Source organism: Chiloscyllium punctatum, chromosome 45 (assembly GCF_047496795.1).
Source record: "Chiloscyllium punctatum isolate Juve2018m chromosome 45, sChiPun1.3, whole genome shotgun sequence".
Taxonomy (NCBI): domain Eukaryota; kingdom Metazoa; phylum Chordata; class Chondrichthyes; order Orectolobiformes; family Hemiscylliidae; genus Chiloscyllium; species Chiloscyllium punctatum.
The window spans coordinates 51,234,977-51,482,667 of NC_092783.1; the positions used below are offsets into that span (position 1 = coordinate 51,234,977).

The window sequence follows — 247,691 nt, forward strand, 5'->3', positions numbered from 1 at the left end:
TGACACCAAAATAATGGTATAATGAATATTGAAGAAAGTTATTCAAGAGTACAGCGGAATCTTGATCAGCTGGACCAGTGGGCCAAGGAATGGCAGCTGGAGTTTAATTTAGATAAAAGCTAGGTATTGCATTTTTGTGAAACAAACCAGGGCAGGGTTTACACAGGGCTTTAGGGAGCGTTGTCAAATAGAAAGATGCAGGTGCACATTTCTTTGAAAGTGACATCACAGGTAGATAGGGTGATAAAGAAGGTGTTTGGCATATTTGTCTTCATTGGTCAGATCATTGAGCACTGGAATTAGGAGGTAATGCTACAGCTGGGGAGGATTCTGGGTATTTCAAGATGGAGGATGGGAAAAATTTCTGTCTGTAACATCTGCTCCTTTTCTGAAGTATTTTAGGTGCTGGAGGTGATGTCCTCGAATTCCAGGAGCAGCAATTACTGTTTTATATACTGTTGCATTGTTTTGGAATTTTGGAAAAGAAAAGTCAAAACAACAGCAATTTTAAAAGGGACAAGAACAGACAAAGGAAGCACATGGTGAGGTCATTGCAGGAGACAGAGAGAGAGAAAGAACCTGCACAATTACTGCCTTTGCTGTTTGAATTCATGTATTGCTGGACATGGGAGTGCATCTGAGAAAATTAACAAACAATGAAATTCACAACTGATCTTGGAGGAACTGTTAGGCAAAGTCCACATCACAGAATCAGATAAGTTAATTGTTGTTTTAAGTGTGGCCCATAGAGAATCTACAGAAGTGAGTAGAGTGAGTTCTTTCTTGATTATATTTTTTTGGAGATATGCCTCTTGATTAAATTTAAAATATAAGCATAACTATTAATTTAACCGGGGGCAGTGTTTGTAGAGGAATAAGACGGTGTTATTTTCTGGGTCTGTAGATTGTGAAGGAGCAAAAATGGCCTTTAATAGAGTGATATGTACTTCTTGTCAGATATGGGAGTTTAAAGAGAGTTGAAGAGTTATTGCGGATTATATCTGCCATAAATGCAGTTGGCTACAAATCTTATCAGATCAAATGAATCGGTTGGAGAGACAGTTAGAAACGATGAGGAATTTGCAACAGTAACAGTATGTGATGGATGGCAGTTATAGTAAGGGAGGAAGCCTCAGATACAGTCACATAGATGGGTTAACTCCAGGAAAGGGAGAGAGAGGTCAGCAGCATGTGCAGGAGTCTTCTGTGGATATATCCATTTCAAACCGTTATGCTGTTTTGGAAAATGTAGGGGGTGATGGATTCTCAGGGGAACGTTTACTATTATGAGGGAGCATAGCTTTAAATTAAGGGGTGGTAGGTATAGGACAAATGTTAGGGGTAGATTCTTTACTCAGCGAGTTGTGAGTTCATGGAATGCCCTGCCAGTAGCAGTGGTGGACTCTCCCTCTTTATGGGCATTTAAACGGGCATTGGATAGGCATATGGAGGATAGTGGGCTAGTGTAGGTTAGGTGGGCTTGGATTGGCACAACATCGAGGGCCAAAGGGCCTGTACTGCGCTGTATTGTTCTATGTTCTATGTTCTATGTTGCACGAACAGCCAAGTTTCGGGTATTGAGACTGACTCTGATGCAACGAGGCGTACGTCGGGTTCCAAGAGATCAATTGTGTTAGGGGATTCTGTATTCAGAGGGACAGAGAGACGTTTCTGTGGCCAGCAGAGAAAAAGCAGAATGGTGTGTTGCTTCCCTGGTGCCAGGATCAGGGATGTCTCATAGAGGGTGCAGAATGCTCTCACAGGGGAGAGGGGCCAGCAGGAGGTCATTGTCCACATTGGTACCAGCGACATAGGAAGGGAAAAGGTTGAGATTCTGAAGGGAGATTACAGAGAGTTAGGCAGGAATTTAAAAAGGAGGTCCTCAAGGATAGTAATATCTGGATTACTCTTGGTGCTATGAGCTATTGAGGGCAGGAATAGAGGATAGAGCAGATGAATGCCTGGTTGAGGAGCTGGTGTATGGGAGAAGGATTCACATTTTTGGATCATTGCATTCTCTTTTGTGGTAGAAGTGACCTGTACAAGAAGGACGGATTGCACCTGAATTGGAAGGGGACTAATATACTGACAGGGAAATTTGCTAGAGCTGCTTGGGAGGATTTAAACTAGTAAGGTGGGGGGGTGGGACCCAGGGAGATAGTGAGGAAAGAGATCAATCTGAGGCTTGTACAGTTGAGAACAGAAGCAAGTCAAACAGTCAGGGCAGGCAGGGACAAGGTAGGATTAATAAATTAAACTGCATTTATTTCAATGCAAGGGGCCTAACGGGGAAGGTAGATGAACTCAAGGCATGGTTAGGAACGTGGGACTGGGATATCATAGCAATTACAGAAACATGGCTCAGGGATGGGCAGGACTGGCAGCTTAATGTTCCAGGATACAAATACTATAGGAAGGATAGAAAGGGAGGCAAGAGAGGAGGGGGAGTGGCACTTTTGAGAAGGGATAGCATTATAGTTGTGCTGAGGGAGGATATTCCCGGAAATACATCCAGGGAAGTTATTTGGGTGAAACTGAGAAATAAGAAAGGGATGATCACCTTCTTGGGATTGTATTATAGACCCCCTAATAGTCAGAAGGAAATTGAGAAGCAAATTTGTAAGGAGATCTCAGCTATCTGTAAGAATAATAGGGTGGTTATGGTAGGGGATTTTAACTTTCCAAACATAGACTGGGACTGCCATAGTGTTAAGGGTTTAGATGGAGAGAAATTTGTTAAGTGTGTACAAGACAATTTTCTGATTCAGTATGTGGATGTACCTACTAGAGAAGGTGCAAAACATGACCTACTCTTGGGAAATAAGGCTGGGCAGGTGACTGAGGTGTCAGTGGGGGAGCACTTTAGGGCCAGCGACCATAATTCTATTCATTTTAAAATAGTGATGGAAAAGGATAGACCAGATCGAAAAGTTGAAGTTCTAAATTGGAGAAAGGCCAATTTTGACAGTATTAGACAAGAACTTTCAAAAGCTGATTGGGGACAGATGTTCGCAGGTAAAGGACGACTGGAAAGTGGGAAGCCTTCAGAAATGAGATAACGAGAATCCTGAGAAAGTATATTCCTGTCAGGGTGAAAGGAAAGACTAGTAGGTATAGGGAATGCTGGATGACTAAAGAAATTGAGAGTTTGGTTAAGAAAAAGAAGGAAGTATATGTAAGGTATAAACAAGCTAGATCGAGTGAAGAATATAAAGGAAGTAGGAGTATACTTAAGGGGAAAATCAGGAGGGCAAAAAGGGGACATGAGGTAGCTTTGGAAAATAGAATTAAGGAGAATCCAAAGAGTTTTTACAAATACATTAAGGACAAAAGGGTAACTAGGGAGAGAATAGTGCCCCTCAGAGATCAACAAGGCAGCCTTTATGTGGAACCGCAGAAAATGGGGGAGATACTAAATGAGCATTTTCTTTTAGATTAGATTACTTACAGTGTGGAAACAGGCCCTTCGGCCCAACAAGTCCACACCGACCCTCCAAAGAGCAACCCACCCAGACCCATTCCCCTACATTTACCCCTTCACCTAACACTATGGATAATTTAACATGGCCAATTCACCTAACCTGCACATCTTTGTGACTGTGGGAGGAAACCAGAGCACCCAGAAGAAACCCACACAGACACTGAGAGAATGTGCAAACTCCACACAGACAGTTGCCTGAGGCAGGAATTGAACCCAGGTCTCTGGCACTGTGAGGCAGCAGTGCTAACCACAGTGCCACCGTGCATCAGTATTTGCTGTAGAAAAGGATATGGATGATATAGACTGCAGGGAAATAGATGATGACATCTTGCAAAATGTCCAGATTACAGGAGGAAGTGCTGGATGTCTTGAAACGGGTAAAGGTGGATAAATCCCCAGGACCTGATCAGGTGTACCCTAAAACTCTGTGGGAAGCTAGACAAGTGATTGCTGGGCCTCTTGCTGAGATATTTGTATCATTGATAGTCACAGGTGAGGTGCCGGAAGGCTGGAGGTTGGCTAATGTGGTACCATTGGTTAAGAAGGGTGGTAAGGACAAGCCAGGGAACTATAGACCAGTGAGCCTGACCTCAGTGGTGGGCAAGTTGTTGGAGGGAATCCTGAGGGACAGGATGTACATGTATTTGGAAAGGCAAGGACTGATTAGGGATAGTCAACATGGCTTTGTGCGTGGGAAATCATGTCTCACAAACTTGATTGAGTCTTTTGAAGAAGTAACAAAGAGGATTGATGAGGGCAGAGCAGTATATGTGATTGATATGGACTTCAGTACGGCGTTCGACAAGGTTTCCCATGGGAGATTGAGTAGCAAGGTTAGATCTCATGGAATACAGGGAGAACTAGCCATTTGGATACAGAACTGGCTCAAAGGTAGAAGACCAAGGGTGGTGGTGGAGGGTTGTTTTTCAGACTGGAGGCCTGTGACCAGTGGAGTGCCACAAGGATCGGTGCTGGTCCTCTACTTTTTGCCATTTACATAAATGATTTGGATGTGAGCATAAGAGATGCAGTTAGTAAGTTTGCAAATGACACCAAAATTGGAGATGTAGTGGACAGTGAAGAAGGTTACCTCAGATTACAACAGGATCTGGACCAGTTGGGCCAATGGGCCGAGAAGTGGCAGATGGAGTTTAACTCAGATAAATGTGAGATGCTGCATTTTGGGAAAGCAAATCTTAGCAGGTCTTATACACTTAATGGTAAGGTCCTAGAGAGTGTTGCTGAACAAAGAGACCTTGGAGTGCAGGTTCATAGCTCCTTGAAAGTGGAGTCACAGGTAGATAGAATAGTGAAGAAGGCGTTTGGTATGCTTTCCTTTATTGTTCAGAGTAGACAATAGACAATAGACAATAGATGCAGGAGTAGGCCATTCTGCCCTTCGAGCCTGCACCGCCATTCAATATGATCATGGCTGATCATTCCTGTATTGAGTACAGGAGTTGGGAGGTCATGTTGTGGCTGTACAGGACATTGGATAGGCCACTGTTGGAATTTTGCGTACAATTCTGGTCCCCTTCCTATCAGAAAGATGTTGTGAAACTTGAAAGGGTTCAGAAAAGATTTACAAAGATGTTGCCAGGATTGGAGGATTTGAGCTACAGGGAGAGGCTGAACAGGTGGGAGCTGTTTTCACTGGACCATCGGAGGCTGAGGGGTGATCTTATAGAGGTTTATAAAATTATGAGTGGCATGGAAAGGGTAAATAGGCAAAGTCTTTTCCCTGGGTCGGGGAGTCCAGAACTAGGGGGCATAGGTTTAGGGTGAGAGGGGAAAGATATAAAAGAGACCTACGGGGCAACCTTTTCACACAGAGGGTGATACGTGTATGGAATGAGCTGCCAGAGGATGTGGTGGAGGCTGGTACAATTGCAACATTTAAGAGGCATTTGGATGGGTATATGAATAGGAAGGGTTTGGAGGGATATGGGCTGGGTGCTGGCAGGTGGGACTAAATTGGTTTGGGATATCTGGTTGGCATGGACAGGTTGGACCAAAGGGTCTGTTTCCATGCTATACATCTCTATGACTCTGTACAAAAGCACAAGGGGCATAGATAAGGTGAATAGCCAATGTCTTTTCCTCAGAGTAATTGAGTCCAAAACTATGGGGCATAGGTTTCAGGTAAGAATCGAAAAGTATGGCACTGGAAAAGTACAGCAGGTCAGGCAGCATCTTCGGAGCAGGACAGTTGACATTTCAGACATTTGCCCTTCATCAGGAATGATGAATGAAGGGCTCATGCCCAAAGCATCGACTCTCCTGCTCCTTGGAAGCTGTCTGACATGTTGTGCTCTTCCAGCGACTCACTTTTTGACTCTGATCTGCAGCATCTGCAGTCCTCCCTTTCTCCATAGGCTTAAGGTAAGAGGGGAAAGATTTAAAAGGGACCTGGGAGACAACTTTTTCTTGCAGAGGGGGTGTATATGGATTGAACCACCAGAGGAAGTAGAGGTAGGTATAGCTACAAAATTAAAATGATATTTGGACAGGTACATGGATGGAAAAAGTTTTGATGGATATGGACTAAACGCAGACAAATAGGACTAGTTCAGTTCAGGAAACTTCGTTGGCATGAATGAGTTGGGTCGAAAGGCCTGTTTCTGTGCCGTATACCTCTATGACTCTATCACTTTGTACTGAGACAATGTGTTATTTTCTTCTTTACTTTGTCCTTGGTCTTTGTGGTAGTACACGGACACTGAGTGCAACATTTGGTATAAGTTGCGGTCATATCCAGCAGAATCATCTGAGATGCCTTGGGTAAATTCACAGCCAGCAATCCCTCTTACTGTTACTGGCTCAGTCACTGATGTGAAGTAGGGAAGGATGGCCACATAAGGTATTTGTTGAACAGAATAGATTTATTGCACACGACCTAATGGTTGCATTGCATTTAAGTTACATGGTAGTTCTTTATGAGATCTCAGGTTCGACTTAAGGTTAAGAAAACATTACTGTGAACTTGGAACTTGAAAAACAAGTGAACCAGTTAGCTCCTTCCAAGAAACTACTTTCCAGAGAAGCATCCTTTTCACTCTGATAAGCTGAGCTTTCCTCATGGTGTTAGTTAACTCTTTCAGGTACAAACTGTTTATTAAATTCTTTATACAATTGTTTAAAATAAATAACATTGGTAACGCAAATAGATTTACAAGTACCCATTGTTCAGCAAGTCTCTGACTTTACAAATGCCTGACAACTTAGTTGGCTTGGAAGCCTGCTGCTGGAGGACAGAACTTTCAAGTTCAATTCATTCAAAAACTGGAATCTCAGTGGATCTTTGATCTCCTGAATACTGTTTAATATATTCCCACTTGGAGGATCTTTAGTTTGATCGAATCATGTATGAGAAGAAGCTGTGTTTCTGAAAGAAGTCAACTGTAGTGAGGTTAACTCGTGTATGCCTCTTCCATTCTTGCACATCTTCACTTGGATGACACGGTCAGTTTATCTAATTAAATCTGATTCTGCCCTTTTTCTACCGCTTCCTTCAAACAAACAAACTGACTATCTCAAGAATCTATTGCTAACTGGAACTATAAATTACTGGTTTCTATGGTGTCAAAGATATCCAATGATCAGAGTTTGAATATTCATTTGCGGTTGGAAGTTAATTTAATAATCTCATCCTATGAAATCAGTAGCATCTTCTGACCTCTCAAGTATGAAGAGTTGTTGTATACTTACATAACTGATCTTCAGTGGCATACATTTCCTCTTGGGTTCATCAAGTACTCCTCTGAGGCTTATGCAGTCTTCTTCTTATTGAACAAAGCTATGTCAACTGATTGCATTTGATGTCTGAGCGGGTTGATGCTTTTTAAGCAGAATTGTAAAAGTTACACAGGCTTCTCTGCTCCGAGTGAGAAGTGTTGGCTTCTGATGATGCATCCGTATTCCATATAGAATTGCTTTCTTATTTTAAGACTACCCTCGCAATGCCTTTGATTTTGAGTAATGTTCTGTAGTTCCTGCTGTCCTGTGTCTGAAAGTTGTAGTTTTAATGAAGTGGGTTTTTTTTATATTATATAGTAACTCTTGTCCCAGTGTCACATTTGAAATGAAGTTTGATGCCAATGAATCTATATACTCTCTATCATAGACATAAGTCATCTAATACCCCTTGGAATGATTCAGTTTAAAGATGTTATATCATCATGTGTCGTAATGGAGGCATTTCTTGGTAATCTGGAATTTCTTCCAATAGTACTAGCTCTAAGGTGTTGATCTTGATCTGCAAATAAGCTTTATTAATTCTCTGCTTCAGATGTTATTTTTGACTTTTTGATATTCTCTGGAAATGGCCCACTTTCTTACAAAAGCTGCATTGATGTGATAAAAGTGGATATTGTATCTGTTTGCATATGTTTTTAAAATTTCCATATCTGAAACAGCAACCTCTAGTATCAAGCAATTTGAAGACTTTAATGCTGTTTTGATCAGGTCTGATTAGATTAGATTAGATTACTTACAGTGTGGAAACAGGCCCTTCAGCCCAACAAGTCCATACCGACCCTCGAAGAGCAACCCACCCAGATCCATTCCCCTACATGATGATGTTTTTGGGTTAGGTTTATTTTCTGTTCTTGTCAATGCCTTGTAATACTTATGGGTTTCAGCTTCTACTATATATGGATAGCTCTTTCAAGTGTGACATCTCTTTTTTGTTTGTAACAGAGCTGAATGAAAAGTATCATACAATTCTACTAACAACTCTGTCTCAAATTAGTTCTAACTGACATAATTAGTTCTGTCAATGTGACAGACTGACAAATTAGTTCTGCCAACCACCTGATGAAGGAACAGCGCTTCAAAAGGTAATGCTTCCAAATAAACTGGTTGGACTATAATCTTGTGTTGTGTGATTTTTAACTCAAATTAGTTCTGACAATATGAAACAATCATCAATAAAGTTGTCAACAGGTTCTCCTGGAAACTGCAATCCTATATTAAAATGTGCTTTCTCCACTGTTTCTAAATACAATATAATTGCCAATATCATATCATCCAAGTCGTCTATCTCTTATATTCTGTTGTTTTAAAATATGCTCTGCTACTTGACCTTGTTCTTATTTTCTCTGGGCTTTTTTTGCAGTCCTGAAGCAATTCTTCATCTCATGAATTATTTCTTCCATACCATCTACTTTAATACACTGTCCAAAGTATCTGTAATCTTACATATACTTTGTGGTGTAAACTTTTCTTCATTCCTGTTACTTCTCTTATTTAAATAATTTGTTTGAAACCTAATGAAGGAATATTTTTGAGGAAGGGTCACTGGACCCAAAACATTAACTCTGCTTTCTCTCCACAGATACTGCTTGATTTGCTGAGTTTTTCCAGCAATTTCTGATTTGCTTGTGAAATAATATTTTATCTATATTGTTCATGTAGCTGGTATTCAATATTTTAAATAGCACGATCACTTCAATTAATAAATGCTGAGTGTTCTTTTGCAACTTATTTTTGGTATTGTGATTTGTTGTTGCTGAATACTGAAGATGAATTGTTAATGAAGCCTGTTTTAATTAAGTTTCTTTTATACTCCTATTTCTTTGTTTCACTTTTCAGAAGTTTATCTTTAAATTCTATCAATTAGCATTGCAAAATCTTCTAAATATTTTAGAATTATCCTTCAATTTCTATTAAAGCCAAAGAGTCAGAGAGATGTGCAGCAGGGAAACAGACTCTTCAGTCAACTCATCCATGCCAACCAGATATCTTAAGTTAATTTAGTTTCCTTTTTCAATAATTGGCCTGTATCCCTCTAAACTCTTCCTATTCATATACCCAACCAGATGTCTTTTAAATGTTGTAATTGTATCAGCCTCTACCACTTACTCTGGCAGCTCATTCCATGTATGCACCACTTTCTGCATGAAAAGGTTACCCTTTAAGTCCATTTCAAATTTTCCCCTCTCATCCTAAACCTATGCCCTCTAGATCTGGAATCCCGCACCCCAGGGAAAGGACCGTGGCTATTTATTCTATCCACCACCCTCATGATTTTAGAAACTTCCACAAGGTCAACCCTCAGCCTCCGACGCTCCAGGGAAAACAGCCCCAGCCTATTCAGCCTCTCCCTATAGCTCAAATCCTCCAACCCTGGCAACATCCTGGTACACTTTTCTGAACCCTTTCAAGTTTCACAAACATCCTTCTGATAGTAGGGAGACCAGAATTGCGCTCAATATTCCAAACATGGCCTAACCAATGTCCTGTTAAGCCACAACATAACCTGCCAACTCCTATACTTAATGTTCTGTTCAATAAAGGTAAGCATACCAAATGACTTCTTCACTCTCCTCTCTACCTGCAACTCCACTTTCAAGGAACTATGAATCCGCACTCCAAGGTCTCTTTGTTCAGCAACACTCCCCAGGACCTTACCATTAAGTGTATAAGTCCTGCCCCGATTTGCCTTTCCAAAATGCAGCACCTCACATTTATCTAAATTAAACTCCATCTGCCACTCCTAGGCCCATTAGCCCATCTGATCAAAATCCCATTGAACTCTGAGGTAACCTTCTTTGCTGTCCAATTTTGATGTCATCTGCAAATTTACTAACCATACCTCCTATGCTCACATCCAAATCATTTAAATAAGTGACAAAAAGCAATGGACCCAGCACTGATCCTTGTGCTCACTGCTGGTCACAGGCCTCCAGTCCAAAAAGCAACCTTCTACCACCACCCTCTGTCTTCTACCTTCGAGCCAGTTCTGTATCCAAATGGCTAGCTCTCCCTGTATTCCATGTGATCTAACCTTGCTAACCAGTCTCCCATGCAGAACCTTGTTGAATGCCTTTACTGAAATCCATACAGATCACATCCGCCACCCTACCTTCATCAATCCTCTTCGGTGCTTCTTCAAAACATTCTATTAAGTTTATGAGAAACAATTTCCCATGCACAAAGCCATGTTGACTATTCCTAATCAATCCTTGCCTTTGCAAAGACATGTATTCCTGTCCCTCAAGATTCCCTCTAACAACATGTTCACCACTGATGTCAGTGGACTGTAGTTCCCTGGTTTTTCCTTGCCACTTATCTTAAATAGTGGCACTATGTTAGCAAACTTCTAATCTTCCGATACCTCACCTGTGGCTCTTGATGAAATAAATATCTCAGCAAGGGGCTCAGCAATTACTTTCCTAGTTTCCCACAACTTCTAAGTTATACCTGATCAGATCCTGGGGATTTATCCACCTTTTAATATATTTTAATACATCCAGCACCTCCTCCTCATCAAGATGTTGCTATTGATTTCCCCAAGTTCTCTAGCTTCCATATCCTTCTCCACTATAAACACTGATGCAAAATACTCATTTAGTATCTCCCCCATCTCCTGCCGTTCTGCACTTAGGCTGTCTTGCTGATCTTTCAGTGGTTCCATCCTCTCCCTCGTTACCCTTTTGCCCTTGATGTATTTGTAGAATCCCTTTGGATTCTCTTTAAACCTACTTGTCAAAGCTATTTGCAAAAAATGTTTTCAAGAATTTAAAGAGCATAGCAATGTGTTAAAATTAAGTCATTTTGTAGTTTTATTTTTCTGAAATGGAAAAAGATGTTGTAGTTTTGCGCTAATTCTCTGTCCTTCATAATGGGTTTCGCATTCCTCTTAACAATATAGGCAATTTGCACCCTTTCTGTTGATTGCTCACGAGTTTCATACTGAAAATGTTTGGCACCCTACTTCTTGTCTTTGAGTCTGTTTTTGATTGCATTGCAAACATCAATCTTCATTTAAACACAGCAATTATTAATAAACTCTTTATGCACTGTAGTCAAATTATACCAGCTAGTTTAATGCTTTTCTTTATGTGTGTACTCTTTTTAAAAGTTTGTTTGCAGTTCTTCCCAACAGGTTCAAACTCTTATAATGATGGTCTTTTATTAGATACAGCAATTTAAACTTTGATTTAGTTTCTGAGCTTTGAATTGTTTATTCAATGGACAAATTTTCACCCTTCCTCCAAGGGGCATAACTTATATTAATTGTCTGATAATGAGTGCTCTGCCCTGGGTTGATTCATATTTCCCAGTTGTAACCTTAATAAGTTTGTTTTGGTCGACATGAGATTTTTCCATTTTTTCCACTATTGCAAGTGGATTGGATTTTTTTTCCCCAGGTCGGCTTAGTACATCTAATGCTTCTGAGTTCTGGATAAAGGCAAGTCTAGGACTAAGGGGTATAGTTTAAAAAAAAAGGGATCTCCCATTTAAGACTGACTTGAGAAGAAATTTGATCTTTTAGAAGGTTGCCAGTGCAGGTAAAAATACTGAGAAAAGCTTGTAATATTTTGAAACAAGTATAGTGGCCATACTGAAGCTCTTGTTTGAAGTATACAAGTCAGGCCCGACTCCTGCTTCTAATTATACGTAAATGTGGTTCCTTCCCTCCAGGGAATTAGGGAAGTGGATCGGTTCATGTGACGTTTCTAAGTGCTTTCTCCAACACCTTTCTGTGTGCATGGGAATCTTTAGGCTGTTTTTTTGCTCAGATAATGTAACAGATGAACTAGGTCCCAATAGCATCCACATATAAACAGGATAACAATAAAAAATAATTGATCATTAATAATGCCACTAGCCTTTTGTTCCAGGGTTAATAAACCATTGAATTGAAGTTATTCCAATGCCTTGGTTCACATCTCCAGAGCATTAGTTGAAACCTCTGGATTACAAGGCCAGCATCATTACTGTTTTGCTACCATCCCCCTTAATTAAGTCAGCCTGGATCAATTGCTTTCAGACATCAATGTTTGCTGCACAGTGAGCACTGTAAATGATAATGGAAACATATTTGTGCCTCTCTCCCTTTCTGCATGTGCAGAGAAGCTTGGGTCACTGTTGTGATAGTAACAAGGTCAGTCTTGGGGCTGTTAACCCGATCCAATTAGGGAGCCCTGACTAACAGACAAAAAACAGAAGTGTCAGAGGTTCTGTTCACCCTGAGAGCTGGCTCGGAGGGAGCTGGATCAGTGTCAAGCTTCTTCCACCTGTAAATAAAGGGTGACTTGGTAACGGGGTACTGGCCTGTGTGAGGTTATTCGAGTCACCCTCCATAAAAGTTAAATGCCCATCCACAGATTCCCTATTCCTTCCACAGACTGCCTGCACAGTTTTACTTTAAAACAAACAACTGAATCCGATCCCAAAGTATCTGAATGTGGCAACCTTGCAATGTTAAATGAATCAAAACTAGCTCAGCCTAGTCACTTCTGGCTTAGAATTTGATTTGATACTAACCCCAAATATTGATATTAGCAGATTCAAATGTCCTAAAGTGTGCAAATTATTAGGGAGTCTCCGTATTGCTGTTTACAAAAACCGGTGATGGCATGACCTAATCAGTCAGAAATGTAAGTTACAATGTACGTAATACTTTGTCCCTCCATTGACATTGTATATAATTGTATGTCACAATGCAAATGGCAAGTTCCTTCAGTTACTGTAGAAATCAGCAAATGAGTTAGTCATGTTGGAATGAAGGCGGATATTGTAATTCTCTGTTCATATTTGTTAGTTCACAGGGAGCCCAAAGCTGGACATCGAGACTCATAAAGCTAAGAGATAACTTTTTTTGACATTCCCAATATGTGGTTAGATTGTAAAAGTCACCATCTCAAGATGCAGTGGAGGCAAGTGGGATGGAAACATTTAAGGGGGATTGTTACAAACATATGAGAGAGAAAAGAATTAGTGGTTGTGTTGTTGGGGGAGATGAAGTGGAGTTGAGGGGTTGGTTGTGGGGTTGAGCTGGCTTGTATGCATCTTCAACATTGGCCTGGAACAGTTGAGCTAAACAATCTGCTTCTGCAGTATGCGTTCATAGTAATTAATGTAAATGGATGAAAACGATGACTGTATTCATTCTTTAACTACTGATCACAGTGTCTGTCATTGACAAGCTCACACTTCAAAACTTTGTTTATTAGATGTGACTGCTGCTGGTTAGGCCAGTGTTTATTGTCCTTGGACTGTAAACTCAGCTGCAGTGCTGTTCAGAAAGGAATCCCAGAGTTTGGTACAATGGCAGTGAAGGAATGGTGATGTAGTTTAATAACAATGCACAACCTTTAAAGATTACTTCACTGATGAAGGAGCAGTGCTCTGAAAGCTTGTGATTTCAAACAAACCTGTTGGAAAATAACTTGGTGTCGTGTGACTGCTGACATTTAAAGATTAAGCAGAAATTTGGGATGATGGGCATTATATAGGAATAAAGTGCTATTTTGTAGGGAAATGACAATTAATAAATGACGTGCTCAACAAAACAATTAATTTTGTTAAGCTTTAGCACCTTCATTATAAATTCCATCTTTTGCACAATAAATTGTAATTTTGTTTCTAACAGCCCTGTAAAATATCACTTTACACTCCATATATGGATGCAGGACATATCCTGGAGAGAGGTGAATAAAACACTGACGTGAACAAAGGTGAGAATGGTGCTTCAGTTACAGGGATTAGGCGAAGTACGAATAAGGATCAGAGACAAAAGGAGAAACAGAGTGTTTTAATTGAAATTTAATTACAGCATAGAAACTTAAACTAAATTATAGCTGAATTAATATACACAATAAAAATTGGAGCATGGCCATCCCGGGCAGATTAGTGAGGCCTCTTCTGGAGTATTGTGTCCAGTTCTGGTCACCCAGTTATAGGAGGATATTATTAAGCTAGAGAGGGTTCAGAAGAGATTTACCAGGAGGTTGCCAGGTATGGAAGATTTGAGTTATACAGAAAGGCTCAATAGGCTGGGACTTTTTTTCACTGGAGCGTAGGAGGTTGAGAAGTGACCCTATACAGATCTATAAAATCATAAGTGGTATAGACAGGGTTATTGGTAGGTGTCTTTCCCTAAGATGGGAGATTTCAAGGCTAGGGGCATATTTTTAAGGTGAGAGGAGAGAGATTTAAGAAAGGGGCAAAGTTTTTATACAGAAGGTGGTTCACGTGCAGAATGAACTTCCTGAGGAAGTGGTGGATGCAGATACAGTTGGAATGTTTAAAAGGCATCTAGATAAGTATATGAATAGGAAAGGTTTGGAGGGATATGGACCAGGAGAAGGCAGGTGGGGCTAATTTTGTTTGGGATTATGTTCAGCATGGACTGGTTGAACCAAAGGATCAGTTTCCTTGCTGTTTGACTCTATGACTCTATGACAAAAAATTTGTACACTAATTATGGGAGGGAAATGTGAGAGAAAAATCATGTATCAATCAAGCAAAAGAACTGGGAAGCACTTGGAGATTTTATTTAGTGACTCATTGATTGGAGAAAGAAGGGATAAACAGAAACATTTGAGTAGGAGTCCAAATCTGTGCAAGTCTCCATCCTCAAGTTGTATGTTTCTGCAGCTACAAAGGAATACGATTTATGAGACTTTGTCACAAGAAATGTAATCAGTCAAGGAGATAATTATGGCTGAGAGCCTTTTGAATAGCCGCAATAACATTTAAAGTCCAAATAGAGAGGGAAACATGCTGTAAAAAAGCAAAATCAAATCAAAATGAGGATGATTTTAAGATGAGGGACGAACTAGCTGAGATAAGACTTACAGAGAATTTAGCAAAAAAGGATAGTGATCAACAAAAGGAAAATTAACAAGACACAAAAAAATACAGAATACAGCATCAAAAAGATTGTGAAGAATGCCTTAAATTAATAAAAATGTCCAAAAATAAACTTAAAATGAAAAAGAGGATTTATGACATTGACATACATGATACAAACTTAAAAATGTCAATATGGAAAGTGGTGGGAAAAGGACAGTAAGAACTGAATATGCAAGACACTGAAAATATTTTTTTTAAAATGGTAATATATTTTACAAATAAATCAGGAATAGATTAGTGGGGAGGATTATTAAAGGATTGTCTAGGATATTTAACGGTATTTTATTTAACTTTTATTCAGGAAAAGGATATTGAGGGGGGAGGTAAATCATCATTAGAGTAAAATGAGTAAAACATACACCAAGAAATACATGACACTTCCAGAGAAGAAATAATGCCTGTGCTACAAGTTATATTCAAAGCTTTAGTAAGACTGAGTGTGTGCCAGAGAACTGGAGGCTGATCAATGTAACACCTGTTTTCACCACAGATAATTACAGGCCAGTCAGTTTAATAACTGGGGGAGTAGACCTGTCGGAATCTTTATTTGAAATTACTAAATATCTGGAGAAAGGGGAAATAATCTGAAGCAGTTAATAAGGTTTTCTGAAAGGCACATTGTATTTGCTAAATCAACTAGATTTTCTGAGGAGGTTTTGAAATGAATGATATTTATTCTTTGGAGTTACAGGTCTGGTAGATAGAGGAAACATAACAGATACTATGTACATGGACATGCAGCAATGTCAAAGCTAGAGGACCAGGAGAACAAAGGGGAATAGGGCTGGGTCGGAGGCTAGAAAATTTGATTAGAAACTACATAAGATCGAGAAAGGAATTAAGAGTAGAGAGTAGTTGGAAGTGGTTAATAAAGTCCATGAAGTTATTTTTTTTCTGAGAATATCAGCTTGCTTTGATTTACAAAATGAGTCAAACCAATTAGTTTAAATCTGAATCACAGTTTAAATACCTTATGTGTTATTACGTGAAACATCATAAAATCTGCAAGTGATGTGTGGCAATGCCAAAGGCAAGTGTACTGAAAAAATATTGACATATTTACTTTAACATACAACAACAGTTGAATGTTGTAAAGCAGTTTATGTAACAATAAATACAGCTGTAGTAAAGGGCACAATGAAAACAGAAGGTTAACCACTCCCATTGAGAAAAGGGCAAACCAAATCCTCATTCGTGGCTCTTTCAAAATTTTACTTAAGGAAAATATTCCTGCCTGAGATTTTAAAATTTCCAAATATTCCACGTTGTTTTAGAAGCAAATAATATGGCAATTAATATATATGTAATCGAGGAAAGAGTATAAAAACAACAATTCCAACCTACCTCTATATGGTCTGTTGGATCTGTAACATACACCTCGTTGGCAATTGTGTATTACCTCTAGCCTAGAGAATTAAATCAATCGAGCATTTAGCAATTGGCTCTGTATCCACAGCATCCCAATTAGTCAGGTCCAAGAAGCAACAGAAATAAAATCACAAAAATTAATTATTAATCAAATAACAGCATGCAAAGATGTTTATAGGTACTCACACTCCAACCATTTATCGCACAGTGCCAAAGGTTTTGATATAAAAGCAATCACTCAATAAAGGGGCTTAAGATGTGGCAATCTTACACAAATCTCCATTGGGGTGGAGCTGAGTCATAAACCCAGTAGACCTGACTGAGTAGAGTTGCCAACTCTGTTCAAACTTAATTTTAGTGTCCGAGAATATTCGTTGGCGTGGTATGTTCAAAATTTAATGCTCCAGTGCCAATGTAACTGCTGTGAAACATGCCATGTCATTGTGTTTCAATGATGGCCATCTTAATGTGCTTTAAATAAGAACAGGAAGTAATGAAGAAATTCTGAAGTCCTGCAACATCAGTTGAGAAAAAAATACAGTTCATGTTTCAAGAGCAATTGCTTGATCCAGTATAATAATTACATAGCTTACTTGGAAGGACTACTTAATTTGCAACTCAATGAAACTCTGTAAATACTTTAAATGTTTTTAGTAACGACTGTGTTTGCCAGTTTTCGTATCATCCATGTTTTGCTCACATAACTTTGAATTTCATGTATTCTACAGATGGATCAACCATGACGTAACTGTCGTGATTGTAATGAGGTCAGCCAGATGGCCCTCATAGAGTCATAGAGTCATACAGCATGGAAATAGACCCTTCAGTCCACCCAGTCTATGCTGAATGTTATCCCAGACTAAACTAGTCCCACCTGCCTGCTGCTGGCCCATATCCCTCCAAACCATTCCTATTCATGTACTTAGCAAAGTGACTTTTAAAAGTTGTAATTGTGCCTGCAACTACCACTTCCAGATGTGAACTACTCCACATATCCTTCATGTCTTTTTAAAGTGTCTCTCCTCTCACCTTAAAAATGTGCTCCTTTGCCTTCAAATCCCCCATCCTAGGGAAAAGACACCTACAATTAACTATGTCTATACCCCTCATAATTTTATAAGGTCACCTCTCAAAACTTCTATAAGTCATGGTGGTGTTAATCTGGTCCAGTCAGGGAGCCCTGGCTGACAGATATAAACAGCAGAAAGTGGCATACCTAATGAAAAGCTTATGCCAGAACTGTCGATTCTCCTGCTCCTCAGATGCTGTCTGTCCTGCTGTGCTCTGCGAGAGCCACCCTTTTCGACCAAGAGCGTCAGAGGTTCTGTTCACTCTGAGAGCTGGCTGTGAGGAAGCTGGATCAGTGTCAACGCCATTCGTATAAATAAAGGGTGACTTAGTGACGGGATACCACCTTCTGTAGAGAGATTTCAGAAATCAATTTACAGAACAGATTCAATGAGATGGATGGCGTATTCCTGCTCCTATGTGCAATGTTTCCAATTTGACTTTGCAAATTGAAGAAAATTGCAAAATGATAACAGATAGCTTCCATAAACAGGAAACCTTGTTATACTGAAGCATGCAGAAGCACTTTTTCACAAGCTGATACATAGCAACTTTTCACACATTTTTTCCACTTCGAAGTTTATTGACGCATAAAACGATGATAGGAAGTGGGGGTCAGGGAGTTCAAACTAGGGGATAGTGAATCAGCAGTCCCGTTTCCAGGTCTGCAAATTTTCTTTTCTATTGGAGCCTTGAGTTACTGCTTAAGATAAATTCATACCCATTGCATTTTGGCTTTTTTTTCATCAAGTTTCCAGAGGTCGACACCACTTATGTCTTTCACATGAGATGTTAAACATCTTCTGCTCAAGTGAATGTAAACAATTTTATAGAACTTTTTCAGAACTCTCCCTGCTGTCCCAGCCAAAATTTTTCCCTTAACTGGTTTCAGCAAGTCAAAATTGATTGGTCATCATTGGTCAAGGGAGCTTGTCATGCTAAGTGGGCTATCATATTTTCAACGTTAAAGTTGAAGGAGAAAAAAAGTTCAGTAAAATGTTTGGACATTGGAGTATTTGCCATTCCCATATTGTATATTTCTTTCATTGTGATACAAAGCAGCTAACCAGCAAGAAACAGAGAGTGGGGATAACTGGATAATGTTGAGACAGACCAATAGAAACTAGTGGATTGCCAAAGGGACCAGTCCTAGGGTCTCGATTATCTACAATGTACATTAATGACTCAGGCAAAGAATGTCTTGAAAAATTTGGCAGATAGACTACACTATAAAAGCATGTGATGTTGTCCAATTTGCAAGGACGAACAGAAAAGCAAATCATTATTCAAAGGAAAAGAGGTTGCAGAATGCTGCAGTCTAGAGTGATCTAAATGTCCTTTTAACACGAATTACAAAAGGTTGGCAAGCAGGTACAGCAGGTATGTAGGAAGACAAATGGGCTGTTGGCCTTTATTGCAAGGTGTCTGGGTTAAAGAAGTATTGAAGTTTTGCCTTAACTGTATAAGCTGTTGGTGAGACTTGATGTAGAGTGTTTCACACAGTTGTGATCTCTTTAATAATTAAGAAAGAATATGCTGCATTTAAGACATTTTATTAAAGGTTCTCTCAGCCAATCCCTGGGATGGAGAGGTTATCTTAAAGGGAAAAGTTACTAAAATTTACAAGAATGAATATGATCTGATTGAAATATTAGATTTGGGAGATATGACATGGTAAATACTGAGCTGATGTCCCCCCTTATGGGCTTGTGTAAAACTAGGCAGTACAGTATCAGAATAAGGAAACAAGTGACAAAAGTCTTCTCTGATTCAGGCATTCATCTTTGTAATTCCCTACTCTATGGAGCTCTGGAGGCTGAATTAGGATTTCAGGATTAGGGAGCACATCTTTAAGGTGAGAACAGAAAGATTTAAAATAGACACAAGGGGCATAACTTTTACACAAGAGGGTAATTCGCTTCCTGAGAAAGTGGAGCATGTGGGCACAGTTAAAACATTAAAAAAAGATTTGGATAAGTACATGTAATAGGATGTGTTTGGAGGGATATGAGCCAGGAGAAGGCAGGTGGGACTAGTTTAGTTTGAGATTATGTTCAGCATGGTTTGATCAAAGGATCTGTTTCCATGTTGTATGACTCTATGTACTTGATATTGAAGCCTGCGTTAAACAGATTTACAAGGGAGAGTCATTGTTGGCAGGAAGGAGTGTGGATTTAAGTCCACAATCAGATCAGCTCCTTACTTACTGAATGGCAGAATGAGGGGCTGAATGGCCAATGACTGTTCTTATTTCTGGTATGTTTATGAGATAGATTCTAAGCTTTGTATATTTATATATTATAAATTTAAATGATATTTTATACATTATAAATTTATGTATATATATTTTTATATGAAAGAAAATAGGCTTTTCCTCTGAAGATTACAGGGGAGGCAACAGTTTTGTGATATTATTATTGGACTGCTAATCTAGAGGCCCAGGTCCCAGATTTGGTATGCTTTCCTTTATTGGTCAGAGTATTGAGTACAGGAATTGGGAGGTCATGTTGCAGCTGTACAGGACAGTGGTTAGGCCACTGTTGGAATATTGCGTGCAATTCTGGTCTCCTTCCTATTGGAAAGATGTTGTGAAACTTGAAAGGGTTCAGAAAAGATTTACAAGGACGTTGCCAGGATTGGAGGATTTGAGCTACAGGGAGAGGCTGAACAGGCTGGGGCTGTTTTCCCTGGAGCGTCGGAGGCTGAGGGGTGACCTTATAGAGGTTTACAAAATTATGAGGGGCATGGATAGGATAAATAGGCAAAGTCTTTTCCCTGGAGTCAGGGAGTCCAGAACTAGAGGGCATAGGTTTAGGGTGAGAGGGGAAAGAGACCTACGGGGCAACTTTTATGTGTATGGAATGAGCTGCCAGAGGAAGTGGTGGAGGCTGGTACAATTGCAACATTTAAGAGGCATTTGGATGGGTATATGAATAGGAAGGGTTTGGAGGGATATGGGCCGGGTGCTGGCAGTTGGAACTATTGGGATTGGGTTGGGATATCTGGTCGGCATGGACGAATTGGACAGAAGGGTGTGTTTCCATGCTTTACATCTCTATGACTGTAAATCTAGAAATCTGGATTTAAGAGTCTAATGATGACCTGACATTGTGAAAAAAGCTGTAGAAATGCAATTTTTTTTAATCAACTATGAAAGTGAATACACAGGCTGCTCACTGACCTCGCTGAATGACACCTAAGCTAGAAACACTGAAAATTGTCTCCTGAATCTCATCCATATCTCCCTGGAAAGAAAGCATTTGATGCATGAAATTTATCTATAGCAAAAAAATGTTACAACCTGAGAGCTGAGTTTTCACCATGACAGACCTTCTTTCCATTGAAGTTCACAGAATGATAGTTTAAACTCTTTTTGGAGCTTTATTTCTTTATTCCACTGCTTTTACTGTGTTGAAATTAAGAACCTTGACAATATTTTCAAAGCCACTGAAGATGAAAACTGGTGTGATGAAAAATCAGCTGCTGATTTGCTACCAGCGTGTTTTGTGCAGTAGACACAAACCAACATCACTCCCAAGATCTTTAATAAAAACACTTCTAGATTTACCTCAGACCTTTGCTAATGGATAATGAATAATTGCGTTGAACAACCACCAAAAAGTACTTGAGAAATTGGAAATGAAGGAACTTCAATAGAGTTATGGATATTGTTATCCATACGCTAAATAAGACCATAAGCATTTTTTAAAATTATGCGTTCATAGCATGAGATCATAACTGTCTAGTCACTGCGTGGAGGGTAATTAAGAGTCAACCACTTTACTGTGGGCCCAGAGTCACCTGTAGTTCAGACCAGGGGAGGGTGTCACTTTCCTTCTCTAAAGGGGATTAGTAAACGAGATGGGTTTTTCCTGATAATCAACAATGGTTTCATAGTCATCATCAGACTCTTAATTCCAGATCTTCATTCAATTCAAAGTCTACCATCTGTCATGGTAGGACTCAAACCCAGGTCCCAGGAAAAGTACCTGCATCTCTGGATTAACAGTCAAGTGACAATACCATTGAGCTGTCACCTCCCACCTCATTGTCTGTTAAAGTTAAACAAGTGCTTACTAGCTTGAGGTGGAGTATCTACAGCAAGCATGGGAGAAGGTGGGAAGGCAGGCCTCCATGAATTAACAGTAACACAGCTGTCATAGGCATTGTACCCACACTGTTAACATCAGGCAGAATAATACTCCAACTATCCAGCAAACTGAGTGCTCTGACTCCCCATTCACAACGCTTGGCTCCCAAGCTTCAGAGATACTGAGAAAGTGCCGGGTTGCTGAAGGTCTCCATCAGGACAAGGTACAGGAATGCTAAGAAATTTGAAGAGAACAGCAATTTATATTACATCAGAAAAGGGTGTTGATTCATAGGCAATTTAACTCTGACTATTAACCCTGATTATTGAAAGAAAACATGGAGGAGAATTGTTCCCTATTGTGTTCTCAATGGCAATGTGTCAACTAAATTTCTCAAGAGTTTAGCAATATCCAGAAATATTAAATTTATAGAATTGCTACATTTAAAATCCTTACATTTTAAATTTTGACTTTGATCATCCTTTGATGAATCAATTTTGTCTATTTAATACCCATTTGTAACTTTACCTTTTACTGCTACAGTTAGTACAAATGTTTTAAGTATTAATAGCTGGCTTTTTGATCACAGTCATCATTGCCATGCTATTTCCTCTGGGGGTGTTTAGATATTCCAAATGATTCTGTCCATTTAATAGACAGTGGTCCTGTGCATTTCATATAGCATCTCAATGTGACTTCCAAAATGTGATGCATCTTTAGGCATCTGTCTGTTTTCAGATATGCATGTTAAGATTATCTTCAGTACTTGAAAATGTAATTTAAGCACCTTTACAATAACTTTGGATATTGGCAAGTAACATAATCTGACCAAGGAGAACACCAGGCTCCTGGCATATTTTATCAATAGATACTCCCACCTAGTTGTTTTGTAAATTTGTGCCAAATATCCCAGCAACAGAGCTACTTTTAAAAACATGAAGTGCTATGAGAGAAGCAGAGTTAATGTTTCCAGTCCGATATGATGTTTTCAGAACTGAGCTTCTTCAAAACTACACCTTTTCTCTCCAGCAGTGTTGCATGGTTATTTCACAATATATCCAATCAATTTATTGTGATTTCAGAAAATATAAAGGAGAAATTAATTGATGCCAACAAGTTGCACCATCAGCAGACTTTGGCCTTTATTCCAGTCCCACGCACATATTCAGATGAAGGAGCAACTTCTTGGCAATGACACTGCAGAATCAGGCAGACCGGTTCAGGGTCAGTAGAAAGTCAGAAGTAGAGCAGTGACATTCCCGACAAGCAGCTCACATGAACCCAGCTGTTCTTAGCATGCACAGTAGCTGGTACTGGCAAAGTGTAGTTGTGCTGCATATGATTCTATGATCTCTTGCATGGTTTAACACCTCTCTGCCTTATGCCTTCATAGGGAGGGTAATCTAGAGTGACAAAAATGGCTATGTTCCTCAATAAGACTTCCTTACATACTACCATCACTTCTTTGCCTCTCAGATCAATGTGTTGTGTCAATTCAGCTCATTCAGTTCTGTCTCAATATTCATCACCCCTGAGCTTTCCCAGACAGGCTCCCAGACAAATCAAGTTTGAAATATGCTTCAAGCATATTCGTCACTGTGAAGACTAAAGCAATTTTGTCTCCATTTGTTAATTCTCATTTTTAAATGGTCACACATTTGAAATTTACCTGACTAACTCTCTGCACCTCTGATCATTTCAGTGCTTATCATGTGAATCTTGATAACCTTCCCAATGCCGTTCCAAACAAGTTCCATCACATCCAGAACTTCTCTTCAGGTCACTTCTCAAAGTTGTCCTCTACAACCTTCATGGCCCTGCAACCCTCAACATATTGATTTTGAAATCCCTAAAGTTGCACACCGTTGTGTCTCTTCGCCATGAGTAAAAGGGCTAACAGCTGTCATGGGTCTGTATTCTGGAATTCACCCATAATGCTTTATTTCATATCTTTTCACCTTAAATGACCCTATAGAACATATCTCTCTGAGCTAACCACCAGTTGTATTCACTTACTCTTCAGCCAGTTTATTTGCAATATCTGAATTCAAAGCATGTTGAACGCAATTATTAGTGCATTTCTGACAATATGGCAATGCCATTACAATAAAGAGTTTGGTCAGAACACCATAACAATTCTTTTTTGTTCATTGATGGAGTGTTGACTTCATGGGATTTGGTCATCACTCCACAAATCTGCAATGGAAAGGCACAAGCAAGGAAACTTTTGAGGCAAGATTAAGAAGATGTAACTTTACAGTTTGGAAAAGAGACACTTGAAGGGAAACCTCATCAAAGTAAAGACATGCTAAACAGTATATATAAAAATAAATCTGTTATTACTTCAAAATAATCTCAACAAGCGGAACCAAAGGTTTGAAATAAAAATCAGTGAAAAGTAAGTTTGAAACTTGTAGCAGGAAATATGTTTTGACTGTCAACTCTGATCTCCAGCATCAGCAGACTGTCTCCTAGCTTTTTCCATATATTTGAGTTCTCTTTTCTTTAACTCATTTTTCTAATCAACCCGTTTAAAGATGTTATTACACATGTCTGGAGCAGGTGGGAATTGAACCTCTCAATCCAGTGGTAGAGACTCTGACTTTGTACCACAAGATCCCATTGAATTAGCCTCTTAGAATTTCACTAAGCTCAAGTGGCACACACTTCAGTTGTCGTTTTCATAAATCAAGACGTAGTTACCCCTAATTCTCCTTGACTACATTCAACAAAATCCCCTCCCAGTCGTCATTCCATGAATTCATGTACTTTTCCCAGGTACCATGAATACCAACTGGAGAGCTGTGAAGATTAGTAATTCAAAGAATGATGGAGAATACAATTCAGAATTAGAATTAGAATGAAATTTATTGTAATGTGTACTCAAGCACAGGAGCACAATGAAAAGTTTACAATGTCGTCCCTCATGGCGCCATGTTAGGTACAAAGTACCTAAATACAAATCTTAGATACAAAATAGAAAAATTTTAAGAAGTTACATTATCTTAAGTATAAGTTAGAAAATAAGAAATAAAGTTAAAAGGATAAATATTACAGTCAGATAAACAAATCAAATGTAATGCTAGATACTGAACAGGCTTCTTGTAATTTTTTAAATGTTTTCTGAAATCTTTTCACCTGTAGACACTGTGCAATGGAAATATTGAATTATTATCATTATTTCCAACATGTTTTTAATTCAATATTCAAAGTAAAAGAAATGAGATTATTATTGTGGAGACTGGAATGAGATTTCTAGGATTAACTTTAACCTTTAGTTTATTTGGCATTGACAACCAGGTCTGCCAAGGTAAAAACGAGAGGTTCAGTCCATTTAAATGTCAGTCAAGACACAGTAGTGTTTTGATTTGTTTTCTAATGATTTGGCATTCAAGATCAACTAAATGAAACATCCAAAACAATATGTGGCTCAGTAAAAACCTTTCAAGACTATTATGTAAAGAGAACTGCATTCTTTCCCAAATATGTAAACAGCTAATTCCGCCACTGGCTGCTATACGTGCTGAAAGTTGTAGGATGGACAATGAAGATGTCTACACTCTAAATATTGGGGTCATGGAGTTCTATTGATGGTCAAAATATTGTCTAAAAGGAACATGCCATGTGTCACTTCTGTCAACAGTTTAAGATGCCAAAATACTTTTGACCTCGATGCCAACATATTTTAAAATAAATAGCTATGAAGCATCAAGCATTCATTTTATCTAAATAATCCTACACTGGAATAGTCTTTGTGGAGATTTTTCTCCCCTATTACAATTTAATTAAAGACTAACCTCAGTGGCCAAACAAAAGGCTTGTGTTTTTGTAGGTAAGCCAATTGTTGTAATGTCCCTTGCTCATGCTGACAGTGCAGTTTACTACATTCCATTCCTTTTCGTATAGGGCAGTGTGGATTGCCACACAACAACAACATCATCATTTATGTTGCACCTCTAATGTAGCAAAATGCCCAAAGATGCTTTACAGGAATTTTCGTAAAACTTGACACCACGCCACGTAATGGCATATTAAAGCAGTTGACTCAAAGTTTGAACTACAATGATGGATATAATGAGTCTTTCAGAGGAGTAAAGAAAGATAGAGAGACTGAAATGCTTAGGCTGGAATTCTAGAACTGAGCTGGGTGCTGGCAGGTGGTACTCGATTGGGATGGGATATCTGTTCGGCATGGATGAGTTGGACCGAAGGGTCTATTTCCATGCTGTACATCTCTATGATTCTATGACTCTATGCTATTATACACGTCCGGAGCAGGTGGGAATTGAACCTCTCAATCCAGTGGTAGAGGCTCTGACTTTGCACCACAAGATCCCATTGAATTAGCCTCTTAGAATTTCACTAAGCTCAAGTGGCACGTTAGGCATTAAATGGCACACACTTCAGTTGTCGTTTTCCATAAATCAAGACTTAAGATTCTCTAATAGTTACTCCTAATTCTCTTTGACTACATTCAACAAAGTCCCCTCAGCAACTGAAAGTACAGCCACTAATGTTGGAGAAAATACAATCAGGAATGGACAAAAGAGTAGAATTAGATGAACACTGACACCCGAGAGGGTTGGGAAATGGTGAGGTTTGCATGATCTCAGATTAAAGGGGTGTCATTTTAAGGCAGAAATAAGGAGGTATTTCTTCTCTCAGAGGATTCTGAGTCTCTAGAACTCCGAGCCTAGGATGTTATGCGGGGCAGAGACCTTGTGTATATTTAAGGCTGAGATAGATAGATTCTGGATGAGTAGGGGAATCAAGGGTTAGAGGGAAAACACAGAAAAGTGGATTTGAGGAATGATCCTACTGAGTAGCAGAGCAAGCTTGAGGAGTAGGACGGCCTAATCCAGTTCCTATTTCTAATGGTCTTATAGCTTGCTGATCATCTCAGAGAGAAAATTTACCTGGAGTTACTATGACTGATTTCACTTCAGATGCTCAAGATTATCTATGACCATCTATGAGAGGCTGCAGTGTCTATTTTGAGAGATTTTGGATATTAGATGACTGAAATTTAAATGGACAAACTGCAGGAAAATTTGTTTACCTCTAGCTTCTAGGTGAGATCATTGCACAACACCAGGTAGGCTACAAGCTATGTGAAGGGAGTCTTCCCCCATTTCTCACCCCGACTCTTTTCAAGTCTTAATTAATAAAGCAATTAACACCAAGCCATCAAGCCATGAAATGAGAGACAGAACTAAAGTATGGCACTAACCTTTCAGATGAGAATGCAACAGGAGACACAACTTAACAAATACCAGTCATCAAGTTGCTTGAGAACTTATGTTAGCTTTTGAAATTACCATGTGTAAAGCAATGCTTTATGTACTTGTATTTTTACAGACCAGTAGCATGTTCTGTACAACCTGATATGGTTTCATGTGTTGACAATGGATTTACATTTGTCTGTTTGTCAAGTTTCCATCAAATATGGGTGCACAATCTGGTGAGCACCTCACTGCAAAATAGCAGCCCTGCTGGCCGAGGAAGAAATGGCCCAAACCACTGGCACTCGGAGACCGGACAGCTGGTCAGCCTCATGCCGGAGAGGACATATGGTGTACACATTCAGAGAGTTCCTCCACATGCACAGAGAGGAACAACAGCACCCAACAGATATGTGGGAACTAATCGTCCCTAAGTGTCCAGAGCTCCTAGAATGCAGTTGTGCTGTGCGAACCCAGCTGCAACATGTCTGCAGTGGACTGGCTGCCCTTGTAGGTTGTTTGGCAGCTGCCAGGGACGGTTGGGTCTGGAGCCATCACATTCTGCTAGATATGCGCACTCAGCTGCACATCATCTCCCCAGCCATCGGTACTCACGTCTGAAGTGGGCACTGAGGTGGCTCAGTGGTTCGCAAAATAGCTCAGCAAATAAAGTAGCATTTTGACTGTTTCCAGCTTCAGTCATACAAACTTACAAATCTAATAACATCACCCAACGAATGGCATTCCCACCAACTTATATATTGCTCAAGGTCATGGGCCTAAATTATGGAGAAGTTTGTGACAGAACTGTGCAGGAAGTCTCATGAGGGCTAGCTTGACATTGAGAGCATCTCGCAGCAACTTGTATACAACTGCCTGAGATCCTTGTTAGATAACATGGAGCATGAATATTTGTTAAGCACCTTATTGGTGGCCCAACACACCTCATTGATTTGTAGCTTCCTATCACACCAAACAAACTAGATGCAAAGAATTCTTGACATGAAGTCAGAGTACTGTGAGGCACTTCCATGTTGATCAGCATCAAAAAATGTCTCAAGGGCACAATTCGCAGGCACTAACTGCATGTGCCCCTTGTCCAGAGACATTGACATCTAAGATTTGTCAACACGCCCCATCCCCAGATCATCTCATCTGGGGCTGTCCAATTATCTTTCAAGGAGGGATGGGTCACAACCAGTTGTCAGATTCAGAGAAACTAAGGAAAGGAAGACTGTTGGACAGGTGAGCAAATGGGACCACTGCTGTGAGAAGGCTTTTTGGGAACTTATTCCTAGGGGATGGTGATGTAAGCTCATGGAATGAGGGAGATTCTAATTTGAGTGGGGGGATATGAAGAAACATGAATGAGAATCCCATAGAAACCTATCTAATTCTATCAGGACTATCAGTTTAGATGAAGGAAGGATGTTCCCAATGGTGGGGGAGTCCAGAACCAGGGGTCATAGATTAATGATAAGGCGTAAAACTTTTTGGATCAAGATGAGGAGAAATTTCTCCACCCACAGAGTGGTGAGGCTGTGAAATTCACGACCACAGAAAGTGATGGAGGCCAAAACATAATGTGTTTTCCAAGATAAAGGTAGTATAGCTCTTGTGGCAAAAGAGAGCAAGGCATAATGGGGGAGGGTAGGATTAAAGTATTGAGCTCAACGATCAGCCATGTCCATACTGAATGGTGGAGCAGGCCCAAGGGGTCGAATGGCCTTCTCCTACTCCTATCTTCCATGTTTCCATGCAATGGGCTAATATAGTTCATCCATGGTCAGGAACACTCTGGCCTTTAGACACCTCTCAAGTCTGTTAACGCTACAAACTAGGAGGACAAGGCTAGCGACAATGTAACCATTAACAATTTCACTTCTTGATGTGAAATAGAATGATTTGCGAAGACTCACCATCACCTTCTCAGAACAATTAGTAATAGGAAATAACGAATAACACATGATATGGCTGAGATATGACATAGGTAGGACAATAAATTGGTTGGACTGTCTTATTGACAACTTAGAAGAAGCTAACAGCTAAGCAAATCAAAAGCCCGAGATGTTTCTAAGAGGACAATTACTAATGTTGAAGTAATTTGCACCCACTTTCTCGGGGCCCTGAATGCCCATCAGGCTTTTATAAATGGGGCAGCTCAGATACATAGTGGAATGTCTGCGAGATAGCTTCCTGTATTAGATTAGATTAGATTACTTACAGTGTGGAAACAGGCCCTTCGGCCCAACAAGTCCATACCAACCCTCCGAAGAGTAACCCACCCAGACCCATTCCCTTACATTTACTCCTTCACCTAACACTACAGGCAATTTAGCATGGCCAATTCACCTAACCTGCACATCTTTGGACTGTGGGAGGAAACCAGAGCACCTGGAGGAAACCCACGCAGACACGGGGAGAATGTGCAAACTCCACACAGACAGATGCCTGAGGTGGGAATTGAACCCAGGTCTCTGGCACTTGTGAGGCAGCAGTGCTAAGTGCCACCTTGGTTGCAATTAGGATTGAAGGCAGAATGGAAGGTACTGCCAACCCATGTCTAGTTCCATCAGGTAACTCCGATACCCCTTCCTTGCATGATCTTCCTTTTTCCTTGTCTTCCATCATAATCAGCGATGTGCAGTACTGAAATACATACGCATAACTTGCTGATGAATAATCACAAGTGCAGCTATAAGGAATTGGAGAATCAGTTTGAGGCAGATGAGAACCCAGTTAACTTCCAAACACAATTTGAAATGGCCAAATAATATTGGTGGAATACAAATTTTACCCTGTGTTGCCAACACAACGAAAGCAGAAGCAAAATCAGAGATGAGGGGGTGGCCCAAGGGTGGAGAGAAAGATGGGTGGTGGTGGGGCTGGGGAGAAGGTAGCTGGGAATGCAATAGGTAGATGAAGGTGGTAGGGGGTGGGGGTGATGATGATAGGTCAGAGAGGAGGTTGGAGCAGATAGGTGGGAAGGATGATGGGCAGGTAACACAGTTCAAGAGGGTGGTGTCGAGTTGGAAGGTTGGATCTGGGATAAGGTAGGGGAAGGGGAAATGAGGAAACTGTCGAAATCAACATTGGTCATGTGTGGTTGGGGAGACGGGACACCACCTTGTGGAACATTTCAGAGAACATCTCCAGGACACCTGCACCAAACAACCCCACTGTCCTGTGGCTGAACACTTCAACTCTCCTCCCTTTCCACTAAGGGCATACAAGTCCTGGGCCAACCTCACCACCAAACTCTAGCTATCTCACACCTGAAGAAAGAATGCCTCATCTTCCGCCTTGGGACCCTCCAACAACACGACATCAATGTCGATTTCACCAGTTTCCTCATTTACTCTTCCCTCACCTTATCCCAGATCCAACCTGCCAACACGGCACCACCCTCTTGAACTGTCCTACCTATCCATCTTCCTTCCCATCTATCTGCTCCATCCATCTCTCCAATATATAACCATCAACTCCCACCTTCATCTACCTATCGCATTGCCAGCTACCTTCCCCTCAGCCCCATACCAACTTCCTGCCCCCCTCCCATTTGTCTCTCAGCCCCCTTGGGCCACCCCTCATTCTTGATGAAGAGCATACGCTCAAACCAATGACTCTCCTGCTCCTCAGATGCTGCCTCACCAGCTGAGCTTTTCCAGCACCACACCTTTCGACTCTGATCTCCAGCATCTGCAGTCTTCACTTTTCCCCAGAAGCAAAATGAGCCCAACATAACTACAGTGCAAGAATTCAAGGTTCCTCTTTAAACTATTTAATTTTGATTTGATGAATAAGTTCAGCAAGCCCATACCTCCAGCATGGTTCTCAAATGCTCCACTGAGCAGAGAATGGATCACAAGGTAATCAGCTTACAAGATCCATGACAATCCTGATTTTCTGCAATTACGTGAGAGAGTACCATACAAGAAGGTGACCAAGTCAGAGAATTGTTACATTTCTGTGACAATAATTTCTCAGACTTCATCTTAACTTCTTTCCACTTCTAAGATGAACATCCTCAAAGAACAAAAAACGAAAGTCCACCAGTTTATTTGAAAATACATCATCTTCTCACACTAACAGCATGGATATTTCTGTGACAAACATAATTCCACATCCATTCTTGCAAGGAACCCTGCTATTTGTCGTCCACATGGGCTATAGTGTGCATCTTGTTGAGATATACTGTCAAACAATTTTATCCATCACAAAATGCTGTTGTGGTTGGAGAAATTTGAATTTTGAATAAAGTATTTGAAAAATTCAAATCCCATAACCCTCATGAGTCAAATATTGAGTATTAGGTGTTATCACCCATCTGCTTTATGTAGAAATGTATAGTCTACACACATCTGAATGAACTTAATCAAACTTTACTATTGACAAGTCAGAGTCAAAGAGGACATCCAATGTTACAGTGTTACATGCAGCCTTACAGCAATAGGTTATATTCCAGGAAGTGTCTTTACCTAGATAGTGGTAAGCCTATGGAATTCTCCACCACAGAAAGCAGTGAAGAATGGAATATTGAATGTTTACAAGGGCTGAAGGTATCAAAGGGTATGGGGAGAAAGCAGGAACAGATTACTAAACTAGATGATCATCCAAGATCATATTTAATGGTGGACCAGGCTTGAAGAGCTAAATGGACTATTCCTCCATCCATTTTCCATGTGACTTAATGTCAATGTGACCTAGCTCTTTCGGCACATGCTCAGTTGCTATCTTGGCATTATGCTGTAATTAATACTTTACAATGGTTTACAGTACCCCATTTATTCAATTAATAACACACATATAACACTGAGCTCTCACTTCCTCATCTTTCCATCCATGTGTCTCTTTGGTCTGGGAATTTAATATCCAACAGCGTCCTCAGTTAAGCAATGCTTGGGACTCCTTAATGTTGAACAGGAGGGTGAATGAATGGATAAAGTGAGATGGCAGTTTCTCTTTGACATTTGTGAAAGTCAATTGGAAAATAGAATTGCATCACCTTCCGTGTGGAAAAAACTCTGGAACAGGATCTATAAGGTGTTGCAGAATTGTGCTTTAGTCTATAGACTGGATGGACAATTGGTGACTTTCTCATGCGTGTCTACATTATTTTTTAAGAAAAAGACTATCCTCATCCTGAAGACAATTCAAAAAGGCTTGCCTCCTCTTGAAAATGTTCTGTGAGCATTAAACAAGATCTTTGTTCTTTTCTTCTAGTGCGTTCTTTTCAGATATTAGATCATCCCTCTCTAATTGGAGGAGAAACTTTCCCTCAGTTAAGCGTTTAGAGCGCTGTTGAGAATCTAAACATTTCAGTCAAAGAGAGACTTCTTGCTGCCAATCAATGCACCTCATTGTTGTGTCAGATGTGTGAGAACGTCAGTTGCCCCAGTGGGGAACACTTGGACCTCTGCTGTGAGATCCCCTTCTTCAAATCTCCAAGATATAAATTGCAGTTCCTAAATGGACAGTTATGTTATCAGTCTCTATAAGGTAGTTAGGCCACTACTTGTTGATCTTTGTTCTATTCCAGCTCCTTCAGTTTTTTAAAAATCCAATCATGGCTTGAGATGCTGAGTAGGCCAGTATTCATTGCCTGTCCATAATTGCCCAGAGAGTGGTTAAGAGTCAACCACATTTCTGTCTAGAGTTACACGTAAGTAAAGATGGCAGTTTCCTTCCCTAAAGGAGATTAGTCAGCTAGGTGGATTTTTCCAACAATTGACAATGGATTCAAGGTCATCATCAGACTCTTAATTCCAGATTTGTTATTGAATTCAAATTCCATCATTTGCTATGACTGAATTTGAACCCAGGCCCCAGACATTATCTAGGTCTCTGGATTAACAGTCTACTGATAACACCGTTAGGCCATCGAATTGAAGAGCTGTAAAGCAATCTTCATCTCTCAAAGTTTGATCCCTGACTGTAAAAAGTCTCAACTGAGCACATAGATGATCAATATTTCAGCTGCCAGTTTTACAGCTCATCTGTTTCTGAACATTAGGAAAAAAAGAGATTGAGGGGGCACTTGACTGAGGTCTACAATATCATGAAGGGTATGAAGGAGCGTCGGTCCGAAAGCTAGTGTGCTTCCAATTAAACCTGTTGGACTATAACCTGATGAAGGGTATAGACAGGGTAGATAGAGGTAAACGTTTTCCCAGGGTGAAGGATTCAATAACGAGAGCTCACACTTTCAAGGTGAGAGGTAAAAAGTTAAAGGAGGATACATGTGGCAAGTACTTTACATAAAGGGTGGTGGGTGCCTGGAACACATTGCCAGCAGAGGTAGTAGAGGCAGGCACGGTAATTCATTCAAGATGCATCTGGATAGATGAATGAGTAGGTGGGGAGCAGAGGGATACAGATGCTTAGGAATTGGGTGACAAGTTTAGACAGTGGTTTGGATCAGCTAAGGCTTGGAGGGCCAAAGGGCCTGTTCCTGGTCTGTAAATTTTCTTTGTTCTTTATAACTGTTGGCCTGATCCAAGAAGACATAAGCATATTCTTTTCCTTGAATAGTTCCTCATTAACTATATGCAGTTACTGAATTTCCTCTAGGTGATCTATTTATGAGGTTTGAAACTTTTCTTAAATTCACTAAGTTTGTGTTAATGCTCTCTCTGTGTGATTATAAAGATACATTGCCTACTCCAACCTATCTGTATCTCCAATATGCATGTCTTTACATTGGAGATGTGAGATCATTGTCTTGCATGATTGAAGGTCCCTTTATAACTCTGTAATCTGAGATGTCACTGAAGGCATAGACACTTGATTAATAGTATAAATACTCAAAGCACCATTAGCTTTCCTTGTTGATTGAACTAGCCTAAGGTACAGTTTTTTCTGGTATTCCAAATAGGGAGGAACGTTAAACCTAACTGTGGTTGAAATGTGCTGCCGTTGTATCATTACCTCTTCATACCTTCTTCAGAATGGACACAAGACCTTCGGGATCAGACAATCCCTACAGTGTGGAAGGAGCCCATTTCACTCTTACCTTAATATTTCGTGTGCCCCAAAGTTGAACAGAGGACAGTCTAAAAACTCTTTTTTTCTTAATCATGGTTTGGATTCTGAAAGAGTCAATACAGCCTCCCTTATATCGAATTTTAAACTCATTTTCTTATCATTTTCCATAATCTGTAAACCAAGTTTGTCCAATAGATTTGTGCCACCAGAGGAGTCAAAACTTTGCAGACAGACTGCTCTAATCCATAGTTAAACAGTATCTCTTTGTCCTCAACTGCTAGGATACCCACACACTTCTGTGGTTGATGTTTAATTCACTGTGTTGCTGCACAGCTGTGCCATGCACACACAACCCTCTATAAAATTGGGTTAGATTTCTGTCAGTGACACTCCTTTGTGGAGTGGTCAATGCCCTGTTTCTTTGTACGGTTGCCATTGGCAGATTTTATGAATGTTTGTTTCATTCCCATTCCTGTAAGTATTTTTGGTTTTCTCATTGCAACTGTTGATTTCTTTTCTGTCTCTTGTAGATTGTATTTCCCTCTTCCTCTGTTGTGAACCTTGTTCAATCCTTTTCAGGTTTTATGTGGTCTTTGTCTCTCCATAACTTGGTGCCTACATAGACCTTGAAGTCCATTGCTCACTGAGCCAAGCCACAGCTGAGCTTCTCATTGAGTATTCCCCCCACTTCAGGGTCATATGACTGGACTGGGCCTTGGAACTGTACTGTTGATGTGTTTTACTCTTTCCTCTTACTGCTGCTTGCCTCTGGTTCTGTGGTCTGGTCACTGTTTACAACCATTTGTCATCTGATTGAACCTTAATAAACTTTATTATCCTAATTTTTTACTAGGTGTAATAATAGAGGAAATGACATCACAGTTTGAAGGCATGGTTTCCAGTTCCATGTGATCTGATGCCACTACAATATCCACCCTCTCACACTTGTTATGTAGCTATTCTTTCAGTAAAGATATAATTATTTAATCCACAATTTTAATGTTTAGATTTGATTGACTCCAAGGTAGGTACAGATTAAAATAACAGACATAATGTCTAGCAACTCCTTGCACAATTAATAGCTCAATCTTATCCAGCATAACCAGGAATCCAATATGCCAGGTGATGTGACGGGAGAGCCTGTCAGTTGTTTATTTCCTCCCCTCACCAGCCCCACCCTTTTTAAATCTCCTAAGTATATTATAAAGTGATCTTTTAATTAGTCTAATATGGCGTTGTTTCATCTCAATAAGTTTCTGAACAAGAGTCATGTGCCTGCATAGTGGAAAGAGAAAAGAAATCTACATCTTTATTTATTATATTGATATTCTTTCGAAAGGAGTTTTCTGACCGCAGTCTCTGTGGGTTAGTAAACAACTATTGATAGAACCAAAGTCCTCCAAGGCGATAGGAATAATTAATAAAGCATATGCAATGCATACACCATCAAGACTGTTCATGGAGTCATAGTCATACAGCAAGGAAACTGACTCTTCAGTTCAACTTGACTGTGTGGCAATTGGGCCATGTAACATTTCTAATTGCATTTACAATTTGTGCTGTTGTCATTTTGTGATCTGTAAAATTCTCACACAGTCAATTTGGACTGAGGGGTCTGTTTCAGTGTTGTATCACTATGATTCCATGAACAGACTTGATGATTTTGTGAAAGCTTATGTTTAGTTAATTCGTGAAATGTCACATTGCAGAAAAAGCTGACATCTAATGATCATTTCTGTTAACCCATGAAAAACTTTGTGATTAGCCTCCTAATTTAATTTTATAATGGTTTTGTTTGATTGTAGGGCTTGCCAGCTATTTCAGAGAACAATTAAGGGTTGACCACGTTGACGTGACCCATGTAGACCAGAGCAGAGAATACAGAATGCTTCTTTGACTTTAGATCATTAACAAACCCATCGGCATTCCAACAACTTCATGACTCCCAAGATTCATGGCATGATGTATCTAATCAGTCAAAATATGCTTTGCTAATTGCGTACATTCATTTGAAGCCAATCAAATTTAACAGCTGAAAGTAGGTGGCTGATAGCGTCTTATTCACAATACTTGATTAATTAAGCGAATGAGATAGCAGTTTTTCTTATATTTTGTTCAAAGTTCAATATTCATCCAAGCATTGCAGAATTTTTATGAGGCATCTAAAGTCAGATTAAATATAGTTTATTGATATGCTGATAGATTTCTGACCTATGAACTTGGCATTGGAGTTCTCTTTAATTATTTTAATTATTTTTGAGTCAAGTTGGCACTCAGGTGATTTGCCTCTTAGCCCAGCTGGAGACGTAGGAAAGTGCAAAGTGAATTTGTTCACCTCTTACTTGAAGATCGGCAAAGTGAGGAGAAGGAAATTCCAGATGGTGGACTGGAGCCTACTTCGTGACATTCCAGAGAACAACGCATTGGAGTGGAAGAGTCACTATCATCAAGGTGAATCCCTCCTTAGCAAGTCAAACAGAGTATGAATGGTTTTTGAATGGTTTTCTTAGACTTAAATAATGGGAATGTCTTTTTTGCATAACTGGCAATATCTTATAGTATAATGTGTTATGGTACCTAACCACACAGCAAATATGATGGCGTTACTGAATTAGTAATTCTTACTCAAATGGCCTTATGTGTGACACCAGTCCCTCAAAAATTTGGTTGGCTCTTAATCACTCTCTGAAACTGCCTAGCAGTTATATTTAAGAACAGGCATTAAGTGTTGCTTTGCCAGCAACACACAATCCCCAAGAATGAATGATTAAAAAATGATCACAAAACAGAATATTGTAACATTCCAAAGTAGTACAATTGTTTTCCTAAAACTATATTGTCTGTAAATGTACAAGTTCCTTATTGCTATGTTTAGCATGTTTACATACTCTAAACTACTTTTTTAAACAAACTATCAAGAAAGCTAAATTGTCTGAAGTAGATAATGAACACAAACATTCTTCACAATCTTAAAATAGTTTAAGGTTCCCTAAAAGGTTTTTTTAGGTGCAACTATCAAAGACTTTACTGAATTCATTGCAATGAAGGTTACTTAGAAATAAATGTGTTTCTATTTCTTTTTCCTTTCTACCTACTGGTCATGTAATTGCTTTGTCCTTTTTGTTGCAGTCCAATACAGACTGTCATTTAAATAAGATCAGCAAATCATTTTCAAACGACAGTATAAGCAACACACTGTCACTGTACTTGATGAGTCATTTCACTATTTAAGCAGTAATCACCAGTCTGTTCAGAACTTTATGCTGAGAGGTAATGCACACAAGTTTGTAACACCTGAGGGAACAGATATAATCCAGCACCACCTGTCAGTCTGAGGTAAGCAATACCCTGTGATTTTTAAATAAATGATTGAACTTATTTTTCATTTGCTAAATGTGGATAGTTCTTACTGTATTTTATATTGTTCAGGCTTAACTTTATCAATGATTAAGACATTTTGAAGTTTGGTCAATAATTAAATCCAACTGAAACTCATTTTAAGAACTACGTTTTACATCAATTTTGGGTTTTGGTGATAAAATATGAATAACCTTTGCAGCATTATATTTGTATATCAGGTAATAATAATTATTATTCATAATAATTGGATACCCATGGCTTCTATTTATTGTGTATTTTGTTCATGTTGTCATTAAAATCTTTGCACATATAGTATTTTAAATGTTGAATTTTTTTTACATTGAGAAATGCCTACAAGTTTAGGTAGGTGGCATGTTAGCTCTACGTGTATCATTAATGCACCAATGTGTACTGTAAATTACACCATACAATGAGTTCATGATATTGGCTGTGTTGCTGGATGGGGATGTTGAGACAATAAAATGTTCCCATCCAAGCTGAGAAACCTACAATTAACAGTCACATTGACACAGTTGCTTTCAAACAAACGAAAGAACTGCAAGTGCTGTAAATCAGAGACAAAAATGGAAATTGCTGGAAAAGCTCTGGCAGCAACTGTAGAGAGAAATCAAAGTTAAAGTTTTGGTCAAGTCATTCAACCTGAAACGTTAACTCTGATTTCTCTCCACCCATGTTTTTCCAGCAACTTGTGTTTTTGTCTCTGCTGTCAAATAACTCATGACATCTAATGCAAGGACAGCAATGATACATTACTGGGGCAAAGTCACCCATCATGACTCTTGTTCTCGAATGCAGCAAGTGACAAGTCAATCTTGATGTGAGCATATTTTTAAAAATTCCACAAGGATTGGAGTGGGAATTGCCCTGATGAGAGAATGTTTGAAAAGGAAAGAATCAGAAGACGACAATCTTTCACACAATATAATTTATGGAGTCATATGTTGCCTTCATTTACTAATTAAGAAGGGTCAAGAAATACCTTTGTTCGGTGGTTGTTGCTTCTTTAAGCATGCAAATGGAAAGAAAAGATACCCTTTGAGCTTTGAAATTTCTTTCATTCTTAAGGTTTTGGATAGATTTTGTCCTCAAGGAGATGAGACGTTACAGCTACCACAAATTGAGGCATTTATTCTACTTTTGTCTCCCAGTATCAGCATTAACTACTCTCGTGTGAAGGTACTGCAACTGGGTACACTGTAAACCTGTTTCTTCTCCTTTCCCACATCGTACTTAACCCCAATTTCCAGCAGAGTGCCCTCTACTGAATTTTTTCTCTCTTCAGTGTCTTACAGCTTCTCTGATGTAGATTGCCACTTGTAGAAGTTTACAAGAAGCTTTAGTCCTGTCAAATCACATCCAATTGGATCATGTGTAATACATGCCAAGTTTAGGGAATGTTGGATTCTTATGGAGATCAGAAATATGACACTGGCAAAAGAGTAGCATACTTCCCCCAGTGAGCCTTCAAACTTATCAGTCAGCTTCTAGGTGGGGATTTTTGAAATACCTGGAACAGTCTTGTGGTACGTCTATGCTCTTTATTGATTCAATGTTACTTAAACTTACATTCAGAATCCAGGAAATTCCTCACTTACAATATAACAGTAACAGTGCTCTTAAAACCTTACCTTCTGCTCAATCAAGTCACAATAGGAATTCTATCCCACACCTACAATTTTCTTCCTTCGGTCCTCCTCCCTTGGAGATGATAACATATATGGCAGAGTTCCTGGGTTTCTATTAATCCTTTGATGCTAGTAGCTATTCTTCATATGAGACTGAATAGTGAGTCAGCGTTTGTTAGTTATTTGTCCAAGAGAATATAATCATGCTTGGTTACCTTCAAGAACTAAAAACTCTGTAGAGGGAGAAAGTTTTCATTAGAGGGCACTCTTCTGGAAATTGGGATTAAGGTACCATATTGGAAAGGAGAAGGTACAGGTTTACAGTTCATCCTGTAATTAGTAGAGGAGAATGGCCAAACTTTCTCTATCTTATTCCAGGGCTATTGAAATAGATAGACCTTCAGCCTTTACCCAGAGTCACATCTTGACTCTCCATTAGAAATCTGTTGCAATTCTTTCCCCAACAACTTATATTAACCCACCCCTATTGTATTCGTAACCACTTTACTTTCCCAGTTTTCCAGTGATTATCCTTTGTCCCTTTCCCTTTGAACTATCTTTAACTCAATGTCTTCCTTTCTCATTGCTCTGCTTTCACTCACTTTATAATTAACACTCAATCCATTCCTGGCTACTGGCACTTAGATAGCTCCCAAAGAACCCAAGAGTTTCCTCTCTTTATTCCTTTCTCTTATCTCCTTCTATTTAGTTTTGTTTCCCACAATTAATTTTATCTCCATTAAAAACCTATTGGGTTGGATGTCACAGTTGAACTAATGACACAACACATCCAACTGCCCATATTGCCAATTGTTGGACCAGAGAAAGAGACGGATTAGAGTTGGGCTGTGTAACCCAGGAAGTTCCCAATTCCCAAGACGAACTGGGCAAAAGCCTGCCATCAGCTCCAGGTCCATGATCAAAACTTAAAAATATGGCTTAAACCTAAAGTATCCCTCCTGATCAGCCCCACACATTCCCCATCACCATCTATGCCACTCTATTTCCCACTATCCATCCTAATGTTACATCATACTACCCTGCACCAATCTCAGATCCAAAGCTTGATCATTATCCTATTTCCTCTACACACACTCATAACCCCTGTGCCACAAGCCTGATTGTATTCTCAAGGACAAATAGCTAACAAATGCTGATTCACTATTTAGCCTTGTGTGATGAATAGTTACTAGCATGAGTTCATTTGCCCACCCCCATTGCCCTTTATATTCCCTATGCCACACTATGCCCATTTACCTATTCCCCATAGCCCCTGTTATGAGAATGTATCACCCAATATCCCCATTTCTAAGCCTTTTGTAGTCCCTATGCTAAATCATACCTCCCTACTCTTTGCCCATTCATCTCCTTGCAATTGTACCGAATATCCACCATAACATAACCTTAGGAGGTGTGCCACCAGTGGCTGTTGCTTATGTCACTCTTGAAAAATAAAACAGAAATTCATAACCAAAAATGAGTCAATACATTGAAAACCTTTGGTAAATCCCTTATGAAAACAAACCCTTAAGTGCTTAATCTCCAATGTTAACAAACATTTCCACTCGATAAGCAGTTGGAGTTTTCTATCAAAATGCTTACTGAGATGCACCCCATTGTGAAAGTTATACGTTGGGAAATTAATCATACAATAAAAATCCTGCTATGTTTTTCAATTAATAGACACTCGAAATAGCTATCCAGGGACCAGATCCAACAGATTTCCTTACTTCTCCAAAAGGAAGAAATAAAAACAAAACATTCCTCCAGCCCTCACACCCCACTCACTCCTCCTCATCCCAACACTCTCCAAATGCCCAGCAAAACACTTTCTACCCTTCTTCCATGGCCCCTTTACCATGAAACCAAATTTATGCTTTCTTTCACCCATCACCATTTGATCCCTTATTTTCCATGCCAACGCATGATGTAGCCATTTGTACCCATGGACATAAGAGAAAAATATGGTTCTATTACTTCAAGTTCCATAATGCAGACTACATTCTTTTTGACACGTAAACTAATTTTGACATTTGTTGAAATTCTTGACAAGTTGTGACATACCTTGAAAGATCAATGTTTGTTGACACACATTGACACTTGTTCACATTCTTGGCAAGTCAACATTTGTTGACACTTCTAGATCCTTGACAGTTTTTGACAGGTCTTGACAAGTTGAATTGTTCCAAAGGGTTTATGCATCTTTTGTACATAATCCTATTGATAATTAAGAGCGCCAGAGGGCACCTAATTATCCCAAAAGGACCCAATCCCATCCCTGAAATGTCCTGGCACCATATCTTTAGGATTAGCTCAGGTCTTCAAAGGGGTACCTTAACTATCCAAAAGAGTTGCACTGAGAAAGTATCTGCTCTATATAGTCTAATCTCCACACTCTGCATTCCAGATACCAGACACTAAAAAACTCCCCCCTTTTAGTGGAGGCAGCTGGTTACTTAAATGCCAACAGCCTCTGACAGCCATACCTTTGTGAACTACAGACAGTTTTCAGAAACTTGGCCTTCTTCATGTGATTATATCAGAATGGAAAAATATACTGCCAACATGATTATTTTGGAAATTAGGAATATCATTTGCTGCTAAAAAGATTGGGTGAAAAACATGTAGAAAAAAAACTCAGGTGTGATTGTGGGATGCCAGTTTCCAGATTGCACAGTGAGAATGACAAGGCTAAATTGGCAAAATCTATTATAAATATGAACATAGAAATGTATAAAGATGAGGAATGACGTGAGAACAGGAAATGAAGTTATACAGAGAGGTGTAATTTCAATCAAGACTGAACCATAATACTTCAACAGCATTCCTATTGGAGAAATCGGCCAAGCTATGATGGGTTAGAAAATAAAAGTCAATGTGCACTGAAAAGCAGGTATTCTTCTGTATTATTCATTTTAACTTGTTCAGTCTTTTAATTGTCACTGAAAGTTCAAAATGTCTAGGCTGAGTGGGAAAATAATAAAATTTTACTTTGGTCTCAATGTGAAAACATGAATACTTTTGATAATTGTGTATCATGATGTTTTTACACCCATGAAGAACTGCATCAAGTGTTTGGATATTTTTCCAGTTAGATTGTGAGAGTGTTGCAGCTTCAATTTTTTTAAAAAATAATGTTTAGTTAAACATAGGCATTAAGGGAATATGGGCAGATGTATGGAGTTAGACCACAGATTGGCCATGATCTCTCTGAATGACGGAACAAGTTCAAGGACTAAATGACCTACTCCAGTTCCTATGTTCCTAAATCTGGATCAGGAACCCAGGAGTGACTATGGCAGACTTCATTTGCAAACTTCCCCAGAGTGGCTAATTAAGGAGCTGCCTTCAGGACACCTGTTTGGTTAAGGAAGGCAAAGTAGACAAGCAGGAGGCTGGAAGAACACAGCAAGCCAGGCAGCATCAGGAGGTGGAGAAGTTGATGTTTTGGGTGACACCCTTCTTCAGGGCTGGGGGTGGGTGTAGGGAAAGCTGCAGGTAAAGGGGGAGGCGGGGGCAGGATGGTGAAGAGGGGATAGGTGAAGTCAGGTAGAGGTTATGACCTGGTCGGTCAATAGGAGGAATGAATCTGGTTGATGGCAGGGAGCTGTGGCAGAAAGGGCGAGGGGCTGGAAAGGGAGTCGATGGATGGAGAGGGGAGTTATTGGAGAATGGAGAATTCAATGTTCAGTCCTTGAGACCAGAGGGGTGCCCAGGCGGAAGATAAGGTATTGTTCCTTCAATAGGCACTGTGGTTTGTTTTGGCAATGGAGGAGGCCAAAGATGGTCATGTTAGAAAGGGAATGATTGGGGGAATTGAAATGGGCAGTGCCTTGGAGGTTTGGTAGGTTCCACTGGCTGAGGAAGGCAGGCAGACCAAGAAAGTAAAAGGCTCAGGTCTCATCTGGATGCCAGTCTACCAGGACGGATGGGGAATGCTGAAAAAGGCAGAAGCCCATGAGTGCTAGACTCGCACTTGGCCCTGACTGTCAGGTCATCAATGTGGAGGTAGAATACACTCACAGAATAGCCTGTAACAGTATGGGTGGCCACTTGCAATTGTGTGATGGAAATGTACTATCAATAGCCCCTTGACTAATGGCAGATGGTCACTTTAAGTTAAATGATCACCTTCAGCAGAGCACCCAAACACGGTCAGGAACATTCCTGAATTGACAGCATCTCTCCCCAGTTGGGCTAATAATGGGCCTAACTGGCTACATGCCATTGCTAGGTATGAAATGTCTGTATCACTTTTTCCTCCTCTGACAAGATTACTCCTAGGCAGAGATGTGTACGGTAAATAGCTGAGCCAAAGCAAACTTTTCTGAGTTATCTCTCAGTTTTCCACTGAATGCACCTCCACAGGACTGAGAAAACTCATGCCAAAGAATGAATCACTCCAGCAATACAGATTAAGTGATTTCTCGAAGGTTTACTAGGTTCCATGAACAGGCAAATGACGTGTGTGGGTATGGAGGTTGAGTATTGAGTTCATTGAGATACTATATCTGTGCAAGTGGACACATTGGAATAACAAGATCTTGAGCACATTGTGGCCCTCCACATAAAACAAAAGTATGCAAGAGAGTTTGCAAGCATTTAAAATGTTTATAGCACAGCCTGGATTTTTTTTTTGCTCGTTGATGAGGTGTGAGGGTGCCTAAAATAGAGAAACAGCCCAGCCCACACTCATTCCTGATGAAGGGCTTTTGCCCGAAACGTCGATTTTCCTGCTCCTCGGATGCTGCCTGACCTGCAGTGCTTTTCCAGCACCACTCTGATCTAGACTCTGATTTCGAGCATCTGCAATCCTCACTTTTGCCTCACCTCCTTCCCACCAACTGTGCCGTTAGTCGGCAATAAACTAAGTGGACATGTGCTAAAATCAGCAACATACCCGACAGAATCAAGGCTGACAGGGAGAAGGCAGGAAAGTGGGCATGAGAAATGTCGGATCAGCCATGATCCGATTCAATGGTGGAACATGCTCAAAGGGGCTGTGTACTCTACTGGGTGGCATGGTGGCTCAGTGGTTAGCACTGCTGCCTCACAGTGCTAGGGACCCAGGTTCAATTCTCACGTTGGGTAACCGTCTGTGTGGAGACTGCACATTCTCCCTGTGTCTGTGTTGGTTTCCTCCCACAATCTAAAGATGTGCAGGCTAAGTGAATTGGCCATCCTAAATTGTCCATCATGTTAGGTGCATTAGTCAGGGGTAAATATAGGGTAGGGAAATGGGTCTGGGTATGTTAATCTTCAGAGTGTCAGTATGGACTTGTTGGGCTGAAGGGCCTGCTTCCATAGTGTAGGGAATCTAATACTGCTTGCAGTCTTATTATATTTAAGTAGACAATTTAATGTCAATCAGGCTTGTTAACAGGTATATTGACCTGAATAATACACTGTTTACATCATAATTTGGTCAGTCTGAGCAGTTGGGCTAGAGCAGAAGATAGTGGAAGATAGTGACCTTCATTCCTTCCTAACTACCTGCTCTCCAAGATCCATCCCCACATCTCCATCCCTAAGGAGAACAAACCCTCCATACCTAATACCCCTCTGGGATTCCTTTGAACATTCCTTGTGGAACTGGACAACACCCATTACTGAGCGTGTCACACTGCCAGGATTACCCAGCAGCTCCTCCCACAGAGAGGCAGAAGGCCCCTCTTCACCAATTACCCCACCCATCTTGTTGAAATTAGTGGGCAACTTTATGATATGCTTCACAGAGGCATTAACACAATTATTTTGAATGGATTAATGCTGCCATTAAAACAGCAGACCAGGAAGTGATTTTGAATATGTCATGCATTTATTTGAGTAAAATTAAGGTCTAGCTTTGATGTTTTGAATGTCTATCCTTTAAACAGAACCATCCAAAAAAAGCAATTAATTTATATTTTTTAACGAGCAACTCTTTAAAAAATAGGAATAAACTGCAAAGAACAAGATTGTTCCATACTGTGGTGAAAGTGAGGATTGCATTCCTGATGAAGGGCTCTTGCCAGAAATGTTGATTCTCTTGCTCCTCGGATGCTGTCTGACCTGCTGTGTTTTTCCAGCACTACACTCTTGACTCTTGTTCCATGCAGTGTATACCTTTCCACCATCATTTATTTTTTTAATTTTTTTTTCCTTCTTAAACACTGCCCTTCACATCAAAGGGCAATGCTCACACCTGTTTTGTTCTTTTTCTTTTTTTCTTTTTTTCCCCCTTTTTTTTGTTTGTTTTCTTTCCCCAGCACCCATGGTGTGTGTGTGCAGGTGTGAGACACAGTGAGAGACACAAGGTGCACAAATCTTTATTCAATTTCCACCACCAGGAAGATAGGAAAACGCCCGAGTGGCCAGTGACAAGCAGTGCCCTTCACATCAAAGGGCAATGCTTCCACCATCATTTATAGAGACTTGCGAATATTGACTCCATTAATGAGTTCATTGATGATTGTAAGTGATTGTCAGCTTCCTTCTGAGGTCCCCGAATTCACCATTATATTAACTGAAGTGAATCTGAGTCAATGTTCTTGGAAACTTGCAACAGGAATTAAAAACAATAAATAATGCAAATATTCACAAACAGTGCTGCCCGGGGAATTCCAAGTGCGTATGTCCCCACACAGGTATGAGTTTTCCAGCTCTTTGATTGATCAAATACGATTATTATGTAGTTGGGTGCAACCTGTTGGCCCTAAACTTTCCGCCTTGTTTAAAATGAACTACTTCCCACCATGATGTACAAACTGTGACTCAGTTGCATGCTTACCATTGAATTGCAATATTCTGCATTCAAGTCTCTCACAAGGGCTACAGCCTAATAACAAATTTGTGCATTGCTGAGGGAGTGTTGGAAGTGAGTGAGAAGTTGACTTGAGGCCCAAGCTGCCTGCTTAGTGAATATAAAAATCCCATGGCACTGCTTTGAAGAAAAGAACAAGAGACATTGCTAGCTTCCTTGCCAATATTTGTCCCTCAGTCAACAAAGAAAGGAAACAGATTATCCAGTTCTTACCACATTGCTGTTTGTGGGAGTTTGCTGTACACAGCTGCTGCATTGTCTACAATACAACAATGATGACACTTACAAAGCATTTCATTGTAAAGCATTTTTAAGATGTTCAATGGCTGTGAAAAGCTCTATGTAAATGTAAGTCTCTTCTTTTCTCTTGCCGAGCATTCCTCTGCACAAGCCTGTCCAAGTGACTCCTCAGGTGGGTAAGGTCAAAGAAGCTGAATGTTCTGGTCACATTCTTTCATCTTCCTCATATGCTGCCTTTCAGTTCTTCATTCCAATTGCTCCATGTTGCATAATTGGATTCCTCTGGTTTGGTGAGAGGTTAGAACACTTCCTTAGATGCTTATATTTCCCCAAGCTCAAAGGAGACCTTAGGCACCAACACCTTAACGATGGGGAAGGAAAACAGAGTTAACATTTCAAATGACCCAGAACTGATTTCTGAAGAAGCGTGGTTTTGAAATGTTAACTCTGTTTTCTTTCCACAGATGCTGCCAAACCTGCTGCGCTTCTCCAGCAATTTCTGATTTTGAGTGTTTCAGATCACCAGCACACCATGTTGTTTGTTTTATAAAACCTTAACTATCACTGCTGTCAGACCAAGCTTAAGGCAAATGTGATATAGAAAACATCTTCATTACAAAATATAAGTAGGGGTTTGGAATATAACCCTTGTGACGAACTCACCAGTTAAGCTACTATGAATATTTTATTCTAAGTGACAGACCACGAAGAACAAAACGTTAGCCCTAATAATTTTATTAGCTTGGAAAGACACTTGGATGCAAATACAGTTAATTTAAAAGACATCTGGATAAGTGCATGACTCAGAGGGGTTTAGAGAGATAGGAGCCAAATGCAGGCAGGTAGGACTAGTTTAGTTTGGGAATGTGGTCAGTGTGGACTGGTTGAACCAAAGAGCCTGTTCCCATGCTGTATGACTCTATGAGTTTTTGACTCTATGATACACCTGTCAGCCTTCCTCTAGTTAGCTGCATCAAAAAACTCCCAAGTAGAATGCATACTAAATGTGTCCAATTTCAGAACCAATCACTAATAGAGATATTCTACCTCACTCAGTAAGCCATATCCAAAGCACGTACAGCAAAGGGGAGAGGAAGGTAATTAATACCATGGCTTGGATTTTGCAGAAAGTGTGACATAACTGTGCTCGCTATTTATCTTGAACATCGCTGTGCATAAAGATCTATGCAGCTGTATGGCATAGATTGCACTTTTCCAATATTAATTTCATTTTGGTATCAACTGGCGCCCAACAATATCGATGTCTAAGTGAGAAGGGTTACGCGGACAATTATACTGAAGATCCATCTCAGGCAGCATATCTATTTTTATTGTAAGAAAATAAAATAAAACTTGTGGCAATTATATGGGTAGAAGCTGAAATAACTTATTTTTTTAAAAATTGATTATTCTGAAATGTCTGCAGCATCTGTCTTGTGGAATAGAGAAATTTGAATTTCACGTGTATAGAAATAAATTTTCAGGGCTAGAGATACTGTTTGGGAGTAATTAAAACTTAGTGTACCTTTACAAATCCAGTTCCAACAAATTCAATAAGACATAATTTTATTAATTTTAGCAATGATACTACAGGGTAAAAATTGTAAGTTTATATCAATTCAGTAATCTCTAATTGGTTTGGATCTTTGAGAATTTCGATAATACATTCCATGGAGAAGTAGAAAAATCCCTGACAGCAGCATTTGCAATTCCACAGTTAGCTGTTTATATGCAGATGATGCTGTCAGTGTCCTGGCTAATAACAATGTGTACACTGTCTGTGTCGTCACAACTGCACAGTTCGGAGTGATATTAATTGGAACCCTCATTGGGAAGTTTTCTGGATACTTGATTAAAAATAAGATGAAGCATAGCTGAACAAGTGTAAGCATTACCAGGAAAACTATGATTTTCAACTTGATTGTTAAGGACTCATATGAATGCTCAATATCTTGACTTGCTCTAAAGATTCACTCAATGAAGGAAATTGATTTGTTTTGTAATTAGTGCTGGAAGTGGAGGGGAAGGAGGAGTGAAGACTTTAAGTCTCCTTGTTTTTGCTTTTACAACCAATTAAAAATGTCTCTCAATTGTAGAACATCAATAGAACTTTTCACTTTGAAGTCAGATGACAACAAACAGAGACTGGGCAGCCTATAATCTTTTAAATATTGATTAGCTTCTTCCACACCTTGTGTAAGCTCGTGCCATCAGAGTGAAGCTGTGAATACTAGGCTGGAGGGGCAACAATGCGTTCTTTTCCGTATACACTTTCAAAACATTCTGAATAGAAGTTATCACTAGACACCATTAAAAAAGTATTAAAAGAAGAGCATCTTAATTATGTGTTCTTGTGCAAAAAAGAGCCAAGAGTAGTAATTTTAGGTCGATCACAGGCATTTTTGAGTCTGACAATTGTGATAAATGCTTTAAGGTTTTACTTACTCAGTACTCCACTCGATTTCCCACTGACTTCAAAGGAAGTTAAAATTGGGAGAGACACATAATGGGCAGCTGAATAATTCAAATTACCTCCATTCGAACATGTTACACTCGAACATGTTACAGAGGTAGCCTGAGATTCCCATTAAAGATGCTGGGGATGAATTTCTTTATTGGTATTCACCACTCAGCCCACACTACTGTAGACATTTCAGAAACATTCAGACCACTGTCATGGCACTACGGACAAACCTTGCCCCCCTCCCCCACTATAGGAATATAAAATGAATACAACACGGAAGGAGGCTATTTGGTCTATTGTGCTCAGACTGAGAAAGCAGGATAAACATAAGTGAAGATTTTCTATAAAATGAACAGAAAGTAGTGGATAAACTCTACAGGTGTAACACCATCTATGGAGAGTGAAAAAATGTCCATTCTAACTTTTGTTCAGAATTTAAGACTTCCTGTCCTGAGCAAGTCTAGAAAATTAGGGAAGAATGGATTTGTACCATATTTCAAAATAACATTTCTCACAAGCCATTTAAATAATGAACTTGTCAAAACCATGCAATTTATTTTTGTTCAGATGAGAGGGATTTTTTTCTCCCACTTGCCATTGCACAGCTGACAGGGAATTTCTTCTACTCTTCCTGCCTGCATTTGTTGGAAGGTTTTATAATTTGGTAAGCATCCTGTTTGGCCACATTACAAACACCCCTTCCATGGCGACCGAGGTTTAAGGTGAGAAGGGAAAGATTGAAAAGGGACTAAAAGGGCAACGTTTTTACGCAGACAGTGGTGTGTGTATACACTGTGCTGCCAGAGGAGGTGATGGGGCTGGAACAATAATAAAATTTAAAAGGCATCTGGGTGGGTATATGAATAGGAAGGATTTAGAGGAATATGGGCCAAATGCTGGTAAATGGGATTAGATTAATTTAAGATATCCTGTTGGCATGGATGAGTTGGCTTGAAGGGTCTGTTACCGTGCTGTACAACTCTATGACTCTATGAATCTAAGTCCTGGTGCTTCTGGCTCTGAGGTAGGAACATTACCCATTGCTTCACAAAACCTCTGTTCACACAACTCATTGCTTAGTAAAATAGAGGACAATTTACTTAAGGGAGAGAATTTGCGTATGGAAAGTTTATTTGTTTCTATCTTCAGTTCACCTTTTTGCCAAATCTCATTGTGCATGTGATTTGTTGTAAATCTCAGTATTCATATGAGATTCATTGTAGTTTCAATGGCTTCAATAAAGAGTTTTCCCTCTGCATTTACGTCTTTGTTGAGATAGCAGACAACATCAGCTCATATAAGCACATGAATGGATTCATTCCTAATATCGCACAGCATAATACCACCAGTCCTACTTATTAAAACAGGATAAATGAGCAGACAGAGTAAACTCTAGCTGTGGCACTGCCTGGGTAAGTAGGTGCTTAGGGGAGGGATGTGAAGAGATAAAAACAAGAATGCCCCCAAACCTGTTTTCTGGCTGTTCAGGGCGCAAATGAAAACTGGGGGAGAATTAAGCTCCGAAAGCCCAAGTGCTTCCTAACCATAATTTTGCAAGAGAAAATTGGTAGCAATTCAACATTTATGTAAAGATTGTGGAATTTATAAAGATAGTATTAGACTGATAATAGTCTACTAGTAATAGCAGTTTCACCTCTGACAGTCCTCTAATGTTTCTGCTGCAGATAATACAGTTTCAAAGCTCTAGACTAATATTTACCTCCGCAAAGGTGCTTCAGGTAATTAGGTATTTGAGTGCTACGTCATCTCTGGCTTGCTGCTACCTTAATGCCTGTGTTTATAAAATAGAGTGCAGACAGATATCCAGCCTCAGTAAAGGTGGGACTGCTTACAATTCAGACAGCAGCCCACTGAAGGGATAAGTGGGGTTTGGAAGTCCATGGAAATATTGCCACCTCATCCTAAACTATAAACCAGGTAGGACCCTTTTGCTAATTGCTTTCCTTTGCCTCAATTGTCCATTGCTCTTTTTTTTTCTCATTCTTCAACCTGCTCCTTCATTTTTGCTTCTGGGTGAGAATGTGGATTGCTGTACACCCCACTTTAAACAAGTGAAGATGTTTTCCAACTTTAACTCTATGCTTTCAGAAGTCTGGATGAACCTCTGCTTGTTTTAGGATTTGTGGACTACTTTTGGCATGCCTTCTCCCCACAGAGTGTGTAGCTGTGCTGATTAATGCAAGGGGCGATTAACAGGCTCTGTTGTTTTGTTCGCTTTGACTCAGCAAAGGCTACATTCAAACTTTGTCCAGGAGTGTTGGAAAGATCGGGGGAGGGGATGGTGGAGGGGGAAGGCAATTCATCAGAGCTGTGTTTCAGAGTCGCAAAACGCTCGCAATGCAGACTACTAAAATACACCAACCTGAAGGCGCAAAGCTCAGATTCTCCCCACCCTTAAGGATACCAGCTGTATACTTTAAATTCCACACACAGTAAGATCTACTTGTTAGAAAACTCAGAGACAGGATTCATTTGTTACCTTGTTGATGCACAAAATGTTTCTGTAATTAAACTATACCGATTTTGTTCGTTCTTTTGAGAATGATGAAAACATATTCCATTTTCCTCCTGGTTACTGACCAGAGCGCAATGTTAACTAAATCTTAGGATGGTCTTGGAGACATTTTAATCAGTAGTTGAGGTAGGCAGACAACTTATTAAATAAGACAAAAACTAGCATAGTATTTTACACCTTGTGACTGAGAGGTTTATTTTGTACTAATATATCTGTGTCTTTTTATTGATTGAATGTTGATATAACAAATTATTTTTCTGTTGTAATTGTGAATAGTGTGTCAAAGTATATAAGAAGGCCATTTGGCCCATTTTGCTTATCCTTTGCATCTCGTGTCCTTGCTTTCAGCTGTTGGCCCTGATTACATTTCCTTTTAAATTATTAATTCGATTCGCTTTTGAAAATTAACATTGAATCTGCTTCCATCACCGTGTCAGATACTGCATTTGTTATTCAGATGATTTCCTGGCAGCAAATATTACTATTTGAATTGTATATTCAGAACCCTTGTTCACCAAGGTTAATGTACATTTTAATCTGAATATCCCTATGCTGTAGTAGTTCAAGGTTGTTGTGTTGTTCAGATATTTGCTGCAGTTCTCCTTCATTCTTTCCTTATGAAATTGACATTTTACAGACTGACTTTGTTTGAAATGTTAATAAATGCATAACCTACCCACTTTTAAAGAAGCATTTCACCCACTGGCCATTAAATCAAAGGGCGTAAGATCATCATCAACAAAGTTAAAAATCACACAACACCAGGTTATAGTCCAACAGGTTAATTTGGAAGCACTAGCTAGTACTTCCAAATAAACCTGTTGGACTATAACCTGGTGTTGTGTGATTTTTAACTTAGCCCACCCCAGTCCAACATCATGATCATCAACAAAAGATATGTTAGGTGGCTTGTCTCATAGACAGATATTGGTAAGGGTGTGAAACACTATTGAAAGCAGAACCCACCATTTTCCAAGTCAATAAATGCTAAATGAAAAAGGATGGATCATTCAAACAGTTTTTGGGAAGGATGGGAACAGGCAGAATGTCGCACAGTGAGTGGCTCTTTCTTTAAAAAGTCTTTATACAACACCAATTGGTCAAGTGGCTTCCCTCTGTGTGGCAAAATTGCAAGGTGTTTTTTGATCTGGCAGTTTTAGTGGGTGGCTGGCGCAGCTGGATACTCACTGGACAGAGGCACCTTGTTGGCATTCAGGCAATGGGCAGTTACTAGAATACAGTCTTGTTAGCATAATGGTACCAGGCACAACAGCAAAGAAAATTATATTCCTATAAAGAGTCTTTAATGCAATAACACATCTCAAGGTGTTTCACTGTAGCCTTAAAAACAAAATATGACACCAAGTCACTTATAGAGTCACAGAGTCATATGGACCCTTTGGTCCAACTTGTCCATGCCGACCAAGTTTCCCAAACTAAACTAGTTCTATTTGCCCCTATCCCTCCAAACCTTTCCTCTTCTTCTGGCAGCCCATTCCACATAGAAACCACTTATAGTGATTTAAATCCTGGTCAAACAGTTAGAATCCTTACAGTGCAGAGGAAGGCCATTCAGCTCATTGAGTCCACACTGACAGCCTGAAGAGTAACCTCCAACCATCTACTCTATCCAGGGAACTCTGCATTTCCCACAGCCAATTCACTTAACCTGCATATCTTTGGAGTGTGGAAGGAAACTGGAGCACCTGGAGGAATGTCCAAGCTTCACACAGACGGTTGCCCAAGGGTGGAAACAAACCCTGCACCGCCTCCACACCCCCCTCCCCCCCCACACCCCTGCGGTGTGAGGCAACATTGCTAGCTTCTGAGGGCACTGTGCTGTCCTTAGATCTTAAAGGAGGAAAATGAGGAAGAGCGACAGAGAGATGTGGGGAGGAGAGTTCATAATTTAAGGCTTTGACATCTGAAGATGCCCCCACCAATGTAATCAATCACCAATTATGCTAACTCTTTAACATAGAAAAGTAGCTAAGATTGATGGCTTGTGCAAACTTCTTAGCATTGAGTTGATGTGCAGTAGCCACAAAACCAGTGCCCCTGGACTGCTCATCAGCTCTATTCTACTGAGGCTGCTTGAGAAGGCAACAGCAAAAGGAGAGTTCCTGGTCCCTGCATTCTCGGCATACTACTGTTCTATTTCAGTTAGATTGAAGCCACCTCAGCATCTCCCTGCTCTGATTCCACATTGTCCTATGCCATATCCTCCTTCTTTATTGATTCAAGGGCAAGTAAGTTGTTTCTGTGTTCTTACCTGCTCCCTCAAGTCTGCAGTCAAGGAATGAGTGAGATGGTGCTCCCAATAGTTACCTATGCTCAGTGTCACTCTCCCGATGGCATGGGTAAAAGTGGATAATATTGTGCCTCAAATCTGTCTGTAAGAGGTATCAATGGCAGAATAACAGTTGTACAAACACCAAGTAGCAGAATAAGTAGAAACAAGAAAAAACTAATGAACCTGCAAAGAAAAATTAAATTAAATTGGGGCAGCAGTTGTTAAACCCAATACTGATTCCCAGGAGGCTGGAGGATGTGAAATGCCTTAATATAATAATTAAATGCCTTTATAACAACACATTACGTGTATGATTTACATATGTATGTGCACAGTGTGGTGCACTTGCACTTACTGGAAGCTGCATATATTAGTCCACTAGTCTCTTGTTCAGAGAAAGGAACATGAGCCTTCTTCAGCTGAATGAAATAGGTGACAGCCATTCGCTGGTTCATTACTCATGGCAATACCTTGACTAATCAGATTCTGATTAGTGGTACTGGAAGAGCACAGCAGTTCAGGCAGCATCCAAGTAGCTTCGAAATCGACGTTTCGAGCAAAAGCCCTTCATCAGGAATAATAAGTCAACCTATCTGGTTTAACTTAAACAAACCAAGCAATTAACTGATTTGGAGATGCTGGTGTTGGACTGGGGTGTACAAAGTTAAAAATCGCACAACACCAGGTTATAGTCCAACAGGTTTAATTGGAAGCACATTAGCTTTCGGAGCGACGCTCCTTATCACCTGATGAAGGAGCGTCGCTCCAAAAGCTAGTGCTTCCAATTAAACCTGTTGGACTATAACCTGGTGTTGTGTGATTTTTAACCAAGCAATTAACTGGCACTCATCATCAGACTGGTGCTTTCCCCATGGCAATGCCTCTACCAATCAGAGTCTGCTTGCCAACCAGCAAGTATTCTCTTCTGATGCAGCATAAAAATGTAGCTACGCCTTACATTGGCTTGCTGGTGAATTTTCCAGTTATTACAAGATGAAAAGCTGGAAGAACTATGGATGCTGGAAATCAGAAACATACACAGAAAATATACAGTCATTTGGTAGTACAAAACAGACTATCTGGAAAATTCACCAGCAAGCCAATGTAAGGAGTAGCTACATTTTTATGCTGCATCAGAAGGGAATACTCGCTGGTTAGCAACTGTGAAGAGAAAGTGGTGTTAATGTTTCAGGTCGAGTGATCCTTCTTCTAAAGAGTAATTCTGAAAGGTTCCTGCATCTGAAGTATTAACTCTGATTTCTCTCGACAGATGCTGCCAGAATCTGCTGAGCTTTTCCAGAAATGTCTGTTTTTGGTTCAACAAAATGTGCTTTTTCTTCTCAGCAGTAGTCTGTTTTGTACTACCAAATGACTGCATATGTTTATACATTAATATGAACATTAACATTAATAAAATAGCTCGATTCACAGGTGCAATACAAAGAAAGAAATTGCCACTGAGCCAGTTAAGAGACCATAGAATAATTACAACAGGCCATTTGGTCCATTGAGTTCATGTCTGCAGGAGCAATTTAGCTCATCCCATTCCTCACCATTTCCCTGCAACCCTCCAAATATTCGGGTTCTTACCCAATTCCCTTTTGAAAACCATAATGAATTACTTCCATCACCCTTTCAGGCAGCATATTCCACATTATAATCAATAATTACATCAGAAATGTTTTCTCTTGGTCTCTTTAGTTCTTTTGCCCATCAGTTTAGATCCACTACTTCTTAACTCCTCTGTCAATGGGATAATGATTCTCTGCTGACATGGGGTAGATGCTTTATGACATTGCACATGCCTTAAATCTCTCTCAAACTTTTCTTAAAAGAGGACCACCCCAGCTTAATTTTCTCAGTCTATTCATACAGCTCATGTCTCTGTGTTCTTGATGAATCTTGCCTGATCCTACCTAATGCCTCCATGTCTTTTGTAAAGTGCCTAGAATAAGTCAGAACTTTGCGGTTGAGAATATGTTTTATAAAGGAGGTTTTAAGTTTGATAATCAAAAGATTGGTCAGAGTGTTAAATTTACAGAATGTCTTACAGTAAGAAGGAGAGGCAGAGAGATGGCGAGTTTTACAACCTGAACTCCAAAGCTTAGGATTTGGGCAAATGAGTGTACAACTGCTGATGAGTCTGCCATTAAGATCAAGAATGCTCAGGCCAAACACAAAGGTTGTGTGGCTGAAGGAGATTGCAGAGATAGGGAGAGAGTGAGGCCATGGGAGGGGTTGGAGTAAAATAATGAGCACTTTAAATTGGAGGCAGATGAATGAGGTAATACATCCTCTCTGGTCCTCCAACAACACTTAAAACCACAAACTCTGGCAGTTATGTCAACCATCACCAGGTGATATCTGAGAGTAACCTGTGAATGGCTATTCCAGTGGTTATTCCATTTCACAGCCACATAACTGAGAGCAGTCACTCGGTAACACGTGAGACAGACCCTGCATTGCCCCATTATTGCAATGACATGTTGTTGATGGTGTTTCCATACCCAATCAACACTTCTGCAAACAATTACAGCTAACACGGGTGCATACAAACTAAACCATCTAACGAGCTCTCATGCCACCTTTATTGTCTCTCTCCATCTTCTTCCCCTACTCTTTGTTTCGATCAGCCAATGGGCTGAGAAGTGGCAGATGGAGTTTAATTCAGATAAATGTGAGGTGCTACATTTTGGGAAAGCAAATCTTAGCAAGACTTACACACTTAATGGCAATGTCTTAGGGAGTGTTGCTGAACAAAGAGACCTTGGAGTGCAGGTTCATAGCTCCTTGAATGTGGAATCGCAGGTAGATAAGATAGTGAAGAAGGTGCTTGGTATGCTTTCCTTTATGATTAGATTAGATTAGATTCCCTACAGCGTGGAAACAGGCCCTTCAACCCAACCAGTCCACACTGACCCTCTGAAGAGTAACCCACCCAGACACATTTCCCTCTGTCTAGTGCACCTAACACTAGGGGCAATTTAGCATGGCCAATTCACCTGATGTGCACCATCTTTGGACTGTGGGAGGAAACCTGAGCACCTGGAGGAAATCCTTGCAGATACAGGGAGAACATGCAAACTCCACACATACAGTTGACCGAAGCTGGAATTGAACTTGGGACACTAGTGCTGTGAGGCAGCAGTGCTAACCATTGAGCCACTGTGCTGCCCCGGCACAGAGTATTAATCAGAGTATTAAGAACAGGACTTGGGAGGCCAGTTGCGGCTGTACAGGACATTGGTTAGGCCACTGTTGGAATATTGCATGCAATTCTGATTTCCTTCCTATCTGAAAGATGTTGTGAAATTTGAAAGGGTTCAGAAAAGATTTACAAGGATGTTGCCAGGGTTGGAGAATTTGAGCTCTAGGGAGAGGCTGAACAGGCTGGGGCTGTTTTCCCTGCAGCATTGGAGGCTGAGGGATGACCTTATAGAGGTTTACAAAATCATGAGGGACATGGATAGGATAAATAGACAAAGTACTTTCCTTGGGGTGTGGGAGTCCAGAACTAGAGGGCATAGGTTTAGGGTGAGAGGGAAAAAATATAAAAGAGACTTAAGGGGCAAATTTTTCACACAAAGGGTGGTACGTGTATGGAATGAGCTGCCAGAGGATGTGGTGGAGACTGGTGCAATTGCAACATTTAAAAGGTATCTGGATGGGTATATGAATAGGAAGGATTTGAAGGGATATGGGCTGGGTGCTGGCAGGTGGGACTAGATTGGGTTGGGCTATCTGGTCGGCACGGAAGGGTTGGACCGAAGGGTCTGTTTCCGTGCTGTACATCTCTATGACTCTGTGGCTCTTTATGCCACTGTTTCTTTAGTTGCTGTCTGAGTCCTTTAACCCTGTACTAAAATATTTAAATTTTATTTCTGTCTCTCCGTTATTTGGTTCTATCTTAGTTTGCTGTACATTTTTTTTCTGTCTGTCTACCCCACCCTTGGTCAGTATCTCTCTGTATGTTCTCCAGTTTCGGAGTTGCCAAAAGCGGTTTCTTTACTCTGTCTGCCCCCACTACCTTTCCAGTGTTTGTAAGCTAATACAAATTCAATGGAATATGGTGATTCCATTATACGTTAATTTCCCTAACCATAGCTGGGAGCTCATTCCTGCAATAATTATTTCTGGAATGCTTCCCCTTTGCCATATATCTCATTTACAAGAGTAGAAAATCACTGAACCAAATAAGGAGGGGCCCTTCCAGAAAAAAGAAATACTTTTGGCTCAAAGCATTGGGGTTTAGAAGAATGAGAGGCAACTCCATTGAAACATAGATTGTCTTGGGAGCTTGACAGGGTAGATATGGAGAGGTTGATTCCCCTTCTGGGAAAGTCTAGGACCAGGGAACATAATTTCAAAGTAAGGGTTCACTTAAGACGGAGATGAGGAGGAATTTCTTCTCTCAGTGTGTGATGTACCTGTTGGATTCTTCACCTCAGACAGCTGTAGAGGCTGGCCATTAAGTGTATACAAGGCTGAGATAGATTTTTCAATCATTAAGGGAACCAAAGCTTAAGGGAAAAGATAGGAAAGTGGAGTCGAGGGTGATTAGCTTAGCCATGATTGCATTGAATAGCAGAGTAAACTCAATGGCTAGAATGACTGACTCCTGCTCTTACATTGTCACAGAGTTGTAGAGTCATACAGCAGGGAACAGACTCCTCAAGCTGACCATGTTCCCAAACTAAACTAGTCCCACCTGCCTGCATTTGGGCCATATCCCTCTAAACTTTTCCCGTTCATGCACCTATCTAAGTGTCTTTTAAATGTTGTAACTGTACCTGTATCCACTACTTTCTCTGGCAGTTAATTCCACACACGAACCACTCTCTGTGTAAAAAAGTTGCTCCTTTTTAAATCTTTCTCCTCTCAACTTAAAAATATACACCCCAGGCAAGAGACCCTTGTAATTCACCTTAGCTTTGCCCCTCATAATTTTATAAACCTCAATAAGGTCACCGTTTAATCTCCTACACTCCGGTGAAAAACGTCCAAGCTTTCCAGTCCATTTTGGCATCTCAAACCCTCCATTCCTGGCAACACCATGGTAAATCTTTTCTAAACCCTCTCCAGTTCAATAATATCCTTCCTTTCATGGGGCAACCAGAACTGCACACAGTATTCCAGAATGTCCTCTACATCATATGGCCATTTGATAATTGGCCCTAACAGTTATGCTCAGCTTTCTGAAAAATATCCTTAACCACACCTGTGATTTTCTGGCAACTTCTAACACAGGGCACTCGCTAGTGCCCAAAGTTGAAAAAATGTAAGCGACCCTTATAAATCTTACCATCATTAATTTCATTATCATCACGGAAAAAAATACTGCAGTAGCTGTCAAGGCAAGAGATTAGTTCAATATGATTTCTCAACATGGCATGTCCCGCAAGATGTCAAACAGGCAAACATGAAGAGACTTAATGCTGTTTTTATAAAAACTGCCTTGCTAGTAAGTGCTGGTGTCCCAGAAAAGTATTATTCAAATTAACTTTATTGGGACGCAAGGAACTTTCTTTTTGTAAAAATGTTTTGGTAAGGTAAAGAAAGGTTGTTGATAAGATTTCTATGAAGGAAAGAAAACATAGGAGAGAGTTCCTCTGGCCAGCTGTCCCAGTGTAGCTGCATGCGCAGAAATGATTGAGCAAAGGAACAAGGGAGCTCACCTTACCTGGATCATCAATGTTGAGTAAATGTCATATCCACCCTCCATGTTTTCCCTAAGTATAAGGGGTACTGTGGCTCAATTTGAATGGCAAATGAGCAGATTTTAAAGGGTCACCGTTCTGTATGCATAGTTGCAACGTGATCTGAAAACAAGGATGTGCATTTTTAAAAGTGAGATTTTGCTGTTCCAGGGTACAGAGCTCCTTTTGCGAAAATGTCAGGCACAGATATGTCACCTTGACTCTTCCTGGCTCTGGGTTAGAGTGGTGCTGGAAAAGCACGGCAGGTCAGGCAGCATCCGAGGAGCAAGAAAATTGATGCTTCGGGCAAAAAGCCCTTCATCAGGAGTAGAGGCAGGGACCCTGCATGTTGGAGTGATAAATGAGAGGGGCGTGGGGGTGGGGAGAAAGTAGCATAGAGTACAGTGGGTGAATGGGGGTGGGAATGGAGGTGATAGGTCAGAGAGGAGGGTGTGTGGAAGGTAGCAAAGAGTACAATGGGGGTGGGGATGAGGGTGATAGGTCAGAGAGGAGGGTGGAGTGGATAGGTGGAAAAGAAGATAGGCAGGTAAAACAGGTCATGGGGACGGTGCTGAGCTGGAAGTTTGGAACTGGGGTAAGGTGAGGGGAGGGGAAATGAGGAAACTAGTGAAGACCACATTGATGCCCTGGAGTTGAGGTGTTCTGAGGTGGAAGATGAGGCATTCTTCCTCCAGGCATCGGGTGGTGAGGGAGCAGCAGTGGAGGAGGCCCAGGACCTGCATGACCTCGGCAGAGTGGGAGGGGCAATTGAAATGTTGGGCCACAGGGCGGTGTGGTTGATTCTTCCTGGTTCTAAGTTCAATAGGCATTGAGTACCAGAGGTGTTTTTCTTCCCTATCCCTGAATTCTCCCTCCTTTGCACGCAGCAGCTCCCGATATGATGTCTAATGATGTGTCGATATGCACAGCTTCCAAAAGAAGCCATGACGTAGAGATGCTGTTGTAGGACTAGGATAGGCAAAGTCAGAAGTCACATGACTCCAGGTTATAGCCCAACAGGTTTATTTGAAATCACAAGCTTTCAGAGCGCTGCTCCTTCATCAGGTAAAATGATCTCACCTAACAAGGAAGCAGAGCTCCAAATGTTTCTGATTTGAAATAAATCTGTTGGGCTATAACCTGGAGTCATGTGACTTCTGACTGTCCTAAAGAAGCAACAATACTGTGGTAAAAAACAGAGTTTTTCAATGTAACAGTGTAGCATAAAATAACAGAAAATAATAATACTGATGCAGAAATTGTTGTGTGAGGAATCACAAGGTAGTTAAAACTTTCAATTTTCCATTCCCAAAATAGCAAAGCTCTGTTCTCAAGTCAGAGAGGAGAATCATAGAAGCACTGGTTTTAAGAAGTTTGGAAATACAAAAGGAGCGTAAATGACAATTAAATAACACTTAAAATTTGGTTTGGCATCAGCGTGCCATTGATTGACTGCAGTGAAGGTCTTTAAATAAGGGTTTTAGAATCAGTAAAATTTGTTGACTGACTGAATCTGGGCCATCACGAATGTGATGTTTGTGCTGATTTCAGTGAGACGCACTCATGGAATACATCATCACCACGTCATCACAGAGCTACCCCTCCAATGTCCAGACCAAACACCATAATGGTCCTCCTATCATCTTACAAACAGTTAAAGTTGCCTGAAGGTGTGCCATGCAAAGATGTGCTACAATGCATTCTTCATTCCATATCTAGAATATCTTTAATATTTCAGTGCTTGCAAAAGACAGCAATTCATGATAAATAAAAAAGGCATATCTGAAGCTGTTGAATGTAAAGTTTGCCCATCCAAGCTATATGGCTGAATAATACCCTTGTGCCATTTAGCCCACTTTATGAGTAAACACAACATTCAGTGGAACACCAAAGCACTTAGGTTTCCATCTGATTGATGTTGTTTTGAAAATGAATTTTGCAATTTTTTTTATTTAGCAAAAAGACATATTCACATTGGAAGAAAGCGTTCTGTTTATATAACACTTACCTGATGTGTTGCAACTTAAGAAGTACAACAACCAATTTGCACACAGTAAAATTCTACCAATAACATGAGGCTTGTGACTAGATAATTGGATTAACAGTTAATTCTTTGCCAGGATAGACTGGAAAATGTTCCTGCTCTTTCACAAAATAGTCCCTGAGAGGGACTATTCACCTGAGAGGGTTGAAACAGTCTCAGATAAAAATCTCAACTGAAAGATATCACCTCTGATCATGTAGAATTGCCTCAATACTACAGCATGTGAATTTCTAGAGTGGGTTACAAAGCAACAATTTTTGTATTGTCAGGCAAGGTCATTACCAATGAAAGTATGGTACACACATAGAAAACCACAACATCTGCAATATGTTGATGACATGGGCATTTACAAGAGTAGAAATTACAGTCAATGTTATCAAATGAATGGTTAATGACCTTATTATGGTAAACCCGTATAAAACGCTGGTTCAGCATCGACTGGAGTATTACATATACCTTTGATCGCCACTCATTAGGAAGGATGGAAATACATTAGATATTTTCACTAAATGGTTCCAAGGCTGAGGAATTTCAGTATTTAGAAGAGTTGTACAATTTGGTCAAGATGTGGAGGTGTTGGTGTTGGTGTTGGACTGGAGTGGACAAAGTTAAAAATCACACAAACAAGAGCTGCTCCCTCATCAGTTAGTAACTACCCAATGAAGGAGCAGCACTCCGAAAGCTAGTACTTCCAAATAAACCTATTGGACTATAATCTGGAGTTGTGTGAATTTTACATTTGTATTATCTGTTGATATTCATCTGGACAATAACATTGACAGGAGATTTGACAGAGATGGTGACACGTGGAAAGTATTTTTCACATAGAAGGTGGTTAGAATCAGGAAGGCACATGCTAGGGATGTGGTGGAGGCAGATCCAGTTGCGGTTTCCAAAAGGGAATTGGAACATTGTCTGGAAATTGCAAGGCTACAGGGAAAAGGGAGGGTAGTGGCACTATGCAAATTGCTGCTCCAGAGGGCCAGAGTGGTCACAATGGGCCCTGATTAGTGCTCCAATCAATTACCAATCAGTTCAAAGCACTCCCCACCACAATTTGGTGCTAAAACATTTCTTCTAAAATCCGTATTTTGTGTATCTGATACTCACTTTTAAGCTTGTGATTTCTTGTCTGCCAATGGAAATTATCTATGTTTACATTGCCAGTGATTTTATTGTTCTGAGACCTCTGTTCAATGCCCACTCTTTTCATTCCAGTCTAAGAAAATGCAGCCGTATTATTCTATCTTTAGTTCACCGTTCCCAGCTCTGACCTGGAGTAAGATTAATTGGTGCATTGTAATTGGATCATTTTTTTGTGTCACTATTGCTGATAGTGCTGTTCTCCAACACCAAAAATATAACAGAGAGCAGCAGCTATTTTAACTCACACTTGTTCATCAGGTCCAACAATTGGTTAATTCTAAGTGAAATTGTACTCTGTTTGGGAGAGGTGTTAAAAACTGCTGACTTGCTGTCAACCAGCATTATTCCACAACATGTGGAAGGTTAACCACAGTCAGACAAGACTTGACATCATTCTCCTTCCTTTGGTAAGTGAGAGTAGAGCTCTTCCTACAGAACGGTGGAAATAAAATTAAAGCCATTGTGGTCTTATCACAGAGCTGCTCTCTCAGTATAGAGAGAGAGAGAGAGAGAGAGAGTCAACTGATGGTGGTTTAACCTGAAAGTCACCACGCCTCAGGTGAAGGGAGACGTTGAGAAGGGGAATCCTTTATGGTATCTCAGCTGGTGCAGGAATTTAACCCATCAGGGTAATAGGACAGAATGTAGAATCTTGTGTTACAGCCATAGGAAAGGTGCAGAGGAATATCAACTCTAGTATATATCAGATCTACTCATAAGTCTAATAACAGCAGGGAGGAAGCTGTTCTTGAATCTGTTGGGATGCATTTTCAAACTTTTGTATATTCTGCCTGACAGAAGCGGGTAGAAGAGATTATAAACAGCTGGGAGGGGTCTTTGAATATGTTGTAAGATATGATTTGCCTGGTTAGTATGCAGAAAATAATTTTCACTGTATCTCAGTACATGTGACAATAGTAAATCAAATCACTCTGTATTGCAAACTAACCAGGTGAAAGTGAGTACTGCAGATGCTGGAGATTAGCGGCACGGTGGCACAGCGGTGAGCACTGCTGCCTCACAGCGCCGGAGACCCGGGTTCAATTCCCGCCTCAGGCGACTGACTGTGTGGAGTTTGCACGTTCTCCCCGTGTCTGCGTGGGTTTCCTCCGGGTGCTCCGGTTTCCTCCCACAGTCCAAAGATGTGCAGGTTAGGTGAATTGGCCATGTTAAATTGCCCGTAGTGTGAGGTAAGGGGTAGATGTAGATGTAGGGGTATGGGTGGGTTACGCTTCGGCGGGGCGGTGTGGACTTGTTGGGCCGAAGGGCCTGTTTCCACACTGTAAGTAATCTAATCTAATCTAATCTAGAGTCAAGACTGTGGTTCTGACTGACATTCCTGATGAAGGACTTTTGCCCAAAACCTCAATTTTCCTGCTCCTCAGATGCTGCTTGACCTACTGTGCTTTTGCAGCACCGCACTCTTGACTGCAAACTAGCCAAACTAAACCAACACCCTGGGGTTGTTCGCTATAAATTACCAGGATCAAAACCAAATGTAGATAATGTGGTTTGTTCCATGCGCTTTGATAAAGGACAAGTGTCACCTTCAGAAACAAAAGGAAGGTCTGTGATAACCTTTAAATGGAAAAAAAAACCTTTTGGCACTTATATCTTTCTCGCATATGTCTATATGCAAAATTAAATCATGAAGGCTTACAGCTAATTAAGGCAAGGTTTATATCCCCTTGAGGGATGAAGGAGTGAATCAAATTGAAATGTTTATGCTGTTTAAAGGCAAGAAAGGGCTGGATAGTAACCTCTGCTGAGAGAAGTCACAAAGGGGACAATCTCTAGAGTTGAGCTGTTCAGAGTTAACGTCAGGAACATTCTCCACAAAAAACAGCAGTGAACATTTGGAATTCTTCCACCTGAAACATTGAAAATTAAAAACTTCTAAACTTAAATTGATAACTTTTCATTAAATGAAGGGGTGATATGGTGGCTCAATGGTTAGCACTATTGCCTCACAATACCAGGGACCCGAGCTCAATTCCACCCTTGCATAACAGTGTGGAGTTTGCACATTCTCCCTGTGCCTGCGTGGGTTTCCTCCAGGTGCTCCGGTTTCCTTCCACAATCCAAAGAAGTGCAAGGTAGGCAGATTGGCCATGTTAAATTACCCATAATGTCAAGGGATATGCAGTTTAGGTGGATTAGCCATGGAAAATGCAGGGCTACATGGATCGGGTAGAGAGGGGTGGAGCTGAGTGGGATGCTTTTCGATGGGTTGGTGTGGACTCAATGGACTGAATGGCCTACTTCCACGCGGTAGAGATCCCATTCTATGGGATTTCAGAAATATTTTGAATTAAGATATTGCCAGTGGAGGAGCTTAGAGACAGGACCCCAGCGACTGATGACCAGCGACAGTGTCTGGAGGAACATTGGATGGGAAACAGGAGGTATGAGACCAAGCCCATGGTTGCAGCTTGGTTGCGGTAGTAACAGCAACAATGGAGGCAAACCCATAACCGAGACCCTGCCAATGGCAAACAGCTTCTGGAGGTGCAGTGGAGGAGGAGCAGGAAGAAGAGAGAAAGATTAACTCTATTGCTGTAAAATCTTATATTCGAAGTTTCAAAATGGTGCTGGAATATAGCAACACTTCACGATTAATATGCAAAAAGCATGTTTCATTGTATTTTTATGTTCATATGTCAATAAATCTAAATCTAAATCAGCCTTCATCTCAGTGAATGCCAGGAAGGGTTTGAGGGGCTGAATTGCCTACTGACATCCTATACTCCGATAATCTAATGTATCTGGGAAGGTTAGTGCAACAGGCAGCATTCTGGCCTCTCTCTAAAGATTAGGGGTCACAGTGATACCATTTTATAATTACTTGCAGCCACAAGTCAGGCAAAGCATGCAAATCAAAACCAATTTTGTGTTTTGGGCGTGACGAAATTGGCGTTTACAAGAGTTTCAGGGAAAAAGAATCAGATGCAGATTAATTGTTTCACATTCTTTTTTAAACTCCCAGCAATAAAGCATCCCATTCAGGAAATATGTGGAAAAATAAACAGCAATAAAATCCATCACTTTGTTAGGTTTGAAATGGGTTCAATGACAATGGATATGGGCCGTGCTAACTCATAGTTGCTCTGAAAAGGCAATAGTGGGTCATTTTCGAGACATGGGAATTGTGTTAATGGTGCTTCCACAAAGGTATTGGACAGGGACCAGGATTTTGACCCAGTGGAAATGAAGAAACTGAGAACAAAAGGAAGCAAATAATAGTGCTCCCACAATATTCCTGCCCTTGTCTTGCTATGAATTTACATGGTGGTTTTATCTATTTCATGTAGCCACAGTCGGAGAGAAACAGAACAAATAAAGACTCTTCAGCCCATTCCATCCCTGCCAGTCTCAAACAACCATCCATCTGTTCTAATCCCATTTTCCTGCACTTGGTCTGTAGTCTTGTAGGCCCCAGTGTGCAAGTGCATGTCTGAGCACTTCTTAAACATTATTATTCTATTATGTTGAGGGAATATTCAATATTCCAAGGAATCCATGACTTCAATGACATTTGAATAGTTACCATGTGCTAGTGACTTCATCAAGCAGGCCAAGCAACATCACACCTCACTTAGCTATGTATATCCACAAATAATTCATGCTTTTTTCACTGCTAATCAGAATAGATTAGACTAGATTCCCTACAGTGTGGAAACGGGCCCTTCGGCCCAACAAGTCCACACCAACCCTCCGAAGAGTAACCCACCCAGACCCATTTCCCTCCGACTAATGCACCTAACACTATGGGCAATTTAGTATGGCCAATCCACATGACTGGCACATCTTTGTTACTGTGGGAGGAAACCCATGCAGAAACAGGGTGAATATGCAAACACCATACATCACCCAAGGCTGGAATCGAACTTGGGACCCTGGCGCTGTGAGGCAGCAGTGCTAACCACTGAGCCACTGTACCGCCCTAAATACATTATATTGCTATGGTAAATCTTAAACGAAATTCTGCACAAGTAGCCACATAGAAAGCACAAATAACATTGAGACATATTGTGACACCACATTCCCATTGATGTAACTGACAGCAAGAATTGCCCCTGTGCTTCTGGTGAGTGTCAGACCCAAAAAAAGTGCCTGTGCTTATGCAAAAAATCTTCCAATTGAAGGTATAAGGGTTCAACCTGAGAGGTCAGTGTGGGCTCATGTTTAGAATGTTTTCGGCTGTTTGAAGTATGGTCACGGGCTTTTGAGACTGATAAGGTGAGAACACGTGCAGGCTGGGAGATGTAGAGCACCATGTGAAATTCTGCGCAACCTGTAAGTGGACACCAGGAAAGGACAAAATGATTGTCAACAGCTTAAGTCACAATCAAGACAACAGTTTTGGGTGTGTGATGTAGAATGTTAAGTTAGTCACGGATTCTAATACTTTGCTTTATTTATCTTTTGGGAAGGGCCCAGAGAAATTTTACAGAACTTTCCCTCGGGTTATAAGCTGGGTTGGGTAAAGTTAAAGATTGTTGAAGTTGGTTTTAATTTGGCAATTTAAAAGGACAAGTTTCTCAGGGTGGATTGGCTGCATTGATAAGCCCCCAAAACTGAGTGCAACCAGCAGAGAGTCTAAGACCTTGTCATCAGAGTTACATCAAAGTGTTACTCAGCCCATCAGAAGTCATCCCTGGTCTGGGAGGAAAGGAAGGGGCATTTGAAATTGTGATGTAGATTTGTAGTGTGTTATTGTTATTTGTGAACATAGATTTGAAAAAAATCAATTTTAGTTTTCTGTTCTGGGAAGGTGACCTTTTTTTAAGCAAAGGCCAGAAAGTAATTTTGGTCAGTGGCCTCAAGCTAGATTTTTCATAAAAGCATGTGATTTCGGGTAAAGGACAAGATCAGCTATCTCGGGAGTTAATTGCTGCACATTTCCAAAGTTGGCTTTATGATTCAGAAATGGATGGCTCTGGATCATTGATAGGTTGAATTCAGAAAAAGAGAAGTCATCCCAACACAAAGACAATTTTGTAGTTTGCAGATGTTACCAAACAGCGAGAGTTTAGTTTGTAGTAGCCTCCAGCATGTGAGAGTTGCTGGAAATTTCCAGGCTGTCAGAACTTGAAAGGAGTATCCAAACAATCTGAGCTGAACAGAAGTCTTAAGCTGCCTCAGCAATTGAAGGAGAAAGGCTGGAAAGAATCATTTGAGTAAGAAATTAATGAGTTAAGATGGGAGTGACGCATTTCTAGGACTGAGTGGCTACAGAGGATGTTGCTGAGCAGAGAGTTGGACCTTTATTTTTATTGTTTATGTAAAGATCTTTCAACATTGTATCATATATTGGTAACTTTTTTCACTTTTTCCTTTGCGTATTAAACAAACATTAGCAGGCTCCTGATGAGGAAAAGGGCTCTGGACAGGATGAGCCAGCTGACCTCGGCACCATGGTGCAGAAGGCCATTCAAGAGGGGGGAGCAAAAAGACAAGTAGTGGTTATAGGGGATTCTATAATTAGGGGGACAGATAGTATCCTTTGCAAGCCGGATCGGGAGTCTCGCATGGTGTGTTGCCTACCCGGTGCCAGGGTTCGGGACATCTCTGACCGGCTTGAAAGAATATTGGAGCGGGAGGGGGAGGATCCAGTTGTTGTGGTCCACGTTGGGACTAACAACATAGGCAAAGCTAGGGTGGAGGACCTGTTTGGGGATTATCGAGCACGAGGAAGGAAATTGAAGTACTGGTCTTCAAGGGTCATAATCTCCGGATTACTGCCCGAGCCACGTGCCAATTGGCATAGGGATAAGAAAATTAGGGAAGTAAACATGTGGCTAAGGGATTGGTATGCGAAAGAGGGATTCCACTTCATGGGGCATTGGCATCAGTTTTGGAACTGGGGGGGGGGAACTCTGTACCGTTGGGACGGTCTCCACCTGAACCGATCAGGTACCAATGTTCTAGCGAAGAGGATAAATAGGGTGGTCAGTAGGACTTTAAACTTCTGAGTTGGGGGGGAAGGGAAAGTGAAAGCGACAGGGAGTATGGAGTTAAATGGAAAGATAAGCAGCGGGGTAGCATATGTACAGGCAGATTTAAACTTGAGACAGACTGGGAATGCAGCAAAAAGGAAGGATAACTTAGGACATCTTATGACTTCCAATATCTCTAATGATAAGAAAGTTACCATTAAGGCACTTTACCTGAATGCTCATAGCATTCGTAACAAAGCAGACGAACTAATGGCACAGATCATCGTGAATGATTATGATGTGGTAGACATCACAGAGACTTGGTTACAGGGGGGTCAGGATTGGCAGTTAAACATCCAAGGGTTTTCAATTTATCGAAAAGACAGGGAGGTGGGCAGAGGGGACGGGGTTGCCTTGTTAGTTAAGAACAAAATTAAATCTATGGCACTGAATGACATAGCGTCAGATGATGTGGAGTCTGTGTGGGTGGAATTGAGGAACCACAAAGGCAAAAAAACCATAGTGGGAGTTATGTACAGACCTCCTAACAGTGGTCAGGACCAGGGACGCAACATGTACCGGGAAATAGAGAAGGCATGTCAGAAAGGCAAGGTCACAGTGATCATGGGAGACTTCAATATGCAGGTTGACTGGGTAAATAATGTTGCCAGTGGATCCAAAGAAAGGGAATTAATGGAATGCTTACAGGATGGCTTTTTGGAACAGCTTGTCATGGAGCCCACAAGGGAGCAGACTATTCTGGACCTAGTGCTATGTAATGAACCAGACTTTATAAAAAATCTTAAAGTAAGGGAACACTTAGGAAGCAGCGATCATAATATGGTAGAGTTCAGTCTGCAGTTTGAAAGAGAGAAGGCAAGATCAAATGTAATGGTGTTACAGTTAAATAAAGGTAATTATGAGGGCATGAGAGAGGAACTGACGAAAATAGACTGGAAGCAGAGCCTAGCAGGGAAGACAGTAGAGCAAAAATGGCAGGAGTTTGTGGGTAAAATTGAGGACACTGTACAGAGGTTCATCCCCAAGAAGAAAAAGATTATCCGGGGAGGGATTAGACAGCCATGGGCTGACAAAGGAAGTCAGGAAGTGAGCAATGAATATTGCATTGGAAGTGAGCAAATGCGAGGTCTTGCACTTTGGAAAAAAGAATACAAGCATGGACTACTTTCTAAACGGTGAGAAAATTCATAAAGCCAAAGTACAGAGGGATCTGGGAGTGCTAGTTGAGGATTCTCTAAAGGTAAGCATGCAGGTTGAGTCCGTGATTAAGAAAGCGAATGTAATGTTGTCAATTATCTCAAGAGGGTTGGAATATAAAAGCACCGTTGTGCTACTGAGACTTTATAAAGCTCTGGTTAGGCCCCATTTGGAGTACTGTGTCCAGTTTTTGTCCCCACACCTCAGGAAGGATATACTGGCACTGGAGCGTGTCCAGCGGAGATTCACACGGATGTTCCCTGGAATGGTAGATCTAACATATGAGGAACGACTGAGGATCCTGGGATTGTATTCATTGGAGTTTAGAAGATTAAGGGGAGATCTAATAGAAACTTACAAGATAATACATGGCTTGGAGAGGGTGGATGCTAGGAAATTGTTTCCGTTAGGTGAGGAGACTAGGACCCGTGGACACAGCCTTAGAATTAGAGGGAGTAAACTCAGAACAGAAATGCAGAGACATTTCTTCAGCCAGAGAGTGGTGGGCCTGTGGAATTCATTGCCGCAGAGTGCAGTGGAGGCTGGGACGCTAAATGTCTTCAAGGCAGAAATTGATAAAATCTTGATGTCACAAGGAATTATGGGCTACGGGGAGAATGCGGGTAAGTGGAGTTGAAATGCCCATCAGCCATGATTGAATGGCGGAGTGGACTCGATGGGCAGAATGGCCTTACTTCCGCTCCTGTGTCTTATGGTCTTCTGGTCTTATGTTCAGAGGCTGGTCATCATGGCAATCAAACTGCAAAAACTTTACCAATCTATCAAGCCAGGTTTCGCACTGAGAACTGACTTGTCCAGCATTACCGTCAGCTGGGATCATAGCAAAAGCAAGGTGAATATGATGGTTACAGTCTTAATGTGGAGACTCTCCTGCTTATTCTGGATCCATAAGAAGGCAAGTTAAAACAGACCTCCATAGCCTTAATAACCACTCAGGTAGCTGTAGTATTTTAAGCACTGGGTGGCATTAATTTATTTGAAGCAAGTTTACAAACCAGTTAACATCAAAATAAGACCTTTTCTCAAAAATTCTTTCACTCGATGTGGAATTATGTGGAACAATCCCCCTTCCTAATGGCTACACGTCAGCTGCACAAGCTAATCTGTGTAATATACACTGTTCTATAAGGAGTTTGCTTCTGAAAGGGTTAATGCTGAGAAGTGTATTAAGAACCATTCTGCAGAATGATGCCTTGTCGGCTTGGGCAGAATAACAGCTCTGGAGAAAGACCCATCCTTCAGTCTCCTCATAGCCTTTGTAACAATGTATATTGTACCAAAGTAATGTGTCCCTGCTTGCTACCATGCAATAAGCTGCATCCTGTTTAAGACATGAGCCTCTCTAGTTAGACAACCTAAATATTCCCTACAATACTGGACAAAACAGGCCTGATAGATCCCAACCTAAAAAGAGGATGTTAGCAGTATTATTGTGACTGAGAGTGCAGCTAACTCAGACAAAGTTCAGTGAATGGGTGTGAATCTATCATACATGGTGAGCAGTGGTGCATTTGACTTACACCAAACAGAAAAATGTGCAGATTCTACTGAGCTCAGGATGTAGAATTAAGAGAGCAACTTCTACTGACAACCAATAGTTAAAAAAACTGAACAGTCCAGAAGCCCAAAGAAAATCAATTTGTGGCAAGAATTAACAAGGCAGATTCAAAAGTTGATGCTGAAAGCATTTACAGCTGGTAAGAGAAGTGTGTAAGTAAATGGGAGCTTTCAGCTACGTGGCACTGGGACACTGGTCACACTTGGCAGTTATAGTTTTAATTGGGTGTTGATGAACACATGCCAACGAAAAGACATTGAAGGCAACTTGAGTAAAATTGTTATCTCTGGTGGGCAAGAAGAAAGCTTTCAAATATGGAGCATATTTATAGGCTGAGAAACAGAGAAGTAAACAAAGTGCTTAAAGCTCAGAAACAAATGTTGTTGCCACAGGAGGCATAGCTATAGGAGGCAAAGACAAGGACCAGAGAAGTAAGTTAATAACCAGTTGGTAACACAGAGCAGAACATGAAACCAGAATTAAAGAACTGAAGGAATGAATTCGAAGACTAAGCAGAAAAAAGCCTAACAGAAGTAAATAATTAAGAGACTATTGAGGCCACAGAAGAAATTGGGAGATCAATTATTATCCATTATTGTAAAGGCAGGAAGAATTTATTAAGAATGAAGATAGTGGGACTCATCCAGAAAAAAGGACATAAGACAATGTGAATTATTTGTAGTGCAAGAGACAGTGCAGGTCATTGAGGGAAATCTGTTAAAAAGAATTGTATTCATCTTATAAAGCAGCAGATCAGGTTCGCACAGTAAGGCCATTGAGAAACAGGATTGTCTTTAAAGCTTCAGGCAGTTAGTTATCTTCGAAGGAAGGTCACTTGGATTTCCCTTCACAGATGCTGCCAGACTTACTGAGCTTTTCCAGCAATTTCTGTTTTAGCTTACGATTTGCAGGGTCTGCAGTTTTTTCAGTTTTTATGAAACAAAATTGTTGTTGGAATTGTTGATGAGTCATTATCAGATTCATTACCACCCAAAGAGGCTTTGACTTTGGAGAATGCCATTCAGTTCTTGATGGAATTAGACATTAGAAAGAACAATAGAGAAATCCTGAGAGGAAAAGGATCAAACTTATCACAGAAAAGCAACAGAATCCATTCAGAATGTAAAGTCCAAAAAGCCGGACAAACATGAGAAGTCATTAGGTCAGACAACAGACACTCAGAAATAAAAACAATGGAGAAACTCAGCAGATCGAGCTGCATCTGTGGAGACAGAAACAGTTAACATTTCAAGCACTTCGTTGTGAATTATGCATCTATTCTCTACTCTCTTACACTCTTTGTGTTACAGAGTTGCTTGATACATACGTTTAATCATACCTCTTGAAACATATAGTTTCACTGATCTAAATTGTAAACTCCCACATGATCTCTACCTCCCAACCTCCCTTTTTTTTATTCATTGAAGGGACAAGGGTGTCACTAGACCAGCATTTAATGCCTATCCCTAATTGCCCAGAGGGCAGTTAAGAGTCAACCACATTGCTACGGGTCTGGAGTCACATGTAGGCTAGACCAGGTAAGTTAGCAGTTTCCTTCCCTTAAGAAAATTAGTGAACCAGATGGGTTTTGCAAGCAATTGACAATGAACTCATGGTCATCATTAGACTCTTAATTCCACACTTTTTTAAAAAAATTCAAATCCTACCACTTGCTGTGACAGAATTTGAATTCAGGTCCTTAGAACATTACCTGGATCGACAGCCATATTAACACTCGGCCACCTTTCCCCTGTAGGAAGCCATTAGGATGGTAGAATCTGTAGTCTCCTATTTGTGTGGAGAACACTTTGAAGCTGCCCAGAGTTATCCCATACTAGTCCAAGCATGAAAACATTTGATACAACTGATCGCTAACATTAACACACCTCTCAATAACAATTCAGCCTAATCCCTTGCATATATGGACTCCAGATAAATGTAAAACAGAAATTTCTTTACCCAGAAAATGAGTAAAGGTGGATCTTGTGACAACGAGATGTGGTTGAGTAGAATAGTGAATTATGTTATTTAAGGAGACATGACGTAGAGGCACGAGGGAATTAAAGTTCTCTTTATAGAGTTAGCTGCAGAAGTGTGCAAGAAAAATAATCACTATCATGGACTAGTTGGGCCAAGTTAAAGGAATAAAAGACTTGTATTGACATAGTGCCTTCGTGACCGTAGAAGATCTCTAAAAGCTTTACAGCCAATTAAATATTATTTTGAAGTGGAATATACATAGTGAGGTGAGAATGCTAACAACTGAGTCAAAAACAGACTGGATGTTTTAATGTGCACTCATTATTGAGATGAAATTTGGCAGAATAGAAGAAAGAATCAGGCACAGCCTAAAGCAGGAATTCACTGTTTCATTGCTACCTGGGATGGATGTCACAGATTCTCAACAAATCCAGTTAATCCATCATTTAAATAGTGACTTGATGAGCGGGAAACTTGATAATTAGAATCAAAAACAGAGGTTGTTGGAAAAGCTCAACAAGTCTGGCAGCATTTGTGCAGAGAAATCAGAGTTAACGTTTTGGGTCCAGCGATCCTTTCTCAGACCTGAGCAAGGGTCACCAGCAACTTCTATTTTTGTTTCTGATTTACAGCATCCGCAGTTCTTTTGGGGTTTTTTCTATTATCTTGATAATTAGTTTTCATTATCTGCAATTTGCTTTCTCTGCAGAGTTTTGGGCAAGATGCATGTCCGCCCGCGTTATATTGTTGACCGCTCAGCTTATTCAATTCCGGAGTTTGATGAAGAATACCAGAAAAAAATCAGGAGCTACCCCCATGCACAAAAAGCAAAGAAATTCTTCAGGTAAATGGGAATCATTTAAAATAACCTTCTCATTTTGAACTTTCACAACTAACCAAAATGAATACCGTTTTTCTGCATCTGGTGTTATTGCCAGGTTGCCTTCTTGTTACTTGAGTTTGTTGACCAATCTCAATGCTTCCACCATGGTTCCATTGACTCTCAGTAACTCTAAGCATTAAGGAAAACAAAGAAGGTCACATCCTTGAAATGCTTGAGAGGTATATTCCAGTTATTATGGCTCAGGCCAGAACCTACTGGACCTTGGAAAACTACCAAATGGATGAGATGTGGTCTGCAGTGACATTATAATTGGCGATTATATCCCTGTGCTGGAGAGAGAGGCAAGCAATCAGCTATCACCCATCTAATGATGCCAACTGACTACTGATTCTCACTGTTGCAATTTTCTGTGTGTGATGACACAGTGGTAACGTCCCTACATCTGGGCCAAAAGGCCTATATTCAGGTCTCTCCTGCCCCAGAGGTGCATCATAACATGTCCAACAAGTTGATTAAAAGAATTATAAGACAAGATTACAAGAGAGCTCAGTCTTGCTTCACTACTTGGTGGAATATTCTCTGGTGTGGTCAAGTATTATACTAAATAGCAAGCTTGAGGGGTTGAATGGCCTCATCCAGCTTCTAGTTTTTATGAAACACTTCACAGCACCAGAAATCTTCTCTGTAAAATAATCTGCATACAAATTCAAAAGTTCTAAAGTCTGAATTTTTTTAAGTGAGTAAACATGGATCGATTGCTTCCAAGCAAATATATGGACAGTGTATTTTAATGCTATCCAATCTGACAAAAGGATCTGAACATTTTTTTCCTATTCCCTAGCTGCTCAACGGCCAGACTCAAAGCCCTGCTCATTCAGTTCTTCCCAATAATTGCATGGCTTCCGAAATACAATATTAAGAGGAGTTTATTTTTCGATATCATATCAGGTATCAGTGCTGGGACTATCCAGGTCCCTCAAGGTAAGAAAGCTTCTTCTTTAGACTGAACTCTGGCAACATTTTCATGCCAATAGACTGACATGGAAAAAAATGAAGACGTAGCTAATACTTCAATCCAGTAATAACAAACTCACAGCATCTAGTACACTTTATTGAGCTGCCACATCTTTCCTTTTCATTATGTAATAGGTTCCCCATGGCTAATCACTTAGAGTTACTATGTTGGGATGCCATTGAATTCCACATTTGCGTCCTTCAGATCCATACAGCAGCATTGGAACAGACACACATGAGCAGGTCACTCAACACTTTTGGGATTGTTCCACATTCATTCCCCATTCTGTATCCTACCCCACTGCTTGCCTTAACTCCATAGCCTTTAGTTTTCTTCATTGGATGAAATCTTTTGATCTCTGACATAATTAGGTTGGGATTTAATCTGTTTTTTTTGTGGGAGAGACTGTCATACTTTCCTTGATGTGAAGAACTGATTTCTGGCCTCTCTCCTATGTGGTCCAGTTCTGCTTTTAAGATAATGTCCCTTGTCCTTAAACAGTGAAAAGCATTTCTCTATATCCAACCTTTCAACATCTTAAAGACCTCAATTAAGTCATTCCTTAATTATTCGTATGTATTACAGAGAATATGAGTCTAGTTCACATGATCTCTCTCCATTACCAAAGCCTTGGAGTTAAACATGGTAATCTCATCATGGTAGCATTCTAGAAAAGCAGCAATGAACAGCTTCCAAGACTTTTATTGCCTCTTTAAAGTGTGGTGACTAGAACTGTACACAGTTCTCTCATCATGACTTAACCAGGCCTTGCAACAAAATGTCCTTCCATTTATATTCTAGACTCCCAGTTAAAAAGGCTGAATATTTCATTACCCTTTTTGATTTTTTTATTTTAGCTGACCACGACATTTTAGGGATCTGTGTAGACAGACCAAGATATCACTTTGTATCTATGTTCTCCTGTAGCTTTTCACCATTTAGAAAATACTTGGGTCTACACTTTATTGTCTTCAATATAAATGATGCACTAAGGGGAAGATCCATGTCTGACCAGATGAGGACTCAAGAGTCAGCTTCTCTCCCCCTTGATTAAGTCTGGGTGGGAAGGGCTCAAGACTGTCTCCCTGCCCAGATGCCATTTTAGGTCTTCATCTCAGTTAATAAGCAACACTTAGGGTCATCTTCTGTTAATATTCTACTGGTAACAGACAGGGGATTCACTATGCGGGGAAACCAGGAGTTGAACCCTGTTCAGCTTCTTTGCGACCTCAGAGGGGAGGCTCCTCATTCAATAGGTGCCTGATCAAGAGAAGGAGAAGCCTTCTGAGAGTGAATAGAACAAAAGAATAAAAACTGAAGAGAAGTACAGCACAGGAACATGCCCATTCGGTCCCCCAAGCCTGTGGCAATCATCATGCCCCAACTAAACTAAAAAGCAAACTTTCTGCCCTTATTTGGTCCATATCCCTCTATTCCTTCCCTATTCATGTAACTATCCAGTTGCCTCTTAAATGTCACCAATGTGCCAGCTTCCATCACCTCTCCTGGCAGTGCGTTCCAGTCTCCTACCACTCTCTATGTGAAAAACTTCCCTCGCACATCTCCCTTAAACTTGCCCCCCTCTCACCTTGAACGTGTGTGTCCCCTTGTTTTTGAAACTTCAACCCTGAGAGAAAGCTTCTGACTATCCACTCTATTTCTGTCTCTCATAATGTTGTAGATCATTATCAGGTCTCTTTGCAGCTGCCATCTTTCCAGTGAAAATAATCCTAGGCTTTTTAACCTCTCTTCACACCCAGTGCCCTCAAGACCACACAACATCCTGGTGAACCTTCTCTGCACTCTCTCCAAGAACTGCACACAATACTCCAAATGCAGCATAACAAGGGTTTTACAGAGCTGCAACATGGTTTGCCAAGTCTTGTACTCCATGCCCCGGTCAATGAAGGCAAGCATGGAGTACAAGAGATAGATATAGGACAAATGTCAGAGGTAGTTTCTTTACTTAGAGAGTAATAGGGGCATGGAACGCACTACCAGCAGCAGTAGTAGACTCGCCAACTTTAAGGGCATTTAAACAGTTATTGGATAGACATACAGATGAAAGTGGAATAGTGTAGATTAGATGGGCTTCAGATTAGTTTCACAGGTGGGCGCAACATCGAAGGCCAAAGGACCTGTACTGTACTGTGCTGTAGTGTTCTCGATTCTATGTTTTATGTTCCATATGCCTTCTTTTTCACCTTGGCCACCTCTGTACCCCTACCCTTTTGTCCGATTCCCCTCTTGCTCTCAGCCAGAGTCCTCCCCGTAATTTCCATCCCATCCTCACTTACCTTTCTCCAGGATTCAATAATGCTGTCTGACGAAAACCTTAGTGGTACAAATAGTAGCAACCATTACTTCCAATGAAGAGCTTCTAACTGATCAGCAGCTCTCATGGGTGCAATTTCAGCCCTAGTCGTTTTGGAGGTGGGGGAGGAAGTGGGGGAAAGTATCCTGGAATGAAATGTCCCCTGCAAACCCAGGAGCCCCAGCAGCAGAGTTCCCATTGTCAGCTATTGACCTCCATCAGGGTTCCCATACGTCTGGTTAATTGGGTTGCCATCAGACTTGTTGGTATGCCCCCCAACACCAGACTAAATTCTGTCTCATTATTGTGTAATTGGAAAAATTACACAATCTTAAGTGAATAATTAATATCGTGAATACTTGAGGCCAGATATCCTTGTGGAACACCTCTAGTCATGTGCTTTCAATTTTCGCAGAGCCGTTCTCCCTGAAACTCAACCAGGTCATAATTCTTTAATTTTATCTTTTTTTTAATGCGGGACCTTACTTAATACCTTTTGAAAGCTCATACAAACAACATCTGTAGACATTCCCCTGTCTCCTAAAAATGACTCAATTAGGTTTGTTTGACATGACCTAATTTTTATAAATCCAGGTTGGCTCTATCTGATCGGCTCAAATTTCTTTCGGAACTCGGTCACTCCATTCTTAATTATAACATCCCCACAACAGATGCTAGATTGACAGGTCTATAATTTTCTGGTTTCTCTCTTCTACCCATTTTAAATGATGAAATTACATTTACATTTGCCCAATCTAAAGTGTCAATCCCTGAATGGAGGAAATTTTGGAAGATTAAACTCTGAAGATTTGCAATTACCTCACGACTTTCTTTGAAACCCTGGGGTGGAGACAGTCAGATACTGTAGATTTAGTGCCACCACTTGTTCTGACACTACTTTGATCTATTTACAGCATTTTAAAGTTTTGTCTGGATAAATATTCAAAAACAGACTCTTCTTTAATTTCTCCGATGGCTTCCATATGCTGAAGCAAAACCATGAAATCTTACAGACCAAAAGGTAGCATTTCAGCCTGAGCCCCTAATCTGAAAGCATTGTCCGATCCAAGATTTGGATATGGGTTCCAACTCAGATTTCCATTGTAATTAGCAACAGACATTCTGCTAACTTTTCCCCTTGTTTACTTGCTCATTGCAATGAATTCCTATTGCCAGTAACATATAATATGTAAACTGATTTATCCTATATTAACATTGTTTGCTTAAATGTATTGATAAGAATCTTATGTTCCCATATGTCTTCATGTGGTCTGACCAGTGTACTGAATTCATTGTAAAGCTAGTTTATTCGCAATTTAATTGAACTATTTCCAAAGCATTTCAGACCTAAGTGATTGGATGCCAAAAAATCATACATCGTGTGGTGTTGAGATATGATAAGGTAGTATATAAATTAAAGTGTTATTATAAGCTATCTTATTTTTTGACTATATGATTATCCTAGAGTTCCATTGTGAATATTACAAATGTTCCAACATTCTTAAGCGAACATAGAGATCCAAGTAAAACAGTTTCTAAAAGAAAACAATTTAAACTCAAAAAAGGGGCTGGTCCTTGGCAAGCTGAATATTAATCTGGGTTTGCAAACGTTCTGGTGCAACTTGTAATTTTGCTAAATCATCCAACAGCACAAATCGTTCATTGATTACACAGGAAAGGAGACTCCAACATAATGGAATTGCTATAAAATCTGAATTCCTTTGAATGTCTTCAGTCATTTAATTATAGACAACTTGTTTACTTTCACAAAAATATATTTATTCATCAAAGAAATCTTTATCTACATACTGTTACTAAAGCGATTCAGACCCATGGAGTTTTTGTGTCCAGAGAAGAAAAGAAATGCTGGGGTTTGACTTTCACAATAGTTACAACTAATCTAAAAGCATTTCTCAATTATGCTCGGTACTTGGAACAATTTACATATATCAGAGGCACCGGAAGAGTCTGATAACTGAGTACAGCCCCATTGTACTTTGGCAGAAAGACCTTATGTGATGGTTGGTCCCCAGTTATAGAGAACTAGTTATTAAAAGAATATGCTATCTTTTGGTTTTGTACCTAAGATAGCATGTAAGTGGCTACTTGTAAACTTTTCACTGTACTCATGTGAGTACATATAACAATAATGCTAATTCAAATTCATGCAATGTGGGCATCGTGGAAAGACTAGCATTTTCTGCCCATTCCTAACTGATCCTAAACCAAGAGGATGCCTTGGTCATTTCAGAGGCCAGATAAAATCAATACAAAAACATTGGTGTGGGTCTGGTCTCATGGTAGGCCAGCTCATGTTTCATTCCCTGAAGGGCGTTGGTCAACCAGGTTGTGATATGGTTGTTGATGTGACTAACTTTATAATCCAAATTTATGAGTGGAATTCAAGTTCCATCACATGTCCTTGGGCAGGAGGGTGAGTGGCAGTGATGGTGGAGTGGGGAGGACTTGAATCTCCTTTCCAAATTATTCTGTACTTGTGCCATCTAATGGTATTCCCGCTCTGTCATCTCAACATCATATTGTGTAGTTTAGAATTATGGAGAACATGATGGGAAATTGTAACATTTATCACAAGGCCATTCAGCCATATTGTCAATGACATCAAAGAAGAAAATATGCTTTTGTTGTTAAATGCAGTGATGTAAACTCTAGATTTAGACAGTAAGATGTTGTTTTAATTAAGATGTGTTTTCTTTACTAGGAATGGCATTTGCCTTACTGGCCAGTCTCCCCCCGGTCAACGGACTGTATTCCTCATTCTACCCTCTTCTTATCTACTTCTTTCTTGGAAGCATACATCACATGGTCCCAGGTTTGTCTATCCTGTTGATTTTTTTATTCTTAGCATGGAAACAGCTTGTGTTTTTAAACACTTGATTGCAAGATGATGCAATCTAAAGTGAATACCAATCTTTTATTGCAAAAGACACTTTATGGAACAAAGGCAAAATACTGTTGGAAATAAAAGCAGAATATCTTGGAATTATGCAACAGGCCTGGCAGCATCTGTGGAGAGGTATATAGAGTTAATGTTTCACGTCAATGGCAATTCCTTTAAATGCTTCACAGGATCAGCTCCTATCCGTAATAATTGAGTTGTTTGGTTTTTTTTAAATTATGATCTTATTTCTGTTGCCTTCATTTTGACAATGGGTTTCATTCTCACTTCCTTTTATGCTTCAGTCAACAAACCAGTTAAACGCAAAAACAAAGTGACTCTCTGTTCATGCTATTCTTGAATCAACAAGGGAGGTATGTAATCAGAAGATGAATTACAATGAGCTAGTCAGTGCCAAAATGTAAGGTTAAGCTAATGTTTCAGGTGAAGCTTTTAGAAGAAAAACAATTCTGGTGAAGTATGACATTTGAAGGATGTCCTCTTTCAGGCAGTAGCTGAGGTATTGTGCGTTTCTAGCAATTCTGACAAAATCGGAATGTATTTTCCCTAGAAGTCACCACCATCCTGACTTGGATCTATGTCACCAATCCTTCAATGCCATTGTACAGTCAGGCTGGAATTCCCTCACCAACAGCATTGTTGTGCATACCTACACCATTAGGATTACAACAGTTCAAGAACACTGCCACCATTTTCTCCAGGGCAATTAGGGATCAGCACCAAATGTTAGCCCGCTAAAGGATGCTTAAAACTCATGATTGAATTTTTTAAAAAGCTCATGTTTCCAACAGACATACCAGGTGTTTCTCTTTCTCAGGGGGTGGTCTTGCCTGTTAACTTTTCCCCTCAGCAAATTTCTTCATAAAATTCTCCCTGGCACAACCGGAATTAGTTTGTGTCAGAAATGCAAATGGGAACCGGTGGGGAATAGATTTTTATCACAAATATGAACTGCTGATTGATGCATAATCACAACGTGTTAACCAAGAATACACATCATGTGTGACAAATTTCTTAAAAAACTACAAGAGTGTTAAAGTAAATATAGTTCCAATGCGAAGGATTCATCAACAAAAACAATGTGTACAGCACCATTAATGTAGTCAAATTAAGATGCTTTTTAAGGAATGTTTTCCCAACAAATTTGACAGATGTACTACCTCATTAAGACAAGTGACTCATTCTGGTCTGGGGATTTTAAAGAGCATCTTAAAGATTTGGACAGAGAAAAAGCGGTAGAGAGATTTAGTGTGGTGATTCCAGAGTTTAGGACCTCAGCAGCTGAAGAACGGCAGTCAATGGAGAAGGATGTTGTGAAACTTGAAAGGGTTCAGAAAAGATTTACAAGGATGTCGCCAGGGTTGGAGGGTTTGAACTGTAGGGAGATGCTAAATAGGCTGGGGCTATTTTCCCTGGAGCGTCAGAGGTTGAGGAGGTTTATAGAGGTTTATAAAACCATGAAGGACACGGATAGGATGAATAGCCAAAGTCTTTTCCCCAGGTTGGGGGAATCCAGAACTAGGTTTAAAGTGAGGGGGAAAGATTTAAAAGGGACCCGGGGATAACTTTTTCACACAGAAACTGGTGCGTGCATGGAATGAGCTGCCAAAGGAAGTGGTGAAGCTGGTACAATTACAACAGTTAAAAAGGCATCAGGATGGGTACATAAATAGGAAAGGTTTACAGGTATATGGGCCAAAATGCTGGCAAATGTGACTAGATTAATTTAGGATATGTGGTTGTCATAGACGAATTGGACTGAAGGATCTGTTTCCATGCTGTACAACTCCATGACTGTAAGTAATGAAAATCAATGCATAAGAGGCCGGAGTTGGAGGTGCGCAGAAATCTCCGAAGGATGTCAGGATTATAGAGTTAACAGAAACCAAAAGTAATCACTTTGATCTCATGGGTGATATGACCTCTATTCTGAGCCATTGCTCAGCAAGTTGAGTGCAGTTGCTTCAGGACATTGGGTTTGGTTTTTGGAAAGTCATAAAATTATCTTTGAGATTAAAATGCACTGTAGGTGGCAAAATGACCTCAAGTGGTGATATGGACAAGATTTAAAGGAAAAAATCATTGGGTTCTAATGCAGGCATGTGAAAACATAGCCATCAAGCAAGTCTCAGATTCATGAGAGAAAAATAGAGAATGCATCTGAAGAAGAGTCATATCAGACTCACAATTTAATTCCGTGTCTCTCACCACAGATTCTGCCAGACGTGCTGAGTTTTTCCAGCATTCTCTGTTTTATTTCAGATCTGCAGTATCTACAGTATATTGCTTTTCTTTGAGTCCAATATTCGTGATACCTGGAACCTGTATTCCTTCTAAATTCTCCAGCCTCTGGGTAGACATCTGATGTCCACACAGGGTGGTGGCTGGAGATTATGGAAGTGAATGTGATGACACTTCAATGGGTGCCCCTCAGAGCAGCTTACCTGGAACATTAGGAGCAGACATTATCTATCCTCTCCTGAAGAGTCCAACCTTGCAGGAGGGGCAAAAGTACAGAATTATGAAGTGTTAGTAAGAGAAATATCATCTGTAAGGTTCATCTTTGAATTCCTGAGGTATTCCAAACCAATCCAGATGTCTGCCATTGGGCCTGTTTGCATGCATGAAATGGGCACAATGGTGACCATTCTTACAGAGTGCAGGTTTATGTTGGGAAAAGCCCACAGGCTGCTCTTAGATTGGTTGTGACTATTTTGTCCTTGTCACCCACCTGAAATGAGACTTTTGTATCCATTTTCAACCTGAATGCCAAATTTTCTTCAGACTGGTCAAAGATCTCTGTCAGTATGAAATTACTTTGGAGGTGGTTTAGAGAAAGTTCACTGGATTGATTTACAGAGATGAGGAATTTGTCTTATGGAGAGAGATTGAGATGTTTAGGCCTAACCTATCTAGAATTTAGAGAGGTGAGGCGATCCAGTTGAGGTTTACAAGATGCCAAAGGAGATTGACAGTTTAAGTGTAGAGTGGATGTTTTCTTGAATTGTAGAGCTATCTCGAATGACAGATCACAGTTTTAGTCTAAAGGGGTGGCAGATTTAAAACAGAGATGAGGAGAAACTATTTTTCTCAAAGAGTTATGAATCTGTTGAGCTCACTACCCCAGTGCGCAGTGGATGCAGGGATCATTGAGCCAGTGAGAACCCCACATGACCTCATTTCGAGTCCACTGTCAACATTACATATGCCATAGAGAAGGACATAACATTCGGCCCCACGACTTACTGGCATATGTGGGAAAGCTCTAAAGGGGGTGGATGAATGCAGCACCAGTCGGGATAATGTGATGAATCAAAATATCATCTTGCAGGTTCCTCACGCTTGTCACTCTTCATGTTTCTAACAGGTACCTTTGCTGTGTTGAGTATTATAGTTGGGACTGTGGTCCAAGCTGAGGCTCCCATTGAAAAATTTCAACACTTCAATGAAAGTCTGAATGAAACCGTCACAGATGTTGGAGCTATGAATGAGTATCGCATGAGAATTGCAGGAACTGTAACCTGCTTAACAGCTGTAATACAGGTAAACAATTCAGAAATAGCACCAGCAGATGGAAGCCGTTAATATAAATTAGATTTGAAGCATATTTCATCTCCAAGGGGAGTCATAGTTTTAATTCCTCTTTTATTCAATGTTTGCTTTTTTTTAACAAAATATGGGTAAGAGGAACAAAAGCAAGTTACTCCATATGCTGGAATTTTGAAATGAGCACAGAGTGCTAGAGAAACTTAGCAAGTCTGGCAGCATCTGTGGAAGAAGAAACAGAGTCACATTTTGTATCCAAAATGACTCTATTTCAGAATCCTGATGAATAAGAGTCACACCAAATGTTAACTCTGTTTCTCTCTCGGTAGAAAAAGGGAACAAAATGCAAAAAGCAAGACTTCTGGCAGCTTCTGTGGAGAGAAAAATAGACTTACAGGGCTGATTTTATGATAGACGTTGGGATCCCAATGTGCCGGTCCTCATCCCAATGGTGCTTGAGCCTCCTCTTTCCCTCTTCCCCACACTCCCCACAATATGCCACCTGCAGGATTTGGCCAGAGGGAGCCAAAATACAGACTGTCCCTGGGAGAGCAGACTGGATAGGTAGGAGGAACAATTGGCTGTGGGCAGCCAGCATTACAATCAAGACAGTGGGCACCATCAATGAAGCTGGAGGACCACATTGGTTGCACGCTTTGTTAAAAGTAAGTCTGGCTACAACACTATGAAGGAATGCCATGCGGCTACAATTATGGTCTACTGCCGTTGGTTATGGGGGGAGGCAGGGAGCAATGGTTGGGTGGTAGATTTAAAGGAGGTATCAATGGTTACCATGAGTCAATCTCTAACAGGTGGCAAGATCCACATACAGAAGTGGGATAGTGGTGGGGGAGGAACATCAATAGATGGAATACTCCATCTCCATTGAAAATGGTCATTAACTGGACCCTCAGCTCAAATCATTGCCATTCCATTTTATTTCAGTGGGATGCTGAGTTTTTCTCCCCACTCACGCTGGTTACATCCCACAATCCAGTCAATTCTTCCAGCAACCCAAACCTCCAATCCAATATCCACAGCACCAGGCCATTGGCATCACATCAGAGATAGAGAAAGTTAGAGATGTAATCATTTTTTAAGCAATTACTGAGGTAAGGGAAGGGGAGTGAAGAATGCAAGGCAAGGTCTGTGATAGGGTGTGAGGTAGGAATGACTAAACATCACATGAAGGATGGTGCAAGGCCGTAGGATACAATAACTGGACATGAAACAAGAGATAAGCCTACAGCATTTGTCAATGGAAATGCAGAATCATAATTAACAGGTGTCAGCCATAACAAAACAAAACTAAATAAAAATCTGTTCTAAAAAACATTTTATAAATCTAAAGTCTTAGTGTCCCTAACCTCAGAACCAGGGGGGCCCATATTCAAGTCTCAGCTGTCAGCACATTTCTGAACAGATTGATTAGAGAATGCCTTCATCAGGATATAAGGGCTCTTGTGGTGTAGTGGGAGTGTACTTCCTCAAAGGCCTGAGTTCAAGTCCCACCTGCTCCAGAGGTGTGTAATGGCACCTCTAAAAGTTAATTACAAACATCTTTTAAAAAAAACCTAGAAGATACTACAAGCAACCCAGGGAAAATGCTATCAGACAACTTTCCATTTCCTTTTGAACACGCATGTTTATTAACTTCAAAATTAATTTGAATGAGGAAAAGGTTAATTGAATAATAGTGAGGCAGCTGGTGGTAAGGAAATCTTCAGGAATACATCTAACTAGAACTGGTTAGAACCAGAACTTCACACAGTAACCCATGTCAAATAAACAAAGAACAAACAAAATTTGTGGCTGTCCATCTGTAATTTCATGTGAGCTGTGTGGTTTGACTGGCTATTGCAGAGCAGTAGTTAAGATCAGCCACATTGCTGTAGATCGGGAGTCATGTGTAGACTAAGTAGCATATTTCTTTCCCTAAAGGACATTTTTTTGAATCTGATAAGTATTTACGAAGCAGCTGGATGATGATTAACCATTGCTGAAACTAGCATTCCATCCCAATATTATTACATTGAATTTAGATTCTACCAGCTGCCATTGTTCCAGGCCATTGACCCAACCTCAATGACATTACCACTATGTCACCTACTTCCCATTGTCATTGCATGGGAAGAAGGGCAGGATAATCAGTGTAGTTAAAAAAAGCTGACACTGATGGCCTTGTTGGTGTTGCTACTATGTTAATTTCACATAACATAAAATAATGCATTGAATGATAATCTTCCTTTTGTTACTTGACAGATTTGCTTGGGTTTTGTTCAGTTTGGTTTTATCTCCATCTATCTCTCTGAGTCCTTTATCCGAGGATTCATGACCGCAGCTGGGATACAAATCTTAATCTCAGTGTTGAAATACATCCTCGGACTGAACATTCACGCATACAGTGGTCCACTGGCGATAATATATGTAAGTAATAGATAACCAGCCATTAACAAAATATTTTCATTACTAAGTTTTGAATTGCAGCCTAAGTGATCTTGTTACTTTTCTTCTAACCAGACGTTCATTGACATCTGTAAACACCTTCCCAAGACCAATGTAGCATCACTGATTTTTGCTATAATTACGGGTGTGCTCCTGTTCATTGTCAAGGAGATTAACGTCAGATTTAAACACAAGCTTCCTTTCGCCATTCCAATGGAAACTATTGTGGTAAGTAAAGTTTTAGAGCTCATTTTTCTTTTTGTGGATTCACATTATAACTAGTCACCACACTTGAGAGCTTCTAAAGTTATAAGTGGTTTACACCTAACTGCTCTTCTAACAGTCATTGATATGTTTTCGCATGAATCAATGAATAAACTTATCACTGAATTTGATTTTGGAAGTTCAGACCAGGAAAGTCCCCATCCTTATTTGCCCTGTGCTGATGTCAGTGGGCTGATAATAGAGGAAGAGCAAATTGAACTTGTTGGCACAATTTTGACTGAGTGATTGTGAATGATATCTGTTCTGCTGTCTGTTACGTAGCTTTCTCAGCAAAGTCATTAGAATCAGTTGCTCGATAGGACAGCACTGGTGCATTAGGCAAAAGGGAGGACTGCAGATGCTGGAAACCAGAGTTTAGATCAGAGTGGTGCTGGAAAAGCTCAGCAGGTCAGGCAGCATCCGAGCGGCAGGAAAATCGCCGGTTCGGGCAAAAGCCCTTCATCAGGAATAGAGGCAGGAAGCCTCCAGGGTGGAGAGATAAATCCCTCCTCCTTTTCCAGCCCCACTCCGAGCTAAGCACTGGTGCATTGCTGAAAACAGTGACATGTTGCTGAACCTTTTTGTCTTGGCACTCATCAGGGCAAACACAAGATTACCAAACTTCAAATGACCACGACAATTTATACTATAGGTGAAAAGGGTGTTATTTGATTGCCATGTCAAATCTGATTTGTTGAAGTGTTGCCATGGAGAAATCACTGCAGACCCCAATGCTTTCCAAGCTCCTGGGTCATTCAAAAAATGTGCACAGCTTGAATGCCTTTTGTTCCATGATGAATAACTTGCCTACAATAACAAACCAAAAGTCATGGGAACTTGGATGGAAGTAACAAAGAGTTGCTGGTGCCCTTGCATTTTTGCAAAAATCATTACCTCTAGCAGAAAAAAAGAGAAGGGAAATAAATGTATTGCATTTCTTTAAAATAATGGAATAATGTTCTGTTTTTACTTCTAGGTCATCGTTACTACAGCAATCTCAGGAGGTGCAAGATTACCACAAAAATTTGGTATAGATGTTGTCGGAGAGATTCCTCTGGGGTTAGTATTAAAGAATATAAATTACTTTATTTTAGTTTCCTGTTGTCAAATTCTAACAGATATGTAGCACAATGCAACTGAGTCAAACACAACACCAATGCCCAGACCTGATTTGGAGATTAAAAGGGATCACACTCTGAATTTAGCTACTGGGAGGGAGTTGGGGAACTAGCCTCACAATTGGCAGATTCTATGCATAGGTTTTCATCTATTACTTTAAATTGTGTGATAGTTACACTGTTAGCAACTGATTTTCTAATATTCAGAGGTAGAAAATGATTCAACAATAACTTGTATTCAAACATACAAAATTTAACATAACAAAATGTCTCAAGGCCTTTCATGGGAGCACGATGAAGCAAAGTATGACTCTAAGCCATATATTATGGCAGATAACTGAAAACTTATTCAAAGACATAGTTTTCAATGAGTGCCTCAAAAGAAAGAAGAAAATTGGAGACAATGGAAGGTTCAGAAGCACAGAAGTGTACCAGCACGAAGGAGGAACTTGGCCCTCCATGCCTGCATTGCTTCTTCAAACAAGTATCGTTACCAAGTACCAATCTCCTGCTTTTGCCCCATACTCTTGCACAATACATCTATCCAAAAGGTTTCCAGAGAGAACTTCAGAGGCTAGGGCTTAAATTGTTGAATGTCTAGAGGCCAGAGTTGGATGAGTCCAGATATCTTGAAGTAAGGTGGCCTGGAGGAGGCTAGAGAAAGAGGGAGAAGTAAAACCATAGAGGGATTTGGGAACAAGGGTGAGGATTTTAAGATGAAGGCTTTGCTTGTTTGGGAGCAAACTGAGATCAGTAAGCACAAGAAAATGGGATTGGTTGCAATAAGGATGGTAGAGTTTTGGATGACCTCAGATTTGTGAAGGCTACCAATTGACTTGAACTTCATGACTTTACAATGAGTATTTAGCATGCCCATATTGTAGATTTGACAAGATAGTATTTTTGGCTTGATGCAGCAGTTTAGGAGAGAGTGAACATTGGCTAGACCTAAGTGACCTGTGTAATTAACCGAGTACTATGAAGGGCACTGGGACATATTCCTGATTTACATGTCGCAGTTAATTTACGACATCAAAACCCTTAACTAGAATATAAAGGAAGTTGTATTATTGCTGTCATGTTACAAAATGGTTTCCCTGGAATCTAATTTCTTTATGGTAATACTTGCTTGATTACATTAAGAATTTCCATTGGTAAGATTGAAAATATGTCCTTTGGATGCAGGATCAGATTGTAATCAACACCAGCAGTATCTAAGAAATCCAAAACCACCCATCTGGTATTGTCAACATGCTGGGAATTTTCTGGGAAAACTCAGTAAGCTGTTCAAAAGAAAATGAATCTGAAAATGTTTATGCTGAAACCCAAACCTGATTGACTTCGGGGCACAAACGCAGGGAGGTGGTGAAAATCTCCTCAGCCTGCTGTGACTGCGTGATGTTTTATTCTCCTTACTTAAAGTAGGGATGAAAATGCATTGAAGACAGTTCAGAAGAAGTTTACAAGACTTATACCTAGAACGAACGGCTGGTCCTACAAGGAGGAATTGGACAGGCTGGGCCTGTTTTCACAGGAGTTTAAAAGAGTAAGGGGTGATTCAGTTGGAGTTTACAAAATTTTCAATGGTGTCAGCAAGGTGACCAGAGAAAGGAAGCTTCCTCTTCTGGGTGAGTCCAGAATTAAGGACACAGTATTAGAATTATGATCTCCCTGCGTTTGTACCCAGATGTCGATCAGTTTTGAGTTTCAGCATAAACATTCTCACATGTTGGATGACAGAATTTCTTTTGAACAGCTTTCTGAGTTTTCCAGGAAATTCACCAGAGATTATTGTGCGACTCTGGAACACTCTGCCTCAGAAGGCAGTGGAGGAGGGTAGTTGAATATTTTAAAGTTAAGGGATTCAAAAGTGATCAGGAGTACTGTTATAGGAAGGATATTATTAAGCTGGAGAGGGTTCAAAAGAGATTTACCAACATATTGCCGGAAATGGAGGGTTTGAGTTATAAGGAGAGGCTGGAACTTTTTTCACTGGTGCATAGGAGGATGGGAAGTGACCTTATGGAGGTTTATAAAATCCTGAGGGGTATAGATAAGATGAATGGCAGGAGTCTTTAGAGTGGTTCGTATGTGGGACCTTCCAGAGGAAGTATTGGATGCAGGTATAATTACACCGTTTAAAAGACAATTGGTTAAGTGCATGAATAAGACATATGGACTAAGTGCAGGCAGGCTGGACTAGTATGGCTTGGGATTATGGTTGGCATGGACTGGTTGGACTGAGGGTCTCTTTACGTGCTGTAAATTCTATGATTTGTGGCAATACGGAATTCAAACTTAAGCAGGTCAACCATGATCTTATTGTAGATCAGGGGAGGCTTGAAGGACTAAATGGCCTAATTCTGCCCTTAATTCATGTGTTCACATGCTCTGCCTACAAAGAGCTGAAAATGTGTTGCTAGAAAAGCGCAGCAGGTCAGGCAGCATCCAAGGAACAGGAGAATCGACGTTTTGGGCATAAGCCCTTCTTCAGGAATTATGCCTGAAACGTTGATTCTCCTGTTCCTTGGATGCTGCTTGACCTGCTGCGCTTTTCCAGCAACACATTTTCAGCTCTGATCTCCAGCATCTGCGGTCATCACTTTCTCCTCTGCCTACAAAGACCCTCACTGCCAGAAACAAGTTCAGGAAATGTCAATGAAGGTCTTAGTGATAAGCAACAGAGATGTGCCTACAATTCTATTCTAATTTTAATAAAATTGGTAACCATTTTCAGTGAGAAGGTACAATGTGGTCCAAATAGTAACAAGAATAAATCCTTATTTATGCAACAATTTTTCTAAGATTTTAATTCACTAATCAATGCACCAAGTAACACCACGTCAGGTTTGACCTACATAGGACAATACAATGGGGCCTGAATTTGAGGCTGTACAAGTGAGTAAACTTTGTGTGACTCAAAATTGAGCCCATTATGCTGGAAGTATGATCTGTTTTGTTCCTACCCTCTGAGAGCCCTCGCCTGAAGGTATTAAATCTCTAAGGAAAGTGAATTTTTCAAGAATTATCCCATTCAAAAGAGAAGCATAAAGTGAGAGATTGTAATACAAAAGATAATTTCTAGAATCTTTGCAGTGTGGAATCAGGCCATTCAGCCCATCAAGTCTACATTGACCCTCTGAAGATCTTTCTACTCAGACCCACCCCATCCCTGCATGGCCAGTCCACCTAACCTGCACATCTTTGTACTGTGGGAGGAAAGCAACACAGACACAGAGAGAACGTAGAAACTCCACATAGTTACCTAAGGCTGGCATTGAACGTGGGTCCCTAGCACTGTGAAGTAGCAGTGCTAACCACTGAGTCACTGTGCTATCCTTCCAGTATTATGTCCTTCCAATATGCAACTGTATCTACTGGGGACATGTTTTTGGGATTCATGAAAGAATTCCCTGCAATTTAGAGTCCATCAGTTTTAATGAAAAGAAGATCTGTGTGAAAACATTTCCGAATTACCACTATGCACTCATCGTTTGATAATGGAATCATGATAGGCAAAAGTTGTGCATCATGCACAAAATACTCTGAGTCAGTGAAGCATCTTAAGGAAAGGGAGATTTACAGCACAGAAAAAGGCCCTTCAGTCCATCATGTCAGAGAGTCAGAGAGATGTACAGCACGGAAACAGACCCTTTGGTCCAACTCGTCCATGCCGACCACATATTCCAACCTAATTCAGTCCCACTCTATTCATATACCCATCTAGACACCTTTCCACACACTCACCACCTTCTGTGTGAAACATTTGCCCCTTAGGTCTCTCTTACATCTTTCCCCTCTCACCCTAAACCTATGCCTCTAGTTCTGGACTCCCCCACCCCAGGGAAAAGACCTTGTCTATTTACCCTATCCATGCCATTCATGATTTTATAAATCTCTATAATGTCATCCAACTGCTTCCAATGCTCCAAGGAAAACAGCCCTAGCTTATCAACCTCTCCCTATGGCTGAAATCCTCCAACCCTGGCAACATGCTTGTAAATCCTTTCTGAACCCTTTCAAATTTCACAACATCCTTCCATCCTGTATAGCTGCAACATGACCTCTCAACTCCTGTACTCAATACTCTAACCAATAAAGGAAAGCATGCCATGTGCCTTCTTCACTATCCTATCTACCCGCAACTCCACTTTCAAGGAACTATGAACCTGCACTCCAAGGTCTCTTTGTTTTGCAACACTCCCTAGGACCTTACCATTATCTATATAAGTCCTGCTAAGATTTGTTTTGCCAAAACGCAACACCTCACATTTATCTAAATTAAACTCCATCTGCCACTCCTCAGGTTAGTGGCCCATCTGATCAAGATCCTGTTGTAATCTGAGGTGACCTTCTTTGCTGTCCACTCCTGTGCCAGTCAAAAACAACCTTATAGGTTCTTATTCTTTTTATAAAGTATTCCCAGTCTGTACAATGCTAAATGCAACTTCCATAACAGATAAACATTCTGTTTCTACATCGAAGTGAATTTGACCTAAAAAAAACTTTAGCTCCGGGAAGGATAACTCGTTTTCAGTTATATTCTAGTAGTAATCTGGAATGAACTATTCCATTAGCACTGGTTTTCAGTCACGGGTCTCTTTATTTTTGAGATCTAACCTGCATCTGAACTCCAACTGACGATAACGAGGCTTCAATGGTTTTGTTAGCTGGAGCGTATCTAGAGTACTAATTTATTTTATCTTGAAAGGAACCTGTCACATATCCTGGCAAGTCCGAGATGGAACCATACCTTGCCTAAACAAGAAGTACTAAGTATGGCACAGTCTGGCCTCTTAGGGTGGTGAGGTGGCTCAGTGGTTAGCACTGTTGCCTCACAGTGCCAGGAACCTGGGTTTGGTTTAAGCCTCGGGCAATTGTTTGTGTGGAGTTTGCACGTTCTCCCTTTGTTTGTGTCTTTCCTCTCACAGTTGAAAGCTGTACAGGTTCAGTGGATTAGCCATGGGAAATGCAGGGGTGGAGATGGGTCTGGATGAGATACTGTTTGTGGACTGAATAGCCTGCTTCCTAATTGTAGGAATTCTGTGATTCTTTCCCTTGTTCCCTGCACTACAACTTGGCAATAATGACAGCCCTGACAACATTCTGTTGACAGCTTTATCTCCCAACTGATACAGGAAAGCTCCTGTTTATATTTTAGTTCAAAAATAAAACCCAAGACCTAAGATAAGAGGAGCAGTGACATTGTAGTATTGTTACTAAACCAATGTTCTGAAGGCAGGGGTTCACATCTCTCCAGGAGAGTTAGTGACCTTTAAATTGATTAAACTAGAATTGTTTTAGCTGGTCTCAGTAATTGTGACCAGGAACCTGCTGGAATTGTGCAAAAACTCTGCTTGTGGACAGAAGTCAGTTGTCCTTACGTGATCAGGTCTGTATGTGCCTCATTCCTAATGAAGGACTCTTGTCCAAAACATCAATTCCCCTGGTCCTCAGATGCTGCCTGATCTGCTGTGCTGTTCCAGCACTACACTCTCAGCTCTGATGTCCAACAGCTGTAGTCCTCACTTCCTCCAATATGTCTCTAGACATACAGCAATGTGGTTCACTGTTAACTGCCCTAAAATGGCCCTAGTAAGCCACTCAGTCGGGCTCATGCCCAAAATGTTGACTCTCCTGCTCCTCGGATGCTGTCTGACTCGCTGTGCTTTTCCAGCACCACATTTTATGATTCCAACTCTCCAGCATCTGCAGTCCTCACTTTCTCCTGGTCGTATCAATTGCAGAACAAGGACGGCATTAATTCAAGAAAGGTGACTCACCATCACCTTCTCAAGAGCAAGGGAGGGGAAAACAAATCTTTCAAATGACACTTTGAGACAACGTTCAACTTTCCACATTGCTGGCCAAACGAAGAAAGTTCAGATTTTTAATGTGATTTCATTGGGATTTCTCCAAGTAATCCACTATTTCCCAATGGAATGTCTTCCCAAGTCATTCAGGCAACATTAGTAAATATTGGCATATTTTTGTCTCCAAGGCTGCCTCCTCCAGAAGCTCCTCTGGTCAATCTGTGGGGTGATATGGTCGGACCTGCGTTCTCTCTTGCTATTGTTGGATATGTCATTAATCTAGCTGTGGGAAGGACAATCTCCTCCAGGCATACCTACACTGTCAGTGCAAACCAGGTATGAAACTTGTCACATGTACATCAAGGATGGTCTTTGAAAAATCTACTGTAATGTTCTAACTGCAGCATTAGTAAACTATTTTATTTCAGAACGTTATTACTATAGCACTACTGCCAATCTGTTAAGTCTTCCGGAAAATGAACATTTTGTGGCTGTGGATTTTATAATGATAAAATCAGGGTGTATAATCTGGTATTAATCTCAAGAGCTTTCGATCATGAATGACCTCAAATACCTTCAAGAGCAACTAACTAACAATCCAAATTAGCTCAGTAATTCAGCTAACTGGCCAACCTTATCCCACCTCATCAGCTTGATAGGTTGCCTGTTGGAGCTAGAAAATAACACATGATTGAAGAAAATATTAACCATTGTTTTCATGCTCTCATGCCAAGTGCATCTTATGATTCCTTAGCCAAGCCTGTGTCTCAGACCTTTAATTAGTCCACTTTTTCATTACACTTCCACCTTGGTACTATCATTAAATAAAGGTTCATCCTTTTACCCTTGCCTTTCTTCTCTAGCTGAATAAAGTTGGAAAGGAATCTTCCTCTATTCCTTGATCCTAATTACTGAAACTATGGGCAGAACATTCAGGTCCCACTGAGGTCAGGAACAGAGGTAAACAGGGATCCACAAATACCACTATTGGAAGGGTTGCCATTTTCCAGAAACCATTCCCAGTGCTAACTATTTTGGGGTCAGTGGGCAGAGATCCAGCAAGGTTGCCTGCTCTCACGAGGAAATCAGCCAATTAGGATGGTTAAAAGCCTTGTTATTCGTGGGTAAAGGAGACCATTTCCGAATGTCCTCAATTTCCACTACAATGGGGGAATGGGGATGTACATTGGCCTGGAGATGGGCATATAGTGCCTGACATGTGTTGATTCTCATGTTAAACTTACCACTATTCTCTCTCACTAATGAGAGAGCAGCCAGTCCTACAGTCCTCCTTTACTTGTATGAGAACTGGATAACCAATCTCTCCTGTCAAAGGAAGGCCCAATTACAAAGGAATTTTGATCAACTTCCATCCAGTAAGATCTGATGGCTGGGCAGATGTCAATAGTTCTGAGACACTCTCCGATTACAGCAGCATCTACCAATATTCTATTATAGTAACATAAACTTTCATGATTCCAATCTTCCTCGCTGCTGCCATAATTTCTGCTTTTCTGTATTCCAGGAAATGTTGGCACTAGGTTTTGGTAACTTTTTTGGATCATTCTTCCGTATCCATGTTATTTGTTGTGCATTGTCGGTGACTTTGGCCATAGAAGGAGGTGGTGGAAGCTCACAGGTAAATTTACTAATTCCGTTGCTGCTATTGCTACTGAAGGTATGGATCTAACTGGAAAAGTAAAGACTGAAGAGCCTCTTGCACATATAAGCATATCACTTCCGTTTAAATTGTGAAAACTTAACAGTTTACTGACATTGATACGTTCCTGTAGCTTATCCATTTATCACACCTGTTCCACAATGTAGGATTTCATGGTCATTTATATAATTCATGATGGCAAACAAAAATCCTTCATGGTATATGTTTCCCACCTCCTGCAGATTCAAGTAGATGCTTATCCATGTCTGATAGCCAATTAGGACAACTCTCCGGAATAAATGCTCCCTGAGACACAATGTGGCTTTAGACCTTTTGCAGCAATCTCCGACATGGTCTTTGCTATGAGAAATATCCAATAAAAATGTCTAGAACAACACTAGGGAAGTCTTCACTGCAATCATCAATCTGGCCAAAGTATTTGATGATGAAGCTTTGTAGAAGTCTTTCCCACCGGTTAGGTATGTATCAATGACACATACGAATATGAAAGAAATTTCATTAGTAATGATACAGAAGCACCATCTGGATTTAATGGGAGGACAATCAAACACATCTTTGTGTCCTTCCTGAAGTCAGCCTCACAAACTTTCAGCCAAATCCACTGCAAAATCAATTTCAATGGATTGGGTCACTGAGTCAGAATGGTCAAAAATCTTCTTTGCCACCTCTGTCAGGTTTGTTTTCTCAATTCTTAAATGGCTAAAGTTTCAGTGAAGGTCAAGCAAGATGATCAAAGACCCCCTGAAATTTTCCTTGAAACATGGCAGCATTGACAATAATGACTGGGAGAAACTGGCTGCCTTTCTTTCCGAATGGTGATAACTTGCCCATCAAGCTGCATCCCACTTTGAGTCACCATATTGGACTGAAGAGGCAGAGCAGTGGCACAGAAAGAAGGAAGAGGAAGTAAATTCTGCACTCCAGATTCCAATACTCCATAGGATGTTCTGTACCATGCACTCAAAGATCCACAGGTTGAAAATTGCCCTGTTCACTCTTACAAAGACCCAAGGCAGAACAACCATAGTCCTGAGTAAATGCTATCCACAAATCAAGGAACAGTCCATGATGACCCTCATGGGGGTGGAGGGAATGCAGAACTGAACTGGCCTCAAGACAAATCATCTAGTGAAGGAAATTTAGAATCAAGAACAGGGGTAAGTCATTCAGCATCTGTCGTTCAAGTCTTTGTCCCTTTCTTTGGACATATCATATCTTTTGTTTCCTTACCTAGCAAAAATCAATTGATTTCCATCTTGAAAATTTCATTTGACAAAGCTCCACTCAGGGACAGGTGTAACAATTTAATACTTGAACTCAACCAGTGCATCACATTTCAGTGCACTGAGTGTACTTCGCAAGCAGTCTGGCTTAGTGCTGGGACCTGGAGGAATAGGCCTGTCATTGAAGATGGAGTCTTTCCCATTCAATGTCCAGCTATCTATTGATTGCAGTACCCTGATAGGTAAGATAAATGTGTATGGATAAACAACAGGAACGTTTCAATAAAAACCGTGTGGTCTTTGCCAGTTGAATGTGAAATGGATCTGCAGAGTCTGGTATCCTGTCACCAAGTCACCCTTTATTTACACATGCATAGTTCTTGACTCTAGTGCTGCCTCTTCAGAATCAGCTATCAATGTGCGGAATGGCTGACACTCCTCTTCTTATTTCTTTTTATTTTATTAAACAGTACAAACAAACAGTTAACAATGAACAGCAGTTTACAAGAAACAGCAATTTACAGGGGAAAGGAACGGCAAAGCCAGACTCAAACCACACCATACAACCAGTTCACAGCGAAAAGAGGACAAACCTCAAATTCCACCTTATTATATCATAAAGGAAACAGTAGACACAATCACGTACAAACAGTCTGATAAACTGAACAATATATCACACCCCAGGCAACCCAGCAAACCACCCATCCATCACTCATCTTTTTACCTTTTTTTTCTTTTTATTTTCTTACCCCCACACGACCGCCTAACTGCGGTAGTGCTTATTTTTCCCCCAGCACCCATGGTGTGTGTGTGTGTAGATGTGAGACACAGTGAGAACCACAAGGTGCACAAATCTTTATTCGATTTCCACCACCAGGAAGATATGAAAAACACCCGAGTGGCCAGTGACAAGCACTGCCCTTCACATCAAAGGGCAATGCTGTGCGATCAAAACAGTGAAGAGGACTCATCTTTTTTTTTTAAAAGGGCAATGCTGACTCACTCTTTTTTTTTATATATATTTTTTTTTACACCCGAGTGGCTAGTGACAAACACTGCCCTTCAAACCACAGGGCAATGCTGTGTGATCAAAACCATGTATATTTATATTTTTCTTTTTCTTTTGTTTTTTTTTTCCTTGGTGTGTGTGTGCAGGTGTGAGACACAGTGAAAGGACACAAAGTGCACAAATCTTTATTCAATTTCCACCACCAGGAAGATATGAAAAACACCCGAGTGGCCAGTGACAAGCACTGCCCTTCAAACCACAGGGCAATGCTGTGTGATCAAAACAGTGAAGGGGACTCATCTTTTTTTTTTTTTAATTTTTTTTTTCTTTTTTTTTCTTTTTTAAAACCCCCACACTACCGCCTAACTGCGGTAGTGCTTATTTTTCCCCAGCACCCATGGTGTGTGTGTGCAGGTGTGAGACACAGTGAAAGACACAAAGTGTACGAATCTTTATTCAATTTCCACCACCAGGAAGACAGGAAAAACACCCAAGTGGCCAGTGACAAGCACTGCCCTTCAAACCACAGGGCAATGCTGTGTGATCAAAACAGTGAAGGGGACTCATCTTTTTATCTGGTAGCCCAAGGCTCCCTGATTGGACCAGATTAACAGCCCCAATCAGAGAACTCAGATTCTATGAGGTCCACCTGGCTGATCTCATTACAAACACGACAGAATGGCACAGTGTTCTTATCCATACATAGAGGCATTTTACCCTCTCCTTTGTTAGTTTATATCTCAGCTCATTGGATGTGTAGGGGTTTACAGGAAGTGAATGCTCTCTCCAAATCATGCGACAGAAACAGCTATGGGAATGTTCATATTGTGTTCATGTTAGTGGTCTAATTATTCAGACAAGTGAAAAAAGGCATAAGTTCAAATACCACTGTGGCAGCCAGACAATTTATATTTGATGATTTTTTTTCCAAAAAATATGAATCTCAATAATGCTGATCATGAATTGAATAGATTGTTGTGAAAAAACACCTAGTTCATTAATGTCCTTCACTAGAGGAAATATATGCTTCTTACATTGGCTGGCCTGCATGTAATTCTAGACCCATGGTAACGTCTAGCTGCCTTCTGAAAAGTTCTATTAAGCCATTTGATTCTAACAAACTGAGTAAAAATTCCTTCCCTAGCACCACTATAATTTTGGGATCTCCAGCTGTCCAAGAAAGTAGCTCATCAACATCTTCTCCTGAGTAATTGGGGATTGGCAATAAATGCTGGCATTACCAGCAATGTCAACATTCCATGGAAGAATAATAATGAAAGCTTGCTCAGTGTGAGTTTCTTGTTAGCTTGTTTGAAGAATCATGAACAGTGTTTCCAGGTTTCTCGACAGAATACAGTTTGTCAGTTTAATTAGTTCTTATGATTTTGTTTTCATGTGATACCAGGTACTAGTGGTTCAATACCTGGAGAGAACTGTATAAAATCCTCTTCAATCACGCTCTCAGGATTGGAACACAGTTCAGTTTCTTCGTAAATTCATGTCGATTAATAACTTTACAGCAAAACACATTAGTCACTTAGGGGACACATAGGGACTTAGCCCTTATCTGATTCACAGCTTTCCCAATGTTCAGATCATTAAAAGGAATCAGTGAAAAGGCAGGATTCCTGGCAAGTGGGTATGTGCCCATTTTTCCAATTGGTCATGCCTGTCTTGCAAAGTTCCCAAGCAAAAGCCAAAACCACAGACTTTTATGGAGCTTTGCCAGTGTAACAGATGCAGGAATGTTTGCAAACTCAGACCAGAACACTCCAGATACTGTGAGTCCTGACCTGACATCTGAGTTGCCTATAACACCTTGTAGGGTTAGATACCCATTCACTCCTAAAGTCAACAAGCACAAAGAGCTGTGCGTCAGAGGTGGGGACTCCCAAAGGTGTGACTTTTAGTCATAGAGTCATAGAGATGTACAGCATGGAAACAGACCCTTCGGTCCAACCCTTCCATGCCGACCAGATATCCCAACCCAATCTAGTTCCACCTGCCAGCACCCATATCCCTCCAAACCCTTCCTATTCATATACTCATCCAAATGCCTCTTAAATGTTGCAATTGTACCAGCCTACACCACTTCCTCTGGCAGCTCATTCCATACACGTACCACCCTCTGTGTGAAAAAGTTGCCCCTTAGGTCTCTTTTATATCTTTCCCCTCTCACCCTAAACCTATGCCGTGTAGTTCTGGACTCCCCGACCCCAAGGAAAAGACTTTGTCTATTTACCCTATCCATGCCTCTCATAATTTTGTAAACCTCTATAAGGTCACCCCTCAGCCTCCGACGCTCCAGGAAAAACAGCCCCAGCCTGTTCAGCCTCTCTCTGTAGCTCAAATTCTCCAACCCTGGCAACATCCTTGTAAATCTTTTCTGAACCCTTTCAAGTTTCACAACATCTTTCTGATAGGAAGGAGACCAGAATTGCACGCAATATTCCAACAGTGGCCTAACCAATGTCCTGTACAGCTGCAATACGACCTCCCAACTCCTGTACTCAATACTCTGACCACTAAAGGAAAGCGACTTGCCTCAGAAGAAGCTGTCATTTCGAAGCAAGGCTCATCAGCCGGTCAAGCTCGGAGCTTAGACCCCCGGGGGTCAGCATAGTACAATGTAAGTGACCACCCACACCTTGATAAAGGGAGCCATCGCATTGTGAGAGGAATAGAGGACTCATTGTTATCTTATTGGGGAGGAACTCTGTCCCCTCCATGCAGTAGCCCAGAATGATTTAGCTGGAGTATTCACATTATGCAGTGAAGCAGCACCACTGGCGTGCTCACAAGCCACTAAATACTTGCTCACTCCTCTCTCTGATTCTGAGGATAAGCTTTTGAGTTCTTCCTGACACTTACAGCATCCCCAAATCCATCTTTATGATTTATAAGGCTTTGTTTTTTTTTTGTCTTTAACTTCTCTCTGTTGCTGTTTCTTATGAACATATTGATCCATTTTTCAATGCACTGATTAAGACCTGAATTAAGTCAATTTTTGTGTGTGTGTGTGTGTTTGCAGAAACATACGATTTCCTTATAGTGTATTCTTGGAGCTCAGATCTAATTGAGCAGTCACTCATGCCAATGTTAAAACTTGATGAATATAAAAGAGACCAATTGCTGGCTTTAAGGTAACCTGTACACTGCCTGGCTTTTGGATGTCTGCTGCTGTCTGGATCAACCCTTTGACATAGACGTTTATTGAAATCATCACTGTTAATGAGAACATACTGCAAATATTTATCTTTTGCTGGAGGCCTTCAGATTAGACATTGTGATATGATGTGTCATCTCTTCATTCCAGTTTGCAAGTCTATGCGTCGCGACTGTGGTCTTAGTGGTACTCCTGGCTTTAGGAACATATTTGGAGCCACTTCCAAAGGTAAGAGGTTTTTCACGGAATGATACATAGCAAGAACTAACTTGCATTTCTGTGACGTATTTTATGTCTTTCAAAACTCCAAAGTGCCTCACTGCACATTCATTACTTTTAAGGTGAAGATCACAATTGTAACATAAGGAGCTATGACCAATGTACCACAAATTTCAATGTGATACTTAACTGGTCAAGTTGAGGGATAACCGATGAACAGGACATTGGAAAAGGTTCATTATCATCTTTCAAATAAATCCATGTCACCCTTTACTGTAACCAAAGGGAAAGACATCAATTTAGCATCTCATACAAAAGATGGCATTTCTGACACTGCAGTACTTCCTTACTGTTTGCCTCAATTATGCGTTTATGCAGAAAGAGGGCATACCTGTAAGATGACATAAATCAGGCTGTATTTTCAGGGGTACAAATATTCCACAGTGAGGCTTCCACTTACAACTTCCTGAGCTCATCGGTGAATGTCCTGCCAGTGAAATAAAACTGAAAAGACAGGTCGCCACCACCATCTCAAGGGCAATCAGGAACACACAAAAAATGCTAGCTTTGCCAGCAGTGTCCATATCGCATGGACAAATGAAGAAAGGATAATCCTGAGCACAAGTTCAAGTTAATACTTGACATTACTGGAGGATAATTATCAGAGTGCAAGATGACCTAGGTGCTAACTTGACAAAAAAAACTAGGGGTTTATTTGTACCTATGTGTGAACGGGATTTGATTATAAAAAGCTTTTTAAAAAATTCTGCAGTCACCAGCTCCGAACCTGCATTTGGTTTCTCTCTTTTTTCTGTAAACTACACCCAATAGGCTTAACTAACAGCACATAGCACTAGAACTGTCAACAGTTACCAAATACTGAACAACTGAGCAGCACAGTGGCTTGGTAGTTAGCACTGCTGCCTCAAAGCACCAGGGACCCGGGCTCGATTCCTGCCTTGGGCGACTGTCTGTGTGGAGTTTGCATGTTCTCCCTGTGTCTGTGTGGGTTTGCTCTGGTTTTCTCCCACAATCCAAAGATGTGCAGGTTAGGTGAATTGGCCTTTAGTGTTCAGGGATGCGCATTAGTCAGGGGTAAATGTAGAGTTATAGGGTAGGGGGATGGGTTACTCTTCAGAGGGTCTGTGTGGACTTGTTGGTCCAAAGGGCCTGTTTCCATAATGTAGGGATTCTATGAACATATCTGTTATACAGTCATACAGCACGGAAACACATCCTCCAGCCCATGCCATCCATATCTCCAAACTAAACTACTACCACCTACGCTTGGCACATATCCCTCTAAACCCTTCCATTCATGAACTTATCCAATGCCTTTTAAACATTGTAACTGAACCTGCAACCACAACTTCCTCTGGCAGTTCATTCCACACACGAATCACTCTCTATGTAAGAAAGTTGCCCCTCATGTCCTTTTTAAATGTTTCTCCCCTCATCTTAAAAATATGCCCCCTATTTTTGAACTTCCCCACCCTAGGGAAAATACTCTTGTCAACCATCTTATCTGTGCCCCCCATGATTTTATAACCCTCAATAAAGTCACATCTCAAAATCCTACACCCCAGTGAAAGAGTCCCAGCCTTTCCAGTCTTTTTTCATATCTCTAACCCTGCATCCCCAGCATCATCCTGGTAAATCTTTTCGGAACCCTATCCAGTTTAATAATATTCTTCCTTTAACAGGGCGACCAGAACTGGACATAGTAGTCCAGAAGGGGCCTCACCAAAGCCCAGGGCAACGTCAACTTGATGTCCCAATTCCTATACTTAAAGATCTGAGTAATGAAGGCAAGCGTGTTAATGGCTTCTGCCTTAGAAAAAAAAAACCTAATTTGAAATTCAACTATTCCAAACAACATACATTTATATATTCATTGAGGCATTGTTTTGGTTCAATGTCTTTGTTTTCTCAAGAACGGAAATAGTCTTTGAGCTACGCATGTAACTGATGGCAGTGCTGAGATCCACAAACCCTAAGGTTGTGGTTCTGCATGAGAATCTTGATGAAGCGATGATCACACTGACTCATTGGGATCACCATGATCATTAACTTCAAAGTACCCTGGTCTGTTTTTACTATAGTGTCTCACAATCAACATCTCAAATCACTTTGCTATCATACATACCGTCTGTGGTAGCAGTACATCTAAGCCTGCTGCCAGACTTGCTGAGTTTCTCCAACGTTCATTGTGTTTGTGTTCAAATTTCCGCTCATCTACAGTATCTTGTCCTCATTATGGCAGCTATGTGAATCCGCAAGATACTCATCTTCAAACTTTGGCTGATGAAGATGATCTAGCCATCCATAGATGCACGGGGTCAATGATCAGATCTTGATAGAGTGAGCAATGTAGTCACTGTTTGATGATCGATGAGGAGAGTGAAAGTTCAACCATTGTTGTATCAATGTTCACAAGAATAGAAGCAACTTTGGAGTTTGCTGCTTTCCAGCAGAGTAGTTGTATTCATTTCCTACTGCTGATATGATGCAAAACAATAGGTCACTCATTTTCTTCAATGTAAAGTGAGAGTACAGTTCCAATTGCATTTCCTCGTGTTCCTGTTGTGACACATTCCCCATGTAGCTTGAAGTGGGTGACTGATGGAGATGCTATCTTCATCTTAGTGTGTCAAGCACTATTTGTGGAGAGATTATCCATTGCCATTGTGCTTCTTTATACAATCGCTTTTGAAGAGGCTCCATGATCTCTGCCTATTTAGAAATGAACTTATGATAAATATTGACAGCACACAGGGTCACTTCCAACTCTTTGAACTGTGACAGGGTCTGAAGCACATGAATGGTTTGATATTGCTGTGCATGTGTTTCAATCCGGTTGTCGTCACCTAGAAAAGTCAATCTCAGATGCCACAAATGTGCATCTTTCCTCATTGAACATCAGTTGTGTTGTGCGAGTCAAGTGAGCACTGCTGATAACCACTGATTACTGTGTTTTGCCTGATCCTTCCACGGACAATAGCATCACTGAGCAGGTTAGGAATCCCCTCAGCTCTGACAAAGGGAAAAATGACCTTGTGGATAGTATGAGGCGTTGAGTTTGGCAGTCTGGTTAACAGCACAGAGAACAGGCAACAGATACAAAAATACCAAACAACAGTGACTAATACCTAGATTAGCCTCTGGGTAGAAGATAGCATTCACAAACTCTGGAGCAATCAACCTCTTGCAGCAGGATGAACCAAATGGCCTCCTTCTTCCATGTGTATCTACAGAATTTAAAGTGGATCAAAGCTTACACAAGGAAACCGGGACATAAAAGAGTTTGACTATTTTAAATAGACATCAGTAGCATGCAGAAAACAAGGGGTTACTCCAGTATACAGTTCGATTATCCATATTGCATTATCCATTTGGTTTTAAAAAACAGCAGCTTTTGTCATTATTCAAATGTATGAAATGTGCTTTGCTTTATTTCTAGGCTGTGCTGGGAGCATTGATCGCTGTGAACCTGAAAAACACTTTATTGCAGGTCACAGACCCCTATTACCTGTGGAAGAAAAGCAAATTGGACTGTGTAAGTGGGATTTGTTTATTATGAGCATCAAAAATACATAACGTGTTGGCTGCAGTGTGTCAAGACACATATGGACAACATAGGCTTGAATATGCAGCTCCCAGTACCCTCTTTCTAACAAGTGATTTAGAAATTCAGGCCTTTTTACATGCATTTTGAAAACTGCAACAACAGAGATACACCAAGTTCTAAAGATATCTAATTATAGTGTTCATTTACTAAGTGCACCAACAATACCCCCATCTGCATCCAGTTTTGCCTCCCCAGCTACCTTCCCCCCAGCCTCATCCCCCATTTATCTCTCAGCCCCCTTTCTCACCACACATTCCTGATGAAGGGCTAATGCCGGAAACATCGACTCTCTTGCTCCTCGAATGCTGTCTGACCTGCTGTGCTTTTCCAGCGCCACAATTTTCGACTCCTCCCACACTGACAATACAGTACTGAACAATTCATCCCACAACCCAGGCTTGAATCCAGACCTACACAAAGTTACCTGACCATCACAGCCACAACATCATGAATTTAGATTGTTTTACTTACATTGTAAAATACTCCAAGGTGTTTCACAGGTAAGTTACCAGACAAAATTTGGAATGGATTTGAACAAGGGATCAATTGGGACAGGTTATCAAAGAGTTTGGTCACAGAGACATCCTTGAAGGAAGTGAGAGAAATGGAGAGGTGGAGACAAGTAGGAAGAAGACTCCAACATCTACAGCCTGGACAGTTGAAGACACATCCATCAGGGGCGAAGCAATTAAAATTGGGGACGCAAAAGAGACCAAAATTGGAAGAGTGTGGGATTCTTGAATTGTTGTGGGGCTGAATGATGGTACAGAGATATGGAAACAATAAATCAGCTGTGTTATTGATTGCTACACAGCGACTCATGCTAGGGAGGTTTAGACACTGGGTAGGAATACTATCAGCCTGAACAGTGGTGCCTTTCAAAGCTGAATAGCTAACTGTCAGCAGCTACCACATGTGAAAAAGAGAAACACGGTGAGGTGGACAAGGGCAGCTACAACTCGTTGAACTGAACACCAAGCATGAGTAAGCAGGCAAAGTTAGACAGGAGCACAGAAAAACAATGTGGGGGAGGCAAATAGTTGTGGTAAGGCAACTGTGGTAGGGATAAGGCTTGGGAAAACTCAGAAGCTCACATGAAAGTGCAGGAGGTATGCAACTGCATCAAAAATTCCAAGTGGTTGCTTAGGTCACTCTTACTGGTTTCCAGATTCTTCATTTTCAAAGTGCTGTTAAGCAATAGGAAAGAGGAGCAGGAGAAGGTCATTTGGTCCTTCAAACCTGCTCTGCCATTCAGTATGATTACGGTGATCATCTAATTCAGGACCTTGTTGCAGCTTTCTCCCCATATTCTTCAATCCCTTCAACCCAACAAACTAAATCTAACTCTTTGCTGAAAATATTCAATCACTTTCTGTGGCACGGACTTCCACAAGCTCACCACTCTCAAAGTGAAGAAACCTGTCCAAATCCCCATTCTAACTACCCCACCCTCCTCATCCCCGTTCTAACCACCTCACCCTCCTCATCCCCGTTCTAACTACCTCACCCTCCACATCCCCATTCTAACTACCCCACCCTCCTCATCCCCATTCTAACTACCCCACCCTCCTCATCCCCGTTCTAACTACCCCACCCTCCTCATCCCCGTTCTAACCTCACCCTCCACATCCCCATTCTAACCACCTCACCCTCCACATCCCTGTTCTAACTACCCCACCCTCCTCATCCCCATTCTAATCACCTCACCCTCCACATCCCTGTTCGAACTACCCCACCCTCCTCATCCCCGTTCTAACTACCTCACCCTCCACATCCCTGTTCTAACCACCTCACCCTCCACATCCCTGTTCTAACCACCTCACCCTCCACATCCCTGTTCTAACTACCTCACCCTCCACATCCCCGTTCTAACCACCTCACCCTCCACATCCCTGTTCTAACTACCCCACCCTCCTCATCCCCATTCTAATCACCTCACCCTCCACATCCCTGTTCGAACTACCCTATCCTCCTCATCCCCGTTCTAACTACCCCACCCTCCACATCCCCGTTCTAGCTAATTCACCCTCCACAACCCTGTTCTAACCACCTCACCCTCCTCATCCCCATTCTAACCACCTCACCCTCCTCATCCCCGTTCTAACTACCCCACTCTCCTCATCTCCATTCTAGCTACCCCACCCTCCTTTTCCCTATTCTAAGTACCCCACCCTCCTCATCCCCGTTCTAACCACCTCACCCTCCTCATCCCCGTTCTAACCACCTCACCCTCCTCATCCCCGTTCGAACTACCCACCCTCCTCATTTCCATTCTAACTATTGTACCCTCCTCATCCCCATTCGAACTACCCAGGCTTTCCCTGTATCCTTAAACTGTGTTCCCTAGTTCTGTTGACAGAGTTAAAATATCCATTTTTTTTTCTGTGGTGACCATTTGCTTCTTTCCTCATCACCTGTTCTCTCTTTACCCCTCAGTGTGTGTGGATAGTGAGTTTCCTGTCAGCATTTCTGCTCGGTTTGCCCTATGGTGTGGCTGTTGGAGTTGGATTCTCAGCATTGGTTGTCGTCTTCCAGACACAATTGTAAGTACCTTCCCTTCAGCGCTGCTGTATAATGCAATCAGGAAAGCACACTCAGGTCTGAATCTCACAATGAAAGTCTTGGACATCTGAAGCAAATACATGTACAAATGTGAGATGTGTAGTTACTGTGGGAGCCAAATGTTGTTGTAGTAACTTGGCTTTGCGCTCTTTTAAACACTTTGATTGTTTCGGGGTGGCATGGTCATCCAATGGTTGGTACTGCTGCCTCACCTGTGCCTGAATTGTGGGCAGCACGGTGGCACAGTGGTTAGCACTGCTGCCTCACAGCGCCAGAGACCCGGGTTCAATTCCCGCCTCAGGCAACTGACTGTGTGGAGTTGGCACGTTCTCCCCGTGTCTGCGTGGGTTTCCTCCGGGTGCTGCGGTTTCCTCCCATAGTCCAAAGATGTGCAGGTTAGGTGAATTGGCCATGCTGAATTGCCCGTAGTGTTAGGTAAGGGGTAAATGTAGGGGTATGGGGGGGTTGTGCTTCGGCAGGTCGGTGTGGACTTGTTGGGCCGAAGGGCCTGTTTCCACACTGTAATGTAATAATGTAATTCTTCCTGGGCCTGTATGGGGTTTCTTCCGGATGCTCCAGTTTCCTCGCACAGTCCAAAGATATGCAGTTTAAATCGATTGGCCGTGGAAAATGCAGGGTAACAGGGATGGGGTGGGTCTGGGTGGAATACTCTTTGGAGGAGTGGTGTGGACTTGATGGGCTGAATGGCTTCCTTCCACATTGCAGGGATTCTATTCTATCATGAAATGGAATTTTGAAGTATTCAAGTTATTCATACCACATTCGTCATTTTTCCTGAGTGCCTACTCTTGTTTTTTATGTTCTTAACCAGAAATGACTGCTGGAAACATCTGGCTTTACTGCTTGGTAATTAGCCATGGTGTATGAGGGATCATTTGCCCTGGTAGAGAGAAAGAGAGAGGTGGTTATGCAACTTGAGGGACACTACTTCATATCAAACAGGGGCCAAAGCAAGGCAGCAGCTCTTCAAAAGCTACTACAGCTAATAACGATTGACCCTACACCATTCTGTTATTCTATATTGCACACTGTCAATATTTTAGGGATTGCCATTTATCAGGAACTGAACTGGATCAGCCATACAAATGCTAAGCTCCAAGTGCAGGTCAAAGTCTAGGAATCTAGCTCCTGTCTTTCCATCATCTACAAGGCATAAGTCAGGAGTGTGATAGAACACAGGACAACACAGCTGACCTCTTGGGCATATCATTCACTATCTTTAATATTCCCTTCATCACTGGCACACAGCAGTGTGTATCATCGACAAGATGCACTGCGGAAATCTACCAAGTCTCCTCCAATTGAACCTTCTAAACCCAAATCTCTATCATCTAGAAGGACAAGGGCAGTGGATACATGGGAACAGCTCAATCTGCAAGTTTCTCTTCAAGCCACACAGTATCTATCATCATTCCATCACTGTTGCAGGATCAAATTCCTAAGTCCCTTCCTGATAGCACTGTGAGTGTCCCTACACTCAAAGGACTGCAAATGTCCAAGAAGGCAACTTACCATCTCCTTTTCCCGGGCAATTGAGAATGGGAAACATATGTTGGACCAGCCAGCGAATTCCAAATTCCATAACCAGCTAAACTATCTAGCCACCTCTAGTTCATCCCTTAATGGAATCCCTAACATAGGAAGTAAAACATATGTAGAAAGAGCTGGAAAATTAGCTGGATATTTGAAAGGACTTGGTTCTCTAGTCAAATACTGTTTAGATGACTAATGCAAGAGAACCCCTTTTAGGTTTAGCCTGTCAGTGAAATTATCAGCAGGCCCCTTTAGTTCATCCTGAGAAGGAGAATTGAGCACAAAGCAGATAGCATCATCAATGAGAAATTATTTCTTCTGGTTAGTGAATCCAGACAAACAGCAGCAACAATTATGCTCATAGCATCAATAACTTTAATATTAAATGTCCCAGAGTGCTACACAGGAAACGTTAGAAAACAAAATACCACACTGGGCCACTTAAGGAGAGATTAGATCAAATTATCAAAAGTTTTTTTCAAAGATATGGGCTTTGAAGAGTGCATAAATGGAGGAAAGTGACATAGAACATGGAAGAGATGTAGGGAAGGAATTCCAGAGTTTGTAGGAGCGACACTTAAGGCACGGTTGACAATACTGAAACAATAAGGTCAGGGAATCAGGAATGGCAGAGTCAAAATCAGAGGTCAGAATGTTGGATGGGAAGAAATGACATTGATAGAGAACGGCAAGCTCACAGAGGGCATTCAAAAGAACGATGAGAGTCCAATGTAACTGAGCAAGCGCAGGGCTGATGATAGGCTCGAGTACAAGAGTTTCGGATGGCCTCCAGTTAGAGAGTAGAGACCAGGCCAGGAGAACATTGGAATAGTCGAGGCCTGAGGTAACAAAGGCATGAATGAGGATTTCATCAGCAGATGAGATGGGACAGGAGTGTTCCTGAGATAGAAACTGGAAATCTGAGTGATGGCGCTGATGTGAGATTGGAAGCTCATTCCAGGGGCCTTCGGGGGCAACCTTAACATTAAAGACCATTCAGGGGTAAGGTCACGACGCACTTTTGCAGATAAGAGGTAGTGAGAACTTGGAACACACTCCCTTAAAACATACTTTTGAGGTTGGAGCTTGAATTGTAAATCTCAAGGCCATGATTATTTTCTTTTAATAAAACCAAGTTGAATTATTTGCTGCCGACATTTCCAATTAAAGGAGTAGTTAACAAGCACTGTCCATGAGAGGCAGTGTAACAAGAACTGAAAGGAAACATAGGGGAAGAGGAAGGGGATTAAATTAGAAGGGGGAAATAATACACTCCAACCTCTGCAGTGCCAACACCTATTGCCTAAAAAAACTATTTAAATGGGAGCTAAGAGGCAACTTTTTCACATAAAGGGTGGAGTGTGTATGGAATGAGTTGCCCGGGAGATCATTTATTGTATCTGTTGCTCCCGATGCAGTCTTCTCTACATCGGGGAGACTGGACACCTTCTTGTAGAGCGCTTTAGCGAACATCTCTGGGACACACACACCAATCAACCCCACCACCCTGTGGCCCAACATTTCAACTCCCCCTCCCACTCTGCCAAGGACATGCAGGTCATGGGCCTCCTCCACCCCAACTCTCTCACCACCCGACGCCTGGAGGAAGAACGCCTCATCTTCTGCCTCGGAACACTTCAACCCCAGAGCATCAATGTGGACTTCACCAGTTTCCTCATGTCCCCTCCCCCACCTTACCCCTGTTCCAACCTTCCAGCTCAGCACCATCCTCATGACCTGTCCTACCTGCTAATCTTCCTTCCCATCTATCTGCTCTACCCTCCTCTCTGACCTATCACTTTCCTCCCAACCCCCATTCACCTATTGTACTCTTTGCTACCTTTTCCGCAGCCCCACCCCCCTCCCATTTATCTCTCCACCCTCGAGGCTCCCTGCCTTTATTCCTGATGAAGAGCTTTTGCCCGAAATGTCGATTCTCCTGCTCCTCAGATGCTGCCTCACCTGCTGTGCTTTTCCAGTACCACTCTAATCTAGACTCTGGTTTCCAGCATTTTTAGTACTCACTTTTGCCTAAGGGAGGTGGTGGAGGCTAGTAAAATTGCAATATTTATAAGGCATCTGGATAGTATATGAATAGGAAGGGTTTAGAGGGATATGGACCAAGTGCTGGCAAATGGGACTAAATTAAGTTACGATATCTGGTCAGCATGGACAAGTTGGGCCGAAGGTAAAAACAATGACTGCAGATGCTGGAAACCAGATTCTGGATTAGTGGTGCTGAAAGAGCACAGCAGTTCAGGCAGCATCCAAGGAGCTTCGAAATCGACGTTTCTGGCAAAAGCCCTTCATCAGGAATAAAGGCAGTGAGCCTGAAGCGTGGAGAGATAAGCTAGAGGAGGGTGGGGGTGGGGAGAAAGTAGCATAGAGTACAATGGGTGAGTGGGGGAGGGGATGAAGGTGATAGGTCAAGGAGGAGAGGGTGGAGTGGATAGGTGGAAAAGGAGATAGGCAGGTAGGACAAGTCTGGACAAGTCATGGGGACAGTTCCTGAGCTGGAATTAGGGTGAGGTGGGGGAAGGGGAAATGAGGAAACTGTTGAAGTCCACATTGATGCCCTGGGGTTGAAGTGTTCCGGGGCGGAAGATGAGGCGTTCTTCCTCCAGGCGTCTGGTGGTGAGGGAGCGGCGGTGAAGGAGGCCCAGGACCTCCATGTCCTTGGCAGAGTGGGAGGGGGAGTTGAAATGTTGGGCCACGGGGTGGTGTGGTTGATTGGTGTGGGTGTCACGGAGGTGTTCGCTAAAGCGCTCTGCTAGGAGGCACCACCCCCCATCACCAAACCATCATCTCCCAGACCATACAGAACCTCATCACCTCAGGAGATCTCCCACCCACAGCTTCCAACCTCATAGTCCGGGAATCCCGCACCATCCGGTTCTACCTCTTCCCCAAGATCCACAAGCCTGACCACCCTGGCCAACCTATTGTTTCAGCATGCTCCAGCCCCACTGAACTCATCTCTACCTACCTCGACACTGTCCTATCCCCCCTAGTCCAGGAACTCCCCACATACATTTGAGACACCACCCACGCCCTCCACCTCCTCCAAGACTTCCATTTCCCTGGCCTCCAATGCCTCATCTTCACCATGGATATCCAATCCCACTACACCTCCATCCACCATGACCAGGGCCTCCAAGCCCTCCGTTTATTCCTCTCCAGACGTCCCCAACAGTACCCTTCCACCGACACTCTCATTCGTTTGGCCAAACTGGTCCTCACCCTGAACAATTTCTCCTTTGAATTCTCCCACTTCCTCCAGACCAAAGGGGTAGCCATGGGCACACGTATGGGCCCCAGCTATGCCTGTCTCTTTGTTGGCAACATAGAACAGTCGATCTTCCGTAATTACACCAGCACCACTCCCCACCTCTTCCTCCGCTACATTGATGACTGCATTGGCGCCACCTCGTGCTCCCGCGAGGAAGTTGAGCAATTCATCAACTTCACCAACACATTCCACCCTGACCTTCAATTTACCTGAACCATCTCTGACACCTCCCTCCCCTTCCTGGACCTCTCCATCTCCATTAATGATGACCGACTTGACACTGACATTTTTTACAAACTCACCGACTCCCACAGCTACCTGGATTACACCTCTTCCCACCCTAACTCTTGCAAAAATGCCATCCCGTATTCCCAATTCCTCCTCCTCCGCCGGATCTGCTCCCAGGAGGACCAGTTCCACCACAGAACACACCAGATGGCCTCCTTCTTTAGAGACTGCAATTTCCCTTCCCACGTGGTTAAAGATGGCTTCCAACGCATCTCATCTACATCCCGCACCTCCGCCCTCAGACCCCACCCCTCCAACCGTAACAAGGACAGAACGCCCCTGGTGCTCACCTTCCACCCCACCAACCTTCGCATAAACCAAATCATCCGCCGACATTTCCGCCACCTCCAAACAGACCCCACTACCAGGGATATATTTCCCTCCCCACCCCTTTCCGCCTTCCGCAAAGACCGTTCCCTCCGCGACTACCTGGTCAGGTCCACGCCCCCAAACAACCCACCCTCTAATCCTGGCACTTTCCCCTGCCACCGCAGGAACTGTAAAACCTGCGCCCACACCTCCTCCCTCACCTCTATCCAAGGCCCTAAAGGAGCCTTCCACATCCATCAAAGTTTTACTTGCACATCCACTAATATCATTTATTGTATCCATGCTCCCGATGCAGTCTCCTCTACATTTGGGAGACTGGGCGCCTCCTAGCAGAGCACTTTAGGGAACATCTCCAGGACACCCGCACCAATCAACCAAACCGCCCCGTGGCCCAACATTTCAACTCCCCCTCCCACTCTGCCGAAGACATGGAGGTCCTGGACCTCCTTCACCGCCGCTCCCTCACCACCAGACGCCTGGAGGAAGAACGCCTCATCTTCCGCCCCGGAACACTTCAACCCCAGGGCATCAATGTGGACTTCAACAGTTTCCTCATTTCCCCTTCCTCCACCTCACCCTAGTTCTAAACTTCCAGGTCAGGAACTGTCCCCATGACTTGTCCGGACTTGTCCTACCTGCCTATCTCCTTTTCCACCTATCCACTCCACCCTCTCCTCCTTGACCTATCACCTTCATCCCCTCCCCCACTCACCCATTGTACTCTATGCTACTTTCTCCCCACCCCCACCCTCCTCTAGCTTATCTCTCCACGCTTCAGGCTCACTGCCTTTATTCCTGATGAAGGGCTTTTGTCCGAAACGTCGATTTCGAAGCTACTCGGATGCTGCCTGAACTGCTGTGCTCTTCCAGCACCACTAATCCAGAAGTTGGACCGAAGGGTCTGTTTCCGTGCTGTACATCTCTATGATTCTATGACTTTTGACATGGAGCCAAACTAGGTATTTAAATGAAGATACACAGCAGCCATGAGCTGGCTGAATTGGAGATCAGCTCTGAAGCCTGTATGATCATCCAGCCCCTATGTTCTTAATTACCTATGCATCGCCATGGTCAAATGAAAATAAACACAACCGCTCCACTCATATCCTTAAGCAAATTACATTGGGCAACATTACACACAACCTTCCACCTCCAATTTCAACTCTACACCTGGACCAACATCGTTGTCCTTTAACTGCCCTTCTAGCAACCTATTCAATTGTCCCAAATCGCCAATACAGCAGCTAAAGAAGGGAACCCACCACTGGCTTCTCTGAGCAACTCGAAACACCAGTCTTCCCCGGAATTCTCAAGGAAGAACAATGGTCAACTTTTAGTCAGTGGAGGATAATCATACAGATGACCCCCACTGGGAATCAACCAAACGCCCTGAGTTTGCACTATGACCTCAATTGGGTTGGGATATATTGGAAACTGAAGACATATTCTTCTATATTTATCGATATGCTTAAAAACTGAATAATCTGTGCTTGAATCAAGTACTATGAAAAGAAATGAAATTAGATTAGATTACTTACAGCGTGGACACAGACCCTTCGGCCCAACAAGTCCACACTGACCTGCCCCCACCCAGACCCATTCCCCCACACTACAGGCAATTTAGTATGGCCAATTCACCTAACCTGCACATTTTTGGATTGTATGAGGAAACCGGAGCAAACCCACGCAGACACGGGGCAAATGTGCAAACTCCACACAGTCAGTCGCCTGAGGCAGGAATTGAACCCAGGTCTCTCACGCTGTGAGGCAGCAGTGCTAACCACTGTGCCTCCGTGCCACCCACTTAGGTAATGCCCTGCAGAAGCAAACAGCACACAAGGTTTACAGTTGAATCAGTTCCCTCTGGATCTTGGTTCTTCTGAATTTTCCTTCATTCTTTTCAATAGCTGATCTGGTGATTTTTTTTTAACTTCACAAAAATAAAGCTTTTCATAACAGTTTTGCCTGCTGTTTTAACTTCTGTTTTTGCATGAAATGAATACTTCAGAAATCAAAATAAATGAAGAGTGTAAAACAGGTGCTTTTATTTTTAAAGCAGTCTCAAAGGCAATATCAGAATAATTAAATGTTTGTCTCGGTTCCCTGACCTCATCTGAAGTTTTAAAAATTCCTCTTTGTTTACTTAATCCTTCTGGTGACCTGTAGGATCAAGAAACTATTTCTTCAAAAGCTTGCATCTTTAAAATAAAATGCAAAGTAATGGCAACCAGGTAACAAGCTGAAAAAATATCAGCTTGATCCGAGAACTCATACATTTTGTTTTCATTGGCTTTGGAAAGAAACCTCAGCTAACTTGTTGGTCCCAGTAAACTACTAAACAGCCAGATTATTCCACACCATCCTAAGATTTATTGAGACTTGGTAAGAAAGGATATTTTGGCAAACAACAGATAATTAGCAAAAAAAACCAGAAGGAAAGTTAGAAGATTTGTTTGCTCCTTGAACCCAGAGAGGTGTCACTTTCCTAAATGAGAGTTGGTTTGCTCAATGGCTGCAATGCAGAGTGATGCTGACAGTGTGGGTACAATTCCCACTCCAGCTGAGGTTACCAAGAAGGTTTCTCCTTCTCAACCTCTTCCCTCGCCTGAGGTGGGGTGATCCACTACCAGTTATCTGTCTGTCTGTCTGTCTGTCTCACACACACACACACACACACTGGCAGGTCTGATAGAACTAGAGCAGGTGACTGAGATTCCATAGTAATTTCAAAAGGATATTGGAACTGTATCTGAAAAAAATTGCAGGACTATGGAGAGAGTGGGACTAATTTGAGATCTCTTCCAAAGAAGCTGATAGACATAATTGGGCCAAGTGGCTTCGGGATGATTTTGAAATGAGAATCTGGTGACTTTTGTCTTGTGTGGAATTCTAATGTCCTTTTATCTTTAGAATTCTTCTGCTAGAGAGGAAAACTATGTTCAACATGAAGAAACAGAAGGAAATAGCAAAGGGACTGTGTGGCCAGGATCTGGGCTCTTATGTTTTCTAATCAGACTCCTAACTGCTTCCCTCATGATTCCACAGATGTAACTAATTCCTTCATGCAACCCTCCAATGGTGTTACAGGCAGTGAAAAGTAGCTTACTGCTTGAAAGCTATTTTACTGCATTATAAAATCTCAGCAGGAAGATTTCATTGCTTGCAACCTTAACCTCTTTTCTTTTAACTTTGCTCCAGTTTTGTTTCCCTGCAGAAGTACTTGAAGGAATGTGTCATGCATAGCAGGGTGGGGAACTGTGTGGTGTATGGCAAAAACAATGTACTTAACCTTACCTGCGGAAAAATACTGGAGGGAGCTGACCATGTGAAGAAAAAATGTTGGGGGGAGTTGGGCACACAGTGAAAACAAATTCTGGAGGGAGCTGTACTACATGGCAAAACAAATGCAGGGGGATGCTGTACCATGTATCGGAAAAGTTCTGGGGGTGTACTGTACCATATATAGGGAACGTACTAGGGCGAACTGTGCTATAGATAGAGGAAAAGCGCTGGGGAGCTTCTGTACTGAGAGGAACTGCACAATGTAGTAGAAAAATACAAGGGGGAGTGGTACCATAAATAGGAAAAGTACTGAGGGGAACTGTGCTATATGGTAGAAAAATAGTGGAGGAAACTGTACCATGTTAACGGGAAACGTTCCGTGGGCAATTGTACCATATAAATATTAGAGGGAATGCTGTGTGACATATTGAAAAAATACAAAAATATATTTCAGAGAAATACAGGGGGATCTGTACCATATGGGGTAAATCTGTGATGGACAGGTAAAACACTGGGGAGAATTGCACCATACATAGGAAACTTCTGAGTGAATGGTGCCATGTGCAGCAAAAGCAGTGACTGGCAAAAGCATGTTCCTGCGGAAACAATATTGGGAGATCTGTGTCGTTTCGAGTAGCAGTGATGGAGCTTGCTGCTGTGGAATGGATGAGTCCGGAATATTGACTGGCATCACAGACAAACCTGCTCAATTAACTTTTCCACCGGAAACAAGAGCAGTTGCTGTCTTTACTCCTGAACAAGAAGTCCACTCTTCCCCTCTCCCCCACCCCAGCTCCCTGTTCACAGGAGTGGTTAAATCATTGAACCAATATTCCACATCTGAGCTTTTTTTTTATTCGTGGAATGTGGGCTTCACTGGCTTATCCGGTAGTTATTACCCAGCCCTGATTACCCTTCAGCAATTCAGATAATTCAGGGAACATGAGTTCATATCCTACTGTGCAGCTTAAGGTTTTTTTACATTCATTTTCCATGGACCAGTTGAATTTTTTAAAATTCAGTAGTTTTACAACCACACGAACTAACCACAGCTATTTTATTCCTATAACGTCTTTAAATTTAAAGAAAAATCCTGAATGAATAGGGGCCAGATATTCTTATCCAGTCTGGTCTACTCATGACTTCAGTCTCAATCCAACCCGATTGAGTCTTCGCTCTAATATAGCCTTGCAGTCCACTAAGTTACGTCAAACAATACACGGACTGCAGTAGCTCAAAACGATAGCTCGCCATCACCAGCCTTGCTATGATGCCTGCACCATGCAAAATCAATTTAAACTCACATAGACTTAAATTCAGTCGGAATTTTCAACAGCCTATATCAAGTCAGTAAAGGAGGATCATTTGATCAGGGTGAAATCTGAACTTTTCACAGCTAATAAAATACCTTTTGAAGCATGGTGACTGCTGCACTCAGGAAACGTGACAACAAATTTGCATACCAGAAGTTTCTACTGACAGCAATGTGATAACGACCAGATGCTCTTTATTTGTGATATGGGTTGAGGAATAAATATTGACCTGAAAAACTCTCCTGCTCTTCATTGACATAGTGCCATGGGATCATTTACATCTTCCTGATCAGGTAGATGGAAACTCAGTTTAAATTATCAAGCAAAAGACAGCACATTCAACAGAAGTGAATTCCCTCACTGTTCACCTTAACACATGCATTCAAACCCGAGAGTAAGACTTGCACCAGAACCTTGTGACTCAAACGCTAGCGTGGGCGAAACAGGACAGATATTAGCTGCTATGTTGCCTATGTTACAGCAATAGTTATGTTTTAAAAGTACTTTATTGGTTGTAAAGCACATGTTCCCTAAAGTAGTTTAAACATAAGCCCTTTTGATTTACAAGCATGAGACTTATTATAGAGAAACATGATTAATGTATTTGGGCCTGGGACAAGAATGTTGTTCCTGTTAATGTAAATGTTACAGAAGAGTTGAAACACTCTCCTGCTAATGCATTTCTCTCTGTTCCTCTCTCCCCAGTCGGAATGGCCATCTCGTGGCACAGATAGGAGCCAGTGACATTTACAGAAATCCCAAGGTCTATGACAAGGTAAGGATGTTAATCAAAGCAACAGGCAAGCATTATTTACTTAGAACAAGCATAAAGTTGGAAATACTCAGCAGGTCCTGCAGCAGCTGTGGACGCAAAGAGACAGTTAAGATTTCAGGCATTTTTGGTATTTTTTTATTTCAGTTTTCCAGCAAGCACTGTACTTTGCAGTTACACACGTTATTTAGTTACATCAGTATTGTGCTCTAACTAGCATGTTTGGCCAGTATGTTATGCACCCCAGCCTGGAAATTATAGTTGAAGAAATGTGCAGTTGAAAGCTGCAAGTTGATATTGTGTTTGTTGTCGCTCTAATCCTATGAACTTGTCTGGATCTATGGATATATTTGATTCACAGTTGTAGAAGATCAACCACTAGAGAATCCTAACAATAAGAGCTCTTGTCTGAACAAGATATAATTAATTGAATTAGGTTTAAATTAGATTAACTGTCCAGACATTGGTACTAAAGCTATTGGGAGAGACAGATGACAAATCCAGAGTGATTCCCCTGATTTCCTGCTTAAAACTGTTTGACATTGTCAATCCTAGCATATTTAGAAGAATTGCCTTAGACAATGTCTCCCTCCAAATTTTCTTTCCCATCTAATCCCACAGACCCCTGACTTCATAAATTCAAGCAGTCTGGAGGTTTCTATAGAAGATTAGTAGGTCTTCAATTTGGGTCCTGCTGTCCTTGATTCTGATCTTGACCTTGTGTGGTCTGCAGATCGTCGTCAGCATGACACTCCTCATTGGAATCTGAGTCAATCATTAATAGACGATTGTTCTTCAATGATGTAAGGTTCAAGCAGTCCCTCTCTATAACTCCCTGAGCTGCACAGATAAAGGTACAATGCTGCTGGTCCATTGCCTCTTGAGTGACCAACTGTACCATTTCTGTTAAGGTCCTTAATCATCCCCAATGTCCTTGGGTAAGTGTGAAAACTGTCATACATGGTGATGTCTATTAGACTGGACAATCTGTTGCTCCTGCTGAGACAGGGAAAGTGGTAGAGGAGGGAAATATTCCAACCTACAAAAAGTATGTGGATGAGCACTTGAAATTTCATAATGCTCAAGACTATAGGACAAGTGATGGAAAGTAGAATAATTGGATAAAGGTCAGCCCAGATTTGATGGGCAGAAGGATCTCTTCCGTGCTGTATGACATTATGACTCTACTTCAATACCATTTAGCGAAACTCTGGTCTACTTAAGGTAGATTTCATTCATAACTGTCTTGTGCTCTATTAGGTCAATGCATATTCTCATGATTCATTGGGTTTGGGTACACTAGCCATGGTTGAAAGAGTGGCACTGGAAAAACACAGCAGGTCAGGCAGCAGTACCAGCCTTTTTGACTCAAACATCTCTAGCATCTGCGGTCCTCACTTTCTCCTGGTACAGTAGCCATGCCCAAACATACCATTCCTTCTGTTTAATCACCAAGGAAATGACACCCATTCTCATCATTTCCAATTAGTTTTGATCTTGTTTCATTAGGATACACAAATCTTCCTGAGTCGATATAGACATGACAGTTTAGCATCTCCTTTAATGTGGTGATATTATATTTTCCTCCTCCTGTCAACAATTTAGGGTATTCCTTCTCAAAGAAAATGTTAAACCTCTCTGTATTTGTCCATGGTTCATCCTGATCTCTGCTTCCAGCACAATGGGAAAAGTTTCGTCCAAAGTCAAATCTTCTTTGGGATGTATAAATCTGATAAAGACTCATCAATAGTTCCAACAAAACCTCTGTGTCTGACAAATCCTGATTTCAAGGCTACATATTTATAGTTTTACATGAATCTTTTGAGATCATTAATTAAAATTAAACTATTCAATTAAATCACATTTTTTCAAAAAATATTTGTTCTCAGCTTAAATAATTGTCAAACGCTTGCCAAATTTCTGCTAAAGTATGCATGCCTTCTTTTGGTAATTTATTACATTATCAACTGAAGGTCCTATTAAATATAATGTGTGTTCACTTGTTTAGCTTTTAATTTAGAGTCATAGAGTCATAGAGATGTACAGCATGAAAACAGACCCTTCGGTCCTACCTGTCCATACCGACCAGATGTCCCAACCCAATCTAGTCCCACCTGCCAGCACTCGGCCCATATCCCTCCAAACCCTTCCTATTCATGTACCCATCCAAATGCATCTTAAATGTTGCAATTGTACCAGCCTCCACCACTTCCTCTGGCAGCTCATTCCATACATGTACCACCCTCTGCGTGAAAACGTTGCCCCATAGGTCTCTTTTATATCTTTCCCCTCTCACCCTAAACCTATGCCCTCCAGTTCTGGACTCCCCAACCCCAGGGAAAAAACTTTGCCTATTTATCCTATCCATGCCCCTCATAATTTTGTAAACCTCTATAAGGTCACCCTTCAGCCTCTGACGCTCCAGAGAAAACAGCCCCAGCCTGTTCAGCCTCTCCCTATAGCTCAAATCCTCCAACCCTGGCAACATCCTTGTAAATCTTTTCTGAACACTTCCAAGTTTCACAACATCTTTCCAATAGGAAGGAGACCAGAATTGCATGCAATATTCCAACAGTGGCCTAACCAATGTCCTGTACAGCCGCAACATGGCCTCCCAACTCCTGCACTCAGTACTCTGACCAATAAAGGAGAGCTACCAAACGCCTTCTTCACTATCCTATCTACCTGCGACTCCACTTTCAAGGAGCTATGAACCTGCACTCCAAGGTCTCTTTGTTTAGCAACACTCCCCAGGACCTTGCCATTAATTGTATAAGTCCTGCTAAGATTTGCTTTTCCAAAATGCAGCACCTCACATTTATCTAAATTAAACTCCTTCTGCCACTCCTCAGTCCTTTGGCCCATCTGATGAAATCCCATTGTAATCTGAGGTAACCTTCTTCACTGTCTACTACACCTCCAATTTTGGTGTCATCTGCAAACTTACTAACTGTACCTCTTATGCTCGCATCCAAATCATTTATATTAATGACAAAAAGTAGAGGGCCCAGCACCGATCCTTGTGGCACTCCACTGGTCACAGGCCTCCAGTCTGAAAAACAACCCTCCACCACCACCCTCTGTCTTCTACCTTTGAGCCAGTTCTGTATCCAAATGGCTAGTTCTCCCTGTATTCCATGAGATCTAACCTTGCTAATCAATCTCCCATGGGGAACCTTGTTGAACGCCTTACTGAAGTCCATATAGATCACATCTACTGCTCTGCCCTCATCATCTTAGTATTTAAGTTTGAAGCAATTCTTTATCTTTTAGAATTATTTTCTCCAAGATGTTCTATTTTTCCCTTCCCTGATATAAGTCTCATAATTTGTTTAAGTCCTCCTGCCATGTCTTTCTTTTCTGATTATGTAAAGGTTCTTATTTCTGCAGAATCTAAATACTGTTGTAATCTTCTTCTCCAAAGGCTTAAACTTCTGTAAATAACAATGCTGTTTTATTTTACTTGCCTTCAAGCTTTTAAACTATACTACAGCAATGCTGTATTGTTTCATTTCTTTTAACCTTTTTAATTCCATTAAGTCATGGTTTAACTGTATAACTGTACTACTTACTGGAATTCTCCCACATTTTTGTGATCTAAATGGAGATTTCCCACATTTTCCTTGCAAATTAAAGGATGATTTCCTGCCTTTCTCAGCCAATTACATAATACACACCTTTTTCCACAACATGCCCAAATAAACAAAACAGAAGTCGCTGGAAAAGCTCAGCATATCTGGTAGCATCTGTAAAAAGAAATCAGTTAATGTTTCAGGTCCGATAACCCTTCTCCAGAACCAAAATAAAGTCTTGTGTTTCATAATGCCCACCAGAACCATGGTTTAAATTATGGATCTCCTGCTTTTATCAGAACCTCAAAAGTCTTCTAATTATCTTCTTTATAGATTCTGTCTGCTTTAACCTTTAACTTGTACTTTGTACTAATTCTAACTTTGTGGTGTTCCCAATGCTGCAACCTTAGTATGAAGCATTTCTATGGGCCTTGATTTCCTGCAGTAGCTGTGTCCTACAGTGTCTGCTTGCTTTGTCTCCAACACTCTGTGTGCTGTAAGTATTATCTTTTGATACTTCCAAGCTTCCTCATCCAGTTTTAGTTTAAAATTTGTGACTGAATATTCCCCCCTTGCCCAACTGAGATTTCACATTTTATTCACACAGCTGTATCAGAGGTGACGACTCTTATTGCTTTCTCTAGCCGCCACTGATTCTTCAACACTTCTTATTAGGTCTGTAGCAAAGGCTTTAGTCTGGGGCACTGTTGCTCACTTGGTCATTTTCCCTTAGTTCTGGTTGATTGCCTATTTTTTTTCAAGTAGTTGCAGCCATGGACTATCTGAGTGCAGTAAAGTTTCCATTACCTGGATCCCAAGCATCCAGAATGCTCAGGTAATCAGCATCTGAGATTCAAAAGGGGAATTCCAAATTCTTCTGATCCAGGTAGCTGACACTTTAGTGGTATTAGCAATTGGAAGGGAATAACATATCAGACACTTTATTAAAGCTAGTTCAAGACTTGCCTTATTGATAAAAACAAAATCACCTATTATGATAATTATGAATGGCCCTGATGACTCATTTTTAAAACATATCTTTCATCTTATAGTAGCTATAAGTCATGTTCTCCTAGCAACCACTGTTATTTCTCATGGAACCAGCAGATTCAACTAATTCCTTCCCTGTCCCTCCCCCAGTTCCTTTTGTGTACTGACTACTGGAAAGACTACTGCAGTTCTGAAAGCAATAAAGTCTTTAAATCTGTGAACTTGTTCTTCTGAATTTATCTTCCCCCTCATGCGTTCAATGCATTGTCTTATCTTGTGGTTTTAGATATTTTTTAATCTACCTGTTCAGAGATGATGATTTGGAGATGCCGGTGTTGGACTAGGGTGTACAAAGTTAAAAATCACACAACACCAAGTTATAGTCCAACGGGTTTAATTGGAAGCACACTAGCTTTCAGAGCGTCGCTCCTTCATCAGGTGATAGTGGAGGACATAATTCTAAGGCACAGAATTTATAGCAAAAATTTACAGTGTGATGTAACTGAAATTATACATTGACAAACACCTTAATTGTCTGATGAGTCTTTCATCTGTTTGAATACCATGATAGTTTTACTTCTTTCATGTGTAAATCACAAAACCTTTTCTTTAAAAGCCTGAGAATGAAACTTTAAAAAAAGGTTTTGTGATTTACACATGAAAGAAGTGAAACTATTATGGTATCCGAACAGATGAAAGACTCAACAGACAATCAAGATATTTTTCAATGTATAATTTCAGTTACATCACACTGTAAATTTTTGCTATAAATTCTGTGCCTTAGAATTATGTCCTCCACTATCACCTGATGAAGGAGCGACGCTCTGAAAGCTAGTGTGCTTCCAATTAAACCTGTTGGACTACAACCTGGTGTTGTGTGATTTTTAACTTTGTTCAGAGATGGTATTTCACATCTCTGCAACAGGTGGGAGTTGAACCCTGCTCACCTAGCTCAGAGATAGGTCACTACCACTGCACCACAAGAACCCTTTTTGATATTTTCAATCAACCTGTCCAGAGATGTAATGACACTCCTCTGGAACAGGTGGGACTTGAACCTGGATCTCCTGGCTAAGAGGTAAAGATCCTACAACTGCAGTATAAGAGCCTTATTGTGTGGGATTGAGCAATTATTCCCAATACCGAATGCCATGTGGTATTTCAGGGTGAAAGGATGCTATAGCTTTTATTGGCTGAGTCAAAAGTCCTGTTTAATTAATATTGGTACAGGAACAATCACTAGAGCACTTTAACATTGAGAGCTGTTGTCTCAACAAGATACAGTTTAATATATGATAGCAATTAAGAATAAGTCATATTAGTGAGTTAGATACTGTCACTAAGACCATTGGGTGGCCCTCTCCTTCTCTCCCTACATCTCCCTCACCTTTGGTGGTCTGCATTGTCCTTAATGGACTCTCCATGTAAGTTAAACAAGGAGACAACATGGGTTAACAGCTGGAAAAATACCTTAGGTGATTTGGTGATGAGAAGAAAAATCCTTACTTGCCTGGATGAGCAGTAGTTCCCACATACAAGATTCTTAACACCATCCAGGACAAAGCAGCCCACTTGACTGACACCACACCTTCAGCATTCTCTCCGTTCACACTGACCCACAGTGGTGATAGTGTGTATCATCCATAAGACACACTGCAGTAAGTCTCCTTTGACATCAACTTCCAAATTTGTGACCTCTATCACCTGGAAGGGCAAGGGCAGCAGATATATGGCACCTGCAAGACCCCCTAGAATTGCATGCTATCCAGACGTGGAAAGCTATTGTCATTTCTCGACTGTCACTGGGTCGAAATCCCACAACTCCCTTCCTAATGGCATGTTGGGGAGTCCTAACACCCAAAGTACTTGAACTGTTGAAGAAGGCAGCTCCCCACCACCTTCTCAAAAGCACTGGGGGATGGATAATAAACTCTAGCCTAGCCAGCAATGTCCACATCTGACAAATGAAAAAATAAATTTTTGGAATATAATTTAATATTGTCAATGTTGAGGCTGAACTACTGGATCATTATGCAATTCTAATTGATGGCTAAAATCCTTCAGAGAAGAATGTCCGCCATCTTTAGCTGGTCTCGCCGACAAGTGGTTCCAGACCCCAACTTTATAATTGATATGTAACTGGACTCTGAAAAAGCCTAGCAAGCCACTCATTTGTTATAAGCAGCCACAAAAAATGCCTCATATTAGCCTTTACCATTTAAGCAGACAGTTCATGACCACTTCCTCAAGTGTAAATGGGGTACACAATAAATGGGCTAGTTACACCTGCATCCATGGACAAATTATAAATATAACAAAGGAGGGATAATCCTTGGAGTACTGTGTGTCTGTTTTTAGGGGTTGTTCACCAACGTTATTCACCTTCACAAGTATATTGCATTGCTAATCTTTTTATTCATGTATAATTTATCATTAATAAAGTTATGAATGAATCATTGAACTACTTGTTGTCTAATTAGAATCATCCTTAATCAGTAACTGATTAATTCATTCCTCCTGCAGGCAAAGGAAATCAGTGGAATAAAAATCATAACCTACTGCTCCCCGTTGTATTTTGCTAATGTGGAGTTTTTCAGGAAAAAAGTGATTAAAAAGGTAAAATGGCTCTATTTGGTTTAATCCTGAATTAGTAAAACAGATCTAAGTTACAACAATTTCATACTTAGGAACATAAGCATTCTAATGCCCAAAGGAACCGCAAACATCACATAAATTGTGATTCTGAGCTCAACATGTTAATACCTGCTGCATGTTCTTAATCTTCTTGTGAATTCTCCCTATGTCTTTGATCTGTGTGCAGGACTGTTCCTTCGGGCACCTCTGGCAGTGAACAAAACAAAACTACAAAATTCCAAACTGATCATATAGCTAAAGTGATGTTCCCTTTCCTTACCAACACATTTTGCTCCAGCCCAATTGGAAATGACTCCAAACTCCTTTATGTTTTGCCTAGAGGTTCTGCCTATGCATTATGACTGGATATCCTACCTATTTACGGAAACCCACATTGTTCTGAACATGCCATTTAGAAGTCACAGTTTGACAATTGCACTAACAGGATCTGACAAGTGTTTGCAAGCTTCACATAATAAATGGACAAAATGCAATTCCCAAAACACTTGTAAAATTCCCTGAATACCCCAAATATCAAAAAACAATTTGACTTATTCACTCTCCATATTGCAACTGGCCCGATGTAATCACAAGAGTGACATAAACATTGTAGTGTTGTGTAAGCATAACTACTTATCTCCTCAATTCACAGCTGATAAAAAGGTTAAGGTGATCATAAAATGGTTTTTCCTTGTTTATTACTAAATAGCAAACAAAAACTAGCTGCATGATTCATGGACAAAGTAACAATCAGAGTGTGACACACAATGATTTATGATTGTGTTGTGCCTTTCCCAAACACAAAACGTCCCAAAACACTTTACAGTCAATTGAATACTTTTGAAGTTTAGCATTCATTGCAATATAAGAAAAGTGCCAACCAATTTGCAAACAGCAAACTCTCATAATATGATTTAATGGCATTAGTTGAGGAGAAATATTGTTCAGGACACTGTCCAGTTCTTCATCAAAAATGGTAGATCTTTTCTGCCCACCTGAGGTGCCAGAGCAACCTGAACAAATGATCATGGAATCAAAAGTACAGGACAAAACCATTTATCCCAATGCACTTTAACTTTTCAAACTGCAATTTTCTCTCTCTGTTCTTTGCTGTGTCTTTCACTCGATAGACTTTTATTGTCACTTTTTAAATAACTCCTCATTCCTTCTTAAATAACATTATAATATCATTAACCACTCACAACACAATTTATTAACACCTCCTGTGATTAAAATTCCTGATCTTCTCTCTGTGGTCCTATGTCAAGTCTATAACTTTCCTGTTACCAATGCCTCAAACACAGTAAACAATCTCCCATTATTTGAACTTTTTCAAAACAATTATTGATTTCAAAGAAAATGTCTATTAGATTTGTACTTCTATTCCAAGGGAAGAATGCATCATGTTTAGCGTCTACAGTGAAATCTTATCTATCCTAAACCACTTTATGAGATGAGATTTCAATTATCCTGTTTGATTTGCATTCATTCATAGACAGTCTCAGAGAAAAACTGATTACATTCCTTTGGATTGAACTGAAAGCCTACCATAATAAACTCTGTGTGTGCATGTGTATGTGTGTGCATGCGTGTATGTGTGTGAGCGTTTGTGGTTATCTGTTTATTTGTGCATGTATCTCCAAGAAGTAATAAGCATTAATAACATGAGCTCTGCAATAAAGCACAGGATGTATCTTCTTGGCAAGTTAAGATGTTTCTTTCTCTTTTATAGTCAGGATTTGATCCGGTGAAGGTTTTGTTAGCCAAGAAGAAGTATCTCAAAGCTGTCAAAAAGGAGGAACAGGAAATAGATGCAAGGAGACCAAGTAATCTCTGCACCAAGGTATGAATTGGTATGATGGCACCAATAGACCACAGGATTGCAAATTGGTAAATGTTCACATCCCTGCAAATGCCAGAGTGACCAACCTTTCCCATTTTAAAACAAAAGTTAACCACAAATGGGCCAAATTTACAGCAAACTTATTCTCAACTCAGCAGTGGAAACATGTGATTTGAAGTTGCTGAAGTTTTAAAATTTATTCTCAAAAATGGGAGGGGCGCGGGGATATGTTGGGTGGTCTCTCTACATGGTGATTGTGACTTGTTCATTTCTTACAGTTGGATCCTTAGTCAGAATATAATTCAGTGAGACAGTCCTTGCCCCGGGCTTCCCCTTTCATAAACCCTCTCCCAAACCCTTACCCAATTACCTGGCAACTGTCTCTTTGGCCTGAATGCCTCTGACTGCAACAGCCCACTTTCTATTTCCGGCCAGGCACTGGGTCCACGCAGTCAGTGGGGAAGGTATGTTTGGGGATTGATGGGGGTCAGAAGTTAACTAAGCATGTTTCCCAGACCTAGTTTAGGACTGCTTCAGACCCCTTCCCCTGCAAACACTACGACTACCCCGGCCCCTTCCCCGCCAATCCAGGACTAAACATTACAAACACACTGTCCTCAATCATAACTCTCTTCTTGGGTCCCGACCTGATCTGCTGAGTCTCTGTCAATTCCTGCTTATGCTTATGGATGATGACCATTACTAAAGCATGCAAGTTAAATCAGACTTTTATATATCACTTGACCTCAGATGAAGTATTGCAACCAGTTCTGAGCACTTTAAGAATGGCGTCAAGACCTTGGTGAATGCACAAAAAGATTGGATTGAGGAATTGTGCAGGACATCCATTCTACTGATACATCCTAGAATGAGGTCTTCATTTTACCATTCCCGTCCTCTGTTCAATTCTATTAAAGCGTTTGTTCATCCTTCACTTGTTCAGTTCTGTTGAAAGCCTGAAATGTTTGTCAGTCTGTTCCTTCCACAGTTGTTGATTGGTCTGTTTTTCTTTCATTTCATTAGATTCTTCCTTTTTTGTCTTTGTACAGCAAGTATCTCTACAGGAGCTGGTGAAAGAGGTAGAAGCTGAAACAGCTATGGACTGTAATAATAACTCAGTAGATGAAGCTCCCAGAATATCCTACATCACAGTCAACACTCCCAATGGGGTACACGAGGCAACACCAAAACCCCCAACAGATCCAGAAAATGTTGAAGATCCCATCAAACTTGCACACCCCATAATTGACATTCACACTCTTGTCTTGGACATGAGTGGAGTCTGTTTTGTGGACCTTATGGGAATTAAAGTGTTAGGCAAGGTAAGTATTACTTTCACCAATTGAAATGCCAGAAATGCATGCTTATATCAGTGCTCTTCTAAGTCTGCATGAATCTTTGTGTTTCACAGACAAATCATCCAGGAGGATAGTGAAAACAGAGCATCCAACAAGAACCTCAGATAGAGTTAGTGAGATTGAAAGAGAAAGTGAAGAACCAATCCCTGTGAGAAAAAAATCTTCTCCAAAGGCAATTGTTCTTAGATAAAATTGAAGATGTAAATGAGAGGGCTAATTCCATGATAGCTTAGGAACTCATGGCTATAATATAATAGATGCACCAATGTCCCTGATTCCATGTTGTTCGCAATTGTATTACACTATATTCACCAGTGGGAAAACATTAATGCGCTGAGATTTGTAGATATCTGCTCCATTACTGCAAGAATAAAATCTCCCAACTTTAAAATCTATTTACAAGGTTGAGTCATTTGCAAGCCTAGAGCAAATGGAATGCAAGGGGCACAAGCCTTGTTACTGTTGATTTAGATAGAAAAGTGTTCATGGCCACTTTACTTTCAGTGCCCAAAAGTCTTTTATGAATTGAAGATAAAATTTCAATAAACATTCTTCAACTATGAGTGCAGCATCTTACCTTCAAACCAAAGATGATTGCCTCCCAGTTATTTGCCACATTATAGTCTCAATGGGCAATAATGAGCATGAGTTGCATAAGATGGCTGACAGTGAGGAAAATTCCTAGAACAACCCTTTTGATCTGATCATCTCACTGAAAGGTAAAAATATCTGAATGGCTTCAGTTGGTAGATGTTGAGAGGTGTTTTCTTCTGACCATACAGCACAGAACTAGAAGTCTTTGTCACTTAGGACTGAGATGAGGGGAAAGTTCCTTCAGAGGATTAGTTCAATGGGTAATAGAGAAGGCAAATGAAATGGTAGCCCTTACTTCAAGCGAATGAAGGTAGGGAGATCTTGCTAAAACTATACAAGGCAACTGTTAGGCCATAGATGGAATAGTGTGAACAGTTTTGGGCCTCTAATCTGAGAAAAAGATATATTGGCATTGGAGGCAGTCCAGAGAAAATTCACAAGGTTGATACCACTTATGGAGGGCCTGTCTTATAAAGAGAAGTTGAGTAGTTGGGCCTGTACTTGTTTGAATTTGGAAGAATGAGAGGCACCATCTAGAAACTCGGGGCCTTGACATGGAAAACGCAGAAAGGTTGTTTCTCCTTGTGCGAAAGTCTAGGACCAGAGGGCATATTCTCAGAATAATGGTCAAATATTTTAGACAGAGATGAGGAGGAATATCTTTGCACAAAGTGTAGTGAATCTGTGGAATTCTTTACAACAGAAGGCCTTTAAAACTGGGTCGTTAAGTATATTCAAGGACAAGATAAATAGATTTTCAATCCTTAAGGAAATCAAGGGTATGGGGAAAAGGCAGGGAAGTGGAGTTGAATCAGATCATCTCATTGAATGTATAATAGACTCGATGGGCTGAATGGACTACTTCTGCTCCATTGTCATATGGTCTTAATCTTGGAATTCTCTGCCTCAGAGAACTGAATATTCAGCCAATAAATATATTGAAAACTGCAATCAGAATTATTTTGGACACTAAAGTCAAGATTTTCTCTTCCCTATGATAATGGTGGCAGGGAGGACAAATCATTGAGCCAGTGTGCCATTTCCTCCACTTCCTGCCACCTCAATAATTGAATCCAGGATGAGAAGGTCCATGGGTGACTCAAATGACCACATGCCTAGTTCTGCTTTCCTCACAAGGCAGCAACCATTCTGATTGGGGGTGGCTACATATGCCTCGAATATAGGAGCAATCAGGGCAGGAGTGGCTGGTATTCGGCAAATATATGAAGGAAATGCAGGAAATATCAGTGAAAGCATAGAGGACAAGAACTCTTTTGTTTCATTCATCAAATGTCAACATTTATTGCCCATCCCTAGTTGCCAAGAGGACAGTCTGGAGTTACATGTAGGCCAGACCTGGTGAGGAAGACAGATCTCCTTCCTAAAGGATTTTATTGAAATAGATGGGATTTAACGACAAAAGACGGCAGTTACATGGTCACTATTCAATTGGCTTTTAATTGAAAATTTTAAATTAAAGCTTTTCCATATGCCATCTTGAGATTTGAGCCCCTATTCCCAGGATACTAGCAGGTTTAGGTTATTTGTTTAGTGATATTACCACTACACCACAATGACCCTCACCAGTAGGCTAGTGAAAAATGTCACAGGTCAGGCAGCATCCAAGGAGCAGGAGAATCGATGCTTCGGGCATAAGCCCTTTTTCAGGAATGCCCGAAGCGTCGATTCTCCTGCTCCTTGGATGCTGCCTGACCTGCTGCGCTTTTCCAGCAACACATTTTTCAGCTCTGATCTCCAGCATCTGCAGTCCGCACTTTCTCCTAGTGAAAAATGTCTCCTGTTATGCTGCTTGCTAACATCTTTCACCAGTGATTATTGACCACAGTTAATGTTTAACAAAAAGAAAATTCTCTAAGAAGACTTTGACATTGTGAATCGCATTTTGTGTGTCCTGGTGATCCCTTGCCAACTGAAAACACTCTGAAAAACTTTTCAATTAATGCACTGAGTTATTTAAAACTATGCATTATAAAAGTTTAGAATTTTGAATATAGTAAGTTAGGGGACTATATGATCATTCATGTTGTCCTTTATCACATCAAAAATCACTTCCATAGAATTACAAATATACAATGTATAAATACAATGAGTTATTTTAATACCGAGTGACTGGTGTTATTTCAGCAGGTTCAGCAGCCATTATATGCACAATAAGGTTCAGCAAAGAGGAACAGTGAATGATCAGTTAATCCTTTTAATTTGGAATTGATAGAGGAGAGAATATAAAATGATGATTGAAAATACAAATGAAGCTGGATGGCAAAATGAAGAGCAACTTCACCTTGCTCTTCCATATTAGATTGTTTGCTAACTTTGCTCAGAATTCCTTCTTCTTATTTTTGGAACTTCTTTTGATGCACAGATGTGTTCAAATTACAAGAAGATTGGGGTAACGGTTTACCTGGCTGGTATACGAGGTAAGACCATCCACATCTGAAATGCCATCTGTTAAATTGTTAACGAGGATGTAGTTCTGGTTAGCATCTTTGTAGATCTGGTTGGCCCATCCAGGTGAGGACTTCAATACTGGGGGAATATTACATACATATTCATTCTGAGCATCCAGTATTGTTATCAACTGCAGAAGTTGCTGGAAAAGCTCAGCAGGTCTGGCAGCATCTGTGAAGAGAAATCAGAGTTAATGTTTCAGGTCCAGTGACCCTTCCTCAGAACATTAACTCTGATTTTTCTACACAAATACTACCAGACCTGTTGAGCTTTTCCAGCAACTTCTGTTTTTGTTTCTGATTTACAGCATCCACAGTTCTTTCGGCTTGTATTGTTACCAACTGCTCCCAATTGAGGTTAGATGTTCCTTCTGTACTTGGCTGACAATTTGAACAAATCCAAGCTCAGTACAGCACTCTTGTCTGCAACCGTGTGACAATTTCCAAATCCCACAATAATCTCTAGGCTCTCTAAGTTTATTTGATACCTATCAGCACTGAATTATGTAAGCAAAAGAAAAAGAAGCTTCTAGATTTAATATTGAGTCCAACATCTTCAGATTATGAACTCAATCCCATTCCTTCCCTTTCTCTTAGCTTTACTCAATACATTCTCTGTCACCATGTCCTCTCTCCCCTCCCCCCACTCCAGTGGGACTGTCTATTCTTTCCAGTCTGGCAGTTCGACACATCATTGTTCTGCCATTCTCACATTCCGATCACTTAATCTGCATTATCTTTCATCCTCAGCACTCCCCCACCCCCAAAATTGCATAAATACTGTCCCTCCACACTTCACTTCATCTAGACTCGAAATGTTAACTCGTGTTCTCTCTCCACAGATACTGTCTGACCCTCTGTGATCTCCAACATTTTTTGTTTTCAGTACATATTCCATGATCTTCGGTAACTTGCTCCTCCAAAAAAATGCTAAAAATCTGAAATAAGAACAGGAAATACTAGGAACATTCAACAAGACTAGCAGCATCTGTGGAGAGCGAAAGAGAGTTAACATTGCAGGACAGGTGCTGCCAGACTCCAATTGAACATTTCCAATATTTACTGAATTGGAGAGAGTTTTGTGGAATGGGTATACATTCAAGAGGGAGATATCCAGATAAAATTATAAATACAATTAAAACATTGTCCAACATGATGTAGCATCAAAGTGATAGAATATGGATCCAGAGTGACCATCCCCTTCGCAAAGAACTTCCTGACCTTGTTAAAAATGTTGTGGTTCTGTTCGCCGAGCTGGGAATTTGTGTTGCAGACGTTTCGTCCCCTGTCTAAGTGACATCCTCAGTGCTTGGGAGCCTCCTGTGAAGCGCTTCTGTGATCTTTTCTGCGGCATTTGGAGTGGTTTGAATCTGCCGCTTCCGGTTGTCAGTTCCAGCTGTCCGCTGCAGTGGTCGGTATATTGGGTCCAGGTCAATGTGCTTATTGATTGAATCTGTGGATGAGTGCCATACCTCTGGGAATTCCCTGGCTATTTTCTGTTTGGCTTGTCCTATAATAGTAGTGTTGTCCCAGTCGAACTCATGTTGCTTGTCATCTGAGTGTGTGGCTACTAAGGATAGCTGGTCATGTCGTTTCATGGCTAGTTGGTGTTCATGGATGTGGACCATTAGCTCTCTTCCTGTTTGCCCTATGTAGTATCTTGTGCAGTCCTTGCATGGGATTTTGTACACTACACTGGTTTTTCTCATGCTGGGTATCGGGTCCTTCATCCTGGTGAATTGTTGTCTGAGAGTGGCTGTTGGATTGTGGGCTGTTATGAGTCCTAGTGGTTGCATTAATCTGGTTGTCAGTTCAGAAATGTTTTTGATGTATGGTAGTGTGGCTAGTCCTTTGGGATGCGGCATGTCCTCGTTCCATTGTCTTTCCCTTAGGCATCTGTTGATGAAATTGCGGAGGTATCCATTTTTGGTGAATACATTGTATAGGTGTTCTTCTTCCTCTTTTTGCAGTTCTGATGCACTGTAGTGTGTTGTGGCCCTTTTGAATAGTGTCTTGATGCAACTTCTTTTGTGTGTGTTGGGGTGGTTGCTTTCGTAGTTTGGACTTGGTCTGTGTGTGTGGCTTTCCTGTATACCTTTGTGGTGAATTCTCTGTTCGGTGTTCTCTGTACCATCACATCTAGGAATGGGAGTTGGTTGTCCTTTTCTTCTTCTCTAGTGAATCAGATTCCTGTGAGTGTGGCGTTGATGATCTGGTGTGTGTTCTCTATTTCTGTGTTTTTAATGATTACAAAGGTGTCATCTACATATCTGACCCAGAGTTTGGGATGAATTTGCGGTAAGACTGTTTGTTCTAACCTTTGCATTACTGCTTCTGCTATGAGTCCAGAGTGAGCCCATAGGTGTGTCGTTGATTTGTTCATATATTTGGTTGTTGAATGTGAAGTGTGTTATGAGGCACAGGTCCAGTAGTTTGAGTATGCAGTCTTTGTTGATAGGTCCCCCGTCTTGTTGTCTGTTCTGTATGTCCAGCAGGTTGGCTATTGTTTCTCTGGCTACGGTTTTGTCGACAGAGGTGAACAATGCCATTACATCAAATGAGACCATAGTTTCTTCCTTAGACCATAGCAGCACTAGAATGCGCACTCGGAAACAATGGACTGACAGAAGAGACGCAGCAAACAGTGAGACAAAATATCGTACCCCTGATAACAAGGAAAAGACAAACACATAACCTCAACACCACTTTCCTCTGCTGCCTGTCCCGAAGTCTACCTTGGAGGATGGTCACCCAAAGGTCCGAGGCTGAATGTCCTGGACCACTGAAGTGTTCCCCAACTGAGCAGAGGCTGATAGCTAAGTTCGGTACCCATAGGGAGGGCCTCAACCGGGACCTTGGGTTCATGTCACATTACAGGTGATCACCATTGCACTACACACACACACACACACACACACACACACACACACACACACACACACACACACACACAGATATTCCTACACACAAACGCTTACATACACACGGACACAGGTACACACAGACGCGGACACCCTTATAGACACACACACTCCCACACTCACACATGCACCCCCTCACAGACTTAAGACACTCTGCACTCACTACACACACACACTTTCTCACACTCACAACCCCCACCCCAGACAGACACACACACACACAGAGACAAAGACCCATATGCACACATATATTTTGTGGAGTGAATTTGTACTTGCAGAGTTACATAGCACTTTGTTCAAAAACTGCATATATTCATGTAGAACTCTGAGCTCAAAAACTGCATGAATTTATGTAAAACTCTGTTATCTCACTTTTTAGATGAGAATCAATCTAAACATCAGGTCATAGACAGAGAACACAGGGGGCTAACACCTTCAACATATTATCTAGTTATCACCATTGTTAACAGCTAACCCGAGAATGCAACTTTTAAAAAAAGGTTTTGTGATTTACACATGAAAGAAGTGAAACTATCACTGTGTTCTAACAGATGAAAGGCTTAACAGACAATCAATTTTTCAATGTATAATTTCAGTTACATCACACTGCAAATGTTTGCTATAAATTCTGTGTTACGATCGAGCCCTCCACTATCACCTGATGAAGGAGCGTCGCTCCGAAAGCTAGTGTGCTTCCAGTTAAACCTGTTGGACTACAACCTGGTGTTGTGTGATTTTTAATTTCGTACACCCCAGTCCAACACCGGCATCTCCAAATCATGTTCTAATAATAATACTCATCAGAGCTTGCAAGGGAGATCGCTAATTTGTCTTCATCACTGGCAGTGTGGAGCACATCAGGTCAATTTTACAAAATTACAAGAGTGAACATCAGGATATAGTGATCATATCACCTTTTAATAAAAACACAGGTGTTGTGTTCTGAATTATGTTGTGGAATTTAATTGTGGGCCAATCACCACATCAGAACCAGCCAGCAACATATGGCCATTAGATTAATTAGCAGCAAGGTATTTGATCTCTCAGGCTAATGGATTTATGACACATTAATGGGTTTCAGTTTAAATTTTTTCTATTATAATAGCAATAGCTCCTCTTTATCAGAACATTCTTCAGCAATAAATTGTACTGCACATTGATTAAATCTTTGACCACAGCATGAGCATGGGTACATTTTATTGACTTATTATACCTTATGTTATTAAAGTATGGATGTAAAATAGTTACTGCCCATCCCTAACAGCTCCTTAAACTGCTAAGTCAGTTAAGAGTCAACCACAGTTCTCCAGTGTTTTGGTAATGAAAGTACAGTAGCAAAAGAAGTTGACTAGATAAGAGCCATAATACCCTATAAATTACCACTCAGTGAACTTAGGCCTACCCATCTGTCTGATGCCTGTTCTGGGATTATTTATCTGCGTTAAAGTCAATTTATTTAAACACAATCTATTATCCTGTAGAAGAAGCTAAACTTGTGTGCACTTCAACATTCAAATCAGTCATGTTGAAACTTTTGTGATTTAAACAAGAGTTTAGCTCCATTCCTCTCCATCGTAACTGAGCCAGCAACATAGAGTCATCAAATGACACTATACATGCCTGTCCCAGCTCTAATTATTCCCACCAGCCAACACTTTCTCCACAGCTCTGTGAACTCTCACCCTTAAATCGATCATCCAGATTCAGATTCAGATTACAGAAAATCGTCCTGCAGGTCCATGGCCAAGGTCTGAAAGAAACACGCCTCATCAATCCTTGACCAATTGACATTAAGAGGTCTGGTGACTTTGTTGATTATTTGTGGAGGTGTGCCTGCTTTTGAAAAGAGAACAGTTTCACAAAAATGCTACAGGAGTGCATTAAGAAGGAAAAGACAATAACAGAAGTGGGTTTTCTCAAGGCAGGAAACAGTAAAAGAGAGATGTTCATTACTGCTTTTGAAAATTGACATTAAGTCCATTTCCTTGTGCGTTTTTCTTATTCTTGTACAACAGATCAGGTGTATGAAGACATCGAATCTGGTGGAATGTTTGATGAGGGTGGGCTGGAGCGAAGTTGTCTCTTCCTCTCAGTGCACGATGCTGTCCTGTACGCATTGGCCAGGATGAGTGAAAACAGACAGGATGCAGCCAAAGAGAAAGTAAGGAATTTTCTTTTAAGAATCCTTATGTACTTAAAATATGAAAGAATACTTTGCTCCTTGTGCCTGGATAGAACAGTTATTCATAACAAAATCATAACTAATTCAACCCAGCAGATCATACATTGAGTTGATTACATTGACATGCATCATGCTGTGGGGCTGACCATCTGTCCATCCTCCTATGTTATTTTTCCAAGGGCTGGTCCGTAGACTTCTATTAGATTGGTCCACATGTACTGACAAAATACCACAGTGGCTTGCCATTGTTTCTTGCAGGAATACTGATCAGGAAGTTTCCCTGCTCTTACTGCCTGCCTTTAGGTGCATTGGAAAGATTTACAGAGTGACAATTAACCTGTTTTGCCACATTCTGAACATGCTTTCCATGGGCAACAAATCCTGGTAGGAGACCATGAGCATGGAGCTTTTGGCCCATTGTTAGAGACACTATCATTACACAATGAGACCTCTTACCTCGTTAAGTTACTGTCTTAAATTCACCACGTGTTTTCACTTATCTCTATCAAACAATTCCAATTGTGCACCTTGGTGATTTTATTGTATGAAGCATTTATTTCGAAACTTAGCACCTAGTAATACAAAATAAAGAATATTGTAATTTGGGTATCGCTGAAAAATCGCACATTTGTTGAAACTTTTAATCTTGCACTCATCAAGACAGTTGGCAAGAAATTGTCTATTTGCCAAAGAAAATGGAAAACAATATTTATGTTGTACCAGAGGAGAGTACTGATTACTTGGCAAGTGGACTCTGATTGGTAGAGGTATTGAAATGGTGGCTGCCGAACTTTGTTTAAATTTTAACAGAGGCAAATTGACTCTGACTAGTCAAGACATTGACCTGAGAAATGAATCAGATAATGGCTTTCACATATTTTCTGCTTTTGTGTTTAAACAATCGCAATCTGTTTATTAAATTTTTGTTTTTATCTTCAAAGAACTCCCAGGGCCCTGCACTTTAAATATCTAGCTTCTAGCACTAACAAGAGCGCCATACTGTGAGTCTGACTGATAATCCTAATTTATAACCACGTGATTCTTCACACATTCAGAACTATGCAACAAATGTTGTCCAAATGCCAGGTGGAAATGATTGAATTAGTTTAAGGTTAAGATCAAACATGATCTAATACTAGACCATACTTGAGAGGGCTGACTGGCCTAATTCCGTGTCAATGACCTGTGCTTCCGAGCTGATGGAAGAGATATGAGGAACAGAAATCCAATAGAAAAAAATGTTTATTAAAATACTCAATAAATTGACCAAATAACTCTAAGACTAACATAGAAAGACATATGTTAGAAAATTTCCAAAAATATGTTTGCTTTTTAATTAAAATATAACACTATATATTGAACAACCATATTAAGTAGGAGTCCTAACCTAAAAATTCAATGTACTGAGTACTGACTGAAATTAATAGCAACAGACTCCAAGAGGAATAAATAAACTTTATTGTGGTGTAAATGGAATTTGACACATTATTCTGGAGTGCGTAGTACTCAAAGTCATTGAAGTTGTCTCACTTAATGACACTGAACAAATATTACACAGCTGTGTACCTCACACAGTGTGACAGTGCAGAGCAAACATTACAAGTGGTAGGTGGTTGGAAACCTAGCCCTTAGATTACATCAATAACCTGAACTCAGGCACTCATTGTAAAGTGATGGAGCATTTCTGGACAACTGCACACAAGGGTGGAGAGGGAGCAAATTAAGTTCAAATCAAACAAGGGATGCAGGAACCTACAAATGGAATTTGATAAAATGAGTAAGTGGGCAGAACAATTTTAACACAAGATATGAGCAAAAGGTGCTGAATATTGTTAAAAATAACTCAGATAACCTAGATACCCTTTTGGCAGTGTGGTAGTAGCTAACAGTGAGAGACTTGAAAGTGTTGGTAAATTTGATAATTACCATGTGGAGCAACATCAGTTGATGTACCAACAAATGAATACAGCACTAATTAGGATAGGTTTTGTGGAAATGGAGCGGGTGAAATTGAGTACTGCAGATGCTGGAAAAACACAGCAGGTCAGGCAGCATCCGAGGAGCAGGGAAATCGACATTTCGGGCAAAAACCCTTCATCAGGAATGAGGGCCCTGGCCAAAGTCATCCTCCCTGTAGTGCATCTGGATATTAGTAGCTCATAGGTTGCCCAATGGAGAAGACTACCCAACAGCGTATGCTTCCAGGACCTTGGCTAGTACAGCCTGTAAATATGACCAGATAGTGAAGGAAGGTTTGGCAGTCATATTTGGACTCAACAACTTCCACTAATACCTTTAGATGTAAATTTGTTTTAATAATGAACTATAAATCCCTGCTCGGTCTACTTAAAGAGGACAAGGCAGTACCGCCTATTGCTTCAGGTCGAACTCAGAGGTGGGCTCTAACACTAAATGCGTATAATTACAAGTTGGAACTCTGTCCAGAAGGCCAAGTAGCAATTGCAGATGCATTGAGCTGCCTCCTGATGGCAGATACACCACCAGTGAGACTGCGACTGGAAGAGTTTGTAACGGTTTTACATTTTCTGGATACATTTCGATTCATAGCTGACAATATCAGACTTTGGATGCAGCAAGATGTAGCTTTAGCATAACTGAAATAGCTGGTGGTGATGGGGGAAACCAAAGGGCCGTTATAATCAGCACTGAAACTTTTTTGGACCCGGTGCGACAAGGCCACAGCAGTGAATGGCTTATTATTGTGGGGAGCAAGATTGATTCTCCCAAGCAAATGTCGCCAACAAATACTGGTTGAAATCCACCAGGGTCATCCAGAGGTTTCTAAAATGAAGATGTTGGTGAGAAGTTTATGTCTGGTGGCCAGGATTGGATGCAGACACAACCATGTTGATTGGGCAGTGCCCAGAGTGCCATCTAGATCCGCTATCAGCTCCCCCATATTCAGGGAAACGGCTAGGTAAACACCGGACTTGATAACACATCGACTTTGGAGGTCCTTTCGTGGGGTCCATGTTCCTAGTCATGTGGGTGCCTACTCAGTGTGCCTGGATTGAGCGTATGGAGTTAATTTGTCAAACACGGGATTGAAGATCGAAAAACTCTATGCATATTTCACAATACATGGACTCCCAGAAGTGTTGGTCACAGATAATGGACCATCATTGACCAGTGGGAATTTGAGTATTTCCTGAAGTCAGAACCATGGGAATGGCATTGTATGGATGAGACACATAGTCAATGTGAGGTCAGGTCCAACAGTGTATAAGGTTCGGGAAGGTGCAATAGTCCTGAAAAGCATGTGAACCATTTGAAAGCTGCAAATGGTGTGAGAGCAAAAGTTTCCTGGCTCCTTGATAGCATTTCCAATTCCCAGAACCTGTGAGTTCTGTCACTCCATTAAACGTTAAAAGTTACCTCAGAATCGGAGATGGATACAGCGAATGTTGCCTGGAGAAGAGAATAAATTTCTTCTGAGACACTCCCAGTGCAAGAGGTCAGCTACTGTGCATTACATTCTGCCCATATCAGAGGCAGAGTTGGAGAAACCTGACCCCGTGCTAAAATACCTGAGGAAGAGCGACAAAAACAAAGAACCAGCCTATGTCCTCAGACTCAGAAGGAGGAGGGATGTAGTGATTGTAACAAGGCAGGAGAATATACCTACTTTTCTTTACAGTGATAATTTCTGATCTTTTACATTCACTGGATGTGGTCTTAATTTTTCATGTGCCCTTACCTCAAGTGATAGGTTGAGGTAAGGGCACTGTAATTCCACACAAAATAACGCCCTGTCTCTCTGGAATGTTGCTCCTTCTGTTTGATGTTTGAAGTGCTAAACTGTGTACACTTGTATATTTCTGATAATTTATACCTCACGTCTGGCCCAACGACTCCTTTTATCTGGGAACTAAAGTGATATTTGCCAGATTGTGGTGTCAAGGTTAACTCAATATAAAAGTTTAAAAAAAACAGTCTAGGGGAGGGTAAATGTAGGTCAGAGTACTGTATGAAGGTGTTTGTAATATGTTTTATAGAATGAATGTAATATTCTCTGTGAAGCCATTGAATTAGGGTTCAAGGGCTCTGCTAAATAATGCCTTCCTACCGGTCCTGCTCCCACTCCACAGAACCAGACTAATTTGTGGCTTTACTCACAGTCAACAAAGCAAGACAGCAACACAATACATTGCATCTATATAGCACCATTAGAATGGTACCCAAGGCATCTCACAGGCATGTGGAGTTGAGGTCACAGTCACATGAGCCATGTTCCTTATGGATGAAAGCAGACTAAAGGGGCCAAGTGGCCTATTTCTGCCCTTAAGTGGTCTGTTTGGGAGTGCAATTACTGCAGTGATCACATGGCCATCATTTCTCTACAGCAAGGCAATTGGAAATTATTCCATCGCACCAGTGCTTATTAAGATAACTCCACAGAGGCAGGTATCCCATCATCAAGTCATTTTTATTTACATGGGCATTATACCGATCCAGCTTCCCCAGAGCCAGCTCTCAGAGAGAACAGAACATCTCATATTCCTGTTTATATCTGTCGGCCAGGGCTCTCTGATTTGACCAGATTAACAGCCCCAATCAGGAATTCATATCCTATGAGGTCCACCTGGCTGACCTCATTACAATCACAACAGTTATTATGGGGGAAATGGTGGCGTAATGTTAACACCACAGAACTAGTAATCTTGAAGCCCCAGGCTAATGCTCTGGGAGAGTGGGTTCAAATCCCATTGTTGCAACTGGTTAAAAAATTAAATTCAATTAATCTAATTTATTGTTAGGAAAAACCCAATTGGTTCACTAGCTCCCCTTAGGAAAGGAAAACTGCCAGGTCCAGTCTACACGTGACTCCAGACCAGCAACAATATGAATGACTCCTATTTGTTCTCTGAAATGGCCAAGCAAGGGTAGTTAGGATAGGCACCAAATGCTGGTTCTGCTAAGGACACACACACTCGATCTTAGAATAAAGAAAGGATGCTGCAGTATTGTGTCAAACAGGAGTTGTTTTATGATATAGTCCAGCTCCTCTGCTGCGGCGGCTGTAGCCGCTTTAACTAAATGGTTAATAGTTTTGACAAAGGGTCACTGCACTCAGTGTTAACTCGGTTTTCTGTCTGCAGATACTGTCAGATGTGCTGAGTTTCTCCAGCAATTTCTGTTTTTATTTCAGTATCGGCAGTTCTGTGTTCTACTTTAACTAAATGATTAGTCTTAGTGTTTCACTAGTAATCTTCAAAAGTTATTCCCATTGGTTATTCTTTAGGTTTCTGGTGCAGCAGCTGTCTATATTAATGAAGACATGTCAAGTGATGAAAATGATAACGATCAGGATTTAGAACAGGTAAGCAAACAGCTTTGCCAAACAAACATTGTCAATGTTTTCTTACCCTATGAAGCTGATCCAATCTTCACCAGTAGGGTATTCAAAAAAAATGACTTGTTGAGAAACATACCGTTTCAAATATTGTCACATGGCATCTTCAGGAAAGGTCAGATGCCCTTTGACAGAGATGAAGGTCCCCTTTTTGAAATGTAATATGGGTTGTTAAAATTAGACATTATTATGAATAACAAGGAGATTAACTCATTGTCACTGTGAAGCACATTGTTACTGTCAAAGTGTTTAAATCTCCTGTCCTTCAAATATTTGAAACAAAACCTTTTGCAGTGTTAAAGAAAGAATCAGTGCTCTTACTTATTCTATCTATTGATGTATATCTGAGAGTTATCCTTACAAGATTAATGCTGCAAAAGTTATTTTATTCTCAGTTTGGGTTCCAAGTTCTGATCCTCGTAGTTCATTGCTGAATAGGTTTGTAAGTGCAAGTCAATGTGTTGGCATATATGGTCTAAGGGCTCTGAAGAGACTGTATGAATTTGATGGAACCATCAGTACTAAGTTGGCATAGGGTGTTATAAAAGGTCATGTTGAATGAGTGGTACATAGGTTGGCATGAAAAGTAATCAGATGCCATGGGTTAGCATGGATAAGAGTGAATGGGGTGTGCAATTGATGATGGTTGACTGTACGTTTTGTGATTTACTTTACATGTTGGACCACTGAATCTGTTTTTTACCTGGCCCACCTCCACAGCTGGTGGCCTCTGAACTCTTTTCAGGGGTGGTAGCGATGTCTCCCATAAAACTCAGTGCCCTCCCTGAACCCAAAATTCAAACTTGCAAGGCACTGTTTCATGGATCAGCTCTCCAGAAGCAAGAATTGTCTGGAATTTCTACTCTGACAGAGAAAATTCTGCCTTTGTTGCTTGAAATTCTCACTGGAGATAAATGGGTCCATCAAAAAGTCATCTTCAGTACTACCACAGCCCTGACCTCAACTTTCATTGCATAGGCAGAACATTTCACGATAAACACATCAGTTACACATTGGCAGGACTGCACAGAGAAACAGGCCATTAGTTACATGCAATTGCATTGTGCATATGCTAATTAAATTGCATACATTGATTTTTGCCACCTCCTTCTTGGTTTTCTCTCGTCATTTCATTAATTAGAAAAATTATGCTTGTTATATTTAATGCCTTGGAGATATTTAGAAATGACACAGCAGTTTTTATGTCTCAACAGGAACCTTATTTACATGTTGTAAAAATATTTCCTTTATCATGATTGTTTAAGTTTCTATTTCCCTGTAACCCACACCCAGGCTTGAGTAATAGCACACAGAACAGGGAAGAGTCAACAGACACACACAATCAAACACCAAACAATAGAACAGTGTTATGGTCACACGCCCTCAAAGCTGGCCCTTCCCTTCTTGCACTTTCATACAACTTCACAAATCTCCTAGAATGTTCTCAGATGGTTGTTGTTTCCCTGGCGTGAGGTCAACTAGTGTTTCTGATACAATGGTGTTTTGTTTGCTGTGAGAGTGCCACCCCATCCTATCATTGTGACACATAACTAATCATCATGAACACATATAGAGTGTAAAATAGATGTTACATCATTTATAAACACTGCAGCATTGAGCCGTTCTGCGTTCGAATGTGTCAGTCTGTTTAAAACTGATGCTTACAGTACTCGATTGGTTAAATCTTGGAAGAGACTCTGAGTAAAGTCCACAAACCTGTAGAAATATTTGGAATCTGAAGCTGAAACTTCCAGCAGACATTTTAAACTAAAGCACTCTGAATAAAACCTGCTACACATTTAGAAGCTGACTTATCACCTCTGCATAGATGGTAAACATAAAAAATAGACAATAGGCGAGAAATAAAACTTGACCAAGAGCATGAACTGAGCTGTATTTGATTAGTTTGATATTCCATGTGATACCAGATATTCAGACCCATTGCAGCCACTACTGAAGATGAGTCCCTCCTACGAAGTAGCTAAGCACACTATTTTAATTCCAAACCTTTAATAAAGATGTTTGAATTCTTCTTTTTGAAGCATCTAGTATCCTCTGAAGTACTACACAAACTTCAGCATGTGATCATTTTCACTGTGGCTGGGAGAAGTCACAGGCAGTAACCTCTGGCTGAATCTTAGATTTTAATTTGGACACAAAGTACAATTTGTTGAGCTTTGAGCAAGGTGGGCTGACTATCAAACAGGCAAATCTCAAACCCGAGCCTAGATCCTGATGAAGAAAATAATTTTCTTTGGTCGTTCCAGCTCAGGTATCAAAACCTGAGCCAAAGTCAGAGTGAGAGAAACCTGTTCAAATAGCAAGGCTCCTAGCAATGAAAAGCAGCACTTAGGTTACAACAAACAACATTGCTGACCCCCCCAGGAAATCAATTAAACCCTGTACAGTATTAAACAGATGCATTTTTCCCACAATATCTTGAAGAGATCAGGTCCTATTCATATCAACAGATGTGTTTTCCAGATTAAGCACCAATAACTAGGCTTTCCCCATCAGCCACATCTGATGGGAGGGAAACATTAACCCCTGAGTCTTCAATATCGTTGGCTCCATACTATAAAATGTGGTGATTCGTTTTCCAAGTTTCTAAGTTAGAATTTCTTTATACTTGCCAGCACTTGCTGTGAATTTTAAAAGGTTACATTTGCTGCCACCACAACCTGTATTTACTGCACATACAGGGGGTCACAAAACCTGTGGCATCACTGCAAGCAATTCTGTTTGTATCGAAGAGCCAGGACCATCTGTCATATTGAGCAATGAGTATGTAACAACAGTTTTGTGCTGGATGACTCCTTGAGACCACTGATCTCACTTTTCACAGTTTTCCATTGGAATCCATTGTTAACAGAAATCTGTCTGGAATGATTAGATCACAGAAGGCAGCTATTCTGCCTATGTGTACATGCCAGTTCTCTGTAAGAATTACTCAGTTAGATCCACCTCCCCCAATGTTTCTTCACAGCCCTGTAAAATTGCTTTCTATTCTGATAATCATCCAATTCTATTTTTAAAGAAAGCCACAATTGACTAGTTTGACCAGACTGTCAGATAGTTCAATTGAAAACATTAATGCATTTTGTTCTAGTTGCTGCTCCAAGTGCTTCCCACCTTAATAATATAAAAAAGTGTGCAATTCTCACTTTCTTTTGTCTGCCTGGGGAGCATAACACTATGTTCTAAGTTTAAAAATAAGGATTTAAACAGAAAGCATCCTTCCTGCTATCACTCCCTTAATCCCGTCACCCTACATGCCCCATTATATCAATCTATGTCCCTGTACCCACTCCCATGCCAATCTAGTTATCGCCCATTACCCATCATACTTTACACACCCACAATCATCCCCCTCACCTCCATTTCACCCCAAACACCCAACCCATCTTCCTTTGCCCTTGTCTCTTCATGCCCATGTACCTGGTATCTAGCATGGACATAAATCAGGAGGCATCCTATGAGAAAGTAAATTGATTGGCCTACTGATGATGTTACTACTGAGAGAAAAAAAAACATACTCTCATTGAAATTAAACAACCTAATATGTAGAAATTGCCTCAACTAATCCCTTGTGAAAATAAAATATAATTCACTTATGTGTAAAATAGCTTACATAACCTATAATTCCGTTCTACAAACAGTTAGAGGAGCTCTTGCAGCACAGTGGTAGAGTCCCTACCTGGAGGTCTGGATTCACATCTCACCTGCTCCAGATGTCTGTAATAACATCGCTGACCAGGTGGATTAGAAAAGTAGACTTTTTTTGTTTAAACTATTAATAGTCGGAGCATGGAGTATACAGCAAAGTGTTCATTTGATAGCCATTGGGAAATGATAATTTGGGAAATACATCGTGCAGCACAAACCCTAGAATGGCTTATGTAAACAGTCACTCTAGAATACCTAGCTCTAGGTTTTGTGTTTTCTTTAAAAGTGAGAAAACAATCAGTCTTTTCTCATTGATAAATCAAGTACTCTTCTCTGTATCTATTCCAAGCATGGAATATCCTTTTCGATGCAGTATGTAAGTATGACTCTCTGGTAGAGTAGCTGGCATCAGCGCATACACAATCAGCAGAATATATTTATTGCATATGAAAATGTATGATGGAGATTTTTGGGATGGGTCTTGGCTATGCACAAGTCATAATTGTCAAGAGGAATGAGAATGGAACATTAGAGAGAAAATGGAAGGTGAGAATCTAATTTGGAGAATTCTTGTTTTAGGATCAATTTTTATGTGCAAGATCTTATCATAACAAATTCCATCAAGGTTAACAATAGAAATTAATATAAAACCTATCCTAATTCTGCCCAACGTATTAACAGCTTAAAATGTTTAATGTAGAGCTATTTCCAAATGAGTTGAGATATTTGTAGTTTAATTGCTTGACTGCACATTGGTTGTGCAATGATTACGAACGCTGCAGTAACCTACTACATGATCTTCATTAGTTAAATGCTTAAACCCACTAATGGCGACTCTGAAGTTATTTAGGGATTTCTCTCCAATTTGCTGCTTGCCTCTAACATACCACTTCAACATACCACTATTCTTACTGATTATTCTGAAACTGTGGGACCATCTAGTGGCAGTAGTAAGCACATGGTTTAATGTTCCTACGTAGCCCTTTTTAAGTTAAAACCTAAAGACTGTAAGAAATAGGAACTGGAATAGACCATTCAGGCCCTTGACCCTGCTCCATCATTGACCAGGATCATGGCTGATTTCACACTTCTCACATCCACTTTTCTGCCTTAACCCGATAACCCTTGATTCTCCAACCGATCAAGAGTCCATCTGCCTCAGCCTTAAATATACACAAGGACTTTGCTCCACAGCTCTCAGTGGCAAGGAGTTCAAAAGACTTACAACCCTCTGAGAAAAGAAATTCCTCCTCATCTCAGTCTTAAACTATTGTCTCTTTATTCTGAGACTATGCCCTCTGGCCCTAAACTTTTGCACGAGGGGCAACATCCTTTCAGCACATAACCTCTCAACAGAATGTAGAACCCAAAATATTTCACATCCAACAAATGAAATACCTTAGAATGTGAACATATTTGGTACACATGAAAGTGCATAAACCTTGCTTAATAACTCAACTGAAAGATAACACCCCCCACAGAACCTTGATGTGTCAATCATTGTGGATTTGAAACTTTAAGCTATTGGATCAGAGGAAAGATAAGGTGATGTTTGAAAATGGAGCCAGGCTTATCATTAATATGTGAAAGTTATTTTATTTCCCTTGTGGTGCTTGCTGTTTTTTTTTCCCTCTGAAGACGAAGGAAGTACTTTCTCCTTCATAAGGTGGTATTAACGTGAGTGATTTGCACATCAGGTTTGGAATAGTTAAGTCAAACCATTATATATCACAGAGCAAATGTTGCGTGTGCTAACTCTTTAAGAGAGTCATTCAGTCATTCCCATTGTGCTGTCTTTTTCCAAGACATTCCTGAGTTTTTAAAAATGTGTAGCTCAGTTATTTAAAAGCAATATGGAAGCAAAGTCATTCCACCTCTGCTTCTGATGACTTATCACCCTCTGTAAAAGAAAATTCTCTTCCCTTCTTATTAATTTGGTCGTATTCATAAATTTCTAGCTAACGGTTGTTGTTTCACTGACTAATGGAAGTATTTTTATCCTATTAGAGCTACCTGTCAGATCTCCTTCTAGATGTCCCTGATGACAGGTCTCGTTTTTCTGCTCTTTTGTCATAACTAAAGCTGTCCCATTCCTGAAATTAATCTGGTAAATCTCTGTCTCCACTAATTTCTTCCAAGTGGATACAGCATTCCAATTGACTCAATGATTTGCACAGATTTATGATAGCTCTTTATTTCATAGAATCCACACAGTGTAGAAGCAGACCATTTGGTCCATCGACTCCACATCAACCCTCCAAAGAGCATCCCATCCAGTCCCACACTCTACACTATCCCTGCAACCCTGCATTTTCCATGTCTAATCCACCTAACCTGCACATCTTTGGACTGTGGGAGGAAACCCGAGCACCCAGAGGAAATCCACACAGTCACGGGGAGAATGTGCAAACTCCACAGAGACAGTCACCCAGATCCTTTGCACTGTGAGGCAGTAGTGCTAACCACTGAGCCACTGTGATGGCCTTTTACGAACTCTATTATTTATGAAATTCATGATTCTGTGTGGATTAAAAATATTTACACAGCTAGTAAAATAGTATTGTTATTAGATTGTGGAACATTTAAGCAGATAACTGGTAGATATTATTATCACTCCTGGAACAATTATATATTAATAAACTATAAGTTTGGAAAACAGATTACCAATTTGACTTTTATCTTCTCCTTTACAAAGAAGGGAGTGTAGCACAACTTATTTTGTGCTGTAGCTATAAAAAAGGACTATATTATAAACGCATACAGTACTTGAAATCTTCACTCCCCTTTGTTGTCCCTACAGGTCATGTTTGGAACAATGTTTGATCATAGTGTTGGGGACCATACCATTCTGTGAAAAAATTCTGAAGGACTGAAGATCAAATGCAAGTGATTTGCACTCAAAGCCTCAAGAGCTTTCAGAACAAATAACTTGGCAAATGTGTATTGTAGAGTGCTTTGCACTGGCGTCTGATACACTAAGTAATGTTGAAAAAGGCATAACCATGCAGGCACCAGTTATTATTAAACTGTGCATCTTTTTCTCGGTTGTAGTATGCTATTGCTTCTCTAAAACAATGATACTCGCGTGGAATATCTTGATTTGGCACATGTAAAAGTATGTACTGTTGTACTTTGTTAACCAGGTTTTAGCTCCAGTTCAGACAGTGTCTCTCCACTCGGTGAGGAAATGCTGAAAGTAGGGGCTCCCACTTTTAATGCTTTTTTTCGGACATGTTTAGAAAGATGGGAAAAACCCCAGCCTGAGGTCACTTGCAACATGAACTCTTACCCAAAGTGTGCAAGGTGTCAGATAAAGCGCTGTGCTGCTTATGGATCAAATGAGGTGTAGTGCCATTGCAAGAGATAGAAAACAGCAGAATCTTAAACGCACTTGCTTATTGCAGTAGCAGTCAATGGGTAACGATAAGGACCCAGTAACCTTAGCTGATATTTTTTCCTCCTTAACCCCAGCACTGAAACCAGAAGCAGTGCCCCATCTGTAACCAGATGACCAAGGACAACTGGGAATTAAATCTAGAGCCTTCCTGGTTTGTAAGGATCAGCAACATGAATAGGACCAAAGATTGCATTCATTTTATGTGTCTCTTTGAAGACCATTTAAGGATGATTGCAGTGAAGCAGCTTAACTACTTTTTCTTCCACGTTAACCTCAACACGCAGAACTAACACAGGGCAATTTATATTTCATGAAGTCATTTAAGTTGTTGGGTTCAATGAAGCACTTTGCATTCTGGAGGATGGAATACGGTTGAACTAAGGTTCATTCTATGTTCCTTGAACATTATGTGATGGTGACCTTCATTAAGCCCAGTGTCACTGTCTAATGGTAAAGCCCACTGCTGCCTCTTATTCAGAAAAGCAAAACCCACTCCTGTGCCATTCCCTCACCTTTATTGACAGAAGTGCATTCAATGCATGGCTGTGACATCTCAATGTAAGTTATCTTGACAATACAGGAATAGGGTAGGGTTTTTCATCTGCATAATTATGAAGTATGTCATTCTCAAAGTAATAAATTAATGTTTTGTTGCACTCCACTGTGAAATACAAGCAATTGTTATTTAAATGATGAACACTAGTGTATGCTAATGATATATGAATAAATGTAATATATTACCAGTATTCAATTTGTTGTTCTTTTCACAGAAGTGCCCTGAAATAATACTTGGAGGTGGGCGGCACGGTGGCACAGTGCCTCACAGCGCCAGAGACCCGGGTTCAATTCCCGCCTCAGGCGACTCTCTGTGTGGAGTTTGCACATTCTCCCCGTGTCTGTGTGGGTTTCCTCCGGGTGCTCCGGTTTCCTCCCACAATCCAAATATGTGCAGGTTAGGTGAATTGGCCATGCTAAATTGCCTGTGGTGTTAGATGAAGTGGTAAATGTAGGGGAATGGGTCTGGGTGGGTTACGCTTCGGCAGGTCGGTGTGGACTTGTTGGGCCGAAGGGCCTGTTTCCACACTGTAAGTAATCTAATCTAATCTAATCTAATCTTGGAGGTACCTATCTTTCTGTCCCCAATTTTGGCATGAGTGGTTTGAGTCCTTAAGTTTGCTTAGATATGAAATTGTTGAATACAAGTTGTACATATCCAGCCATAGTTTTGGCAGCTAATCTATCTATGCAGCATTTTCAAAAATATGGAAATAGACCAGGGCTGTTTTCCCTGGAGCATTAGAGGCTGATGAGTGACCTTATAGAGGCTTATAAAATCATGAGGGGCATGCATAGGGTAAATAGGCAAGGTTTCTTTCCTGGGGTGTGGGAGTCCAGAACTAGAGGGCATAGGTTTAGAGAGAGAGGGGGAAAAACCTAAAAGGGACCTTAGGGGCAACTTTTTCACGCAGAAAGTGATGCATGTATTGAATGAGCTGCCAGAGGAAGTGGTGGAGGCTGGTACAATTACAACATTTAAAAAGCATCTGGATGGGTATATGACTAGAAAGGGTTTAGAGGGCTAAGTGCTGGCAAATGGGACTAGATTGGCTTAGGATATCTGGTCAGCATGGATGAATTGGACCAAAGGGTCTGTTTCCATGCTACACATCTCCATGACTCTCACTCTAATGACTGAATTTCTAAGAGAAAGTATACAATGGTAGTCTGGGCTACCTCTTTGTTAAAGCATCTAAAACTCATCCATGCAGTATCTGTGAAGAGAAATCAGAGTTAACATTTCAATTCAAGTGACCCTTCCTCAGAGGAAGGTGTTAACTCTGATTTCTCTCCACAGATCCTGCCAGCCCTGCTGAGCTTTTCCAGCAATTTCTGGTTTTGTTTCTGATTTTGCTTCTGATTTACAGCATGTGTAGTTCTAAGTTTTTAAAAAATCAGTCTATGGTTTTCTTCCCTCCTTCTGTCTTTGTTACCCCTCTCCCTCTCTCTCACACACACACACACACACACACATACACACACACACACACACAACTTGGTCAATTATTATCTGATCATAGAATTCCCACAGTGTGGAAACAGGCTATTTGGACCAACAAGTCCACACTGACTCTCCAAAGAGCATCCCACCCAAACCCATTCCCCTACCCTATTACTCCACATTTACCCCTGACTGATGCAGCAAAACTACACATCCTCTCATTTATCTCTCCACCCTTCAGGCACTCTGCCTGTATTCCTGATGAAGAACTTTTGCCCCAAATGTCGATTTTACTGCTCCTCAGATGCTGCCTGAACTGCTATGCTTTTCCAGCACCACTAATCCAGAATTATGGACAGTTTAGCATGGCCAATTCACCTAACCTGCACATCTCTGGATTGTGGGAGGAAACCAGAGCACCAAGAAGAAACTCATGCAGACACAGGGAGAATTGCAAACTCCACATAGTCACTTGATTCAAAGAGTTATCGAGTGTTCCTTTAATGATGCAATGCCTCATGGCAAATTATATTCAACAATGCCTGATAAAAAATAAACTTCTCATCACCCTTCCCTTCATTCTTTTATTGGCTATTTTTAAATTAATAATCATTTTTCAGGAACTATCCAACAAGAAGTAGTAGTCTTTACCAATTCACATCGTTAGACCACTTTCTTATTTAAAAGGAATGCTGGAAGTAGTCACAGTATCTGAATTCTTACTTCTATGTGATAGCCTCTCTCTATTTACATTATCTTGATAATCCTTACAATACTCATACAGAAAGGTTATCCCACTATTCAACATGATCATAGCTAATCCTTTGTCTCAATACCATACTTCAGCTCTCTCTCCAAACCCCTTGATACCTTTAGCTTCTTGAAACCTATCTACGTATTTCTTAAATATATTCAGTGATTTTGATGCCCAGCCTTTTGTGCCAGAGAACTCCACAAGTGCAGCACCATCAGAGTGAAGACATTTCTCCTTATCACAGTCTGAAAATGCCTTCCCTGTATTCTGGGACAGTTACTCTTCATTCTGGATGCCCAGATCAAGGGAAGCATTATCTCTGCATCCAGTCTGTCCAGTCAGAACTTTATGCATCTCAGTGAGGTCCCCTCTCAATGTTCTGAACTCAGTGAGTATATGTGATTAATGATGTAACCAAGCAAAAACAATTACTAGATGAAGCCCAACTGAACTTCAAACAGGCACTGCAACTGGCTTTATCATTGGAAAATGCAGCAAGTATGGCATATGAATTTCAGGGTATTCTGATGGAAGAAGTCACCCTCGCCAGTTTGACTGAGCTTGGGGAACACCACTTGAGTGCAGACAATTGCATAGCCTCACTCGGGACATATTCTGATCAGAGGGACTCTAGGTGGGCCCCTTACAAAGCACAGGGACAATGATAGGAAAATCACACGGACTTTTGTTCAATACTTGGAGACCAGAGGTGTTGGTCACAGATAAAGCAGGTCATTGTTTACCAGCAGGGAATTTAGGTACTTTCTAAAGTTGAATGGGATTCATCATGTAACGACAGGTCCATGTCACCCATCAGCCAATGGCCTGGCAGAAAGAGTAGTCCACAGTTTGAAAGTTTACTTAAAGAAACAGCTGAAAGCCTTGCTAGATATGAAGCTGTGACTAGAGGGTTCTTATTTGATTATAGGACAACCCCACAAGCAACTATAGGAATAGCACCAGCAGAGTTGCTGATGGGAACAAGACTCCACACCAGATTAAGTCTGATCTTCTTGGACATTTGGGAGAGGGTGGTGAAATGTATCAGGAACACCAATGCCAGACAAAAAGATGCTGCCAAGAAAGAGAGACAATTTGGTACAGTGGACAAAGCTTGGTGTAACAATCATCGAAATGGCCCCCTCATGGATAAAGAGGTGTGGTCGATGAGAAGTCAGGACCAGTAACATACAAGGTTGGTTAGGTCTAAACAAGCAGATGGGCCATCTGACAGCAGTGAATTTGCAACAGTGCAGCGGCTAAACAGAACAGTCAGTAAGGCTGCCAGAACCTGTGGGTTCACCCTGTCCGTCCAGCTTCAACTTGTCCTCAGTATCAGAGATGGACGTAGCTGTCTCGACGCCTTTGCTGCCAGATGATTACAGTGAAATTTTACCAAGATTATTCTGGCACAAATGGCGAGCTCTCATGCGTTACATGCTACTCATATCAGACCCTGAGTCGGAGGAACCTGACCATGGCTAAAACACCTCAGAGGGCTGTCCAAGGGAATGGGCTGGCAGATATCCTCGAACTCAGATAGGGAGGAATGTAGGGATTGCCATGAGGTCAGCCAACTGGACCTCACAGAATATCAATTCCCTGACTAGGGTGTTAACCTCGTCCAATCAGGGAGTCCTGGCAGACAGATAAAAAGGGGAGTGTCGGAGATGCTGACACTCCAACAGCTGACTGTTAAGAAGCAGTACTAAAGCCAAGGACTGTTCATGGATAAATAAGGGGCAACTTGGTGACGGGATGCTGGCCTCTGTGGAGTTATTTCAAAAGTGTGTGCTTGAGACCAAGAGTGGAGTTTGGACCTATAGCCTGGCAAAAAAGAGATAAATGTGACCCATGTTGATATTTCAATTATACTCTATCAATGCCTTTAGCAGCAGTTTTTGAACTAACCCATCCAAAGGGCAATTGATAGTATCAAGTATCTAATTCACACCCTGCTTAATATTATTCTTCACCAAAGCCAATATTTGATGTACTGGCAAAAGCAAACTACTGCTGAAATAACTCCACAGAGGTCGGTATCCCGTCACTAAGTCAGCCTTTATTTACATGTGGAGAGTCCTCAAACCAGTTGTCAGAGTGAACAGAATGTCTGACACACCTGTTCTTATCTGTCAGCCAGGGCTCCTGACTGGACCAGACTAACAGCCCCCCCATCAGAGAACTCCTATTCTATGCGGTCCACTTGGCTAACCGCATCAAAATCTTGTATAATTTCCATTATACAACTGCAAATAATGGAAATCTGCAATAAAAACAGAAAATCAGCAGATCTGGCAGCAACTGCAGAGAGAGAAAGAGAGTTTACATTTTGAGTCCAAGTTGAAGAGTCATGTCAGACTCAAGACACAAACTCTATTTTACATTCCACAGAAGCTGCCAGACCTGATGAAGTTCTTCAGAACGTTCTGTTTTTATTTGGTCTATTGGTCACGAAACTGAGACTTCATTTGCTTCCTGAAGGGAGGCATTAACATTACCTGCAATAGTTCAGTACAAAAATCCAAGTTTATTGTTGTTTTTGGAAGCCCCAGTAGAAAATGGGGTTAGTGTGGACAACATTTTGGTCGGCATGGTCCAGTTTGGGCCAAAGAGCCTGTCTCAATGCTGTAGGTCCAACTTGTCCATGCCAACTGGATATCCTAAATAAATCTAGTCTCATGTGCCAGCATTTGGCCCATAACCCTTGATGGGGAGTTTTTCAACAGAAAGTTGACTCACCAATTCATTGATAAATTTTGGTGTCAAGATTTCATTGTTGATAATATGCAAATATCTGTATAATTACTGAACCAATATCCAAAGGAAACTCTGCTCGCTTGTTACTCCGCAACTCACATACATTACACATCAGTTTGGCTGTCTAAACCTGCTGTATGAAGATGGATACTCTACACAAGTTAAAATGTTCAAAACCCAGAAAGAATGTGAATTAAATGCCAAACTTCCTTGAATATATTCACAGAGTCTCCAATTCCATGAGGTTTCTGGGAATGAGTCCTAAAAGGCCACTTCCACCTCTAAAACAAGTTTTCTTCTTTTTAGTTTGGAGTTTAAAGTTGATTAATTTGAGCATGACATATGGCTTAAAACTTGAATGCGTGTTTAAGATGAAAGTAAAGCTAAAATTCAACCATGAAGAATGTTGAACTATGATGACAAATCTAGGGGACAGCATTTTATTTCTTGTGCCCAACATTCTTAATGCTATACTCCTGAAATAGAATTAGAAATTTCCTGTAAACCATTGCCTTTCCTATATTTCCCTCATGCTTTCCATAATTTTCTAACATTTACAAGCATCAAAATGTGATTTTTCCAGACATTTTGCTTCTTATGTCTCTCAACCCATGGTTGAGACTGGTAGATCCAATTATCCCCACAATTCCCATGTCATGGTGGGAACCAAATATTGAAAGCAACTTCTCATTTCAGTGATCTTGCCCTACACTGTCTATTACTCCCTCGCCACTAATAAACTGAGCCCTGATTGTCTGTCACTCCCAGCTTTGGATTCAGCTGAACCGTCTTGCAACTTATTGACATTTCTGTCACTAGGATCAAATAATGAAACTGCACAGAAAGAGGCCAAGCGCCTGATCTGTTATTGAGCTGCACAATCTAGTTAGTCCAAGCATGCTATGTATATTTGTCATTGCATTTGCCAGGTTACATAGCTTATTTATTTGATTTGTTGCACAGCAAAGCAAAAATGAGTCCAGTTCAGTTACAGAACTTTAATATCTCTACATGAGTTTCAACACATATGGTCCTTGCAAAGAACCCTAGATCATTCTAGAATCTTCTCTCTGTCGTTTGGAGTCAGCTACTTGACTCTACCCATGGGTTGAAGGAACCACAGCACAAAAGCTTAGGTCAATGAACAAATTGGCAAAATCAAACATGGATCAGTCACCATCAACAATACAATCAACATTATTCAAGTGTCCGTTTTAGGATGGGTTTCCTCCAATGGCAACATATTTTTCTAAAAAACATAGACGATCCTCAACTAAGAGCCCAAGGCCGTCCAGAAAGACCAGGTCTTAAACTAGAGAAGGTTGGGCATTTAAGATTTGAAACTAGTACAGGCAGTCCCCAAGTTGTGAACAAGTTGAAACATTTTTATAGTGGATCTTTAAAGTGATTATTCATACACCCCTGAATGAGATCACATTTGTAAATATGAGCTACCGTAAGTCAGGGACCCCTCTACACCAAAGAATCACCAGCTCCTATATACTAGTAGCTAAAGATAGATAGGATACATCCCTCACGCTTGGTGACTTTAGCCAGTGATGCAGCATATTGCAAAAGCTGTGTTTCATGTGAGATGAGCATATGTGGGGCAGTGGCTCAGTACTGCTGCCTCATAGTGCCAGAGACCTGGGTTTGACTCCACCCTCGGGTGACTGTCCGTGTGGAGTTTCCACAGTATCCCTGTGTCTGTGTGGGTTTCCTCCAGGTGCTCCGGTTTCCTCTCACAGTCCAAAAATGTGTAGGTCAGATGGATTGGCCACGTTAAATTGCCCATAATGTTCAGGGTTGTGCAAGCTAGGTAGGTTAGCCATGGGAAATGTAGGGTCATGAGGTGGGTCTGGGTGGGATGCTCTTTGGAGGTTTGGTATGGACTCACTGGGCTCAATGGCCTGCTTCCACACTGTAGGGATTCTATGCAGTATTTATTTTTCAAAAATCAGGATATTTTCCACCATGACATGAAAGATTCTGCTATTTTGTATTTTGTGACTAATGTAGTATAAGATGAGGTAGTAGAACAGAAAGCCTGCCCACCTCTCTTATCTTTGCTGTCAGACAGACTGGAGTGTTCTACCTTATGATTAATTAGGCACAAACTCCCATAATATAAAGTACTGAGGTAGTGGAGCATGAAACAATGCAGGACACTTAAAGACGAAAAAAAAAAGGAGGAAGTATGAAGTAAATAAATAAATCTTGATTAGTCCTGTCAACTTGAGTTTCAAAAGCCTATAGATTACAGGCAAAAAATAACTCTGAGGGCAGAAATGAATCTCCCAGTAGACTGTTAATTATTAATAACAAGCCAAGGCATAGCTCTGGCTGATCACACTTCCACCTCGATTGTGGTCTCTACAAACAGGGCAAGTGCACAGATAAAGGGAAAATTCATTTATGTCTGATTTCTTCTCTATTACCTTCCATCAAAAAGCAATAGATTTGCTGCAAAGGTGCCATTAAAGATGTGAATATCTGAAACAGGAAAGACATGTTTTCTGGCAGGTTTTAGGAAAATGATACAAAATTAACTATATTGATTGTTAAAAATAAATTTTATAAAACAGCAAAGTCCAATTTCCTGCCTCTGTTTACCCACACTGTTAAAAACTCCATCACTTGGAGATATGATGTCCGGAGGCGATTACCTATAAAATGATACTGCACAGAGTCATTAAGAATAGAATGGTCACAGGATAGCATTATGAGAAGGCATATGTGAATGGCATGGTAATTATCAAATGCTGGAACATTGGCTTCACTCCCGAGACTGTGAGAGGGGAAGATGAAATACAGAGAGCTACATTACAAAGATCAGTCTCAAGTAGAATATGATAAAAAAACGTTCATCGGAATATCTGAGAGTTAAACAATAGTCAGTCTTGGCGAGGCAGAGACTTAGAGACAACACACTAAGAACAGAGACAGTGCAGTATAAGGTGTCCTCTCTCCACAGTGTAAGACCAAACCCCAAATCTCAAACCACATGGCAACCTACCCCAAGAGGACAGACGAACTAAGACCTGATGGAGTAGAGTTTGTACATTTTGTACCTAAAGTTCACAACTGTGTGAGATTGCTACCTTTGAAGTTTACCATGAAGTATGTTCATTATTCAACATTCAGAAAAACCTCAATCCCAATATTAGGAAAACAATACAAGCTTTATTGTTATTAAAGAAGGTAATGAGAAATCTGTGATCAGTTAGAGTTTTTGTGCCAAAAATCCCACAATGGGGTGAGAACCTGGCTTCAGCTGCATTCAGGCCTGGATAGTCAAGCAGGAGCTAAGTGTTCAATGATGAAAAAAGGGAACATAAGTTGAAATCTTAAGAGGGTTGGAGTCCACATTAAAAAAAAGCATGCAAATTTGGCAAAACTTTTATTGTTTCTATTCTCCTGGACAAGAACCTACAATTTCCACAAGTGTTACAGTTGGTGGCCTATATGTTAGCTGCGCAGTTGCTACCCAAAATATTTATTGAAGAATCTGGCTCATTTCCAGTTGTGCAGACTTGAACATGTTATTTTGGATGAACCTGTGGGTGGACACAAAGACCACATTGTCCAACGAAAACGATGGTCTTTGAGGATGGGAGAGCAGCAAGAGTGACTACTTCAGCAAAAAGTAAAACTACTGATAGCCCAGTGATGTACTTACCCAAGGAAAGGGCAATAAGCAATGTGCAAGCTAGCACAATGCAAAAACAAGCGATTGGACGTGCATATAGGAACATGGAGAACTGTGAATTGCCTGTAAATTAAAACCAGGAGGGTTTGCAGAATGAAGAGTGAGCAGATCACAAAGTAAAACTCTCACGACACTTTAGGAGACAAATATAACTTCAGGCATGCACGTATGAAGTGGTAATTGCAGGAGCAAAAACAAGAACAAAGCAAATACTAAAAATAGTATCGCATTCGGCAACTAAAAAGAGCCAGATTCTAGAAAGGCAATGAAAATGTCTTTCACAGAAGTTAATCCAGATGGCAAATATGTGCTCGGAGTAACTGGGAAAATAGGAATTTGAGCAACTTTTTCCAGAGGTTTAGGACAAACAACAGATGGATCTGTAGGAAATGAATCTGAACATTGCCGCACTAAACACAAGAAAGCATTAACAACGAAAACTGAGTTACTTTTCTCCACTGAACTTGATTTATGTAGACCAACAGACTTCACATCTCATGTGAGATCTTGTATGAAAGATTTCATGAAACATCAGCATAAAAAGTAGTTTTGGCTCAGTTGGAAGCCTCCTATAAATTGGACTGTTACAATGGTTCTTCCAAAGACTAGATGGGTCTGTAGGAACTCATGCACTAAAGAAGGTCACTGCAACTGTTCAACAGAGCAAAATAAGGGAGCATACAACGTACTCTTACCCTGACTGTAACCTATTGTATACATAATAGGAGGTGCATAGCTTGATACTACTGAAGAGTTCCCCAGTCCTATTGAGAATAGAGAAATATGCTTCAAATTACCAGTTGCCATTTGCAGAGTGATTCTGGTAACACCATGAGTTTTACTTGGGATCCAAGAAAACTAAATTAAGGGAACATCACTGCACAACGTTGTCCCAAGCTCCAGATATCCATCTTTCAACAACCTAGAGTGATGAAATGATGGGCTGCCTCAGTGGCGTAGATACCAAGAGGCAATTAATCATTAGCCTGATGTGTATTGATTTAATGAAATCTCCTCTATACATGAAGCAGATGAAATTTTGGAAAGCATCACATATGTGGCAGAGGTTGATTACCCAATCATAGTAAGTTCACAAGATTCACTCCTAGGATGCAGAGGTTTAGAAATCTAGAAAGATGGAAAATAAGAGGAGTTGGCCATTCAGCCCTTTGAGCCTGCTCTGTCTTTCCATATGATCATGACTGATCATCCAACTCAGTACCTTGTTTCCACTTTCTCCCTGTTCCTTTTGATCCCTTTAGACTAAGAACTGTAGCTAACTCCTTCTCAAAAACTTTCAATGGTTTGGCCTCTACTGCTTGCTGTGGCAGAGAATTCCACAGGCTCACCACTCTCAGGACAAAGAAATTTCTCCTCATCTCAGTCCCTGTAACCTTATACGATGTTTCCCTTATGAGAAAAATGGGGCCAAATTCAATGGAGCTTAGAAGAATGGTTGCTGATCTTACTGATTAGGCAGGATAGATGCTGAAAGGATGCTTTCCCCTCTAGGAGGTACCTACAAATTAGGAGGCATCATTTCAGAAAAAGGGGTCTCTATGATTCTTTTTGTTCTCCTGCTTTGGCTAAGTGAGCATCACAACAAAATATGTGCATTCTGTCAGCATATGTGTGGGCAATATGCTAGCTAATCTATACATAACCAACTGAGATGACAATCCCGATAATGAATACTTTTAAATAGAATCAATTTAAAGATGGGTCCTGAAGATTTCATGACAGGATGGCAACTGTTATTTTTTGTAGGCTAGTTCCAATATGGGATTATCTTTGGGAAGAAAGATTATTGATATGTTGTCTTGGAGATAAATACCCTTTGTAGTTTATATGGATGGCTACCTCATGTATTATCATTAGCAGAGGGCAACAGGGACTCTCAGCCAAAGGGTGGTGAATCTATGGAGCCTATTGCTGCAGAAGGATATGGAGGTCAGGTCATTGAATGTATTTAAGACAGAGATAGACACATTTTTAGCTAGTAAGTAGGTCGAGGGTTATGCAAGAAGACAGGAGAATGAGTTAAAAAACATATCAGCCATGATCGAATAGTGATTCTATGATTCTATGATGATGAAGCTGGAGAAGACAATGAGCACAATTCAACAAGGTCATGACTGATTTAATTGCAGCAGTAACTCAACTTTTCTGCTGCAAACCCCCATCCCCCAACCAGAACTCTGAAATCCCTTGGAAGTCAAAATCTGCCTAACGCAGCCCCGACAATTTCCTTATCTCAGTCTTAAATGGGAGACCATTTATTCTTAAAGCATGTGCCCTAGTTCTAGTCTCCCCTATGAGAGCAAATATTCTCATAGCATCTAACCTGTCAAGTCCCCTTAATACCATTCGTCATTCAATCAGATCACCTCTCATTCTTTCAGACTCCACAACGAATGCAGTCCAACCTGCTCAATCTTTGCTTATAAGACTTAATCCTCGGAATTAATGTAGTGAGTCTTCACTAATCAGCTTCCAGTGCAAGTATTTCCCTCCTTGACTAAGGATGAAGATTTAAGTTGGAGATGAGGAAGATTTTCTATTCTCAGAGGCTTGGTAGTCTTTGGAATTCTCTGCACCAGAGAGCAATGGAGACTGATTGTTCAATGTCAAGTTGGACAGGTTTCTGATTTGCAAGGCAGTCAAAAACTATGGGGGTGAGTGTAGGTGTGGGCAGGAAACGAGATTTAAGGTCCCAGTCAGATCAGCCAAGGTTTTATGGAATGGCATACCGAGTTCAAGGGGCCGAGTGGTCTCATCATGGTTCCATGCTCTTACGTTATACTTGGGGCTAATTCAGGCACTTTATAAAATTAGGCAGCCCTAGAGCAGTGGAGGCTGAGGGGTGAACTTATAGAGGTTTATAAAATCATGAGGGGCATGGAAAGGGCAAATAGACAAGGTCTTTTTCCCAAACTAGAGAGCATCAGTTTAGGGTGAGAGGGAAAAGATTTAAAAGGGACCTAAGGGGCTGATTTCTCACAGAGGGTGGTGCATGAATGGACAGAGCTTCCAGAGGAAAGTGTTTGAGGCTGGTACAATTATAACATTTAAAAGGCATCTGGATGGATATATGAATAAGAAGGGTTTAGAGGGTCAAATGCTGGCAAATGGGAATAGATTTATTTAGGATATCTGTTCGGCATGGATGGGTTGGACTGAATGATCTGTTTCCATGCTGTATGACTCTATGACTCTCTGAGTTTATATACACTCCACCGCAGTTGATCTATTTTGGATCTGAACCTTAGTAAACCCTTTCTGGGCAATCTATTTTGCTGGCACATGGATCCAAATCAGCTTAATCAGATGAAACACAATGCCTTGCAATGTCTTCCTGCTTCCTGCCTGCTAACCTGGATTAAGACTAATCCAGTTACCAGGTAGTGCACACGCACAGTCTGCTGCCCAGACTGGCTCCATGCCCTTTGCATTTTGCATCATAATTTGTTCTGGGATGTCAAACAAATGGCAATGAATGATAAATATAAAGAAAGGAATGACAGTTGACCAAATGAAAACAAAATTCTTAAAGGACGGACTTCTGCTTGTACCAGTGATGGAACAAGGCTTGTTGCAGATTAGTTGCCTGTCATACAAACCACCTGGGTTTCAGAGAGTGTAACAGGCAGAAATGCCACCCATTTTGCCATTGGAAGTTAATTTCTCACCTTGGTAAATGAAAGACATCATGTAACTATGAAGACAGGAGCGCAGCAGGAAGCTTAAAACACTTAGACAAATTTAGGCTCCATCCTTGCCTCCAGTTATTTGCAGAATAAATATATTTTGTCACAGTATATGCTGCAGCTTTTATGGAAAAATACTGGGCTAGTCTCCCCCCACCAAGCCATTCGCCTCAGCACACACCATCCCTTACTCACTCCAGCTACCACCCTACCCTCACCTCACCTTCCACTCCACCTCCCCCTCTCTCCACAGACAACACTCGCCCTAACCACCTATTCTCTACCTCCAACTTCCTCACTCCACCTCCTACTCCACTCTCCCCCTCTTCCTACCTCCCACTACAACTGTCCCCTCACACCACTGCCCCTTCTTACTCCAAACATCCCACCTGCACTCTATTCCTTCATGTCTTCAATCCACCTCCCACCACACTGTGCCCCTAAGCATGTACACCTCCCTCAATTATTAATGGAGACTGTTTTCTTTTTCATTCCCCAGCTTAGACGCAATGAGGCCATTTCCAATATCTCCTGGGCTCCCAGCTGAGATTGTAAGGGAAGCATTTAACAATCTTTCCCCTACTTATATTGGGAGTAGCCATTGAATTAACTTGATGTAAAATCAAACAAAATGTTATTTTTCAATAAGTGGTTAATCTAGAAAATGAGAGGGTGGCACGTTAACTTGCACAACATGAATGCTCTAAGCTGACCATACATTAAAAGATGCAGTATAAAATCTTTTACATGTAGGTTTGTATGCAGCACGTGCTCCATATGGCACCACAACTGAAGTCTCCATATGTTAAGGAAACAACATAGCTGAAATTAACCATTGCCTATTAATTTATGAGCAAAATATCTGTAAGATTTTCATGCCACACAAACAGTTCCTGAAAACTCCATTCCTCTCAATGTTAGGTTTGATGAATCTGTTCATTTGCTTCCATCATCGCATTCAGATGCACTGTCATTCCTCTTGGTCCCACATTCTGCAATTTCCTGACTTAAACCTCTCTGCCTCTCCATCTCACTCTTCACTTTGAACAACTTCCTTTAAACCTCAAGCTTTTGGTTAACCACACTCTTTGTTGTGGCAGAGTTCATTCTAAACCGATTACTTGTCTGGGTAAAATCTTTTTTATTCATTCATGGGATGTGAGTGTCACTGGCTGGCTAGCATTTATTGCCCATCCCTAGTTGCCCTTGAGGAGGTGGTGGTGAGCTGGCATCTTGAGCCACTGCAGTCCACCTGCTGTAAATTGACCCACAATGCCGTTCAGGAGAGAATTTCAGGATTTTGACCCTGCAACACAAAGGAATGGCGATATATTTCCAATTCAGGATGATGAGTGGCTTGGAGGCAAACTTACACGGGGTGGTGTTCCCATGTATCGGCTGCACTTGTCCTTCTAGATGGAAGTGGTCGTGCATTTGGAAGGTGCTGTCTGAGGATCGTTGCTGACTTTCTGCAGTGTATCATACTATTGAATCATATATTGAACACAATATGTTTGTGTAATTTTTTGTTGTTAAGCGAGTGAAATTGATTGATCAAACTATTTTTTGGTTCAAAGCAAAGTATTTCAAAACTGTCCTGTTCAGGTACAGAAAGCCAACTGGCAATACTCACAGAAACTAATCAATGGATTATTTCCCGAATACAGCAATTGATTCATTTTGTGATTGGATCTGATCCAGATTACTCGGATATTTTTCAAAGCACTTTCAACTGCAGTCATTCTGGACTGGCATATGTACCATTTATATGATTGCCAATACACCTCATAAAAACTTGCACCATTTGAGAAATTCACTTAAAAAATTTACACTGGAAGCTCACCATATTGGAAAGGAGATCTCTTCAACATGGATCCTGATTTCTGTTTGACCTACAGCTGAAGACATCACCTGTGTTTTGAAAGTGACCATTCTGAGTGTGTCAGGGAGGTGCAAAACTATGCTGCCCCTTCGAAATTTGTTAACATCATTTACCTACATGATGATAAACCTGTGCCCAACAACAAAAACAAAGGAGATCAAAGGGTACACATAAACAACACATGGCTATAATTCTAGTGAAGTCAATTGAATCCAGAGTGTCTAAAATATAAGTATGAGTGTCTAAATTAAAGTATACATTTAGTTCAGGAAAATATCACAAGCTACATTAAATCAGTTTAAAGTGAGGTGTTGATTCCAAAAAATGTCTTTTGAGTTAAACATAAATGTGCTAATGCAATTATTGTACACAAATCCCCATACAATTTGCAGAGATTTAGTAGATTTTATTTTAAACAATGTATAAGTATTGAGAATTGAATGGACAAAAACCTGGACTTATCTCCCAAACCCCAAATTTAATTGGAACTACATGTTACGAAATCCATGTTTGTGCAACAGACACTTGGAATACGATTATGCAGAGACATTTTTGAAAAGCTCCATAATTAATTGGAATTTGAAAGGCAATTTCCAAAACATAAAATTCACGGAACTGCACTCTACATTCCAAAGGCATAACCAATAAAACATCAGTTAAATTAAGCAAGCAAAGTCACATCAGTTTAAAATGTAAAGTCAGTTCCACAAAATGTGTTTCAAGTTAAAGCGCTTCAAGTGTTTCTTCTGCAAATGGTAGAACACTGGAAGCAAAGACTGACTCAGAGTAATTACCTCATTGCATAGGAAAGTGCAATTGGCCTGATGTGGCCCTGCTGTGACATAAAAGTCTTGGCTCAAATTTACTACATCAACAAACAACTTTCTGAAGAAACTGGAATGTGGAGAATGGTGAAATTTCACAAAATAAAGTTCAAGTGCCGTGTTGCCAATAAGCAAAGGGTAACCAAAATAAAGCTGCCATTAGATATAGAGACAGGATACAAAGTTAAAAGCTGTACCTGCACTGATCCAGAATCCCTACAGCATGGAAGCAGACCCTCCAGCCCAATATGTCCACAGCGACCCTCCAAAGAGTAACCCACCCGGACCCATTCCCCTACACCCCTGATCTACACATCTCTGAACACTATGGGCAACTCAGCATGGCTAATCCATTCTAACCTGCATATCTTTGGATTGTGGGAGGAAACCCACACAGACTCAGAGAGAACGTGCAAACTCCACACAGACAGTCACGCAAGGCTAGAATTGAACTCAGGTCCCTGGCACTGTGAGGCAACAGTGCTAACCACTGAGCCACCATGCAGAAAAGATTCATTTATCTTGTTTATTGTGCCTTTGTGAGTGGATTGGACTCAGTATCTCTGTTCTGTTGCGCATTTGGTAAATGAAACAAATAATAAAAGAACAGCTAGGACAAAATCTGAGCAGGCATTACTATCAAGCAGCTTGACATTCACTTGTGAACCTGTTGCAGAATTAACAACAGAAGGATGCAGCATAGAAGGGAGCTATTCAATTTAAGAAAAGCTTGCATTTATATAACTCCTTTCATGGCCACAGGACATTGCACAGCCCTTTACAGCCAATGGAGTGCAGTCACTGTACCAACATAGAAAATTCTGACAGCCAATTTAGGCACAGTGAGCTCCCACAAACAGCAATAACCAAATCATCAGTTCTTTTGTTGGCGTGACTGAGGGATAAATATTAGCCAAAACACAAGAGCTACCTATGGAATGAACTGCCAGAAGAAGTGGTGGGGGCTAGTACAATAGCAGCATTTAAAGGGCTTCTGGATGGGTATATGACTAGGAAGGGTTTGGAGGGATATGGGCCAAGTGCTAGCAAATGGGACTGGATTAGGTTGGGATATCTGGTCGGCATGGATGAGTTAGACCGATGGGTATGTTTCAGTGTTGTACTTCTCTCTAACTCTTTGACTCTATAACATCATGGGGGTCATCCATAGCCACTGCAGAGAGGATACAGATCCTTTGTTTAACATCAAATCTGAAAAACAGCACCTCTGAAAGTATAGTCCATTGATATTGCACTGAAGTGCAGTATAGCAGATGGTGAAATTTGAGTTCAATAAAAAAAATTTAGGAGTCTAATGATGACCATGGATCCATTGTCGATTGTCGGAAAAACCGGCTTGGTTCACTAATGTCCTTTAGGGAAGGAAACTGCAGTCCTTACCCAGCCTGGCCTATATGTGACTCCAGACCCACAGCAATTTGGTTGACTCTTACTGTCCTCTCAGCAATTGGAGAGGAGCAATAAATGCAGCCGAGCCAGCGATGCCCACACCCCATGAACGAACAAGAAGAATTAAGTCTGTGATCACATGACACCAGGTATTAGTCCAGCGCTCTGAAAGCTTGTGATTTTAAATAAATCTATTGGACTATAAGCTGGTGTCATGTGGCTTCTGGCTTTGACCCCCCCCCCCCCAGTTCAACACCAGCACCTCCACACCACGGCACTGGAGTACCAGCCGTGATTTTTCCTGCCTAAGACCCAGAGTGGGATCTAAAACCAGAAGTTTCTGGCTCAAAAGTAGAAGCGCCACAAGTGAACCACCTTAATTACATAAACTTGCGAAATAGATTCCCTCAAGTTTACCGTTGTTAGTGCTGTCTCTTTGAAAGAACGTGACAACTACTTTTGCTGCTAAGCTCTTTCCCCATATCACTACATAATTAATAACCAAGCTGATATTCAAAGAACAACTGAGAGAAAACATACCCAATTTAACACAACAAGTTAAATTTTCTAAGTGCTTCTAACTGCATTGTTCAAGATTTTCTGATAATTGCCAGGTCAAGAATACTTTTTCACCCTTGAAAATAAAGGTTCTTCTTGGTTGAATTATGTGATAAGTGTTACTAGATTTCTAATATTTATCAACTAAATCTCTACCTCAGGTCATGGTCATAGAGGTCGACAACAGAAAAAGACACTTTGGCCCATTGAGTCTGTGCCAGTCAAAAACAAGTGCACAATCATTCTAATCTCATTTTCTAGCACATGGCCTACAGCCTGAATGCTTTGGAATTGCAAGTGCACAGTTAAATATTCCTTAAATGTTTGGAGGGTTTCTGCGTTTATCATATTTACTGGCAGTAAGTCCCAGATTCCCACAGTCCCGTGAGTGAAAAAGATTTTCCTCATATCCTCTCAAAATCCCCCACCCTTTACCTAAATCTGTGTCCCTGGTCATTGATCCCTTGGCCAAGGGGAACAGTTTCTCCCTGTCTACCTTGCCTGTGCCCCTCATTATTTTGAAACGCTTTAGGTTAGAAAGATTACCTGCTTTGATTCCAGCAGATTTATTATTTCCATTGCCGATTCCAATGACTTCACCATCAGCAAGACCCACCCGGGAAGGTCAAGGCTGATACTTCAGTGCCATGATGTGAAGGTGCTGGTGTTGGACTGGGCTGGACAAAGTCAGAAGTCACATGGCACCAAGTTATAGTCCAACAGGTTTATTTAAAATCACAACCCATCAGCACGACCCATCTGGAAAAGTGTAATGATCCCAAACTGCACAATTTCCAAAGCCATCACAAGAATTAATGTTTAATCAAGTCACTCGAAGTTCTCAATTTACCTATCCAATGGACTCAGATTCACAGAAACCACTGACTGGGCTTCTGTGCTTAACATGAATTCCTATTTATTATAATTAAATCAAATCTGACCACAGGCAAACACAAAATATGAATGCAATAGAAAGTGAGGACTGCAGATGCTGGAGATCAGATTCAAGATTGTGGTGCTGGAAAAGCACAGCAGGTCAGGCAGTATCTGAGGAGCAGGAGAATCAATGTTTCAGGAATCAATAAGCCCTTCATCAGGAATTTATAATTCTTCTAGCTTAAGTTCCATCCCTTTCCTAAATCCCTATATCCACACACAGACACAGACAAACAAGCAAACCTGGGTGGAGAAGACAAAGTACTGGGGAGAAACAGTTCAATAGCACCAGTCTATAGGACTCAATAAAGTGTCCCTTTTGCTTCTTCCAAAACCTTCAATTAACAACTCTATGTATTTCCAGATTCTTTCATAAGATGCAAAGGTGTAGTTGACACCAATTGTTCAGTTTTACAGCCACTAGTCTGAGGCAAAAGTTCACAGATGGGAGTGATTAGCTATTTTTAAGCATTTGCTTATGTCACTTCAGTGAAAGAGAAGAGTGAAATGCTTTCCCTCTGCCTTTATATTATATTAACCACACATAATCTGTCCACCTGCCAAAGAGCCAGAGTGTTGTTGTTATGCTAATGACCCCTTGACATCCACAAACGGCCTTGATTGCATAAACCAATCAGCAGATTGCCTCTGGGTGATGCTTGCTCTGCACACACACGCAAAGCATTCTTCCGCGACTTGAACAAAGCAACATTGCAAACACAACTCATAGTGAGTTCCACTACCTTTTGTTTTCTCAGAAGTGCAGCAGCTCTTTCCACAGTCCTTAGTTTGAAGCAATTCTTTACCAGTTTTAGTCCAAACCCAAAATAAAGAAAACATGTGGTCTTCACGCCATGTACCAGTGTCTTTGCAGTCGACATGTTGTGTAAATAAATAAAGGTACAACCACAAGAAGATAACCTACACCAATATTTAATAAGATCACAATGAAAAACTTCACTTAACACTCCTCAGCTTTAAGATTCCTTAAACCACATTTATTTTCTCCATTACAGCTAATAATATTAATTGGTTGGAGATACTAGGTGAAGGCAAGTGAGGGGAGGCAACATCTTAGAAAGAGAGAAGGAATACATCATGCAACTATAAAATATTCTTTTGCTGCTTAAAGTAGACCTTTATTCCTTACAGGGTAAAAACAAGAACTGCAGTTGCTGGAAACCAGAGTCGAGATTAGAGTGGTGCTGGAAAAGCACAGCAGGTCAGGCAGCATCCGAGGAGCAGGAAAATCGACATTTCGGGCAAAAGCATCAGGAATAGAGGCAGGATGGCTGCAGTGGAGAGATAAAGGGTGGAAATGCTCTCATTTATCTCTCCACTGCAGCCATCCTGCCTATATTCCTGATGAAGGGCTTTTGCCCGAAACATCGATTTTCCTGCTCCTCGGATGCTGCCTGACCTGCTGTGCTTTTCCAGCACCACTCTAACCTTTATTCCTTACAGGCTACAAAGTCCAATGGACATGAGTGTAAATACAGTAGAGGTGGTGACCTAATTGTTTTATCATTATACCTATTAATCCAGAGACTCAGACAATGTTCAGGGGATCTGCGTTCAAATCGTTTTAGGGCAGATGATGGAATTTGAACTGAATTTTTTTTAAAAATCTAGAATTAAGAGTCTAAGGCTGTCTGTGAAACAGCTGTTGATTGTAAGGAAAAGAACCATCTCATTCACTAATGTCCTTTAGCGAAGGAAATTTGCCATCCTTACCTGGTCTGGCCTACATGTGACTCCAGTCCCGCAGCAACATGGCTGACTCTCAACTGCCCTCTGGGCAAACGAGGGATGGACAATAAATATTGTCCTGGTCAGTGACATTCACATTCCATGAATATAATATTAAAAGAAATCATCAGGTGAATTAGAAACTAATTCATGTGGTGGGCAAAACTCGGGTGTGCACTTACAAATTATTTCTAATCAGTTTTTGGCTTTAGAAGGCTGTTAACAGGCTGGATTGACCATTGCTGTAATAACCAACCTGGGAAGCAAGGTGGTGCTGATGAACCTCATGTAGACTGACACCATAATTTGTAATGTCACTAATTTCCAAATCTGGCCCCAGTGAAGACGAAGATATCAAATGCCCAGAGGGCAGTGAAGGGTCATCCACATTGCCATGGTTCTGGAATCATATGTCAGCCTGAAGGTTTCCTTTCCTGAAGGACCTTAGTGAACCAGATGGGTTCTGTTGACAATCAACAATGGTTACATCATTACCACCAGACTAGCTGTCTATACCAGATTTTTTTGGTGAATTCATGTTTCATCATCCAGCATCATCAACCTATACCACCAGAATATCACCCTGGGAGTTCTGAGTTAATAGTCCAGTAGCATTATCACCATACCACTCCCTCCCACTTTCCTTATTCATCCTGTGCTTGGCTATCCTTTTGAGTTTGCCACTCTTCAGAGTGTCACGTTTTGAGACGCTGCTCATCAGTTGACTGCTCCACTGGGGAAAATCACAATGAACAACTCTTTCCCACACAGAGCAGGTACCTGAAACCCATTGCAGCTCAATGGCAGGGTTAAGTAGCCAGCAGAGAAAGCCCTTCCCAGAAATCAAAATGTCTTTCCCATTGTTTCATTGAGTTTTTCACCTCACGACCTTGGTTGGACTAAACAAGAGGGAAAAGTCTTTTAATGCACAGTGCCCACCAGTTTCCTTTACACCAGGAAGTGCATGTAACTGTTCCCCAACATCTTACCAACTAACCTGAACAAATACAAGCATTTCCTGTTGTTTTTCAGGCATCTATAAATTTATTCTTTTTCCACAAATACGTTTTGAAATCTTTGGAGTATTTCGTACTCAAAGGGTAGAGAAATCAAAGCTGACTGCTAAAAACTTGAGTCCAGCTACCAGGTTATTTTTATAATGTGTTATTGCTGAAAAATATTGGCCTAACATTGAACAGAATCAACATCTTTTTTATGTGAGGAGCATGTTTGGCACCTCTTGAAATTGATTCAAGTCTTGAAACATATACACGTACTGCCCTTGAGAAATCGTGCATGGTGTTTTGAAACAGGAATTTCAGCTGTGGAAACAAATCCCACTTCACAAAACAACAAAAACAGGTTTTAAGTGAGAATAAAATCTGCAAAAATCCAATCAAGCATTGGCAAGTCAATTGTAAAAGCGAAGAAAAATAGTTGCACAAGAATTTAGGTAATATTAAATATAACATTACAGCTCAGTTGTTTCCCCTGTGCTTCACTGTCTCTGAAAAGCAGCGACATTGTACAAAGTGCTGAGATTTTCCAAGCTGTTACTATGGTTGCAGACCACCAAAGTTTGTGCCACCTCTGTCACACTGCATCAGCTCCTGCCTGATTTCAGAAGTTCCTGTGTCAGAGCTACGAAGGATTCATGCTGCAAACTGGATTTTGTTGGAAAAACAATCGTGTTTCAATGATGCATCTGGTTATTAATGCACAAACTGGTGTAACAAGAAAGATATGGGACAAGAATTACAAATTACCACAAATGGCTCGGCTAATGCACCCTGCTCCATCATTGGCTTTATGAAATCAGCCTTTCTTGCTTAAATCCCTCTGATTATCATTGCTTTGCTGCTCGGTAAAATCATTCCAGAAAGTTCAGCCGAGTAATTAATTTCTATTTCCTTGTCTTTCTCACTCTTAATCTAATCTTTCCGTTAATTCACTTACTTTGCTTCTTGTATTTGATTTGACATTGAATTGCCCCACTCCAATTCACCCTCCTGCTCAGCTCTTCCTTTGATTATTTCCAAGTCGCTAAACCTGATTGGTGTTACAATCCCTGTACAGGCTGATAACTTCTAAAATTAAAGGAATTTCCCACATTGCCAGTGGAAATAAGTAGACAGACTAGATTTCACTTTTAAAACTTTTACTGCAACAAACAATCTATAATCAACTTTGATCTAATAGTCATTATCAGACAATTGATACACCAAACTAAAGATACATTTTGCATTAACTAACTGATGCAACTCAAGTATCTGTTATAAAATGTTTACACATCGCAGGTGTGGTAAGAAAACCTCAAAGTTACATCCAACTCTAATTAGTGAGTCACCTTGTCATGCCTTCCAGTTGACTTTCAACAATCATTCCACTCCACCTGAATCTTTTGGATTGAATAATAACCAAAAAGCACTTCGCTCTCTCAGTCCACAGCAATCTCATTGATCTACAATTCCAGATATTCCGGTATCCAGCCCCTTTAAATAGTTTAGTCACCTCTGGTAAAGCCCCTTGCCCCATTGAGAATTGCATTTCTGCTCATTTTCTACAGTCAGTGTCCTTTGGAGATTCTAATTCTTTTTCTTCTATATCTCAGCAGCAGCTCCTCCTTATTCTGTGAGGTATCAGGAGAGGTGATGACCTCATGGTATTATCACTGGACTGTTAATCTAGAGTCATGTGCCAGTGATTCAGGTCTGAATCCCACAGCAGGTAATGGAGTTAGCATTTTCAATAAGAATCTGGAATTAAAGAGCCTAATAGTGACTATGAATCCTTTGTCAATTATTAGAAAAACCCATCTGGTTCACTAATGTCCTTTAGGGAAGGAAACTGCCATCCTTAACTAGTCTCGCCTGCATGTGACTTAAGACTCACAGCAATGTGATTGACTCTTAACTGCCCTCTGGGTAATTAGGGATGGACAATGAATGTTGCCTGAGCTAGCAATGCCGTCATCCTGTGAATAAATACAAAAAACAGAATTCTACATCTGCACATCGAAGCCCAAATGGGTTTTTACTTCAGTTCATCACAAACAGAGATCACATGAACAGTTCTTCTTGTTCACCATCCCCCATTTCAAAGCTAACAATTTTACTTTGAATTGATGGGACACTCTGAAACAAAATTGTTTTGTAAAATTAACCATATGTAACATTGATTAAGGAGATGCACTCTCTGTCCCATGCTTTTCCGTTGAAGGCTGGTTGTTCTCACATTTCGGCTCACAAATTCAGCAACCTAAAACATAACATGTGCATGAACAAGTCTAACTAATGCAGTGCTCCACACGATACAAAATCAGGCCCTACCTATCATATTAGGAAGCACAAGCAGCATGTAGCATTAATAACATTGTGAAGCTTCTAAGAGTTATTATGGATCATTGACATTTAAGCAGCCTGGATTTTCTCATACAATTATGTCAATTATTTTTATTCATTTGTGGGATGTGGGCATCACTGGCTGAGCCAGCATTTCTTGCCTGTCCCTAGTTGCCCTTGAGTAGGTGTTGGTGAGCTCCTTCTGCAACCAGTCCATGTGTTGTAGGTTAATCCACAAAGTCATTAGGGAGAAAATTCCAGGATTTTGACCCAGTGACACTGAAGGAATGGTGATATATTTCCAAGTCAAGATGAGGAGCAGCATCAAGGCAAACTTGAGGATGGTGGTGTTCCCGTGTATCTGTTGCCCTTGTCTTTCTAGTTGGAAGTGGTCTTAGGTTTGGAAGGTGCTGTGTAAGGATCTTTTGATGAATTTCTGCGGTTCATCTTACAGATAGTATACACTGCTGCTGCTAAACGTCAGTGGTGGAAGGTGTGGATGTAGGTGGATGTGGTGTCAAATGGGCTGATATGTCCTGGATGGTGTTAAGCTTCTTGAGTGTTGTTGGAGCTAAATCTATCCAGGCAAATAAAGAGTATTCCATCACAACCCAAACTTGTGCCCTATAAATGATGGACAGACTTTGGGGAGTCAGGAGATAAGTTACTATCTGCAGTGTTCCTAACCTCTGACCTATTTTTGTCACCACTCAGCTAATGTAGCAAGTGCAGTTGAGTTTCTGGTTATTAGCAAACCTAAGGATGAGTCAAGGTGCAGTGGTTGGATTGTCTCTTATTGGGGATGGTCATTGTCTGGCATTTGTGTGACACAAATACTAATTGTCACTTGTCAGCCCAAACTTGGATACTGTCCAACTCTTGCTGCATTACCTTGAGGAAGTCCAGTAAGGCAGATCTGGAGCTGAGGTACCTGAACTCCAACACCCACAACCATCTTGCTATGTGCCAGGTATGACTCCAACCACCAGAGAATTTGCCCTTGTTACCCCTTGATTCCAGTTTTGTTAGGGCCTCTTGATGCCACACTCATCGAATGTGGCCTTGATGACAAGGGCTGTCACTCTCATCTCCCGTCTAAAATTCAGCTCTTTCGTCCATGTTTGAACATTCCCTTGGGATGAGCAATGTTCCGTCATATAGTCTCTAGTCTCTATCTTATCTTTGAGGGCTTTACTTTTGCCTCACCACCTTTAAACACTGACCTTATACAGTTTTATAAAATCATGAGGGGTATGGATAGGGTAAATAGACAGGTCTTTTCTATGGGGTGAGCAAGTCTAGAACTAGAGGGTGTTGGTTCGGGGTGAGAGGGGAAAGATTTGAAAGGGCATAAGGGGCAACTTTTTCACGGAGAGGGTGGTGCGTGTATGGAATGAGCTGCCAGAGGAAGTGATGGGGGCTGGTTCAATTACAACATTTACAAGGCATCTGGATGGGTTTATGATTTGGAAGGGTTTAGAGGAATATGTGTCAAGTGCTGGAAAATGAGACTAGATCAGGTTGGGATACTGGTCGGCATGGACGAGTTTGACAAAAGGGTCTGTTTCGGTGCTGAACATCTCTATGACTCTATGACTTCATACAGGTTTATAAAGTTCATGATTCTGCACAAAGTACCAGTGTCTATCTGATACTTCCCATTGGCTAGATGCTCTCATTCAGCAGTCATAATTCACAAACCATGCATCTCCTATCGAGCTCAAGACACGAACCTACTGTTCGGAGAATCATCAGCTAACATTCCCTAGTAGCCACCTTTATGAATTTGTTTTCCTCCTTTCTAGCTCTGCACGTGCATGTAACTGATGCAGCTTCTTGCAGTTAGAATGTGGCTTTCACCATCCTTCTCTTGTGTGTGATGTTCTATATAATATTTACATTCTGCCTCTATGTTCTTCATTTTTATGCTGGCCTTTCTGAAAGTACTTCTTCCTATTTCTTCCTTCCTCATTCAGCCTGGAATATCTCTTAGCATAATGCAAAGCCTCGACAGTGTTATATTACCCTTATCTCATTTGCCCTAATCTTGCCCACTAACCTCTTCTGTACGACCTCAGAAGTGCATACTCAAAAATATCCAGTGCATCTGTGAAACATTATTTGTCTATCAAAAACCCATGCTGGTTTTGTCCAATCCCATTAATGCTTTCCAAGTAATCTGTTGTCACTTTTATTTTAATAATAGCATTATCCATATTAGTATTAGGCTAACTGGTCTGTAATTCCTTTTTTTTCTTGCTTCCTTCACTTTCTAAATAGCAGGATTACCTATGCAATCCTCCAATCTGTAGGAACTGCACCTGCATCTGTAGAATTTTGTAAGATCACCATAAAGCATCAATCAAACATTTCCAGGACTACTTCCTTTAGAATACCGGAATGCAGATGATCACATCCTGGTAATTTGTCAGCCTTTCACCCCATTAATTTCCCCAGAAATATATTCTTACTAATGTGGATTTCCTTCACTTCCACACTCTCACTAGCCCCTTGGATCCTTAACTTAACTTGCACACAACAGACTTGTGAGGAAAGTCATTGTACATGGTATAAAAGGGACAGTAGCAAAGTGGATACAAAATTGGCTGAGTGATAGGAAACAGAATAATTGTCAGTTTTTCAGACTGGAGGTAGGTTTGTAGTCTGGACCCCAGGGCTCGGTATTGGAATCCATGCTTTTTCTGGTAAATACGGAGTTGGATCTTGGTATGCAGGATACAACTTCAAAGTTTGCAGGTGACACTAAACTAAGAAGAATTGTAACCGTGGGGAGGGTGGAAATCCAAAGGTACATTGACAAATGGATGGAGTGGGTGAGTCAGTGACAAATGAGGTTCAATGCAGAGAAGTGTGAGGTCAGAAGAACATTAGAAGACAATGCAAAATAGGAGGTACAATCCTACAGGGGGTGCAGAAGCAGAGGACTTGGGTGTATATGTGCTCAGAGCACTGAAGGCGACAGGACAGGTGAAGACAGGAGTTAATAAAACAACAATATTCTCGCCTTTATTAAGAGGGCGATGTTGAATTTGTACAAGACACTTATTAGATCTCACCAGGACTATTGTATATAGTTGTAGGTGTCACATTATAGGAAAGAAGTGAATGCATTGAATAGAGTGCAAAAGCAATTTGCAAGAATGGTTCCAGGAATGAGAGACGCCAGTTATGAGGATGGATTTCAGAAGTAGAGGCATCTGAACATGGAGAAGAAAATTTAAAAGGTGATTTGAAAGAACTTTTCAAAAGTCATGAGTGGGCTGGTCAGAGCAGATAGAGAGAAGATGCTCCCATTCATGAAAGGAAAAAGAACAAAAAGATACAGATTAAGAGTGATGTACATATGAAATAAAGATGATGTGAGAAAAATCTTTTTCACTGTAAGTGAATGATAGAGTTCCTACAGAGTGGAAAGAGGCCATTCAGCCCATCAAATCCACACTGACCCACTGAAGACCATCCCACCCAAACCTCTGCATTTCCTGTGGCTAAGCCACCCATCCTGCACGCTATAGGGCAATTTAGCATGGCCAATCCACTCTAACTTGCACGTCTTTGGACTGTGGGAGGAAGCAACAGCACCTGAAAGAAGACCATGCAGGCACACTGGAGAACATGCAAACTCCATGCAGACACTCACCCAAGGGTAGAATCGAACCCAGGTCCCTGGCGCTGTGAGGCAGCAATGCTAACACTGAGCCACCATGCTGTCGTTAGGATATGGCATGCACGGCCTGGAAAGGTGGTAGAGGAAGATTCAATTCAGGCTTAAAAAACAGCAATGGATGGTAACTTGAGTAGAAATGCTGTGCAAAGATATGAGAGAAATGCAAGAAGTTAGCACGAGGAAATAGACCAGTGCAGACCCAATCAGTCAAGTGGCCTCCCTCTACACCGTAACAAGTCTGTGATTATAACATTGCTGTTAGACCTTCTATGTCTCCTTTTGTGGAGATGAAACTTGGGTATATGTTCAGTTCTTTTGCCATTTCTTTGTTCCCATTCTAATTTTCTTGGCTTCTGACTGTAAGGGACCTGCATTTGTCTTTACTAATCTTTTCCTCTTCTCTGTGGAAGCTTTTATGGACAGTTTTATTCTCCCCATAATTTCACTTACATATTCTATTTTCTCCCACTTGATCAAACATTTTGTTGTATTTTGTTAAATTCTAAAATATTTCTAATCCTCAGGTGTACTGCTTTTTCTGGCAACTTCATACATCTCCCCATTGGATCTAATACTACCACTCATATCTTTGGTAAACCATGACTAAGCTAGGAAGTGATAAGTAATTCATGCACATGTTCTTTTAACATTGAACATCACCTATTCACCATCAACCCTTTCAACAAGTTTCCCCAATCCATCCTTGCCCATTCATGCCTCATACTCTGATAAATCCCTTTATTTAGATTCAGCACCCTAGTTTTGCATTTGACTACTTGACTCTCCACTTTAATGAAGAATTCTATTATGTTATGGTCACAGGCACCATTTAAATATTAATTGAATGCTGCAATGAATCAACATTTCTATGTACAATCTACATGATGAACAACAGCGAATAGAATAATATTCATTATCCATAAAAATTGTGCAATATTCAGAATTAAAAAGTTAAAACAGGATGTTTAACTGATAACAATTTTTCACATCAGAGCTCAATTTTTGTATAAATAGCTGATTCAACCTATTGTATGCAGAGAGAACATGCTGAATAAGTAATGTCATGTGTTCTTTCATTAAAGCCAACCTTTGGGTGTTGCACACACTTATTACAAACTTATAGAGTGGTTTCACCTACTCTAGGGATCATGGGTAAAGAGAACAACCATTTTGATTCATAAATCTGAGCTGCCAATTTGGAATTCTTAAGCATAAGAAGGATTTGAATTGCAGCCAATTACTGTTCTTGAATCCAGAGATAACTGACACTTACAAACCTATCCTTGTAGAACATGAGGATGCCACAATTTGGGAGGGATTTTTTTAAAAAACAAATTATGAAAAAAACAAACATTTTTCTTGATGCTGAAAGGTTTGTCAATTCCTGTTCGCTGTGACCTTCCAAACCACTGAGAACATATTTATTGGAATGTTGTGTTATCTGGAAAATTCCAGTAAAGCTTTTGCCATGAATTCAATGAACTAACTTCCAGCTGCACAAACTTCCCATCTTGTGAAATAAAACTCATCAAAAACATCAGGAAACTTAATAAACAATTTATGATTAAAAAAAATGTGGAATAATGCAGGGTAATTTTAGAAGCCTGATCTTTAAAACAGCTGGAGCCAAAAATGCGACTAATGGTTAGCAGGTTTACACTCATCCCACACATCTCTATTTAGCAATTTCACACTCGTCATCTAAGTGATTCAATATTCAGAGAAGACTGGCTCAAATGAGAATTATATAAGTATGCTTACAACCTGACTACTACGCAGAACAATCTGAAGCAGGTCAACAAATTGCTTCTGGAAAGAACTACAAGTGGATATCTTGAAACCAGCAAGTGAAAGGTAAATTTAACATGCAAATTGGTAGTTCAAATCTTTCTCATGAATGTGAACCCATACTTCAGTTTCTACTCAGTTTAAACTTTACTTTATGTTGTTGCTGGTGCACAATTTAAGGGGAAATATGTTTGTACATTTGGGACATTAATGCTAGCATGAGCTGTGCTGATGTATGCACAGACGCTTAGTTGTGTATTATGGTGCATGCTTGAGGTTGTTTGCGCATTAAGTTGCTCTTCATTTATTTGCTGTGCTTTTAGTCATTTGTGTTCTGGTGCACCTCAGTCAGATTTTGAGTCAGAGCTGGAATTTTTTTCCTGTACAATGCAGAATTTGTTTAAATACAGTCACTGAGCTAAACATTATATTTGTCATAGCTGTGACGGAAGAGCAGGGCATCAGAACCAATTACGACTGAATTTGTCATGGACGAATTATGCTAAATGGCCCCTCTCTTTACTGTTTGCTTGTACGTTTTGAGGATGCAGATGTTGGTTTCGGATTGGTACCTACTTTGAAGCAGTCCAAACAAGCAGTGTTGAGTTACTCAGTCAGAAATTAGACTCATTAGCTCTCATGGTTCCACACACTCATGTGGGACAAAGCAGACTGAATGCTTTGTCAGTGCAGTTAGATAGACAATGAACATCTCTCAGAAGTATACAGAGCAGATGGATCAAGGAGCTTAATTTTAAATTCATTTGTGGGATATAAGCCAGCTTTTACTGACCATCCATCAGAGGGCAGTCAGTCACGTTACTGGAGTCACAAACTGGGTAAGCCTGGCAGACACCCTACCCTAAAGAGAATGAATGAACTGAATGGGTTTTGTCTGACAAATGACAATGGATGCACGGTCATCATTAGACTCTTAATTCCAGGTTTTCATTGAATTCAAATTCCACCCACTGCCATAGCAGGATTCAAACCTGTGTCTCCTGGGATTAATAGTCTAGTGAAAACACCACAAGGCTACCAGATGAGCAACATGGATTTGATGTCAGTGCTACCATTTCAGACTGACACTCCAGATTAACCTCACACAATTTCCTCCCCAACTCTGTTTAAAGGTGGGTTTGAATCAACCTGTTCATCTCTCAATGCTTTTAAAGAAAGATAAGTACTGCAGAGGGTAGAGTGTTTTATCTCCCCCTCCAACTCAATTTTGATTTAATCCCCTCCCCCTTTCCCCATGACTGTGGGGCTTTGATTGTAAGTAAATCAATTATAACGTGGGTGATTTAATGGTGGTAGTTAATAGATGAAAAATACCAGAGGTGATTTGGTAGTTGGAAAAAAGCTGTTTTGCTATGTGTGATAATACTTCAGGGTATTAAAAACAACCAATATGCTTATTGATATTATTACACATCTCCCACAGCAGGTGGTGCTTGGACCCAGGCCTTCTGGCTCAAAGGTAGGTACGCTACCACTGCAGCACAAGAGCTCTACATGTTGTATTTAAAGTGATTATTAACTATTTTTGAGTTAAATTTTACTTTTTTTTCCTTAAAGCTCCTATTATAACACCAATGTTTATTGTTTTCTGTAACTGCTTTCAAGCTGCAGATCTTCACAGGGAGTGGAGTACTGGGTAGGAGCTGAAAAGATTTTTGCTGACTTCCAGGTTTCTGCACAATAGCAATTGCCCCCAGAAATGGTTGCTGTAGAAGGTATTCCACTAAGTATGGGGCTTCTCTTAGAGAAGCAGAGGAGGAGGGATTAGGGAAATACACTCAGCAGGAGACAGTACATATCCAGGGTGTGCGTAGACTGAATGTTCTACCTGAAGGACAATGAAGAACAATGTGTGTGACATCTGCTTCAGGATGGAGGTCCGCACTAAAATGAACCCCGTCCCCACTTCAACCACAACAAACATCAACTTACGGAGATCAGTGCCCAGTGTCCAGGCAGCAGTCATGTGCCCCCTTCTGAGCCAGGCCCAACTCTACATTGCCAGCTGCTCGGAAAGTAACCATGCTGATGAATGTTTATGTACCTCACTCCTTCCAGACTAAAGGTAAAGATATTAGCACCAGCCCACTGTCCACTGCTGAGTAATGTAAGTTCTCTGTTCAAACAGAGTGAATAACACTTCACTTTCTATCTTGCCAGAGATGATCAGGCAAAGCCACCACACATCTTCATTGGCACTGTAGGCTGCCCTTTGTGTACACAGTGCCATTGGCTGTGAACACTTTGCATTGACACATGTCCATTCTGCCTTATATTGGAACTAAAACAGATTCCACTTCCTCACCCAATGTGACCATCTTCAACAATCATGCAGATAGATGCCAAGTCCCTTGGCAGCCTTCATTCTGTTCCAGTCTGCTCTGCCAGCTGCATTTAAACCACCATCGCAACCCAGAGGGTCACTGTTAGATGACAAGGACTATCTGACCACGATATAATGTTGATGAAACTAGGAATCATGTAGAATTCTCACACGCATTGGGTAGCATGCATACAATGCAAGTCATACTGCCACACAAGGAGGTACAGAGCTGACCACAGACATACTGAAACAATGCTTCCATTGTCTGCCTTTAGAGAAACCTGGTAGCACTTGGTAATAAGGGACATGAGACTGACGGTGGTCTGCTGCATGCTGCCTCAATCTTAACAAGGAGACATTCCTGAAGAAGGGCTTATGCCCGAAACGTCGATTCTCCTGCTCCTTTGATGCTGCCTGACCTGCTGCGCTTTTCCAGCAACATATTTTTAAGCTCTGATCTCCAGCATCTGCAGTCCTCACTTTCTCCTACTCCATAACAAGGAGACAGCTCATCTCATCAACAGCCAGCAGCTGATGAGCAGAGGCTTTGTTGATGAAGAGGAAGAGGGCTGAGGATGTAACGGGAATCCCACCCCCCACCTCCCCCGCATCTACCTGTCATTCTAGGAACAGCAAGCTCATCTCATCTTGCCATTTTTCAGTAACCCAGATTGTGTTCACTTGGCCACAATGCAAAAATTAAAAAAAACACAAAATAAATATTTCAAACGGAATTTATAAATGAAATTGAACTACATTGCAAACAGAAGTTAGGAATCTTTAACAGAGACAGAAATTGTTGGAAAATGTCTGGCAGCATCTGTGGAGACAAATCAGAGTTAATATTTCAGGTCCAGTGACCCTTCCCCAGAACTTGGGAACTTTTGTGCATTCTCTTGCGTGCCGTCTCATGGGTGACTTTGCCCGCAGTGTTTCTGTGCAGTGTTTCCCCAGTGGCTGCAATATGGCTAGTGAAAGACTGTTAACATACAGTGACAAAGACTGCAGATGGCCCTGGAGGACAAATTAAAATCTAGCTATAAGACAGTAGTAGACCACACCATCTCAGCCTGGACAACAACATTTTGGGTTTGCTAGTTTGACAGGTAAGAGCAGATATTGTCATCTAATAAAGTCTGAAGTATTGCTTGAAACCTAATGGAACAAGGAAGTGGTGATAAATATATTAGTCAAGGGTTAATTAGACATTGATTGGTTGTATAAATATGGAAGAGCTAATTTAATCTATGGAAACCCCATCCAACTCCAATTTGATTTAGCCCTCTCCCCCTCCCCCTCTCTCTCCTTCTGCTTCTCCCTCTCTCCCCTCTGGCGGTTTGTATTACCTTTGCATATAACATTATTTGGTTGGAAACACAGATTATTTACTAGTGGTTGTTAATAAAATATTTTGAAAAGGGGTGATTTGGTGTTGGGAAAAGGAAATGTGTAGTCGTGCAGGCCCACGATGCTGTGCCAAACATGAAGCCAAACATGAAACTAATCCCTTCTGCTTGCCCTTGGTCCATCTTCTTGCATTCTTTGCATATTGATGTGCTTATCTAAAAGTCTCTGAAATGCCTTCATCGTAGCTGCTTCCACCACCACCCCTCGCAGTGCGTTCCAGACTCCTACCACTCTCTATATAAAAAACTTGCCCCTCACAACTCCTTTGAACTTTCCCCCTCTCACCTTAAATGCATACCCCCTCATATTTGATATTTTAACTCTGGGAAAAACATTCTGACTGTCAACTCTATCTATGTATCTCGTAATTTTATAGACTTCTATCAAGTCTCCTCAGCCTCCACTGCTCAAGAGTTTTCCTAGCCTCTCCTTATAGCTCACAACTCTAATCCAGGCAGCATCCTGGTAAACCTCTTCTACACCCTCCCTAAAGCCTCCACACCCTTCTTGTAATGTGGCGACCAGAATTGAGCACAATACTCTAAGTGTGGCCTAACCAAAATCTTATAAAGTTGCAACGTGACACCCTGATTCTTGTACTCAATTCCCTGACCAATAAAGGCAAATATGCCATATGCCTTCTTTACCATCCTATCTACTTGTGTGGTTGCTATGGATTTGAACCCCAAGATCCCTCTGTATATCAATGCTGTTCAGGGTCCTGTCATTAACTGTATACTTTTCCTTAACATTTGATCTCTCACTTCTGGATAGATATAAAAACACAAAAGGGAAAAAGATATCAGTGGAGTGTGGTTAACTGAAATAAAGCTTTCACTAAAAGTGCAGGCTCAAACCCTATGTAAATAGTTATCTTCCTGCTTATAACAAAAAACCTGCATGTAGTGGACGGGATGAAGGACAGACCTTGATGTTCTACAGAATCATTGCCACATCTCAAAGGTCAGTATGTCAGTAAACCTAGAAATCTGATGAAGATTGTTGAAGTGCTTTAATCTACGGCAAAGATGACAGCAGTTTCCTGAAGCACTCAGATATTAGTTTACTGATGCTTGCACTGACATTGATTATTGCACACGTCATGGTTGAATCCAAAAGGATGACCACCACTTCCAAACTGGAAAAGGTGAGCTCCAAGCTCTATGTGAATTCCTGTATCAAGTTGGTGTTGGACATCACCATTCTAGCTACCTGAAGGCTTTCTGGTCTCTTACTATACTCAGTATTTAATTGTGTATACCCATCAATGTTCCTCTGTGGGATGTCCCATCAAAGTCTTCATTTGAGTACCTTAGCAAACCTGTGCACACCTTCACCCTCTAACAACTTAGCACCTACACTATCTTTGACCCTGCCCCAGATAAATAGCAAGTAGCATTCATGCCCCACAAGTGCCAGACAATGACCATCTCCTGCAAGAATCCAACCATCACCCCTTGAACATTGAATGGCAGCGCAATCATTGAATCCTCAAACAACCACATCTTGGGAGTTACCATTCAACAGAAACTGAACTGGACCAGCTATGTAAACAGTGTGGCTGCAGAGCAGGTAAGAAGGTGGAAATTCTTTGGTGGATAAGTCGCCTCCTGACTCCTACAGCCTGTCCACCATCTACAAAGAACGTCAGGAGTTTGATGGAGTGCTGTCTGTTTATCTGGATGGGTGCAGCTCCAAAAACACTCAAGAAGCTCAACATTATCCAGAATGAAGCAATCCACTTGTTTGGCACCCTATCTAATATCTTCAACATTCACTCCCAAGATACAATCCAACAATTCATCAAGACTCTTTCAACAGCTCCTTCCAAACCCACAACCCCTACCACCTAGAAGGACACAGTCAGCTGGTACATGGGAATGCTGCCAGTTGCAAGTTCCTCTTGCAAGCTGCACATTATCCTTACTTGGAACTATATCGCCGTTCCTTCAGTGACACTGAGAGTCAAAGCTCTGGAACTCCCTCCCTAAAATTGCCACATGGACCGCAGTGGTTCATGAAAGCAGCTCACCTTACATTCTCAAGGGCAATTAGGAATGGCCAATAAATACTGCTTCAGCCTGTGACATCCACACCCATTACTTAAATGTGTCATCGCATACAGATCCTGCCTCTCATCTATCCTCTAAAATAGTGTTAGTACCTGAACTTTATGCTACTCATTTGAAATTAAGTGACACTACGTTACCATCATCTCTTGATGCTACCCTACCCTCTGCCAGGTGGCAATTCATAGCTTGCTGAAAGGAAGAAGGCACAACAGTGCCAAGAGATAGAGGATAGAGGTGGCGGGTAGTGGTAGGTGGGGAAGGGCAAAACCGAAATATATATAATATCCTTTTACAGGTATAACTCAGTGTGACATAGAGATTAGGACAACGTAGGATGTGAGGAGATGGATTAGTTACAAGGAAATCACCACATTCAGGGATGAGGCAAGTATCAGCTAACTGGTGGGTGAGGTCACAAACAGGGATTCCACTGCAGTGCATCCAAGATGAGGACTTTGTTGGAATTGCCTGCAGAGATTGCTGATGTACATGGAGACCAGAACTGCAAACATCTGAGTACCTCTTCATCAGTATATTTTGCAAATTTTTATTTCTACTATGCAACCTTTAACTTGACTGACTGGTAGAATAACAATTATATGTTAGTATATCAGACTTGGGGATAAAGATAAGAGTGGCACACCAGTTGGCATTGCTGACTCATTGGGCCAGACACCTGGATTCGATTCCAGCCATACTGTCTGTATGGAGTTTGCCATGTCTGCATGTATTTCTGCTGGGTGCTCCAGTTTTCTCTCACAATCCAAAGATGTGCAGTTAGGTGGATTGGCCACGCTAAATTGCCTGTAGTGTGCAGACTAGATAGGTCAGCTGTGCAAAATGCAGGGTTACAGGGGATGGAGGAGAGGCAGTGATTGTGGGTGGGATACTCTTCACACGGTCAGTGCATACTCAGTGGGCCAAATGGCATCTATCTGCATTATATGGAATCTATGAAAGTTACTTAAGTGCGACACACCTTGCTGGATTTAAATTTTAAATAAGATTTTACGAATGCATTTTCAAACGTGACAACTTTCATTTTCATCTATTATTTTCTTAGAAGCTGCAACATCTTTGCCATAATGGACTCATTCAACCTTTTAGGGAGTTTCACTGGTTGCGTTAATGGTTTGGCAGTTCTTTGGCACCTCTCATTCATCCCATTTTGCTTCAGCCAGCTGCAACTTAAGACTGCGCTTCCACTTAAACGAAATTTTCCATTCCTTGCAATATGGAATGCACCAACGGAGCTATGCACAAAGAAGTTTGGAGTGACTTACAATCTGAAACCTTTTCCGATGGTATCCACCACACGAAGAAGTCCGCTTCAGCAGGACGTTAGGATCTTCTTCAATGGCATGGTTGGCTACTATCCTCACTATAATGAGTTGACTGGTCAAGAGTTCAATGGTGGCATCCCACAGCAGGTCAAAATGGATGAGCACTTGCAAAAGGCCGCACAGGATATTGAAGGGTTAATTCCATCCAACACGTCCAGGGGTTTAGCAATTATCGACTGGGAAAATTGGAGGCCTCTTTGGGATCGAAACTGGCACCACAAGTTCATCTACCAACACCAGTCCATTGAATTAGTCCAACAAAGGGATCTTTCCTTAACAAGGCAAAGGGCAGCTGCTATTGCCAAGACTGAATTCGAAGACGCTGCGAAACAGTTTCTATTAAAGTCTTTGCAGCTGGGAAAGAAATTAAGACCAAATCAACTCTGGGGATATTACTTATTCCCCCATTGTTACAACTACATGCACAAGAACAAAAACAGAACGTACACAGGGATGTGTCCGTCCCATGCAATATCACGGAACAATGAACTCCTCTGGCTATGGCAAGAAAGCACAGCCCTATACCCGAGTATTTATATGTCCAGGATATTCAAGTCTTCCAACAACGCAAAACTTTTTGTACAGAATCGTGTCCGAGAGGCGATGAGAGTGGCAGCATTTTCCAAGGAGAACCATTCTCTCCCTGTCTATCCCTACACCAGAGTAGTCTATCGTGATTCTCTAAATGAAACTCTCTCTGAGGTAAGAAGATAATTCATCAAACACTAATCACAAATCAGCAGCAGAATTTAAAGTGATGGGCTTATTGACTGATAGATGCTTATTCTAAACACTTGGTATTCCCATCAGAAGTTATCCAAAACTGAAGTAGTAAATTGGTTCATGTAAACTAACAACAACTTGCCTTTATTCGGCACCTGCAATATTTAAATGGTACGTTGTGTAATCAGACAAAGCTTAATACTGTCTCAAAGGGAGTACAAGTGCAGGTAACCAGCAGCTTAGTCAAAGAGGTAGTCAGGATGTAACAATTTAAGTCATCCACAGTTTAGACTATTATTTCTGTCACATGGGTTTAAATTCCCACCACAGCGGTTTGGGGAAGGAATTTAAGCTCAATTCATTAGAGTTATAGAGTAAGAGATGTACAGCACGGAAATAGATGCTTCAAGTCTGACTCGTCCATGCCAACCAATTATCCTAAGTTAGTCTAGACCTATTTGCCAGCATTTGGCCCATATCCCTCTAAACCCTTCCTATTCATATACCCATCCAGATGCCTTTTAAATGTTGTAATTGTACCAGTCTCTACAACTTCCTCTGGCAGTTCATTCTGTACAAGCATCACCCTCTGCATGAAAAAGTTGCCCTTTAGGTCCCTTTTAAATCTTTCCCCTCTCATTTTAAACCTATGCCCTCTAGTTTAATATGGGATAAATTTCTCGACATAAATAATAATGAATTGTTGTGATTTACTCATCACCTTCAGATAAAGAAAAAACTACCATTCTTACCTGATCTAGCCTTAATGGGACACTGACTCTTAGCAAGCCCTGTGACAGGGAAGAGTTCTGTGGGTGCAGTTACCCTACATGGACTGTGGCTGTTCAAGGAGGCAACTGACATTCATCTCCAAGTTGGTCTTGCCAGAGTTGACCATATGAATGAAAGAACGCAAGTCAAAGAGAGTACAGTGATGCAGAATTTGAGGACACAAATTTTCAGCCATTCAATGAGTTCTTGACCATTGATTATTCATCTGCAGACTGGGGCTTTCAACCTCCACTCATCTCTTCCCAGGAAGTGAAATGAAAGCGCTAACAAGCTGGGCATCCTTATCAGGAGGAGGAAATACTGCATGGCGCAACTAAAGTGATCTAGAAGGGTTGATACGTAGGAATAGTGGTAGCAGTCCAATTCAGATATGTTAACACAAGAACGTAATCATAAAAATCAGCATTGGTCAGCTGGGAACCAACAGCAGACCCAGACAGTTTTATAACTTGTATCATTTCCAAGTTTAATGTCAACTTTCATAAATTATGGGAAAATTTCATTTGTGCTTTAAAAAGAAAATGCTTTTTAGCATTACCGCATAGTGCCTAGCTGCGTACAAAAGGAGACTAAAGCTTAGCAGAGATATATAAAAAAAACAGTAGTAAACTGGGTGACTGACAGCACCATGGAGTGCAGTAGACAGCTAGAGATAGCCAAAATATTAGCACATAAGGGAAGTGCCAAAGGACACAGGCAGGTCATTGGCAAGTCTAAGGACTGTATTTATTGGGGCCAAATAATTTGTTCCAGAAAGTCAGGCAGTGAATAATAGAACTGGGATCCAATCCTTACCTTTTACAAGCCTTCATGTACTTGTAGAAAACAAGTCCAGTTCTGAACTCAAAGCATTAATTCTGATTTCTCTCCACAGGTGCTGCCAGATCTGCTGAGTTTCTCCAGCAATTTTTGGTTTTGCTTGGAATTGGGCAACCTTTCTGGCTCAGGTTCAAGCCCCACCTACTCGAGAGATGCGTCAACCCTGGTCAGGTTGATTGAAAAAAATCAATCTACATTGCTTTGTAGGGGCGCTTGTGGTACATTGGAAGTGTCCTGACCTCTAACCCAGGAGCTGAAAATGTGTTGCTGGAAAAGCGCAGCAGGTCAGGCAGCGTCCAAGGAGCAGGAGAATCGACGTTTCGGGCATGAACCCTTCTTCAGGAATGAGGGAAGTCAGGTAGTGAATAATAGAACTGGGATCCAATCCTTACCTTTTACCAGCCTTCATGTACTTGCAGAAAACAAGTCCAGTTCTGAACTCAAAGCATTAATCAAGGCTTTCCTCATTCCTGAAAAAGGGGTCATGCCTGAAACGTCGATTCTCCTGCTCCTTGGATGCTGCCTGACCTGCTGCGCTTTTCCAGCAACACATTTTCAGCTCTGATCTCTACTATCTGCAGTCTTCACTTTCTCCTCTACGCCAGGAGGCCCAGGTTCAAATGCCACTTGTTCCAGGGGTGTGTTATGCCATTGCTGTATGGATTGACTTGAATTACTTATTATTCCACAAGAGCATCAGGAAAGGCAGTTTTACATTGCATGCCACTCTGTGTTAGGGAAATAAAACACTCTTTGGGTATATGTTATAGGAGAAAGTTTTATTTGAATAAGCCAACTGCGCTGCTATGTGCAATCAGTTTGCAGTTCATTGTGACATTAATCCTTTTATCTCCACCTATTCCCTCCGAGATAATCCTCTCTGACCACCCACTTCGTTCTCAAATAAATTGTTCCTATTACCATGCTGCGGTTTGGAGTTTGAGTTTCAGTGTTGGCTGATGCTGAACTCAGCTACAAACATTATTTGATGAATTCCACTAGTCGATTGGCAAACATTATTCTGATGTGGAAACACTTAAAACTTCAAAGCTGCCATTTCAACATAACTTAATCCTTAGTTCTTAGGATTGTGTCAGTTGGACACATTTTCCAAGTGACTATTGTCAGCTGTCAGTTAGAAAAGGACAACCAAAATTAGGCACTAGTAAAAAAAATCATCAATGTTCATATTGCATTTAGCATAAACTCTTTCCTTTCATCTTTGAGCACCTTACCTGACATTTCCCATACAGCAAGTTTACTCCAAACACGAAGCACTCTGGGAAAGTTATTTTTTCTATTTTGTGTCTACAGTTGTATTCCCATTGATATCCTCTGTCTAGTCTTATCTGGTTTTCCTTGACTGAACTATAACACAAGACTCCATTAAAAGTTTTGGATTCTTTGAGTTCCACACTTTAATTACCCTCTTCCCCAAATTGGAAGAATTGAAATTGCAGGTTATCTGCTTTTCACTTCACATAAACAATTTCGCAATCTTCTCTGACCCTTTCCAATGCACATAATGCGCATGTTCTGCTGGAACATTGTCTTTTCGGGATGAAGCAAGTGTGGAGGTGGAAGGAATTAGGCAGCGCTGAATTGAGGTGCCTCATAGCCGTAGCCGATCATGACATGTGTCAACAATATGTTCAGACAAATCAGGACTTCAATTCAGGAAGGGGAAGAAGAACTTGCTTTAATGTAGCAAGTTTCACAATGACCAGATGTCTCAAAGAGCTTTATTGCCAATTAAGTGACTTTGAAGTCACTGTTGTAATATAGGAAGCATGACAGCCGTATTACATGACATCCTTTGAACTTCCATAAATAATATTGTGATAATCTGATTTTAGTGATGGTATGTGAGGAACTGGATCTTTGGAATAACCATCCAACCATCTTAGAAGTAATATCATATAATCTTTTACACCACACGAAGAGGTAAATGGGACCTCGGTTTGATATCACCTCTAAAAGACAGCCCCTCTGACAGTGCACTGTTCCCTCAGTATTGCATTGGACTGTCAGTCTTGTTAGTGTAATCAAGCCCTGAAGAGAAACAAATTGCACAAGCATTACTATTATCACATTGGTTTAGGTCGCACATAGAAACTTATTTTGTTTTATGCAATTTGTCCAGTTGAAGTAGTCTGCAATGATTGAGGTTATCTCATACTTTTGTTATGATAAACCAATCAGATCACGATCAACTTTGCAAAACGAAAAGTCTTGTAAACTTATGTGTTTTCACCTCTCTAATCCAGACCTGTTGGCATGCTTAGTTACTTGACCTTTTCATGTGAAGAACTAACTTACAAACTTTCACCCCAGGACGACCTTATCAGGACAATTGGTGAAAGTGCCTCTCTGGGAGCAGCGGGGATCGTTGTGTGGGAAAGCTCAAACATAACTCAAAATCAAGTAAGCTATCTTACCAAACTTTTCACCCCTCATGATTCACTTTGCTACAGCTGTTTAACAGAATACCCATTCTGTCATCATCCTAAAGTGAATAGAAATGTTTGATCACAATCAGCTCTGTACTCAGAAATAATCACCAAACTCCAGCAATGATGTCACATGGCACAAAACCAGTTGAGGAAATCTGAAACTTGTAAAGTAGTCATTAAAAATATTGATATTTCTGTTACTAAGAGTGTACCAAATATAAAACAATGGGGTCATTGAGTCTGCATTGGTTCTTTCAAAGTACATCTGTCAATTGCTGGTAACATCAAACAACATTGACCTTCACCATAGATGGGAGAGGTGATTGCCAAATGGTATAATTGCTCGATTGTTAAACCAGAGAGTCTGATAATGCTCTGGGGACCTGGATTCAAATCCTGCTATGGCGGATGGTAGAATTTGAATTCAATACAAATCTGGAATGAAGAGTCTTGGTGACTATGAATCACTGCCAATTGTTGGGGGAAAGCCCATTTAGTTCACTAATGTGCTTTAGTAGAAGGAAACGGCCACCCTTACCTGGTCAGAACTACATGTAACTCCAGACCCATTGCAGTGTGATTGATTCTTAACTGCCCTCTGAATACTGACCCATCCAGCAAAGCCCTCATCCCTGTGAATGAATAAAAAAAAGTGAGATTAAAAATGTGTAAGTATCTGGTTTGTAATGGACCAAAGATTATTGGGGCTTCCCAAACTAAAGGTCACAATGCGAGATTCAGGGGTTGTGAGCTGTGAGACTATAATATCTAGTGTGGAACTCCAACACAGTACCATTTAGCTATGAGGGCCTTTTAAATCTGTGTCATGGCCTAGTCCTTAATTCTTGCTCCAAGAGAAGCCAGTGCAAAGATAGCATTTGTTTCAATCTGCCTGCAGAGATTGGCAGCACAGTGGCTCAGTAGTTAGCACTGCAGCCTCACAGCACCAGGGTCACAGGTTCAATTCCAGCCTTGGTGACTGTCTGTACGGAGTTTGCACATTCTCCCTGTGACTGCGTGGGTTTCCTCTGGATGCTCCGGTTTCCTCCCGATGAATTGACCATGCTAAATTGCCCATAGTGTTTGGTGCATTAGTTACAGGTGAATAGGTATGGGTGGGTTACCCTTCGGATGGTCGGTGTGGACTTGTTGGGCTGAAGGGCCTGTTTCATGCTGTAGGGAATGTAATCTAACCACCATGCCTCCTGCCTACCCTTCCCCCCTTCCCAACATCTCATTTCTCTCATGTCCACCCATCCCAAAACCCAACAGACCACCTCGCCCATCCCACATGGCGCCCCCCCCCCCAACAACCCATGTACCATTCCCATCATCATTGCCCACTTCCCCTCTCCTCACCACCTGCCCCACTCAACTCACTTGTAACAATAATTTTCAAGCCTTGAATTGGGGTCACATTGGAAACATATTTTGGAGGTACAAGGTGAAGCACCGGCAAAGAAAATAAAATTATCTGAGAAGTACAATCATTTTCAAACCAGAATCACCAAAATAAATTCCATCTGCATATAGTAATCAGCTCAAGTAAAAAGTTGGAGTGACAGAATGGAGACCCTACTTGGAGGTTTTGGGTTAAATATTGGTGCCTGTTAATCTTTGTCGATTCTATCTACCAACGAGGTCTGATATTGCTATTGGGCTTAGATTATAGTTCTCTCCAGCAAGATTTCTTGCATCCTCTGTAGCTTTTGGTGCCTTTCTTATTGAATACACCATCCTCAAATACACCAACATTCACTGGGTTGTAAATACTCTACTACTTGGGAAAGTGTAAATGTGGCCTGAGATGGCTCCTGCTTTTAACTGTCATGGCGATGGGAGTGCAGAGTAGGGGGGATTGAATGGTGTGTACATACAGTCCATCTTGCGATGTTACAGTACCCTGGAGCTAATTTGTATAGCCACTCCTTTCCCACCCAGAACTATTGGTCCTTTCTCTTCAGGTTGTTAAAGTGTAACTTGCTGTCGGGTACATGATTTGGAGGCCTAGTGGTATTATTGCTGGGCTTTTATTCTAGAGACCCAGGTTCGAATCCTGCCAGGGCAGATGGTGGAATTTGAATTCAATAAAAATCTGGAATTAAGAGTCTAACAATTACCATGAAGCTAAAAATCATACAACACCAGGTTATAGTCCAACAGGTTTATTTGGCAGCACTAACTTTCAGAGCGTCGCTCCTTCATCAGGTGATTGTGGAGAATAAGATTGTAAGACTTATTCTCCACGATCACCTGATGAAGGAGCAACGCTCCGAAAACTAGTGCTTCCAAATACACCTGTTGGACTATAATCTGGTGTTGTGTGATTTTTAACTTTGTATGCCCCAATCCAACACCAGCGTCTCCAAATCACGATGACCATGAAACATTGTTGATTGACCGAAAAACCCACCTCGTTCACTAACATCATTTAGGGAAGGAAATCTGCCATCCTTACCTAGTCTGGCCTACATGTGACTCCAGACCCACAGCAATGCAGTTGACTCTTAACTGCCCTCTGGGCAATTAAGGATGAGCAACAAAAGCTGGCTTGGCCAGCAACGCCCCCGTCCCATGAAGGAAGTAAAAGAAAAGCTGGTGAAACTTAATGTCTCCCTTGTGTGCCTTTCACTGTGGAGACACTCACTGCACTGAACTTGTTTCCGCAGCAATCGTGCTCAATGTTGCAGAGTTTTATTGACGATGTCTTGGGTCGCTACATCTTAAATGTAACCCGTGCAGCCAGATTGTGCAGCAGGGCGTTGTGCAGCAACAAAGGAAGGTGTTTAAGAAAGAACTGGGAGTCCAGCGACTACCTCCACTTGAACCCGAGCAGCTTCAAGATACACAAAAAACGAAATGGGCAGCTTTCAGTCAAAGGCCAAGAATCCTTCAGTGACCTGTTGTACCTGGCTGAGAAGTTCACCTGTCAGTGCTATGTTGGAAAAAACTGTGACTTTCAGTCCCCTGTTCGCCAACACGACTGAACTTCATGTTGATTCAGCACGAAACGTATTCTTCAAGAAACATGCTTCAACTAAAATTGTTAGTTGTCAGATTTTACATTAAATGTAGAGGGAAGGATCACTTTCACCAAATATGGCACGAAGAGGGGAGGTGAAGGTTAGCTTTCTCGATCACCCTGCTGAAAAATGGGCTTATGTGAACGTGACACGAAGGAAAAAAGGGAAAAGAAAGACTTGTATTTACATAGCACTTTTCACAACCACTGGATATCTCAAAGCGCTTTACAGTCAATGACTACTCTTTGAAGTTCAATCAAATGTTGTAATGTGGGAAATGGGAGAGGTATTGTAAGCTCAGCACATTCCCACAAGCAGCAAATTGATAATGACCAGGACACCTCCTCTTTTATGATGTAGATTCAGGGATAAATATTGGCCAGGACACTGAGGAAAACTCAATAGTGCCATGAGATTTTTTATAGCAGACAGAGCGGCATCAGTTTAACATCTCATTCAAAAGACAGTGTGGCATTCTGTCCATATGGCACTGAACTGTCAGCATGAAATCTGTAAATCCAGAGACGCAACTAAGGTTCCGGTGACCGGGGTTCGAATCCTTGCCATGGCAGATGGTGGAATTTGAATTCAATAAAAATCTGGAATTAACAATCTAATGTTGACTATGAATCCATTAGTTGATTGTCAGAAATGGCCATCTGGTTCGCTTAAGCACCAGAGAGAGCGATCAGGAAGAGAGTTCCAGGATTTTGACCCCGTAGTTGCAAAGGGCACACAGAATCAAACTCCATATTGAAGATTTAGAATTTCCAGGCCGATGTTAGTCAAGTTCCTGTCTTCCTTCGTTACCTGGTATAATGTAAGCAAATACACCCAATGCCATTCACACATTTCAGCAGCTCCCTTATGAGACTGGCGTATTATGTTCTGAAGTTTCTGAATGAAACCGCTGCTTCCCTTTCTATTGTATCAATACATTCTAAGTCTTTGACGTAGGTGAGGTCCACAGTTTCCTTGCCCACCACAGCAGTGGGAATGAGAGCTTGCAAGCCAGGATCACACAGGGATTAGGGAGTTAATAAAGAAATTACTCAGACTCCACAGTGTCTTTCAGTTATAGTCATTGCTTGCACAAATGCCCTCTTTTGGATTATCATTATTTTATTCTTAGTTACTATTTGTCTGCAATAAATGCTAACACATACATACCATTACGAGTTCATTATTTAATTTATTTTAAAAAAAAACTTTATGTTTAATGTTGTATAATACAAGGTTGTGCAAATATTGCAGCTTTCTATGAGCACAATGTAATCAATTTGAACTTTGTCATTTTACAAGTAAAATTGTTTATGAAACAGTTTCAAAATGCTTTTAAATTATTGGTTTTTAAATTTTCAAAAAGGAGTTGGATAAATACATGAAATGGAAAAACTTTCAGTGTTGTGGTGAAAGAGCTGAAGTGTGGGACTACTTTCAAAATCAACTTGAGAAATCAACTGTTCAGGCTTCAACATTCCACTCTTATCTACTTTTCACAAACCACACAGAAAGACTGACTCATACATATTTTAATTTTTATTTAGTTTCGACTCACTTCTTATTCCTAATCTGTGTGTGTGTGTGTGTGTGTGTGTGTGTGTGTGTTGCTTTATTATGTCTTTTTATTTCTAGTAATGAATATAATTACTCTTTTGTTAACTCAAGAAAGCCAGGCTAAGTTAGGTCCTTTTAAAACATTTGATCTGGGAGAAAGGCATACCACAAGGGGGAGATCATTTTTAAATCAAGAGGAGGAAGTGAGAACTGCAGATGCTGGCAATCAGAGTCAAAAAGTTAGAAAAGCACAGCAGGTCAGGCAGCATTCGAGGAGCAGGAGAGTCAACGTTTTGGACATAAGCCTTTCATCAGGAATGTTTGGGGGTGGGGTAAGCTGGGGACTGAGAGATAAATAGGAGGGGAGGGTGAGGCTGGAGGGAAGGTAACTTGGCAGGCAATAGGTAGATGCAGGTAAGGGTGATTTGTGATAGGTCGGAACAGAGGATGGAGCAGATAGGTGAGAAGGAAGATGGACAGGTAGAACAGTTTAAGAATGCATTGCTCACTTGGAGGGTTGGATCTGGGATGAGGATGGGGGAGGGGACATTAGGAAACTAGTGAAGTAGATTTTGATGCTGAGTGGTTGGAGGGTCTCAAGGAAGGCAGTTGAGCCATTCTTCCTCCAGGCATCAGGTGGCTGGAATCTGGCAGTGGAGGAGGCCCAGGACTTGCACATCTTTGGCAGAGTGGGAGGGGAGTTGAAGTGGTTGGCCACAGAGCATTGGGATTGTTTGGTGCATGTGTCCCAGAAATGTTCTCTGAAACATTCCGTGAGTTGGTGTCCTGTCTCCCCAGTGTAGAGGAGACCACATCGAGAGCAATGACACAGTAGATGAGGTGTTTGGATTGCAGGAAAATCTCTGCCAGATGTAGAAGGATCCTTTGGGGCCTTGGATGGAAGTGAGGGGGGAGGTGTGGGGACAGGTTTTACACCTCTTGTGGCAGGAGTTGAGGGTGGGTTGGTGCGGGGCGTGGACCTAACGAGATAATCATAGATGGAATGGTCTCTGCGGAATGCTGATGGGGGTGAGGAGGGAAATATATCTCTGGTGATGGAGTCTGACTGTAGGTGGCAGAAATGGCAGAGGATGATGCGTTGTTTCCAGAGACTGGTTGGGTGGAAATTGAGGATCGGGGGTTCTATCCTTGTTGCAGTTGGAGGGGTGGGGTACAAGGGTGGAGATGCGGGAAGTTGAGGAGATACACATTCATGTACCTGTACAAATATCTTTTAAATTTTTAAATTGTATCCACCTCCTCTGGCAGCACGTTCCATACACGCACCACCCTCTATGAGAAAAGGTTGCCCCTTAGATCCCTTTTAAATCTTTCCTCTCTCATCTTAAACCTATGCCTCTAGTTTTGGACTCCCCTGCTCTAGAAAAGGCTTTGGCTATTCACCCTGTGTATGCCCCTCATGATTTTATAAACCTCTATAAGGTCACCCCTCAGCCTCCAAAATTCCAGGAAAATATGTCTCAGCCTATCCAGCCTCTCCTTATAACTCAAACACTCCAGTCTCAGCAACATAAATGTAAATCTTTTTTATACTCTTTCCAGTTTGATAACATCCTTCCTATAGCAAGGCCACCAGAATTGTACAGAATGTCCCAAATGAGCCCTTACCAGTACCGTGTACATAGAGTCATAAGAGCCATAGAGATGTACAGCACGAAAATAGACCCTTTGGTTCAACTAGTCCAAGCTAAACAGATATCCTCACCTAATTTAGTCCCATTTGCCAGCACTTGGCCCATATCGCTCCAAATCCTTCCTATTCATATACCCATCCAGATGCCTTTTAAATGCTGCAATTGTACCAGCCTCCACCACTTCCATAATTCATTCCATACATGCACCGTCCTCTGCATGAAAAAGTTGCCCTTTAAGTCCCTTTTATATCGTTGCCTTCTTACTCTGAACCTATGCCTTCTAGCTCTGGACTCCCCCAACCCAGGGTAAAACCCCTGTCTGTTTATCCTGTCCATGACCCTCATGATTTTATAAACATCTACAAGGTCACCCCTCAGCCTCCAACACTCCAGGGAAAAACAGCCCCAGCCTATTCAGCCTCTCCCTATAGCTCAAATCCTCCAACCCTGGCAACATCCTTGTAAATCATTTCTGAAACCTTTCAAGTTTCACAACATCCTGCTGATAGGAAGGAGATCAGAACTGCGCACAATATTCCAAAAGTAGCTGAACCAATGTCCTATACAGCCACAGCATGACCTCCCAATTCCTATACTCAATACTCTGACCAATAAAGGAAAGCATACCAAACACCTTCTTCACTATCCTATCTACCTGTGAATCTACTTTCAAAGAGCTATGAACCCACACTCCAAGGTTTCTTTGTTCAGCAACATTCCCCAGGACCTTGCCATTAATTGTATAAGTCCTTCTAAGATTTGCTTTTCCAAAATGCAGCACCTCACATTTATCTAAATTAAACTCCATCTGCCACTCCTCAGTCCTTTGGCCCATCTGATGAAATCCCATTGTAATCTGAGGTAACCTTCTTCGCTGTCTACTACACCTCCAATTTTGGTGTCATCTGCAAACTTACTAACTATACCTCTTATGCTCACATCCAAACCATTTATATGAATGACAAAAAGTAGTGGACCCAGCACCAATCCTTGTGGCACACCAGTGGTCACAGGCCTCCAGTCTGAAAAGCAACCCTCCACCACCACCCTCTGTCTTCTACCTTCGAGCCAGTTCTATATTCAAATGGTGAGTTCTCCCTGTATTCCATGAGATTTAACTTGCTAACCAATCTCCCATGGGGAACCTTGTTGAACACCTTACTGAAGTCTGATATACATCCATAACATAATGTCCCAACTCCTGTACTTATTGCTCCGACCAATTAAGGCAGGCATGCCTTCAATGGAGATAGTGAGGACTGCAGATGATGGAAGGTTAGAGTCGATAAAATATGAAGCTGGAAAAAGCACAGCAGGATCAATGGACCAGGAGAATTGACGTTTTGGGGAGGACCCTTCATCAGGACTGGAGAGCGGGAACAGGACTGAGAAATAAATAGAGGGGGGGGATTGGTCTGAGGGAAAGATAGGCGGGATGGCAATAGGTGGATGCAGGTAGAAGGTGATTGAGATTGGTAAGTGGGAAGGGTGGACTGGATAGGTGGGAAGGAAGATGGACAGGTAGGGTCAGGATCCACATCGCCAAAGTGCTGACGCATTAGCAGCCTGTGGCTGTCATGTCTGGGACTTTTTTCACTGGAGAGTAGGGGATAGAGAGGTGACCGTGTTGAGGTTTATAAAGTCATGAGGGGCATAGATAAAGTGAGTGACAAGGTTCTTTTCCCTAGGGTCAGGGAGTTCAAAAGTAGTGGGCATATTTTTAAGGTAAGAGGAGAAAGATTTAAAAAGGACGTGCGGAGCAACATTTTTACACAGAGAGTGGTTAGCATGTTCAATGGACTGCCAGAGGAAGTGGTGGATGTGGGTATGGCTACAACATTTAAAAGACATTTGGATAAGCATATAAACAGGAAAGGTTTGGAGGGATACGGGCCAAGCATAGGCACATGGGACTCGTTTAATTTGTGAATATGGTCAGCATGGACTGGTTGGAGCGAAGGGTCTGTTTCCATAGTCTATGAATCTACATCAATGTTGCAAGAGAAGTGAACAAATCCACATTAAATGGGGAAGACGAGGAGGTGGAGCATGTGATTGGGACATGCAATACATTTTTTTCATAAATGTAGGCCCAGGAGGAGAAACATCCCTGAACCACCACACTCCACTTTGACGTGTTCATGACAGCCTGCAAAGGACTGCTAGTTAAGTTTCCTGGAATTCCTCAAGGACACTCTCTACAATTTGGTGAAGGAGACCTCAAACAAGATCTGGGCCCCTTATTGGACAAGGGCTGAAAGCCAAGCGTAGACTGTGGGCACCTCATTTGAGGCAAAACTAATATAGCAGGTGGGTAAAAACAAGGACTGCAGAGAAACCAGAGTCTAGATTAGAGTGGTGTTTGAAAAGCACAGCAGGTTCAGGCAGCATCCCAGGAGCAGGAAAATCGACATTTCGGGCAAAAGCCTTCATCAGGTGCACGTAGCCCACCAATCATATCACTGAATTTCTAGGCTGCTGATCCCCCATCAGTAAACTCAGTTAAACTTAAAAATCATACAACACCTAGTTATAGTCGAACAGGTTTATTTGGAAATATTAGCTTTTGGAATGCACCGCGGTTTATTCAATATATTGTTTCAGTTTCAATGACACTGATCTTTTGCTATAAATTCTGTATCTCATGATCCTGCTCCACAGTTCCCTGATGAAGGAGCAGTGCTCCGAAAGCTTGTACTTCCAAATAAGCCTGTTGGACTATAACCTGGTGTTATGTGATCTTTAACTCTGTCCACCCCACTCCAACACCAACACCTCCACAGCAGTTAAACTTAACATTAACACCACAAGCAAAAGCATTTTTAGCCAGATGAGATAAGCAAACAAATCTGAAGTTTCACCCTCCACTAAAGGGGGTGACTTCTGATTTTGAGTCCATTTTCTTGTGGGATGATGTGACAGAACAAAAAAAGGAATGTCTTCAATATAACTGTTCTACCAGTTGGTGGTGATGTTGTACAATGTAAATAAGCATTGTTAAAGAGTTCATTACTAAGGCATTACCTATGTTAAACAAACCAATAAGGTTGGTTCTAAGTTGCCCCTCTCCTCTAAAACTGAGAAGTCACTGCTCATTAAAATTTAAAATCTAATTACAATGAAATTAACCAGCAATTACTCTGATTACAGGGGACCAGTTGTGTTCTTAGATGGGCAACATTCTAAATTGTTTAGGGCCCATCATGTTACCAGAGGCTTAATGGAAAGGCTCTATTGATGCAAAGCACAAACAGAGCTAAATAAAGACCCAAGTCCACTTCTGTTCATTGCTGACTTATGCTCAGCCAATGCAGCAATTGATGTGTTCTAACACCTGGGCTGGTAGCCCGAAACGTTGATTTCGAAGCTCCTTGGATGCTGCCTGAACTGCTGTGCTCTTCCAGCACCACTAATCCAGAATCTGGTAGTGGGTTAGTGTGGAGTACTGGAAAACCAGCTTGCATCACAGTCCTGACTGTGGTCTAGTGACTGTCACTGGACTGTGCATCTTTGTAGACATCAGGCAAGAAGGGTCAACTCTGAAGTGCTCCTCAGTTGCTTCACTTGCCAACCATAAACGTAGGCCCAGGAGGAGAAACATCCCTGAACCACCACACTCCACTTTGACATTTTGTGACAGCTTGCAAAGGACTGCTAGCTAAGTCTCCTGACCTTTTAGAGCCAGAATTAGAATTAGTTTATTGTCATGTGTGCTCAAGTATAGAAAAGTGTACAATGTCACCATTCCCAACCCCATCTTCGGGACAAAGGGATCTTGATACAAAATCTAAGCTACAAAATAGAAAGTTAAAGAATTAAGTTAAAAGTTCATCATCACAGTCCTTCTATAGCCATGGGACTGCAGTCGCTCCACTCTCAGCTTTCCCCATAAGGGCTCGCTCTCCCCCGTGCTGGGTTTAGTCCCTCATTGCCAATCGCTAACCAGGCACCACCTTGCAGCCAACTGCCATCTGGTCTCACCATCTGCTTCACCAACAAATGGCATCTTGTCTCACCAGCCATTTCACTGCTGACCACCATCTTGTCTCACCAGCCATTTCACTGCCAACCGCCATCTTGTCTCACCTGCCATTTCACTGGCAACTGCCATCTTGTCTCAGAAGCTGCTTCACTGCCGACCACCATCTTCACTTACCTGCCGTTTCATTGCCGACCGCCATCTTGTCTCACCAGCTGTTCCACTGCCAACTGCCATCTTGTCACTGCCAACCACCATCTTGTCACTGCCAACCACCATCTTGTCTCGCCTGTCCATTCACTGAAACCGCTACCTTGTCTCACCTGCCATTTCACTAGCAACTGCTATCTTGTCTCAGAAGCTGCTTCACTGCCAACCACCATCTTCATTTACCTGCCATTTCATTGCCGACCGCCATCTTGTCTCACCAGCTGTTTCACTGCCAACTGCCATCTTGTCACTGCCGACCACCATCTTGTCACCGCCGACCGCCAGATTATAATTTTGGTTGTATGCAAGAAGACAGACTTCCATATCTGTAGCATATCATCACAAATTGTAGCATCAATAAACCAGTTTCAAGTAATGTAGTGAAAGGAACAGATCAGCCAATTTGCACATGTCAATGTGACAGAAATAACAATGGAACAACAGATGAGAAAATTGGTTCGTCTTTAGTGTTTTTGGTTGAAGGATAAGTATTTGAGCAGGAAAAATAGGAGAACTGAGTAGCATTTCTGAAATAGATGCTGTGGGATCTTTTATATCAGTCAAGGGGAAAATGGGGTTTGAGTTTATTACTGTCCTAACTGAAAGAAGGTACAGAACATCCAATACTTTGACAGCAAGAAAGGTTTGTGTGCTGGTACTAATGGAGTTTTTCAATCAGGACAATAACATGTCTGTTATTATAATTTGGAGATGCCGGTGTTGGATTGGGGTGTACAAAGTTAAAAATCACACAACAGCAGGTTATTGTCCAACAGGTTTATTTGGAAGCACAAGCTTTCGGAGTGTTGCTCCTGCATCAGGTGGTTGTGGAATATAAGTTTGTAAGACAGAGAAGTAATAGCAAAAGTTTACAGTGTGATGTAACTGAAATTATATATTGAAAAAGACATGGATTGTTTGTTAAGTTCAAAGTTTGTGAGAAGATTTGTAGCTCGGGTGCTCGTTGCTGTGGTTCTGTTCGCCGAGCTGGGAATTTGTGTTGCAGACGTTTTGTCACCTGTCTAGGTGACATCCTTAGTGTTTGGGAGCCTCCTGTGAAGCGCTTCTGTGATGTTTCCTCCGGCTTTTATAGTGATTTGAATCTGCCGCTTCCGGTTGTCAGTTCCAGCTGTCCGCTGCAGTGGTCGGTATATTGGGTCCAGGTCGATGTGCTCATTGATTGAATCTGTGGATGAGTGCCATGCCTCTAGGAATTCCCTGGCTGTTCTCTGTTTGGCTTGTCCTATAATAGTAGTGTTGTCCCAGTCGAATTCATGTTGCTTGTCATCTGCGTGTGTGGCTACTAAGGATAGCTGGTCGTGTCGTTTCGTGGCGAGTTGGTGTTCATGGATACGGATCGTTAGCTGTCTTCCTGTTTGTCCTATGTAGTGTTTTGTGCAGTCCTTGCATGGGATTTTGTACACTACGTTTGTTTTGCTCATGCTGGGTATCGGGTCCTTCGTTCTGGTGAGTTGTTGTCTGAGAGTGGCTGTTGGTTTGTGTGCTGTTATGAGTCCTAGTGGTCGCAGTAGTCTGGCTGTCAGTTCGGAAATGCTCTTGATGTATGGTAGTGTGGCTAGTCCTTTGAGTTGCGGCATGTCCTCATTCCGTTATCTTTCCCTTAGGCATCTGTTGATGAAATTGCACGGGTATCCATTTTTGACGAATACATTGTAGAGGTGTTCTTCTTCCTCTTTTTGCAGTTCTGGTGTACTGCAGTGTGTTGTGGCCCTTTTGAATAGTGTCTTGATGTGTGTGTGAGGGGGTATGAGTGTCTATGAGAGATTGTGTATGTGTGTAAGTGAGAGTGTAAAGGGGTATAAGTCTGTGAGAGGGTGTGTGGGTGTGTGTGTGGGTGAGTGTGGAGAACACTTCAGCGGACTCACACACATACACAAACACACACTCTCAAAGACACTCACACACCCCCCTCACACACATACCCATATGCACACGCACACATGTAAGTTTGTGGTGAATTTGTACTTGAAGAATTACATTTTATTTTGCTCAAAAACTGCATGAATCCATGTAAGATTCTGTAAATCCTTTTTTTTAGAAATAGAATCAGTCTGAACATTGGGGGACAGACAGTATCACACAGGGCACCTCACACCTTCAATTCATTATCTGGGCTGACATGGCACCTATTATTAAAGTTCACTTGAGAATGTAACTTTAAAAAAGTTTTAGGATTTACATATGAATGAACTGGTCATTCTAAAAGCTGGGAGACTCAATAAACAATCCAGGTCTTTTTCAATATATCATTTCAGTTACATCACACTGTAAACTTTTGCTATACATTCTGCATCTTACGATCTTATACTCCACAACCACCTGATGAAGGAGCAGCGCTCCGAAAGCTAGTGCTTCCAAATATATATGTTGGACTATAATCTGGTATTGTGTGATTTTTAATTCTGTTATTATAAGACAGCCATGGCTCAGTTGACAAAACTCTGACTGAGAATGAGAATGACTGTGACCTCCAGAGTCTTCAGCGCAAAAATCTGATTCAGCATGGGGCCACAGTGGGAGGATGTAAATGATACATTGGACTAATGCCCTTTCTTTAGATTCAAGCAAATGCAAAAGATTTCATAACACTAGTCTTGGCCAATATTTATCGCTCTATCAACATCACTAACACAGATCATCTGGTCATTATCACGTTACTGCTTGCGGGAGCTTGCTGTGAAGAATTTAGTTAAATGATTGCATTCTAAATGTATTTCATTACCTTTGGGACATGCTGAGCTTGACAAGGCAGATCTATTTTGGGTGGCATGGTGGCTCAGTGGTTAGCACTGCTGCTTCACTACACCAGGGATCTGGGTTCAATTCCTGCCTTGGGTAACTGTCTGTGTGGAGTTTGCAGATTCTCCCTGTGTTTGTGTGGGTTCCCTCTGAGTGCTCTGGTTTCCTCCCACAGACCAAGGATGTGCATGCTAAGTGAATTGGCTGTGATAATTTGCCCATAGTCTTCAGGGATGCCTTGGCTAGGTGGATTAGTCAAGGGAAATGTAAAGTAATAAGGAATGGGTCTGGGTGGGTTGCTCTTCGGAGGGTCGGTGTGGACTTGTTGGGCCAAATGGCCTGTTTCCACACTGTAGGGACTCTATGATTCTTCAGAGCACAGTATCCTTCTCAAATCTGGAGAGTGACAAAGAGATCATTCAGACGAGGACATTTTTAAAATTTAATTAAAGCTGGAAATGTGAAATGGTGAGCCTCAGAGACTCCTCAAGTCACTGAGACTTTTTCTTCACTTGCTGTTAATGTTTTTGGTGAGTGGAATATCCTTAATTCCAGTCCAACTACAACAAAGCCATTATTTTTAATTTGTTGTAATTATAAGAAAATTTGCTGAATGCATTAAAAAGAAATGATATTCCATGATTAAATTCATCAATGATCTTCATTAATAAACAAATGCAATATAAATTATAAATATTTATATACAACCTGTTTGAGACATGTTATGACACACCTTCCGGACAGTTAGGGAGTTTACTTGGAACTTTGATCCTTAAAAGTGATTGACTTCCATTGACCACAAGACACATACACTGGATGGAAATAAGTGTTCAAGCAGATTTAGGACGTGACTTCACCATGGAGGATGTTTGTGTTAATTAGTAAGGCCAATGAGTCAATTATTTACTGCATGTCCAGAGCAAACTCAAGCGATCCCCAGTCAGTTCATCGTTAAAGGGAAAAACAGCAAACATTTCAACATCAGAAATAAGCACAGCGAACGTTAAGAATACCAGGTGGGTTAGTCAGTTACCTCCAAAGGAAAATAACAAGTTATTCTAAATGTGCAACCTTCATTAAAGTAGATAAAGGGTTTGGCATTTAAAATGCCACCTTGCCAAATCACTTTAAAAATGCATATTATTCATTTTCATATTTTCATTTGCAACATCCGCAACAATGATCTTGAACATTGATACAAATAACCCTACTTGGTCCAATAGCTATGAAAAGAAACAAATTTAACATTTATTCTGACATGTTTTGGTCTTAATGGAATTTTCTCTGCTCTTTAACAAAATTCTAAGCATCAAATGTGGAAATTAATGCACACAGTTCACTCTACCATCAGATCAACGTTAGTTTGGCATTTGAATTGAAAGACTGGGGTCAGAGTTCAAACCTAACTGAATAATAGTGAGTAACATGGGAAAATACAGAGAGAACTAAGAAATCAAAATCTTGATGACGACAAAAGTTTTCACAGTTTTACCTCAAGACTTAAATGGCAACTTTAGAATCTCACGATTGAGCAGTGTCTACCTTATATCCATACATTTAAATCTGATGAGAGCTGCATTTCGCTTTATTCAAAGGAAAAGATGGTACAAATTGTTGCCATGTAAATCTGAGTGGGCATCCTGGCAGCTGCAGAATGCCCATCCCAGCTTCTTCACGATGCCACCCCTCCATAGTGACCATACTGCCCGATCCTTAGTCCACCCATCTGTACCAGCGAAACACTGACATCACCACATCACTGGCCTTGCTCTCAAAGCATCTTCCACACTTCTTCAGCCCTTCAGCACTTCACTTTGGATTTCAGAGACGTCACTGACTTGTAAACTTCTGACAAGTCATTTTGCGTGCAGGGACATTTCGTGCATCTTCACGAGATGCCACTGATGGCCTTTTTTAGCTTGCTTTCTTGGCGCTCACTCACTTAGTTGAAATCTGCCAGCCTCGATTCACTTCTCATTGTTTTCTTAGCACACTCTCATTGGCTTCAGTACTGACTATGAACTGCCAGCCTCTGCAAAGTTCACATGGTTTTCTCATTGTTTCAGTGCTCAGTTCCTGGCTGCCAGCCTCTGTGGCTTGTACAGACTTTGCAGCATTGACGATGGGCGGCACTGAACAGGGAAGAGGGTGAACACATTGCTGTGTGGCATTGGACTACGCCAACATCACAGCTACAACTTGTGCCAGGCATTTCCATGACAAACACACTGCATGTTCTGCAAGTAAATGGTCATGTGTGAAAGTCAAAAGGTATCAGTCTTCAGTGGGTGGAGAAAAGCTGTAGTGAGTCTTGGGAGTGGACGTACAGTTAGTTAAGGATCTCCCCCGATTCCAGTCCAAGGATGGGCCACAGTCAATCAGGCACTTGGCCCTAATCAGAGACTGGGGATCCATGTCCTTGCAGTTTGGGGAATGGGTTATGGTCGAAGTGCAATCAGTCTCTGGAAGTGGGAAAGCTGTAGCCTATAAGTCTCACAACTGTTACGACATGGAGTCAGACAGCTGAATCAAAGCAGCCTTTTTACCTTTGCTTTCACAACAACGTAAAATTAAACTGTCACAGGCCCCCAGATGGTTCCGAACCAGGCATTTGAATAACAAATTTCAGGTTTGGTGAACGATTAAGTTCCAGTTAAAAATCACGCAACACCGGATTATAGTCCAATAGGTTTATTTGGAAGTACTAGCTTCCAGAGTGCTGCTCCTTCAGCAGGTAGCTGTCTCCACATTTACCTGACAATGGAGCAGCACTCCAAAAGCTAGTGCTTCCAAATAAACCTGTTGGACTACAACCTGGTTTTGTACAATTTTTACCTTTATCCACCCCAGTACAACACCAGCATCTCCACATCATGTTTAATTTCCAGACGCCAGTTCCGTACCATAAACAAAAGGCTGAAAGATGTATATCATATAAAGTAGCTTTAGCAGAGAGAAAATTAAACAGCATGGTAAACTGATTAATGTCTGTGCTTTAAACTGGAAACATTTGTTTCCAGCCACCATTCCCATAAAAGACAGAAGTCAAACAAAGAGATAAGTAAGAGGGAATAACAGAACTAGTCAGATTACTTAAATGTTCATCACAATGTATTGTTCACAGGTATAAACATGAAGTCCTTGACTGTTTTTACTAAGACTTTGATCAGAGTTACCTTCTAACAGTGCTCTTCCCAGGGGGTCATTAGGTCTGTTGGAACCTTTTAATCAAAGCTCAGCCTGCAATTAGCCTTGAGGCCTGGCCTCACAAACAAACAAAGCTTACCTCCTCTGTTCTTTTTAACCCAAAGTCCATCAGTCAATTCCAGCTCATAACTCAAAACTGAAAAAAAAACAAAATAATGAAAAATCAGCGAAGGTTCTAACACACAGGGTCATGAGTATAGAATTAAACTCACAGCCTCGGTGCAGTACTGAGTGAATGCTGAACTGTCTGTTTTCAATGAGATAGTGTACAAAGGCCCCATTGCTTCTAAATCCAGTAGCAGAACTTCTCAGGAGAGCAGGGAATTTCTCCCAGGTGTCCTACTGAATCACTCAGCCAACATCATTAAGATATGTTCATTATCAAGTTTCTGTTTTTGGAAGCTTCTGGATTAGTGGTGCTGGAAGAGCACAGCAGTTCAGGCAACATCCGAGGAGCAGTATTGCTGAGTGCAAATTGGTTGCCATGTTTCTTGCATTATAATACCTATTGTACTTCAAAAATACTCCATTGGTTGTATAACAGATTGAAATGTGCTGAGATTTTGAAAAGTGCCATATCTGATTTTTCAAAGTCTGTTTCAAGTTATGGGCGGCACGGTGGCACAGTGGTTAGCACTGCTGCCTCACAGCGCCAGAGACCCGGGTTCAATTCCCGCCTCAGGCGACTGACTGTGTGGAGTTTGCACGTTCTCCCCGTGTCTGCGTGGGTTTCCTCCGGGTACTCCGGTTTCCTCCCACAGTCCAAAGATGTGCAGGTCAGGTGAATTGGCCATGCTAAATTGCCCGTAGTGTTAGGTAAGGGGTAGATGTAGATGTAGGGGTATGGGTGGGTTACGCTTCGGCGGGTTGGTGTGGACTTGTTGGGCCGAAGGGCCTGTTTCCACACTGTAAGTAATCTTATCTCAAGACAGAAGCAGGAGCTAGTGGTGCAATAATTAATACTCATTGTGGTAAGAATAATGGGCTAGTTATCTGAGGAGATTGTAACTTTCCAAACATAGACTGGGACTGCCCTAGTGTTAAGGGTGTATATGGAGAGGAATTTGTTAAGTACAAGAAAATTTGGTACATATCAAGGACGAAAGGGTAACTAGGGAGAGAATAGGGCCCCACAAAGATCAGCAAGGCAGCCTACATGTGGAACCACAGGAGATGGGGGAGATTCTAGACAAATATTTTGCATCACTGTTTACTTTGGAGAAGGACATGAAAAATATAGAACATAGGGAAATAGATAGTGACAATAAGTGTGTACAAGAAAATTTTCTGATTCAATATGTGGATGTACCTACTAGAGAAGGTGCAAAACTTGACCGACTCTTGGGAAATAAGGCAGATGCCTAAGGGAGAGATAACAGAACGAGGACATGCCGCAACCCAAAGGACTAGCCACACTACCATACATCAGGAGCATTTCTGAACTGACAGCCAGACTACTGCGACCACTAGGACTCATAACAGCACACAAACCAACAGCCACGCTCAGACAACAACTCACCAGGACGAAGGACCCGATACCCAACATGAGCAAAACCAATGTAGTGTACAAAATCCCATGCAAGGACTGCACAAAACACTACATCGGACAAACAGGAGGACAGTTAACGATCCATATACACGAACACCAACTAGCCATGAAACGACACGACCAGCTATCCTTAGTAGCCACACACACAGATGACAAGCAACATGAATCCGACTGGGACAACACTACCATTATAGGGCAAGCCAAACAGAGAACAGCCAGGGAATTTCTAGAGGTATGGCACTCATCCACAGACTCTATCAACAAACACATCGACCTGGACCCAATATACCGGCCACTACAGCGGACAGCTCGAACTGACAACCGGAAGCGGCAGAGACAGGCCACTATAAATGCCGGAGGAAACAGCACAGAAGCGCTTCACAGGAGGCTCCCAAGCACTGAGGATGTCACCTAGACAGGGGACGAAACGTTTGCAAGACAAATTCCCAGCTCGGCGAACAGAACCACAACAACGAGCACCCTAGCTACAAATCATCTCCCAAACATTGGTTAGGCCACTTTTGGAATATTGTGTGCAATTCTGGTCTCCCTCCGACTGGAAGCTTGTTGTGAAACTTGAAAGGGTTCGGAAAAGATTTACAAGGATTTTGCCAGGGTTGGAGGATTTGAGCTATAGGGAGAGGTTGAATAGGCTGGAGGTATTTTCCCTGGAGCATCAGAGGCTGAGGGGTGACCTTATAGAGATTTATAAAATCATGAGGGGCATGGGTAGGACAAACAGACAAGGCCTTTTCCCTGGGGTGGGGGAGTCCAGAACTAGAGGGCATAGGTTTAGGGTGAGAGGGGAAAGATATAAAAGAGACATAAGGGCCAACATTTTCACACAGAGAGTGGTGCATGTATGGAATGAGCTGCCAGAGGAAGTGGTGGAGGCTAGTACTATTGCAGCATTTAAAAGGCATCTGGATGGGTATATGAATAGGAAGGGTTTGGAGGGATATGGGCCAAGTGCTAGAAAATGGGACTAGATTAGGTTAAGATATCGGGTTGGCATGGACGAGTTGGATTGAAGGGTCTGTTTCCGTGCTGTACATCTGTTTGATTCTAAGACAAACAAAAGCCTCACATTTATTCATAGAATCCCTACACTGTGGAACAGGCCATGCAGCCCATTGAGTCCACGTTGCCTCACCAAATAGCATCCCACCTAGACCCATTCCTCTACCTTGCCTACACATCCATGAACACTGTGGGCAATCTAGCATGGCTAATCCACCTAAACTGCACATCTTTGGACTGTGGGAGGAAACCCACACAGACAAAGGGAGAACATGTACACTCCACCTAATCACCCAAGGCTGGAATCAAAGCCAAGTTCCTGGCACTGTGAGGCAGCAATGCTAACCACTAAACCACCCTGCCATGATTTAGTTTCCTTCACTCATATGCCTCCAAAGCAGAATAGAGAAAAATCAGATTGCCAGTAGACAGACTTAGGAGACAAGATTTTGTGCCAGGAACATTAAAGACTGATGTTTCGTGTTTATCAATGGAAATAGAATTAGGTGTGGGATTCAGCATTAATAGCATCTATTCAGCTTATTTATTAAGCTAACCATCATGTGTCCTTTCGTAATGTGAGACATGTCACTGTTCTGTAACACAATTAACTTTGTTTCATGGATGTATTGCTGCAATTCTTGCAGGCAAATAATTGTTTTGTCCGGTTTTGATGCAGCAACTGATGTGCTGTGACCTTTGAAATTTGGGATCGGCCAGGAAGCTGGTTAATTGGTAACATTCATTCATTCCCCATGAGTGCTTTGTGCTAAATCATGGAATTCTTTCTTGTGCTTTGCAGTGTTGATCCGGATATTGTGACAATTAGTCCTGTCCATAATTAACCCATGCATGGACTGTGAGAATGGGTTATGAGACTCTATCATGTTCTGCACAGTTATGCAGAGCACAAATTAAATAAGTCACTTTTGCAATTATCTAATGTACTCTGATCACCCATCAGAGATTTCCCAGGACAAAGCCAAGAAGAATGCAAACTGGCTGGTGAAGCAGAAACCAAGACACAATTCCTTTTTTTAATGGGAGAGTTTATTGACTTTATCAGTCTCACACCACTAATATCAATGTCTCAGTATCTCATATTTATAGGTGCCAAGCGGTAAATAGTTCAGACCTGCTGCCTGTCTTCACAATGCAATTGACATGACATTAACAAACCTTAACAATGTGATTGACAAAGTAGTAATAATTAGTAAAACATTTCTCTTTCAATGTCATCCTTTATATATATATATCATTTGCATGTCATCCTTTTTTTGATAGATAATATGACTTAATTGGGATCATTTTGGAGTTTGCTAGGGGCTTGCTTTGGAAAGACTATGAACTGATATGTGTCATTTTCTGACCGTTCGAATTAACAATTGGGAAAACATACACGATTTGAACTCAGTTTTGTTACACAAGTAAAGAACTTGAATTTGTAGAGTACATTTTATGTCCTTAAAACACCACAGAGTGCTTCACAGTCAATTAATTACTTTTATCATGTACTCCTCTCTGTTATTATCAAGTCAACATTGCAGACAATATACACAGAGTAATGGACTAAAAGACAGCAACCATTCAAATAGTAGAAAGTGAGAACTGTAGAAGCTGGAGATCAGAGTCGAGAGTATGGTGCTGGAAAAGCACAGCAGGAGAGGCAGCATCTGAGGAGCAGGACAATCGACGGTTCAGACATAAGCCCTTCACCAGGACTCCGGAGTACATTGAGACTCATTTTCTCCTACAAGAAATTACCTTTGAACCTGCAGTTGCTTGGCTTATAAAAAAAGAGAGTTACTCATTGGACCATGGCTCAAACACATCACAAAACCTTCTTCAAATCCATAAAATATACCTAGTTAACCCAAGATTTAATTTTACCCAATACTTAAGACCTACATTGAATGAGGCAATAATGTAATTTGTAGGAAATACTTCGACACCTCAACAATTCAATGTAAGAAAATTTGGCCAATGACCAATAGACCTTCTGTATTCAGAATTATAAGATCAAAGATGTCAACAGTCTAAGAAGTCGAGAGTGTGGTGATGGAAAAGCACAGCAGGTCAGGCAGCATCCAAGGAGCAGGAGAATCGGTGTTTCGGGCATAAGCCCTTCATCAGGGCCAGAGCGACTGAGTCCTCCCACTTAACTCTCGGTCCCCAGTCCCACAAACCTCATTCCTGATGAAGGCCTTATCGATTCTCCTGCTCCTCAGATGCTGCATGACCTGCTGTGCTTTTCCAGCACCACACTTAAACGAAATGTCTCATAAGGTTGTATATGAGATAACGCAATCATGCCAATTTTTCACAAAGCACTAGATTCTGGAAAGATTCCATCAGATTGGAAAATAGTAATTGTAACCCCCTTTTATTCAAGCAGAAAGGGAGGCAGAAAATAGGCAACACTTGCTACTCCTCTCCCTCTGTCCACACATAAAAGCACTGAATCTTTTCATTTCTGAAAAAGAATCAAGTCAGACTCAAATGTTAACTCTGTTTCTCTCACCACAGAGGCTGCTGAGTTTCTCTAGCACTGTTTTTATTGTTAACTATAGGCTGGTTAGCTTGAGGTTTTTCATGAAGTTGGTGTTAGAATTGATCATTAAAATGTTTATAGACTTAAAAACTACAGATGTAATTGGGAAAGATCAGCATGGTTTATGAAAGGGAAATTATGTAGTATGTGGAATTCAAAACACAAACAAATAAGCTATGATCTTATTAAATAGCGGAGCAAGCTTGAAGGTCTGAATAATCTACTTCTGCTGCTAATTTGTATGTTAAAATATTTTATCTTCCTTTGAGTTACAACACCTTGATTCTCAAGACCCCTGGAACAAACATGGTTGACAGGAAGCCTATTTCATTGCTACAGCTCCCAATTTCACTACTACTTGTGCCAGTGTCCCCAGGATCAAAAACCCATTTCATCTATGTCATGTTGATTGTCCTCCAGCAACTATAGCCATCTTGGCTTTGTGCTTCTTACGACTCTGACCAGTGGAGACCTTACTGTCTGTCTGTCATAGACTTCAATTTTGTGACGGCACATTGATGTCATTCTTAACCTCCATTGTTATGATTCAATGATTACGTGAATGAAGCTGCCAGCAAGGGTAACTAAATAAAAAATTATGCCAGGGTTCCAAAGGAAAAATTCCTGACAGCAAATAGCATTCAGAATAAATTCAGAAATGCATTGGAATAATTTTGTGGGAAAGTAAATGGCTGGCTTGTATGGATTAAGTATTTGCTCAAAGTTTGCGTAATCATTTCATGATTTTCATGTTGCATTCAGACAGATAAGACCTGTCAGTTCAACTTCACTCCTTATGATATAACCTGACAGAAATTTGAACCGAGAACCTGTATTTTGCATGGAGCTCAGGACCACAGCACATGGCATGTTTGCACATTGAGCCATTGAGGAGTATTTAGCCAGGTTTAATTGAAGAAAGAATCATTTGTTCTGCTGATGACTACAATGTGCAGCCTTGTGTTCATCTGCAGAAGAGATGGCTGATTAACATGTGATACATGAATTGCCAAAGATATAGAATAACAAAATGGAAATAGAAATCACAATATTAAACATGCTTGTGCATTGCAGCATGAAATTGAATACTGGCATTTATATTGTTCTAGTTCTGTACAGTACTCCCACGTACACACACAGACTTGGGCTTTCCCACTGTCTCATAATGCACACTGCGCAGCATCCCTCATTATCTCAACGCATTCTCGGATTGTTCATCTTTTTTCCCAGTAATTCACTCTATTTATTTTGTGCTATACTGATGAGGGGGCTTACTATTGAATTCCCTTGTCGCTGTGCAAGCTGGAAATTGTCTTTCTGCACTCAGACGCCTGGTATTAAAATGACAATGTGCTGAGACTCCTACAGCAGCTCATTATCTGTCAAATTGCTGCCGTCAATGAAGTAAAGTTGCTGGATTTTCTGTGAATGCTTTATGCTTTTCCATCACACCAAGTGAAAATGCATTGATAGAAATGATTTGAATGAGAATATTGAAGGCATGGTTAGCCAGTTTGCGGACGACACCAAAAGTGGTGGCTTAGTAGACAATGAAGAAAGTTTTCTAAGATTACAAAGGATCTTGATCAAATGAGTCAATGGGCTGAAAAATGGCAATAGGAGTTCAATCTGGATAAATGCGAGGTATTGCATTTTGGTTCAACAAACAAGGGTACGGCCCATACAATTAATGGTAGGGTCTTGGATAGTGTTGTAGACCAGAGGGACCTAGGGGTGCAGGCACATAATTCTTTAAAATTTGCGTCATATACAGACAGGGTGGTTAAAAAGGCAGTTGGCATGCTTGCCTTCATTGCTCAGTCCTTGGAGAATAGGAGTTGGGATGTTATGTTGAGGGTGTACAGGACTTTGGTGAGACCTCTTCTGGAATACTGTGTCCAGTTCTGGTCACCCAGTTATAGAAAGGGTATTATCAAGCTGGAGAAAGTTCAGAAGAGATTTACCAGAATGGTGCCAGGATGGAAGGTTTGAGTTATAAAGAAAGGCTGGATAGGCTGGGACGTTTTTCATACTGGATTAGTGGTGCTGGAAGAGCACAGCAGTTCAGGCTGATCCAGTAATACCACTAATCCAGTATTTGGTTTTCAGCATCTGCAGTCATTGTTTTTACCTTGGGACTTTTTTCACTGGAGTGTAGGAGGTTGAGAGGTGACCTGATAGACTTTTATAAAATAATGAGAGGTATAGATAGAGTTGCTAGTTGTTGTCTTTTTCCCTAAGATGGGGAATTTCAAGGCAAGGAGAGAGATTTTAAAAAGACATAAGAGGCAAATTTTATACAGAGAGGGTGGTTCGCATGTGGAATGAATTTCCTGAGGAAGTGGTGGATGTGGGTACAATTACGACATTTAAAAGACATTTGGATGGATACATGAATAGGAAAGGTTTGGAGGCATATGGACTTGGAGCAGGCAAGTCCCCAGTGTGTCCAGAACTAGAGGGCATAGGTTTAGGGTGAGAGGGGGAAGATATAAAAGAGACCTAAGGGGCAACTTCTCCATGCAGAGAGTGGTGCATGTATGGAATGAGCTGACAGAGGAAATGGTGGAGGCTGGTACAACATTTAAAAGGCATCTGGATGGGTACACGATCAGGAAGGGTTTAGAGGGATATGGGCAAATTGCTGGCAAATGGGACTAGAGTAATTTAGGATGTCTGGTTGGCATGGATGAGTTGGACCAAAGGGACTGTTTCTGTGCTGTATATCTCTATGACTCTCGACAGCAACCATTCAAAGCAACACTGAAATGTCAGGACAACTTGTGTGCTTAGTACCGGGAGTGGAACTTGAACTCATGATTGTCTGATGCTGATGGAACAGGGACATATTTCCAACTGAGGAGGGGACTGGCTTGGTGGGGAACTGTGACCCTTGGCGATGGTTCTGTTTTACAGTTTACAGAGGGAGAGTGAGTTACAGTGGTAGTATGCACTTTACAAGCAAGTTATTGTCTGGAGCTGTGATTAGTAATGACAACTTCCTTTTCACCACACAGCTGACAAGGCCCCTGCTAGAATATTAGATGCCCTCAGTAAACCTTCACCTCGTATATCCTTTCCTCCACATAATTAACTTTCAAAAATTAATGTTATGCATTAGAGTGAATTCAAATTCTGCATTTATAATTAGATTTATTTTACACAAGAAAGGACTATATGATGCTGCTAATTGTACATTTTAATTGTTCTATATTTTTCAGAGGTTATATACCAGAGGAAATACAGATTAGGATGTGTAATGTGCCTCACATGATGTAATATTCTGTGTTTCAGCCACAGTTACTGTATAATTTTATGCAAACTTGACACAGTCATTATGATAGTGTGGGCTAGATTAAATTAGAATCTTTAATGTTATTTACATGCTTGCATGTAGATATACAAATTTGTAAACTTGGTGCATAAACATAATGAAGAAAATAATATGAAATTTTGGGAATAATGACAATGTAGGTGCATGATAATCTATATGTAAGTCAGTATAGTATATGTGGGTGCATATTGGTAGATCTGGACCTTTCATTCCCACTGCTGAAACCTATTTGTTTATCTATGGAGTTTCATGAATAGTTGATTCAGCTTTTTTGCCACACCCACCATCCCAAAATGTCACACTCTTGGCATCTGCCTAGTTTGCCTAGTGCTTGGTCTGGCCCACAAATCTCTCCCACCCTTACTGCCTATGTGTTAGCAAGATTTACAAATTCATAGCAAATCCGTATATCCTGGTTATAAGCCCACCATCATCACACTGTTCTAAAAGTATGCATTCACTGCCATACTTAGAATTTTTGCCCATTCTTACCTATTCTACTCCATAGTTCTCCCTCATGTACTTATAACAAGTGATGTGGGACTATCTATGGAGTATATATACATCACTGTTGTGATCTGAGGCCAGACCATTAAATTTACATTACTAGGAACCAGTAAGTAATTTTTTGAGAGTACATAAATGTTAGATACTTGGTACTTACTAAGAGAATATCACAAGATTTTAAGATTTTGAAAAAACTTTAGTAATGTTCTAACTTCACGATGCAAAGGTGGAACAGTAATGCAGTCTACATGTATATACACACAGAAAAATATATTCTAACATCCTGATTTAAACTGAGGTAAATATGTGTAACAGACAAATTGTGGTTGAGCACCCCACAGAGCATTTAAAATAGCAAATGCGGTCAAGAAAGATCATACATATTTCTCAGCAACTGCCCCAGATGTTAGTGACAATGTGGTCATCCAATCTCATTAAAAGATTCCAATTCTTTTCTTTATAAGACTTCAATGCAGAACTCCCTGAAAAGCCACTCTGATACAGTTCCAGGGCCCTTGAGTTTAAATCTTGCCATAGTAGTTTTAGATTTTAATTAATTTATCAAAACTTGGGGAAAATAAAGCCGATAGGGGTTAATCATGTTATTGTATTAGTAACAGTAACCATGACCATGCTGATCTGTCTTGAAAGATTAACCTGTTCATTCATTTCTTTTAGAGAAAATCATTGCCATCCTTGCCTAGTGCAGGATACCTGTGACTACAGTCCCACAAGAATGTGGTGAACGTTAGAATCAAGGATGAAGCATTGAAGACGAGTTTATATACCTTAACAGGCTTTTACTTACAATAATGCATATTACATATTACCTACTTCCTAACCAACACTGACAGTTTCAACTTGCTCCTGTATATGATATATGTATATACGAAAATAAATGCTCACCCTCTAAATACAATTAAACTCTAACTTTTCTTAATGTTGTTATGTGAACATTGATCAAATGACCAACATTTTACCCAATCCCTCCTCACCATAGAGGAGGTAGTGTCTTCTTGAATTGTTGGAGTCTGTGTGATACACGCACACCCTATCGCTGCTACAAAGCTTTGGTTCTTGAAGATATGATTTTAAAACTTTTGACTGGTAGGAACGGTTACAAATTGAACTGAGACCAAGCAATTGAACAGCCACCTCAAGGTTAAGGTGATACATTAACAAATTGCCTTCAGCGGATGTTAAAATAGAGATCATCTATAATTTAGGCACAAATTGAAACGTAACATGGCCACAGGAAGACATTAACAAAGTGCTGGATGTTGACAAAATGTGTGTCATGGTCAGACCACCCAAGAAATGTCTTGGAAAAGACACTGGGACCAGTATTTCAAGGGAGGTTCCAGTTGCATTTTGGCATGAAAAGATACTGTCTGCACAATCTCTCTGCAAAATTGGCACTCGGTTTGCTCACAAAGACTCAAGAATTTTCAATAACTGCAACATTTGTTAGCACTGACTGCATCCAACTAATTGTCATCAGCCTTAGGTTAAAACCCTATGCCTAAAGTAGGGAATTGAATCTGTGAAAAATTAATAAGGGGGTGGGCAAGTGACTGAGTGAGTATGAAGTTCGTTTAGGACTGCAGATTTTAAAATAAATTGAATAACAGCTGGAAGTACGGAAGAAGTTTAGGAAAAGCCCTCTACGGGACACATTTTAGTACAAGATTTCTGGCTCAAAGTTTTGCAGACCAGAAGTATGACCACATTCCAGGCACAGAGGTCATAACCCCATTCACGGCCCATAGAATTTTCCCTCCATTAACTTTACCGGATGGAAGATCGAGCAGGTCACATGCTCGTTGTGCTAAACTTCACAATCAAGTTCTTAATTTCGACACTTGTCACGCGAAGTTCAGTCCTGAGAGTGGTAAAGCGAATAATTCATCCTCTAGGTATTTGTCCCCTTTTATCCCGCACTAACACATCCGGGCAATGTTGGAAGATCCACTTGACCCTTTGACAATCAGCAATTATTAGCTAACTAGCAATAGTTAATTAAAACAAAATTGCTAACTTGCTTGCTGAACCTGCTCAGACACAGATTTTTGTGTTGTGGATTTGTGCACCAATCCTTGTCAGAGGTGTGAAGTAATTATTTTGATCTACTGTTTTGACCATTGAACTTGTTAATCGATAATCACGGATTAGAGCTAAAACGTATCAAGGAAAGTTGACTGTTTTTGACTCCAGCAAAGCTGCTTGGACCTGTGATTGAAGTCAAAACACATTCATATAAATTTTGCAATCAAAAGCCAAGAAAAAGTGACAGAAATTGTAACAGAATGCAAATAAACCCAATGTGCAACACCTGCATTTAACAGCAGTATTATCATTAACATATGTCACTAGTACTGCAAAGGAAGTAGGTCATGACAAGCACATACACCATATTGACCTGCATGCTGAAATAATGAAGCTGAGGATGAGTTTTTTTGTTCTCATGCCTAACTTTGAGGATCAATCGGGAGAAGTAAGATTCAATCACTTTGTGGGAAAATCTATTTTGATACACATTGATCACACAAATATCACTCAGCCTCCCCACTCCCCCATCTCAGCTGACCTTAAATCTGAAGCTTAGTATTTACCTGACACTCTTGTAACCATTTCACGTGCTCATCGCTTCCTGCTGTTGCAGAATACAGCTTGTTCCTTCAGTGAAGATCTAACTGACAGACAGAAATATCACTTCATTCTATGCTGTTTTGTAATGAGGGAACAATTGGGTCCTTTTTACTTGTAGGATCTGTTTATAAACTTATGTGTATTGCCAGTTGAGAATCCAACTTTTTGTCACTTGATCACATTTTTGCTTGACTGTCAATAACATAAATGATGAAAACCTGTTTGTTTCTTTCACTCAACTTCACATACACTATTTCCAAATTCAATATTGATCCCTAAAAGACAAACTATCACTATTGCCATTTAATGTGGGCGTAGAATTAAAGGACACAAGCATAAAATCCGCAAGGTTCACATAAGGTTAAAGAATAGAAAATATTTCTCCACAGGATGATGAGTATTTCTTTTGGCTTGGTGGTGCACACAGAAATGGGTCATCATGTTTAGGAGTGTCTAAATTCCACTCATAAGAATATTGTGTTTATCTGTCAAGGGCACATCCTGCTCAACCATATCCAAGGAGCATAAATTCAAAATGTCAGGTGCCAATGTGCGCACAAGGTACTGCTGGAGTTTGAAAGGCAGAATCTGAACAGTCTAACAACAGACGAGCCATTGCCTTGAAAGGTTATCGAAAGCCAAGTTGAAAGGACGCCAGTCTCAATCCCACGTGTTGAGTTTTGCATTGAATGGTCGAGGGCATCTTGCCAATGACTAGCAATCCATTTCAGAAGAGTGCAGAGCTGCTTAGGTCATTAGCTATCAAAGACATTGAGCCATTACCACTCTAGATGGAGGCCAATTGGCCCAACCAGTCCATGTCAGAACTTTGTAGAGCATTCAGCTGAGCTTAGTCAGCGTAATGGCAGCAGGAGAGCAGAACAGAGCAGAGCATATCTGGAAATAAACAATGGTAGGAGCTTCCGGATAAAAGCTTGAGGAGTGGGTCCTGGATTAAGCTCCTTTGGAGTGGTGGCAGGAGCAGAGCAGAATCAGGATCCAGTTTTATAGACTGAGTGAGTAGTGTCTAGAGTATAAAGTATTATTTTTTTTTAGGTTTGCAGTTTGTTAGGAATAAAGCGTGAGAAATCTGATTTTGGTGAGCAGTGGGTAAGATAGTGTACTTGGTTCCTGGCTTATTGTCTACGTGCTCAGGCTCACAATGGCAGGAGAACCCAACCCCCATAGGATGCTCCTTCTGCAACGTGTGGGAAATTAGAGGCACTTCCAGTCTCCATGGTGACCATGTATGCAGGATGTGTGTTCAGCTGCAGGCCCTGATTTGGCCACATGAGCTACGGATGGACTGACTATGGAGCATCCATGAGGCTGAGAATAGCACATCTAGCGAGCTGGTCACACCACCAGTAAGGGCTCTGCAGACAGAGAAGAATTGGGTGACACCAGAACTACAAGTAAACATGAACAGGCAGTTCAGGAATCCCCTGTAGCCATTCTCCTTTCAAACAGGCATATTGTATTGGTTACAGTTGGGGGGTGTTGGTATCTCAGGAGAAAGCAACAGCAGCAGCCAGTTCATTGGCACCACAACTGGCACTGAGCAGACATAAGGTATTCTGAAAGGGGAGACTGAGTAGCCAGTAGAGATGATCCATATTGGTTCCAATAATATAGGCAGAAAGAGAGACAAGGTCCTACAAAGGGAATTTAGGGAGTTAGGCAGGAACTTGAAAAGCAGGACCTCTAGGGTTGTAATCTCAGGCTTACGCCCTGTGCTAGTGAGGCCTGAAATAGGAAGACAATAGAGTTGAATGCGTGACGAAGGAACTGATGTCGGAGGGAGGGCTTCAGATATCTGGATCATTGGGATCTTTTCCAGGGACCTGCACGAGAAGGATGGGTTACACCTAAATTGGAGACGCACCAATATCCTGTCTGGGAGGTTTGCTAGTGCCACTGGGTGGGGTTAAACTAGGGTGGCAGTGGTTTGTGAGCCAGAGCAGCAGGTCAACATGTGGAGTGGTTGAGTCGAAGGTAGAGGTTAAGTCAAATAAGTCTAATAGGAAGAACAAGCATGATCAGTTTAGTGAGACTGGTAGTCTGAGGTGTACTTATTTTAATGCAAGGATTATAACAGATAAGACAGATGAGTTTAGAACCTGGATTAGTGCATGGGTCTACAATGTGGCAGCAATGTTACAGAAATTTGGTTGTGAGAAGAGCAGGGCTGTCAGCTCATTGTTCCAGTGTTTAGATATTTCAGGCATGATAGAGAGGGATATAAAAGGGGAAGGGGGGGTTGCATTATTGATTAAAGAGAATATCAGACTATACAAAGAGTGGACATCTTGGAGGTCATATGTGTAGAATGTAGGTATAAGAAAGGTGCAATCACCCTGACAGGTTTATGCCATAAGTTTCTCAATGGCCAATGGGAGACAGGAGGGACAGATATGTAGGCTGATCAAAGCAAGATGTAAAGCATTAAGGTTGTTGTTGTTGGTTGTTTTAACTTTCCCAGTATTGACTGGGACTTCTTTAGTTCCAGGGACTTAGCTGAACACAGTGTGTTGGATGCATTCAGGACGGTGTCTTGAGATATTATGTAAATAGTTCAAATAGGGAAGGGACCATATTCCTCATTCCTGAAAAAGGGCTTATGCCCGAAACGTCAATTCTGCTGCTCCTCGGATGCTGCCTTATCTACTGTGTTTTTCCAGCGCCACATTTTTCAACTCTGGTCTCCAGCATCTGCAGTCCTTACTTTCTCCTAAGGGACCATACTAGACCTTGTTTTGGGTAATGAGTTTGGTAAGGTGATCAAAGTTTCAGCAGGAGAGCATTTTGGGAACAGTAATCATAATTCCATAAGTTTGAAGGTAGTGATGAATAAGGATAAGGAAGGTCGTCGGATGAAAGTGCTAAATTGAGGGAAGGCTAATTACAACAGTATTAGGCAGGAACTGGAGAAATTAGACTGGGGATGGCTGTTTTGAGGGTGAATCCAAAACTGACATATGGGAGTCTTTTAAAGGCTAGTTGATTAAAGTTTAGGGCCAGCATATTCCAGTGAGGATGAAAGATAAGAATGGCAAGTTTTGGGAAACCTGGATAACAAGAGATATTGAAAATTTATTCAAAAGGACAAGGAAGCATAAGTAATGTTTAGGAAACTGAAATCAAAAGGTCCTTGAGTATAAAGGTAGCAGAAAAGACCTTAAACAAGAAGTTAGGTGAGTCAGAACAAGCCATGAATGTCCTTGTCAAGTAGAATTAAGGAGAATCCCAAGGCATTTTATATATCGGCCAAGAGCAAGGAGGGAGCTCGAGAAAGGGGAGATCCACACAAGGATAAAATGGGGAATTTATGTATGGCGCCAGAGGAAGTGAGTGAGGTCCTTAATGAGTGCTTTGCATCAGTATTCACCAAGGAGAAGGATATGGATAATGGCAACTTTAGGGAAGGGTATGTTGATATTCCAGGGCATTTTGATATTAAGAAGGGGAGGTGTTGGGTGTTTTGAAAAACTTTAAGCAAGAGAGGTTCCAAGGACCTGATGGGATTTATCCCAGGACACTGAAGGATATAAGGGATGAGATTTCTGAGACTTTGACAAAGATCTCTGTATCTTCATTAGCCACAGGTAAGGTCCTAGAAGACTGGAGAATAGGCAATGTTGTTCTTTTGTTTAAATAGGATGACAGGGACAACCGGGAAATTATAAATCATTGAGCCTTACATCAGTGGCAGGAAATTTATTGGAGAAGATTCTTAGGGACAGGATTTACTTGCATTAGGAGAAGAATGGACTTAGTAGGGATAGTCAGCATGACAATGCAGGGGACATCTTGTCTCATGAACTTGGTTGATTTTTTTGAAGAAGTGAAGAAGATGATTGATTAAGAAAAAGCAGTGGATACTGTCTCCAGGGACTTTACTAAAGCATTTGACAAGGCCCCTTATGCTGGGTTGGTCCAGAAGATTAATGGGATCTATATTGAGGTGGCAAGTTGGATACAAAATTAACTTGGCCATAGAAGACAGAGGGGAGTTGTGTTTTCCTGAAAAGAGGGTTATGAGAAGTGCATGGACCTCTGTTGTTTATAACATGTCTAAAAGATTTGGATGAAAATGTAGGTGATCTGATCAAGTTTGCAAAAGGTAACAACTTCTGTGGAGTTGTGGATAGTGAGGAAGGTTATCAAAGAAGGTGACAGGATATAAATCAATTGGAAAGTTGGGCGGGGAAATAGCAGATGGAGTTTAATCCAGACAAAGTGAGGTGATATATTTTGGGAGGTCAAATGCAACAGGAGATTGGACAGTAACTGACAGGAGCTTTAGGAGCATTGATATCCAGAGGTATCTTGGGGTGTAAGTCCATAGCTCCCCAGTGCAAGTAGATAAAGTGGTTAAGAACGCATTTGCCATGCTAGCCTTCATCGGTTGGGGCATTGAATATAAAAGTTGACAAGTCGCTGCAACAATATAAGACATTAGTTCAGCTGTATTTAGAGTGTTATGTGCAGTTCTGATTGCCATACTATAGGAAAGATGTGGAGGGTTAGGAGAAGGTGTAAAAGAGATTTACCAGCTGTTGTCTGAATTAGCGTGTATTAGCTATAAGGAGAGGTTAGACAAACTTGGATTGCTTTTGATAAAGTGTCCAAGGCTGAGAGGCAACCTGATAGAAGTATATAAAAGCAAGTTTTTTGTGGGGCAAGTGTTTACACAGAGTTTGATATGTGCATGGAGCATGCTGCCAGGGGAGGTGGCAGAAACAGATACAATCGCAACATTTAAGAGGCATTTCGACAGACACACAGACAGACAGGGAATAGAGGGATAACTACCACATGCAGACAGATGGGATTAGTTTAGAATGGTATCATAAACAACAGAGACTTGTGGGACGAAGGGCCTGTTCCTGTGCTGTACTCTTCTATCTTTATAGCTAATCCATTGACTCTCATTCTCCTGTTTCATCACTATCATCCTGCAAGTTTATTAGACACCTATCAGAGAAGGCTACTGATTTGATCATGATTTTCACCACCAACCAGTTGAACTCCAAAAGGCCCTACCCATAACATTCTCTATCAAGGAATACAAATTGTCCACTTAAAGAATGGAAAATGTAATAGATAACCACTTGGGGCACTAAAACATTATTACTTTGAAAGGTGTAGTGAAAGAAAGTTAGTGCTTCTTAAAGTCATATCGGGGAGGTGACTTGTAGTATTCTCTTAGACTACTTATCCAGAGACCCAGGTAATGTTCTGGGACCTGGGTTTGAATCCCACCACGGCAGATGGTGACATATGAACTCAATTAAAATCTGGAATTAAGAATCTAAAGATGACCATCAATATCAATTGTCGAGGGAACTGATCTGGTTCACTGATGTCCTTTAGAGAAGGAAACAGCTGACCTACATGTGACTCCAGACCCACAGCAATGTGGTTGACTCTGAACTGCCCTCTGGGCAATTAGGGGTGGGTAATAAACATTGGTCCTAGCATGTCGCATCCACATCCCATGAATGAATTCTAAAAAAACGCAGTGATGAAGGAAACTCTGTAACAGAAAAACTAGATATAGGTGGAGAAGGACTGAAAGATTTTGTTGTGGACCTTTTTTTTTAATTGAGCATTTAGTCCAATTTTAGAAGTGGGTGAGCTATCTGAAATAGTTCCTGGTCTTAGATCTATTCCCCCGTTGTCCTTTAGTGTTTATGTCGTTAATTTTATTTAAAAAAACAAAGCAAATGCACCATAAATTGGGCTACTCAAACTGCCAAACCATGTTTGTTTAGTTATCCTCTTGTGTGCTGAGAGGCTGTTTCATCTCTCGCTATGTTCCTTGCTATTCCCTTACATGGCATCCACAAAAAATATGTGGTAACTTCAAAAGACAATTAATCAAATTGTAAAATGCAAAGAAACATAATTCATTCCCGACTACATAACAATCTTGAAATGTATTATTTTAGGCTCATTCAGTCACAACTGTGTGTGAGATCAAGGGATAATTAAATCTGTGAGCCAATTCATGTTTTTCATGTACTTTTGATGTTGTCTGCTGCACTAAATGATTCTGGCCAACTTGTGGTTATTTGTTCCAGTTGCATTAGGCAACAGCTAGAAAGAATAAATAATGCCTCGGTTGTTGGAAACATTTCCAATTGCACATCAAAATCTGCAGAGCAAATTCAAACTAGCTTGAAGTTATCATTCTTTTTGTTTTAAATCCAAAGCACCTTTTCTAGTTTACCGTTTTATCCTCTTTTATCCTCGTGTATGCGGAATCGAGTCGTATGGGAACAATTAGATTTACATTTACTTATTTATTGTCGCGTGTATTACAAATACAGAGAAAAGTGTTGTTTAGATTTGCCACTCTTCAGCGCCATCTTGAAACACAATATAAAGCAAAGCATGGAATATAAAGCAAAACACAGAAAATAAAACAAAACATAGAAAATAAAACAGAACCTAGAAAATAAAGCAAAACACAGAATACAGAGGAACTTCGATTATCGAACAACACAGGCAGGGAGCATTTTGTTTGGATAATCGAATGCCGGATAACACAGTTTAGCAAGCTTCCGGACCTTGCAATCTTGTTTGAATAATCTGAAATTCGGATAATTGAATGTCGGATAATCAAAGTTCCTCTGTATAAAGCAGAACACAGAAAATAAAACCGGAAAATACAGCAATAGCGTTCGTCTTTACATTTGCTTCTTGTTTCGGACTCTGGGGTCTTTGGGATGGGGTCCCTGTCTCAAATACAATCGTCACCTTCATCGCTCCTGTGACCGCCCATGGGCCCAGCACTGGCTCCTCTAACCCGAGGCTGAGACTGTCGTGTTTGAGCCAGAATCGGCCCCAGGGTCCAGGAGCTAACCTCCACACCTGTTCCAAGAAGCACAAAGCAATCAGCTAGCCCAAGTCCCCACCCCTCCTTCAGGTGCTTAGTCAGCCCATCAATATGCAATTTCTGCCACGGGCTCTACACTAGGCCCACCTCGTAGAGCTGCAACCACGAGTCCCACACTGGGCCCAACTCACTGTCGCCACTCCTTCCACTTCCATTCAGCCCATCAAAATAGGGCAAAAAGGTAAAAGATTGAGAAAAGAGTGAAAAGAAAAATAAAAGTGGACAGAAGAGGGAATGGTCAAGCCCTGAGCTCCGGAGCCCGAACACTGCCTATCCCACTGTCGCCAACTTGGTGAACTCATGTCTCAAGCTGGAAATAAATGAAGTGTTGATCACATCGAGGATGATATGCTCAGAAATTAACAAACCTGTGGATTTATTTTTACTTGTGAAACAGGAGGTATAGAGAAAACTGGACATTGAGGCAATGGCCTCGTGGTATTATTGCTATAATTTAATCCAGAGACCCAGATAACGTTCTGGACACCCGGGGTCAAATCCTGCCATGGCAGATGGTGGAATTTGAATCCAATAAATATCTACAATTACAAATCTAGTGACTACTATAAATCCTTTGCCAATTGTTTGGGGGAAAACCCATCTGGTTCACTAATGCCCTTTAGGGAAGGAAATCTGCCATCCTTACCTGGTCTGGCCTATGTGTGACTCCATATCCATAGCACTGTAGTTGACTCTCAACTGCCCTCTGGGTAATTAGGGATGAGCAATAAATGCTGGCCCAGCCAAAGATGCCCTCATCCTTCAAATGAGTAAAGAAGGTAAAATGCAAGAGTCCATTATGAACAATTTAAGAGCAGTGCATTTAGAAAACAGTGACAGGATTGAAAAGAGTCGGTGAGGATTTGTAAAAGGAAAATCATGCTTGACAAATCACTGAGAATTTTATTGTGGCTTTTTTAAAAATTCTAACTCTCTTGTTTTTTTTTTCTTTCTTGTCACCCCAACACTACTGCCATATAGTAGAAGTGCTTATTTTTCCCCACAGCACCCATGTGGTATGTGTGTAAGTGCAGGGACTCCATGAACACACCCATTTGTGCAAATAACTTTATTCATATTCCCATCATCAGGAAAAACACCCATGTGGCCAGGGAAGTTTTTTTGTGGTTATAACTGGTAGAGTTGATACGGGAGAACCAGTGGATGTGGTTTACTTGGACTTTCAGAAGGCATTCAATAAAATCCACCTAAGAGATTGACATGTAAAATGAAAACATATGGGACTGGGATTAGAGTACTGACATGGATAGAGAACTGGCAGGTAGGCAGGAAATAAATATTGTACAAGGCCTTGGCAAGACCACACATGGAGTACTGGAGAAGGATGTTCTGGTGATGGAGGGAGTGCAAGAAACACATACCAGGCTGATTCCTGGGATGGTAGCGCTGGTGTATGAATAGAGACCAGATCAGTTAGAACTATATTCACTGCAGTTTTGAAGAATGAGGGGGCATCGCATAGAAACCTACAAAATTCTAATAGGACTAAACAGGGTAAACACAGGAAGAATGTTCACAGTGACTGGGGTGTCAAAATCTTGGGGTCGCAGTCTAAGGATATGGGGTTGACCATTTGGGATTGAGATGACAAGAAATTTCTTCACCCAGAGAATGATGAGACTGTGAAAATCTCTGCTACGGAGAGCGGTTGAAGCCAAAACATTGAACGTTTTCAAGGAGATGGATATAGCTTTTAGGGCTAAAGGGATGAAAGGGTATGGGGAGAAAGCAGGAAAGAAAATTGAGTCAGATGATCAGCCCAGATCATATTGAAAGACAAAGCAGGTTGAAGAGGTGAATAGCCTACTGCTGTTCATACGGTAACCAACTTGTTTAGAAATGCTTGAACATATCTCCACCACAGTAGGTAATTGAACCTTTATAGTCTAGCCCAGAAGGGCCACTGTGAGTCAAGAAACAACACCCCTCTCCTTACTTCTGGATATCTGAGCAGCAACTTGCACTGTACATGCTTCATTTCAACGCAATAGCCATGCCATTCAAACTAATCCGCCAGAATCACATTATAGCCAACACAGGTAAGGAAAGCTTGCATTCTACAAACAACGGTTTAAATTCTTCAATCGCGGTAAAGAAAAACGCCTAGTAGCATAAGCAAATGTACACTGCCTCCCTTACCTGTCCCATGGCTCCACCCACCATCCCCCATTCTGGTCCAACCCCCTTCCCTCCACCTCCCCCAATCATACTGTGGGATACTGGCAATTTTCAAAATTGGGTCATGGTGTAAAAATCATTGGGATGCACTGTTGTAATACTTAAGTGATGAGTTGTATATTCTGAGTACAGAGAGTTAGGAAGAGAAATCCTAAATCTGACACACCTCTGTGCTGGCTCTTGACTGAAGGAATGCCTACAAATAACAGAGGAGTTTGAAAGTTTGGTAAAATCATTTACGTATTGTAAGTGAATGGTGGTTCACTGACCCATGTCTGTGAATGTCAACAAGCTTAATTCAGTATAACTGTCTACAAGAGCTGGGAGGAAAGGATATCTCTGGAGCCCTCAGGTCCCAGTTCCATGTGATCTGACAACATTGTGAAACAGCTCCTCATGGACATGATCAGTCACTTATATTAAAGTAAAGGTATCTCCTCCATGGTAAAGTGTTATTTTTGAAGAGATTTCCCTGCTCAGGGGAAAGGATTTTTTAAGTAGGTCTCATGCTGAGTAATACCATCCAGTGATTCGTCTTCACATAGTCACTGTGAAGCCAATCCATGCGGGGCATTACAGTGACGTTTCATAGATGATAGAGTCATAGAGATGTACAGCATAGAAACAGACCCTTTGGTCCAACCTGTCCATGCTGATCAGGTATCCCAACCCAATCTAGTCCCACCTGCCAGCACCCGGCCCATATCCCTCCAAACCCTTCCTATTCATATACCCATCCAGATGCCTCTTAAATGTTGCAATTGTACCAGCCTCCACCACATCCTCTGGCAGCTCATTCCATACACATACCACCCTCTGCGTGAAAACGTTGCCCCTTAGATCTCTTTTAAATCTTTCCCCTCTCACCCTAAACCTATGCCCTCCAGTTCAGGACTCCCCCACCCCAGGGAAAAGACTTTGTCTACTTATCCTATCCATGCCCCTTATAATTTTGTAAACCTCTATAAGGTCACCCCTCAGCCTCCGGCGCTCCAGGGAAAACAGCCCCAGCCTGTTCAGCCGCTCCCTAATAGTTCAGATCCTCCAACCCTGGCAACATCCTTGTAAATCTTTTCTGAACCCTTTCAAGTTTCACAACAACTTTCCAATAGGAAGGAGACCAGATTTGCATGCAATATTCCAACAGTGGCCTAACCACTGTCCTGTACAGCTGCAACATGACCTCCCTACTCCTGTACTCAATACTCTGACCAATAAAGGAAAGCATACCAAACGCCTTCTTCACTATCCTATCTACCTGCGACTCCACTTTCAAGGAGCTATAAACCTGCACTCCAAGGTCTCTTTGTTCAGCAACACTCCCTAGGACCTTACTATTAAGTGTATAAGTCCTGCTAAGATTTGCTTTCCCAAAATGCAGCACCTCGCATTTATCTGAATTAAACTCCATCTGCCACTTCTCAGCCCATTGGCCCATCTGGTCAAGATCCTGTTGTAATCAGACATAACCCTCTTCGCTGTCCACTACACCTCCAATTTTGGTGTCATCTGCAAACTTACTAACTGTATGAACTAATGGCGCAGATCATAGTAGATGAACTAATGGCACAGATCATAGTGAATGATTATGATGTGGTAGGCATCACAGAGACTTGGTTACAGGGGGGTCAGGACTGGCAGTTAAACCTCCAAGCATTTTCAACTTATCGAAAAGACAGGGAGGTCGGCAGAGGGGGTGGGGTTGCCTTGTTAGTTAAGAACAAAATTAAATCTATGGCACTGAATGACATAGCGTCAGATGATGTGGAGTCTGTGTGGGTGGAATTGAGGAACCACAAAGGCAAAAAAACCATAATTGGAGTTGTGTACAGACCTCCTAACAGTGGTCAGCACCAGGGATGCAACATGTACCGAGAAATAGAGAAGGCATGTCAGAAAGGCAAGGTCACGATGATCATGGGGGACTTCAATATGCAGGTGGACTGGGTAAATAATGTTGCCAGTGGATCCAAAGAAAGGGAATTCATGGAATGCTTACAGGATGGCTTTTTGGAACAGCTTGTCATGGAGCCCACAAGGGAGCAGGCTATTCTGGACCTAGTGCTTTGCAATGAACCAGACTTTATAAAAGATCTTAAAGTAAGGGAACCCTTAGGAAGCAGCGATCATAATATGGTAGAGTTCAGTCTAGAGTTTGAAAGAGAGAAGGCAAAATCGGATGTAATGGTGTTACAGTTAAATAAAGGTAATTATGAGGGCATGAGAGAGAAACTGACAAAAATAGACTGGAAGCAGACAGTAGAGCAAAAATGGCAGGAGTTTGTGGGTATAATTAAGGACACTGTACAGAGGTTCACCCCAAGAAAAGAAAGATTACCCAGGGAGGGATTAGACAGCCATGGCTGACAAAGGAAGTCAGGAAATGTATTAAAGAAAAAGAGAGATCCTATAAAGTGGCCAAGAGCAGTGGGAAATCGGAAGATTGGGAAGGCTACAAAAACAAACAGAGGATAACAAAGAGAGTAATAAGAAAGGAGAGGATCAAATATGAAGGTAGGCTAGCCAGTAATATTAGAAATGATAGTAAAAGTTTCTTTCAATACATAAGAAACAAACGACAGACAAAAGTAGACATTGGGCCACTTTCAAACTGACGCTGGAAGCCTAGTGATGGGAGATAAGGAAATAGCAGGAGAACTTAACAAGTACTTTGCGTCAGTTTTCACAGTGGAAGACAGGAGTAATATCCCAACAATTAAAGGGAGTCAGGAGGCTGAGTTGAGTATGGTTGTCATTACAAAAGAGATAGTGCTAGAAAAGCTAAAAAGTCTTAAAATTGATAAATCTCCTGGCCCCGATGGGATACATCCTAGAGTTCTGAGAGAGGTGGCTGAGGAAATAGCGGAGGCATTGGTTGAGATTTTTCAAGAGTCACTGGAGTCAGGGAAAGTCCCGGATGATTGGAAGATCGCTGTTGTAACCCCCTTGTTCAAGAAAGGATCAAGACAAAAGATGGAAAATTATAGGCCAATTAGCCTAACCTCGGTTGTTGGTAAAATTCTAGAATCCATCATTAAGGATGAGGTTTCTAAATTCTTAGAAGAGCAGAGTCTGATTAGAACAAGTCAACATGGATTTACTAAGGGGAGGTCATGCCTGACAAACCTGTTGGTATTCTTTGAAGAGGTGACAATCAGGTTAGACCAGGGAAACCCAGTGGATGTGGTCTATCTAGACTTCCAAAAGGCCTTTGATAAGGTGCCACACGGGAGGCTGCTGAGCAAGGTGAGGGCCCATGGTGTTCAAGGTGAGCTACTGGGATGGATTGAGGATTGGCTGTCTGACAGAAGGCAGAGAGTTGGGATAAAAGGTTCTTTTTCAGAATGGCAGCCAGTGACGAGCGGTGTCCAGAAGGTTCAGTGTTGGGGCCACAGCTGTTCGCATTATATATTAATGATCTGGATGAAGGGACTGGGGGAATTCTAGTAAAGTTTGCCAATGATACGAAGATAGGTGGACAGGCAGGTAGTGCTGAGGAAGTGGGGAGGCTGCAGAAGGATCTAGACAGTTTGGGAGAGTGGTCCAGGAAATGGCTGATGGAATTCAACGTAACAAATGCGAGGTCTTGCACTTTGGCAAAAAGAATAAAAGCACAGACTTAAAAGCACAGACTACTTTCTAAACGGTGAGAAAATTCGTAAAGCCAAAGTACAAAGGGAGTGCTAGTCAAGGATTCTCTAAAGGTCAACATGCAGGTTGAGTCTGTGATTAAGAAAGCGAATGCGATGTTGTCACTTATCTCAAGAGGTTGGAATATAAAAAGACCATTGTGCTACTGAGACTTTATAAAGCTCTGGTTAGGCCCCATTTGGAGTACTGTGTCCAGTTTTGGTCCCCACACCTCAGGGAGGACATACTGGCACTGGAACGTGTCCAGCAGAGATTCACACGGATGATCCCTGGAATGGTAGGCCTAACATATGAGGAACGGCTGAGGATCTTGGGATTGTATTCATTGGAGTTTAGAAGATTAAGGGGAGACTTAATAGAGACGTACAAGATAATACATGGCTTGGAAAGGGTGGATGCTAGGAAACTGTTTCCGTTAGGTGAGGAGACTAGGACCCGTGGACTCAGCCTTAGAATTAGAGGGGGTAAATTCAGAACAGAAATGCAGAGACATTTCTTCAGCCAGAGAGTGGTGGGCCTGTGGAATTCATTGCCGCAAAGTGCAGTGGAGGCCGGGACACTAAATGTCTTCAAGGCAGAGATTGATAGATTCTTGTTGTCTCGGGCAATTAAGGGCTACGGGGAGAATGCGGCTAAGTGGAGTTGAAGTGCCCAGCAGCCATGATTGAATGGCGGAGTGGACTCGATGGGCTGAATGGCCTTACTTTCACTCCTATGTCTTATGGTCTTATGGTCTTATGGTATCTCTTATGCGCGCATTCAAATCATTTCTGTAAATGACAAAAAGTAGAGAACCCAGCACCAATCCTGTATTCCGTGAGATCTAACCTTGTTAATCAGTCTCCCATGGGGAACCTTGTTGAACGCCTTACTGAAGCCCATATAGATCACATCTACTGCTCTGCCCTCATCAATCTTCTTTGTTACTTCTTCAAAAATCTCAATCAAGTTTGTTAGACATGATTTCCCACGCACAAAGTCATGTTGACTATCCCTAATCAGTCCTTGCCTTTCCAAATACAAGTACGTCCTGTCCCTCAGGATTGCCTCCAACAACTTGCCCACCATTGAGGTCAGGCTCACCGGTCTATAGTTCCCTGGCTTGACTTTATCGCCCTTCTTAAACATTGGCACCATATTTGCCAACCTCCAGTCTTTTGGTACCTCACCTGTGACTATCGATGATACAAATATCTCAGCAAGAGTCCCAGCAATCACTTCTCTAGTTCCTACAGAGTTCTAGGATACACCTGATCAGGTCCTGGGCATTTATCCACCTTTACCCATTTTCAAGACATCCAGCACTTCCTCCTGTATAATATGGACATTTTGCAAGATGTCACCATCTATTTCCCTACAGTCTAGATCTTCCATATCCTTTTCCACAGTAAATACTGATATTCATTTAGTATCTCCCCCATTTTTTGTGGCTCCACACAGAGGCCGCCTTGCTGATATTTGAGGGGCCCTATTCTCTCCCTAGTTACCCTTTCGTCCTTAATGTATTTGTGAAACCCTTTTGGATTCTCCTTAATTCTATTTGCCAAAGCTATCTCATGTCCCCTTTTTGCCCTCCTGATTTCCCTCTTAAGTATACTCCTACTTCCTTTATACTCTTCTAAGGATTCACTCAATCTATCCTGTCTATACCTGACATATGCTTCCTTCTTTTCTTAACCAAACCCTCAATTTCTTTCGTCATTCCCTATACCTACCAGCCTTCCCTTTCACCCTGACAGGAAGAAACTTTCCCTGGATTCTTGTTATCTCATTTCTGAAGGCTTCCCATTTTCCAGGCATCCCTTTACCTGTGAACATCTGCCTCCAATCAGCTTTCAAAAGTTCTTGCCTAATACCATCAAAATTGGCCATTCTCCAATTTAGAACTTCAACTTTTAGATCTGGTCTATCCTTTTCCATCACTATTTTAAATCTAATAGAATTATGGTCGCTGGCCCCAAAGTGCTCCCCCACTGACACCTCAGTCACCTGCCCTGCCTTATTTCCCAAGAGTAGGTCAAGTTTTGCACCTTCTCTAGTAGGTACACCCACATTCTGAATCAGAAAATTGTCTTGTACGCACGTAAGAAATTCGTCTCCATCTAAACCTTTAACACTATGGCAGTCCCAGACGATGTTTGGAAAGTTAAAATCCCCTACCATAACTACCCTATTATTCTTACAGATAGCTGAGATCTCCTTACAAGTTTGTTTCTCAATTTCCCTCTGACTATTAGGGGTGTCTATAATACAATCCCAATAAGGTGATCATCCCTTTCTTATTTCTCAGTTCCACCCAAATAACTTCCCTGGATGTATGTCTGGGAATACCCTCCCTCAGCACAGCTGTATTGCTATCCCTTATCAAAAATGCCGCTCCCCCTCCTCTCTTGCCTCCCTTTCTATCCTTCCTGTAGCATTTGTATCCTGGAACATTCAGCTGCCAGTCCTGCCCATCCCTGAGCCATGTTTCTGTAATTGCTATGATATCCCAGTCCCATGTTCCTAACCATGCCCTGAGTTCATCTGCCTTCCCTGTTAGGCCCCTTGCATTGAAATAAATGCAGTTTAATTTATTAGTCCTACCTTGTCCCTGCCTGGCCTGACTGTTTGACTCGCTTCTGCTCTCAACGGCACCAGTCTTAGATTGATCTCTTTCCTCGGTTTTACAGAACAAGCTGAGTACCTCAAAACCTGTTACAAAGTTGCATTTGATCTTAATAACATTTTAGAACTAGAGAACATATTTTCCCTAATTGAGTTCAGACATGTTATTATACACCTCTGAAGGAGGTGTGTCTTGAACCCACATCTCTCTGGTCTGGGGCAGGAACAATAACCACTGTGCCACCAGAGGGCCCACTCCTTTGACAGCAATTAGCTGGATACCATACCTGACCAGTAGGTGGCACTGCTAGGAAATTCTCTGCAATGCTTTATTCTAATCAACCTGTTTAGAGCCACTGTTCCATAATGGAACAAGTCGGACTTGAACCTGGGCTTCCCAGTCTAGGGGAAGGGATGCTCTCATTCTGCCACAAGAGGGCACCTCTATAACACTCTATATCACTGTGACATGTCCGGCTTTGTTGGAAAAATCTTGAAATTAGAAAATTGGAAAGGTTTAGGGAATCTTGGATCAGGAAGTAGGAAACTTCACGATGTCAGTTAGCAGTGGAAGAAGATTTGTTTGTGGCCAACAGCTACTCTCTGAAAATTATTATGAAAGGGTTAGCGAAGGGCTGTAGTTATCTCAAAGATCGAAAAATGTTAGTCTTATATCGGTCATTGGTGTTAATCGTAAACTATGCTTCCAAACGCCATAATGTCCCCACACCAAGTATGCCTATTTTCACCTCTGCAATGTCACCCCCACAGCCAATCTTGCCTTCGGCCATCAGCTGCTGAAATCTTCATGCACAAATCTGTTGCCTCCTGATCTGACTATTCCAGCACTCACCTATCCAGCTTCCTGTCTTCCTCAACCTTTTCCCATGTAAAACTCAACCTTTGTATTCTAACACACAAGTTCCTTTTCCCTGACTCTTGACTCTGATCTCCAGCATCCACAGTCCTCACTTTCTCCTGCTGTAGGCTCTTGGTCTCCCATACAATTCTGCTCTCAAAGTCATAGAATTATAGCACAGAGAGAGGTCCTTCAGCTCATCAAGTCTGTGCTGGTCATTCAGTGCCTATCCACTCTAATCCCATTTCCCAGCCTTGGTCCATAGCCTTGTATCCATAATGCAATCACAGTTTAAGGGCTTGGGCAGACTCAGTCATCTACTTCAGGCAATCAGCACCAGGGCTCTATCTCGGTACAGCCTGGGGAATAGGCCTGCAGTGCCAGTACAGTCAGTCCCAGGATTCATCGTGTAGCAGTCAGAGAGATGCTCGGAGATTGGTCAGGGGTCTAGTCAGTCGGTTCAATTTGGTCATGGGGGAGGGCCATCGCCCACCCTGGGGGTCAGTGGAATGTAAGTCAAGGGGTGGGGAGGGCCACAGTTATGAGGGCACTTTATTGCGGTAGGGACATGGGATTGGAGCCAACAACCTGAGATGCAGATGGGATGTGGACGGTAAAGAGGAAGAACATTGCTGGACAAGTGATATATCCAACAGTGCATGGGAGTGCATGGGAGAGTGCATGGACAGAAGGTTATTAGCAGTCATCTCTCTCATGGCCTCAATGAGGTGCTGTGCAGTATGACAAGTAGGTAGGACTAAACTGTAGAGCCACAGCTCAGGATGATGACAGTTGCTGACATAATTCCAGTTGGAGTGTGGGATCATGTGGGGGATCAGGTTGGATGACTTGGCTTGGAGAGTCACCTTCATAACCAGGTTGTGCCTGAGATTCACAGCGATAGGCATGACCTGCATGGCCATCTCTCTACATTTGGCTTCTAAATACAAACTGGGAACGGAAAATGACTGTGACCATGCCTAAAATGGGCGGAATCAGTGTGTTTTTCCGAATGTCCCAAAGTACAGGCCCCATTGTAAGACTTTTCAAAGAGAGATTGCATTAATCAGGCATTTCCACAACAGAGGAGAAAGCAAGGACTGTGGATGCTGGAGATTAGAGTCAAAATGTGTGGCGCTGGAAAAGCACAGCCAGTCAGGCAGCATCGGAGGAGCAGGAGAATCAAAGTTTCGAGCATAAGCCCTTCATCAGGACATTCCTGATTAGATTAGATTCCCTACAGTGTGGAAACAGGCCCTTCAGCCCCAACCAGTCCATACCAACCCTCCAAAGAGTAACCCACCCAGACCCATTTCCCTCTGACTAATGCACCTAACAATATGGCCAATTTAACATGGCCAATTCACCTGACCTGCAGATCTTTGGACTGTGGGAGGAAACCGGAGCACCCAGAGGAAACCCATGCAGACACGGGGAGAATGTGCAAACTCCACACAGACAGTCACCCAAGGCTGGAATTAAACTGGGGCCGTGAAAGCAGCAGTGCTAATCACTGAGCCACCGTGCCATCATCCAAGTGAATTTCTCCCCTGATGCAAAGCTTATGCTCGCAACGTTGACTCTCCTGCTCCTCAGATGCTGCCTGACCCGCTGGGCTTTTCCAGTGCCACACTTTTTGATTTCCACAACAGAGGATGAAATCACCTGTAGCTGATTGTTCAGGTAAAATGTGTACAGTGTCCAACAGTCTGGGGTGTACATGTTGGGCATAAGCAGCCTTGTCTATGTCATTCATCATTGCTGATTGAAGGTAGTCATCTCTGTGCGACTGAAGTAATCACAGGTCACCTTAGAAGTGGAACCTACCGGTGACAAAGCACACAAGGATACCGCAATATTTCATAAACTCCACAGGAGCACTGAGCTGATTACCTTGTAAGTATTCACCAACAGTCTTTTATGTGCAGTGATGCATTTAATCTTTCATAGAGTTGTACAGCACAGAAGCAGGCCCTTAGGCCCAACGCTCCCATGTCAAACACGTTTCCAAACTGAACTAGTCCCATTTCAGAACATAAAGTATGTCTAAAGTTTGCACTAAATTCTTTGGTAACATCTACTGCCCAAAAGCTGTCCTTCCCCAGCTCCACAGTATTTCAGAATCTCTATCTGTACCTCATACTAATAAACTGAAAGAATTCTTGGCCAACATGGGGCTGGGAGAACAAGGTCTCAGTTCTCATGCAGCACTTACAATCTTCTATTGTCTCTTTGCAACACACTGGTGCTGCATTCATTTGAATAAGATCTAATGTCAAAGTACAATTTCAAGACATTCCGTAATCTTTTTTGTTGGAGTGCTCCGTCTCCTACTGTACATTGCTGTGTAATTTGTGAGTGGGATGGTCACCTGTTCTGTTTCTTATGTTCCCCTCTTATGTTGTTCTCACAGATTCATTGTGAGTGTGATTAATGAGGTGATGCTGGGACTGTAGTGCAAGAAAACCCATCATGCGTCATGGAGGGAGACTCTCCAATGAAACATGGCCAGAATAACATTTAGTCGATTTCTGATAACATTCAGTCTTATGTGTTTGGAAGGTGCAGTTGAAGGAGATGGGGCAAGTTGTTGTCGTGCATCTTATAGATGGTACGCAGTGCATTGGTAGTGCAGGGGGTGAATGTTGAAAATGGCGAATGAGGTACCCATTAAGTGGAGCTGCTTTTTCTGGATGAAGTCAAGATTCTCAAATGTTGTTGGAGCTGTGCTCATCCAGACAAGTGGACAGTGTTCATTACACTCCTGACTTGTGCCTTGTGGATGGTGGATAGGCTTTAGAGAATAAAGAAATAATTTACTCACAACAGATTTCACAGTCTGTGACCTACTCTTGTTGCCACAGTGTTTATGTGACAGATCCAATTCAGTTTCTGGTAACACTGCAGGATTTTGACAGTGGACAATTCCCATCATGTCTCCCTATCATGTAAGCAGCTGAACTGGTCATCTTAATTTGTTGTTACTGTAGCTATTATCACACTCAGGATAATTCAACAAGTGCTGGTTAATTGCATCAAACAAAAGATGCTTTGTGAATGAATGAATGATTTATTGTCTCATATTTTACAGTCAGAAAATCAGTAAAATACGCAAAAAGCTTTTTCACTGTCACAACAATCCAGCTGCATTTTGAATAGTTTTAAGAATAAAAAATTCTCAAAGAAGGTTCATCAGTCCTAAGCCAGATCATCATAATGTTTTGGGTTTTCTGAGTGTGATCTAGCTGAAATACTTATTATGAACAAATGAAAAGGCATGCTATTTGATTCAATCTAACACTGGAACATGCAGCTGGCATATGTGACATTATAACTCGTGCATAATGTTGCTCAATTATGTTGTAGGTGGAATGGATTGTTCATCTGATCACAGCTTTTTGCTGGTGGAAAATATTGCACAATGCCAGCATGGAATAGTTTGCTTAAACTTTTGTTTGAGATCCTCTATCTTTCCAGAGTAATGTGAGATGCACTATTGAACACCATTGTGTATGAATTTCATATTCAGTACCTTGTAGGGGAGCAGGATACCCACAGAAACGGTGATGGAAGAATCAGAGATATTGGTTGAAAAGTAAAGGAGTTACGGCAATGTCAAGCTATTGCTTGATTAACTTGTGGAAAAACAGTCACATTTTTGACATATTTCTGTTGGACAACTGCAAGGTTAACAGAAAAGACAGTGACCTTATCGAGACCCGGAACAAGGTCAACTCTGAAATGTTCAACTGGTTTTATTCTCACTACAGTGTTTCTAACAGTTTAATACAACTGAGTGGCTTGTTGGGCCATTTTAGAGATCAGTTAATTATTAAACACATTGCTGTGGATCTGAAGTCAAAGCCAGCGCTGACCAAATACAGGAGAAAATTTCATGTCTGAAAGGATGCGATGGGCTTTTATGACAATCATGTTTCATGATTCAGAGAAAGTGAGGACTGCAGACGCTGGAGATCAGAGTTGAGAGTGTGGTGCTGGAAAAGGACAGCAGGTCAGGCAGCATCCCAGGAACATGAGAAGGGCTTATGCCCAAAATGGTGATTGCCCTGCTCCTCGTATGCTGCCTGACCTGCTGTGCTTTTGCAGCACCACACTCTCGTGTTCCATGACTCGTAGTTCCCAGGTCATCATTACTGGTTCGGTTTTTTTTAAACCAGAGTTACTTAATTTGTTGAATTTAAAACCTCCAGTTGTTAAACGTATTTAGATAACTGTGAAATAATTTTAACTACTATAGTCATCAAAGTCTTCAGCACCCTGCTGTGGTCATTTGGTCAGAAAAGTTCCCAAATTGTTCCAAACAAGTTCAGAAATTGCTGGAGAAGCTCAACAGGGCTGGCAGTATCTGTGGTGAGAAAACAGAGCAAACGTTTCATGTCCAGTGACCCTTCTTCAGAACAATTTTTTTCTCCAAATTGTTGACTGATTTTATTGAAGGAGAAAAAAAATTAAGCCTTGCAATTATCTATGACCCCGAGATGTCTCACATTTCTGTAAAGACAAATATTTCGAAGTGCAGTCACTGTTATATTGGAGAAGAAATGGCAGCACTTCCCCCAAAGGCTCCCACAAACAGCAATGTGATGATGATCCGATAACCTGTGATGTTTATTGAGGGATAACTATCCACTAGAACAGCAGGGATAACACCTCTGCAATAGAGTTTGTCCTTAATAGTGCTTTAGGAACTGTTCTGTTCTGAGAGAGTTGGTTTCATATCATGTCTGAAAGCCAGCTTCTCTACCAATTTTAGATTAGTTTAGATTAGATTAGATTACAGTGTGGAAACAGGCCCTTCGGCCCAACAAGTCCACACCGACCTGCCGAAGCGCAACCCACATTTACCCCTACATTTACCCCTTACCTAGCACTACGGGCAATTTAGCAAGGCCAATTCACCTAACCTGCACGTCTTTGGACTGTGGGAGGAAACCGGAGCAGTGCAATGCACTGCTCTCTCACTGTGCCACAGGAGGATTTATTTTGTGCTCAATTTCCAGAGTTGGACTTGAACATAGGATCACGTGGTTCAGAGGCAAGATTCATGTCAAATGTGCATGCTTTCTTACAAAGGAGAAAATCACTATCACTATTACGTGGAACAGACTCCTGATAGTAATGTTATGACACTTGCTTGGTTAAGGGTAAATAATTAGGCATTTCAGTAGGACAGGGATGAAAGGTGAGTTACAGACAGAAATTCACAGAATCACAGAATTGTTCTGGGTCAATGGCCTGAGGAGTAGCAGATGGAGTTTAATTTAGATAATTGTGAGATATAGCATTTTGGTAACACAAACAGAGTAAGAACTGATACAATTAATGGTAGGACCTTGGGTAGTGTTGTAGAACAGAGAGACCTTGGCGTTCAGGCACAGAATTCTTTGAAACTTGCGTCACAAGTAGACAGGGTGGTTAAGAAGGCGTTTGCCTTCATTGCCCAGACCTTTGAGTGTAGGAGTTGGGGCATTACGTTGACATTGACATTGTACAGAATGTTAATGAGGCCTCTTCTGAAGTATTGAAGAGGGTACAGAAATGATTTATGACAATGTTGCCGGGAATGGAGGGTTTGGGATATAAAAATAGACAGGAAAGCCTGGGACTTTTTTCACTAGAGTGTAGGAGGTTGAAGAGTGACCTTATTGAAATTTATAAAATCATGACAAGCATAGATAAGGAGAATGACAAGGGTTTTTTCCCAAAGGGGAGGGAGTTCAAAACTAGGGGGTGTATTTTTACGGTGAGAGGAGAAGGATTTAAAAAGGACTTGAAGAGCAACTTTTATTACACAGGCAGTGGTTCATGTGTGGGATGAACTGCCAGAGAAAGTGATGGATGCTGCTACAGTTACAACATCTAAAAGACATTTGGATAAGTTCATAAATAGGAAAGGTTTGAAGGGATATGGGCAGATTGGGCTAGCTTGGTTTGGGAACATGGTTGGCATGGACTGCTCAGTTAGGAAGGTTCTGTTTCTGTGCTGTATGACTCTGACTCTATGACAACGACTCTACATTCCAGCACAGAAAGAGACTATTTGGCCCATTTGCCTGCACTGTCTCTTCAAATGAACATCATTACCCAGTGCCAATCCCCTGCCTTTTCCTCAATCCACTGCACACTATTTCTATCCAAATAATCCTCCTATATTCTCATGAATGCCTCAATTGAGCCTACATCCCCCACCTTCCCAGGCAGTGCATTCCATACCCTCACCATTCACGGAGGGGGGAAAGCCTATTCTGACACCACCTTTGCTTTTTTCACAAATCTTTTAGATCGTTTCTGTCCGTCTTGGACCATAAACAAATAGAGACAATTTTAAGCAATAGAAAATGGACCTAATACCATACTAACATATGTGAAAGCCGAGAACTAAATGGATTGAGGTGTATCAGATATGATCTCACAGTAAAAGCTGTTGTGTCACTTACCAGCCAATAGGGGCTGCTCCCTCATTAGAAAGAAGAAGCTGGTGGTGATTTAACCTGAGGGCCACCATGCCTCAGGCAAGAGGTTAAGAAGGAGAATCCTTCATGGTAACCTCAAACCAGTGATGGGAATTCAACCCACAGTGTTGGTATCACAGTGCTCTATAAACCAACAAAGCTAAACCAATCCCTGACAGTCAGGGCGATATAAGGACAAATGGACTAGAGTCATAAAGTCATAGAGATGTACAGCATGGAAATAGACCCTTCGGTCCAGCCCATCCATGCCGACCAGATATCCCAACCCAATCTAGTTCCACCTGCCAGCAGCCGGCCCATATCCCTCCAAACCCTTCCTATTCATATACCCATCCAGATGCCTCTTAAATGTTGCAATTGTACCAGCCTCCACCACTTCCTCTGGCAGCTCATTCTATACACGTACCACTCTCTGTGTGAAAAAGTTGCCCCTTAGGTCTCTTTTATATCTTTCCCCTCTCACCCTAAACCTATGCCCTCTAGTTCTGGACTCCCCGACCCCAGGGAAAGGACTTTGCCGATTTACCTGATCCATGCCCCTCATAATTTTATAAACCTGTATAAGGTCACCCCTCAGCCTCCGACACTCCAGAGAAAACACACCCAGCCTGTTCAGCCTCTCCCTGTAGTTCAAATCCTCCAACCCTGGCAACATCCTTGTAAATCTTTTCTGAACCCTTTCAAGTTTTACAACTTTCTGATAGGAAGGAGACCAGATTTGCACGCAATATTCCAACAGTGGCCTAACCAATGTCCTGTACAGACGCAACATGGCCTCCCAACTCCTGCACTCAATACTCTGACTAATAAAGGAAAGCATACCAAACGCCTTCTTCACTATCCTATCTACCTGCGACTCCACTTTCAAGGAGCTATGAACCTGCACTCCAAGGTCCCTTTGTTCAGCAACACTCCCTAGGACCTTACCATTAGTGTATAAGTCCTGCTAAGATTTGCTTTCCCAAAATGCAACACCTCGCATTTATCTGAATTAAACTCCTTCTACCACATCTCAGCCCATTGGCCCATCTGGTCAAGATCCTGTTGTAATCTGAGGTAACCCTCTTCGCTGTCCACTACACCTCCAATTTTGGTGTCATCTGCAAACTTACTAACTGTACCTCTTATGCTCGCATCCAAATCATTTATGAAAATGACAAAAAGTTGATCCTGTATTCCGTGAGATCTAACCTTGTTAATCAGTCTCCCATGGGAAACCTTGTCAAACGCCTTACTGAAGTCCATAGAGGACACATCTACTGCTCTGCCCTCATCAATCCTTTGTTACTTCTTCAAAAGGTTCAATCAAGTTTGAGACATGATTTCCCACGCACAAAGCCATGTTGACTATTCCTAATCAGTCCTTGCTTTTCCAAATACATGTACACCCTGTCCCTCAGGATTCCCTCCAACAACTTGCCCACCACTGAGGTCAGGCTCACTGGTCTATAGTTCCTTGGCTTGTCCTTACTGCCCTTCTTAAACATTGGCACCATATTTGCCAACCTCCAGTCTTCGGGCACCTCACTGTGACTATTGATGATACAAATAGGCCCAGCAATCACTTCTCTAGCTTCCCACAGAGTTCTCGGGTACATCTGATCAGGTCCTGGGAATTTATCCACGTTTACCCGTTTCAAGACATCTGCACTTCCTCCTCTGTAATCTGGACATTTTGCAAGATGTCACCATCTATTTCCCTACAGTCTAGATCTTCCATATCATTCTCCACAGTAAATACTGATGCAAAATACTCATTTAATATCTCCCCCATTTTCAGCGGCTCCACACAAAGGCTGCCTTGCTGTTCTTTGAGGGGCCCTATTCTCTCCCTAGTTACCCTTTTGTCCTTAATGTATTTGTAAAAACTCTTTGGATTCTCCTTAATTCTATTTGCCAAAGCTATCTCATGTCCCCTTTATGCCTTCCTGATTTTCCTCTTAAGTGTACTCCTACTGCCTTTATACTCTTCTAAGGATTCACTCGATCTATCCTGTCTGTACCTTATATATGCTTCCTTCTTTTTCTTAACCAAACCCTCAATTTCTTTAGTCATCCAGCATTCCCTATACCTACCAGCCTTTCTTTTCACCCTGACAGGAATATACTTTTTCTGGATACTCTTATGTCATTTCTGAAGGCTTCCCATTTTCCAGCCGTCCCTTTACCTGCGAACATCTGCCCCCAATCAGCTTTCGAAAATTCTTGCCTAATACCATCAAAATTGGTCTTTCTCCAATTTAGAACTTCAACCTTTAGATCTGGTCTATCCTTTTCCATCATTATTTTAGAATTATGGTCGCTGGCCCCAAAGTGCTCCCCCACTGACACCTCAGTCACCTGCCCTGCCTTATTTCCCAAGAGTAGGTCAGGTTTTGCACCTTTTCTAGTAGGTACACCCACATACTGAATCAGAAAATTGTCTTGTACACACTTAACAAATTCTTCTCCATCTGAACCCTTAACACTATGGCAGTCCCAGTCTATGTTTGGAAAGTTCAAATCCCCTACCATAACCACCTTATTATTCTTACAGATAACGGAGATCTCCTTACAAGAATATCCTCCCTCAGCACAGCTGTAATGCTATCCCTTATCAAAAATGCCACTCCCCCTCCTCTCTTGCCGCCCTTTCTGTCCTTCCTGTAGCATTTGTATCCTGGAACATTAAGCTGCCAGTCCTGCCCATCCCTGAGCCATGTTTCTGTAATTGCTATGATATCCCAGTCCCATGTTCCTAACCATGCCCTGAGTTCATCTGCCTTCCCTGTTAGGCCCCTTGCATTGAAATAAATGCAGTTTAATTTATTAGTCCTACCTTTTCCCTGACTGTTTGACTCATTTCTGCTCTCAACTGTACCAGTCTCAGATTGACCTCTTTCCTCACTATTTCCCTGTTCCCACCCCACCCCCACCCCCACCTTACTTGTTTAAATCCTCCCGAGCAGCTCTAGTAAATTTCCCAGCCAGTATTAGTCCCCTTCCAATTTAGTTCAAAAATAATTCAGACCTTTTAAAACATCCACACAATTGAATGGTTTTGGCCCCAACACTACATCACCTATGGTACTTTTTATCTAATTAATACAATCAATAAATCACCCATGTTCCAATTGATTAATTTACATGTACACCCCTTTAAGGGTAATACAAGAACATGAAAGGTGAGGAGAGGTAGCGAGAGAAGGAGGGGATTAAATATCAAAAATGGATTTGGAATTTTATTCTTTTCACTAAATGAAGTGTTAACAGCCATTTTTCATTGACATTAACAAGGCGTCATCAAAGTGACAGATATGTGTGTGATTCTGCTGCAGTTAACAGTTAAGCTCATTAGCTGTTAAATTTGTCAGAAATAATAAGAAAATCTGTCAATTACAAGGCTTGCTAACAATGCTCACTTCACATTTCTCAGACAAGCTTCAATACCACAAAATAGATCTTAATGACAGAAATTTGCTGTAATTGCACAAAAGCTTTTTGGATAATGACGACCTGGAGAGAAATATTTTCTCAAAAATGCTCAGACAAGGTCTTTTCCCTGGGGTGGGGGAGTCCAGAACTAGACGGCATAGGTTCAGGGTGAGAGGGGAAAGATATAAAAGGGACCTAAGGAACAACGTTTCTCATGCAGAGAGTGGTGGATGTATGGAATGAGCTGCCAGAGGAAGTAGTGAAGGCTGGTACAATTTAAAAAGCATCTGGATGGGTATATAAGTAAGGATTTAGAGGGACATGGGACAAGTGCTGGCAAATAGAACTAGCTTATGATTTGGAGATGCTGGTGTTGGACTGGGGTGCACAAAGTTAAAAATCGCACAACACCAGGTTATAGTCCAACAGATTTAATTGGAAGCACACTAGCTTTTGGAGCGCCGCCTGTCACAACCACCTGATGAAGGAGCAGTGCTCCGAAAGCTAGTGCTTCCAATTAAACCTGTTGGACTATAACCTGGTGTTGTGTGATTTTTAACTTGGAACTAGATTAGGTTGGGATATCTGGGTGGCATGGACGAGTTGGACTGAAGGGTCTGTTTCCGTGCTGTATATCTCTAATTCACTATGATTCTATAAGTCTCTTCCGTCCTGGGTGTACAGGAGTTCAGGTGGCCACCCAGACAAAAGGAAGAATCTCATTCCAGTTTCAGTCGCAGATTGACCTCAGCTAGGATCAATGGTTCCCCTCCTTCTTGGATACTAACAGGATAAAAACTTTCATAGAATCATAGAGTCATACAGCACAGAAACAGGCTCTTCAGTCTAATTTGTCCATGCTGACCAGGTTTCCGAAACCGAACGAGTCCCATTTCAGAACATAAAGTATACTTAAAGGTTGTAGTAAATTCTTTAGTAACATCTGTCACCCAAAAGTTGTCCTTGCCCAGCTCCAGCATGTCTCACTCAGCCTTCATACCACTCTGCTTTCTTATGAGAAGTTGCCTTTTGGGGAAATGTTGAGCAGGTTGGGCTTGTACTCATTAGACTTCACCGGCCGAAGGAGCAGCGCTCCGAAAGCTTGTGAATTCAAATAAACCTGTTGGATCATAACCTGGTATTGTGTGACTTCGGACCTTGTACCTTGGAGTTCAGGAGAATGAACGGTGACCCAGGACTGCTCTACCGAACCAGATGACCAGCGTGCAGGCCACTGAAAGTGAGACATACGATCCTTTACTCGCTCCCAGAACCTGTTCTACTCAGAACAGCTGTGGAGGCAAAGTCTAAGTGTTCAACTATAGAAACTATCACAGTTCTGAATTTCAGAACTTCAAGATTTCAACATCTTCACTTTGTAAGAGAAGCATCAAGTAGGTCAGGCCCACAACAACATTAGAGACTGAAACAGAAATTGCTGGAAAAGCTTAGCAGGTCTGATAGCATCTGTGGAGAAAAACCAGAGTAACGTTTCAGGTCGAGTGACCCTTCCTGTTCTGAAGGATCACAGATGCTGCCAGACCTGCCGAGCTTTTCCAGCAATTCCTGTTTTTGCTTGTGATTTACAGTATCCAGAGTGCTTTCCATGTAAGATTCTGTTAATCCATTTTTTAGATTAGAATCAGTCAGAACATTGGGGCACAGACAACCTCACACAGGGTACCTCACACCTTCAATGCATTATCTGGGCCGACATGACACCTTTTGTTAAAGTTCTCTTGAGAATGTAACTTTCAAAAAAGTTCTGTGATTTACTGATCTCACTTTCAGCTTCTTATATACAGAAGAACCTCAATTATCTGAACAAGATGGGCAGGCACTATTTTGTTCGGATAATTGATTATTCGGTTTATTGATTTACTCTGGGGCTCGGGATTTTCTGTGAGATCTGCTCGCCTTTCAGGACATTAGGCAGCAGCACACTGCGTGCAAGTCCCCACCCCCTGCCCACCCACCCAAACCCTGTCCTTGTTGCAACATCCTTGTAGGAGCCCATCTCTTAGCACAGGACACAATGAGCATAACTCATTTGGAGTTCCATCATGGCCATTGCTACCTTGGACCTCATGACCCCAAAATTTCAGTAGCGAGCCATTCTGGGGTCCCAACCCCCACTTTGAGAAGTTAGGTAACTGAGTTAGTCATCCAGAAAGCCTGGATGTGAGTTCAAATCCCACCACGACAGGTATGGAGTGCAGAGTCAGTTATTTAAATCAATCTGAAATAGAGGAAAACTCATATCTGAGAAAGGATATGAGTCACTGGACCTGAAGCAATGAGTCGGATTTCTCTTCACAGATGCTGCCAGACCTGCTGAGATTTTCCAGCAATTTCTGTTTTTGTTGTTGTTGTAGAGAAAAGTTAACACCAGTTATTGTGATCTTTGATTGCTGTCAAATGCAACTAATTCCCTAATTCCCCTAACACTGGTAATCTGTTGTTAGCTCCTCTGGTTTACATGTGACTCCAGACCCACAGATTCTTAACTGACCTCTGCAATGACCCAGTAAGACAGTCCGATGTTTAGAAGGCAGTTTCCAATAACTAGGTAAAAACAATGACTGCAGATGCTGGAAACCAGCTTTTAGATCAGAGTGGTGTTGGAAAAGCACAGCAGTTCAGGCAGCATCCGAGGAGCAGGAAAATTGACATTTCGAGCAAAAGCCCTTCATCAGGAATACAGTTTCCAATAACTAGTCAACCAAAGTTGGGGCTGGGCAATAAATGTTGGTTTTATCAGTAATGCTCATATTGAAGAATGAATAAAAACAAGTGAGATAGGGAGCAATGACTAGGCAAGGATTTTGTGAAACATCAGTGTATCTAAACTCTTCATCTTCAGTCAAGGTTCTGTACACATGAGAAAAAAAAGGCTAATTTTCTTTTCTTTACAGAAGCATTGCGAATGCAAGTTCTCTCTCATACACTCACACATACACTCCCACACTCACACGCACACACGCACCCTCTCACAGACTCATACCCCTTTATACTCACACACTTACACATACTCTCTCATAACACCACCTCCCCCCCCCCCCCCCACCGGTCTCTCACACACACACACACACATATAAGGATGTGGGGTGAATTTGTACTTGCAGAATTGCTTTTTATTTTGCTCAAAAACTGCATGAATCCATGTAAGATTCTGTTAATCCATTTTTTAGATTAGAATCAGTCTGAACATTAGGGCACAGACAGCCTCACACAGGGCATCTCACACCTTCAATGCATTAGATTAGATTACTTATAGTGTGGAAACAACAAGTCCACACTGCCCCGCCAAAGCGCAACCCACCCATATCCCTACATTTACCCTTTTCCTAACACCACGGGCAATTTAGCATGGCCAATTTACCTGACCTGCACATCTTTGGACTGTGGGAGGAAACCGGAGCACCGGGAGGAAACCTGCACCGACACGGGGAGAACGTGCAAACTCCACACAGTCAGTCGCCTGAGGCGGGAATTGACCTGGGTCTCTGGTGCTGTGTGGCAGCAGTGTTAACCACTGTGCCACCGTGCCGCCCACGGTGGGCATTATCTGGGCCGACATGACACCTATCGTTAAAGTTCTCTTGAGAATGTAACTTTCAAAAAAGTTCTGTGATTTACATAAAAAGAACTGAAACCAACGTGTTCATTCTAAAAGATGAGAGGCTTAACAAACCATTCAGGTCTTTTTCAATATATAATTTCAGTTACATCACACTGTAAACTTGTGCTATAAATTCTGCGCCTTATGATCTTATACTCCACAACCACCTGATGAAGGAGCAGTACTGTGAAAGCTAGTGTTTCCAAATAAACCTGTTGGACTATAATTTGGTGTTGTGTGATTTTTAACATTGCGAATGTTAATTTCAATGAAAAGAATTTATCACACAAGAAACAGCTCAATTGCAAACTCCTCTGGTGTCAGATTCAAATCATCTTACAGTGGGAAACCTTTTCACTCCACTAAATGCCTATCAAGCTGACAGAAGAGGTCTGTTTAATGATTCACAACTGGACCAAAGAGCAGTTAAGATTGAATGGTTCTCACTATTTTTTCACTGTATACAACTTCATGCTGGGTTCCCA

The 247,691-nt window shown here is 41.3% G+C and overlaps 2 protein-coding genes across 4 annotated transcripts; both read left to right on the plus strand.

Annotated features, from left to right (window-relative positions):
* The first annotated feature begins 36,209 nt into the window (after nucleotides 1-36,209).
* On the plus strand, nucleotides 36,210-149,143 carry LOC140467418 (solute carrier family 26 member 9-like). 3 transcript variants are annotated; one of them, XM_072563761.1, is made up of 21 exons: nucleotides 36,210-36,311; nucleotides 73,513-73,647; nucleotides 74,489-74,628; nucleotides 79,699-79,809; nucleotides 83,264-83,439; nucleotides 85,705-85,869; nucleotides 85,963-86,115; nucleotides 87,128-87,210; nucleotides 93,271-93,418; nucleotides 94,608-94,721; nucleotides 100,312-100,389; nucleotides 103,841-103,936; nucleotides 106,445-106,551; nucleotides 117,332-117,401; nucleotides 124,484-124,576; nucleotides 126,327-126,437; nucleotides 127,487-127,759; nucleotides 130,773-130,827; nucleotides 135,794-135,939; nucleotides 141,224-141,301; nucleotides 147,801-149,143. In XM_072563761.1, the coding sequence occupies exons 2-21, from the start codon at nucleotides 73,526-73,528 to the stop codon at nucleotides 147,852-147,854; spliced, it is 2,373 nt and encodes a 790-aa protein (XP_072419862.1). In that variant the 5' UTR covers nucleotides 36,210-36,311; nucleotides 73,513-73,525; the 3' UTR covers nucleotides 147,855-149,143. The 3 variants fall into 3 exon arrangements, with proteins under 3 accessions (XP_072419862.1, XP_072419861.1, XP_072419860.1); XM_072563760.1 differs by lacking the exon at nucleotides 36,210-36,311 and adding an exon at nucleotides 37,129-37,196; XM_072563759.1 differs by lacking the exon at nucleotides 36,210-36,311 and adding an exon at nucleotides 50,192-50,310.
* Nucleotides 149,144-177,503: 28,360 nt separating this feature from the next.
* LOC140467114 (hyaluronidase-1-like) lies at nucleotides 177,504-192,524 on the plus strand. The gene is given in 6 exon segments (XM_072563180.1): nucleotides 177,504-177,568; nucleotides 178,947-178,982; nucleotides 184,389-185,370; nucleotides 189,337-189,426; nucleotides 192,125-192,424; nucleotides 192,426-192,524. Coding segments are annotated over 4 exon segments (1,449 nt in total). The 5' UTR covers nucleotides 177,504-177,568; nucleotides 178,947-178,982; nucleotides 184,389-184,410.
* Nucleotides 192,525-247,691: the final 55,167 nt, after the last annotated feature.

Coding starts and splice junctions, on each gene's coding strand:
- LOC140467418 (XM_072563761.1), top strand. CDS start 73,526: ATGCATGTCCGCCCGCGTTATATTGTTGACCGCTCAGCTTATTCAATT. Junction 130,828..135,793: donor TTACCTGGCTGGTATACGAG/GTAAGACCATCC, acceptor CTTGTACAACAG/ATCAGGTGTATGAAGACATC. Junction 141,302..147,800: donor ACGATCAGGATTTAGAACAG/GTAAGCAAACAG, acceptor TTGTCCCTACAG/GTCATGTTTGGAACAATGTT.